This window comes from Carassius gibelio, chromosome B11 (assembly GCF_023724105.1).
Source record: "Carassius gibelio isolate Cgi1373 ecotype wild population from Czech Republic chromosome B11, carGib1.2-hapl.c, whole genome shotgun sequence".
Classification (NCBI taxonomy): domain Eukaryota; kingdom Metazoa; phylum Chordata; class Actinopteri; order Cypriniformes; family Cyprinidae; genus Carassius; species Carassius gibelio.
Window position 1 is genome coordinate 11,792,578 of NC_068406.1, and position 288,358 is coordinate 12,080,935.

The 288,358-nt window shown below is 36.1% G+C and overlaps 12 protein-coding genes across 22 annotated transcripts in view; 9 read left to right on the top strand and 3 right to left on the bottom strand.

Moving 5' to 3' along the window:
- The first annotated feature begins 17,202 nt into the window (after window positions 1–17,202).
- LOC127968670 (mitochondrial intermembrane space import and assembly protein 40) lies at window positions 17,203–20,377 on the top strand. The gene is made up of 3 exons (XM_052570004.1): window positions 17,203–17,370; window positions 18,779–18,877; window positions 18,998–20,377. Exons 1-3 carry the CDS (start codon window positions 17,349–17,351, stop codon window positions 19,312–19,314), a joined length of 438 nt encoding a protein of 145 aa, XP_052425964.1. The 5' UTR covers window positions 17,203–17,348; the 3' UTR covers window positions 19,315–20,377.
- Window positions 20,181–28,002, bottom strand: si:dkey-202e22.2 (netrin-4). Its single transcript, XM_052570003.1, has 10 exons — window positions 27,476–28,002; window positions 26,284–26,744; window positions 24,597–24,941; window positions 24,238–24,364; window positions 23,119–23,307; window positions 22,572–22,788; window positions 22,343–22,470; window positions 21,309–21,377; window positions 21,019–21,189; window positions 20,181–20,920 (listed from the first exon to the last, which is right to left on the bottom strand). The coding sequence occupies exons 1-10, from the start codon at window positions 27,561–27,563 to the stop codon at window positions 20,784–20,786; spliced, it is 1,932 nt and encodes a 643-aa protein (XP_052425963.1). The 5' UTR covers window positions 27,564–28,002; the 3' UTR covers window positions 20,181–20,783.
- Window positions 28,003–42,384: 14,382 nt separating this feature from the next.
- On the top strand, window positions 42,385–79,227 carry LOC127967948 (dynein axonemal heavy chain 1-like). The gene is made up of 75 exons (XM_052568717.1): window positions 42,385–42,530; window positions 45,489–45,617; window positions 47,054–47,177; window positions 47,390–47,522; window positions 47,699–47,869; window positions 48,260–48,494; window positions 49,351–49,508; window positions 49,618–49,829; window positions 49,914–50,209; window positions 50,515–50,665; window positions 52,087–52,277; window positions 52,378–52,603; window positions 52,686–52,805; window positions 53,232–53,314; window positions 53,454–53,595; window positions 53,687–53,842; window positions 53,978–54,176; window positions 54,393–54,646; window positions 55,395–55,607; window positions 55,743–55,907; window positions 55,998–56,119; window positions 56,195–56,300; window positions 56,621–56,800; window positions 57,019–57,159; window positions 57,287–57,450; window positions 57,613–57,723; window positions 57,855–58,149; window positions 58,376–58,489; window positions 58,580–58,729; window positions 58,903–58,989; window positions 59,135–59,321; window positions 59,504–59,595; window positions 59,659–59,813; window positions 60,451–60,628; window positions 60,716–60,910; window positions 61,049–61,168; window positions 61,245–61,403; window positions 61,570–61,683; window positions 61,785–61,925; window positions 62,015–62,175; window positions 62,274–62,431; window positions 62,685–62,858; window positions 63,235–63,413; window positions 63,509–63,736; window positions 64,173–64,369; window positions 65,015–65,150; window positions 65,482–65,690; window positions 65,824–65,995; window positions 66,071–66,262; window positions 66,346–66,456; window positions 66,571–66,756; window positions 66,885–67,076; window positions 67,997–68,164; window positions 68,429–68,620; window positions 68,822–68,953; window positions 69,227–69,352; window positions 69,473–69,592; window positions 70,201–70,350; window positions 70,518–70,678; window positions 70,784–71,009; window positions 71,107–71,302; window positions 71,746–71,897; window positions 72,001–72,197; window positions 72,299–72,443; window positions 72,712–72,870; window positions 73,118–73,249; window positions 73,390–73,560; window positions 75,737–75,916; window positions 76,134–76,310; window positions 76,476–76,646; window positions 77,311–77,441; window positions 77,735–77,879; window positions 78,077–78,283; window positions 78,560–78,794; window positions 78,946–79,227. Exons 1-75 carry the CDS (start codon window positions 42,385–42,387, stop codon window positions 79,065–79,067), a joined length of 12,405 nt encoding a protein of 4,134 aa, XP_052424677.1. The 3' UTR covers window positions 79,068–79,227.
- A 2,272-nt stretch (window positions 79,228–81,499) lies between these two features.
- On the top strand, window positions 81,500–96,399 carry LOC127968495 (MAP kinase-activated protein kinase 2). Its single transcript, XM_052569754.1, has 11 exons — window positions 81,500–81,618; window positions 81,938–82,234; window positions 90,772–90,911; window positions 91,841–91,905; window positions 92,830–92,909; window positions 93,046–93,172; window positions 93,328–93,403; window positions 93,514–93,638; window positions 94,060–94,145; window positions 94,232–94,312; window positions 95,406–96,399. Exons 1-11 carry the CDS (start codon window positions 81,517–81,519, stop codon window positions 95,559–95,561), a joined length of 1,335 nt encoding a protein of 444 aa, XP_052425714.1. The 5' UTR covers window positions 81,500–81,516; the 3' UTR covers window positions 95,562–96,399.
- Window positions 96,400–99,417: 3,018 nt separating this feature from the next.
- On the top strand, window positions 99,418–111,875 carry LOC127968463 (6-phosphofructo-2-kinase/fructose-2,6-bisphosphatase 4). 3 transcript variants are annotated; one of them, XM_052569724.1, is made up of 14 exons: window positions 99,418–99,580; window positions 103,239–103,355; window positions 103,470–103,566; window positions 103,682–103,748; window positions 103,852–103,926; window positions 104,007–104,063; window positions 104,146–104,267; window positions 104,344–104,551; window positions 106,510–106,656; window positions 106,746–106,850; window positions 108,300–108,429; window positions 108,564–108,626; window positions 108,714–108,778; window positions 110,597–111,875. In XM_052569724.1, exons 1-14 carry the CDS (start codon window positions 99,532–99,534, stop codon window positions 110,654–110,656), a joined length of 1,362 nt encoding a protein of 453 aa, XP_052425684.1. In that variant the 5' UTR covers window positions 99,418–99,531; the 3' UTR covers window positions 110,657–111,875. The 3 variants fall into 3 exon arrangements, with proteins under 3 accessions (XP_052425684.1, XP_052425683.1, XP_052425682.1); XM_052569723.1 differs by lacking the exons at window positions 99,418–99,580; window positions 110,597–111,875 and adding exons at window positions 102,086–102,363; window positions 109,461–110,184; XM_052569722.1 differs by lacking the exon at window positions 99,418–99,580 and adding an exon at window positions 102,175–102,363.
- Window positions 111,876–115,593: 3,718 nt separating this feature from the next.
- On the bottom strand, window positions 115,594–128,399 carry LOC127968216 (zinc finger matrin-type protein 3-like). The gene is made up of 7 exons (XM_052569254.1): window positions 128,270–128,399; window positions 126,991–127,202; window positions 122,676–123,031; window positions 122,250–122,393; window positions 121,090–121,256; window positions 119,906–120,000; window positions 115,594–118,741 (listed from the first exon to the last, which is right to left on the bottom strand). The coding sequence occupies exons 2-7, from the start codon at window positions 127,106–127,108 to the stop codon at window positions 118,533–118,535; spliced, it is 1,089 nt and encodes a 362-aa protein (XP_052425214.1). The 5' UTR covers window positions 127,109–127,202; window positions 128,270–128,399; the 3' UTR covers window positions 115,594–118,532.
- LOC127968215 (phosphatidylinositol 4,5-bisphosphate 3-kinase catalytic subunit alpha isoform) lies at window positions 127,399–146,647 on the top strand. Of its 3 annotated transcripts, XM_052569251.1 has the most exons (22): window positions 127,399–127,467; window positions 128,497–128,690; window positions 129,578–129,683; window positions 130,938–131,346; window positions 131,983–132,192; window positions 133,343–133,593; window positions 134,067–134,312; window positions 134,514–134,599; window positions 135,047–135,152; window positions 135,502–135,654; window positions 135,975–136,109; window positions 136,719–136,843; window positions 136,959–137,205; window positions 138,284–138,387; window positions 138,510–138,681; window positions 139,618–139,724; window positions 140,230–140,351; window positions 140,452–140,530; window positions 140,703–140,873; window positions 140,983–141,100; window positions 141,191–141,345; window positions 142,365–146,647. In XM_052569251.1, the coding sequence occupies exons 4-22, from the start codon at window positions 130,995–130,997 to the stop codon at window positions 142,633–142,635; spliced, it is 3,210 nt and encodes a 1,069-aa protein (XP_052425211.1). In that variant the 5' UTR covers window positions 127,399–127,467; window positions 128,497–128,690; window positions 129,578–129,683; window positions 130,938–130,994; the 3' UTR covers window positions 142,636–146,647. The 3 variants fall into 3 exon arrangements, with proteins under 3 accessions (XP_052425211.1, XP_052425213.1, XP_052425212.1); XM_052569252.1 differs by lacking the exon at window positions 127,399–127,467 and having other exon boundaries at window positions 128,576–128,721; XM_052569253.1 differs by lacking the exons at window positions 127,399–127,467; window positions 129,578–129,683 and having other exon boundaries at window positions 128,557–128,690.
- Window positions 146,648–147,407: 760 nt separating this feature from the next.
- On the top strand, window positions 147,408–184,268 carry LOC127968555 (xyloside xylosyltransferase 1). 2 transcript variants are annotated; one of them, XM_052569836.1, is made up of 5 exons: window positions 147,408–147,604; window positions 147,918–148,479; window positions 154,504–154,651; window positions 161,891–162,023; window positions 179,576–184,268. In XM_052569836.1, exons 2-5 carry the CDS (start codon window positions 148,024–148,026, stop codon window positions 179,970–179,972), a joined length of 1,134 nt encoding a protein of 377 aa, XP_052425796.1. In that variant the 5' UTR covers window positions 147,408–147,604; window positions 147,918–148,023; the 3' UTR covers window positions 179,973–184,268. The 2 variants fall into 2 exon arrangements, with proteins under 2 accessions (XP_052425796.1, XP_052425797.1); XM_052569837.1 differs by having other exon boundaries at window positions 147,604–147,707.
- Window positions 184,269–215,160: 30,892 nt separating this feature from the next.
- LOC127967861 (uncharacterized) lies at window positions 215,161–218,099 on the top strand. 2 transcript variants are annotated; one of them, XM_052568614.1, is made up of 5 exons: window positions 215,161–215,261; window positions 215,366–216,323; window positions 216,476–216,643; window positions 216,844–216,939; window positions 217,209–218,099. In XM_052568614.1, the coding sequence occupies exons 2-5, from the start codon at window positions 215,370–215,372 to the stop codon at window positions 217,488–217,490; spliced, it is 1,500 nt and encodes a 499-aa protein (XP_052424574.1). In that variant the 5' UTR covers window positions 215,161–215,261; window positions 215,366–215,369; the 3' UTR covers window positions 217,491–218,099. The 2 variants fall into 2 exon arrangements, with proteins under 2 accessions (XP_052424574.1, XP_052424573.1); XM_052568613.1 differs by lacking the exon at window positions 215,161–215,261 and having other exon boundaries at window positions 215,345–216,323.
- Window positions 218,100–253,664: 35,565 nt separating this feature from the next.
- On the bottom strand, window positions 253,665–255,833 carry LOC127968593 (protein FAM43A). The gene has a single exon (XM_052569891.1). The coding sequence runs from the start codon at window positions 255,639–255,641 to the stop codon at window positions 254,598–254,600; it is 1,044 nt and encodes a 347-aa protein (XP_052425851.1). The 5' UTR covers window positions 255,642–255,833; the 3' UTR covers window positions 253,665–254,597.
- A 1,986-nt stretch (window positions 255,834–257,819) lies between these two features.
- On the top strand, window positions 257,820–262,587 carry lsg1 (large 60S subunit nuclear export GTPase 1). The gene is made up of 14 exons (XM_052569826.1): window positions 257,820–258,124; window positions 258,494–258,620; window positions 259,036–259,156; window positions 259,258–259,344; window positions 259,430–259,516; window positions 259,625–259,685; window positions 259,781–259,957; window positions 260,517–260,840; window positions 260,914–261,015; window positions 261,205–261,348; window positions 261,507–261,630; window positions 261,715–261,794; window positions 261,892–262,056; window positions 262,195–262,587. Exons 1-14 carry the CDS (start codon window positions 258,023–258,025, stop codon window positions 262,366–262,368), a joined length of 1,875 nt encoding a protein of 624 aa, XP_052425786.1. The 5' UTR covers window positions 257,820–258,022; the 3' UTR covers window positions 262,369–262,587.
- A 9,219-nt stretch (window positions 262,588–271,806) lies between these two features.
- LOC127968368 (polyamine-transporting ATPase 13A3) overlaps window positions 271,807–288,358 on the top strand; it is a 35,715-nt gene continuing 19,163 nt past the window's right edge. For 3 of the 5 annotated variants that reach the window (XR_008155964.1, XM_052569532.1, XM_052569533.1), the window contains exons 1-11: window positions 271,819–271,986; window positions 279,334–279,420; window positions 284,943–285,030; window positions 285,106–285,279; window positions 286,303–286,479; window positions 286,621–286,691; window positions 286,777–286,860; window positions 286,973–287,042; window positions 287,160–287,294; window positions 287,970–288,042; window positions 288,270–288,358. The exon at window positions 288,270–288,358 is cut by the window's right edge and continues 43 nt beyond it. Coding sequence is in view for 4 of the 5 variants with exons in the window: in XM_052569532.1 (XP_052425492.1) it covers window positions 284,980–285,030; window positions 285,106–285,279; window positions 286,303–286,479; window positions 286,621–286,691; window positions 286,777–286,860; window positions 286,973–287,042; window positions 287,160–287,294; window positions 287,970–288,042; window positions 288,270–288,358 (924 nt within the window). In the remaining variant the exon portion in view is untranslated. Of the gene's footprint in view, window positions 271,987–279,333; window positions 279,421–284,916; window positions 285,031–285,105; window positions 285,280–286,302; window positions 286,480–286,620; window positions 286,692–286,776; window positions 286,861–286,972; window positions 287,043–287,159; window positions 287,295–287,969; window positions 288,043–288,269 lie in introns of all 5 variants that reach the window. The other 2 variants (XM_052569530.1, XM_052569531.1) reach the window with 2 other exon arrangements.

Here is a 288,358-nt window from a genome sequence, read left to right on the forward strand (position 1 = left end):
TGAATAAAGAATATTTTATAGAGGCTTTTGTGCTTTTTTTTTTTTTTTTACCATAATTCATATTGAGTAAAATATCTTAAGATATGGCAATGCTCTTAATATATGGCAATAATAAGAATATCATGCTACAATGAAAAAAATGGTGTAGCATACTTTATATTATGCTCAAAAATTGGTAGTGAATTTCATGATAATTTACAAAGAATTTATTCAGAACACTGAATTAAACATGACCTTTTGAAGCAGAAAGACTGAAAAGGTACTTTCTTGCCAAACACACTTCAGTAATCCCTGTTTTATTTATAACTTCAGTATCCTATTCGATACAAATGCTTTTTGAAATAAAAGCCTCTTAAAGAAGTTATTCTGTTGTTGTAAAAGACAGTGTAGATTCAAAGACTGAGTTAGATGTTTTGACAAAGGATGAAAAAGGAAAAAGCACAATTGAAACATAAAAAGCACTAGATCTTACATTTTCAGGTTTTTCAGTTGTTTAAAAGTGACAGCACCACTGCTAAATCTCTCTGACTAGGCTATTCCTGCTTTGATTCATGTTTGCAACAGGCCCAGGCCACTGACAGGGTGAGATAATTTCTTTAGACACAAGTAGGTTGCATATCCCAATCCCACCACAACAAGCACTCCTCGTTTAAATTCAGATCCGTTACACATTTCCGTTAACTAGCAGCACATGATGCAACTGTTGACGAGGTAAAAATGTGGCCGTACAGTAACGTCATTGCTGCAGCTTGGCCCAGCACCACTAATTAGGAGAACGTGGGAAGTAAAAAATCTAGCACAGATAATTAACTGCATTGAACATGTTGTGCTACTCCTGTTGCTGGACGTTAACGATCAAACTCAATCAAGGCCAGTTTTTACAGCCCACCCCAACTTCTGATGGGGGAAGGCACTTTTTACACTGTTGTGGATAGAGGAACATTTCTCGGAAACCCTTACAGTGTATAATACAAAATTCTAATCATATCTTGTTAAAATGATTGCGTAATCCCTCACACACAAATTGTTTTTTTCGTTATTTTAACCAGAAACCATCAGGATTATGTGGCCGCTTTACTGTGTTACGTGTAAGTTATAATATTGCAGATTTTGAACTAGAATATATTCTTTTATACTGTAGTCATGGAAATTGACTTGCCACGTGGCTTGCGGCACAGAAGCTGGCTTTAATAAAAACAGTAGTGAAATACTAATCATGTCTGACAGTGAATTTGGGCGTATGTTAATCAGGACCTCTGGCACTATGCCTTAAATCTAAGACATTATGAATTCATATTACATAGAGCTAAATTGGCCATGTATTCATAAAGACATAAAACATCATTAGCGTTTTTCATTACCTGAATGCATCAGTGGATGAATCATTACCTCAAAACCATAGTTCACCCAAAATAATAATAAATAAAAATAAACATGAAACTTAGTTTAGACCAAAAAAGATTGAACCACTTTGAATTGAATTATATAAGAGAAAAAAATTACATTTAAAACAAAAATCTGAAACAACATGATAAATATACGTACACACACACACACACACACACACACACACACACATATATATATATATATATATATATATATATATATATATATATATATATATATATATCACATAGTTTATATTTTATATCATATATATTTTGAAGTCATCTTTAAGTAAACAAAGTTTATATATATACATATACACACACATTTAAGCAGCAAGCACTTTGAAGGTTATTTCAGGTTACTATAAAGTGAAACATGAGAGACTATAAAAGCTCTCAGATCTAGTGCTAAGAAATGGAACAAAAGAAGGTGCAGCACCTCTAAACATTGCATAATACAGTGTACAGCAGAAGCACAATCAGTCTTTGAACGGTTTATCAACATTAGACATCTGTCATACCACAAACGTCATGTTTGTTGTTCTTCTCTGGATATCAAAGGTCAGAGATCACTTTCACAGAGTAAGTTCAGAGAGCAGACCCCCCCACCCACCCACTCAAACCCCCTCGCTCCCCCCTCAGGTCTTCACACGGCCCGCTCCGCGGTGCTCGGATGCTCCACTGGGAACAAAGAACCGCTGAGCATTGTTCCTCCCCATGTGCGGAATTCCGCAAGCAGGCCAGGTGCACCTCTATTAGGGCTCAGACATGATGAGGATGCCCCGGGGGGGGCCCGAGAGTGCAGATGGAATTCGATTGAAAGTGAAGCTCAAATGAAAACCAGAACAAGTCCAGATTTGAAAGATTACAGCAGTCTACAAACACAAACAGAGACATAAAAACATACTAAATTTAACCCAGGGACGGTACAGGGAAATGTACAAAACAACAAAAGTGTAGGTGCTTGGGAAAAGCTATAGATGAACCTGCTGATGTTGACACGGCTGGAAATAGAAGTATGGTTCAGTGAGGTGAAGCAGTTCATGCTATGGTAAATATGACCTCATCTACACCACCCCACTGTACAATTCAAAGGCATTCAGAAATCATTTATAAGTCTTTTCAAGAATATTACAACTCTTAAACATTTTTTTTTTTCAAAGCAATCAATTTAATTTATCAAGTAAGTCTTAATAACTGTGCAAAGGGATCATTTTGTGACCATTTGTTATGCATTAAAATGAAAGAGAAATTGCAGGGAACACAAGGTCAGATTCTGTCAGGTGATTGATTCGGTTTCAAGCCTTCAGATCAGCAAAAGTGCAACTCACACAAACCAAATCCATCATATCTATTGTGGCTATGCTAACCAAGTATCAAACAGACAAATAAAAACGTTTGAATGTGACCCTTAAACCATTCTTACATTTTTTTATCAGTGGCTCATTGTATAAGTCTTTAAACTGGTTGATCTAGTTTTCATAAACTGTCAAGAATTTTTTTCTACACATTTCTTAAAGACTTTTTAAAATTTGCCATGAATAGTGCAAGTAAATCTTGACTTTCACTGATGAAGAGAATGTAGATCAGCTAATGATAAACCAGTTCTCTGAAATAGCTCAAAGGTGCATCTCATGAACCTTCAATTGGAAAGAATATATAGACAGAGGACAAGAGGACAACACAGAAGTTACAAATTCTGGCAATGGACTTTCTAATTCTGTATTTTTGTGTATGTATATATATATATATATATATATATATATATATATATATATATATATATATATGGATATGGATATGGATAGGAAACACACAGAATTACAGCCTTCTGCATTTAAACTGTCATCCATGCCATAGTTTACATCAGGTAATAATAACAGAGTGCACTTTTATATTGACAACATGACGAAGCATTTTAACTGTCTTGTTTGTGAACAATGACACAGGGACTTTTCATTCGGATGGCTCTGATATGTTTATTTATATAAATACTTACTTTTGATTAACTAAAGATGAGCTAAACAGACAGACAGACAGACAGAGATAGATAGATAGATAGATAGATAGATAGATAGATAGATAGATAGATAGATAGATAGATAGATAGATAGATAGATAGATAGATAGATAGATAGATAGATAGATAGATAGATAGACTATTTCTGGTTGTCAAACTCAAGTTGGATCACATTCATAGTTAATGTGCTGGCTAAAAATAATTAGTTTGATACTTTATAATCTAATGCAATGGAATGATTTTGTCCAAACACAGGATACTGTCTAATCCAGCCAAACATCACGCACACACACGAGAAGAACATGACAGCCAAAAAACACAAACTGCCTCTTAGAAACACTTAAGACAACCAAAACTTTCAGAGCTACTTTCACTGAGAAAGCCATACAAAAGTATTTTCCAACCAGATCTATTGTAGAATCTGCAGTAGTAAAAACTGTGGGAAACATGAGCAATAATAACCTCAGTGTTTTGAAAATGGGTATTGGCATGACAAATTACCCATCTCTTCAGTTTTCCAAAGCTCAAAACACTTTTTGTTTATACCCAAAATAGTATTTCTGAAATGAGAGGTTACAAAAGAGCTTTGTAATTACCCTGTGCGCTCATGTACAAACACTCGTTTTCCTTTCCATTCAAGCATTTTTTTTTTTCAAACACTGTGAAAGTAGCAACAAATGGTACAGGTGGTAACTCCGATTGTACACAAATAGTAACATCCTGTTATGGTGATCTGATACTTTTTTAATTCAAAGTTTCCATTTACACAGAAATGAATACCAAACCTGGAGTTTGGAGTTTGGTTACTGAGGAAAATCAGGTCAAGTAGCCTAGTTTTAGGGCAAAAAGCCTCAAGTCTCCAAAACATAGCTTGTCTAGTGAGACCCAAGATTTGAAGCAAAAGTAAATTCACCGTGGGTCTATTTGGTTAGGGTGGATAGAATGCAACCCCACAGAGTCTCACAGGTAAAACCAGATTTAAAAAATAATAAAAAAGTTATCTTCCACAAATGAAGTCTGTGTCTGTGCTTTATAGAGTTTATTGGGTTCAGATGTTGTCCATTAAGACAGCTGCAAGGACCGTATGAGACGAACTATCGGCTTGAATCACTCCTACATGGCTTTTTATATGGAGTATTGTTCATTCTGACAGCAAATTTTGATTTAGTTTCAGTCATAATCTTTTGTTTTAGTCATATTTTAGTCATCTGAATTGTTTTTAGTTTTAGTCTTGGTTTAAATCGATTGATTATCATAAGATTTTAGTCGACTAAATCTACAGCTAATTTTGTCAGCTAAAATCTAAATGGGTTTAGTTACAGTGCAATAATTGTTTTATTGAACTCCTTGGCATTTTTATAGAACCATCAAGGCAAAGTATAAAGCACTGCCCATTTAAGCCTGTAAATCAGCATATTACAATAATTTCTGAAGGATTGTGCAATGAAGACTGAAATAGCTTTATACCATCACAGGAATACATTACTCAAATTACATTTGAAAATATATTAAAGTCTTGTAACAACATTTCACAATACTCCTGTTTTTACTGCATTTTTATCAAATAAATGCAGCCTTGGTGAGCATAAGAGACCAGTTTCTTTCTTAACTGCAGTGTATATTTTATTTTTGCTTAAAAACCATGACCGACACTGTAAGTGGACATCAGGAAATGAACCCTGTTATTACCCAAAATACCCTATTTCAAACCAATGGTGGTAAGAGGTCAGTCTATAATCAAAGTTTTTATGTGTATACTTGTATATGCTCTTAAATGTTTAATGCTGACACACAAAACAGTTCTTTCCTGGGTCTTAACACAATACACAGACAAGGAAAAATTACAGTGACTGCCGGCGCCGGTGGCTCAGCACCCTCCACTGAGAAACCCAAAGCCTCTTCAAGTTCCCACTGAACTGAAGCCAGGGCACTAAAACTACAGAACAGAGCCACCTGAGGACAGTCTGTTTCAAAGGGTCAGCGGGGAAGACATGTGAGGAATTATGCATGTAATGTGTCTAGATTTATCTTGCACAATAAATTAAAGCAGTCCAAGTGATTTTAATTAGGCCAAAAGTACAAGAGAGAGTGTAAAAGTGCTAGTCCTTTTTATTAGCCAATAGCTTCAAAGTAAACGACTTGAACTAAAAGCCCCAAAAATTCAAGCAAGATTAATTTAAAATAGCAACCACCCACAACACTATAGAAACCACACTGCTGAGAAGTAGCTGATTACATGTAATCAGATTAAAAAAAAGAAGTACTGTACTTGAATTTAGATTTTATTACATTTGAAAATACATGTAATCAGACTACAGTACTTTCATTGGTTACATGTTTACATATTATTCACACAACATCAATAAATTAAATAACTTATTGATTCTTATACACGATCAAAAAGTTGTGAACATTCACACACAAAGTCTAGTCACTAGTCAGGGGGCTAAAATTACATAGTAAATTGAGAGGCCTCACTGCATTTAAACACTGGATTTAACAAAAAGTGATTTCAATTCTATGGCATTTTTCTCAACATTTCAACACTGAACACATGAACAAAGGCTATTCATGTTTATTTACCCTAAATTACCTTCACGAACACCGGTTTGGAAAACCATGACGTAGTATAATGTTTAAAGCACTTCATGTTGTAATTAACAACAAGTAGAATATATTTTCTTTCTCTTTGTGTTTTATATTAATATGGTACAAGATTACCTTATTTACATCAGTAGAGAAAGTAATGTAAAAGTCATCAAAACGTGGTCTGATTATGTCATCTTAAATACAGTATGTGATGTCATGGATTATATTATTGACAGTTTTAGTCATGTAATTCGGAATCGGTAGCAAATTGCAATTTTGTAAGTAATTTACCCAACACTGCACATAGTAACACCCTGGCAACCATTCAGAACACTAACAACTATTTAGAATACCTTAGCAACTGCAAAGTGATTTCATGATGACTGTAAGTTAATGTGATGTTCTTTTCATCTGTTGTCGACTATTCAGGGAACCTGCAAGAGATACGCACGTCCAGCTCGTCCAGCACGTCTGCTTGCAACCCATTGTAAACTAATCTCTTTGGAAGCAGCCAGGATCAAATGCCCTCATGTGACTATCTGTGTTCCACAACAGTGTCCCACTTTCTCAAGGGATTCGGTGGCTCTGAGGAACATTGACATACATTCATCAGCAAACTGTTGTCCTTATAAAGACCTCAACCTTTCCATTCTATGAGAACGATTCAGCTGGGTCTCAGATTAGTGGAGAACAGCACTAACACAGAGATTGATGAGCTCAGCGCTCCTCTTTGTCTTGGACAGATGGCTGTCTGGATTGTAAGTGGGAGAGGAAAATAAAACTCAGAATTCAGCTCATTCTTCTGTGTCATTGATAAGGAAACTCAGTGTTAGCAGTGTTCTTCAAACATTGTATCAGTTTTTCAATTCTGGATCACACTCAATGTAATGATGTACAGTAATCCATCTTGCACTATTTGCGTGACAAATATGAATGTTAACTCAAACATTCTGCTTTGCTGAAAAAAGCATGCCCTTTGTTTTCAAATAGATCAGAAAACCATATCAACAGACTAGCAAACATCTAGAACCCCACAGCAACTATTTACATTAGCAAAGCCCTGATACATCATCAGAATCCACATATCAAAACCATGGGACCCACGGTTTTGATATGATTTAAATACTGATTTAATGTTTAACCACCTTGTTAATTAACAGTAAACAGCTGGCAGTTAGATTTTCCTGCATAATGCTGTGATTCTACAGTACACCTACTGTAATTAGAACAACAGTTTATTACCGTAAAAAATATAAGATGTACAGTATAACACTGTAGGTGTTTGGTTGCAATCATGCTGTTTTAGTATTCATACTGTAATCTCATAAACTTTATTACTGTAAAATGTATTAAAGTACCGTAAAATGTGATTTTTATGTTATTTATGATTTCAAATTTACGTTCTGAAATTAAAAGCACAGAAAATGACTTGAACACAAATGGCTCTGACAAAAAATGGCTTCAAAACATTAGGCTTTTATTAAAGCCATTAATATATCAAATGCATCATTTCCACTGCACCATTGCATTTGAATAGAACACAATGCTCTGACTTCACATGTGGTTGCATAACGGAATATAGAAATTTTACAGAAAGATGTAGTTGCATAACAAAATGCTGTGATTTCACATGAACACTGATTTGCAGAACACTGTGCTGTCTTCAAATGAACATCTAGTTTTAGAACAGAATGCTCTGACTTCACATAAACATCTACTATAGCTGCAGAACACAACGCTTTGACTTTGCATTGCTAAACAAAGCCCCACTCAAAGTCCAAAAGGTTTTTTATGAGGGTGCCTACATGATGATTCACAGATGAAGCCTTTTAATGGAAAAGTTTCCCTGTCTTCTTGGATATCACCTTCACCTGACTGGCCTTTGTTCCTTTCTCAGGGTTCAATCCAATGAAGTGCCTAAAAAGCAATCTACATTTCTGCCATATAAATATTACGTTGACACAATATGTACTGTTAAAGCACTATACTAAATTAACAAGATTTGAACTGAATATTGACATTTTTTTTTTTTACAGTGAGTTAGTAAAAAGTTTGTCTGACCCATATTCCACAACCATTTTTTATGTATTGCTGGTCTATATGTTATTATTTTCTTCTTCCTGAAAATTAACACAGATCTCAACCCCAGAATATGGATTATGAACCAGCCTGGCCTAAATGGAACAGCACATTTAAGAAACGGATAAATAGGACCAAAACATCACAGTCGTTACCAATTAGAGAGGAAAGCAGGACCAAACAAAAAGAGGTTATCTACAGTTGCCCTGTGATGCTGATTTCATCAGTTGCCCAATGCAGTTCTAGCTCTGAGAAAATGATTACACTTAAGCACAGAAAGACACCTCAATGGATTAGATAATAGGTATGTGACAGAATAAATGGTGTGCTATGAAAAGAATCAAGTGTTCCTGCATTTATCATGTCAAAAGTACAGCTTAAAAACATTTTATTGACTTTTATCAAGTTTTTCTCACATAGACAATAAATGTTTTGTCCATTCATTATTAATACACTGACAACAGGCAGTTGCTATAAGCACAAAAGCCACAATCTATAAGTCTGTATACTGGCTTGAGGTCTCTGCTAGTGTTGTATGTCGGCCACCTGAATATCTTTGGATTTGTCACAGCATTATGTTCTGCTTTTATGAATATACAGGACATTCTCTCTTTCAGACTTTCAGACTATTGGTGCAGACTGAGCTAAAGAACATGGAACGCCACAGGCACCAGACGACTCTGCTATAATCTATAAAATATTAGCCGACCTCATGCTGCTTCAAAATGAGGGAGAATTAAATACAGGTCATGGGGAGCACTGATTCTCTGAGTTATTTGTTTCAAGTTCATTTTTAATAAATTCCTCAACAGCCCTAAGCAAAAAAACACTACTACTGAAACTATATTGAGAATAGAACAAACGGAGAGCTGGGTTGGGTTAAAGATTAAGAAAATTGAAACACTTCTGAGCCCAGACTAATCTGATGGCAAGACCCAAGCAATTTCATTTTTATTGTAAAGGTTGAGGAAAAGGAGACCTGATAATTATATTTATAATGTGGTAAAAGTTCACTGGGCGACAGAAAAATACAGGTCACCAACCTCATTTTCAGAATTGGTTATTTAACTGTTTAAGTATTGAAATATTTAAGCACACTCTTAAAAATAAATAAGATTTTTTTTTTTTTGCTGGCATCAATGGTTCCATTAAGAACATTTAATATCCATAGAACCTTTCCAGTGGACAAATGGTTCTTTACAGTGGAAAAACATTAAAATGATAGTTTAAATAAAGTGGATCTATTAAGAACTGTTCACTAGAAGATTCTTATGAAGAAACAAAATGTTTCTTTTTTATTTTGGTCTAGTGCATTTTAATGCATTTATCTATACAGCATGTATAATATTTGTCCATGCAAAAGCAGGGATTTTTTTTTTGACAAAACAACTATCCATCCACAATGGCCTTGTTTACTCTGGTTTATACTGGTTGCATAACAAACACTGTGGACAGATCATGAAGAATGGAGCAGAGCATGCATGAGGCAATGTGGGTATTGAGGCTGTACGAAGAGAGGCAAAGTGTGAAACTGCCAGGCAGCCACCCACCAATCTGTGAAAATCTGCCTTTGCCTTAACTGCTTGCTTTAGACTGAATTAAGGAGCCTATTACATGATCTAAAAGGGTTTTTAAGAATTAAAAGCTATTCAGCCTGCATCTACACGAAGCAAATAACAAAAAGAGATAGTCAGACCGGCGCTTCCAACAGGAGTAAAAACAACACAGACAACAATTACATAAGCATTCTGGTGGCAGTCAACGAGCAAGACCGCTCCAAGTAACAGATTGCCTACACAGCTTTAATAAATTCAAGAATGCCCTATTTATTTTACACACACAATCTAGCTGTTTTGTAAATGAAAGCAAGAGATTTTAGCATTAGAATGCTATAATTATCTGTCATATTCATCATATCCTAAAAGCGCCTTTCTTTAACCAGACATTTTCCAAGTACAGCTAAGCCGACCACACAAGCTCAGAAAAAGTCTTAAAGGTATTGCTCTGATGTCATTCCAAACCCATAACATTTTGTTTTATATCTTTAAAAAAAAGGTGTTCTGAAAATTATAAAAATAGATTTTAAAATCTATACAATGTTTAATAGGAAGCCAGTGCAGTGTTGACAGAACTGGGCTAATATGGTCATACTTCCTAGTTCTAGTAAAAACTGTAGCTGCTGCATTTTGGACTAGCTGGAGTTTGTTTATTAAGCATGCAGAACAACCACCCAATAAAGCATTACAATAATCTAATCTTGAAGTTATAAACGCATGGATTAACATTTCTGCATTTGACATTGAGGTCATAGGTCGTGATTTAGATATATTTTTGAGATGGAAAAATGCAGATTTACAAATGCTAGAAATGTGGCTTTCTAAGGAAAGATTGCTATCAAATAGCACACCTAGGTTCCTAACTGATGACGAAGAATTGACAGCCAAACAGTCTTAGTCAGCTTTCTAGGTTATTACATGCAGAGTTTTTAGGTCCTATAATTAACACCTCTGTTTTTTCAGAATTTATCAGCAAGAAATTACTCATCATCCAGTTTTTTACATTGACTATGCGTACTGTTAGTTTTTAAAATTGGTATGTTTCACTTGGAAGAAATATAGAGCTGAGTATCATCAACATTACAGTGAAAGCCACACTGTGTTTCCTGTTGATATCTCCCAAGGGTAACATGTACAGTGTGAAGAGTAACGGCCCTAGTACTGAGCCTTGAGGTACTCCATACTGCACTTGTGATCGATATGATATCTCTTTATTCACTGCTACATTTATGTCGGTCATATAAGTATGATTTTAACCATGCCAATGCACTTCCATTAATGCCAACAAAGTTTTCTAGTCTATGTAAAAGAATGTTGTAGTCAATAGCGTTGAACGTGGGACTAAGATCCAATAGCAGAGATACAATCATGATCAGATGATAAGAGCAGGTCATTTGTAACTCTAAGGAGAGCAGTTTCAGTACTATGATGTTCTAAATCCCGATTGTAAATCCTCACAGATGCCATTTTTCTCTAAGAAGGAATATAATAGTGAGGATCCTACCTTTTCTAGTATATTGGACAGAAAAGGGACATTCAAGATCGGTCTTTAAATAACTAGTTTTTTAAGGTCAAGTTGTGTTTTTTTGATGAAAGGCTTAATAACAGCCAGTTTGAAGGTTTTAGGGACATATCCTAATGAATTATTAATAGTCAGAAGAGGATCTATGACTTGTGGAAGCACCTATTTTAGGAGCATAGATGGAATAGGGTCTAACATACATGTTGTTGGTTTAGATGATTTAACAAGTTTATACAATTCTTCCTCTCCTATAATAGAGAATGAGTGGAACTGTTCCTCAGGGGGTCTATAGTGCACTGTCTGATGCAATACTGTAGCTGGCGGCTGAATTGTTACAATTTTATCTCTAATAGTATCAATCTTAGAAGTAAAGTTCATAAAGTCATTACTGCTGTGCTGTTGGGAAATGTCCAAACTTATCGATGCTTTATTTTTCGGTAATTCAGCCACTGTATTGAATAAATACCTGGGGTTAAGTTTGTTTTCTTCTAAAAGAGATGAAAAGTAATCAGATCTAGCGGTTTTTAATGCTTTTTTTATAGGATAGGTAACTTTCCCGCCAAGCAATACGAATACCTCTAGTTTTGTTTTCATCCAGCTGCGCTCCATTTTCCAGGCTGCTCTCTTTAGTGTGTGAGTGTGCTCATTATACCACAGTGTCAGACTGTTTTCCTTAATCTTCCTTAAGCGTAAAGGAGCAACTGTATATAAAATGCTCATCAAGTTGTTCTGAGGTTATAGTCATTATTATTATTATGATGACTTGTTACGTGCTCCGAGGATATGGTTTTATGTTTTTTTTTGTTGTTGTTGTTTTTGCTGTCACTCTCTCCGCTATCACTTTTCAGGGCGCTGCTGCTGGCTTTCCATCATCATTACGACGTACACCTGAATGGGCATCCTTACTATAAAAGATGGACGTAGATTGGAAGCGAGAGAGAGAAGGAGCTCTGTTGGTTTTCGTTTTGGGCTCACGCGGTAGCGTTCCTTGTTTTTTGTTTGTTTGTTTTGTTATATATTGTTAGATATTGATTTAACCATTTAGTTTTCTATTGGTGGTTGTTACTTTTGGTTTACGTGGAACTTGAGTTCTTACGTGTTTTTTTTTTTTTTTTTGGTATATTGCTTTATAACCGACCAGGGAGTAGTGAGTAGGAAAGTATGTCACGTGACTTCCATTCATGCAACACCTAGGGAAATCCATGTTAATACATCAGGTAAGGAGTGGGTGTTACCTGTGTATGTTTTGGTTTGTTATGTAGTGTAGGTTAGTTAGGGCGTGTTGTGCGCCATTGATTTTGTTTATTTTTTCTTGATGTAGTGGATTAGTCAGGATGGGGAATGTAGTTGCATAGTGGGTTTTGTTTTGTTTATTTCATTAATTTAGCCCCGCTCAGGATCCTACTCCCTGGGCATGGTTTTTGTATTCCTCTTTTGTGCACGTTGGTGCTATAAATAAATATATGTAATTTTATGAACCAAACCCTATTTTTTTGTCCTTGCGTCCTTTTGCACCAGCACCTTAAACACGTTAACAGGGTTAATTAATCCGTGAATTATCAGTATTATTTTATGATGTGTTCCCTCATAACCTTAGCCATTTCGGGACATAACATGAACTAGATTAAATAGATTAATGCATAGATTAAAGCTTATGGGTCTGTCACGTGATGAATGAGTGATTAGAAAAACCCAGTCCCCAATTACTACTTTTCCAAATGAGGTGGTCTCCCTTTCCTGTTGATGTGTAATTATAATATTGCTAGAATCCCTTATAATTTATCTAAATTCCATAAAGAGGGATTACTTGCATGGTCATTAATTTTTAAGCACAATTTCTCCCCTCACCAGTACTTCATTTGGAACAATCAAGAAATTGTATATAAGAGAAAATCCTTGCTTTTTAATAACTGGTTGGACAAAAACATTTTAATTGTTTCCCAGTTATTTAACTCAGAAGGTCTTATTTTAAGTTACAACGAGTTCTTAAGTAAATTAGATTTTCCAGTAACTCCCAAGGAATTCTCCATTGTCATGGACACTCTTCCTAAACAAGCTGTTATGCTTTTAAGGGACTTTATACCTAGATATTTATACTCTTGAACTACTGATAAGCACTTTATCTATTTCTTTAGACCCATTTGAAATCCCAGTAGGAAAACTATGCTTTTTGTCACATCCTTCATCACATTAACTATAGGATTAGATCGCTTTTTCAAAAGGAACTTGTAACAACTCCATATGTGTGGCTTATTGGAGGAATGTGGTTGATCATATTGACTGGAAAAAAGTATGGACTCTGTCTTCGGAATATATAATAACTAACAAGGTTAGAGAAATCTCATTCAAATCCAGCTAAATTGTTTTTGAAAAGGTTTAAATCAGATATAGATACAAGCTGTTCTTTTATTTTCCAGATTTAGTCATTCAGGCAAACTTTCATCTGCATCCCTGGCAGTTTGATGGTAAGAACCATAGTCCGCAAACACACAAAGAAGAAACAAACATATTACAAAAAACAGAATTAAAAAAAAAAAAAACCTACTTCACATTATGAAGACATATTTGATTATCCAATAACCACATAGTGGAAGCAGAGCCAAACCATGCAATAATTTTAATACGAGTATTTACATATTTTCACAACTTTAAACCCCATATTTTAGTTAAAATTTTACAATGATGATATGACTTACACCTTTTATCCAATATATTCAAAGCCTGCTTATAGTGACTTCTTTTGGTTGCAAAATATAGTTTTTTAAATGCAAGTTGTGAATTAAGTATTATACCTAGATATTTATACTCTTGAACTACTGATAAACTTTTAACTGCAACTGTGACATCTGGATAGAGATCTCTATTTGCAGACTTTGAAAAAAAAAATACATACAGTTTTGCCAACATTAAGATATAAACACAAGTTTTTTTAAACAATTTGTAATCTTAACCATTTCTGCTGATAATTCATCTGCCGCTTTTTTTTTTCTTTTTCTTTTTTAGCATGCAAGTACAGTATATAATTGTATCATCAGCATACATCTGGCAATTTACAGCAGGCAAATTATTTATATGCAAACAAACAGCAGGCAAATTATTTAAATACAAACTGAATAACAGAGGACCTAATATTGATCCTTGAGGTACACCAACTGAATTAATAAGTGATTTGTGAGATTTTATTGTCTACTCAAACACACTGTTGTCTATCTGTTAAATATTATTTTATCCATTTAATTACTCCTGTTGAGAAATTATAATTTAACAACTTTTTAATTAAAATGTCATGATTTACTGTGTCAAATGCTTTCCTTAAATCCAGAAAAACAGCTCCCACCACACTACCTTTATCTAATTTTGCTTTAATATTTTCCAAAAGACAATATGCGGTTTCTGTTGAATGGTACTTTCGAAAACCAAACTGCATTTGGATACACCGAAAATAATGTGTTATTCAAATGTAATATTATCTGTTCGGAGATAAAATTTTCTGCAAATTTTTTAAACTGCGGGGAGAATTCTAATGGGTCTATAATTACTAATTAACATATTATCTCCCAATTTAAACACATGTGTAATGACTGCAGTTTTCCAAGCACTCAGTAACATTCCTTCATACATAGACCAATTGATTTTTTTTTTTTAATGAGAGGAATAAGTGCCTCTTTATACGTTTTTCAAAATATTGAATCCATTTCACACATATTTTGCCCTTGATCTATTAAGAGAAGTAATAATCATGTGTATTTTGGTATTTGTCATTTCTTTAAAAGTCAAAGTTGGAGCATTAAAATTTATGGGTAAAGCTAAATCTTTTTAATCAAATGCATTATTAATTTAAGTTTTTGATCATTAAACACTTCTGCCACCTTTTTGAGTCCTTAATCATATTTCCATCTATATTTAATTGGTTTTATGTATCTTAAATGTTCCTGTTAATTACTTTAAATTATGCCATATATCTTAAGTATTTCCGTTTGCTTCAATAATAGTCTTAATTTTAAAAAGTAGCTTTCCTTTGCAACCTTATTTCTTAATGTGGTAAAAAAAAAAAAAAACGCCTATCATGCTCCGTTCTAGACCTGAGGGCTAAATTAAGAGCATGATCCCTTCATGATCCCCATAAAACAATGATCAGATAGTCCGGTTACCAGATTAATACCATTTATTTTTCCTTTCTAGTCTACTTTGTAAAAGCCAGATCAATACATGTTTCTGAATACCTAGTTAGTTGACCCTTCAATAATGTGTTTAAAATCATAGTGACCAGTTAAAGTTTTTAATTTCTTCCTTTGTAATTCATCCTTCAAATTTACATAAAAAAAAAATCCTAATAAAATTATCTCTTTATTTGTATAACATTTTTTTCAATTTTCCATTTTTTAAGAAAATACAGCCATAGCAGATGGTGGTCTATAAATTACAATTACAACAAATGATGACATGAACGAATCACTCCCCGAGACGACTCATTCTTCCAGAGTCACATTGAAGATTCGTTCAAAATGAACGAATCGTTCAAGAACAACCCATGCCAAAATCAGATGAGCTGATACAAGTTCTACGCGCGCGCACACACACACACACACACAAACAAAATGACTAAGGGGGCAAACACTTACAATATATACAAACTTAAGGATCCACCATCTCCAAAAGGCATTGTTGGTGAAAGAGCCTGCAGGCAGCCGGAGGAAACAGCAAACAAAATGTAGAGGCAGATGAGGTGGATTAAAATTTTTTCCATTTTTTTCTAATACTTTTCATTTTACTTATTTATTCCGAAAAAAAAACACCGAAAACTGATATTTCTTTAATACCGCTGATAATCGCTGTCATTAAGCTAAACAGTGGTAATCAACATATACTGCCACCTAGTGCTATTGATACCAAAATACCTTTTATCTACAAAAAAGAAAAGCAAAGAAAAAAAAGCTATACTGTATAAAAACAAATAAATATTTTTAAAAGTTGCAAGTAAAACAAATATTATTGGATTACGTTTTACAAATATATATATAGGCTACACACACACACACACACACACACACACACACACACACACACACACACACACACACACACACACACACACACATATATATATATATATATATATATATATATATATATATATATATATATATATATATATATATATATATATATATATATAATTTTAATCTTTCTACTTAACTCTCGATTTCACACTTAGGCCTAATTTAATTCAGTGTATTATTAATAGCCGATTTATTGTAATTATTTGTGACATTTACTAGCAAGTTCTAAGCGAAAATTGTTTCTACACCCACTTTTAACAGTTAGTTAATAATCAATAATACAGTTTTAATCCCACACAAACTTTTTCTGTTTCACAAAAATCAAGTATAAAACCTCACAACAATGAAACATATCACATATCAATTAAAATGTTATGCCCAGTTTGTGTTTTTCAGTATGTGTCTTCTGTAATGAGGTGTGTGGGTATAAGGTTGTAGTTCACCTCAGGTGCCTCGTTAATTAGTAAAACACAGCATGAAAACTGTTTCCTGACGAGCTGTCGGTGAAGTCTGAAGGCATAACAGTCAAATACACTGTTCAGTCTCCCGAAACAGAGATTCCCAGCACACAAGCCTTTTTAAAATAATTAAACATTAATAAAAAGTGGCAGAGGGCTGCTATGGTGGAAACTGTACTAATGTATTCTTTACAAATACATTTAGTTTTTTTTTTTTCTTAAACTTTACTTGGCCAAATAAACAGCCTTTTCAGACACACAACTGAGTGACATAATTTGTGATTTTTTTTATTATTATTTCATATATCAGTTTCATAATGTAAACACTGGCAGCCTACTCCACTCTATGCCTGGATTATCATAGTTTTAAAAATGAAATAATTGTTTCTAGGTGCATTTTCATAGTTTTTAAATGGCTGAAGTATCGGTCTTGAAAAAGGATAAAACATTATATTATGTACATATAAACATAAAAATTTATCACTTTCTCGGAATCGTTATTTTTCTTGACTTTTATTTTGAAACACATCTTCTTTGACGTCACGTGGTCGCTGTCGCTGCCTGCCTCCATGCTTGCTGGAGTTGATGTAACGACCGTGTGGACTGGTCATTGTGCCGGTGTTTGAGATTCATTGATCGGATAAACGGCGATTAAACGGATCTGTCAGCAGACATGTCGTACTGCAAGCAGGAAGGTATGACTGAACTGACTCGGACCGTTTAATCCCATTTTATACCCATCTTTCACTGTCGTTTAGCGGTGCAGCTAATGCTCATGCCCTTAACAGTCACTCTCACCAGCCATTCTTAGTACTGTCAGTGAGTTATTAGAATATTATTGAGCTGCAAATCATTTTTATTTTTCAGATGTGGTCGAATGTGTGGTGTTATATTGTCTTATATTGTTGTGAGTTTAGTGATGAATTACTGATTTTTGGTTAAACAAAAGATACAAATTATAGTTAACCACCCGTTTCCGCTAGTGCTCAATAAAATATAATAACTTAACGTTACATACCTAGTGTAATTTAACACGTTCTCCACGAGTACTATATCTGATTTATTTTGATGTAGTTCTTCAGCTATCATAGCCATGTTGTGTCAAACTACATGAAGCAGGTGCCTGCAAGGTCATAACCCGGGCAGTTCATATCCTAAAGTCCAACAGAAGGTTTTTTTTTTCTTCTTTTTTTTTTTTTTATATGAACACATTCTGAGTTTATATATATGTATGTATGTATGTGTGTGTGTGTGTGTGTGTGTGTGTATGTAATATGAACCTAAACACAGAATATTGCAACAGATTAGATTAATTAAAAAATGTTTTCGTTCATTTTCATTCAGTTCATGGCACAGAGCTTCTACACTACAGACCAAAATTTTTAGATTACTTAAAAATTGCTGTAATATTTTATCAGGTCTGAAATACATTGACATTGATTGCAGGGGTTTAAGACCATTTTAAATGATGCTTCTGATAGACTTGCTTTGGACGGATGATTTTGAGTTTTGTCTGCCCACCAACAGTGCTATTATTTTATTGTGTAATATATGTATTTTCTTTATATATATACATACATATATTCATTTTTCATAATTTTTTTTAGTTTGCTTTAAATATTTTGTGATTTTTGTTTTTAATATTTCCATTTAGCTTTAATTGTAGGGGTGCACAATATATATCAACAGATGATTAATGCCCAAATCAATGGTGATAATGAACGTTGATTTGCTCAGCTTGTCAGTTAACAACGGCTCCGTGTAGTAACAGCTACTGACTAGATGCATTAATCATCGGCTGATGTATATCGTGCAACCCTGTTTAATAGTTAATTACATTATTATTATTATTATTTGTTTTTGTTGTACTTAAATACATTTCAGTTAATTGTTAAGTCAACATTTGTATATTTCATTGATCATTTCATATTTATTTTAATTTGAGCTTTAATTCGGTTACATAATCTTTGTGTTATTTTTGTTTTTAACAATAATAACACTGGTCTAGTGGTCTGTTAATATATGAATTAGTGGCCGGTTGTTTGATCCCCCCTAAAACATTTGATAACATTTGTGTATAACATCCTTCTTGTCTCCCACTAGGTAAAGATCGCATCATATTTGTCACCAAGGAGGATCATGAAGCACCTAGTAATGCTGAGCTTATCGAAGATGATCCAAATGATCCATATGAGGATCACGGCAAGTTTTTGAACTAATACTTAAATTTTTGAGTAAAGTATCATCATGAAGTTTAGCAAGAAATATGCATTGTGTCTAGGATACTAATTTTTACACTTTACATTTCATTTGATCCTACAGGTCTTATTCTCCCTAATGGTGATATAAACTGGAACTGCCCATGTTTGGGAGGTATGGCCAGTGGCCCTTGTGGACAGCAGTTCAAGGACGCCTTTTCTTGTTTCCACTATAGTAAAGAGGAGGTAAAGGGTTCAGATTGTGTGGAAAACTTCCGGAGTATGCAGGAGTGTATGCAGAAGTACCCTGAGCTCTACCCTCAGGATGATGACAATGACAGCGCCCCCTCTGGTGGGGCGGATACTGCACCCACTGACTCTGTCCCTACATCCTCTCCTGATTCCACACCAGCAACCACAGAAAACCCAGCAGCTAGCTAATATTATTTTGGCTTCAATCCCTTCACACCTCACAGCAAAGACCGCTCCACTTTTGAGTATGAAGAGATAATATCTAACTATGCCACTGGATCGATGCTCTCACAGAGATGCAGGAAACCCATTCATCTCAAGTTTTGTGAATCAAATATTGGAATGACATTAACATGCACTTAAGGGACCTATGAAGAAAAGAGGATCTGTATGAATGGCAAGTCGACTTGCACTTGGCCTGTGAAACATTAGCTGCCATTTGAACCGTCCGGCTTTGTATTTTCTGGTTATCATTTGCTCCACAACCTAAGCTTAGCTTGTTTGACTTGTGTGCTACAACAGATCAAAGGCCAGTTGGCATTGGTGATTGAATATAAAAAACAAATTAACATTTCATGTGCTGTTTTGTTGTAGAACATGATTAAAGTTTTATGATGAAGAAATAATCTGTTGCAAATGTGTTGGAAAGCATGTAGCCCTACGGTTGCACACAAAGTACAAACATTATGGGGTGTGAGTAATTAAATCTTAATCATCATCTGCTGATAAAAAAACATAATGTGTTGATGTTAAATGATTATAATGTCAAAACAACACATTATAAAAGAGTAGACCTTCTGTTTAGTAAGAACTGTTCCAAAGAGTAATAGGTTTCGTTCAAGTGAAGTATCTTAACACTGAGGGCTGTTTCTGAAACCATTTTTAACACATGCTAATTATGAACTGTGTTAAAAATTGTGCTTATTCATATATTCAGTCAATGACATTAGTTTATCCAAGATTGACTGTTTTGAGTTTGACATGTCATTCAAAGCCTTAATGTGAATTATCTTACTTTGATGAAACAAGAAACATGATCTTTTGTGACATGTATCTGTTTCTGAAAAGTCTTTTAATAAAATAAAGGATACGGAGTTCAAATCATGCATAAGAACTAGGAGAATTTAAATCCGACTGGACCTTAGTAGCATTTCATTTTTCAATTGTGTGATGTTCAAATATATTTTTAAAAAACACTGAAATGTATTAAGACAAGCAAATAAAATGAGTGTGAATGAATCGCAAAAATGTCTATGGATTCACTGACTTGTGTTTATCCTCTTCAAGAAACTAATTTTTGAAGATGATAATCTAGAAACTACAGAGAAATGAGTACAGAAACAGTTCATTCGGTCTTATGAATGCCATATCCATGTTGTTCCATGTCCACAAGGCAACAGCCACCAAGATAAAAGAGTTATTTTTAAGAGCCTTGCTCAAGAAGTGCTGGATGACAATTACAGTTATTTGAAGTGGCTATTCAGTGCACGTTGCCATGCGATTTCTCCATGAATCTTGTTTCTGGTAATTACCCTCATTCCATTTCAGCTGCATCCGGCGATCACGGTCCATTTAGGATCCGGCTGCCAGCTTTGATATAGTGAGGGCTTTCAAGTTTGGGCAGTGTTGAGCTACAATACATTTGGATAATATCACGCTCATAAGCAGCCCTGATGCAGTGCCTCTGTGACCTGAAATCCCAGGATGGGGGTCCAGGGGACTACTAGACTCTGCATGGTGACCAGTAGCCGTCCTGAGTCAACATCTTCAGGACCTGCCAGTAGATAATTCCCACCTAAAGATGGAGACACAAAAGTCACTTCTCTAATAGCTAACTTCACTAAATCAAATTCAAATAGTGATCATGAGCCAAATAGTTGTTGGGTGCTGTACCTGGGTTGAGGATGGGACAGGTGCAGCCACGGCTGGTCCAGGAGAGCGGATAGAGACTGTGTGTGCCCTGGGAGAGGGGCAGTTTTCCAGAACGAAACACCTTCCTCACCTTCACCAGGACAACCGCATGTGAGCCTTTATCATGAGCTGACAGCACGCTGGCTTTGATCACTATGAACGCCACAAACAGTCACTTCTATCATTAGATTGAAATGTTTAGACCGTAAGTGTTAACCGAAACGCTTCGTATGAATTGAATTGAAATGATTCAACACAATATAAAGCCTCACCGTATCCGTGTTTCATCTTGCAAAGATCTGACACGCTTTTCAGTTTCTTTTCCTTGCAGCTGCACTTCCCTGTAAAGAATTAACAAGAAACATTTCAGAGGTTCTTTCATTTGTACAAATTTATACATATAGTATTTGCCACAAATAAATGGACGCCCAATTTTAAGACCATTAAGATCGAATGCAGTCGCTTTTTTTAATGATAATTAAATGTTTTTACCGCAAATTCTCATTATTGCACTTAGCATGAATATTTGATTTTTAAGTCGACAGAAGAGACGGACAACAGTGGGTGAGTGTTTTGCTTAATACTTTGTTTAGAGATGTTATCACATTATTACTTTCTGCTAGGAAAGAATATTTCATTGTTTACATATTTCTACTTTATATTTTGTTGTAGTTTGTATTTTTGATTGCACTTAAGGAGCCTGTGTTATTGCTATTGCTCTTTCTGCACTTAAGTGTGAACTGTAGTTTCAATTTAAGCAATTGGTCAAGGGAAGTTGTGGCCTAATGGTTAGAGAGTCGGACTGGCAATCGAAAGGACGCTTCTCAGGCCGACAGGAATTGTAGGTGGGGGGAGTGCATGTACAGTTCTCTCTCCACCTTCAATACCACGACTTAGGTTCCCTTTGCAATTATAACTCATCTGAATCTCATGCAATTACTGTAAGAGCTCTTGTAAAACTCCAGGTTGGGGTAATTTTCATTGTTTACTTTTAGATGAAACCTAAACTACCTTCCACCCTCTCATCTTTCTTCCGTAGTATCCTCCTCTCCACCCTCACCTATCCATTTCTCATATCTGGATGTGAATGCAGCAACTGACACTTTATGCTCTACTCTAACCTGATTTCTAGACAATACTTCTCATATATTTTGCATAATTATCTCAGCCTTACAGGTGAAAGAATCACATAAAAAGTCATGTTTTTGAAAAGCCGCCTCTTGAAGTCCCATTTTGTGCTGTGGCTTCCCACGTTTAACAATAGCTGCTGTTAGTGTGGAATGTTTTGTTCCTGAAGTCAGCTCACCTGTATAGTACAGCGCGGAGACGGCCAGTTCTTTAGGCCACACCCTCTCGTCCTCTTGAGGTTTAAAGTGGGACAGTTCAGGAATTTTCCCACCAACTGGTACATTGTAAAGCTTGATACCGCCTTTGCTGTCAGAGGAAAATGATACAACAACAAAAATCTATTTAAAAATCCACAGCAGGTATGCAATTATAATTGACATAATTAATAACTAAAAATGTAGTCTGACCTGTCTAGGCAATGTCCTGTGATGGGATCACAGGTCGAAGGGCACACACAAGATTTGCAGCCCTCCTCTCCAAAGCCCCAGTACCCTGGTAGACAGTGGCTGCAGGTGGTGCTGCCCACACCAGCTTTACAGTGGCACTGTCCACTTCTAGGATGGCACCATGGTGTCCCGCTGTCGGAATGTACTGGCACTGAACCAACTGGGTCACACCAGCATCCTGAGCCAAGGAAAAATATCTTTGGTCATCGGTGCATTAGCTCTTTCCACTGCTTTTGAGTCACTTTAGGGATCGTGTCACTCTGCCACCAGTAGGAGGCAATAAAAGACTAAGTGATTGCAAGGTTAACCATTTTGATACTAAAAAGTAAAGTTCTGAGTGACTGCTAGGACAATGATGGGTGCTTACTGTGTCATATTGGCCATCAATGTGCTTTAATAAAATAAGTACATTCTGGGATCAGTTGGGAATAATTATTTGAGGCCAGAACCCTTTGAGATCTCACTGTCCTTTTCTATTTGTTCCTTCCTTTCTATCTAGCGGTCTTACGTGTGCAAGCATGCGGGGAGTTGAGGGGTCTGGCAGGGTGACGGTGGTATCCAGGGCGACAGCGCTGGCACCGGCGGCCCACAGTGTTATGCTGGCAGTTGTCACAGATGCCCCCGCTACTGCCCCCTGTGGACAGCCACACTCGCTGGGAGAAGTGGCAGCTCTCTGCGTGGCCGTGACATTCACACTCTTCAGCGACAAAAAAAATAAAAAAGAGAACACAAAGTTAAAAGGTTAAGGACAGAAAGTGCTTGTAAAAACTTTTTGCATTCCTGTGGCTCAGTGGTAGAACATTGCGTTAGCAGCACAAAAGGTTGTGGGTTCGATTCCCAGGGAACACACGTACTGGTAAAAAAATTTTTTTTTAAATGTATAGCCTGAATAATATAGCACTGTATAAGTTGCTTTGGATAAGAGCCCACTGAGTTTTAACAGACCCCCTAAAGCATGCTGTGAGTTTGGTGGGGGGTAATAGAGAATGTACGGGTGAAAGTCATGTGAAAGGAGGCAATAGCTACAATGCAATATGATTGGATATGACTGGTTATGATCGGCTGGTATTGGTTCATGCGATAAATCCCGGATCTTGTGTTTAAGAGCATTCTACATTCGTGAATCAGTCTAAATGATCAAAAAAAGTAAGTAAACAATTCAAACCACTTTGTTACATTAAACTAGAACTTAAAACTGCATGAAAACCTGATCTGCAGGAGATTTTGGTGAGTAATCAGCTTGGTGAAACTGAAAGAAAATATCCACGTCTCTTACCAATATTTACCGAGCTTTGATGACCCGAAAAATTCAACATGAGTACATTAATAAAATATATTGTTACTGTTACTGCCTTGAGTTATTATTTTGGAAGTCAATGGGAACCTAGCTAGCAACATTCTTAAACATATCTTATGTTCCTCAGCAGAAAGAAACTCATAAAGGTTTGGAACAACCTGAGGGTGAGTAAATAGTTTTTTTGTGGTTTTAGATAAAGATGGGATCCTTCCTGCATTAGAAAGTGCCATTAATTATGACGTGATAAAAAGATCTTTCATAGCTCAATTTCAATAGTCATGGATTAAAGGAATTTAAGGCTGAATCAACCCATACAGTAAATGCACTCACTCTGGCATGGGTTGCTCTCCCCGCTGCTTCCGTTGGCTGCTCTCCAGAGCTGGTCGTTGTAGAGCGGGGCACACCTCTCGCAGTGCTCGCCCACTGTGTGGTGGGTACACACACACTTGCCATACACCTGCACTCCAGATGAATGATTCACTTTCAGTTGCTGCCCATTCAAGCCTCACAGAGCTTTATAAAAAATACATTTAACAGCCTACTTCGTATTCTTCTAAATACTGGGTGAGTTCACATACACCCTCAAGTATGCAGAAGAGGAAACAAGTTCCCTCAGACAATCACTCTGTCATTTAAATGTGGCTGCGCTGATGTTTGTCCCAAAAAACACTTTGAATCGACACACTCACCATATTACTAGGTTGCAGGCTGTCTTGCCCTTCATTTTCAGGAAGGCAATGTTCAGCATGGCCATGGCACAAACACGTCCCTTTAGCCAGAAGAGAGTACACAGCAAATGGGGTTGAATCCAGAGGATCAGAACTTGGTGTCGGAGCAGTCAGTGTCCTGTTGTGAATTGTGGGTAAAGAGGATGGGTTTGACTGTTCTGAGACACTTCGCTGGACCTTTGAGATGGGACACTGTTGAGATTTTATGAGCTGGATTCGTAAGTTAGTCACTGTCAGACGGGACAGCGCCTCAGGACTGTAGGGATCAAGAATCCCACTTCCCAATCCTATGGACCGGAATATGATCTAGAAAACAATTAGAAGCAAATAATTATGAATCATCGTATTTACAGGGATAATACACCCAAAAATGTCTTCAATTCTGTCATCATTTGCTCCCTCTGATGACTCTCGTTCTTTCATGGAACACAAAAAAATATAATTTGAAAAATGTTGCAGTCCCATCTACTCTATAGTTTGGATAAAACACACTATGGAAGTCAATGGGATTGTGTTGACACCATTGTGTTTTTATGTTACACAGAAAAAAAGAAATGCATAAAGGCTAGGAATGACACCTGGGGGAGCAAATGACGACATGATTTTCATCTTTGGATGAACTGTAAATTTTTAAATGTATTAGAGAGATAGGCTATAAACAATTTTGATTTAAATAGTTGTACTCAAATTTGTATGTTGATTGCCACAAAAATGACAGAACTTACATACTTCTAGGGCTGGGTGAAATGACCAAAATCTTATTTCGTGACAACGATATATATCTCGATATAACTATTTTTTTATTAGAAATATTAGAATAAGAAATAAAAGCATATTACACAACAGAACAAATAAATATGAAACAAACTTTAAAGTTTTTCATCTATAGGTTTATGCAGTAGATTATGATGCAGTATATAATGTTACAGAAATGAAATAAAGTGTGTAAATAAAACACTGCATAGTCTTCACTGTATCAATCAAACATGAACTGATTCTTATTAAAGATCCAAAAGTGATTCAGTCAAGTTCAGTGAGTGATTAACATTAATAATGACATACTGCTGCCCCTTTAAGACCAACTTCATGGATCCGACATACTGATACACATTCGGTTTTCACCCAGCTGTTAATGTATAAGACATAATCGACTGTGTTAATGTGAATACTCCGCACAATGGCCATTTTGACATAACTGTGTGCATATTTGACCATTCAAGCACAATAAAACCCTAAAGAGATCTGTTTTCGCAATCGCATGCAATCTGACAGGGGCTTTCAGTGTTTGGGGCTTTTCGGCTGTGTGTCAGTTAAAGCGAGCAGCAGATTGAGTTCACATTCACTGCTTATTGCACTTTATAACTCAAGTGCATCCCACTCTTTATTTTCTCATTCATGCATGTTTCTCTATCAATCAAAGGCGTATATAACTTTTAAGTAGTATTATGTTACGCAAATATAGTTGCATATTGTGGAATACACAATATAGCAAAATCTCTAACACTTTAGACACTTTATTTCTGCGGTAACAATATATACAGCCATACTGCATAGCCCTATATGCTTTACATTTACACCTACTGCAATGCTGCAGAATTGGAATGTACACAAGAGAAAGATGTTTTGTGATGCTTATTTCCTTCCTTACCTCTCCTCGGCTGCACGGGACCGCATTCGAATATCTGGAAGTGCAGAGAGATCCTAGTTGACTTCCATCATCAGGAAGCCCGAACATCTCCGTGCAGTTCCTGGCAAACAGCTTTAGTGTCTCCCAGGTCTGGCCAAAGTCCTGCGAGCGCTCCAACCTCATAGCAGCAGGACGTGGGGAACGGAATAACAACACAACGTGACTCATGCAGAACTGTGTCTCCAAGTCAAGACGGATTTCTTCCTGTTCTCCAGTGGCAGCCGCTGAGCCCCACCAGGTATCTGGATGAATAAACGGGTCATCGGCCATGAGGGCAGGAGGATGGAGCTCTGCTAGACAGCGTGGCTGGGTTGGAAGGCAGGAAGTGCTATTAGTGCAGCAGTTAGTCAGCGTGAAAAGGGTCCTGCCACTGGCCAAGTTACCCATAGGAGGGCTGCAAGCACGGCCAACACATCTGGACTCTGTGGAACAGAGGAAACACGCATTCACATGCATTCACATGCATTCACAAACAGATCCAGAGCAACTTTCATGCTGATGATTTGAAATGCACCATTTTCGAACACCGAACGCCTGTAAACACTAGTCAGGTTCTGGCATGTCACAGCACAATGTTTGACAACCTGAGCCTTTAATGAACCTCACAAAGAGCTTCCACAGAACCAAAAACAAGTGTGTGATTTCTCCTGCAAACGTTCCAGCACTGCAACCGTTGTAAGATATGACAACAAAAGTGAAAGATATTTCAACAGAGAATAGATAGATATTTTTTTTAAATGCATCAGTTATGCACTAACTTGTTATCCAAATGTGAAATTAATTACACAGCTTAAACTTTAAATAAACATGAACAAAAAAAGTTTCTCGCTCTACGTTTATACATTTGACAACTTTATTATTACAAGTAGAAATCTGGCTATTTTAGTGCCTCTTCCCACAAATTGCAAAAACAGTATTTGTTTCTTTAGACATCTGTTAAAAATCATTTAACAATTAAATTAGCATAAGTGGTTTGAATCTATGGGAAACATATGAATACAGATAGATAGATAGATAGATAGATAGATAGATAGATAGATAGATAGATAGATAGATAGATAGATAGATAGATAGATAGATAGATAGATAGATAGATAGATAGATAGATAGATAGATAGATAGATAGATAGATAGATAGTTTTCCATCACTTACCTGTGAAGCCCTGCAGGAATCCAGGAAATAAGATCACTGCGCACTTTAGTATCACCATTACAAACTGAGGACTCCAAAGAGGTTTCATGTTTACTCTGGATGTAAAGGCAGTTAGTTATCCAGTTACAACAGATAAACCATCATGTCCCAGTGCATTTTCAGTTTGGAGAGATCTCCTTCACTGTCTGTTTGGAAACAGAGTTTTCTTGACAAGCTGCATGAAATCCAGCTGCTGGTAATGCATTTTCAGAGCAAGTTTCTGCTATTGGTGGTGGTCTGGGATGCACCTGTCCGAGCGGCACGCGGTTCATTCCCTTAACATTGTTGTTTTTGCGCATTCAGGTGAAAAGGACACTACTGCCCGTTAGACATGACTGCCCTTTCCAACGGAAGGTAAAAGAGTGATAAAAACGCGCAGGTTGCTTTGGTAATAGCAGCGTGTCGCTTCTGTTATTAACGCGCAGCGTTTGTTCAAGCTTCTAAGAGCAGTGCACAGATGCGTGACTGTGATCCACTGTCCTGTCTATGAATCATTGAACGGATCGAAAAAGAGCTCTCTTCTGCCCCACAGTGGAATTATACATTAGTACTGTTCCCTGCAGACATCAAACAAGAGATCTTGATCACATTTTATTCACGTTACCAGACATGATTATCGCTATGATTCATGCCACCGAACGTCCTATATCTGAAGGAAGCGTGCTGTGAAACCAAAAAAAAAAAAAGGGACACATACATAGTAATTTTTTTTTTATGTCTTTAATATTTTATTTTAAGCAAAAGTTTTAGTTAGTTAATATTTAACTAAAAACGAAAATGATGTCAGAATATATTCACCCTCATGCTATTCCAACATTTACTCATCTTTCATCCGTGGGACGCAAAAGGAAACATTCATCAGAATGTCCACACTGCTCTTTTCCAAACAGTGAAACCGGAAATAAAAATATTTTGTAAAAGTTTTATTTGACCACATTAATATGTACTATAATAATACTCGAGTGTATTATTATTATTATTATTATTATTATTATTATTATTATTATTATTATTATTATCAATATTAAGATTTTTTTTAAATTAATAAAATATAAAAGATAATAATACATTAATTTACTGGATCGTTATATTATATACTGAAACAATATATTTTTTTCTTCACAAAGCACTAATGATTTTCTCCGTCTTTTATGAGTTTGCAGGTGGGAGCATGTGTGAGTTAGGTCAGATTCGCTGGGGCTGGAGAACAAAGTTAATGTGATCCAGCCGCATGGAGAATTCCAGAAACTGTCTGTACATATATAACACCACCAAAACCTGCTCTCCTTAATGGGGTAAGAGATGTTACTTGATGTGCCTTTTCCTCCTGGTTTTAAACAGCACTGGGTCTGTATTATAAGTACCTTTGATGTTTCATTTAAGGGGAATTTAAATACATACAAAAATATATGTGGACTTCTAGATGTAAATATGATATGACATGAGGACATGAGGAAATACAGCACTAATCCATCCAAACAGCTGATAAAAACATCAAAATAATCCCTAAACTGAAAATAATTCGCACAATTCTGATCATTCAATTAATCAAAAAAATAGTGTTGTGTGAAAAGCTGTGTGCTTGTAATAAACAAATCCATCATTAAGATGTTTTATATAAAAACAATACTTTGGGCTAATATACAATTCCGTAATCCATAATAACAGTTTCTCAGTGAAAAAGGCCTTCAATTCTTTTTTTTTTTTTTTTTTTGGAACTGTTTTTACTTGTAAACAATGTTTAAGTTACGTAACTCTTTCCTGATTCTGTTCTGACAGCACCCATTCATTGCAGAGGATCTGCTGGTGAGATAATTTCCCTAAATCTTAAGCAATGAAGAAACAAACTCATCTTCATGTTGGATCCCCTGAGGGTAAGTATTCTGCAGATTAGATTTTTTGGATGAACTATTCCTTTAACCTAGTGTTTAACCATGCGCAATATAGACAAAAAATCCCCCAAGTGGTTTCATCATATGGCTGAATGCTTTTGTGTGTCTTTGCCAACTTGTCTTGCCTGTTATGTGCTCAGTTCATATTCAAACATATGCTGCACTCATTAACTACACATAAAACTCTCAAGACAAAGATGAAAACGCATTCATCTTCAATTCAATGATTTGTGTGTTTCCAACTTTCCATATCTTTCTTGTAAAATAAAACTGTTGTTCCCAAATAAAGACAATGATTTTATTACGCCTTCCTCAACATATAGGCTACATCAGAGGATAATGGGCATATTAATTCACAAGCTAATGAATAAAGAAAGAGTCATGCCAGCAGAAAGAGTATGTTTTGTGCTGATGGGAAAAAATGTATTTCAAAGCCACATGCGTTAAGCAAAAGCCTTAAATGAAGTCTTTGGTTTTATGGTAGAGCGTTACAAAGCAAAGTTTTATTGAAGTCACGTAAAAACTGTTTACAATATGTGCAAATTTCCAGCAAGCCCCTTTTTTTCTAGGTTCTTTTGAACTAAACTAGGTTCTTATAGTTCCCTTCATCTGTTGTAAATGAATGGGTGAATGAAAGAACAATCCGATATGCACATAAACACTAAATCTGTTAAAATATCAAATGCACTATGCATTATGCTTGGTCATTGCAGAAGGTAGGGACTCCTATAAAATAGTGTTGTAAGAAAAGCTGTGTGCTTGTAATAAACAAATCCATCATTAAGATGTTTTATATAAAAACAATACTTTGGGCTAATATACAATTCCGTAATCCATAATAACAGTTTCTCAGTGAAAAAGGCCTTCAATTCTTTTTTTTTCCTTTTTTTTTCTATGCTTGGTCATTGCAGAAGGTAGGGACTCCAAAGGTCTAAAGGTAAAAAAATGTAGTTCTGTGGCGAAAAATTCTATTGCTTGGTGACAGCATGTTGAGTAAACATAAAGATATTTTCAAAGCAATAAGTTTATTGCTATATTCAAAGCTACTAACTAACATACAAATAAACATTGTTAGAATTTAATTTAATTTAATTTAATTTAATTTAATTTAATTTAATTTAATTTAATTTAATTTAATTTAATTTAATTTAATTTAATTTAATTTAATTTAATTTAATTTAATTTAATTTAATTTTGTGTTTTTAATAATACAAAATTAGTTTGTATGTCTAGTTTATTCATAGCAATGAACTACTAACTAAATACAAAAACAGATGCAAAGATGGATTTACAATGGAAATATTTCATCTAAATTAATATTTAATTTAATGATTTCACATTTTGTGTTTTAATAATACATGACGAGTAGGTGCTTCTATAGACTGCTAGTGTAGTTTAGACATAGTGCACACTCACTGCACATGACTTCCTACTTTTTGATTCCTCTTATCTTTTGCTTGAGTTTAATTTCATGTCTTTGATTTCTATATATGTGCTCTTTATTAGTTTTCCTCCCCCATTCTCATATCCTACATATATCTCTTCATGCTTTCATTCTCCTCTCTGACACTCACTACAGCGGCTGGCTGCCCTCCAGGTCATAAAAAAAGCTCAGAGAGCAGACCTTCATCTCCAAACCTCACATCATTCTGTTGTGGGCCTTTCTGCCGCCCTGCAGACTGCATGAGCAATAACCATCTTTACTGGGGATCACATTAATCCTATTGATGGTGAATTAGCTGTGAGCTATTACTATTTACTACTTCCAGATGTGGAAAATGGATGAATCTGTCTTTTTAAGAAGGTTTGATTTAGACGCCGTCAACCTTTTTGACAGAATCAAAGCATAATTTAGGATTTGATATTAAATTGTATGTGTGTGCCATATGTGTGTGTCATAGGACATAGGAAGTTTTTGTCTCTCATGTTTGTCAGCAGCATATTAACGTGTAATTTATTTTGTGCTGACAAAGAAACCTCATTCTAATATCCCTTTGCTGTTGTCGCTGACTTCATACGTGGTCAAATATAACCAGATGCCATTGCATAATTCAGAAGTTAACTGTGTGGGGTTCCTCTGGCTGTTCTCATGGTCTCCTCATGGCATTACAAATTAGGGATAATACAGCAACTTTAGTGTCTAGGTTGCATTTTGTGAGCGTGTCGGGGATGTCTGGTCTACTGGATGAGCCTCAGGCTATCAGTGTAACACACCTTATATCCACTGACTGAGTGCATGCCAAAAACAGGAAGAGATGGTCTTGCCTGGAATTAGAAACAGCCATTTCCACCTAGAAATAAAACAGATGACACATAGTTGGCATTCCTGATCAGAAGTTATAAAAGAAACACTGTCTTTTGTGAAATAGATTGTTTGCTGCCGAATAGTTTTTGTAGATAGAAATAAAAACTGGCAAAAAAAAAGTTTATTTATAAATTATTTTATGTGTGTGTGCGTGTAATGTGAGTGATTCCTGTTTAGTATGATCTGTAGTTTTAATAAAAAATATTTTCTTTATACTTGGATGCTTGTTTCAGCTAAAAAAGCAAAAGTTAATTGACTTGATGGTACCTGTGGTTCATTTAAATGCCGGGAAAATAATTGGGTTTTAACCAGCCTGCACCCGATAAAGCTTTTCAGCCGCTCATTAAAATATTTGTACAAAACAGTGTGTCGCTGTATTGTTGAACTAGACTTTCTCAAAAGGGAAGGAATTTTAAAGGCCATGCAACTCTTTGCACAGTATTCATTTACAGTATATCAAGCTTGCCTACATTTGGGAAGGACCGTGTGTTGGCCAGATTTTGCCCACTTTGTAGGCTTTTCACACTTTAAATTGTCAGCCATGTGTCTTTCTAAATCTTGCATTATCTTTTTTTCATGTTTCACACGCTTCAGTTTTTACAGAGTTGAGAATTTTTCCCGGGGATGATCATTCTAAGATGCAAATGTGTAATCATCATTGATTGAATGAACAAAGCATGTAACCTGTTTAAACAACAGCTTTTGTAGCTTATTTCAGACTGTAACTGCTTTTGGTCACTGTTTGATATTTCATATGGAAAACACTGCTCAGTTTATGATTGGTTGTTGTTGTTAATCAGTTGGTCATTACATTCTAAAATTGAAACGTGTCACTCTGCATAACCCCCAAAATTAAATAAAATACAAAAATTAAGTAGAGAAGCTCCACCACAATACATATCCCCTATACAGGACAGAACATCAGTATAAAGGTCAAAGGTGAATCATAGATTTCTGTTTCCCAGGGAGCTGTTAATGTTACCACATCAACCCTGCTATAAATGACAGATGTTACCAAACTATCCATATTCATTATAGCAATTTAAACCATCCGACCATCATATTCAGGATTGCTAAAAGGTTTTTGGCATCAAAGTATGTTCAAGCACTTGAGATGATTGTTTATCCAGCACTGGTACTGTATAATGGAAAACATACATTTCGTAATGAGGGATGTTTGAAATTAGGCACATCAGAACATCTGTGTGTATATCCCACATTAGTATTCATTGAGGTTGAATGAGAAGCTTTAAGAGACAGAATTAGCTTTGTGGCACTTTGGCTTTTGTAGCCCTCATTTAATTGTGCCAATTAATTGAATGCATGACTTTGACATTGCTAGGACAATGTTTTGTTGTTTGATATGTTTAATTTCACATTCTGTTTTTTCCAATGAAAATAAGAAATATAAAATTGAGAAATAAAAAGTAATTATTATGACAAAAAAGGCAAAATTCTGACAGTCATTTATGATGGTTTTTTTTTACTGAGATAATAATTAAAAAATAATTGTGACAAAACAATCACATAAAAAACAGTTATGAGATTAAAGGGTCTTAATTATGACACAAGTCAGTGACATTTGTGACAATTATGATATAAAAGTTTATGACTAACAATTATGAGGTCAAAATTATTAAATAAAAAGTCATAATTATGACATAAAAATTATGAGAAACAATTATAAAATAAAACATGTTGATTATGACATAAAAAGTGTAAATTAACACGTAAAACAATTATGTGATTAAAAATCATATTTACGTATTTTTCAGACTATAAGTCGCACCTGAGTATAAGTTGCATCAGTCCAAAAATACACCATGACGAGGAAAAAAACATATATAAGTCGCACTGGACTATAAGTCGCATTTATTTAGAACCAAGAACCAAGAGAAAACATTACCGTCTACAGCCGCGAGAGGGCGCTATATGTTTTCAGTGGTAGGCTACAGGAGCACTGAGCAGCATCTCTGGCAGCATAGAGCGCCCTCTGGCGGTTGGAGACGGTAATGTTTTCTCTTGGTTCATTTCTCTCGGTTCATGTCAAATTAATTTTGATAAATAAGTCGCACTTGACTATAAGTCGCAGGACCAGCCAAACTATGAAAAAAAGTGCGACTTATAGTCCGGAAAATCTTTACAGCAAATGTGAAGTACAATTGGAGAAACAAAAATCTTTAAATACATGTATGTTTGTGTAAATGTGGGCTTGTGATGGTCTTTGCATGTCTGTTTGCAAACATTTGTGTGTGGGAGAGAGAGAGAGAGAGAGAGAGAGAGAGAGGGTCACAACATGTGAATGTGGGTGATAGGTTTAAATTACAGTGTGCTGCTTTGATCTGTGAGAATGAATGAGTGAGATTAAGTTGTCAAGCTGGGCACTGATAGAGGCCAGATGAACGGCTATGACAGTCCGGAGCCCCTGTGGAACATGTAGGACGCTTGCCAAAGCAATTGTGTGACTACATGCATGCGTGCGTGTCTCCAGGGTCGCTTATGCTTTTCTGTGTTGGTCTATTGTGTATATAACCATGCATGCAGTAGCTCATGTCACTGTTTATACATACGAATGGCCGATCACGCAATTGTATATTTGTCTATGATGGGATTGGTTGCACATAAACACTCGCACATGTGCCAGCGTTCCAAATCCATTTAATTTCAACATTAATAGGCCTTAAGAAGCAGGAATGAGAGGAATTTTAAGAGGGGTGGTTTTGATTGAAGAGGTTTGTGTCTGATTGGTAGTGCCCTGCTGCACTGACGCAGCTGAAACCACATTTTATTCAAGCAGAGTACAGCTTCCCACACATATGGAGGTTTGTATAAACACGCACAGGCACACACCCAACATCCTTCATAGGGGTTAGTAAGTAAATAAGACAAGTGCTTACAGAGGGATTTAGCAATTTCCAAGTCTCATCATTGAGGACTATACAGCAAGCTACTATTGCCTCTGCAAGATATTAATGTCTATGAAAGGGATTGTAAATAACTGCAGAGCGAAAATGTGCAACAGTAGAGTATAAATTTCCCGGCACCCCATGAGGTGCTTTAAAAAGAAAGGAGGCATGGTAGATGCAGTGGCATTGATAAATAATGTAAACCCTTTATGCTTTTTATATGTGCATTGCAGCCAGTTATTTTATATTTTTATTTGATTTATTACATTTTAACTAGTTAATTATGTAATATTTAATATTGTAATTTTATGATTGTTATTATATTATAATACATATTTTACTATAATCTATCAAAGAATTAGTGAATTATTTTTTTGTGATTTATTACATTTTAAATGTTTTCTTATTTTCTCATTTAATCTTATATCTAATCTAATAATTTCTCATTTTCTTATAACTATTTTTATTTATTATTATTATCTGTCAAAGGATCAGCAAGCTATTTTATAATAAAATTTGATATATTTTAATGTTAAACTATATAATGTTAATTATATATTTTTTGTCATTTTCTTCATAATAAAATCTGCAACATTTTAATAGGTTTAATATATCTTCAAAATTAAATGATTAAATATTCAATATTATAATTTTACATTTTTATAATAACTTTTATTATAATACGTATTTGATTTAGTTATTATTGTCTGTCAAGCAATCTACACAGACACACACACACACACACACACAAACATATATATATATATATATATATATATATATATATATATATATATATATATATATATATATATATATATATATGGTTTCAATTATTCAATGTTTCAATTATAGTATATTAAATGATTACATTAGAATTTATTAGTGCTGTATTTAAAGTTTTGGTAAGTATATTTTTATTGAACATTTCATTTTAATATTCATTATAATTAATTAATTTGGCCAGCAGTAAAAAATGGCCACCTGCAAATGATATTCTGGTTTTGGTTCTCCTCTATTTCTCCACTATAGTAAGTTTTTGTTTTATAAGGTCAATACTTTGGGTTAGGGGTTTCTAATAGTAACTGTGATCCCTGAATTGTGACCAGGTGTCTATTAGTAACCAAAAACCTGCCTAATCTCACCACCAGCAATTAAAACCTTTCTTTTTTATGGCCACATGCAGGCCAGGTATCCACCCGTGATCTCATCTGACCCTTAATGAGCATTCAAAGGTCATGCGGGTCACCATTAAAGCCACTAAGTCTGTCTGGTCTGGCAAAAAGCATCGTCATTTCAGGACACAGCTCTTTTTTTTATTCTCTCATAAAACACACTTGGAGTACTACAATGTGACACTCACTGACCTGATGGTGTATACATTTCACCCATTAAATAGAACAGACGACGTCATGCACTGCTGCAGGGCTGTTGAACTGACTTTTTAAAAATCATATTAGACACCATGTATAACCATTTAACTAGTCGTAATATGGGACATTAGCTAGATTTTGTGTTGTCATGGTAGATGTGTATGTGTTTTACATTACGTTGGCTGGTATTTGTTCCACATATTATAGTGTGGAACAAATACCAGCTCAAATGCTTTTTGCAATCTTTGATGTGTTTGCTAACTGAGATAAAACAGACTCCGGCGGTTTAAAAACACAGATCAAATACAAAGATGTAGACTTCTAGAAGCTTCATATTCTTCCATAGCTCTTTAGCGATGTGACACTGGGAAGCTGGGGGCCCACCTCTGCTGCTCTCCAAAACCAACATCTGGGTATCATGAGCAGCTAAAGTTAGAAGCACATGCTGCTTTCATTACTGCAAAATAGGAGTCACACTCAAGCAGGCGTGACACCCACAACCGCCTGTGGAATAAAGGCAAGGAATGACTGGAAGAGGAGGACTTTTTGTGTGTGCAAGTAACACAGATCAATTCAGTGGATGGTTTTAATGGACAGTACAATCAAAAAGTCAGCGGATGAAAGTGAGCTCACCTCCTACATGTCAATAATAATATCACCCTCATTTAAATGTACACATTTGCCAGCTAATCTGACAAATTGACTTGGGAATCAAACTCTTTACCTTGACATTGCTAGTTGTTGTTTGGTCTATTATTTTTTCATATCGTTTTTTTTTTTTTTTTTCGCTTTTACTTTACAGTTGTTAACACTGGATTTAAAACTATGGAAGACAATTTCTGCTACATAAGAGGGGAAATCATAATATTGAAAACTTTATAAAATAGATATACCGTATTTTTCGGACTATAAGTTGCACCTGAAGTCCAAAAATACGTCTTGACCAAGAAAAAAAAAACATACAAGTCACACTGGACTATAAGTCGCATTTCTTTAGAACCAAGAGAAAACATTACCATCTACAGCCGCGTGAGGGCGCTCTATGTCTTCAGTGGTAGGCTGCAGGAGCACTGAGCAGCATAGAACGCCCTCTCGCGGCTGAAGACGGTAATGTTTTCTATTAGTTCATTTCTCTTGGTTCATGTCAAATTAATTTTGATAAATAAGTCGCACCTTACTATAAGTAGTAGGACCAGCCAAACTATGAAAAAAGTGCGACTTATAGTCTGGAAAATACGGTAAGTCATATTTAGGGTTGCAAAGTGGTGGAAAAATTGTGGGAAACATCCGGGAACTTTCCAAAAGCTTTTGAAAATGTCTTACATTCTTTCTAAAGCTTGCAAAAAATCCCAGAAATGTATGCAGAGTTTCTAACTTGTTGCATCCCCACTCGTAATTATGAGATGAAAAGTTGTAATTATGAGATACAAGTAATAATTATGAGATAAAAAAAAAAAGAAAAAGACATGAAGTCATTATGTTGAACTGAAATGGAAAATGATGAGATTATAATTTGCAATTGGAACAAAATTTAGACATTATGAGATAAAAAGTCATAATTATAATTATCATAACTAATTATAATTTACAATCATTTCATAATTATGAAATAAAAAAGTCAAAAATTACCAAAGCATATTTTTTCTCATCTGGAGGAAATTTACTTTTTTTTTTAAACAAAACTGATTGAAATCAAATAAATGGCATTCTCTGGCATTCAGTAATTTAATACAGAACACCTTTTCTCCTTAAATAAAGCACAGTTCTGTGACATCAAGCACAGCTAACAATCATAGTAGGTGTGAACTGAAAGTTGAGCATGACAAGTTTGAGTTATTTCCTGGACCTGCTTTAAAAGTCTGAAGTTTTCTTCTTGATAATGGCGTAGTTTCATTTGAAAGTCCCAGTTGTGCATCATTTTATCAGAAATGTCTTTCATCTGAAGCTTATCAATGACCTCAATCGCTTGGGGGACTAATCTGCCCTGATTTTGGACCACAAAATGAGCACTTTTCTGTTCTGAGGACCCAGCGCTCCAGAGATCTCATCTGAGATTTCATCTGTCTTGTTCAAACAACCCTGTAATGCTGTAGGCCAAAGCTATTAGTCATTAATTGCTGGCAGGTGTTCGGATCTATTGACAAATGTGTCTGCTGCATGATGTGCCTTTGGGATACAGCATGGGTCGATGTGCCTCATGACGCAACTATACAACTGAAGAAGCTGGAGGGGAGGACGCAGTTTTGTAAGAGTATGATTTACAAAAAGAGATTCTAGAGAAATGTGGTTAGAAGTTCTGCAAGCATGTTGCAAATTGAAACAAAAGATTTTGGTGACTTTGAAGTCATGCCCATTAAATCTAAATAAAATAAATAATAAAAGCAAATAAATTAAAATTTAATTATAAATAAATGTTTTACAAAAAATCTTATATATATATATATATTTATATATTTTTTTAATATAGTATAAAGATTAAATTAAAAGAAAAGAAGGAATATATATATATATATATATATATATATATATATATATATATATATATATATATATATATATATATATATATATATATATATATATATATATATTCATATACACACACACACACACACACACACACACAAGATCACTTTAATCTGTTATGGCATAGAAAGAGTCTTTTAATTTTTTCCTCTACTGAAATTGGCAACTTGTACATCAAGTGCCTCAGTTTGAGAGTAAACTGAGTGGACATTGGTAGCTTGTGGCAAAATCTTTCCTCTGCTCTCCATTAACTTTTTGACCTGTTGACTTAATGATCTGATGAATCTTCTTAATGATCTGTCAGTCTGTCATGTTCTTCTCAGTCCTTTTACAATGATGGCAGTTGTATCCCATGCAAAGTCAGAAGGCATCTCTGGCTCCTCATTTTGAATTTCACACATGCACTTGACTTCTAACCTTGCCCAACCCCGTCTTTGGGTTTGCAAGACACCTTCTGGAAATGACACATGATTTCAGGCACATGAAGTAATTCATGCACGCTACAATGAACCCACTCAGGATGATCTGCAGGGCCAGCGGAGGCGAAGGTGTGTGTTGCTTATGATCTCCGCTGGGAAATGGGGCAGGATTCTGTGATCTCTTGACCCAGGAGTGTGAGGATCCCTGTGGGTCATTCAGGACCATAAGAGTACAATTACACAGGATGAGATGAAAAGAGAACGGATGGGTTGAGATCACTCTGGGACACCCATTCCAGTGTGTTAGGTCATAATTACTGGCATTAACTATGGAAGTACAAAATTATAAATGTCTTGAATGTTTGAGATTCAGTCTGTCATTGACTATAAGACTATTGCAGTCATACTTTTTTATACTTACCTGTATTTTCATAGTGCATCATGTCATATAAGGACAGAGGTCTACTGATATATATATTTTAAAGTAAGGGGCAACATTTTCCCACTAAAGCTAATTTTCAGAGGCATTTTTAGCCGAAGATGTACATTTCTACTCCTACAAATATACTTTTTCTAGGAATAAAGTAGGAATTTTAATATACTTAAAGAAAGCATTTGACACCATTAATCACATATTAGCACACAAACTAGAGAGGTATGGTATTAGAGGGGTTCGGACAGGCAACAGTTTGTGGAGATCAGTGAACAGAAATCTTCAAATATGAACATTACTTGTGGACCTTAAGGATCGGTTTTAGGTCCAAAACAGTTTATAATCTATATCAATGATATATGTAGAACATCAGATACACTAAAATTTATTTTATTTGCTGTTGACACAAATATTTTTTGTTCCGGGGATAATTTACAGCAGCTTTTTAAAGGTTGAAATAAATAAATTAAAACAATGGTTTGATGTAAATAAACTGTCGTTAAATATATAAGTAAAACAAAGATTATGTTACAGTATTTGGAAAATATAAAAGAAACCGTCAAATAGAATTGAAATGTAAATTTAGAAAGAGTATATGGAAAAAAGTTTCTTGGTGTTATTTTGGAATTACAAGATATGCTGGATACCACAAATTAAGTATGTTAAAGCTAAATTGGCAAAGACTATAGCAATTCTGAATAAAGCAAGACATATTTTGGACAATAGTTCAATGCATATTCTGTATAATACATTTGTATTACCATATGTGACGAGTGGGGCGAGTGGAGTGATTTGGAAATGAACGACACCTGCGCCACTCACCGGTCTCGAGTCCCATGGAGGAGATCTGGAAGGATAAAGGAGGAGTTACGACAGTGAAGGATGAGAGAGGACCAGGCCTGGATTTTATTTTGTGTATTGGTTTTGTTTGTGCATGGCAGTCGTCTGTGAGTGGCTGTCGTGCTGTTTTGTGTTTTTTTTTTTTATTCAAGTTTTATTCCGCCGATTCCCGCCTCCTTCTACCCATCTTACAAACTGCGTTATACCGTACTTGAGTTATTGTGTGGAAATCTGGGGAAATACCTACAATAATAATATGCTTTTGCTTCATCCCGCTCCTGTCTTTGGGACATGGTTTTTCTTTGGGGCTGCAACATTTTTGATGTGTTTATATATTTTGTTTTATATTGTGCTTTATTCGAAATAAAATGAATCAAAGATAGAACAGAAATTGAATATTATGAAATACAGGAAAAAGCTAATTAATATGTTTTTTTTTATTATTTAATTTACCTATTATTATAAATACCTTATGGTTACACATGTGTAGACTTTACACTGTAAAAAATAAGTGTAATTTTAACTGTAAAATTTTGTAAAAACGCTACGGAAAAAAACTGATAATAGGTTAACAGTAAGTTCCCGTACTATACACAGGGAAAAACTGTAAAAGATCTAACAAAGCATTTAATGTAAATTTACAGTAAAATTCTGTTAATTATACAGCTTTTAGAAGTAAAAAAAGAACAAATCAATGTATAATTTACAGTCTAAAACTGTAAACTGATATTCCCAGAATTCCCTGCGTGACACTCCACGTTTGAAAGTATTTTGTTTAAATAATCATGTTTTTAAATAGTTCTTGTTATCAGTTATGTACATTTGAGCTTTATGTTACATCTTCTGTTGCTTAATGAAAGTTTTTTGCATTATTTAAGTATCACGTGTGTTACCATGATGGTGTTTTGTGTTTCCATAAATGTGCACCTTCTATATGTTAATATATACTTCTGCTTGTGGTGAAGCTACTTGTGATGAGCTTTGATACTTCATGTGGCTTTCTCTTATTCAGTACCATCTTTATTATTATGGTGGTTGTCAGTATTTTCAAGGTACAAAACAGATTTAATTTTGTGTGTTGTTGAATTTACTGGTTTATATTCACATTTTCTTGTTTGTAAATTACAGCTTTATATTGTAAAATTAACAGTTTTTGACGTAAATGTGTTTACAGTTTTCTGTATTTTTACAAAATTATTCTGGCAACCACAGCTGCCAAAAAGTTTTTGTAAAAACAACAAGAAATTTTTTACAGTGTAGTTGATAATAGTCCTACACTTTTTCATCTGTTCTAAATAAATATAACAATGAAAAATAAATGAAAGGTAAGAAAAAAGTGCAGAAATCAGTACAGTGAGGAAGTTACTATTGCTCAGTTTGAACATCAAAGCAACTGCTCTTACTATTTTTACCACATCTATTAATGACAGAAATAGTAGCTAAATCCAGATTGATATGTGCACATTTGAACAGCCTTATGTCCCCAAATTTTACATTGGAAGCATTTTTACTCTATCTGTATTTTTTTAACACTGAAATCTCGAATGACACCGTTATTTACATCATCACATACTTATTTGTTTGGCTTTTTTTGCTAGACCCTGTAGCTAATAAAGCTTAACCTCAAATAATATAACTGATCTCAAATACATATATTCTTTATTTTCTCTATAAACCTGCAGACTAATGTTTGTTTTGCTCTGCACAGTAAAGGACTGCAAAGCGCTCATTCTAGTCTCGTGCACCGGAATCTACAACAAACCCCGCGTGCACGGCGTTGGCCTGGCAACCGTGGCAGCGTCGCTTAATGACAGTTAAAACACTGCAAAGCAAGTAAAACACGAAATCCTTACGACACGCGTTTGTTTTACCAGACGACTTCGAGATCTTCAAAAAAAGAGAGAAAAATAGCCTGTTTGTTAGTGAGGTACGCGTTGACGTGTTTATTAGTGAGCCTGCTGTGATTTGAAGTGAGATATTGTGTAAAAAATTCTTTTTGGTTTAATTATGTGTTTAACTCGACCGTAATGTAACATTGTAACTTATCATGTTTCTCTATATTGTATTATGTCATTAAAATACAGTGTTTGATACTGTATCAGTGCTTGGTTATAATGAGATTCGGATACTTTTGTGTAACTTTTAATTGTTTTCTAACGTTTTTGGATAAGCGATTATGGAGAAGAAACAGCCGGACAAAAATCGCCCAGATTTCGGGATGTTTCGACCCCGCCGTCCAGCCGAGCCAAGCGAGGGTCCCAGAGACGGACTTCCCCCGTTAAACACCGCTTCTTCTCTCATCAGTGCACCAGACCCAAAGCGGCAACAGGTTTACCTCTTCTAAATCTCTTCTGCTGGCCTGAGAAAGAAAAGAAAAGTTTGAAGGGTGTTGCTGAAGAAGATTAAATAAACAGTAACCTTATTTTAAAGCTTGAAGTTGAAGATGTTAAGGCCATGCAGTCTATCACATAGATAGATAGATAGATAGATAGATAGATAGATAGATAGATAGATAGATAGATAGATAGATAGATAGATAGATAGATTTGATAAGTCTAAATTGCTTACTAATATTAACAATAGTTTTGAACTATTATAATTTAAACATTCCATCAGTTTAAGTCTATGATATTTTTTATTCTGTGTTGCCTGTTGTTTTCTTCTTAGTTTCTTTCTTTTTTTTTTTTTTAGCATTCTGTGTTTTATGATGCACATTTGCATAACAAATTAGAAACATTACATTAGAAAACAAAACATTTAATTAATTTATTTATTACTATCAAATAGCATGTTATGTTTTTTATGGCCAAAAAACAGGCAGAAAACCATCAATTTGGATCTGAGAGGATTCATCCTCTCCCTCCAGGTGTGTCAAGAGGAGGTCACAGGGATGAACTGCCTGCGTTGAGTGCCACCTCGTCTGTTGGTAGAAGACCAGACAGAAGTCAACAAGAACAGGTAAATCAATCTTTCTCTCCTTCTAATGATGGTATCGTTTTATTTCCTAATTTAGGGCCTCATGGAATTTTGTTTAATTTTTTACCAGATTCCATTGTTTCTTTGTTTTTCTTTCGGAAATCTGTTTTCTGTGGGTTTTTTTTTTCTAAATTATGTCTGAATGATTTCATTAAATCTGTATCAGCAAAAATAAAAAAATAAAAAAAAAATTAAATATATATATATATATATATATATATATATATATATATATATATATATATATATATATATATATATATATAATATTTTTAATTGTATAAAATTGTATATAATATTGTATTCAACTTTTACAAAACTTTTTTCTTTTTTTAAAAAAGGACTTTTCTTTTCCTTTTTCTGTTTTTTTTTTTTTTTTTGGTAAATTCCAGTTTATTTATTTGTTCTTTTTTTGTATTATGTTTTATGATACACATTTAACATCACAAATATTAGAAAATTTTAGAAAACAAAACATTTAATTTATTCAGGTCAAATAAAGCATTGTGCATGAAGTTCTGCATGTTATAAAGTAAATTCTGTTTCTATTGACCCAAAAAAAAAAAAAAAACAGACAGAAAACCATCCATCTATATCTCAGATGATTCATCCTAGAGGACATCACAGACACAAACTGACCCCTTTGCCCTGCATATTCACAAATCTCGTAAGTAAACCAGGAGCAAGCCTGCAACTGGTAAACCAATCTTTCTCTTATTTTACTGATTCTTTCTATCATTTTTAATTTCTCATTTAGAGCCTTATGAAATCCATTTGATTTTTCTTACAAATTTGTCATTGTATTCGTTCATTGTTTGTAAGTTGACCTATCGGTAAGCCCTTGTTTTTGAACATTGATAAGCCAATGGCAGTCTAGTATCAGTTGCACAGGAGCATAACTCAGACATTTTTAGGTTTCAGCACCATTGAGAAACATTGGAAGATCCAAAGCTTTCATCCGTTTGATGGTGTTTATAATACAAAAACGGAAAAACGATGTGGTACTTGTAACACTGATTCCAATCCTGAGAAGATGGGCAATTTTACATTTCCAAAACCCAAACAAAACATAGGAAAATGACCCTAAGCTTTCAACCCAAATGCCAGTGAAGACAAAAAGTAAATTTTCTGGTTGTCATACTCTCATTAAGTGACATTTTTTTATCTTCTCAAGCAGAACATTAATGTCATCTTGCGTTTCAGCAAGGTATCTCTGGCTAAGACTAGCTAACGTTAAAGTAAATGCTATTAAACTTAAATCTGTTCTCATGTCATGTACAGTGTCAAAAATACATAAACGAAGATCTACATTTCAGTGCCTTACCATATTAAACTAGTTAAATGTACTTTGCGATGCATGAACAGTGTTGATCCTGTATGTTGTCATCTGTGATCATGGCGACTGTAATATGAGACTCCTCCCACTTGCATTGTGATCTGTAAACCCTCGCTTTGAGTTACCCACAATTATATTAAAATCTTTAATATATTCCTCCATGGAATATTTAATTCCCACTTTAATAGTGGCAATTCTGTGTCCAAAACTATGCAAAAACATTGTGAGACCAGGTTTTCACACTGACAGCTGTCACTATGAGACATTGAGTATCTCCGTTTGTTTGTCCGAGGGAGCAACAGTAACTAAGGGGGGCGGGGCTTACGATAGGTCAATTCTGTTTTTGTTTCTGGATTTTTTTCTGATTGTATTTGAATTAAATTTTGTTGATTCTGTTTAATCATCAAGTGTCTAATCAGGTTGATCAAAGTCTAATAAATTGAATTGCTAAAAATAACAATATAAAATATTATATAAAAATCTTTACAATAAATTCTGTGTTGTCTGTTTTTATTTTTTTATATTCTGTTTTATGATACACATTATCACAAATGTACAACATATGAATTAATTAATGTCACATAAAATGTTGATCATACAGTTTTGCACATTATACAGTATAAATTAAATTTTTATGACCGAATTCTGCAATTCATTTAGATTTTTCTGCATTGTGGAAAAGATAGGTCCTTACCTATTCATACATGTAAATGAAAACATACAGTAAAAGTATACTCAACTTGTTTTGTTAAATATGATCACCAAAACGAATTCTACTGTTTTCAGTCATATACGGAAGACCCAGTGAGCACCAGTTTACTGTGCCGGGAAGGAAACAAGTCCAAGTCACACAAAAGTAAGAAATCAAACAACAATCTAATTATACTAAATATATACTAATTATACTGATTATTCTATCTTTGTTTTTTATTAGAATCTATGTTGAGAATGCTTCCTGTCCCACCCAGTGCTATGGAGGAGGAATGGCACGAACTCCAGCACGAGACAGACTTCCACCCTGGAAGTTACTGTCCAAAAGTTCAGGTGCCTTATGTTTGCCCTCCAGGACATGTGCCCCGTAAGATTGAGATTGAGAGGTGAGCGGTTCAGATAAACATCTTACACAAATGCTTCTCAGCTGTTGGGTCACAACCCAAAAATGAGCCTCAGGTCTGTTTTGTTAAGCAAAATAGATGCAAGCATAGACGGGATGCTTGACATGCTTTATCATAAAAATAAAAAAGAATACAATTATTCCAGGTTAAAGAAAATAGCCACTTGAAAAGAGGGTCAATATGGCCTCAAGGTGTGTTGTACTGTAAATAGTCAATTGTTGAGATTTTTATCATTAAAAATTACTGTTCAGTTTTCCAATAAATTAATACGTCTATTCAGCCAGGATTTATTAAATTGATCAGAAGTGGCAGTAAAGACATTTATAATGTTATAAATAATTCCTATTTCAAATAAATTCTATTCTGAAAACTGTGGTATACATAAAAATACAGAAGAATACCGAAAACTGTGGTATACATAAAAATATTAAGCAGCATGACTGTTTTCAGTATTTTTATTTTTATTATTATTTGTAATATACAAAGGACAATGCAATATTAATAAATGTAGACATTTTTTAACAACTACTGAGGTGGACATGAACAGTCAAAATCTTCAGTGGACCCAACCCCACCCCCAATGAGGAGAATAAAGTAATGAAAGACATTAGCACCCATATCAATGCAGCTAAATACATTTACATAAAAATATGATGAAAAGAAAATAAATAATCAAGAGTTGTATCCATAGGTTAATTTAAAAAACATACAACAAATCTGTCAAGATAAATGGTGTATTCTTGACAGAATTAAATATTTAATAAATAAATAAAATTAAATATTTTCAACATATAGATAGACATCAAATCTTCTAACCTCTTGACAGTGGGAGGATGTTTAAAAGACTTACAGTGCTTTAAAATTTGTCGTCGAGCTATCAATGAGGCAAAGGCAAGAACATTAACATACTACCTCTTGGACACCCAAAATAGCTATCAAAGGGCATGGATCAAGGGAAATATTAAGATGTTAGAAAATGTTTTTAGCATTGAAAATATTCAGAAACTACTACATAGGGCAATAGAATTGGTGTGTTTGCACACGTGCTTCAGATACCTTTCACAAACAAGTGTTTCCATAGTGTCGAGTTGAGTTCCCTTTCTCAGGAAACCTGGTTACATACGGAACCTGAAATGTTCTTATTTCGATTCTAATAATATTTCACAATATTACTGCTTTTACTGTATTTTTTAATCAAAAAATGTTACATCCTCCTGACTCCGAGTCCAAACCTTTCAACAACAGTGTATATTTAAGTTTTTAAAATATAGCATTATTTTGATATTATTATGTTTAATTTTGAGTACAATTAATTTTGTTCATTTAGCACTGGTTGATACTAGATATTAGATTATAATTTTTTTTTTTTTTACATAAAGGCATTTTTCGATATTGTAAATGTCTGTTTTAATTTCCAGACGTAGGAGGGAGTATCAGAAGTTGGATATCAATAATCTTTTGGCAGAGCGAGGCATTGATTCCAACCAGCTGATGCTCAAAGATGAGACGAGTCCACCAGTTTCAAACTACCTGTCTCTGGAGGTCATGCATGTTCTTGTATACTGTTTTAATGAAATATTTATTAAATATTCATATTTTAATGTCCCAGTTTCCTTGTGGCTTTTACCCTCATTTTGGTGTCCATGTAGATGCTTCAGTTTAAAATCATGTGTCTTTCTGTTTCATTGGCTGTGTAATTGTGTGTTTTGTATAAGTGGCTAATTTTGTGTGTAAAGAACATTGTGTAACAACAGATATTCGACAATGAGGACTTTGACTCCCGTACTCCAGAGGAATGGCTGGCTTTAGGTTATGAGCAAGGCTCCATCGACCGCAAACCTGTTCCTGCCAAAGCCCTGCTGCCAACAAAAAACAGCTTCTCACCTGGTACAGTGCTGTTTAAACCCTCTGGAAATACCTGACATATTGTAGTCGAATGGATCCCATCATTTGTCTTGTAGTTCATTCTGAAAATAAATTAATCTTATAGCCCATCCAGTGGGAGCCATATGGGCACATGTGGGAAATATTTAATGTCTGTTCTTCATGTGTTTGCCATGTAGTGGATCCAGAGAGCCCAGCTTTGGAGTATTCTTGGCAGTCAGTTGGGGTACTACAGTACAGCCAAGAGAAGAAGGAGTACTTGGTGCATAAAGCAGACTGTAATGGATGGGTTCGTGATTCTGATGGAAAGCCTATTTTGAATGGAGGACAGAGAGAAGGCAAGTTCAACAGCCATTCATGAACTGTGGTTATTTTAAACACCTCATGAATCCTTTTGAAGAGCACTTTTCCCCCAAATTTGATGAGTTTCTTGTTAGAAAGTAGAAAGTAATTACATTGTCACATAATAAGCTCATCCCAGAAGAGAATGTAAGTAAATAAAAAATGTTATAGATGCCTACTAAAGAGACTTTTATATCATATAAAAAGCATAAAACCTAATAGACATAGGCTGCAAACCACAAAACATGTGTTTTGAGTGTTTTACTACTCGGTGATGTAGGTAGACTTACATAAACCATTGTGTTTCTATTTCACTATCCAGAATATTCACTATATTTGACTTCTGTTTCTATTTCATTATGTTTTCTTTCTTTCCCAAGGGGCTTTGTCACTGCAAGAAAGGCAATACTGGGTTCCCAGGATCAGGCTGCTGTTTTGTGCAGAGGACCCCCGTATCTTTGCCCAGAGAGTCCAGTTTGCCCGGGACTTGAGACAGTACACTGAGGCCATGATCTTGTACCATCTTTCAGTTGACTGTATGCTAGTCTGGAGTGGCACCCCCACCCTTGACCTCACCAGTTTAAAACGCATCCGAAATTATGCAGTATCCACACCAGGCCTCCAATTTAAACAGTGAGAAAAATTAAAATAATAATAGGATCAAATATAATTTTACATTTCAATGTATGCAAGGATGTTAAAATGACATAAAACATTTAAATATGAGGGCCAAAAACACCCTGTAATCATATGTTTTATACCTTACCTTTAAAAATTGTGGTGTCAACAATGACAGTAAAAACATTTATAATGTTACAAAATATTTATATTTCAAAAGAATGCTGTTCATTTGAGCCTTCTATTGTGTGACACTGACAACCCCAAACTATTAAACAGTAGTGTATTTGTTTATTTAGCTGAATATCCATGGGTTTCACATAAAATGCACTGTAAAAAATAAAAACCTCTCCAACTCAAAATTTTCTAGTGACTGGTTACATCTAAACTTTTATGCTAATTCAGTTTGGCCAATTGAAAAATGTAGATGTGATCATCAATCAAGAGTTGGAGAGGTCTGATTTTTTTTTTTTTTTTTTTTTTTACAGTGTATGATTTTTATGCATCTGAAGATATATATATGTATATATATACATATATATATATATATATATATATATATATATATATATATATATATATATATATATATATATACATACATACATACATACATACATACATACATACATACATATATATATATATATATATATATATATATATATATATATATATATATATTGCACCCAAGTAAGATCATTTACACATTAAATTAAATGAAAATATTCAGAGTTTCCTATAAAAGTCATCTGCACCTTCCATCCCCACCAGATGTGCAATTCCAGAAAACACAGCATATAAATCTGTAAACAATTACTGATGTCTGCTGAATTAGTTTGTTTTTCAATGAACACATGTGTCTATACAGTCTTAAGGAGTGTGTGATGGAGCTGGAGGAAGAGCTACGTTTGGAGTACGTTCATACTATGAACCAGATGTGCTTTGATAAGGTGGTACAGGAAAGCCCAGAAGAGTTCCCCCACATCAAAATTCCTCAAAATGAATTCGAGAAAGCTCCTGAGAAAGGTAGAGAAATGGACATCAAAAGAAAGGAGACTTTCAGACAGTCTGGGATTTAATGTTGTTGATTTATTTTATGAGCCCACCCACAATGTGCTGTCTCCTTTACTTCTAGGCCTTGTGTCAGTGCCTGACTATCCTTTTGAGAAGAACCGTGCAGCTTTTGTCTTTAATACTCTGCTCACTAAGCCTGAGGTGATCACTGTGCTGTCCACAGTGAGAGAAGAGTGCAACAGGGTGGCAAAAATGAGTCTGTTTCATGTCAGCTTCACAAAGTCACTTAGCTTGGAGGAGTTTGAGTCAGCACAGTCTCAGAAACACGCACAGGTATACAAACTATCACCAGTACACACTTATACATACAGTACAAATGTGCCTCTGTGTCATCATACATTCTTTGTCTTCCTTCAGGTCCAATTGTTTCTACAAGAGTCATGGCTGGACACTTTATGTACTGGGATTTTGTCTAGTCTGCATGGAAGTCGTGACTGGTACAATCTCTCTGTTTCCAACTGGGATGTTTATCACATGTCTAAACTGTGTCGCTTGATGGCACTGATTCGCAGCATTCAGCAGGACACACTCAGGTTCCTGGTGCAGGACTCCCTGGACAGCTTAGCCAAATTATTGCTTGATGCTTGCCACAATGTCCTACAGTGCCCCAAAGATCTGACCTGGGGCCCTGATCTCATAAACAGCCCATACAAGTATGTGCATTTTCATTATCGTGGTTACTGCTTCCTAAATATGCTTGTAGGATTATATTTGAGGTTGCTTTTTATTACATTTCTTTTCTTTAAATTATAAAATCTAAATCGGTGGTTCTGTTGTACTACAACATTAAATTGTTTTATTTTTTACATATACTGTATATTAAGAGGAACATATCAGCTTGTCTATAGATAAAGGGTAGCCTTGGAGTCAAAAGAAACAAGATCTAAATAAGATCAATTGAGTGCCATTGTTTTATACTATATGTAACTTATCCATGATCCAACATTATTTTATGCAGGCCAAAAAAGAAACCCCTTTTCTCAGTGGATTTGGTCCTTGATCAGAATGGTGTTGGTTACAGCACTCCTCTAGAGAGCTTTGAGACCTCCGTTATCAACCTCTTTGATAAAGGAATCCTGTCCACACACAACATACCTCAACTAGACAAGGTTCCCTATCGTATTGCTTGTACATAAATCATTTTTATGAAGAAATTGCAAACCCAATTCCAAAAAAGTTGGGACACTGTACAAAATGTAATAAAACAGAAAATGCAATGATGTGGAAGTTTCAAATTTCAATATTTTATTCAGAATACAACATAGATGACATATCAAATTGTTAAACTGAGAAAATGTATCATTTTAAGGGAAAAATAAGTTGATTTTAAATTTCATGGCATCAACACATCTCAAAAAAGTTGGGAGAAGGCCATGTTTACCACTGTGTGGCATCCCCTCTTCTTTTTGTAACAGTCTGCGTACGTCTGGGGACTGAGGAGACAAGTTGCTCAAGTTTAGGAATAGGAATGTTGTCCCATTCTTGTCTAATACAGGCTTCTAGTTGCTCAACTGTCTTAGGTCTTCTTCCTCTTTATGATGCGCAAAATGTTTTCTATGGGTGAAAGATCTGGACTGCAGGCTGGCCATTTCAGTACCCGGAATCTTCTTCTACACAGCCATGATGTTGTAATTGATGCAGTATGTGGTCTGGCATTGTCATGCTGGAAAATGCAAGGTCTTTCCTGAAAGAGACGATGTCTGGATGGGAGCATATGTTGTTCTAGAACTTGGATATACCTTTCAGCACTGATGGTGCCTTTCCAGATACAGATATAGAGTTTTAGCCGGCAGTTTTGGTGGATTGTGTTCACCAACAATATTTTCTGGAATTCCTGAGCCCATGTTGTGATTTCCATTACAGTAGCATTCCTGTATGTGATGCAGTGCCATCTAAGGGCCTGAAGATCACGGGCATCCAGTATGGTTTTCCAGCCTTGACCCTTACGCACAGAGATTGTTCCAGATTCTCTGAATCTTTGGATGATATTATGCACTGTAGATGATGATAACTTCAAACTCTTTGCAATTTTCGCTGAGAAACTCCTTTCTGATATTGCGCCACTATTTTTCACCACAGCATTGGGGGAATTGGTGATCCTCTGCCCATCTTGACTTCTGAGAGACACTGCCACTCTGAGAGGCTCTTTTTATACCCAGTCATGTTGCCAATTGACCTTATAAGTGTCCCAACTTTTTTGGAATGTGTAGCTCTCATGAAATCCAAAATGAGCCAATATTTGGCATGACATTTCAAAATGTCTCACCTTCAACATTTGATATGTTATTTATATTCTATTGTGAATAAAATATAAGTTTATGAAATTTGTAAATTATTCAATTCCTTTTTTACTCACAATTTGTACAGTGTCCCATTTTTCTGGAATCGGGTTTGTATTTTATTTAATGATTTTTTTTAACGATTACATTATTAATCAAAGCCAGAATTATGTGGTAAAAATGCGTATTAAATTATTAAAATGAAATTTCTGAGGGCTTTGTTCTGTCTTTGTTCCTTCCCATTCTCTCAGTTTGTAATGAAGAACTTGCTCGTCGTTGGATATGTGTTAGATACAGTGGCCTTGTGGGAACCTGATGTTAACAATCTTAGGAAGAGCATCAGTTTGGCCCTGAAACAGGCCATCATACCTCTCAGATCCTACGCCCGTCAATATGAATGCCACCTTGAGCTCCACAATTCAGATATCAACACTTTTCTAAAGTAAATCTTTATATTGTTTGCTAGTTTTTTTTTTTTTTTTATGAACTGAGAGACTACAGAGCAAGGATTCTCCTTTTGCTTATATTTGCGTGTCTCGAAGGTTGCACAGTCGGGAGAACCAGACCGTTCAGGAAGTGAAGCAGGAAGTCCTGGAGCATCTGAGGGAGGTGGAACTTTTAAATCAGTCCATCCCTTCTGCCATCATCATCGGTCCCTTCAAAGTCAGTGTGGAGGCCGTTCGGCAAAGCTTGGTGAAGAAACGCAGGGCCCTCGCCAGTGCAGTGCTGGACCGTCTCGCTCAAAGGTTACGTCAACAGATACAGGATGTGAGTCATTGTTCATTAGGACTAGAAACCGTTTTATCAAGTCTGAATGGATCGCTGTGATGTAATATTGTGTGTGTTTCAGGCAAGTACAGAGTGTAAAGCCATCAGCAGAAAGCTGTCGGAGAAACCAAGCTGCATTGAGGAGCTCATAGATCAGAGAGAATGGATGAAATTACTCCCTGAGCAACTCAAAGCACATGAAGTACAGTCACTGTTTAATTATTTATTATTAACAATTCTTTGTGTTTTTCCTTTATTGGGAATGGATAGTGGAAGAGTGACAGAAAACGGTGCCACCATGTGGCTTATCAGAGCACATGCAATACTCACTGGCCACATCTTCCCAATTTTGTTAGTCCATGTCATCTTGCTTTTTAAACGACTTTTTTGTACTTTGTCAAATGGTTAAATGATCTGTAATGCCATCCACTTTATTGCTGCTTAGTAGTTTTTCTGTCCTTTGGCTATAGAAGTAAACACTTGACTTCCTGTCGCCATTGCCATTCCATCAGCATCTGTTGTTGAAAGTCTCCAACTTGATTAAAGCTTAAAAATCCTCATTGAATTCTTGCATTTAATTCTGAATGACTTTTTTTCTCTGTCTTCCTCTGCTAATGGCCTCCTGCAGGAGTGTTTGTCCAAAGCTATGTCTGATTATGATCTAACAGATGAATTCTTGTACAGTCTCTCCGATGAGGATGTCAATGAGAAGTGAGTTCATCATTGCCTCGACTTTGAATTAAGTCGTGTTTTAACACAGTTGCTTTTAACTCATCTAAAATTAGCCATTCTACACATCTATATCACATTTCTTCAGTAGCTGAGCTCCTAAATACTAAATGTTGTGTAGGTGGACAGCAATGGCCTGGCCCTGGATGATCCTGAACCAGATGGAGAGAGTGAAAGCCCAACATGCTGAGGATGAAGAACGCTTCCTTAAGAACCAGCTTGCAGATCAAAACGGCTTCCTGGATCTCTTGAATGTCCTGCAGGTCAAACTCATAAAGTCAAGAATGAGAGGTTTTGCCTTTAATAGATGGTCACTCCTGGCATTGCAATTAAGTCACCTCTCTTTATTTCCAGATGACGGTGGCTGGATTATCTGGTTACACAAACCTCGGACGAGCGCATGAGGTGGCAAATGAGGTGCGGAGAGTGAGCAAGCAGCTGAAAGAGTGTCAGGAAATGGCACAGCTTTACAACAACCGTGAACGACTTTTTGGCAAACCAGTCTCTAATGTAGGTTAACTCTGCACGCAAATTTGTGATTCATTGTTTTATTATTTTCATTCTATGACATTAATGAGACCATACTTTGTCTAAGAACATTAAAACTGAAAAATCTCTGGCACGTGTTTTATGGTTTTGGTGTAGTACGCCGAGCTACAGAAGCTGAACAAAGAGTTTCAGCCATTTTATGACCTGTGGAAGACAACATCGGATTGGCTGCGTTGGCATGAAAGCTGGCTCAATGACCCGCTGTCAGCCATCAACCCTGAACAATTGGAGAATAATGTCAATGATGCTTACAAGACTATGCACCAGTGTGTCAAACAGTTTAAAGACATTCCTGGTGAGTAGGAAACAATGTTAGAGGACATAAACTAATATTGTATGTTTTTGTGTCATACCTAGCATCAAGAAAGAGATATGTTTTCCTGTTTTATAAGTGAAGTTGAAATTTTCATAAATATAAAAGGAGAAGAAAAACCTGTGGTTTAGACATATGTATTATGTGTTCGTGTCATACTGTTCAAAACATGTTTTTATCATTATTGACTCTATTCAGCCTGTCAAGAAGTGGCATCTGAAATCCGGACTAAGATTGAAGAGTTCCGTCCGTTCATTCCCCTGATCCGGGGCCTGAGGAATCCTGGCATGCGGAACCGCCACTGGGAACTTCTTTCTGAACGTATTAACATGAATATAAAATCTACAGCGAACCTCACCTTTTCCCTTTGTCTGGAGCTGGGCCTACAAAATCATGCGGAGGAAATCACCCAAGTGGCTCAGGAGGCTGGAAAAGAATATGCTATTGAGCAAGTGAGTGCAGTATTTGTCCCATGAAGTTGTTTTTCAGATGTATTTTGTATTTATGAGGCACATAAGAACACTGTGTTTGGTAGTATATGAAAATAAGCAATGCACTGTATACTCTTTCTCAGTGTTACCTGCAAAAAGAAATCTCCATTCATTTGTGAGTTGAAGTTTTGCATCAACTAGTGGACTTTTGACAGCTCCAGGGCTTTTGTTAAAGCTACAGATATTTTATTTATCCATTGCATTTCTTCTTCATAGACAGCCAAGTTTTATCAGAAGCTCATCTTGTCTGTCGTTGGATTGGAATTTTTTTAATTATTATTATAATTAGAAATTACAATACATTGTGGGATCATTTGTTAAGGTTTATTGAGCCCTGAGGTAGTGCTACACCACAAAAGACCACTAAGGCCAGAAGTGGAGCAGCGCTGCATGACCCACTAAGCCAACTGGAAGAGCTGCACCATGGGGCTCATTGCATTCCAAAGCTACAGTAGGGATGTCTGTACAGTTGTGGCTGATATCAGATCGTAATGCAAAATTCTGGCTGCTTTAGGTCAAGACATTGTATCTAAAGGCACTAAACTCATATTTTATGAGATATTTTCTAACCCTTCGATAATTATATAAATTAATAACAATATCACAGGAACATTTTTGCTGTTTGATCCTTTTTTTCCTGAACTGCATAACAGAACAATTCCACAGAGATATTATGTCACATGACATTATTTTCTGCTCTCATACATAGGCTCTGATAAAGATGGAGAAGGAGTGGTCAACGGTGATGTTTGAGGTGATGCCTTATAAGGAGACAGGGACTTACATCTTGAAGAGCCCAGACGAAGCTTCTCAGCTCCTGGATGACCACATTGTAATGACTCAGAGCATGGCCTTCTCCCCATATAAAAAACCCTTCGAGGAGAGAATCAGCAAATGGGAAAGTAAATTAAAAATGACACAGGTAAGCCAATCATCCTGCAGGTATGATTCTGAAATCCACAAGGTGAGGTACTTTTGGATGTTTGTTTAGTAATAGGCGTCCACACCAAAAACAATTACTAAAAGTATTTGTGTTACTGTGGTATTCTGCTGGTAGGAAGTATTAGAAGAGTGGCTCATCTGTCAGCGGTCGTGGCTGTACATGGAACCTATTTTCAGCTCTGATGACATCAACCGGCAGCTGCCTGTGGAAGGAAAGAGGTATCTGACCATGGAGCGCACCTGGAGGAAGATCATGAAGGCTGCCCATGATAACAATAAGGTGAGCATGGTCAGACTACTTCATCATACTATTTTTGATTTGTCAGTGGTTCACCAAAGAATTGAGATGCGATTGTCTTTATGAGTCCAGGTGATTGAGGTGTGTCCTGAACCACGTTTATTGGCCAGTCTCAAAGACTGTAACAATTTACTGGAGCTTGTTCAGAAAGGACTGAGTGAATACCTGGAGACCAAACGAAGTGCCTTTCCCAGGTAAAAATGATACATTTTTATGGTTTAATAGCATCATATGACCCCTTTAAGAACTCTCTTGTTTTCTGGTTTTAGATTTTACTTTTTATCAGATGATGAGTTGCTGGAGATTTTATCTCAGACTAAAGATCCAACAGCAGTCCAGCCACATCTCCGCAAATGCTTTGAGAACGTTGCCCGGGTGAGTCCTTTTTTGCATACAACAGGTCTTGTTTGCTGTAATATGTTTACGATATTACTAGCATGGCAGAAAATAACATTTTGGTTTATTTAAAATGCTGTGGACCTAAGGTCATAAGTAGCACAGGTATATTTGTAGAAATAGTCAACAATACATTGTATAGGTTAAAATGACATATTTTTATTTTATGCCAGAAATCATTGATGCATAAATCTCAATTAAAAAAAACTGACACTTATGACTGATTTTGTGGTCCAGGGTCACCACATATAGTGTTTCATTAATGTCAGAAATTCTGAAATCTGTTGTACAACATGTAGCTCAAGTTCCAGTCAGATCTGCTGATCACACACATGTACTCTGCTGAGGGAGAGGAAGTCCAGTTGTCTGTCCCGGTGTCTCCTTCTGGGAATGTGGAGCATTGGTTGCGGGAAGTGGAGAACTCCATGAAGGCCAGTGTAAGAGACAACATTAGTCGTTCCCTGCATGCCTATGTAGAGGTAAGTGTTGTTTCTGAAGTCAGTGACTTTTAACAAAGTGCATAGCTAAAACACATTTTTTGTTTTTTTGTTTTATGTAAATGGCCCTTTAATCAGTATGAAACACCATTGATTTACAAAGTGCACTAGATTTTTTGTTGCTAAATACAATGTCTCTTATAATAACAAGTAGTTTATGTTGTCAGTGAATGTTTTGATATGAAGTCTCAACCCTGCAGCATCCTCGTACAGAGTGGGTGTTGTCCTGGCCTGGGCAGGTGGTGATCGCTGGCTGTCAAACATTTTGGACCCAAGAGGTGTCAGAGTCTCTGGATAAGGGAGACCTTGCAGATCGGCTTTATCCACAGCTACAGACACAGGCACGTACTGTTTACAACAGTGCAACAATTCAATTCCTGGGGATGTTTTGTGCAGTACAATGTTGTAAATTCTGATTAGGAAACACTGAATCTAAGCTAAAGTGTGTGTTTGTATATGTCCACACAGTTGGGAGATTTGGTGCAGCTGGTGCGGGGTCGTCTGTCAAAGATGCAGCGGATGGTACTCTCAGCACTCATTGTGATTGAAGTGCATGCTAAAGATGTGGCAGCAAAGCTGGTTGAGGAGAAAGTGTCCAGTGTCAATGACTTTGAGTGGATCAGTCAACTGAGGTTATACAATATAAAATCTAAATATATGTCAATTGTAACATTTTGATAGTTGTCTTGTAAAAGTAGTGAAGTGTGTGTGTGTGTGTGTGTGTATATATATATATATTAGAGAGAGAGAGAGATCAGTTTACTGTACACGTGTTAGTGTTTGTGTTTTCATAGATATTACTGGCGTGATGACCTGTACATCAGAGCAGTGAATGCTGAGTTCTTGTATGGTTATGAGTACCTTGGTAACTCAGGACGACTTGTTATCACTCCATTGACAGACAGGTGACATTTAGAAAACAGAACCACAGTTATACTGCATGTAGCTGTACATATGCTTTTCAAAGAAAATGATTTTACAGGATGCTTTCTTTGTTAGAAATTAAAATGATATACAGTATTTGCCCATAACACAGGTGCTACCTCACGCTGACTGGTGCGCTACACTTAAAGTTTGGAGGTGCCCCGGCAGGCCCTGCGGGTACAGGAAAGACCGAGACAACTAAAGACCTGGGCAAAGCTCTGGCCATCCAGACTGTAGTTTTTAACTGCTCCGATCAGCTGGACTTCATAGCCATGGGCAAGTTCCTCAAAGGCTTAGCTAGTTCAGGGGCCTGGGCCTGCTTTGATGAATTCAATCGAATTGATGTGGAGGTTTTATCAGTTGTGGCTCAACAAATCACAACCATCCAAAAAGCCCAACAGCAAAGAGTGAGTAAAATCACACACTTGAGGCCTACTGTTTAAACACTATAATATGTGCATGTTAAGGACAGAAGGGAAGTTTTTTTTTTTTTTACATAACTTTTATCATACATCATATCTAGTAAATTATTTTTTTTATTCTTATCCGTATTTTTATTTATTTATCTAGATAATCATGAAAATGAATGGTAAAAATTTGTGGAAAACCTGATGTCCTGTTTGTTGTGTTCAGGTGAAGAGATTTGTATTTGAAGGCATGGAAATCCCTCTTGTTCCATCCTGTGCAGTCTTCATCACTATGAATCCTGGTTATGCTGGTCGAACTGAACTACCAGATAATTTAAAGGTAATTGAAATGTATGGAATTCACCAGCAGCAATGTAAAAGGTCAAAATAAAAAAAGACTGATTGATAACATATTGTATGTGTTCCTTAGGCTCTATTCCGTCCCGTGGCAATGATGATCCCTGATTACGCCATGATAGCAGAGATCTCTCTTTACTCATTCGGCTTCAGTGATGCCAAAGTCTTGTCCAAAAAAATCACCAGCACCTTCAAACTGTCCTCAGAACAGCTCAGCTCACAGGTTTGACTTTTATGGCATGAGTGCAGCTATGTTTTGGGGGGCAATTTCAAATAGAAAAGTCAGACAAGAAGAATGAAAAAGAAAAATAGGCTTTGCTTGCTTCTTCTGTTTGTTCTTCAGACTTCATCTATTTGTTTCATGTGAAATTCACTTTCTTGCATGTTGTCAATTAGGACCACTATGATTTTGGGATGAGAGCTGTAAAAACTGTCATCTCTGCTGCTGGAAACTTGAAGAGGGAAAATCCTGATATGAATGAGGTTTGATGATACACAATGTTTGTATGCATGTTTGCTCTGCAGTATTCTACAATGTTATTGATTTTTGTTTTCTGCAATTGAATCTCTTCTTAAAGTACCATATATAAAACCATCTACTGCTGTATGAATTGTATGATTTATGCAGGAGCTGATATGCCTGCGTGCCATCAGAGATGTCAATGTACCAAAGTTCCTTCAGGACGACCTCAAGCTCTTCAATGGCATTGTGTCAGACCTCTTCCCCAAGATCCGTGAAGAGCCGATAGACTATGGTACCCTAGAAGAGTCCATCAGGAAGGTCTGTGCAATCAAATGCCTTAAAGATGTGGATGGTGAGTGTGCAGTAGAATCATGTGATTTATAAGAAAACAATAGAAAATCATATTTCTTACCGAACTGATTATGTACAATTGGTAGAATTACTATCAGTTAGTGCTAAATACTAAATATATCATATTGAATGCTAAACTGGTTAGTCAGCAAATTCATTTTTAGTGTTTTTCATGTCTTGCAGGGTTTATAACCAAGTGTATTCAATTATATGAGACCACTGTAGTCAGACACGGTCTAATGTTGGTAGGACCATCAGGCTCTGGTAAAACAAAGGTAAGCTGCTAAAAAAAATTCTGATTTCGGAATTCACTTATATGCACTCTATCATACTTACAGTGTTATGAAGTCCTGGGAGCAGCAATGACCGCCCTGAAAGGCCAACCCTCAGTTAGTGGAGGAGAATATGAGTCTGTACAGACCTACGTACTCAACCCCAAATCCATCACTATGGGCCAGCTTTATGGAGAATTTGATCAGCTTACTCATGAATGGTGAGTGCACTCTGAATTTACTGCAATAACAGTGCTGTACAGGTTGTCTGGTTGTATGTTGACCTGAGTTTATACTATCCAATCTTAGTATAACTGGATGCAAAATTCACTTTTACAAGGTGTTTGCATATTAGCAGTGTGTGGACACAAAAACTCCACAATAATAAAAATCCATTCACTACTTTTTTTCCCCCCAAAAAACTAAATCGTCTCAATTATCAATCTGTTTTGAGTTTCTGAGCGGTATGATGTCATTCTGCTCAGGCCCCGCCTACAACCACTGATGGACTGTCCATCAGCCAGTTGTAAGCTGTGTTTTATTTTTTATTTTTTCTGAATACACAAAAAACATGTGGGTGGGGTGAGCAGTAACTCATTACCATTTAAAGAGACATGCACCAAAATGGATTGCTGTGAACATAGCTGCTTCTGACAAGGTACAAAGGAATTGTTTTAGATGACTATTAGGGAATTTTCACCAAAGTGTGTTGCAGGTATTTCATGAAGACCCTAAAGTATCAAACCAACTTATGGAAAATTGGCATCCGATGCCCCCTTTAAGATCTCGCAAGAAATACATAAATACATCATTAAATAAATAAAGGTTGTTAAAAGCACACAAACTGTTAAATTACAGGACAGATGGTATACTGTCTTGTCTCATTCGGGATGGAGCTGCCTCCATGGACCAGGAGAAGAAGTGGTACATGTTTGATGGACCTGTGGATGCTGTGTGGATCGAGAATATGAACACGGTTCTGGATGACAACAAGAAACTGTGTCTAAGCTCTGGAGAGATCATCAAACTCTCTGACGTATGAGAATTTCTTCTAATAGCTCTGTTTTGTACCTCCTTTGTGTAAATATAATAATAATTTTCTGTTTTTCTTGTTGGCCCTCAGGTGATGACCATGATGTTTGAGGTGCAGGATTTGGCAGTGGCATCTCCTGCCACGGTTTCTCGCTGTGGCATGGTATATCTTGAGCCCAGTATTCTGGGTCTGACTCCATTCACAGAATGTTGGCTCCGCACAATCCCTGACATGTTTCAGCCCTACACAGATCAGCTCAACTCTCTCTTCACTAGGTTCTTACAGGTAATCGGTTCTGTAGTGTTTAGTTTATATGGTCTACAGCCTGATCAAAATCTGTTGATCAAGTAAAAGTGAACATATTGTAAGGTATGTAGTTCATTGTCTATCAAGGTTTTAAGATGTTTTTATGTGCTGCCTCAGGACTCCATTCAATTTGTCAGAAAATCAGTGAAGGAGGTGATCACCTCCATGGACAGCAATCTTACGTGCTCTCTGCTCAAACTGATGGACTGTTTCTTTCAGCCCTTCATCCCACGGGAGGTCAGAGAACTTTTTTGTGTTACAGTGGTTAAACTAATGTATTCATGGCTAAACTGAATTTTGTGTGTGTGGTTAGGGTAAGAAGCCCCCTTCCCAGGAGAAACTGTCTCGGCTGCAGGAGCTGATTGAGCCCTGGTTTATCTTTTCACTCATATGGAGTGTTGGGGCTACAGGAGACTCTGCCAGCTGCCAACGTTTCAGTTCTTGGCTCAGGGGCAAGATGGTTGAAGAAAAGGTCAATAGTAGCATAACATTTATCATGAAGCTCAGTGCTATCAGCAATTTTCATCTGTAGATAATTAAGCTGAAGAGCCACAGAGCATTCAAATAGTTGTATTGCTTTTTTGTAAGTTTATTCATTCAGAGCTGCATTTTGCAAACCTCGTTTATTTGTTTTTCAGGTCCAACTGGGTTTCCCTGAGGAAGGACTAGTATACGATTACAATTTAGACGATGCAGGAATAAGTTGTTTTGATGAGGAGGAGGAGGAGGAGGAGGATGGAAAAGAGAGGAAGGTGAGAATGTATTCTGGAATGAATATTTAAATTAATTTACAAACCATTTTTTGAGATACACTTTTGAGTAAAAGAAATTAAATAATTTTCAAATGCTTCAGGTTCAGTGGGTCAATTGGATGAAATATGCCCAGGAAGTGGTCATCACCCCAGAAACTAGCTACTCTGACATCATTGTGCCCACAGTTGACACTGTCCGCATGTCCTTCCTGATAGACATGCTGCTTTCCAATAAGAAGCCTGTGGGTAGTTTTGACTCTCAGTCTACATGCAGTCATGTTAATGGCATGTGCATGTGCAGCTAAGCTTGTTTCCTCTTTTGATTTATCAGGTATTGTGCATTGGGCCAACTGGCACAGGAAAGACCCTGACCATATCAGACAAGCTTCTCAAGAACATGCCTGCTGAATACATCACTCACTTCCTAATGTTCTCTGCTCGCACCTCCGCCAACCAGACTCAAGACTATATTGACAGCAAACTTGACAGAAGGTTCTTCCTTTCTCTTCCTTTCATCAGTCTGTTACTGCTTAATTTTTTCTCTGTACATATTACTAGATTTTTAGCATATACATATATCTTACTTGCAGACGTAAAGGTGTGTTTGGGCCTCCTTTGGGAAAATATTTTATTTTCTTTATTGATGATCTGAACATGCCCATGCTGGAAACATACGGAGCTCAGCCTCCCATTGAACTGCTGCGCCAGTGGATGGATCACGGAGGCTGGTATGACAGAAAACAGATAGGTGTGTTTAAAAAGTTGGGTCAGTCTGTTTTTTTTTTGTTTTTTTTAAAGAAATGATTGCTTTTATTCAACAAAGATGCATTAAAGTGATCAAAAGCAACAGAAAGATTTCTATTTCACCTAAATGCTATTGTTTTGGTCATTCTGTTCATCAAAGAATCTGTGGTTTCCTCAGACATATTAAGCAGCATTCCTGAATGATGGTGCACAAAAATACTTTGTACAAACTCTGATTCATCCTCTGTGTTTATAAGGGACCTTTAAAAACCTTGTTGACATAAACTTTGCGTGTGCCATGGGCCCTCCTGGTGGCGGCAGGAACCCCATCACTCAGCGTTTCACACGCCACTTCAACTTCCTGTCCTTCACTGAAATGGAGGACGCCAGCAAGAAGAAGATCTTTTCCACCATCCTGGGGAGCTGGATGGGTGAGTAACAGTCAACATGTGGGCATCTAGATATGAATGTATTTCAATGTGGGTTTTCAACAGGAAACATCTGTCATAAGCTTTGCTAGCATTTTGACTGATGCTTTGATTTATTGATTTATTTTTTTACAGATGGAAATATGAGTAAAAAGGACCCAGGCAGTAAGCTTGATACAGGGAAACAGAAAGATAGACAGAGAGAACGAAGAGAAAGACTAAACCACTAAATGTCAAATTTCTTATTGATATTTACAAATATAAGTTACTGATATATTTCTGAAAAGATAAATACTGAGCTTATATTGACATACTGTATATGCCTCACTCGCAAAATGGGTTTTCTCACACAAACTCTTTTTGCATCTATGATTTCTAGAGAAAGTTCCAGAAATCAAACCTTTCAATGAGCCACTAGTAGATGCCACCATCAGGGTGTACTCCACTCTTACCTCTGCTCTCCTACCCACGCCTGCTAAATCCCACTATACGTTCAACCTGAGGGACCTCTCAAAAGTCTTCCAGGGCATCCTGATGGCAGAGGCTGTGAAAATAGAGGTACCACCATTAATAAGTCTCAGTTTTTTAGATATGTCATGTGTTATCTATTCAAATCTTCGTAAAAATCTTTTGTATCATCTCTGTTTCCTCAGAATAAAATACAGTTATTGCAGCTTTGGTATCATGAGAGCTGCAGGGTGTTCCAGGATCGACTGGTCAGTGATGAAGACAGGAAGTGGTTTGACCAGCTCCTCCACACTCACATACAGGAGTTTGGGTGCAAGATTGAGGAGGTGGTCCCATACCAGCCAGTCCTATATGGGGACTTCATGTTCCCTGGGGCTGTCAAGGTCTACCGGCTGATTGAAGATAAAGAAAAGGTACAAGGCTTATATTGCCTTGTATATATATGTATTATATATATATATATATATATATATATATATATATATATATATATATATATATATATATATATATATATGATATCAAAAGTTTATATAGTGTGTGTTTATTAAGATTTTGTTTTTAATTTATTTATTGCAACTGTTTTAGTACTTTAAACAAAAATTAGAACTGTTGCCTTGACAAGTTTTTTTTTATATATATTTAATTTATTTTCAGTTTATGTTCATTTTATCTCAGGTGATTTTTTTTAACAGTAATAACCCTGGATCAGACTTTTGTGTGAGCAGCTACTCATTGTTAATATGTAACGTCACACATTTTGCTTGCCCTGGCAATATTTAGAATAAAATAGTTGTTTTTAGAATCACAAAGGTTTTTTTAAGTCTTGTTCTGTATCCACTAATACAGCTGGCCAGTGTGATGGAGGAGTACATGGATGATTATAACCAGAGCAGCACCACTAAGATGAAGCTGGTGCTGTTCATGGACGCCATACAGCATGTGTGTCGTATCAGCCGCATCCTGCGCCAGCCCCTGGGGAACGCTTTGCTGTTAGGAGTTGGTGGCAGTGGACGCCAGTCGCTTACCAGGCTTGCGACACACATGTGAGAGCTAAAGAGTTGTTATGCTGAACCCTTAGAATATAAGTAGCATCACTAATGAGAGTCAGTTGAATAAGGCTTTATTTGATCAAAACCAGAAGTTACATTGACCCGCCGAATTAAAACTATGTTTAAACCTAAACAATTTTGACATCAATACTTTTGTTAAAATTATCCTTGCCTGTAAACGTTTTGATCTGCCACTCATGTAGAACTGTAAAGAATTATGTCATGTCTGGAACACATACGCGAGCAACGTTCAATATCAGTACCAACTATTTGAAAAAATCTAATAAACTGTGACATATATAATACAAATACATAATTTGACATAGACACAGTATTTATACACAAGGAAAAAAATGTCCAAATTATTATTAGAATGTGTTTAAGGGGCAACATTTAAAATTAAGTAATAGCCAGATCTTAAACTTTTTAGTGAAAATGTCTTTATACATGGCCACCCACAAAGAAATGATTACAGTGTAAATCCTGCTATTATATTCCAGCATCAAAATGAACATTCAGACCTTCATTCATATGTCCATTTGGAAACCAACCAAAAGTGATAGACCAAATTAAAAACCTCATCTATGGCTTCCCTGTTGAACACAGATGTTTTGAATGTGACTGTCCTTATATTGTCAGAGCTGAATATGAGTGCTTCCAGATTGAACTCTCCAAGAACTATGGCTTCCTAGAGTGGAGAGAGGACATCAAAAGCATCATGCTAAAGGCAGGTCTGCAGAATGTGCAGATCACCTTCCTGTTTGTAGATACACAGGTGAGCTCACAGATTATAAACATTTTCACATTATATACCAGATATACTGTTAAAAAGATTTTTATTAATGTTTATTAAAGAAGTCTCTTATGCTCGCTAAAGCTGTAAACACAAATAGTAAACACATTAATAAATTTAAAATGTATTCCGGTGTTGGCAAAGCTGAATTTACAGCAGCCATTACTCCAGTCTTCAGTGTCACATGATCCTTAAGAAAATCCTATGTTTCTTAAAGATTTACAGTGTCTGCATGAAAATCACATTGACACAAACAACAATTTGCTGTCCAAGTCTTTAACACTTTTTTTCTGTCTTACCTGCCGGTTTTCAGATTAAGAGTGAATCATTCCTGGAGGATGTGAATAACATCCTGAACTCAGGCGATGTGCCCAATCTTTATACTTCAGAGGAGCAGGAACGGATCCTGACTGCCATGAAACCTGTGGTTCAGGACATGGGCCAGCAGCCCACCAAAGCAAACCTCATGGCAGCCTACATCAAGAGAGTCCGTAGCAACATCCACACTGTTCTCTGCATGAGGTTTATCTTTATACATATCTTTATACGTTGTCCCATTTGTTAGAATGATATCCCATAAAATTTTAGCTTGAAACATACAGGAAACAGTTGGAAACTGAGTCTCAAGACGTCTGTTCTCTGTCTCCATCTACAGTCCAGTAGGGGAAGTGTTCCGGGCTCGCCTCAGGCAGTTCCCCTCACTGGTCAACTGCTGCACAATTGACTGGTTCAGCGCATGGCCGCAGGAGGCACTACAGTCTGTAGCAACATCTTTCCTCAATGAGCTTCCAGAACTGGACGCCAGTCCTACGGCCATCCAAAGCCTGGTCAGTAAAGGTGTGAGATATGCATGTGTAAGTGCATTCAAGATCGTAAAAATGACCTGTTGTCTCTCTTTACAGGCACTGATGTGTGTTGAGATCCATCAAATGGTGTCCAGGAAGTGTGAGCAGTACTTGGCTGAACTTTCCCGCTACAACTACGTCACTCCTAAGAGTTACCTGGAGCTCCTCAGCATCTTCTCATCTCTGATTGGCCAGAAGAAGCAGGAGCTACACAGCGCTCGACAGAGAATGAAAACAGGCCTGGATAAGGTGATTTAGGAAACGTCTTATTCTTCCTACACATTCTACATGATCTACAAACATGTTTCATGATTGTATGTGTATGTGTGTAGCTGCTGAGGACAGCAGAGGATGTGAGCAAGATGCAGGAAGAGTTGGAGATGATGAGGCCTCAGCTGGAGGAAGCAGCCAAGGACACTGTGATCACCATGGAGAAAATAAAAGTGAATAAAACAGCAAGAATAAATAGTTAGGAAGGCAAACATGAATGAATAAGATTCCAGATTGATTTTTGTTGCCTGAGATATATGTGTGTGTGTGTGGGTGTGTGTGTGTAGGAAGATACAGTGGTAGCTGAGGAGACCCGTGTAGCGGTGCAAGCTGAGGAGGCTAAAGCCACTGAAAAGGCCCGTGTGGCACATGCCATCGCTGATGATGCTCAGAAAGACCTGGATGAAGCACTTCCTGCTTTGGATGCTGCCCTCGCTAGCCTGAAGTCGCTGAAAAAGAATGATGTTGTTGAGGTGCATACATCATATTTCCGGTTATCGTCTGTCCAAAATACCACAAAGTTCAGGTCATACAAGCTCACAAGGAGGTGTGTATGTGTGTTTGTGTGTGTGTGTTTGTGTGTGTGTTTGATATACTGTAGGTGCGGGCTATGCAGAGGCCTCCTCAAGGAGTGAAGCTGGTTATAGAAGCTGTCTGTATCCTGAAGGGTATCAAACCCAAGAAAGTTGCAGGAGAGAAGCTCGGAGAGAAGGTTGATGACTACTGGGATGCAGGAAAGAGTATTCTGCAGGATCCAGGAAAATTTCTGGACAGTCTCTTCAAGTATGACAAGGTGAGATGAAGATTTTGTATATGACTAATCTAAGCATGTCCCTTTTTGTTTATCATGTACATAGTGAAAATAAATAGACTGAAATGTGTTTTAATGCAAATTGCATTTTTATTATTCTAAATATAGAATATAGGCCTACTTATTTTCTGCTGAATTGAAACACTTGAAATGCACTTTAATTGTGCAAAAGTAGTGCTGACGTCCAACTAAAGATATACTTAAAATATTTTTTATTGTGCTAAAGTGGAACTATTGCAAGTATACCTTTGGTAAACCTTAAATATCTTGCATTTAAAGACCGATATTATTCAAAGAATATATCATCCTCGTCAATAATGACATTAAAACACATTTTAGGTTAAATATTAAGAAATGTGCATTGCGCACAATTAGTACTCCAAATAAAGTTTATTTATAATTTTTATATCAGTTAGTTTCAAGCAATATGTCATATGTTTGAATATGTTAATAGATTTGAACCGTACTTAGTATAAAATAAATGTAAATGTACACTGATGATAATAGGAATTGTTTCTTGTGCACAAAATCAGATATGATTAGTTTTAGAATGATTTCTGAAGCATCGTTTGACACTGGATTAATAGCCACTGAAAATTAGCTTTGCAATCACAGAAATAATTTTCATTTTTTTTAAATATATTACAGTAGCAAAACAATTGTTTTAAATTGTAAATATATTTTTACAATATTTCTCCTTTAACTGTATTTTAAATAAAATAAGTGCCATTTTGGTGAGCATGAATGTCTTTGGTTTATTTGAAAAACATGAAAACTTTTACAGAGCCCAAGCATTGTAAGGTTTTTAGCACAAATTCAAAATCTTCATGGCGTTAGAAATATTATTTGAAACATTTAAGACCAAAGTGTATAATCCATTGCTCTGGTCTTTTATCCCACAGGAAAACATCCCAGATTCGGTGATCAAACAAGTGCAGCCTTACATTGACAACCCAGAGTTCCAGCCTGAATCAATCGCCAAGGTGTCCAAAGCCTGTACTTCCATCTGTCAGTGGGTGCGAGCAATGCATGTGTACCATTTTGTGGCCAGAGCTGTAGAGCCCAAACGGGTAGGAGCTTGATTCCTTTGTGCTAAATCCATTGTTTAGCTTAAATCTCCTTAAATGTTCATTTTTTGTGTCTTTGTTTTTATATCTGTGTCTGTAATAAAAACTGACAGTTTTAAGCACTTTTCTGCCTATCAGCATCTTGCATTTTTTTGTGATTAGACCAAAACTGAGGCTAATTTAATAATTATATTAATTCATTTTTATATGTGTGTGTATGTGTGTGTGTGTGTGTGTGTGTGTGTGTGTGTGTGTGTGTGTGAGCAGCAAGCCTTGCAGGAAGCTCAGGAGGATCTGGATGTAACACAACGCATTCTGGATGATGCTAAGGAGAAACTAGCAGCTGTAGAGGAGGGCATTGCTACACTGCAGGCCAAGTATCATGAATGCCTGACCAAGAGAGACGAGCTAGATGCCAAATGTCAGCTGTGTGAGAACAGATTGATCCGTGCAGATAAGGTGAGTGGAGAAAAACTATTTAATTTGGCATTTATTTCACAGTGACACTGGCCTGTCAAATTAACCACTTTATCATGCCGACCGTATTTGCATCAGTATGAAATATGTGACTAGTGAGTGTGTTTTGTAGAAGTTTGCTATACTTTGAGTTTCTATTGAGCACATGGCGGTTCAGACACAGGATGTTGTTGTGTGTGGCAGCTGATTGGTGGACTGGCTGATGAGAAGGTGCGCTGGAGAGAGACCGTTCAGCAGCTGGAGTACATGGTGAATAACGTGGCAGGAGATGTGCTGCTGGCTGCAGGATACGTAGCTTACCTCGGTCCCTTCACTGTGAGTGTGTGGGAGTGTGGCAGATAAAATGCATATTGGGTGGAATGATCTTTCAATGTTTGAGTGAGTTAATTATGAGGGTGGTTGTTTACAAAAACGAAATCAGGTCATATTTCACCCTAAAAAAAAAATACAATTCTGATTTTGAAAGAAAATTTTTTTGACAAATAAGCACTTTTGTTTTTATTGCCGTAATGCAGAAAAATCTCATCTTTAACATTTAATTGGGAGATTCACAGAGAGAGTAGATATAAATATGTATGATTTCTGCAGGGAGAATATCGTTCAGCGATGGCTGAGGAGTGGCTCAGGGGTTTTAAAGAACTGGCAGTCCCTCACACAGAACGACCCAACCTGATCAGCACACTGGGAGACAAAGTCAAGATCCGCTCCTGGCAGGTTAGAGACCGACACATAAGTACTTCAGTGCATAGACATAACACTGTTTTCTATGTAAATATGCTAGTTATTAACATTTTAAGTGTGTTTATTTGTTTGTGTGCGTGATTTTGTGTGTAGATTGCAGGGCTGCCCAAGGATAGTCTATCTGTGGAGAACGGAGTAATTGCTCAGTACTCTCAGCGCTGGCCTCTGTTTATCGATCCGCAGGGACAGGCCAACAAGTGGATTAAGAACACGGTAATAATTATACAGAATTTTTATACTAAAAACTTTTTTTTTTTTTTTACCCTGGATAACAAAACAACTAATGCTAAATCATGCACTAGTGTCCAAATGGTTTAGGTAAAAAAATGTTTTTTATGTTTTTGAAAAAAGTCTCTTATGCTCACTAGGCTACTGATAATTGATCAAAAATTGCAGAAAACGCTGATGAGATGGGAATTGCATCTTAATGACCCTGAAATCCCGTTCACACCAAGAACGATAACTATAAAGATAACTATAAAGATAAAGATATTAGCGTCCACACCAGTGAACGATATTGTCTGTATATTCTAAACAGACAGGATTGATTCTGATTGGTTGGCAATGTTTTTATCGTTTATCAGAAAAAAAATAGTTCTTAAAGTTTCTCTGTGCCTTTATCATTATAGTTGTGGTGTGGACTCCGCTATTCTTTAATATTGAGAAAGATTTTTAGAACTATATCTTTATCGTTATCTTTATAGTTATCGTGCTTGGTGTGAACGGGCCTTAAACCTTTGAACAGTATTGTGTGTATTGTATTAAATAATTTACTCCAATATAATTTTTGCATGGTCTTTGCTTTTGTTTTGTTTCCACAGGAGCGTGATAACGCATTAGCTGTGATGAAGTTGAGTGACCGAGACTTCCTGCGTAGTTTAGAAAATGCTATCCGCTTCGGAAAGCCTTGCTTGCTGGAGAATGTTGGCGAGGAGCTAGACCCTGCATTGGACCCTGTGCTCCTGCGACAGGTATACATCACTGTTTTGTGTGAATAAATCATAAAATAAAACTCAAAATGTGCTATAGCAGCCACATGCACATGAACAGTGTTTGACGATTTAAATGAATTTTTTGTTATAGTATTTCTTAGCTGCCTGTAGTGTAAATCTGACTTTCTTGAGTGTATGCTCTTCAGACATACACCCATGAAGGCAACGTAGTTCTAAAACTCGGAGACACTGTCATTCACTATCATGACGACTTCAAGATGTACATCACCACTAAGCTGCCCAACCCTCATTACTCACCGGAGATCTCTACTAAAGTGACTCTCATTAACTTCACCCTCTCACCCAGGTGCTGCTCTTAAATTTCTTAAGACAAGAAGATAACCTGGGCTTTTAGGTTTAGAGGTGGGTTCTGGATTTCACATGTGTTGGGTTTCTGTGCGTATTCATACAGTGGGCTAGAGGATCAGCTACTAGGCTGTCTCGTAGCTGAAGAGAGACCGGATCTGGAAAAGGTGAAGAACCAACTCATTGTGAGTAATGCACAAATGAAGCAGGAGTTAAAGGAGATAGAAGATCAGATCCTGTTCCGACTGAGCTCTTCAGAGGGAAACCCTGTTGATGACGAGGAATTGATAAGAGTGCTTGCGGCCTCCAAAGTCAAAGCCGAAGAAATACAGGTCTGAAAGAAATGCTGAAGAGCTTAATCTGCTTTCTATTTATGCTGTAGAAATCTAATACCAAATCAGTGATTTTTGGACATTTTCAAACCATTAGGCTAAAGTGACTGCAGCTGAGGCGACTGAGAGGGACATTGACGCCACACGTCTGGAATACGTCCCTGTGGCTGTCAGAGCCCAGATCCTCTTCTTCTGTGTGTCAGATCTGTCAAATGTGGACCCCATGTACCAATACTCTCTGGAGTGGTTTCTGGGGATTTTTATGAGTGGGATTGCCAACTCAGAGAAAGCAGGTGAAAACATGCCCTTCTGTTATTGACCTTTGGCATTGAAAGACCTGCAAAGGTCTTTTTGTCTCCAAGGTCATTTTCCACTATCCACAATAATATTCAAAGGCCCCATAACGCTCCCAGTTATTTATGATTTACTGGGTAAGGATAAACTTTAATATATATACATTTTGTATTATTATTAAAAACGTTTTATTTTTTATTTCTACCCAATAAAATATTTTAGTGCTTGGTATAACTCGAAAATTCCCATGGAGTGTTTTTTTTTTCTTTTTCATTTTATTCATTTGCTACAGTACAAGATTTATATCCAGGTTTACGTAGACATTTTAAGATCTTATTTTAGACATCTTATAGACATTGGCCGTAATAGTTAATAAACTTTATAAATTATTTTATAAATTAACAAACTGATTAACTAACTGTCTTGGCTTATTTCCCCACAGATGAAGTGAAGGAGCGTATTTTCAACATTAATGAGTTCTTCACCTTCAGCTTGTACAGTAACGTCTGCCGCAGTCTTTTTGAGAAACACAAGCTGATGTTTGCCTTCCTCCTCTGTTCCAGAATTCTGATGAATGACAGCAAGATTGATATGGTTAGAAAGATGAAAAACAGGATAAAATGTCTGGAGTGAGGAAGAAATAATAACAAAGTAAACAAATATCTTGATTTGTGTATGACTGCCTGTGTGTGTACAGGCTGAGTGGCAATTCTTGTTATCAGGGGGGCGGCCCCAGCATCAGACTCCAAACCCTGCTCCAAACTGGCTCTCCATGAGAGCCTGGCAGGACATACTGGCACTGAGTACCCTGCCCACCTTCAGTGACCTGCCAGAGAGCTTCTCCAAACATGAGTCTGCATTCAAGAGTATATTCGACAGCAGCCAGCCACACAGGTAGGCACAAACATACTTTTAGGCCCTGTTAGAGGTTGTAAATGGTATTGTTATTGTGCATGTCGGGTGTAGATTCTAAGTTTCTAAGCATATGTGAACAGGGAGCCTCTTCCAGGCGAGTGGAACAGTGGTTTAGACTCATTTCAGAAGCTTCTGGTTCTGCGCTGTTTGAGAGCTGACCGGCTCACTCACAGCCTGCAGGACTTTGTGGCTTCACAGCTGGGTCAGAACTTCATCGAGCCACAGGTATATGCTCTATGCTCTATATAAACCACGGTCGTATCATCATATAATAGCGTTAACAATCTAATAGCATTTTGATATTAACGCAACACTGTTTATGTAAGAACTTCACATTAGAATGTTAAATAAACAGAGGTTAATTTGAATTCACCCTGTAGCAGGTATTTGCATATTTTTTTAGTCATACTAATAATGTTTTTCTGTATGACTCACTGTTTTTGGTTTTGATTTGTCATCTCTCTCATTCCACCATGTTTCTCTTGTCTCTCAGACATCAGACCTGTCTGTGGTGTTTAAAGATTCGTCTCCTTCCACCGCTCTCATTTTTGTGCTTTCTCCTGGTACCGACCCTGCTGCTGACCTCTATAAGTTTGCAGAGGTCATGAAGTTTTCAAAGAAGATGACCGCCATCTCCCTTGGCCAAGGACAGGTCAGAACACAAAACATCCAGAGATAAACATATGAGGAAACTGATGTAATAAATGTATAGTCAGATTTGCGCCTGTTTCACGCATACCTGGATTGCAGTGCATATTTTTACTCACCTGCTATGCATTGTGTAAGCATTAGTAATGGATTGAACAAGTGAGTAATAATGGACACATCACAAGACACTATATCTGCATACATCTTAGTATATTGACTATATTGGGCTAACAGCATTGGTTGTATGTCAGGGCCCCAGTGCTGAGGCCATGATGCACAGCGCCATGGAGAAAGGACAATGGGTCTTCTTCCAGAACTGCCACCTCGCTCCAAGCTGGATGCCATCTCTGGAGAGACTCATCGAGAACATCGATCCTGACAAAGTTCGACACACCTTAATAGCTGTTTTAGTTTTTTATTGGCTGTTTGTTGAATATATTCATCTTGGTTCCATTCATTGTTTTTTTTTTTCTTTCAAAAGAAAGTTCATTTAAATATACTGAAATACTTGTTTGTATTGCAGGTTAATCGGGACTTCCGTGTTTGGCTCACTAGTCTGCCCAGCAACAAGTTTCCAGTCTCAATTTTGCAGAATGGCTCCAAGATGACCATAGAACCACCACGAGGCATTAAAGCCAATCTCCTGAGGACCTACGGCAGTCTCACTGATGATTTCATCAATTCCTGTACTAAGGTACCTGTTGAAAATAAGCACTGTTTCTTTGTCTTTTTATGTTGATAAAAAAAATATGTCATATTAATTAGGATTATAGTTATATTTTTTTATGTTGAATTCCAAGACTGCATTTATTTGGACAAAACTATTAACACCCCTTCCCCCCAATACTCTTTGATAAATAAGAATTCAAAAGAACAGCATTTATTTAAAATAGAAATGTTTTTGCTTTTAGTCAGTTTAAAGGATACTGCATCCAAAAATAAAATTCCGTCATTGATTCCTCACCCACTGTGGTTCCAAACTCAAAACCTCTGTTCATCTTCTGAACACAAATTAAGATATTTTTGATGCATCCTCTCACAGACAGCAACCCTTATGAAACAAAAATATATTGCAGTATATTGGAAAATATCATGTAATATATTAGGCATATATTCTTATACATATTTATTTTTTCCAATATATTGCAATATATTGAAAGTGTCAATCATTTGTATATTTTGCAATATATCATATAATATATGTATCATCAATATATTATTAAATGTATTCAAATATATAACATATTAGAAAATAAAAAGGGAAAATAATATATTACAATATATCACAATATATTTTAAGAAATATATTGGTAAATATATTTTCTTTTCGTTAGGGAAGGGCCCTTACACGATCAGATACAGCTAAAATAATCAGTAAAATAATCCATGTGAAATCAGTGGTTCAACTGTAATTTTACGAAGCTGCGAGAATACTTTTTTTGTTAACAATAAAATAAAATAATTACTTAATTCAACAATGCATCTCCTTCGTGTCACCCTGGTGCCATTTTGGAGAATATCCACTGAAAGTGAACGGTATTTGCTGTTCTGTGTCAGCTGTGCTTCACGGAATGAAGGGTTGAACAACATGACGCTGAGTAATCAATGACAGAATTAACATTTTTGGATGGACTAACCCTTTAATGCATCCTTGCTTAATAAACAATATAAAAAATAAAATAAAATTTAAAAAAAACGCTAGTATCTGTAAATGTAAAAATATTATATCATATCTGTTACGAATCAGCTCAAGGGGGAAATATGAATAATCAATCATAACTGGTTATGATAAATTATAAATATTTATATCCGCTGTAAGTTTTTACTTGACCTCTCAGTGTCAACTGTCTGTCAATTCTAAGAACTTTAATTTCCTGGTTAAGGAAAATAACTTTCTTACTGTACAATACTACTCAGAGCATGTAGCAAAAATCTGCATGATTAGGGACTTCAGTTATGAGCAAACAATGAACAACCTCAAGCGTGATACAACTAAGACTTTATTAACTACATAAACACTCATACTTGTCTAACACACACACCCACATGCATACAGTTGGCATAGGAAAAAGGGTTAAAGCTTAAGCAGTAAAGAGATGAGAAATAAAGACATGGAGCTATGGTACAATTTGATATTCCTTTGTAAAAGGTGCATATGATACTTAATGTATCAATTAATAAGACTATGTTTGATACTTGTAAGTCACGCCTGTTTGATAAAGAGTCCTGATGCACTTTGGGGCTCCAGTTGGTCTCTGCTGAAGTGAGTTGATGAGACCAGTTTGAATCAGAGGATCTTGATGAATAAATAGTCAAGGCCGAAGCCTGGCACAAGCTTAGCGTGGTTTTGAGAGCTATTAGCTCAGCATCTTCTCCTGGAATTCCCGAATCTAAGAGAACCGCCCTGATCTGGTGATCAGTGATCTATATAGGGAGATGATGTCATACCCTCAGGATTTGAGTGAGCCAGTGAGGAATGGTACCTTTTGGAGGGAAGTCTCTAGTCTGGTGTCTTGCATATGAAATTAGATTGGGGGGTTCAAGAGCAGAATCTTTAAGATTCTTATAAAACGAAAGTGTCATAGCTAAGGTTGCTTAGCCACATTCCTGGGGCGTTGAGAACCTAGTGTTATCAGATAGTGGGCTTTGGTTGCTAGGGAACCAGAGGCCTGGTCAGTCCATTTTGAGGTAATTGTTTCCTTTTTGGGGGAAGGGTCCATAGACCCTTTGGTCAAATGAGGAGGCGTTAGATATTATTTGTTAAATGTATCAAATAGTTGTGTGTCTGGTTCAAATTCTACATATCTTTCTCATTTATGTTTATTATTAAATATAGTTCTCTTAATCTTTTTCTGCATGTTTTTTGGCAGGCAGCAGAGTTTAAGGCTCTCCTCCTGTCTCTGTGCCTTTTCCATGGGAATGCTATTGAGCGGAGGAAATTCGGCCCACTAGGATTTAACATTCCATATGAGTTTACGGATGGGGACCTGCAAATCTGCCTCAGCCAGCTGAAAATGTTCCTGGATGAGTATCAGGACATCCCATATAAGGCAAATCCAGATGTTCTCTTGCCACACACAGTTTCAATATTTCACACAATATTTCCCTTCTTTTGTGCATATCCTTAGCTGATTAAACATATATTGGGTGACTATTAATATGCCATTTTAAACAATTCCAGAACATCTATATTTGGTAGCGTTTTTGTTTGTACAAAGGAAGCAACACTCACAAATCTTACTGATCTCTCTCTCCCTCGCTGTTTAGGTTCTGAAGTATACTGCAGGGGAAATAAACTATGGGGGTCGCGTGACAGACAACTGGGATCGCCGCTGCATCCTAAACATTCTGGAGGATTTCTACTGCCCCGCTGTCCTGGGCCCTAAACACCTTTACTCTCCTTCTGGAGAATACAGACAAATCAGCACTGAGAACAATGTCAAGGTCCAGAACTGATATCTCTTTACCTCAGATATTAGGAAACAACAATAAAGCTGAACTCATATCAGTGCAAAAGGAATGTTTTCCTTCACAGGCTTAAGATTTAGCTTGTGTTCTGTTATGTTTAGAGTTATGCAATACATCTAATGTTTGTTTGTTTTTTTGTAGGGTTATTTGACATACTTTCGTGGCCTACCAATTAACGACTCACCAGAGATTTTTGGCCTCCATGACAATGCCAACATAAGCTTTGCACAAAATGAGACATTTTCTCTGCTGGGAACTTTAGTGAAGCTCCAGCCCAGAGCAGCAGCCAGTGGAGGCAAGTCCAGAGATGAGGTATGCGTCATATTGTATTCTACATACATTTATTTGAATTTTCTATACCAGTTTAGAAACTGAATATATACTGGTAAGAATTTTAATAATAATAAAAAATATTTATGCTTTAATAAGTTTTTTTGTATACATCAAGGATGCATTAAGTTTATATAAAAACCAGTGAAGACTTTTACATTGTATTGAAAACTGGAAAAGTTCAACTTTGCCATCAAAAGAATAAATCACATTTTAAAATAGATTTAAATAATAAATAGGTGCTTTAAAATATAATGTTAACAATAAAACACAGTATTTCAGTTTTTATGTATTTTTAATCAAATAACTGCAGTCTTGGTGAACACGAGACTTTAAAAAATCTTACCAAACTCTTAATTTTTGAATAGTAGCGCATATGACTATTGTATGTGTAGTCACACTGTTTTGCATGAGACAGTGCTCTTCAGTGTCCTCTTAAAAGTAGTGAAAACACATTTAACCTAAACAGATCATCTATAGTTGTAGAAGCCCACATGGCTTTGCAGCATTTTAATCAGCCGTGCATTTAATTTTTATTGTAGTTGCAATGCTGCAATTATTATTGTTTGTGTTCAACACCAGTGAATTAAAATGCATAGACATTTTAGGTATAATGCACACTCTCTTTTCTCCTCTACACATTAAGATCATAGAGGAAATTGTGGAGGGGATTGTGGAGAAGATTCCCAGTCTCATTAATGTGCAGGAGGTCATGAATAAATACCCAGTGATGTATGAAGAATCTATGAACACGGTCCTGGTTCAGGAGGTTATAAGGTAAGTTTTCAGTTTCGAGAAAATGATGTTCTACTTTCTATACATTTAACATTCTATACATAAAATGATGAGTAATGCTGCGGAAAATTAAGCTTTGCCATTACAGGAATCAATTACATTTTGAAATCTATTAAAATAGAAAATGGTTATTTTGAATTTCAATAATATTTAACAGTATTACTATAACTGTTCTTTCAAAAACATTGAAAAATCTTACAGATAGTGTATATTTAATAACGTATGTTTAAAAAACACACACACTCTAAAAATGCACCTCTCTATCACTCTCACAGATACAATAAGTTGTTATCAGTGATTTCCCAGAGTCTCAGTGATCTGGTGAAGGCTTTGAAGGGTTTGGTGGTTATGTCATCTGAACTGGAGCTGATGTCTAACAGTCTGTTCATCAACGCTGTTCCAGAACTATGGAAGGCCAAGGCAAGACTCTTGTAAATGTTAACCATGCAAGACATGCACTGAATTTGTGGAATGAGTGTTTTTGTTATGTCTTGACTATGCAAACACTCTTGTGTGTGTAACTCAAATCAGAATTAGCACTCTGACTACTGAGGGCTTAGACTTATTTTATATATTTGAATGCAAAGCATTATATTCTTCTTTTAATATCTCCCAAGGCATATCCATCTCTTAAGCCGTTGGCTTCCTGGGTGTCTGATCTGGTTCAGCGTATAAGCTATTTGCAGAACTGGATTTCACATGGCGTTCCTGCTGTTTTCTGGATCAGTGGGTTCTTCTTCCCCCAAGCCTTCCTCACAGGAACCCTGCAGAACTTTGCCCGACGAGCTTCGGTCTCTATTGACACCATTGCTTTTGACTTTAAGGTGCATAATTTGCTTTCAGCGGCAAGGCTTTCTTGCATTAAACTCTGTGTAATGCAATTTGAAGCCTCAACTATGTTTCCATATTAGGCTCTCAAAGCAAGCTTGATATTTGATAGACCATTAAGCATAATGGTTAATTATTATGGCATACCTGAGAAGGTCAAACATTGAAATAGGATGTTCTGTTGCATATCTAAACAACATGATGTGTATATTTTTTAGGAACCATTATTTTAGCAGTTTTCTTTGATTTCCTCTGTCTGAACCCTCGTTTAGGTGATGAAAGAAGCAGTAGCAGAGCTGACTGTGAGGCCCGACCTCGGCTGCTTCATCCACGGTCTGTATCTTGAAGGGGCACGCTGGGATTCAGAAACAGGCCAGCTTACTGAATCCCGTCCCAAAGAGCTCTACACAGAGATGGCTGTTATCTGGATGGTACCCGTTCCCAACCGCAAGCCCCCTCAGTCTGGAATCTACATGTGTCCTATCTACAAAACTCTTACCCGTGCTGGTGAGCAATTTGAAGAGCATTTCTTTGTGAAATACTCTTTTGTTAATGTTTTACTACTGTTCATCCCGTGGAGTCATTGTGATTTATGTGACAATTTTTTTTTATTTTTCCACAAGAGATCTACAAAGTATTGTTTTTTATTCCCCCACAGGAACTCTCTCTACCACCGGGCACTCAACTAACTATGTAATTGCAGTTGAGCTGCCCACAGATTGTACCCAAGGGCACTGGATCAAACGGGGTGTGGCCTTGATCTGCGCTCTTGACTACTAGACTTATACACAAACCCTTATTCATACACACATAAAAGCTTGAAGCAAAATTGGAAGAATACAGATTGATAAAAAAAAGCACTGTTACACTGCAAACACTGTCAGTCAGTGTTTAGAGATGACTACTAAGTTTTTCAATGTGGTAATAAAACAGTTTTATGCATGGATGCGGTGTTGTACTAAATCTTGGGGCACTCACGCAAACCAGAAAAAATGAACTCCACCCATAAGCAATGATATCATGCAATATATATGGCATATTAATTAATATTTTAGCATATTACTATGGCAGTATATTGTAGTATTTATTCATATTTAGAATTTTCTTTTCCTTTTACTTCTATTTTCATTTTAGCGTTTCAGTTATTTTGTTATGTACTTTTTGTTTTGTCATTTTCATTAGTTTTTTATTAAATTCAATTGAATTTTTTTTTTTTTTTTTTCAGTTTTAGTTGCAAAGGCAACATTTAAATTTCATTTAAATTTAAGTTTCATATTATGGGTATATTTTGTGTTACTTTAGCTTTTTTATGAAAAATATTTTAAAGGTATAGTTTACCCAACAATGGAAATTCTGTCATTTATTACTTACCCTCATGTCCTTTTAAACCTATAAGAGCTTTGTTCATCTTCGGAACACAAATTAAGATATTTTTGAACATACAAATTAAGAGAGCTTTCTGACCCTCCATAGACTGCAATGCAACTTACACGTCCAAGGCCAACAAAGGTAGTGAGGACATTGTTAAAATAGTCCATGTGCATGGTTGTCTGGAAGGGAATTGTACTGTGATAACTCCACATACAACTTATTATACACACTAAACACTTTAAAAGAGACATGTAGATGTTTGTGAAAGATGTTTTCTCTGTTTTAGAGAAATTAGTATTGTTAAATTATATCACATTGGATCATTACTTTAGGTTTGGGGTATATAATTTTATCAGTTGTTTATTATTCATTCAACAATACATAGGCCTATTACTGTTATAGTTTTCATATAGTTTCAGCAACCATTGCTTCATAGATGATAACATTGTCTAATGCCCTTAATGTTAATCTAATGTTGTTGCCATGAATTTATGAAAATGTAACTACAATATGATATAGCATAGACGTAACATACTTGTTCTACAGATCCCTGCACTAGTGCTATGCTACTGTTTTGATAGCATTGATTACGCTTCTGAAGGATACTGTCATGATGTGTATTTTTTCTTCTTTTTTTTCCCTTTCCTTTTTTTTTTTTTTTTTTTTTGCATTTACCTTACCGAATGTGGTATCCTGTTAGCAATAACATGTCTATGGACACTTTTAATTACTATCAGTTTAAGTTCTGGCAGTGTTGCTAGATATTGCTATGAAAACTAATAAAAACAGATAAATAAATAGTAGATAAAAAATAAACCGAAATTAGTTCACATAAGTAATAAGATAAGATAAAGATATCGCTAACCCTAAAATTGTCAAATTAATTACAAAAGACAAGTCCAAATGTCCATGTGAAATCAGTGGTTCAACCTTAATTTTATGAAATAAGAGAATACTTTGGTACTGTCATGAACTCCCATCAAAGACTGACATGGAAGAGAAGAAATTGTTGAATAAAGTCATTATTTTGTATTTTCATTGTACAAAAAAGTATTCTTTATAAAATTAAGGTTGAACCACTGATATCACATGGACTGTTTTAACAATTTCCGTACTAACTTTCTGGGCCATGAACGGTGAGCATGATTTCAACAGGTACAACATGTTCCTGGTTCAACATCCTTGTCGATCCTGAAGCAACATTTCAATCAGAGTTGAGATCTACCTTTTCAGGAAATATCTGTTTTAGGCTTACAATAAGGGTTAGGTGCTTATATGAGCTATCATTTCCCCCTGATTTCAGGAATAACTTATGGATAGGTTTAGGGGTAAGAGATTGGGTTAAGTCTATATTTTTGGAAAATAATGTTGATCCAAGATCATCAAAAGATGTTGATCCAGGAACATGTCTTAAATCACGGTGACGCGTACATGCCAGTTGCATTCCTTAATATCGTTGCCAAAGCACTTGGATTTAATCAGAATATCTTTCTGTTTGGAATTATATGAGGGTAAATGTTTAACAACATAATTTTAATTTTTGATCATTTTTGATCCATTTTTCTATCCTTTAATCGTTTCCGTGTGTAGTTTGACAATAAAACAATCATAACACTTCAGTAAATTAGACAGACCATAATAAAAATTATTTTAACATTTTTTTGGTGTTTGCATGACTTTAAATTATGATCAATGCAGACAGTCTCGGTGTCTCAGTAATATCTAACGGCAATATTGCCTTACTCACTTCATTTCTAAAGGTGTGCGTCCCCTTTAAGAAGCGGTTCGGCAGCTCGCTCTTCCGCGAAGAAACTGACCCCAAGTGAATGCGCGTACACACACCGCGGCAATACAGTCAATGACGGGAACTCCGCAGGGCAAACCACACTTTCTTTTTTCATTTCTGACACTTTCAGATGGGACCTTTTCTACTCAACGTGAATATGACTTCTATTATTTGGTAACCCTGTTTTCGAATTTGTTTTTATAATTTATGGACAAACTAAGCCTTCAAATAAGGGAATTTCAACTTTATTTATGATAAACTTCCTGGTGATGTTGAAACTGACATTTTATTTATATGTATCTGAATATAAGTGGCCTAATGCTGGTAAATGTGCTGTAATCTTGTAACCGTCAGTCATCAGGAATTCATCAGCAGTGTATTTTCGGAGCAGCGTCACTCAGTGACAGCGCGCGGATAGTTTATCTGTGGATTTTAAAGGACCCTCTTGAGCCACGTTGAGTATTTGATAGCTTAATTTCGCCTGTATTGAAAGATGCTCCAGAATGGAAAGCCTCAAACGGACAAAGCGGACGCGTCCGAGCCAAAGCCTGAAACGCAAAGCGAGAAGACAGAAGCGAGCGAGAGCGCCGCGTCTCACCCGGAGAGTCAGACCACAGACCCCGGCTCCACTCAGGTCCCCCTGCCCCTGCCCGTCTATCCCAAGCTAGAAATCAAGCGTCATGCCGTGACCGAGGACTACAAGGTCTCAAGTCAAGTGTTGGGTCTGGGTGTTAACGGCAAAGTGGTAGAGTGCTATAACAAGAAAACCGGACAAAAGTGCGCGCTGAAGGTAAATTACACACACATGTTGTAATGGGGATATAATGGGAGAGTTGACTCAACTCGTGCAATACATATTTCTCGGCAAATGAACGCTGTTAACCTCATGCAGAATAGTGGTTTTGTTTCAGAACCAGTCTTTACACCTCTAAACGTTAAGAAGTCCAAAAAATAATTAACATTAACGTAAAATAGCCTATTAAAATGAACCATATATTTTTTTTAAATCTAGAAAAAAGTATAAGTGTTGGAGTAATGGAACATTCAGAAATATCAGGGAATTTAAAAAAAAATTCAGGTGAATTGTTAATTCAAGTCAAGGAATGTTACTGTTTTTTGTTAGCTGACAAATATTATATATAATATATATAAGTCCATGTCAGTATGAAAGCTTTGAAGAAAAAAAGTTTCAAATCAAGTAAAATTTTCTAATGAACTTGCTGCAGGTGTTGCTTGAGCCACAGGAGTTTTGCTTTCTAATCAAGAGAGTAATTAATTATGTATTCACATCTGATGTCACAGAAAACAGTTAATTTGCTTTTCTTCACTGTCTCTATGTGTTTGAATGTCTGAATATATATATATATATATATATATAAATATATATATATATATATATATATATATGTGTGTGTGTGTGTGTGTGTGTGTGTGTATAGGCTATATATATATATATATATATATATATATATATATATATATATATATATATATATATATATATATATGTGTGTGTGTGTGTGTGTGTGTGTGTAGGCTATATATATATATATATATATATATATATATATATATATACATTCAAATTTAATAAATGAATGGGAAATTTGCCTATAGTCTCAATTATTAAAACATGGACTTGTAAGTGTAGGAGGAAGTTAAGCAAACTGTCAGGTAATGGTTCTTCTGCTCATGTTTTTGTGTTGTGAAGCAATAAGAATTTATAAACTTCCCTGTCCACTAGTAGTTTTGTCAGGCCGTCTGATTTGGCAAGTCTGGATTGCACCTGTTCTCTCTGTTTTACAACTTAGTGGAAGATATCTAACCAGGCTTAAACAGCAGCTGGCCTGAGATACACATTCAGTGTCTCTTGTAGGGTCAGGATTTGAATATCACACAGAGCCGTGGTGAAAAACAGACTCCATTACACTCAATTGACACACAGTACCATCCCAAATATCTCTTTGGGCAGTGCCTATTATTATGAAAATGGCATGGGAAAATGTAAATGAGGCTCTTTTGATGCTTATTGTGCTATCCTAAATGAATCTCAGTGTGCTGGACCACAGTGAAAATCCAACTGACCTGACTCATTTAGGAGTAATTTATTGCTCAATATCCTCTTTTATCCTTTTTAATCACAGGGTAAACAGGAATAGGGCAGAGCTGTCCATCTTGGCTGGCATTTAATTAGGTAGCATGTTGATGGCTAAGTTTAATGAATGTGAGTGTATAGGTGCTGTTTAATCCACTTTAGCTGGACAGAAGCCAACCCTTAAATCTAATTCATTTAATTCACTCTTGATTTCCCATATTGGAATTGAACGGCTGCCAACAAGGAAGATATATCTTAATGTCTGATCAAACCCATGAGATATATTTATCAGCCTGCCACTGGGTTTCTGTATTACAAAGTCTATACCCTGTATATATAGTCCAGTGCAGTGGTGGTTCTTGATCCCTTGATTGAGTTTAGTTTGTAGTGTGTTGGTCTACAACATATTTTGTAATATAAAGGAAATATTCAGATTAATTTTTTCGAAGATGTTTTAGCTATATTTTTAATTATGTACAGTATTACACATACAGTATGTGTGTGACCCTGGACCACAAAACCTGTCATAAGGTTGTTGTTTTTTTTTTTTTTTTAACTGAGATTTATACATCTTCTGAAAGCTTTCTATTGATTTGATAGGATAGGACATTATTTGGCTGAGATAAAACTATATTAAAATCTGGAATATGAGGGTGCAAAAAAATAATCTGAATATTGAGAAAATGTTCTTTAAAGTTGTCCAAATGAAGTTCTTAGCAATGCATATTGGATATATTTATATTTATGGTAGGAAACTTACAAAATATCTTCATGGAACATGATCTTTACTTTATATCCTAATGATTTTTAGCTTAAAAAGAAAATTGATCATTTTGACCCATGCAGTGTATTTTTCAAAAGTGTATTTTTGCCTATTGATACAAATATACTTGTTCTACTTTTGACTGGTTTAGTGGTCCAGGGTCACATGACAATTATGTTTTGTAGGACTCAATTCTCTACATAATATATACAGTTCAGTAAAGAACAATTGACGGACTGTTGAATTTTTTAACATGAACAAAATATAAATTATATATATATATATATATATATATATATATATATTTTTCAATACAATTAAAAATGCAGATTTTCTGTGGCAACCACCCAGCTTATGTTTTTGTAACATATTTCTGTCTATATAAGTATTACATCAATTGTTTTTTTAAATATATATAATAATTATAATAATAATAATATAATTTTTGGACAATTATGTTTTTTATAACAAAAAAAAATAAGACTGCGAATAAGGCAAAATCAGAACCTTGTTTCATGTTTAACAGTATTTATTATAATTGAATAAAGCAACATGGTGGTGAAATGTCAAAGACAAGATGTGTAAGCCCTGTTCAATGGTCTTTCAGTGTTCCTCTTGTGCTGTGAGCTACCGTATGCTGGACTGGTTCATATTACAGTCCTGGCACTGCCACTCTCACTGTTCAGTGTTTGAGTTCATCTTTCCACACTGATTCTACGTTCAGGATCCAGCCATTGTTCAGGTTTGAGCCTTTTTCAATCCTGGCATATTTCTGAGTGTGCCGCAAGGTTTATCTGGAAGCCAGCCGCTTGATGTTTCCTGAGGGGATGAAATTTATTTCCCCCAAAGGGAGAAACAGAGAAGGCAGTGTGACAAAGCTGTATGACGAATCTTCAGGAGCTGCCAAGTTGTCTGTAAAAGTGGATTTATTGTAGGAGCCTCAGTTTTATGCTGGAGCAGTTTGCAAAATCTGGCCTATGAATTAAACTCGAACTCTGTCCGATTTGTAGTCAGTTAATCTTTTACAACAGGCCCAATAAAGAAGAGTATAAGATTGCATGAGATAAGAATAGTTTTCATAAAGTAGACTGCTGAGTAACACTGTGGTGTCTTTTACAAGAGTCTTATTTTAGACATTTCAGAGTCATGTTTCACGTGTTATCATAAAATGTGACTTGGACGAACACAGAAAGTAATATAAACACTCATGCATGTCTCTGTTTGACCAAGAACCAAACGTGAGATGGTTATGATGACGCTGACCTCCAGTAAATCAAGTTGAGCCGCTTCAAATGAAAGTCCAGAATGCAAAACCCCCACACATTTCTAAACGTTACTGGGCTGAAACCGAAATATAGTGGTTTCTAGAAAATGTAATCCCCCACTCGGTTTTTTAAGGTTTCTTAAGGAAACTGTGGCCACAGAAACCTTCTGGTTATACTCACTACTATTATAAATTATAAACAATAACTGTGACAACAAAAGGCCCTTAACATCTAAATGAATTGATTTTATTTTACCCAAAATATTGAATGCTTCGATCTGACTACACAAACAAAAGTCATTTCAAAGTTTAAATAAGCTAATATATATATATATATATATATATATATATATATATATATATATATATATATATATATATATATATATATATATATATATAAACTTGTCATTAGATGGTATCTGTAAACAAAACCTATCCATCTCATTCAAATTAATGACTCACATAAAATAATATAACTTATTTACTAAATAGAATCCAGTCTGAAGTCTATAGACTTGTCTCATAGTTACTGAGACTGTTCTATTCTGTGGCTGTAGACTCAGGAAATTAAATGCAGTCATAAAGATAAAACTGTCAATATAGCCATCATGCATTCTGCAATCAATCCCTGCAGACGTGCTGATGAACTGCCTGTTGCATATATTGTCTGTTTATGTTTCTGTGAATTTAGCAAACTGATTGCTTTCATGGTACATACAATTTTGAAATTATGTATATATTATTACTGGCCTAACTTGTGGAACTGAAAAAGCTGGCTCAAAAGTAGAGGTGACTCATTTGTAAGCACATGGTCATATCTGTTTTCTCTCATAATGTAAAGTAGGGGTGGGCAATATGACCAAAATCTTATATCACGATATGAGAAATGTTATATCACGATAACGATATATATCTTGGTATAGTTATTTTTTCTTTTAATAAGGTTTTTATTATATTAAGATTTGATAACAGATTTTTCATAATCCTTGTCACCAATGTCAATATCAAATTAATACAAGAAAATAATAATAAAAATAAATCTCAAGCTCACTGGAGATACATAAACAATTGGTGAAGAAATAAGAACAAGAAACTAATTAAAAGCAGTAGGACAACAATTACAATAAATTAGAAATACATTGTGTAATTGAATTAGTCTTCACTGTGTAAGTAATATACGTCTATCTATATATCCATATATATATATATATATATATATATATATATATATATATATATATATATATATATATACACACCGTATATACTATAAGTATATGACTATAAGTCACACTTTTTTTTATAGTTTGGCTGGTCCTGCGACTTATAGTCAGGTGCGACTTATCAAAATTCATTTGACATGAACCAAGAGAAAACATTACCGTCTCCAGCCGCTAGAGGTCGCTCTATGCTGCTCAGTGCTCGTCTAGTCTACACTGAAAACATAGAGCGCCCTCTCGTGGCTGTAGACGGTAATGTTTTCTCTTGGTTCTAAATAAATGCGACTTATAGTCCAGTGCAACTTATATATGTTTTTTTCCTCGTCATGACATATTTTTTGACTGATGCGACTTATACTTAGGTGAAATTTATAGTCCGAAAAATACAGTATATAAAATATCAGTTTATATATAATATATCAGCTTCCAGAAAAATTTTAAGCAGCACCAATGTTTTCAACATAATAATAATAAACGTTTGTTGAGCAGAAAATCACTATATTAGAATTAGGGATGCATCGATCCGATACTCGGGATTGGTATCGGATCCAATACTGGTATTTTCTGCGGATCCGGTATCGAGACCGATCCAAATCCGATATTGTGCGTATACTACTGTGTTATTGCTGAGCTCCACGAAAGGCACAATAACATTATAAAGCACCAAAACGTTTTTGTGCACTATATTTCAAGTGTTCTGAAGCTGATAGTTCAATGTGAGGTGCAGATTAATATTGAAGTCATTAAATTCAGTTCACATAAACTCTTCTTTCCACTGCCGCTGTCTGTCATCCTCCATTCAGCTATCAAACTGTGTCATTTGATTTGACTGGTTCTTCTTAGTGAACCGATTGAACAAGTTCACCAGTTCGAACTGAATCGTTTGAACCGGTTTGCGTCTCCAGTAAGCATTAATTCACAAATTACTTAAATTATTCACTAGTTTAACCTGGCTGGCACTACCTCAGGCTCTGAGTCGAAATGAACCAAAACCTGGAGTAATTCATGCACTCAAACAGTACACTAACTGAACTGCTGTGAAGAGAGAACTGAACAATGCACAATGTGACTCCGTGTTGTTTCAAGCTCATCATTTTGCATAAGCGCTCAGTGCCACTCTATATTGGCACCTTTAGTATTATAATACTTTTCTAACAATCAAAGATTATTAATAGTCTTTCTTGATCTGTCCTATTTATAATTTGTTGCTGGCTTTAGTACTGTGCTATACATTTAAAAGAAACGTCTTTTAGATTTCTATATAAATGTATATTTTTGTATTTACATGAATGTATCTTACAACAATAAAAAGAGCAATGTGTAACAATTTACCAGATTTTAGACTCATTTACTTCTATTTGTAAATAAAATATTTCACTAGATTTTATACAATTATTGTGCACCCGTGATTTTTCTAGAATCTAGAGTATCTTTTTCTGCTGAATTATCCATTAGCCTAGTTCATAATGGTATTTTTGACATAGATTATGATTATATATTTTTTTATTTGTTATTTTTCATTAAAATTAAGTTGTGTATATGTAGTAGATTGTGATTAATGATCAGGTCAACACAGAAAAGTATAGAAATTCTACATTGATTTAAAAAAAAATGCGATGTATCGGATTGGATCGGTATCGGCAGATGCTCAGAATTTTCATATCGGATCGGTTCTGAAAAAATTGTATCGTTGCATCCCTAATTAAAATGATTTCTAAAGATCATGTGACATTAAATTCTGGAGTAATGATGTTGAAAATTTAACTTTGCATCACAGGAATAGATTTTTTAAAAGTAGAAAACAATTATTTTAAACCGTAATAATATTTTAAAGTTTTGAATTAGCTTTTTCTGGAGCCTTGGTGATCATTAGAGACTTCAAAATCACTAAACAATGTTTCTAGTTTCTAGTTTACTTAGCCTTAATAAGTAAGTGAACAGTAATAATAGTATTTTTCTTAGAAAACACTGTTAATAAGGGTTCTTTGTAAGTGAACGTGTTTGTTAGCACCAGACAGCTCTCACATTCATAGTTGCTGTCGCTCCTTTTACAAGATTACCCATAAAGCTCACGCAGCAAAACCAATGCACATGTAATTTATTGTGTGTGTGTGCTATCTGATACTCTCGTGGTTTTTCTTTCAACCACAGCTTCTGTTCTGTTATTGTTGTAAATGGAGTTTCCTGACGTCTGTTTCCCTGTGATTCTACAGCAGTTTTTTGTAAGTGGTACCTGTATCTCTGAATCAGGTCTGAACTATAACAGTTGCTCCAGTCAGTCATTTGCAAAACTGTCCTTAAAGCTCCAGCCCACGGGTGTCTCTGTTAAATGACTCAAACTGTCCTTTAGCTGCTGTTAGTTGGAAATCAAACGCAACACATCTCTTTTTCAGATAAACACACACATACACACATTGTGAACTTTTGACTATTAACTGCAGAAACAACGTGGGTGGGGGTCAAATCAAACTGCATGCAGTTCACGCCTCTGCAAGCGGTTCAAACTGCTTTTGGGCTTTAATTGATAGAAATTAAAACCAGAAGCCCATTACTGTTCGCTTGCTTGTAAACAATTGCTAAACTTTAGTGTTTAGAGTGTAACTTTTTAGTGTGTGGATGAATAGAGCACAGTGATTGTTTTATGTGGTGACATCTGCCTTAACTGCTTTTACATCAATGAGAGTAATAAACACAACAATTTTAATTAATTCATGATTTAAATTAATTTTAAATTAATTATTTTTTGTCTATACAGTGAAAGTCAATATCCAGCTTTCATTTAATGGACAAACACTTTTGAATACTCTTCAGAATATCTTCTTTCATGTTCCATAGAAGAAAAACCTAGCTAGTCTTGCTTTTGTAAATACAACAGTAAACTATTTATGAAACTACTGCTGTAATTATCAGTTGATAATAGACGTCTTGTTGCCTGAAAGGGACACAAAACACTAAAAAGGCACCAAGAAGTTACACTGGGTGTCACTGCAGTGCCAGCTTTCAGGCCCCAAAAATACACTCTGACGGGATATATGTGCAATGTTAAGGTCTCACAATGTTCCAGTGCATGCCATGAGTTTGATGTCCCACTTAGTAAGAGAGTAAGGACGAACACACAGAAAGACCAGTTCAGGACTTTCTGTACTGACTCTGTGTGGTAAATTGCAAAATATAAATAGAATTGATATGAAGAAGCGGTTGGAAAGCAGGTGAATTTTATTAAAGGAATGTTCCGGGTTCAAAACATTTTAAGCATCTTTGACATGCTGTCAGCTGCCACAGGTGAAAAGGCCACAGATGATGTCAAAAAAAAAAAGATGTATATATATATATATTTAAGTGGTCTGTATACAATTCAGTTTTAAGATGAAAAATATATATTTAAGACACAAAATTATGACCCTGGACCACAAAAGGACCACTTAAGTCACTGGGTATATTTTTAGCAATAGCTTTAAAAACATTTTATGGGTCAAAATTATCGATATTTCTTTTATGCCAAAAAGTAAAAGAAGATATTTTGTAAATTTTCAACCGTAAATATATCAAAACATATTTTTTGATTAGTAATATGCATTTCTAAAAATTCATTTGAACAACTTAAAAGGTGATTTTATCAATATTGCGATTCTATTTGCACCCTCAGATATCAGATTTTGAAATAGTTGTATATCGGCCAAATATTGTCCTATCATAACAAACCATACATCACTGGAAAGCTTATTTATTCAGAAATTTTGAAAAATTGACACTTAATACTGGTTTTGTGTTCCAGGGTCACATATTATATTATATTTATTATTTAATCTTTACATGTATGTGTGTATATATATATATATATATATATATAATTATTAAAAGTATTCTTATTAAAAAATAATAATAATAATAACCTTACTGATCCAAACTTTTGAACAGTAGTGTATAGATTTTTAAAAACTTTAAAAACTGACACTGTGAATATTTGTTCTGATCTCTTTAGATTCTGTACGAGTGTCCCAAAGCCCTGAGAGAAGTGGAGCTGCACTGGCGAGCATCTGGAGGGCCACATATAGTTCGGATCCTCAGCCTCTATGAAAACATGTATCGTGGGAAAAAGTGTCTTCTCATAATTATGGAATGGTCAGTCCTGTCAGTGGTAAACATAATTTCCCATCATGCTCAGCTGCCAGAAATAGTACAGCTCTTTAGTCAACATCTTTGACTAGTGACTTAAAGACAACAGAAAAAACTGAGTTTCTTTCCCCTGTATTTTTCACCCAGTGATACCATGTGATCTGATGTCACAGTCTTGTTCTGAATGAAGGTTTCACTTCTCTTTTCCACTAGTTGTATCTCAAGAATTTTAATTTTATTCTCATTTGTTTGGACTGCATTGTGATGAGTAACAGCAAACACAAGACTTTAAAAACTTCATACAAATGTGCTGTTTTAAAAGTGTGTTGTTGTTTTTCTTATAGGGAGATATTAAATGGCGTATGCCAGTAGACTCAGGAACTGGGACATTCTCATTCTAGAGAACATCTTAATAGACAGGAATTGGTGTAGTCCAACATGAGTCATTCATTTTCCAGAAAAGACTGCAAGCTTTCACACAGACAAACTCAAAGTTAATAGACATGGACTAAAAGCCACAAATCTTAGACTTTGATTCCATGATGTTTAATCAAACGCTGTATTAAATGGCTGTGATGTGGTTTATCTGTGCTTGAGCAGTCTGAGAGCGTCTCATTCACTCTCACTGTGAGAGCAGCACACTTTCATAGCCCGAGATTCACAAAGACTAATGTTCCATCTCTTAATTAGAGCTAATTTCCCGTTTCCCTCGTGCTTTTGGGTATTTTGGCAATAATATGAATCACATCATTTCTGTAACCATAAAGCCATGTTGTTGTGGTTGTTTTCACATACTAAGCTGGGAAAGGAACTCAGCTTATTGTGATTGTGTATTTGTGCATTAAGCTGTGTAATAAGAAAATGTGTGTGTGTGTGTGTGTGTGTGTGTGTGTGTGTGTGTGTGTGTGTGTGTGTGTGTGTATTTGTTGTGTCAGTATGGAGGGGGGAGAGCTCTTCAGCAGAATTCAGGTCAGAGGAGACCAGGCCTTCACGGAACGAGGTGGGTTATCTGTCTTTGTGTGTTTTTTTAGCACACACACACACACACACACACACACACACACACAGGAAATCTACCATGCAAAAGTGTAAGTATATTGCCACAAACACACACACATACATTTAGGCCAACCTAAGCTCTTCTAAGGCGCCAGTTGATTGAATATTCAGAGGAAGTTAATTTACCAGGTCATTTTCATTTAGTTGATAATTTGTTAGTTAACAGTAAATATGATGAGAAAGATCATTTCCAATATTTGTTAAATTGATGGTTAGTTAACTATGAGTATGGAGAGGAAGTTAATGTCCCATGCAATTTCCCTTTAGTTGTTTAATTTGTTTGTTAGTTAACAACATAACACAGAGGATCATTTCCAATAAATTCCCCATGGTAAGTTAGTTATTTAATTTCCCATGCAATATTAATAGTTAATTTCCCATGTAATATCAAATAGTTTATTAGTTAACAATAAATATAACGAGGTTGATAATTCTCCATATACTTTCTGTTGGTTAGTCAGTTTATTAATTAACTATAAATATGGTTAGATTTATGATGAGGTTATTTCCTCATATAATTTCCATTGGTTAGTTAGTAAGTTATGAATATGATTATGGTTATGATTTTGATTATTATTAGTAGGGGTGTAACATTTTAAGTTTCTCACAGATCGGTACGTATTGTGGTTTTGGACAGAAACACAAACAAAAGAAATAGAAACAAAAGCAGACTTTTACACCCCTAGATTAAATGGCAGTTAGTTGTGGTCACTCCTTTTTTTTAAGAACACTTGCCTATATTTTGAGGCAGGAACTGAATAGTAAAAAAAAAAAAAATGGAAGTTCATTGTTGTATTACACCTATAATCATGAAATGGCATCAGAGACAGAAGTCACACTGGATTGTACTGTTCTGTACCTGCAGAGGCCTCTGAGATCATGAGAGACATCGGCACAGCCATCCAGTATCTGCACAACATGAACATTGCACACAGAGACATCAAGGTAACAGATGATTGTTACTAGTACTACCATAAGAATGAAAATAATATATTCAAGTCAGATTTTCAGGAAACTGGGATATTGCATTCTATTTTTGTGTCATTGTTGACTATATTTTGAGCATCTATTCCTTCCTCAGCCGGAGAACCTGCTTTACAATAATAAAGAAGACACTGGAGTTCTCAAACTAACAGACTTTGGCTTCGCTAAAGAGACTACACTGCATAACCCATTACAGACGCCTTGCTACACGCCGTATTATGTAGGTCAGTAAGATGATTGTTACTCCTATCATGAGAGGAACCTCTCTTTAAACAGAAACAGAGACTGAGTTCTGTTTGTATATCTGGTGTAAATAGAATAACACTTGGTATATAAATGCAAACTTGTGTGTTTTTTTTTTTTTTACATGCGTCTCCAGCACCAGAGGTTTTAGGTCCTGAGAAATACGACAAATCATGTGATATGTGGTCTTTGGGTGTGATCATGTACATCCTGTGAGTATAACGACTCTGCCTGGTGTTACCTTAAGTGGTAATGAAAAGCTATAATCTACGTCATTATAAACTAGTTGAAACTGCTTTGTTCCTCTTTGTGTTGCATGAAGGTTGTGTGGATTCCCACCTTTCTACTCCAACACAGGACAGGCTATTTCACCAGGAATGAAGCGGCGCATTCGCATGGGCCAGTACGAGTTTCCTAAACCGGAGTGGGCTGAAGTATCTGAGGAGGGTGAGACGCATTTTTTGTCTATTCTGCACCCAGTCAAACGTCATGTTGCCTGTTTACCACCAGAGGGCAGTGTTGCTTTTCTTTTAATCGCTATGTCTCCATGACTGTGTGTAATCATCTGGACCTGTTTTATGCATTCATGGTTGTTTATAATTCAATTCAATTTTTTAGGGAACATATGGATAGGTATAGACCATATTTGGAGTAAATATTCTCAAATATTCTGCCTGTGTTTGTAAATCCACTCTGGATTTGAGTTATGTCCACACTATCTATGATTCACTATCTACTGTAGATCAGTATTTCTCAACATTTTTGTACCCAACAGCCATGTCTGTAATGCTCAAAACACTGGTCTAGATTATGTGGACCTAAAACAGTCATGTTCCTCTTATGGATGTATAATATTCTTCTCCTCCAGCCAAACAGTTGATTAACCAGCTATTGAAGACCGACCCCAATGAAAGAATGACCATTGAACAATTCATGAACCACCCCTGGATCAACGTGAGTATTTCAACTTATTGAATGTTTTTCTTAGATATTTGTTTTTCTGTATATACAAGGATCCAACACTGAGATGTTTCTTTTAGCAATCCATGGTGGTTCCCCAAACGCCTCTCCACACCACACGAGTGCTGACAGAAGACAGCGAGATGTGGGACGAGGTCAAGGTGAGCACAGACTGCTCTGCCCAGTCAGATAATCACACTACCTGTTTACAATAATGGCCAAATATCATTTAGGTGGCTTTTACCTTTGTTTTGTGTGTTTTTTTAATTTATTTTTTTCATGTAATATCTGACACTGAAGAACGGAAACACTATTTTATGTAATACCACCTGAATCCTCAAGGGGGAGCCACACAGCAGAATAAAAACAACTCCTCTCAGTTCATTTTCATTTCATTTCAAGTAGCTTTAGTGGCAATTTATATATCTTAATATAATGTATTTAACATATATATTGAATATTTATGAATAACATAACAAAACAGAGTTACTTAATAGTAGTATCATTCATCTAAAATTACAGGTTTTGTTAATATATTTTTAATTCAAATTTATTTTTAGTTATTCCCTTTAAACAGAGGCAGAGACCGAGTTATGTTTGTATATGTAGTGTAAATAGAATAACACTTGGTATACTAATGCAAACTAATTTGTTTTTTATATATGCAATATATATATATGTAAATAAAATAATAAAACAATGTTATTTAATCTTAGCACTATGGAGAAAGTGACAGAGCTTAATTTCACGATGTGGTTACAAAACAGGAAGAGTCGGACACTGACAAACAGGCATATCATGTGCAAGACAAAAGAGCAGTCCAGTAAACAGACATGGTCGATCTCCGGTGAACAATGTCCAAACAGGGTAATCCAAAGGGGTAATCTGAATCACAGGCAATAGTTCAGGCGAGGGTCAAACAGAGTCCAAATAAAGAAGAGCAAGAGAATAATCCAAAGACAGGCAAGATGTCTGAAAATACAACAAGACTAAACAGGCGAAATTTGACAGGACTAGAATAGCAGGACTGGCTCCGTACAGTAGCTGTCGCTAAGCAGAGATAAACACTAACAATACTCGTCCCCGAATAACATGTGAATGGGTGTTGTACAGTCTGTGTAATTGGTTGCAGGTTTGAATGTAATGTATTATGTATTTGTATATATATAAATAACTTACTAATATAACTAATATACTATTTTTACTTTATACTATGTGCTCTATTCTGTCTACTCTTTGTCTCTTGGTTTGTAGGAAGAGTTAACCAGTGCATTGGCCACCATGCGTGTAGATTACGAGCAGGTGAAGATTAAGGACTTGGATGCCTCCAGTAACCCCTTACTGAACAAGAGACGCAAGAAAGCAGCAACAGGGGAGAAGAGCGGAGGAAGCGGATGCAGTAGCCAATGATGGACTGGAGATGAAGAACAGACAGATCAATGACCCAAAGGGAAGTGCAAGGTCAGATAAAAGAGTCAAGAGCAAGAATGAAAGCATAGGGAAATAGATGGGCTCTCCATAGAAGAACAGAGGATGGATGGCTCAAGGGAAAAGGCAAGAACAGGACACAATTTTTGTTGATAAACAAGAAAAAATTGGACAGAATGCACATGTATACAGAGGAAGTCTTTGTTTCTACCACCAGCAGTGAAGAATTTTTAAAAAAGCTGCTTTAAAATCCTTTCAGCTGTATGTGAGTGTTCATTAATGTCTATTACTTGATACACGCTATTCACACAATGTATGTGTTATATATGTGTATTCGTATACAATGTGTTTCTGTGTTTCTCATTAGTCCTATCATGCAGTTCACTCCAGAGACTTAAAGTATTAGCTCACCCAAAAAAATGAAAGTTTGATGAAAATCTACTCACCATCAGGCCATCCAAGATGTAGATGAGTTTGTTACTTCATCAGGACAGATTTGGAGAAATGTAGCATTACATCACTTGCTCACCAGTAGATCCTCTGCAGTGAATGGGTGCCGTCAGAATGAGAGTCCAAACATCTGATAAAAACACCACAATAATCCACACCACTCCACTCCAGTAGTTAATATCTTGTCAGGTGAAAAGCTGCATGTTTGTAAGAAAGAAATCCATCATTAAGATGTTTAGAAACTGATACATCTTGGATGGTTTAAGGGCGAGTAAATTATCAGCAAATGTTTAAAAAAAATTGGTGAACTAACACTTTTATTTGTAAATGTTTGGCCTTTTTTATTGCAAATAAAAATGTTAAATATTCAGAGGAATTGTGTGTCTGTACTGGAAATATTCCTTGTATTGCAAGAAATGGTGCTTTTTAATGCAGTGAGTCACTCCCTGAACCTGAAGATCTGCATAAGTAACTAAAAGCTGACCTTTACGGGTCATTTTCTACAGGCTTCATTCCTCAGTGGAGCAATCAGTTCTAGAGAAGTTGACATCCACATACTTGATCTCTCATTTCACCATCTCAGACATTCAGCTGTTTAATATTTTAGTTCCCAGAATATGCATTTACCAGAGATAATTAACCATTCGGCTCATTATTATGATAAAATACTAGGATTTGCTTACTACAAAGCTGAGTAGATTCTGGGAAGGAATCTTTTCCCATTTTAACTTTTTTTTTTAATGTTTTATTGCAGACATTTGACAAAATGCATCACTTAAAAGAGGCCTGCTTTCTTTGTGGTCAGGCACTACATACGTTTATAAATAGCATTATCATACAGTGTTCTGGTGCAAAGCCAGCATTAGTCTTGCTGATAGTGGGCCACATTCTAGTGATCATATTTAGGTGACCACCAGTGACCTTTCCCCTAGTTTCTGCCACCTGATGTTTGAGCACCAAGTGACTGTGCCAATCCTGCTGTTGAAAACACAAGCCTATTAGTCAAACAGGTTTGAAATGCTATTTTGACAAATATATTTAAAAATACAAAATATACTTTTTTTTTTTTTATAATCACCACATGCAACTTAGCTCAATCACTAGCAATTATTATGATATGTTGTATTTTTCTGTGATATACAATATAATGAGATCCACACTCAAAATGTCAAAGAAAAATTTCAAAAAGTCATAATTTAGAAAAATAGCCCATGTAATGAGAACATTTTTATAAATGATAAAACAATGGACATTTACATTGACATTTAGTCATTTAGCAGACGCCTTTATTCAGAGCGACTTACAAATGAGGACAATGGATGCAATCAAAAACAACAAAAGAGCAATGATATACAGTACAAGTGCTATAACAAGTCTCAGTTAGCTTAACACATTACACGTAGCAAGGGCTTTTAAATAATATAATAATTTTTTTTTTTTTTTTTGCTTTTGCTAATTAAATTAAAAGAAAACAGATAGAATACAAAGGAAACACATTTAAAGAGCTTAGAGGCACTCCTTTTTCTCAGTTGCTTCAACTTTAATAAAACTGGTTAATCACACAAAACTTGGAGAAACTTCAACAGATCTACAATGCCACAAGTAAAATCAAAGTGTTATTGCACTAAAATTGCTGAATCTCTTTGTTTTGAATAAAAATAAAAATTAACAATGTGATATTTAGACGTGTATGCTGTATATATCCATAGGACAGATGTTTTTTGACTGTATTTAATTTCTTATTTATATCATGAGTATTTGTTTACAACAGAGCTTTGAGGGTGTTTAGCTCAAGCTCGAACATGTCCATGTGGTCAGAGCCAGGAATAGAGGTAAGACTGGTAAAGCAGGGTCACTAATCACTGTGGCCTTTATGAAGAATGTTCTGGACAGACAAGTAAAGGTCAGGATCTGTTGTCACAAGCTGTGTATTTATTTTCAGTCGCGTTAAACATCTTAACTTTCATCTGTTTCATCTTTTTTCCTCTGTGACACTGTAAATATTTTGTCAGACAGCCCGACTTTTTTGACAATTTGTGCTATTGTTATTTTCAATGTAGTGCACTATCTGATGGAGAGATCACAAGCTTATGTTGACGTGTGTGTGTGTGTGTGTTTGCGTGCACCAGATCACATTTACATCCTGTTCCTTTGGACCCTTCTTAATTTCATGCCCTCATCACAATTTCATGCCCTGCTTTGTTCCATTCCGAGCGTAACCGTGACTAACGTCACACTTTTGCCTTTTTAACAGCTTCAGTCTAGTGACTTAACAAGCAACAAACACACTGACTGACATTGACTGTAAGCCCAAATCACCTTTGTTTACTCATTGACAAATGCCATATAGTTATCATGAGACCCATGTGACCTGTGTGCTGACTTGGCCTGTGTCCACAGTTCTGTCTGTCTTTACTGATGCTTTACTACGGTACGTGTGGCTACGTGAGCGACATGTTCCACTGAACAGGCTAAATATGTTTTTGAATGCGGAAGCACTGCCGCATCCAGCAGGTCAAGATGTTCCTAATGTAGCCGAGACGTCCTGAGAGACAGTGTGTAGTTAAAACACTTCTCCTACACGAGTCTGCAATGTAGGCCTGATTAAATTAGGTATCAAAAGATTCTCCACATTTAAAAGGTGAAATTCCTTTTAAAAGCATGTGAATTTTATTTTATATTTTATTTGAAATCTTCAAATACCTAGGGCTATAACACATGACACTTCGGCCTAGATGGTTTAGGCCTAAGAATATAATATAAATATGTATGTATGTATGTCTATGTATAATTGAAAAATAAAAAAGAAGAAGAAATATAAAAAACACATATTATAATTTCATTTAAATGACCTATTTCCTATTTTCTATTTAAGTATTTTATTTTCCCAAAATATTTTTTTTAAAATTACTCATATCGTTTTTATCCAAAACATACTATTGTAATTCCAGATTATATTTTTTTTGTTTCACCAAAAAAGCATAAAATAAATAATTATTATATATAGTTTATACATAGTATATTATATATGCAATAGGCTACTAGACAAATGCGTGTGTGTCTGTGTGTGTGTGTGTGTGTGTGTGTGTCTAATATATATATATATATATATATATATATATATATATATATATATATATATATATATATATATATATATATATATATATATATAAGATTAAATAATTTTTTGGGCGTGTTCAAAAATCCCATTCATTTTCTTTAAACCTGCCAACTAAGAGGCGAGCGCAGTCATTGATAACACTGTGACACATTCCTGTGGAACATAAAGCATTGCATAACACTGCGCAACAATATCAACACAAACTTTCCCCCGATTCCTTCTAATGATGGGTGGGTGTGTCCACCACGCCACTGCCTCGCAGCGATTGGCTGCGCCACCTGTCAATCAGTGGGCGTGTGCGCTCGTGTTTTCACATACTTCTTCCTTACCTCAAGACTCGAGCGTCAAAATAAAGCACTAACACACAAAACGAGGACAATGAGGGGCGCCGACCGGTCCAAAAACACACCGAATCTGGATAAGAGGGGTAAGGAGCACGAGGTTATGGCTGTTCTCTGGCGCTAGCAGCTGGTGTTTTGTGCGCGAGGAGGAAGAAGTAAACAAAACTGTCACGTAGGCGCGTGTGCCTTGGACTCAAGAGTCCACGAGCCGTTTATTTGAACCGTTCATTATACATATGGCCTGTTAATAATACACTCGCATATATGCTTATACATTGCTGTAAACCATGCATGTGTTCTAACGCTGAGTTCGGTGTAATGCACTGAATGAATTAAATCAGCACAGTGTTTGGGGTGATGTACTGCATGCACTGAAATGCACAGGGGTTTTATGTGGTCGATTTTAACTGTGTTGTGAATCGTTTTATGCCATTTCTCAGTATTGTTTGTGTTGTGCATGTCATTCATGCAGTACAGGAGTGTTTGAGGAGTTGAGGTCAAATCATGGCCATGTTTGTTGGATCACTGATATGGAGGTAAACTGCAGTTTGTCAGGTTGTAAAAATAGAATATATGACCTAGAGAAAGAAGACAAGAATCGGAGAGATTGCGTTGTTTCTTCTTCTTCTCCAGATTTGTTTAAATGACGGGAAAATAAGGAGGTTGGTGAGTAGTAATTGCTAACAATCTGGGCTGGTAATTAGATGGCTGTAGTTTTGTACCCCATAAATGCACATTGTGATGAGAATGACAGTTTTATAGTAGTACTAAAACCAGTATAATTTAATATCTGTGATTTTATGACAATTTATCAAATGTTGTATACCAATATGAGACAAGATGAGCAGTATTTTCCAGATAGGATTATGAATTGTTTGTAGAATGATATCAGCGTATTCCACACCCATTTTCCCACTTAGCCACACCAGACCTAGTTTTCTTTGGAAATCTGAATGCTGAGTAATGAGTTCAAAATTACTAACTGTGATTTGATAAAAATCTAGAATGAATGTATGATGATCGAGGTTCTGTGGTTTACTAGTTCCTCATGTACAACATCTCAATCTCAGTTGGAAGATTTACTTTTAATTTTTTCATTAAATAAGGACATTAATCAGAAATGTTTAGGATTTCAGGAGAACAAATGTTGCAGTTAAGTAGAATACATTTGGCAAAGGTGTAATTGCCCTTAATTTAAGATGTAGATGTTTAGATTTGCTGTAAAAAGCAATCTAACATTGTGTAGCCTCATAACCTTGGAGGATATTTGAACCCTATATTAGTGCAGGCTGCACACTTATATTAATATACGCTGTTTCTCACATATCACTGTTATTATCAAGCTCAAGTCAAATCCCCTACCCACAATCCACAGGGTCTCTAGCCATGAAAATATCTCTTTCTTGCCATCTAGTGGTTGATGTGTGATATGTGCATCATGTCTTTGGCTTCGCTTTCACTTCGAAAATGTAAGAAAGAAAAGATTCTGCCATTTTTTTTTATCCTTATAAAGTGTTTTATTATAACTGGCTGCAATAACATTGTTTTCTTTAAGTGCACTGTTGTAATGTTTAAGTTTAGGCGGGGTCTATGATCTGTTACACTGCTCGTTTTAAAGGTGAACTTTGACCTAATTGGCGTTCTTTTGTATTTTGTTACGGTTTTATTAAAAGTGTTCTCTGTAAATCCAAATGTTATTGTTAAAACAGGTTTTACGAGATAGAGAGCAGTGACTCACAGTACCACATCTGGTAAAATCAGATTGTCCAAGTTACAACTTGCCGGTATTGAAGATGTCCAGGATTGGTGTGGCCAGTATTGATTTGTTTGAACAGTTTAATTGTACACTTAATTTAATTTAGAATCCAAGTCTCAAACACGTGTTTAAAATGTATAATCGATTCAAAATAAATACTAAAGCATTCAAATAATACAAAAATAATAATATATAAAATGTCCAGTACTACAATGTTTTAGAAACAATAGAGTTACTTTAACCCCACAATACCTGCTGTGTCATATGTGATGCATCAATTTCTAGTGCAAAACCTTGCTGGGAAAATATGTTGTTGTAATTAATAATAATAATAATAATAATAATAATAATAATAATTCTGTATATTTATATAGTGTTTTTCGAAGCACTCAAAGCACTTCACATTGTCAGGGGGTACCTCCTCATCCACCACCATTGGCCTTTTATTACATTTATATTATACTGTAATTATACTAATATCCACCTTCTGGTTTTGGTACACATGTAAAATCTTTAAGAGTTTGTATAAAGTAAGCCAAATAATCATACAACCTCAGGCCTTTTTTTTTTTTTTTTTTTTTTGAGACATTTGTTCTCTTACAATAATTGAATAATGACAAAAAAACCTTACAAAAAAAAAAAAAAAAATCTTTGGAGATGCAGCAACCTTGAACGACTATTATTTATTCATCTAAAATAACAAGACAAAAAAAAACTTTACACCAGTTATGTTTGAAATAGTATATATTATAATTTAGACTGTTGTATAGACCAAGCCGCTCAAACACTTATTTTTGTATCATTATGTATGTCCTAATCACCGTATATTCGTCTGTGTTAATCAGTCACTATGTAAAAATACACCAGGTATTACGGTAAAGTGTAGGGAGTGCGCATCTTCCGCTGCTGTTACGGTAGTGTTGTTGTCTATCAGTTCAGCGCTGTCTTTAGTGCGCACTGATTGTTATGGACGGTTGTGTGGAGAGACGACGGATATAATGAATGTAACAAAAGACAGTCTAACCCGAGAGCTCACACAGAATCCTTTAAAGAAAATCTGGGTGCCATCCTCCACTAACGGCCTTCCAGAAAGACACATCAGTCAAAGGAAGGGTGAGTGTGGATGAAAGGATGAGAACCGGACACTGAAGCTGCAGTCAGATGCGGGTTAAAGAGGCTTTCTGATGCAATGCTTATATGATGATACAATTTAACGAGGGTTTGAGCTGGACTTAAATCATTCTAGAAGCGGTTTGTTAATTGCATTTTATATATTTTTATCAAACGTGTCAAATAGACTACATTTGATATGAATTAAAATGAATGATTACGAGTTATATTTATATTAGTAGCCACTAAAGGGTTCAGTAATAACAATTTAAATTGTTTAAATATTAAAATAAACTATAAAAAAGTATAATATTATTTATTTATTATTTATTAATAATAAAAATATATAGTTTAATATATATATATATATATATATATATATATATATATATATATATATATATATATATAAGCATTCCCATGATTATGGAAAAACTGTAAATATGATGGAATTTTTAAGCTCTACATTATCTCTGTTATGCTGTCTCTAAAATATTTCAGCAGCCAAATAATGCTTTTGTAAAATTGCTCTGTTCTTGATTTGTTAAAGAAATGTTTTGCCTCTAAAAAGTTTTTTTTTTTATTAAGTATTTTTGTGTACAGTTCAGAAACACCATATCATTTTCACCTCTTTTTAAATTGCAGGATTATATGGAAGTTGATATGATAATATGCGGTTTGATGAAGAGATACCGAAATGACTTATGCTCTACAATGACAACTCACAGACTTTATTAAAGCAATAAAAAGGGTCACCTTAACTGCACATAGATTAAAACATTTCCGTTCTTTGCACCATGCGATGTGATAATCGACAGTTCACCTGCAGGTTATAGAAAGAATATTATTGTTAAACATCTCTGTTTTTTGTCTTTCAGTATGCATGACCAACTGCCCCACACTTATAGTAACTGTTGGCCTACCAGCCAGAGGAAAGACATACATCTCCAAGAAACTGACACGCTACCTCAACTGGATTGATGTTCCAACAAAAGGTAAAATGCATAAAATGTAAAATATTTGTGACTTGAAATGCTGGACATGATTTTGTTGTTACAGATGTTTTTCTCATGCTGAAATTGGCCTGTCTTGGTGTTTTAACTTCGCAGAGTTTAACGTTGGGCAGTACAGACGTGAATGTGTGAAGATCTATAAATCCTTTGAGTTCTTTCGGCCAGACAATGAAGAGGGGCTTAAAATCAGGAAGTAAGACATTGATTTTTATAAGCCGCAACCATTCAAAATGTGAAATGAAACTGCTAGTTAAAAAGAAAAAATCTAAAAATGCTTAGAAGCTCATGTGATTTCTTGTGTTTTCTAGGCAGTGTGCGTTGGCAGCTCTCAATGATGTACGGCAGTTCCTCACAGACGAGGGCGGCCAGGTGGCGGTAAGAACAACAACACACGTATAGAATATAGAATCTTATATTCAGTTGCAGTGTAACAGTTCCTTTTTGTGTGCATGTAACCATTCTCCTTTACAATCTTTAGGTTTTTGATGCCACAAACACAACAAGAGAAAGGAGGGAGACGATCCTCAGATTTGCCGAGCGGAATGGTTTCAAGGTGCTGGATATGGGATCATTCATCTAAGCTGTGTTCCTCATCTGTTCGCTCTTTTAAAGCACTCTTTTCACACCCCTCAGGTTTTCTTTGTGGAATCTGTGTGTGAAGACCCAGATGTTATTGCAGAGAACATTGTGGTAAGTCTCAGATCTGCGGAATATTTTCAATACCTTTATCTTACGTCGTTTTTTCGACTAAATTTGTGGTCTTGGTGTTCAGCAAGTGAAGTCGGGCAGTCCAGACTACACGCACTGTAACACAGAAGAGGCCGTCGCAGACTTTATGAAGAGGATCAAATGTTATGAGAACTCTTATCAGCCACTGGATGAGGAACTGGACAGGTAAATGCCATGTCGGTGCTGCTGAATCCAAATCTATCAATCTATGAATCTCACACTGTTTTTTTGGTGTGTACAGGGACCTTTCGTTTATTAAGATCATTGATGTGGGGCGGCGGTACCTGGTGAACCGGGTCCAGGACCACATACAGAGCCGAATAGTGTACTACCTCATGAATATCCACATCACGCCCCGCTCCATCTACTTGTGCCGGCATGGAGAGAGTGATCTGAACATCAAAGGTCGTATCGGTGGAGACTCAGGGCTCTCGGCCAAGGGAAAGGAGGTCTGTTTGCATTGACTGATCCGTTTGAGTGCAACTAACAAACACAAAAATGGCTTGACCGTTTTAATATAAAATCAGGACAGAAAATATTATTGTATTATAATAAGATTCTAATGTTATTGTATACAACTGTTTAAAAGTTCGGAGTCTGCGAGAATTTGTTATTTTTATTTTTTACTTTTGAGAAGGTTCCCACTGTCCTGCTGACTGTTTTGGCTGCTGCGCCATTCCTTTCGTTTCTTTATTTATTATTACTTTATGTGTTTTCCTGCCTGTTGGATAGGTTGCATTTATATTTCTGTGTTCGGCTTTCAATTGTGGCCAGTGGATTTGAAAAATAAACGTCATAGTTTGATCCAAATGAAATCGATAGCCTAATAAATCATGGATTTAACAACATCATTTACCTCATCTCCAATGAAGGCTTCTGGACACAAAAAGAAAAGCCCCGCATGAACAAAATAACCACTAAGTAAAGATGTCAAACAAAATGTCTAGACATATGGCAAATAATAATAATAAAAAAATAAAAATAAAACCCGTGTTCAGGGATTTATTTTTTATTGATTTTATTGCCATGCAATGGTCATAGAGCTCACTGTAGCGGTGCCTCAGGTGTTATATGTTTTGCCCAATATATTTATTGCCCAAGGTTCACATGTACTCCGTCTGCAGTGCGTATACAGTAAGTTATATGTACGCAGTTCAGAAGCAGCAACAAGAGCGCATTATTGTAAGGCGAAAGCACATTAAAATCATGCGCGATCGCGAATCTATCCGCTCGCACGCAGATTTTTTTTGCTCTTTTAACAAAACCAGATGCGCGTGCTCAGATTATATTAAATCTTTTCGCACCTTTCTATTTATAACGTTTTCTGTTCTCATCTTTTTACCGCGTGCAGTGTGAACGTTCTGTTCCGTAAAAAAAAAAAGGCTACACATCACAGACAGTGTGTTAACCTGGAGTTTGGCATATGCCCAGTCTGCTCTGTTCTCGCGCTTCACTTAGGTGGGCTGCATCCTGATTGGTTCAGTTAACATACTGCGGGAGGCCGAGGCCACGGAAAAATATTGCTATAAAGCGATTTAGAAATTGCGCACACTCAAGTCACGATTCTATGTCGATTTTGATTAATTGCACAGCCCTACTCTACACTAAAGACTAGTAATGATGCCTTGCCATCACAGCAATAAATTATATTCCAATAGAAAACTAGATATTTTAACTAGATATATTTTAATGTGTAATTATATTTCACAATATTAAACCATTTAATGGGAGTGTAGAAAAATGAACATAAGGATAAGCATTAGATATTATAGTCCTTTATGATTCAAATGCCCTTGGTCCAGAAATGAATGGTGTTAAAATTATTTATCGGTATCGGCTGTTATCGGCCATAACAATGGTTATCTGCTTATTATAATCAGTACCACCTTAAATTTAAAGTTGTATTGTTAAAAATTAGGGGTGCTCCGATCACAATCGGCCGATCGTTAATGCGCATCTCTTCAGTAAAGCCGGTTTTCTAATCAGTGGTTAATTACATCAGGTGCGTGATTTCACGTAGAGCAGCTGTTACTACACAGAGCCGTTGTTAACTGAGAAGATGCGCCAAAAAACGCTGAAAATGAAGTGGATTTGCACATCTTCTCTATTAACAATGGCTCTGTGTAGTAACAGATGCTCTATGTGAAATCACGCACCTGATGGAATTTACCGCTGATTAGAGAACCGGCTTTACTGACGAGATGCGCATTAACGATCGGCCGATCGTGATCGGAGCACCCCTACTAAAAATTAGTTTTGGACAGAATGAACTGATGCAGAGACAAGTTCCCTGAAAAGTCCTGCTTCAGGTCAGATCTGGTTTCTTAAACCTTTTCAAAGAATCTATGTTTCTTTTGTGTTAGTTAATCATTTAAACCTCAGTTTTTTTTTTCACTGTCCGTCTCAGTTTGCGAAGTCTTTGGGCCAGTTTATCCAGTCGCAGAACATCCATGATTTGAAGGTGTGGACGAGTCAGATGAAGAGGACCATACAGACGGCAGAAGCTGTGGGTGTGCCGTACGAACAGTGGAAAGCTCTCAATGAGATTGATGCCGTAAGTCTCTTATTCCTGAACCTTAAACATGCTTTGTCTTTATTTTACGGATATTGTGTAACTTGACTCTTCAATCTGTGTGTGTTTAGGGTGTTTGTGAGGAGCTCATGTATGAGGAGATCCAGGAGAGATATCCACTGGAGTTTGCATTACGAGACCAGGACAAATATCGCTATCGCTATCCCAAAGGAGAGGTCCGTTTTTCTATCAGATCAGTTTTCTTTCAGTCGGTTGATTTTCATTTGAATTGATATCACAAGGGTTAATAGCCTTACTCATGATAGCGAGATGTATTTCATTATATTTTTATCATTTAGTGCTCTTTTATGTCCCAAACCTTTTATTACACTTAAACAACCATCACATAAATGTTGCTGGTTGCTAGGCGCTCTGTTAGCCATTATCCTCAGGATTACTCACCAGCTAAATTCTCAGAAATGGAGTAAACAAGTGTGCATTGACATTGACATTGTTCCAAAAAGGCCTAATTGACGTTATTTGACTTGTTTTCGCGAGCTGTTATTACTCTGACCGAGCACATCACACACCATAACCCTCAGCCCGCACATACTCACTTCTATTTGCTCCTCTCATCTGTCAGGTCGTGAGTGTGTCCGTTCTTCAGAGCAAGCAGTTCCCATTTAGATCAGTATCTCAAACCTGTTTACTCAGAGAGCATTAAAGGACCACAATGTTCTCACTCTATTAGATAAAGACTGAGTGCAAGGTCCTTGCGTCGTGTTTAAGTTTGCATGCATCTTTTTCAGTACTGTACGTAAAGGTGCGTGTGTTAGGACTCTGCATCATTCTTATATCAGTTTTGATTCATTATCATTTCGGTTTGGAGCATTTCAGCTGCTTGTCAATTTTAGTTATTAGAAAGGTGGTTGCACTTTATTTTACAGTACCTGTTCATTCAGTGTACTTACCTAAGAACGTACTGGGTAAGATAAAGTAACTATATTGGTTAAGTTTAGGTTTAGGTGTAAGATAAGGGTTAGTAATTAATTATTAACCAGTTATTGTAATTACTGTAAGTACATAGTATACACGTGGAACAGGAGTATAAAATGAAGTGCTACCAGAAAGGATTCTGTGAGCATATGATTTGAACTATTTGGAAAATTTAAACTGTGCATGATCAAAACAGGGATGTTTAATAGTAGGTCTCAAACTACTTACTATATAAATAGCTTCTTTTTTTTTTTAATGTTCATGTCCGTTGAAAAAAAATACATACCGGTAGATTAATAGAAATATTGATATTTGGATTTTAAAAATCTTTGACCAGATTGTTTAAAATTGAAGGTAACTATATACTTTTGTAATTTCATTAGTAAATTTAGTACTTCATCTTGATTTTGCATTTATTTTGTTTCAGTTGGTTGCAGAAACAAATATTTGTTTGTTTTTTTTTCATTTATTTTCTTCTATTTGTATTCTCTGTGTTTCTATTTTATAATGATATATTATGGGTAATAATTGTATCTTTTCAATATTTTAATCACCTCCTAGCTTTTCTGCATTTCACTTCAAGAGTTATATATGACAAATTAAGTTTTAAAAGTACAAATGGTCAGTGTAGTATCACATATAGTGTATAGCACATGGAGCAGTGTCGTAATCGAGTCTTCTCCTCACAGTCTTATGAAGACTTGGTCCAGCGGCTGGAACCTGTGATCATGGAGTTAGAGCGGCAGGAGAACGTTCTGGTCATCTGTCATCAAGCTGTCATGAGATGCCTGCTGGCCTACTTTCTGGACAAGGCTGCAGGTAATAACCACCATGACACCACCCATGAAGAGCTTGCAACTTTTCAAAACACAGTTCACTTGCTCTGATGATTAATGCATTTAAAATCTAATCTAAAATCTACTTGTTTGGTGTGTTTTTTTTATTTTCTGCAGAAGAACTGCCTTACCTGAAATGCCCTCTACACACAGTATTGAAGTTAACACCAATGGCCTATGGTAAGACACCCTTCCCTAACTAACCTGGACATTATTCTTCAAATAACGCTATTCCGGTCTTGATAGTGAATCTTTCTGGGTCTTCAGGTTGTAAGGTGGAGTCAGTGTGTTTGAACGTGGATGCTGTGAACACACACCGAGACAGACCATCGGTAAGACTCACAAACACACAGACTCGGAGCGTGTCAGTCAGTCTGGTAGTTAAAAAGCCTCTCCACCTGTTTTGGCTTAAGGGAAAGTGTGCAGTCAGTCTGTAGTTATGCTTGAGAGCTCTTCTGTATAGTAAAGTGATTAAGCTTTGAGGTCTCCTGAGCCTCAGCTGTCACATGAAAGATGTAGTGTTGGGCTCACCGATGATTTTAGTTACTAGTATTATTACCACATCATGTAACAATTCACCTTTTTGGGGGGTTCACATATTTTCTCTGTACTGATGCTTTTTCATTTTTCTTCCCCCTGTCTTTAAAACTGATTATATAAAATTGGGGAACACTTTATTTTAAGGTGTCCTTGTTACAAAATGACATGTACTAACTATTATAATAATAATAAATTATGCATAATTACACGCAAGTAACCCTAATCCTAACCCTAACCATATAGTAAGGAGTGTACATGTAATTAATGAATAATACTCAGTGCATAAATGTGTAATTACACCGTAACAGTGACACATAAAAATAAAGTGTAAGCACTCATTGTTTCAGTCTTGTTGTCATCTTGAGACGTGTGTGAACCGATGCAGGTTTTTCATGGTTCTGTTACATCGTCGTCACCTACTTCCCTCATCATCTATCAATGTGTGACTTCATTCCCTGTGTTTGCTTCAAACAGAACGTAGATGTGTCACGGCAGCCAGAAGAGGCTTTGTTAACAGTGCCAGATCATCACTGACAATTCCCCATTCCGCTCTCTCTCTCTCTCTCTCTCACACACCATTATCTTTCTTAGGAATGTAGACATGCTTCCATTCCTAAAAGCATCTACTGTATTCCCGAAAATCAGGAGACATTTTTTACAGCCCAGTAAATGCATTTTGAATTACAACTCCGAAGTGAAGAACTCTGATTATGTATGGAATATACCTTTTTTGTTGTTGTTTTTAATGACAACGTGTCAGTACTAAATTGCACTTTATCATAAATGCGCACTGATGTTTTTCAGTCCCTGCTGCACATGAATGTAACCGCTGCTATGAAAACACCAGTCACTCCAGTAGCATGTGATATTTATTTATAGTGCACATATTAACGCATATGCACATTTGATAGGGTTTTGGCTGGTTAATATGACATTATTTCTTAAAAGTAATAATCCATCACTTAATAGAATGTGTAGCATGTATATAACAATGGTCAAATTTGGATGAAGCAGAGCCTTATCTTGGAAATAAATTTTAGGTAATTTTAGAATTTTTACACAACAATAGTACACTTTTCAGCTTTTTAAACACTAAGGAATGTTATGATGTATAACTCTTCTTCTGGTAACTGAGAAGGAGAAATCTCTACTGTAATGCCTATTTGCATTGCTAATAAAATGTATTTGAATAGTGAAATCCTGTCTCTCTTTACATTCACCCACAATGCTGTGTCACTGAAGGGCAAAGACAGAACAGCTTGTAAAACATAACTGCACCACACTGCAAAATTTGCAAACCATAAATGATGTAACATGAACATGACAAAAAAAAAACAAGAAGATATTACAGTGAGAAAAGGCAGTGATGTGATTTATGTCAATGGACTTTGACCTGAAGTCAAAGGTCAGTATTAAGATGGAGAGATAGTTAATCATATCACCTCACCTTTGGTCACATGACCTTTGACCTCCGTGCTGATTTATTGGTTTACACGTGTGTGTGTGTGTATGTGTGTGTGCACTGTTTAAAACAAGTTTGTCAGTACCAGTTTAAAAAAAAAAACATTTAAATATAATAGTTTTCTGTTGATTTTCTGTTCTCTTCCTAGAATGTTAATGTGCACCGTACTGCTGAGGACGCCCTACAGACCGTCCCGCCTCACCTCTGACCTACAAGCTCTCTTCACTACACCGAGCTCGGGTTTACCGTTACAAAAGTTCAACCCTGCCTTCAGACGGACCCCCGGTCAAGTTCTGGTCTGTCACATTAATCGGTTAATTCGTTGCTGTGAGATTTCTACTGGTGGTATATAGTATATGGTTTCTCACTCCATGTTTTAAAAGAGCCATAATCAGTTTACATGGCATGAGAGACACGTAGCCTGGGAGATTTTGTTTTTGCACTTACGGGGTTTGGGGAAATATGCGTTTGAATGGATGTTACTATGGCTCTTATATGTATTTGATATATACATATATTGATGTCATTTCTACATATGGTGTGTGCAGGTATGTTATTTTGCTGCTCCTCCAATAGTGCTCTCTTTTTGTCAGTTCTAGAAGGTTTTCTCTCAGTTTTTTGAGGGATGGATGACAAAATTTGTTTGTGTGTGCATGTGTACATACAGATCAGAGAAAACACTCATTGTGTCAAAAACTGTATTTAGGTTTTTATGTAGGTTCTTTAAGAGTTTAGATATAAATATCAACCTGGCATTTAAATTCAAACACTGATTATTGATTCAAGTGCTAGTTATTTGAAATCAACACTGACAGATATTCAGACAGGTCTTTTTTATATCATGTACATTTTAACTGTATTTAAGAATATTCTGACTTTCCAACAGTGATTTTAACTGCATGTTTCTGAGAAAATGGAGTGCTTTGTGAGAGAAACATAAGCTGTTTGTTACATTAACAAATTTGGGAACAAGATAAAAGTCTCAGTATTTGTATTACCATTCATTCATTTCCATATTTATGTCAATGTTAGAATGGATTATGAGACCCTTTATAAATTTATACGGGTCTGTCCGGTGTTATCTGTAATGTCCAGTAAACCATGACTGAATTGTTGCCTCAAACCATGTCCAAAGAGTGCTGTGATATATACTGTGCAATTGAAACAGATCTTGACTATTTAAATGAGATTTTCTGGAGTGTGACTAGTAGTATTGTTATGACTATTTTGGTGTCAGTATCACACTAAATAAAGAAATTAATGTTTTGATGTAGTAGTGCATCGATAGTAAATAGTCACAGATTTTAATTCGTTGAATGGACTCAATGGACAAATTATTTTCATACACCATGTTGACACGACAAAGAGACAAATATTATGAAATCGTATCTCATCCTTGAATAAACCTTTTGTTGTGATCTTGGCTATATGTTGTAATGTTTTTGTGGTGCTGCTACAGAAACAGCACAGTGATTTTAATAATGAAGGTTTTGAATTATTATGATTTTTAATTTTATTTTTGCTTTATATATTCCATCTCAAATTATGTTTTTGATCTAATCCAGTTCACAATTAATAAAAAAAACAGCTGCCTTCGATATTAACACGCCACTTGCAATTGTTGATTAGAAGGAAAACCTGGAATGGATCTAAAGAGAAGAAATGGAACGCTTTGACCGGAGAAGGAGGAATCTCTGTCGCTCCGCTCCACTATTATATATTCTGTACTCCAGACCGTGTTTTCATCTTTTACTGTCTATGTTTTCATCTACGCCTTGCTTGGTCACATTCTTATTCAGGCTTGATGCTTTGGCTTCTTTGAAAATTGGAAGTATTTTATTTGGCTGGCAAGAAACATGCGAACTAACCCATTTAGCCCGAAACCGTGCCTAATGACAAAAACACAGCTGATATTGCTTAATTGTTTCCATATAAAGTAGGTTAGTTATAAATATTTAGCTGCCATTTTTTGCAACGTTTTATCCTTTATACTATTAATAATTATACCAGGAAAATCCTCTCATTCCTCGCATACTCACAAAGATACAGCAAAAAAAAAAAAAAAACAACAACAACAACAACAACAAAAAAACAGCTGCGTAGTACCTGAAAGAGGCAAAATGCAGTTCAGTTAAATATTTGGGTAGCGTTACTTATAAGATATCACGAGATGGCGCTATTGCTTTGGAAAGTTAGTGTGTGTGTGTGTGTATGTGTGTGTGCCTGAGTGAAAATAATAGTATATTTAATATTTTACAAAATGTCTGATTATGTTATTTTACTGTTAAAAAATGCAGATGCACGTTATATCAAAAATTCATACATCTCTAATATATATTATTTCAAAAGAGGCACAATCAGAAAACAATATTATTTGACTAAACCAGCACCCACAACACCAAGATCCAAGAGAAAATAAGGGTGTTCTTCGGGTTCAGTTGTTGACTGTTAGCAGGACAAAAACAAGTCATCCTCTTTATGAAGTGCCAAATGGTTTTGGCCCTGTGTTGTCGGAAATATCTGTCCTCTCACAGAGTGATACATTCCTGTCATTTCTCACTGACTGCTGCTCTTGCTGTAAGCTGCTGTATGACCACAGGTTTTCTTAGGAAGAGTGAGACTGCTGTCATATGAGATGTGTCCGCAGTAAATGACTCTTTTGGCCTCGTGGTGTGTTTGAGATTTAGGAAGAGGGCCACAGTAATAGAAATGTGCAGAGAAAAACAGAATAAAAAAAAAGTCAAAACAAACAAATAGTAAATGTATTCAATTTATTCAAATAGCCTAAATAATAAGGAAAATAAAAATTAACATAAATGCAAAACAATGGAGCGCTATGGGATCGTTGGAAATGTTTAAAGAAAAGGGTGCACATGGTTAATGTTAATGAACATTCATTTAAGATAAATTTGATCTACTGTGTATTTTTTAGATAAAGTAGAAATTAAATATGCTTAGTAATTATAGGACATGTTTCAAAGCAATACCTTTTAATTATAATCATAAGTGTTGTGATATTTCTGTTCGTTGTGTGCTGATGGTGAAACAGAGGAAGGACATGGGCGTTCTTCTTCCTGAAATCAATAAGCCTCTCCACAACTGTTTGTGTTTTTAGCTCCAAGTCTTCGACTGCACACACAGACCTATTTCCTCTCCGTGAGGACTGTTAACAGATCATGAGAGAGAATACACAGTTTCCCATTGGTTAGGAAATCATGAATCTCATAACAGACAGGATGAGGGTCCTACAGCTGATATAAGACATCAGAACTAAAAGCAACAAATACACTATCATTCAAAGGTCCATATAATTCAAAAAGAGGTTCTTATGGTCACCAAGACACATAGTTGTCTTTTTATATTAAGGTTGAAAAGAAATGATTTTACCAATAAAAAATGATGCACACCATCTTTAACTGTTGTGACAGAAACAGCACAACAGTGTTTAGAAAGAAAAACACTTTTATTAGAATCGGAGCCCTTCACATCTGTTCGTCTCAGCTGATGCCACTGGAATCCCCAGCATTACTGTTCCCTGCAGCTGTCACTTATCCCACAGGGCCTTAGACATGCACACCATAAAAACACAGGACACAAGCTTGTCAGTTGACTTTGCCCTGTACAATGCATCCCACTTATTTCAGCATGACTGCAGTCCTAAAGACTTATGGGTGGGGTGAGCAAACAGCAGAGCACTTAAGAATGTCATTATTCGAGCTGAGAAACCATGTTGTGTTCTCCTTAAACAAATCACTGGAGTGAAAGATGGCTCATAAGAGCTTATTTGAGTCATGACTAGATTTGCATATTAAATGCTAAGCAGTACCTAATATAGTAGGCCTAGTTGTGAAGTCAAATAGCCTATCGTATAAAAGATTGGATTTGGGTTGTGCATTTCTGCATAAATGAAATGCCACACATCATAACACTGTATTTAAAGTTTTCAAATCTATGGTTAAAATGATACAAGAGGGAAAAAAATGCAAATTACAATTCAGTATGCAAAAACATATATAATAGATACCGATTGTAATTATGCAAATATTACAGTGACCTCATTGCTGTCAGTTGAATTAATGCTAAACCCTCTAGCAATGCAAACAATATAAGATTCTTTACAAAATCTCAAAAGTAAGTTTACAAAATATATAAAGGAATATATATATATATATATATATATATATATATATATATATATATATATATATATATATATATATATATATATATATATATATATATATATATATATATATATATATATATATAATAACCCATTCATAGAGAGCCACTTGCCTTGTTTGTCAGCCATTTGAACGAATCAGTTGAATGAATGACTAAATGACTCTTTTGCCGCCACCTACTGGTGGTTAGGTTTCATAATTAAAGTATTAAAGTGTCATTGCGTTTCACCAAAATGTCTTATTTGTATGTTCAAAATGTATTATTTAAAACATTAATCTTATAAAATTATTTATGCATTTGAAATGCATTTTTTTGCACCTCAGTCTGTGTAAATACATCTAATTACACTTCAGATGCAGCTTCTGTTTCCTCTGCAGTGGAAAGATGAAGTTTGAATTCATTTGATTGGTAACAACTGGATAGTTTCTTATCTTAACTGACATAATTGAAACAATGTTAATATTTGATGTGAAAGATCACACATAAAGTTAGGGGGGAAACTATAAACTCTTAATTGTCCAGGAAAACTGCAATCAGCAATTGTGTCATCTCTAATAAAAAGCCAGTTTAATGGCTGCATATCAAGCCAGGTAATGAACTAAAATGTCCACGAGAACGACACATTTTATTACTATATTACAAACACACCCAGTATGCTGACAAAGTACCGAAAAACTTGTTCAATTAAATTTATTAATACATTATATTGCATTCAAAATTTGAGTGCCAGGACGGTTTACAATAAAGTTAAAATGTTATTTCATCTGTACTGTACATTCAAGACACTGAACCATTGTTTAATAGGGAAAAAAAGGAAGAAGTCAGATAAACATCACATCGTCTGTATTGCACTCAGACCTGAAAAGGCAACCACTATATAAGAGAATGTCCAAAGATGTACCTCAAAATAAAATGCTTCTGCTAATCCTCCAGAAAACATTTGTGAAATACTACTCTCAGTGTAAATTAAAACAGAGGTATTTATTGATGGGAAAAAATCATGATTGGCTTGAAGGGAATTCTCCCTTGGGGAGATCCCAGTGTCCCAGTCCCTGCTGGTGTCCTTTGGGAAGGTCTGTTTCCAGATAGGGTCACAACTTCCTGACTACACAAAACACAAAACAGGATATGGCTTGCCTCTGGTGAACTTCTGGGAGCAAATACAGCGGCTACCAGTAGAAAACACCACCACAGTTTTTATTTTAGCTATAGTGGGATAATGCAGGTTCTAGTCCAGCCTGCAACATGTTCCCTCTCTCTAACCATTCCTCTTACCTTTCTGCTGTATTTTTACACTTTTATGGAATAATCTGCACTATGAACATGTTAGATTAATATTTAACATGTTTAAAATGCAAAGTCATCTTTTTAAATGTCTATCAATATATACATATGAAACATCTCACCACATTTATATAAAAAGAGCTTGACATAAATGGTCAGTATTTTGAATTTGGATCATATTCAAAGCAGAACAACATGAAATGTTCAACATCACAGTTGAGTAGGCTTTATACTCAGAGGCACATTTAAGATGACTTCACCGCTCCACTGAGTCCATTAGTCCGTCAAGCGCTCCCGTAAGTCCCTTGTGATGATTCCAACTGTAAACATTTGATTTGAATGAACATAGATGCCTGTGTAACAATATATAGCATGACTTGACTTATTACAATACTGTCTTTTCCATTTCTTAAGTGCAATTCAGTTCTGCAATGGTCCTTTTCTTGCAGTGCAGTCATCCTCTTATTCTGTACAAGCAGCAATAATTTCATGCAGAAATAATACTAAATCTGTAAAGAATTACAATTTCAAACATTTAGTGACAATGGACTTCAACTCTGAAGAGTGGTTTTATAGCTTATTTAAGGAGTTATTGAGGGCAACAAAACAAACATCCAGAGTAAAACTGGGTCGCTTACTCTGTTCATAACATCATAAATGTCTTTGATAAAATATTTATAGCATTTTAAGTGATAAAATCAGGGAAGGGTGATGTTTATGCATAAAATCATTCAGCCATGAACAAACAACATAAAGCATCTAGAATTTTTAACAGCTCCTAATTGTCCCGATGTAACTTTAAGAAACAGTTCACTGAAAAATTATAATTTGCTGAAAATTGACTCCCTCTCGGGATATGCAAGATATAGATGAGTTTGTTTCATTTCATTTTAATGAAATGTAGCATTACATCACTCGCTAACCAATGGATCTTTTGCAGTGAATGGGTGCCGTCAGAATGACACAGCTGATAAAAGCATCACAATAATTCACAATTCATATGACTCTGGTCCATATATTACCATTTTGTGAAGTGAAAAGCTGTGTGTTTGTAATAAACAAATCCATTATTAAGATATTTTCAAATTTATTTATAGCTAAATATGAGTCTCTATCCATAATATAGCTTTTTCTAATAAAAAAAAGTTGTTTTGTCTGAGAAATAAGCTCCTTTAACAAGCAGAAACGGAACACATTATAGATGTCAAATTGTGTCAGGGCAACAGGGGATGGATTTTTTTTTTCATTGTAGTAAACATTATGGATTATGGACTCATATTTTGGCCAGAACCAATGGTTTTGAGTTAAAATTCTTTAATTGTTTATTTCTTACAAGCATGCAGCTTTTCACTTCACAAGACATTAACTGATGGACTGGAGTGATGTGGATTACTTGTGGATTATTGAGATGTTTTTATCAGCTGTTTGGACTCTCATTCTGACGGCACCCATTCACTGCAGAGGATCCATTGGTGAGCAAGTGATGCAATCCTACATTTCTCCAAATCTGTTCTGATGAAGACCCATTTCATCTACAATTGAGCTAAATATTTGAAAATGTTCATCTTGGATCAACTATTCATCCAAGATAGTCATGGTTTCCTCAATAAATATTGGAGATAAAATATTAAAATAGATAAGCTTTTCTCAGATAAGCTTTGGTAGGCCAACTTTTCAGAGGGTTGTGACTGAGGTAGGGTCTTGGTCAGCACAGACCTTATTAAAAATAGCCATGCTTTCCATTTCTCCCTTCAATGTGGGGAGAGATTCTCTGGGGATAATCCAAGATGAAAATAAACAACAATCACCCAAATAATTTCACACTGAAGCGTGCTGGTTAACAATCTCAGATGTACACCCCGAAATAGACCAAATCTCCCACTACATCTAGTAAACATGTGCAAAGCCAGACGGACGTAGATCTATTGTCATCGCTTTCATAGTACATTCAGCAGGCACGCTGTGGATTCTCCTGGGAATGCAGTCTCTAATCTGATGGGCAGAACGACGGCGTGCGTTCTCTAGCTCCTGAAGAAACACAGTGAATCTACGGCTCAGAGTGAGTAGGACTGCCACTTATGCTTGTTTAGAAAACTGATTGCTGCTAGATTTGTCCCTTTTTGAGGCATCAACTTCACGCAAAGACAGCTGAGAAAAAAAACGTACACTTATTACCTCTCCAAAGCAAGTCAGAGGTGATGTTAGACATTAGAATTAAATAAATTATTCAAAAATGCTAGACATATACATAAATACTGAAAGTATAATCCAGAGCAGTATATTCTAATATCTGTGTACTTGCTCATAAGATGATTTAGGTGAAGAATTGAGTACTTTCATGTTAATTATGAATTATAATTATTTGCCAGTTGATCCTTAATCTGCATTTATGAGCGTTTGAAACTTTCTGTTAGATATCTCTCATATTCCAAAGTTTCCTAAAACATCCATGCCACCGATTAACAGTCTATCTGGCACAAAATAAACGTTTTCAGTGTGCTCATTATATAAAAATTCCTAACGTCATCTTTCATTTTAAAACAAAAGTGGCTACTTCAAGAATTGCAAGATTATTTGTCCAGGTTCTGGGAAGCGCTGATCACTTTGGTTGCTTCTTAAGTGTATCCCAGATTCTCCATCTCGCTACGGTAGCGTTGCTCGGACACTCTGCTTTTATGCTGCTTGCTCTCCAGGTGCAGGCGAAACTCTGCTTCCTCACTGGCACCTGAGTTACACATGGAGCAGTAGAACTGCCCGCTGGGTGTGACGCACATCGCAAGGTCTCGCGGGATACGCTGCCTCGGCCGTGGGTTGTAGTAAGGGCCTGAAACAGCACGGGAAACATGTCAGGTCGTGTGAATGAATGAAACTTCAAATAAATGGCTGCATGACTAAGCTTATATTACAAGGTGATGAAATACACATTGAAATGCAAAGTCATGCTGACTGGGGTTTAAGTACAAAATTTTTTTCCAAAATAATTAATTGACATTTTTAGAAGAAGTTCATACTTTTTGTTCAGCAAAGATGCATTTCATGATTTTATCCCCAGTTTTCAATAAGTGAAAATTTGGATTGCAAGCTTTTAACAAGAATAATAAAAAAGAAGCATGTTTCAATATTACAAAACCTATTAAGTTGGAAAATCACCATACTTACCTAATTAATACACGCATAATTCAGAACTGAGGAATTTTTTAATTCCAGTTCACTCTGTGAATCTCAATTAAACTGAAGTGGGCAAGATGCAAATTAAAACTTAAGTACATTTTAAGATGTTTATGTAACTCCAAGAACCACCTATAGAAATGTATATTATTTAATTGATATATCTCAGCTAATTTATTTTTTAACTCTGGCACACACACTTTGAGGCTCATCATGTGTTTATTATAAGAGCAGATGTCCTTCACCAGAGGGAAACATCAGTGCATCTCCGGGAAGAGCGATGCACTTGGTTTACAAATGCACAGTTTCCAGTTAGATTCTAAAAAGTATTTTTTAACTAATACACATATTATTTTGAAAAAGCATATATTTAGTTCTTTTTTCCATTGATAAAATAATATGACATGCAAAGCTAACGGCTTCACTTATAGAATGCTATAGCATGTGTTTTTGTGCGTATGTGAGGACAGGAGTGCGGGGCAATGGGGGCAAGCGTGTGACTGAGATCTGTCATCGTGTGGGTGACGTTCTTGAGCCTGGGCTGACGTGGGGTGGAGTATCGGCTTACATAGACCAAAGCCTTGGCGTCTGGCCTGCATTTAGCGAGACTAGCACATTGCGCTACATTAGCACAGGCTGGCAAACTAACACGCACAGCTGCTGCCAAGGCACTGATCGCAAATGGAGGTTTTGCCCCAGAGCCTGGACCACTGAGCAGAAAACAGAACCCGAGGGATCGTCTCAGGGCAAGATCAACATGATGGCAAAAATCTGTCTCTCCTAAACTATCGGTTGAGATCAGTCTATGTAGACAGAGTACCTGGCAGGGCAGTGTTGATATGAGCCCTACGGTTCTTCATTAATCTGTACTCGTATCCTTCTTTCCATGGCCGTCTCTGAGCATTGGACAAGTCTCTGGAAAACACATGATAAGAAAACACAATTTACCATTTAGTATGGCTAAGAAATATAGCTTATGTTTTTCAGCCTTTTGATGATATTATATGCCTTTATATTTATGTAATTGCTATTATGTAATTTCTTACATAAACATTTATTTTTCTGAGATGAATCCAAATATTTTAGTGAAATAATCTAAGCAAGAATAATAGGTATATATATATATATATATATATATATATATATATATATATATATATATATATAAATTATAAATTCATAAATCTGTAATAATATTTCACAACATTAAAGAATATTCTATTTGAGCAACACAAAGAAGATGTAGGAACCCTTTTCATGTATATTCTCAAATATAACAATACAATTTGAGAATACTGCATCAAAACCTACAAAAATATTTACTTAAATATTTGAATATATGGACAAATTACATGTATATTCACAAATAAGTGCCTCGTTCATTCATTCAGATATAACAGTGCAATTAACAATATTGCTGCAAAACAGTAATATTTACCTGTAAAAATATTTTCTACACATTTCAAAAATGGAATCAATCGAAACATGCTATGAAGAGGTTCTGTGACCAATTAAATGATCATGCAAATAAATTGATGAATCATAGTTTTGAATTAAAAAAAAAAATTTTTTTTTTCTTTTTTTTTATCAATAAATAAGCTAATTTGCTTTGTTCTGAAGGGAAGGATTTAAACCTAGCTTAACTAGCCATAGACATGTTAGCTCAGATACAATCAGACGTTTGGAGTATCTTCCTGTGGTTGTTATCAGGACAACCCAACAGTACTATTAAAATGCGTGCCCCACTTATCAATGCAAAAACAGCCTGAAGATAAAGTTAACAGGAAAAACGTCTTCCTCCATGCAAAACGTCCTACTAGTTGATGTAAAATGTGTACAAGGATTTTCTTTTTGTCAAGATTTGAGGTTGATATTCATACAAGTGCATAAGTTATGCAGTCTGCATAACTAATGTCTCATTAAAAACACCACCCTCAAACATGGAAAGATTTCCCACGTTTAACGGCTGTCTTATCTGGGAGCGTGTGGGAGTGACAGACTCACAAGGACGTGGCGTTCTGCTGTGCCTCGGCCAGCCGCAGTCTTTTGGCGTGGTTCTTGCCCTGATAGTGTGCCTGGGCCACAGCGGGGGAGCTGAAGGAAGCGTCGCACAGCTTGCAGTAGTCATTTTCCGTGGCCAGTATGACTCTGCTAGCGCCCTTAGAGAGTGGCTGCAGACGGGACAATGACAGTACAGCTTTTAGAAAGAGTAGGGCGTTGAAAGGTGTGCGTCTACACCGGGACGTCTCTGATTACGATCTGAGTGAATGGATGCTTGCAGAGTGACACCGCATGATCAAACTGCACTTAAAGATATTCCCAGATATCCAAGATAAACAATTGTTTTAAATAGTAACGATATTTCACCATATCACTGTTTTATTGTATTTTAATCAAATAAACGCAACCTTGGTGAGCATTAGAGAATTCTTTCAAAACATTGAAACATTTTACAGACCCCAAATTTTTCTGAGTGATGATGCAAATTAATCGCTGAATATGTTCATCAAAATGGACAGTTTAAAGTCTAATGGAAATAATCAAATTTACGAACTCTAAAGTCACTTTTGTGGTGTTTATTTTAAAGATGTGACTACGACAAAACAACAAGAACAATCAAAAACTTACGTTTCAAAAACTCTTTATCTGCCATTGGTCAGAAAAACAGGCACAGTGTAGTTCCGCCCCCAAAATTATCTCAGTCATTAATTGACTGAGCCTGTGTTATTATGGCTCCATTTTCCCTTTGCTAGCTTCCCCCCTCACCCCGTTCACTCAAATATACATCATTGCTTCCGTTGCACTAGTGCCCACTGCTGGCGAAACCCAGCATTCTGTTTGTATACAGGTGTGCTTGGGCTGTTTCAAATATTTTTTTTAATAATAATATATCGCAGGGTTGTTTGGAGTGGGGGTAAATTAAACATGATCTGCAATGTTGTCAGTCACATTGCACTGTGGTCTATGGAGCAGCCTGGGGTGTACATATGAATTAGACTCACTTCCTCACTCAAAACCGAGGTCTTGAGGGTCTGTCCATAAAAACTTCACAAGAAGTAAAGCATTTGGTGACACATATTGTCCAGCCCTATTTGCAGACAGCCTGTAAAAAAAAAAAACACACTTGCTTGGACAAAAATGCACCAGATAAGAGTCATAAGTACCTGGTTGGCAGTCACATTTGCAGAATCTGTGGGTGGAGTGGCTGAGGGTTGCTGGGAAACAGGCTCTACCTCTGGTATTCTAATTGGAGGTGGCTGCTGGCTACCAGCATAAAAATTGCGCAGCTTCTTACTGTGGTTTTTCCCCTTAAGACAAAACAAAGGACTGATTACATGCTTTCTTCTTCATTGCAACAAAGATTTAAACCAGTATTTCGGCTCTCAAGAAAAACAACTAACTGAAAGAAACAGAAAGTGAAAGTAAAATTTCCTAAACACAATATAAATCAAGACACACTATTATTTTGGTGTCATCAGGCATTGTGCAGTCTAAAACCACTTTGTTGACATTAACAGAATGTAAAACCATTCACTATTCTCTTATCATATTTACATAACTCATGGACCATTACAGGAATTTTCGATTACCTGATAATGTGCCTGAGCCTGCTGGGCAGAGTTGAGAGTGACGTTACAAAGCTTACAGTACAGAGGCTTGCAGAGCTCTTCCAGAGTGGCTTCCTGGTCAGCACCCACTGCCTGAGCATCTTCTTCAGGGGGCTTGGGACTGAGGACAGGGGGCACTGGGATGGGTGGGTTAGGCGGCAACTGGAGATGAGGGGGCGGCTTTATGGCTAGAGGAGAGCAGTGTGGGAACCGCAAGGGGTCCGGCGACATCATCACCGGTGGAGGACTGAGGTTCTGGGCCGGGGTCATGACCTGGAATTGCTGAGGTGGCGGCTGACATATCAAACTAAGAGGTGGCTTTAGAACGGGGTCTGGACCTGGAAAGTCAAATTAAAGCAAAATTAATTTAAGTGTCAGAGTGGGTAATACACTTTTAAGGGCCTTTCACACAGAACGCATTTTTGTTCCAAAGCTCTGCCTCTGATTGTTTTTAAATACTAAAATGCATTGAGCTCTTAAAGGTGACAAATCATCTAACTTTTTCTGTGTTTAAGTGCTATAATTGGGTCCCTGGTGCATCTACCAACTCAGAAAACATGAAAAAAAAAATTTTGGTAAGCCTTTCTTTGCAAGTGCAAAAAAAATGAGCTGCTGAGATTTTGCTTCCCTTGTGACGTTGAAAGGGGATCTTATTATTTTTGCCTCTTAATATGCAAGTTTCTACCCACGGCCCCACCATTGTGTTTTCACAAGCGACAGTTCCACAGTACCAGTTCTGATGCAATGGTGAAAGTTCGAGCACAGCATGCTGCTAACGGTTCTGTCTTTGGCTGCACTGATGAGCCCAGAACATTATTCGGAGTACCAGCCTCAGAGCAGACAAGAGAGCAGTGGTTTATTGATTTATTTAATGCATATTACGCTGCTGTCTGTCAAATAGATCTAATATAAACATGTGATTTCTTTCCCAGCTGTTTACCTTCAAAGATATAACTGACTATTTTTGTAACTTGTGTGTTTTTAACAAACTTGTGTGTATTTGACAGTTTAAGTTCAATAAGACATGAAAGAGAACTCAGTTTAGTACTCACAGAGAGACATGCATGGAAACAGTGTTTCTGCTTCCACTCAAAATAGGTATGTTCAAAATGATATAATAAATTATATTTTGAGCTGACACATTAGACACATTTTGGGGACACCTGAGACTTATATTACATATTGTCTTTATTGACTTTTACATAGATCTCCTTTAAGAAATACAGGTTCTAAAAGGGAACTGTGCCATAGGAGATTCCTTCTGTGCAGTGGAAAGTTTCCATGGATGTAAAAGTATCATTCATGGAGCAATAGAGGCCAATAGAGAAACATTATTTTTGTGAAGAGTGAAGGATGAGATCTTGCTAATATCTCAATTTTTTCTCACAGCAGTGAGATTAAATGTAGAGAAAACAAAAGGCTTTCTCCTGCTTCTTAAGTGATTCTTCTGAGAAAAAGACTCCAGTACTCTCACGTGTCTCTTCTAGTGTTTCAGAAGAGGTCTCAGTGTTTTCAAGATAGCAAAGTCTGAAATCAAAAGTCAGATATTTTAATATGAACTCAAACAGATACCAACACATTCCTTCAAAACCAAATGTTCATATTGTTTGTTTGTTCACATCTACATTCCTAAATATTTAAGTGAAACATAGCAGAGTTCCTCTGCTACATAAAACAGAGATGTAAAAGCCACAAATTAGTACTGCAAATGATGCATTTTAGTAATAGAGCGGATATATGAGTGAAAGAGTGAATCTTTGCCATATAGCGTCCTGCAGATGTGATTAGGGCTGACTCCTGCCTCGTGAACTCAGCGCATGTCTGGTGCTTCGGCAGATCTGAGGCTGAGCGAGAGGGGGGTTGGAGAGTCAGCTGTTTCGTGGCTGTGTGATATTTCCAGTGTATCAGTTCTGACGGGATCATGACAACAATGATTCAGCCGACTAAAATAGACATAAGAATGTGCCAAACGGTTCTGTTTCCGGTTGCTTGGACAGTGGCAGCATCTTGGAATTCTTAAATACCCCAGTGTTTATATCCATAAATGGAGCTGTTAATATATTTAAATTTTAAATGTTTATTTTCAATAATAAAAAAAAATCTATCAGGTCTCAAATGCTCTGGTCAAGTCAGTCCTATCCCCAAATTGTCACAATTGTTGGTTTAGTCAATATCTGATCATTTAAACGAGCAGAAAAACTGTGTGATTATTTGAATGATCTTTGTCTGGTGCAATTGTGCTAAGATATATTTTGCTCACACTCTTGCAAGTCAAGATATAGATGAAGATGATATTTTCTTTAAAGAAACTGCTTTGGAAAAATTTAGCATTAAATCACTTGCTCACCAAATGATCCTCTGCAGTGAATGGGTGCCGTCAGAATGAGAGTCCAAACAGCTGATAAATGCATCACAATAATCCACACCACTCCAGTCCATCAATAAAAGTCTTGTGAAGTCAAAAAGTCTTGTGTTTGTAAAAAAACCGAAATCATCAGAAAAAAATTAAAAAGGTACAATTTCAAGCTTCTGGCCAAAATTCCAGTCCTAATCCATAATGATGCTTCCTCCGATTAAAAAAAAGTCAATCAGTTGTTGTGCTTTCACATGAAAATCCACCCATGTATTTGTTTACAACTGTTTTGGGTAATAAAGGATCAAGGATCACAGGAAAAAGAGGATCCATTCGTGAGTAAGTGATGTAATACAAAAAGAAAGAAGAAACAAAGTCATCTTCATCTTTTTAATGGTCAGAAAGTAAGTTAATTTAGGGCATATTTTCATTTTGGGGTGACCTATACCATTAGAAAACTGGACTATGGTTGCTTTTTGTGGGTCATGCATTGGTCTAACTATGAAAGAATAAACTATGAACTTTTAGTCTTACTTGTAGTTGTCTCTGCATAATCATTTCACTATTACATAAAATCCAGTGGCCTACCCTTTTATATTTCTCTTTTTTTGACCCGGAAAACAAACCTGATATCTCTTGGTCATCAGAGAATACAAGCCCAGAAATAGGTCTAAGTAGAACCTACAGTCCCAACTCAAGGTCAGCCACAAATTCCTGCTCTCTCCATTCGGATTAAATCCACTGATTTTGGAAGCAATGCAACGTTTAGTTGGAACACGACAACAAACATCTGGTCTTTCATCAGGACAAGGAACAAAGATTTTTAGATTTAGGGAGGATTGTTCTCGTTGGGCATCTATAATGCAAGGTATGCAGGGCACATGAGAAGGTACAGCAGTACTATCACTTGATGCTCCAGGTTGTTTTACACCACTCACTGCTGCAAAACACTACTAAGCTGTTCGTGCATTGTACAATTGTTCTTTGACAACATCAATTATTGAGAGCAGAATAAATGCATTAAATGCATGGTTGCTCTCTGTGCACATTTGCAATGATTATTACGATTACACATTTCATCCTTCTGTTTTGGCAGATGCTTTTATCAGAGCTGTACGGTGTCTACTTCATCCAAACAGTGCTATCATGTAAAATAAATAAAAATTTACCATTTTTATTTCCTCTATGGCCTTTTTAATTAGATGTCACATGAATCCACTGCCAAGGACTCCTCTTAAATAAAACCCACAGTAATAACCTTGTGTTTTCTGAGGACATGGATTGCAAATTGTGACGCTATGGACTAAACTGGGACGTTAGCCAAAAATCTTCAATTACCTTAAATGTCCCTTCATATATGTATTGGTTTCATATGTAATCTAGACTAAAGTGTGACAATGAACATGGGCAGAAGCTACCAGATACCTTTCTCAACTTGCCTCATACTCTATTCTGCATAATTTCCCATTTAACAACAAAACAAAAAAAGTATAAATCCATGTTCAGTGAAATTTTTTTTTAATCTTATATGCATTATTATTATTATTACTTTTACTTGATCTAATGCAACCACATATCATTCATGCAGAGTTTACGCAATATATCAACATATAATAGAAATAGAATGGCATAAAATATAAAACGTGTACCTGATGAATTTCAGTGAGATTTGAAATATGTTAGTCATGTACATAGTGTTCCATTAACATTTGATGTGCCATGGTCATGTGGCAATGCAGATAGGGATTTTCATTCTCAAACTGTCAGTGGTTAGTCTGACATCAAGGCTCTTCTTCTCATAAATCTTTCCATTATTTAAAAATAAAGATAGGTCCCTAATTAAGTCCTATTTCAAACCAATGCAGTGCATAGCAAATTTGATGCAGAGCATCAGTTATAACGCAATGCAAGGAAAATCATTTCGGAAAAATTGTCCGATCTTACCTGTCATCCGAGGGAAATAATGGCTGCAGTCTCCATAGTTTACAGGCTGGGAGGTGTAGATATCGCAATAGTCAGTACTTGGATAAAAAGCATCCCTGTTCTTTACATTCATCGCCATCTTCCCTGCATCCTTCCTAGCTCTCTCTGCTGCTCAACTTCTTCAGACGTGCGTCGCATGCTTCAATCGTCCAGCAGGGGGGTGTTTTCAATCGCTAAACAATAGAAATACGTCGGAAATGTTGTATAAATGAGACAGAGGGAGATTTGAATTATAATTCATGCATTGAAAAACGGTATCCGTAATCATACTTCCACTGGTCGCAAATATAGTGCAATTTGCATTAATGTTTCCCTCAGCCTAGTTGGTACAGTCCATCTCCTATCGAAGTGAGAATCTGATTGACGATTCAGCAGCACGCGCAAAGAGAGGATGTGCGAGCCAGTGACTTTAACGGTGTGTTAAGTTGTCAACTCGAGGTACTGTACTTCATTACAATTAAATTTATTACTTAAATACATTTGTACTTTCCGCGAGTAGTACTGAACATGATTAGTTGCATTTTACTTATTTTATTGCATTTACTCAATTTCCAAGGCTACTTTATGCTCATTTCGACGTTCAAACTACAAAGTAAATATTTATTTGGAATAATCAACAACAAATTTAAATGACATATTAAAATTAATTGGGAAAACTTATTAAAGTATGTCACAGTTTTATTTAAGGATGTTTTAGCAAGGTTCTTGACTACGACTTTTAACTAGTCAGTCATTCATAATAATAATAATAATAATAATAATAATACAGAGGATAATTTATTTGTATTTTTACACTAAATAAATAAAAGCATAGTACTGTCAATAAACAAACTATCTATTGTAATTATAAATATTTTATTAAATATGCAAGTATCCATCCTAAAATAGCACAGATTAAATAAAAACAAACAAACAAATAAACTATATTTATATAAAGACAACGATGAAAAAAATTGCTTATGCAGTCTAATTTATTAATATTGTAATATTTTTAAACATTTTTCTATTCATTTTCATTCTTTAATACATTCAACATTTATTATTATTTATGCAATCGCAGTTCTTGTGTGCCTATAGCATCAAGCAGTCTGTTTTTGTGTATATGCAGCTACATCAGCATACATTTGAAGTCTGAAGATGGCATAAAATATCATATTTACGATTTCTAGGGATTCCTGACAAAGATTCACACGTTATTTCGGTTGTTTAGTACGTGTTTGATGAACATATGGCTAGATACCACAGTGGGATGATCGATTTGAAAAAAGGGAGTTCACAGGGTTTGTCGTCCTCGTTCGTGTCCCTCTCCCTCTTCAGCAGCCAGTCACTGATCCCTCGCACCTATCCGGACACTTTGGTGCTCGTTTATTCACAGGACCTCCCTTATACCATCGTGACAGCGTTCCTGACGACTTTTATTCAATCCATCGGATATTGGACATCATGTAATTCGTCTTTCTCCCTCAGTTATGAATGCTTTGTGTGAAAACACTGCTCGCGATCCTCCTCCGCCGCCGCTGCTGCTTCTGCTGTTGTGATGATGGAGAGGCGGTGCGTGTCAGAGCGGGGCGGCTAGAGGCCCAGCAAAGCCCCGCGCTGGATTTACTACCCTGACCGAGCGACTGAACACCAACAGCGGATTACCTCACAACAACTCATCGGTACATACCCACATTAGCTATACCCATGAACGTGAGATATCTGTTAATTAATTCATTGTTTGAATAACAACTCTGGTGGTCTTTATAAAATATGTGCGTCGTTTCAGAGTACAATCGAATGAAGCGTAATTGGCGAGATATTACAGCATATTTGATCTGAAAGTTATCGGGTTAGCTATAGCGGATTAGCCTAGCGGCTAGGGGGGCTAAATGAATCAATATCTTATTGTTTAAATAAATAAGCTGTCTTTAATGACTTAATTACACGTCAACCGATACTTTGTCTTATTTTGGAGTTTGTAAACTCTTTGACAAATATAAATGGCAGGTTTTTTTGTCTGGGTTTGCTAGCTGGCTAATTATGTCAGGTAAGTTATATGAGCTTTCCAAATGTGTTGTTTGCTTTAATAAGTTATATTATGTTTATAATATGTGTTTTAATGGATTTAAATACTTCAATCGTTTCTTATTATACATTTCAGTTTGTTTGTTGTTTATGAAACTCTTGTTTAGCGGTGTAGCAGTAAGCCGGTTTGTAGTAATGTTTCTGCTCTGTCATGATTCAGGTGTGTTTGTTTTGACTAGTAGTTTCAAACTAATAAACCTAATATAATATTAAGCTATTGTAATAAACGTGTGTATCTATAAATAGTTAATTTTAGCAAGTGGTTCTTTGTCATTGTGGCTTAGTCTATTCATATGCAAGAATGATAAACCTCTTAATCATATTATCTTCCCATCTCTGTCACTCTGAACACTGCTGGAGGTTTGTTGTTGTTGTTGGTAGTGTTGGCATGGGCATCGGTTGAGCTGTTTTTGCTAAACTGAGCAAGCTAGTCCACTTTTTCCACTAGACACTGAATGTTTGTCCTTCTTGCTGTTGTCAGTATAATTTAGTGGATCTGACGAGAAGTTATAAAGCAAACGGATCAGATGGAGGTCTGAGCTATGATGGACATTTACTTTTACAAGTGCCCCTAACATCACAATAAGGTAAGCAGAAATACCAAATCTTATGAAAATAATGATTCCTCAGTTTTTTCTTTCTTTCTTTTTTTTTTTTTTTTTTACTGTGAAGAGAGAAAAATGAAGCAATCAAAAGTGTGAGAGCATGAAGTGGTTACAACCGTGGCGGTACTAAGATTCACAAAGCTCTGTAATAAACATTTGCATGGTGTTTTACATGAACAAACTGGAAGAACTGCATAGGAGCATAGTCAGGACAAAGATCTGACGTGTTCATCTTGCATGGCCTAGTTTTAAAATCCAATAATTTCAGATCACACATTAACATGGTGAGAGGTGCTGTTTGTCAGACGAGTGAATGGCTTTCAGCAGTCTTACACCCAGGAGATGCATAAGTGTGTCTTTTTGTTGGCACATGTTTTCAAGGAAAAACAAGTCATCCTCTTCAGTAAGAACTGCCAAATGTTTTTGGCTCTATGTTGTTTGGAAATATCGCTCCTCTCTCACAGAGTGATACATTTCTGTCATTGCTCAGTGATGTTGGATTGTACTGAACTTCCTGTAAGCATGTTTTTTTAATTAAGACTGATGTAAGCGATGTGACTGCATTAAATGACTCGGTTGTCTTCATGGTTTAGTACTAGTGTGTGTGTGTCTTTAAGGTACCATTCAAAAGTTTGGGGCTGGTAAGATATTTTACGAGATATTTTAAGATATTTTAAGACATTCTAAGATGTTTTTTTTTTTTTTTTTTTTTAAGAAGTCTCTTATGCTCACAAAGTCTGCTTTTACTTGATACAAAATACAGTGAAAACACCTGGTTATTTGTTGTTGTAATATATTTGTAGTGTATTTCTGTGATGTAAAGCTGAATTTTTTCAGCATCATTATGCCAGTCTTCAGTTTCACATGATCCTTCAGAAATCATTCTTATACGTCGATTTACTGCTCAAATGTATTTTCAATATTGAAAACAGTTGTGCTGCTTGATATGTTTGTGGAAACATCTTACAGACCCCAAACTAGAGTATAACACAGGTTAATGAGTAGCATCACCATTGTTATGTTCAAGTTTATTATGCTTGTTTGTGATCAGTGTCCCTGTTTGTAACTGACTTTGTCTCTCTAGACCTAATTTGTTTGTTGGACATGCTGACTTGTTTATCTGAGGTGTAGTTTGCAATGCTGAACATTGTGTCTTATCTGTTGAGTTTATTAAAAACAGTGCATGATGTTAGACATGTTGCCAAAACAAACTTTATTTGTCCTGTTCCCCTTCAGGAGAAACAGCGGTTGGAGATTTTTCTTCCCCATTAAAGACTGTGAGGACTTCACATCATGCCTCCAAGACCCTCCTCGGGAGAACTATGGGGCATCCATTTGATGCCCCCCAGGATTCTGGTGGACTGTCTTCTGCCCAATGGCATGATCCTGACACTAGAATGCCTCCGGGAGGCCACTCTCATCACAATCAAACATGAACTGTTTAAGGAGGCTAGGAAGTACCCCCTCCACCACCTGCTGCAGGAGGAGACCTCCTATATTTTCGTCAGTGTGACGCAAGAGGCAGAGCGTGAGGAGTTCTACGATGAGACGAGAAGACTTTGCGACCTTCGGCTATTCCAGCCCTTCCTAAAGGTCATAGAACCTGTAGGGAACAGAGAGGAAAAAATCCTCAACAGAGAAATCGGTAAGACCACACATGGGCTGCTTTTTCCTTTATTTACTATATGCATCACTTGAAACAACTTAAAAAGCATTTTACTAATGACAGATGTAGCAAATTTCCCTAAATCCCTTTTTCTGAAAAATGTGCACTACCATTCAAAAGTTTAGACTTGGCAACATTAAACTGATCAAATTGACAGTAAAGACAATTATAATATTGCACATTTAAAATGAATTCTGTTCTTTTGAACTGTCCTTTCATCAAACAATAAAAAACGTGTTGTGGTTTCAACAAAAATATTAAGCAGCACAGCTGTTTGCAAAATTGATAGTAAGAAGAAATGTTTCTTTTTTGAGAAGTATATCAGCATATTAGAATGATTTCTGAAGGATCATGTGACACTGAAGACCGCTGATGCTGATAATTCAGCTTTGTGTCACAGCAATAAATTGCTTTTTAAAATTCTTAAAATTTCTATAAAGAACAGTTATTAGTTATTGTAAATTTTAATGCTATTCACGATGTTATGGTTTTACTGTATTTTTACTGACCCTAAACTTTGAATAGTAGTGTTATTTGATTCAGGAAGTTATTCTCTCTTCTCTTCTGATGCTGTTCTAAGATGGTGTTTTTTTTCTGTGTGTGTGTGTGTTTCAGGTTTTGCCATTGGCATGCCGGTGTGCGAGTTTGATTTAGTGAAGGATCCTGAGGTGCAAGATTTTAGGAGAAATATTCTTAATGTCTGCAAAGACTCAGTAGAGCTGCGAGATGCCAGTGGGCCACACAGTCGAGCGCTGTACGTTTACCCTCCTAACGTGGAGTCTTCACCAGAGCTTCCAAAGCATATATATGGCAAATTAGACAAAGGTAGGCTTGTACTATTATTGGAATGTTTCTGGTTATTTCAAGTTGTGGCATGTTGTCAGTTACAGAATACTGAGTGATGCCTGATCATGTAAATTAAAAAAGTCTTTTTTTGAGCTATGACGTTCTTAGTTCTTTCGAAGTGAGAACTTTCTAGGCACTTCTGCTTATGAATTACCAGTGTGATTTCTGTGGGCAGAGATTGCAGAACTCAACTGCAGAACAGTGCATTCCGATTCTAGGTCCCTTCCTGGTATTATATATAAATTTACAATACGAAATGTATACATTAATCAGTGTTTTCCCCTTTTTTTTTTGACCAGTATTGTGTTGTGTCATGACTTGTATGTGAGCATAGAAAATAAGAGCTATTTGAATATACTGCCTAATGGAAAATTGACTTATTTTGAACCAATATATATAAAAAATTGTTTTGAATTCGTTTTTTTTTTTTCATTATTTTTCAATGGATTAAAATGCATTAGAATAAAGTAATTAAATATAATTTTAAGAAAATATAGTATAAGTATAATCAATGATTTTATATTTTATATAAATTGTTTGTTACCATGCTAGTCTTATGCTAGCACATTATTGAAGAGGTACTTAAAAAATATTTGTGCATGCTGCATGTACATTGTTTAATTGTGCTGCCCAACGGCTTGCTATGCTTTGATTGTGTGTTTATTATTACACACTGACAGACCAGTCGACACTATTGACTGTGGTAATAGACAGCATGCCACAAATGCTGCACATTGATTCTGGGGTTGGAAAGGACATGGAATGTTTCTTTTTATGGGTTGTAGCCAATAGTTAAGACTTTCCTGGAATTTTTGTGTTGCAGCCATTCTGTTTTCTTTCTTACGTGGACGGGCTTGTGTTGTAGTTGGAGTAGTCATGAAGCATGTGATGCTTGTTTTTGATTTTGCCCTCTGTTTCCTCTTAGCCCGGAGGAATGTATGCACAACTACTCCATTACATTAATTCCCTGACAACTTCATCGGGATGTGTTCAGCGTTCAGCTTTGCTTTTTTACACACTCGGTTGCCATGTGGGATTAATTGTTTGTTCTCACATGCTTGATGCCTGAAGGAATCAATTCAATAATGCTGTTCCTGTTAATGCTCCAATCTTCTTATTTGTGCGCTAGGTCAAATCATTGTGGTTATCTGGGTGATTGTTTCTCCCAACAACGACAAGCAGAAGTACACACTTAAGATCAATCACGACTGCGTACCTGAGCAGGTGATCGCCGAAGCCATCAGGAAGAAGACAAGGAGCATGCTACTGTCAGCCGAACAGCTAAAGATGTGCGTGCAAGAATATCAGGGCAAATACATCCTGAAAGTCTGTGGCTGTGATGAGTATCTGTTGGAAAAGTACCCCATCAGTCAGTACAAGGTATTTAGACAATTTCAGCCTCACTAAAGTACCTCAAACGCCAACAATCGCATACGTGTTCTTGAATAATAATCTGTTATTCAGTGAATGAATGCAGCTTTTGCATTACTTTTTTTTTTAGTTCTCATGCTGCTTTTATCCAATACATATTTATGGTTTGGGCACTGATTAATTAGCCATCTGAAATGTCTGGTCGTCTCAGATTTTTCAAGGTTTTGGCACTGGCCATTTGTTTGTTTCAGGCTTTCATTATCTCGAAACCTGCCAGTACGCAGAATGCTAACGAGTAGTCTCAGTATCCGGCTGCATTTGAAGTTTTGTATTATCCCAACAAAAACCACTGCCAAAATTAGAGTTGAGGACACTAAAATAGCTCTGGACATTTTGGCTGACTTAACGGTAAATGAGATGTGCTGATTATGTGGCTTTATGAACGAAATCTCTCTCTGTTTATCTCTTTCTCATTCTTTCAGTATGTACGGAGTTGCATTATGCTGGCTCGGTTGCCGAACCTCATGCTTATGTCCAAGGACAGCCTTTACTCTCAGCTGCCTATGGATAACTTCACCATGCCCTCCTACGCCCGCCGGATCTCCACCGCCACGCCTTACATGAACGGAGAGGCCTCCACCAAATCACTCTGGACCATTAACAGTACTCTGAGGATACGGGTCCTCTGCGCCACATACGTTAATGTGAATATTCGGGACATTGACAAGGTGCTTAGCTGATGTCTTTTTGTATTCTGAAAGTCTTTTATTATACAAAGAGCATGGGAAGTGTTTGGTAAGATAGCAGAAGTTTGACATTGTGAAAGAACAGGAAGCTGTTGGTGTGTTTCTTTTAATAATTGTTTGACCTTTCTGCTCTAGCATTTTCTTGAGGCTGTTTGCTCATAGGTTTTCACCTTTTTGTATCAGATTTATGTGCGGACAGGGATCTATCATGGTGGAGAACAGTTGTGTGATAATGTCAACACACAGCGCGTGCCGTGTTCAAACCCAAGGTACTATGTGATCACTTGTCCTATCTGATACAACTGTTGAGTCATTACTGAGAGAAAGTGTCTGCAAAACTGAACTAGGCTTCCATACGTCTTTGTAATGTAGTAAAAACCAAAAACACCCCACCTTGTCTCATTTCAAAATATCCCCCTCATGTATGCTAAATTCACTGCAGAATGTGTGAGTGGCATTGTACCACTCATGTAACCCAATAGGTCCATGCTGTCAGTGGCTAAATAGATTTACTTCAGTCTTGCAGGACCTGGCCTTATGATAATTAGTCATATTCATTTCTCCCGTATGCCAGTGATTGCCCTCAGTGCACCAGAGGTTGCCAGACCCCTGATGTCATGCTTTATATTATGACTTCTAAAAGTGTTAGACATTTGAAATACAGAATGATACATTTAAAAACAAATACAACATGCTGACATTATCTCTGTTTCCAGGTGGAACGAGTGGCTGACCTATGACATGTACATTCCCGACATCCCCCGGGCGGCTCGCCTCTGTCTCTCCATCTGCTCGGTGAAAGGAAGGAAGGGGGCAAAAGAGGTAATGACTTACTTTTCTGTAAAGGCAAGTCAAACGCTGCGGCTTGTTTGCAAGTAGACGAATGCACACGCATGAAATGGGTGTCAAAGACTGAGATGGAAGAAAAGGAATTGTTAAATACTATAATGACTACAAGTAAAACTAAAAGGTATATAAGTAAATAGAAATGACAAAAAGCCCATCACAAAATAACTACTGGAAAAAATTCAGAAAGCAAAAAAAAAAAAAAGCCAAGTCAGAATAGTAATAGTATGTAAATTACACTCAAATAACTGCAGTTCAGAATGGTTATTTACAGTGTTTTAATAGTGCTTGCTTCAGAAATGAATGTTTAAATATTCTTCTACAGGAGCACTGTCCACTGGCTTGGGGAAATGTCAACCTGTTTGACTATACACACACACTGGTCTCAGGAAAGATGGCACTGAACCTGTGGCCAGTACCACACGGCCTAGAAGACCTCCTCAACCCTATTGGGGTCACGGGCTCCAACCCAAATAAGGTTTCCTCTCTTGCTTAACCTCTTTGAGCACTAAACCAGTTTAATAAGCTTTAATACGATTCATCTGTGTCGTCTCATCTGAGGTGACATGGTTAATCAAGAGCGTACCGTCTAAATCTGTTTAATCAGTGTTGTGTTTATTATTTGAATTGGTTATTTTTTTACTTCCAAGGAAAATCTTAGTCTAATGGCCTTAATACAGAATTCAGTAGTGTAATGGGTTAGATTCTAAAACTGTATTTAGTTGTTAGTAAAGTGTTATTTAGTTACTAGAGTTTGGCTGTATTTTTCATTTATGTATTTATTTATTTTTGCTCTAGGAAACCCCATGTCTAGAGCTGGAGTTTGACCACTTCAGCTCACCAGTTAAGTACCCTGACATGGCCACGATTGAGGATCACGCTAACTGGATAATATCCAGGGAGATGGGATACAATTACTGCCAGTCTGGACAGGTGAGCTTACAGACACGCATCCTAATTAATTAATTATAGTGACACACTTCCCGCTGCTATTAATACCTTTTACAAGCCTGTGGAGCATGAGAAACATCTCTGCCATTGTCTACAGCACCTCATGAGTCATTATTTCAATTATTAATGATCATTTTTGTAATTTTGTAATATAGCTCAGCAGTGACCATAATTTATTATTATTTTTTTTATTTTTGTATATGAAGTATTTGTCCTGGACGTTTATTTACTTTCTCAAAAAATGTTGTTGTTTCATCTCTGATTCATCATTTTGAACTACTGCTTTCTTGTTAAAAATAACTGATGCATCACTTCTCCAGAACCAGACCATGTTGTTTAATTATAACAGAGGTCTGATCAAAATAGTCAAAATAATATTAGTGTGAAATATAAAAATAACTGTCAGCTGAATTTTCAGTCTTCATTGACACATGATATAAAATAAAATGGGGAAGAAAATGTCAGACATTTGTAAATATTGGGATATTTTAAATATTAATTAGTAGTTGTTAACCTTTGATTCCTTGGGTAATTTGGGTTCCTTTCCATTCGTTCTCTGTTTATTAATTGGGTTTCTCGTCTGACTAACAGAGCAGCAGACTGGCCCGAGACCATGCCATGACGGAGGCAGATATAGAGCAACTTCGTCAGCTGAGCAACAGGGACCCACTTTCTGAGATCACGGAGCAGGAAAAAGACTTCTTATGGAGACACAGGTAGTCCAATGCCCTCTCCTCATAAGTTCTCCTCATTTTGTTGTTCATTGGCACAAAAGTAAATGTATTTTTATTTTAAAGTTATTTAAAACAGTATTTGTGTTTTCTACTCTAGGCAGTATTGTGTAAATATTCCAGAAATCCTGCCAAAGATTCTCCTGGCAGTGAAATGGAATTCCAGGGATGAAATTGCACAGATGTATTGTCTTCTTAAAGACTGGCCCGCAATAAAGCCGGAACAAGCCATGGAGTTGCTTGACTGTAACTATCCTGATCCAATGATCCGAGACTTTGCAGTCCGGTGCCTTGAGAAGTATCTGACTGATGACAAACTCTCGCAGTACCTCATTCAGCTGGTCCAGGTAAGACCATTTAATATATTTAGTTATGATTATAAATTTACTTATTGTGTTTACTTTAGGGCTGCCCTCGACTCAGGATTTTTCTGGTCGACTAGTAGTCGTTCATTTTAAGCATTAGACGACTAATTGCAGGTTTATTAATAAACCATTTAAATCATTATAATTAGCCTTTAATTGACTCCATAGCCTAATAAGCGCTCAAGCACATGCATAAAGCTTGCCACAGCACTCCGGCAGAAGTATCATTTAAGAATGTGTCAGGGAAAAACAGTAAGAAGACTGCAGTAACATTTTAATAATTTGATAAACTTGTGCTTTCTTTGTTTTCTGTTTAAGAGATGAAGCTGGCGACACTGACTCGTCATCTTCACAGTAGTGGATGCGCATGTATGCATGTATGCATGTTTCATACAGATAAATAATTTAAGAATATTTGTTTTACATTTTAATTGGTTCATTTGAAAGTAGTCGTTTCACTCTCTATAGATAGGCTTTATTTTTTTATGTTTGTAAGGCAAAGATACACTCAGAGTTTCATTTTCAAGTTCAAAGACCGAGACTGCAGAAAGCTTTGCTTTCATTATTTTACAAAAGCACAATATTTTGCTGAAGAGTCTTTACAGATTTTAAAGATGTGTTACTCTTATCTGTATGAACAAAAATGACAGAGTAATTTAAGAGTAAGTGTACCTCTGTCTGTCCTGCAGTGAGCGCTCTTCTACACTCCACACAGACAATTCAATAGCGCACATTACTCTCGGTTAACATTAGACTGAGCGGCTCTCTAAAGTTGCTAATACTTGCATATTTCAGATGATAAGCCATATTTGAGGTTGATGAATGAAAGGCGTTTGGATGTCCTGCCTGATGTACTGTATTACCGTAGTCTAGCTGTTAAAGATCTGTTCATCACGGACTGCGAGACTTCGCCTGTGGAGTTTTAATTACTTTTTTTTCTGTGACTTAGCAACTTAATAAAACTTAAATAGAATCTAAAGATTAGTCGGCTATTATGGGGCAGCCCTAGTTTACTTGTTGATTTTTTTTTTTAATATATTTTACTTTTCATTTGTTTAAGGTTTTAAAGTATGAGCAGTATCTTGATAATCCACTGGTGCGATTTCTGCTGAAAAAAGCTCTTACCAACCAGAGGATTGGGCACTTCTTCTTTTGGCATTTGAAGTAAGCAGTTTCCTCTTTCTGTTCTCTTTTCTGTCAGGTTTTTCCATATGCTGACCTAAATATCCTGATGTTTTTGAAGCTCCAAATTAAGTTAAACTGTAACCTATCTTGTTGGGTTGCAGGTCAGAAATGCACAATAAAACAGTAAGTCAACGGTTTGGTCTGCTGCTGGAGTCGTACTGTCGGGCATGTGGCATGTACCTGAAGCACCTGAGCAGACAGGTGGAAGCCATGGAGAAGCTCATCAACCTCACAGACATTCTCAAACAGGAGAAGAAGGATGAAACTCAGAAGGTAAACTCAGCCTTTGACCTTCTCGCCTCACCCATAAGTAGACCGGTGAATGGGCACGTGAGGTTATATTAGGAGACTCCTTACGCACACTGCAAATGAAACCGTAGCTGTTGGATTAGATTTACAGAGGATACTACATCCACTCTGTGAGGTGATCCTTTAAAAGCACTCAGGCATTACCTTAAACATCCCACTCAATGTTGTTAACGTAATGTACTTGAGCTTAAAGTTTATTGGTCAATTAAGTTGTTTTACGTTTGCTGGAAAAAACCTGGATCAGGTTTGAGGAGGCCAGTGGCTTGTCTGTGCTTCAGTGTGAGAAACTCCTCATTATGGGGGCTAAAATGTGATACTCATTATTTGATGATCGAAAAATAATTTAAAGAATTAGTAAATCACTTTGGGAATGTACAATAGACAAATAAAAAAAATGATTGAAATTAATTTAAAAAATAAATTAAGCAGCTGTTAGCATGTTGATAAATGGATTTAAAAAATCTGCAGTTTGATGATAATTATTTGCAGAGATAAGTAAATGAGAAATAAACATCAATGGAAATACAACTTAACATTTAGCAGTATACATGCATTTATTATTTGTTTTTGCCATGAAAGTAGCCTAAGATTCTGACATGGCATTAAATCAAAATATACTACTACTATTAAAATGTAGTAGTAATTAATATGGAAAAAAAGTTATCAAAATTAAAAGTAATTTTTAATATATGATTAAAATAATGGATAAATACATTTTTATTTTTCATTTAATTTTATTGCACCGGTCTCTTGGTGTAGTAGGAAATCAATAATAGGGCAGAAGGTAATAGAATAATAAATTATAATTTTTTTTAAATGAAAATCATTAATTGAGGTCATTAATTTCCCTAATGTTGACCTTAGAAAATATTTTTGTGTGTATTTGTTTCGATTTTTCAGGTGCAAATGAAGTTCCTGGTAGAGCAGATGAGGCGACCGGACTACATGGATGCACTCCAAAATTTCACCTCTCCACTTAACCCTGCCCACCAGCTGGGTAACCTACGGTCAGTACCAACCTGCGCAGCATTTACAGCTGAGAGAAGCTATTTTCACTTAGCAGGGGTAGCACATGGCGGTTTTACTAAAACATTGATTAACCGTGGCAGGATGTTACAAAATCTGTGCTGTTCTTTTGAACGTACCGTTCATAAAAGAAAGAGAAAAAAATCAGTTTCCACAAAAAATAGTAAGCAGAACCACTGTTTTTAACATTTATAATAAGAAATGTTTCACAAGCAGCAAATGAGCATTTTAATGATATCTGAAGGATCATGCGACACTGAAGACTGGAGTAATTTAGCCTTGCATTACAGGAATAAATAATATTTTTGAAATTGTAGTAGTATTTCACAATATTTTTTTTTTTACATAATCACAATATTAATTTTTTGATCAGATAAAATCAGCCTTGGTGAGTACAAGAGACTTATATATATCTCTCTCTCTCAAAAAAAAAAAAAAAAATTCATACGCTTTATTTCTAACCTTGTTTTTCTGTTTGCATGGTAGACTTGAAGACTGCAGAATCATGTCCTCTGCCAAGAGACCGCTCTGGCTGAACTGGGAAAATCCTGACATCATGTCCGAACTTCTCTTCCAAAACAATGAGATCATCTTCAAAAACGGGGATGGTAAGATTTGTATTCTCTTTTTCTTTTTTCTTTTTCACTTTAGTATCAATTGTCTCTATTTTTTTATGGTAAAAAAAACTAAACCTTTTCCATTCCTTAGACCTGCGGCAAGACATGTTGACCCTTCAGATCATCAGAATAATGGAGAACATCTGGCAAAATCAGGGGCTGGACTTGAGGTAAGTGGGCGAAGTGGTGAAACATCTTGCCTGGTAACCAAAAACATTGTTCAGCCTAATAAATAGTAGTTAACCAGATAGCAATGTTAAGTTGTTCTTAGTTTCCTGCAGCCAAGATGTAATTAAGATGCAATGCTTTGTATTAACTCTTGTATTAACTTTGGTATCCCAGAATGCTCCCCTATGGCTGCTTGTCTATTGGAGACTGCGTGGGTCTCATCGAGGTTGTGAGAAGTTCCCACACCATCATGCAGATTCAATGTAAAGGAGGTCTAAAAGGGGCGCTGCAGTTTAACAGTACAACACTGCATCAGTGGCTAAAGGACAAGAACAGGGGCGAGATGTGAGTGGCGATTATAATTATTTTTGTTAATACTTTCACCATTTAAATTCAAAATAAATGTACAATGCACAATTCAAATATACAATAACAAAATGATCTGTGTTAATAGGTACGACATGGCCATCGACTTGTTTACACGATCCTGCGCTGGCTATTGTGTGGCCACTTTCATTCTGGGCATCGGTGACCGACACAACAGTAACATCATGGTGAAGGATGATGGGCAGGTAGGAACCTGATCTTTAGAAGCCTTAATGCAATCGAAACAGTCATTCATTATCAGTATTCTCATATTGACTTTGCTTATGTCCCTGCAGCTGTTTCATATAGATTTTGGTCACTTTTTGGACCACAAGAAGAAGAAGTTTGGTTATAAGCGAGAGCGAGTGCCTTTCGTCTTAACTCAAGACTTCTTAATTGTGATCAGCAAAGGAGGAACCCAAGAGTGCACTAAAACCAGAGAGTTTGAGAGGTGCGTATGAGCATGTCGGAAGCATTGCCAATTATTTTCCAGTGTGAGCTTAACAGAAACAAATCCTTTGTGTTTCAACATTAACATAGTAATTGGCAGGCTGCTAGCTATCCGAGACAATTAGAGATTGAGTTGAACAATAGAGGCTTTCAAATGGGTCTCTCGGGCTTCCATCCCAGCAGCCTTTCCTCCTCCAACAATACTTTGACAACCAGCCGGCTGCCAAGTTTCCTGCCTCTTCTCCAGACTTCCGCTTTCTAACAAATCTCCACTTTAGTCAGGACTCAAAGGAGGCTTCAAAAAAAGCAGGATTTGTTCTCGATCACTGTGTGTCAGAGGAGTAGACGTCCATGTTTCCACTTGCAAAAACTAAACCACTGGTGAAATGGTCTCTGGTGGAAAGACAGGATTTGAGTTCAGCTTCAAAAAAAGGTTTTGAGCTCATCTGAATAGTTTTTTTTAAGCATAAAAGAATATTAAGGAACAATTTTGCCAACTTAAATTTAGTAGCTTTATCTATAGAGCACTGCAGGAGTAAAGAACACGGAAGTAAGAATCACTCCCCGACAAAAATCAAATAGGATACTTTTTTATTAACTTTGGGATTGTTGCAGAAAAATAGCTCTGTGTCTAACAAAAGTTTAAGATTTTTACATGTTTATCAAGATTATCTTTACAAATGAACACAATGTTGATGCTTTATTGCAATCACAAAAAATAAAAAGCTAAGCTTTCAGTTTTTATCTCAAATCTTGAAGTTAGGGTTAAGGTTAGGGTTAGGGTTAGCCTGAGTTAGCATCGTTTACAAGAGCATTTTAGCAACTGGCTTTTCCAAGATAGCTTTTAAGAAATCACTCATGTATTTTAATTTGTAGAATAAAATTTTTAGTATTGAGCATTTTAACATTTCAGGCATTTAACCAAAAACCTATTCAAAAAAACCCATTACTGCTTTCAAAGTTTGGGACTTTCTATAGATGCAGCAGGGAAGCTGAACGTCTCACTGTCTCCCCCTACAGGTTCCAGGAGATGTGCTACAAGGCTTACTTGGCTATCAGACAGCATGCCAACCTTTTCATAAATCTCTTCTCCATGATGCTGGGCTCAGGCATGCCAGAGCTGCAGTCCTTTGATGACATCGCTTACATCAGAAAGACCCTGGCGTTGGACAAAACTGAGCAGGAGGCCCTAGACTATTTCATGAAGCAAATGAATGACGCTCACCATGGTGGATGGACCACAAAGATGGACTGGATCTTTCACACCATCCGACACCACGCCCAAAACTGAGCCCACACGGATCTCAGCCCACTGGTGGAATTTGGGGCCGGGTAACAGGCAGAAACAAGACCCTTTTTGTCGGACGCACTGCCTGATTTATGCCATGGAGAATCATAGCACCCAAACCTCATGTACAAATGACCTTCAGAGCACTAAAACAACCTGGAAGGATGTAATTTTGTGTCCTCTTGTTTATTTTTCTTTTCCCCATGTGAGGCATATCTTGCCTATCATCGTCCGGAATGGTTGTACGTTTTAGCTGTAGTTTTGTCCCGGTTTTTTTCTCTCGCCACTTTGTGCTGCTCTTTTCCTGGAGAGTCAATTCTTCTTCTTATTAATATATATCTTTTTTTTTTTCAGTGGAAAACAAATCATTGAAGACAAAAAAAAAAAAAGTTCTGCACTCTTCAGGAGCTTTTGTGGGGATGTTCATGTCTTCCTGTTTAAAACTACAAATGCCTTCTAATATGCACGGAACCTCTGAGAACACTAGAAAAACAGGGTATGAAGCTTTCTGGTCTGCTACCTGGCCTTTCCTCTCAAAACCAACACTAACCCTCCCGAAAGGCAGCCCGAGGCGTAGCAGTATGAATCTGATGGTGCTGATTTTCGAAATTGCGCTCCTGTTCTTTGAGTTCTGTTGGTTTGTAATAGATGGATGATAAGGTTTCGTTCTCTTTTCTTCCTTATATGCACAGCGAGCTAAAATGATAGCCTGAATACCTTATTATGCACTGGACGTGAATATTTTTATTTCCTTTTTATTGCGAACCCACGTTTTGGCCTCAGAGTAGCAATACATGGGTCTCGTACTCCTTATACAAACGTTTCAGAGACATCGGTAATGACATGGTTTGTGTTCTCAATATGCACTACACAATAACAGCACAGGTTTCATGACAGAAATAACTAGAACTATGAATTAGGGTTACGTTATTGGTATTTTGAGGCCAGTACTGATGGTGATAAGTAAATGAGTGCTGATTTCTGTAATTTTACTTTAAACACTATTTACCCAGAATATTGAGTTTGAAGCATTTAAGCAATGTTTATTTTTGACAAGGTTGGCAGTCAGTGGCCGATATATATCAGTTTATCACTAATCAGGACATAGAGTTTCATTTTTATTCCTTACAGATAAATGATGTTTTTTCCAGTTCCAGTGTGCAAAACATCATGGTAATCCAGGTTATCTGCTCTCTGTGTTTTCGTGGTTGTCCGGTGCGATTGAGCTGGGTAGATGATAGATTGTCCTACCAGATGCCCTGGCAGCGTGCAGATATGAAGCCTTAATGCCCTTGAATAGTATGAATTGATATTCTTCTTCATGTGCCCTTGCATGCCACAGGAAAGCAAACACTTGCATTGACGCAGAGCAGTTACGAAAGAACAAAATAGCTTTTCTCTCCTTCAGTTGAGTAGCTGGATCTCTGGCTACTTTATTTCACTACGCTAAAGCTGGCAAGACCTTCTCTGTTCGCCTGACTCGTAGTTACGGTGTGATGCATTAAAGGGTTAGTCCACCAAAAAAATTATTTATTGTTAAGGTTGGTAACAAAACAGTTTCAGTTCATATTGATTTTTTATAGAATGGGCAAAAAATACGATGAAAGTCAAGGGAAACTGAAACAGCATTGTGCAAAATATCTTCTTTTGTTTGAAGAAAGTCAGTCACATTTTGGGGTTGACTATTTCTTTAAGAAAGATGGTGCTATGTATTTAAACATAGAAAGATTCTATAGACGAAATGGATGTTTTAGACGGTGAAATGGCTTTTAGATGCTTCAAATAGATGACAGTGGTAAAATATCATTTACAGATGACACTACAGTACAGTGCATTATAATGACTACACATACATTTGCATACACACATGCGTATATATATATATATGACACATTCTGTTCCCCCTCATTGTCTCTTTATTTTTTGAATGTGGCGTTACAGGGCTGAGCAAACTAGAGAAAAAGAAAATAAAGGTTGTTTTTTTTTATTTGACATTTTCAAATGAACTTGCTAATGATCACCCTTTTGAGTCAGGTTAAGTGCCTTGTTTAGGGCCGTAATGGCAGTCTTACGCTCGAGCTGCTCGCTTCGCCCGTTGGATTAGCAGCTTTCTGGATCACTTTAACAGGTCCAATCCAAACAAATAATCACACATTTAAAGAGGAAGTTCACCCAATAAAACATTTACTCAACCTCATGTCATTCCAAACCTGTCTTTCTTTTTTCTGCAGAAAACTTAGAAGATTTTTCGAAGAGCCCAATCGACTTATATTGAAAAACAAACATTTTTCTAAATAGATTACATGTTTGGAGTGACATGAGGTAGTTGTCTTTTTCTCATTGGACACAGATCCAGATTTTCTCTTTCTATCTCTCCTCGGTTCTTGTCGGTAAATCCAAGCCCTTGTTGTGTTTTTGCATTACTTTAAAGCTGTGAAAATGTACATTTACTAATGAGGTGCAATCGTGCTGTTTAAATGGCTATATGGCTACTGGCAGGAAACTCCTGAGCACTATTTTTCTCACCGTTTTATGTACATTGTGTTTTCCTCAAAAGGAAAGTTTGTGATCATACTTGCAAAACCACCTGAGATATTAGTGATCAGATGAAAATCTGATTGATCTCCGTAGGAAAAACTGAAGGAAACAACACTTATTTCCATGTTACAGTCTGACGAGGTCTTTGCAGAGCTGAAATTCGGTAACATCTAACAATGCAATCATTGTTTTTCTACTGTTTTTAAGTTTAAAATGGTGTCCTAATACTTCCTATTGTAGTATTCCACATTTATGCATTTTTTTTTTTTGTAAACGTTGTAATTCTTATATGCAGTAAACAAATGAACAGATATATACTTGTTGTCAGACTGATGTATGCAGGTGGTTCTTGCACTTTGTATTCCTCTGTACTTTGTTCTTTCTCTCTTTGCCTTCGGACGCTTTAGTCTCCTGCATGTGTTTTTAACCCTACGTGCTCATTTACTGCCTAAAACTGAGATCAGCTACGCTTGAGCTTAGTCATGGCAAGCAGCCTTATGTTAGCTCTCTTAAAGCCATTTAATGCATGGTTCTGTTCACTACGTGTGCTTTTGTCTGTACAGGTTACAGATCTACTTGGGCTGGACCCGCTAAAAAGCCCATTCACTAATGTCTAATGTAATCAGCAGCTTTCTAATTTACTTTTTAATCATTTAAATAACTTGGAAACAAACTATTGAGATGCAGGAATTCTTGAACCTTTTGTATGACAAAGGAAAATGAGAAAAAAGGAGTTAAATGACAATAAGTTTCATTTGTTGTACTTGAAAATCATCGGTCGGAACCATCTTTGTGTGTCGACTACAAAGCCGTCAATGTTACATAGCACTGAAGGTTTACCTACATAGGCAATTTCATACCGATTGTGAATGTTTCAGTGGTTTGTTCTGGAGTCTCTTCACAGTTAGAAACTCTAATACACCAATAAAAAGAGAGATCCATTACCATTTAAATTCAAAGTATAAATTTGTTTGCTATTATGTGAAGTCTAAAAGATGGAGGATATAAAAAAATACCTATTTAATGGAAGGTCAAAGCAATTTTTTGTTGTTGTTTTTAAAATGCTTTGAGTGGTTACATTTCTCTCTGTGTATCGCTGTTGCATTTTACTCATTTATGTGTTATAATGTCAGAAAGATAGTTTTCTTTACTATCCCTATTATACAATTATATATAGCAGGCCAAATACATTCTTTACCTCTTTACTACCTTGCATGAGTTTTAAAAAAATGGAAAAAAGAGAAGTTAAAAAAAGTTGCCCTAGCATTTTTGTTTTGTTTTTGTAAGATCTAAAGGGTTTTTCGGCCTACGACTGCACCCATCACATCTATAAACTGCCATCAGTTACAAAGCCTCATCTTCATTTCTATTCAGTTTCATTGTGCACCTCAGTTCAAAAGTAGCTTTGTATCCAGTCTGTCTTCAATATTTTGAGTGTTATGTGACTATGTACAAATAAACGTATTTCAAGAAAATGCTCATGAATCTGACTAATTATGTTCATGCATGTGAATGACTTTGACATCGACTGTTTCCGCTCCTGTTGTAACTAGACTAGGAAAGTTTGAGACAAGCTCGATGTACACTTGACAAATCCTTGCCTAGAAGTAAAAAAGCTGATGGTGATGGTGAAACAAGCCAGACAAAGATTTAGTTTGAACTGTCACACATTTAACTTCTAAGTTACTGATTAGTGGCATAGAAATATGTATTAAGAATCTTTTATATATATATAGGAATGTTACATATTTAAAAAATAAATTGAGAATATTTAAATTAGTTTGTAAATCCTTGATTTTCCAAATTGATTTCAGACTATGTAAGTAATCTCACTGTGTTTGTGTGTGTAAAAGTTTTCTTTAAATAGCAGTAAAAAATATTTTAAATTATTTTAAGCATGATGTGTGTGTGTGTGTGTGTGTGTGTGTGTGTGTGTGTGTATATATATATATATATATATATATATATATATATATATATATATAATGTATGTATTTTACTTTATCAAAATGTCATCCAGAATGAAATGGAAATAAAATAAATCTCATACATTTAAATTTGATTAACAAAACAACATAAAAAACACTTGTCTATTGTCTTTTTTTCCCCTTCTTTTTTTAATTTATTTTATTTTTTGAAAAAAGTTGTTTGATTTTGTCTTTGTCTATGGCACACTTTAAATTTTTGATGTACCACGTGATTGCGAGTCTTTTATTATGAACTATTGAATTTCCGGTGATGCAAGACGCGCATGTGTTTTGATGTCTCGTGTCTGCGCCATAGACTGTGTAAAAAGGCCTGTACATGTCTTCTGGCTTTACAAATTAATTATTTCCCTTCATTCTTTGGTGATTCGCTGTTACACAGTTTGCAGTCAGCAGAAGTGCAGGTGTCGGATGTTGTCGCGCGTTGCTGAATGCGTCACGTGACGGCGGTAAGTCTCATGTGCAGTGACATGCCATCCTGCAGCAAGATAAATGCGTGCATACTTACAGACCCTCTGCTGCTGACATGCATTGGAGCAGACAACTCTGAAGGTTTATTGTTAGAAGTTATTTTTAAATGGACGGTTCATTTGAACTGAAGAAACTGCACCATAACATTTTTATGAAATTGGGTTAGGGTTAAGTCATATGACAGATTTGTGTAATAAGTTGAACATTCCTGTGCCTCTCAAAACAAATACAACGCCGTTAGATTGATCTTTTTCAAATGTCACTGATTAATTCCAGTTTCTTGCACTTCAGGTGTGATTGGAGAACTGTCAACACAAGACGGAAGATAGGGCATCCTGCCCTATTTTATTCATGTAGAAGAGGATCCACGGGTGTCCTGCGGGTGCTGTCAGTCACCATGGGAAGGTTCAGTTCTTTTAGGTCCTATCAGATCGTGCTGCTCTTTGCTGCAGCCCTGGCAGTGGTGGCCTTCTACTACTTTGGCTCTGAAAAGCAGAACTTCTCCAGCACTACAAAACGGATCAAAGAAACACAAGTGAGCCACAACACCAATCGTGATGATGCAGATCTCTCCATAGACATCCGGTCTGGACGTCCAGAAAGCAGAACGGGAGATGGAGAAGAGCTGGAGGGAAAGCCATCACGCTTTCATGCTCTCATGATGTTCACCAAAGTTAACAAGAGCTTGAACTTGCAGCAGAAGTTTCGGGTGACCATGCGCTCTGTGGCCAAACATGGACGGTTCCTGGAGGATGAGGTGCTGGTTCTCCATTACGTCTCTGATGCTGGAAGTCAGGAGCTGGGGGAGAAGATGCTTCCTGAACTTCTGCTGGGTGCAACCTTCCAGTACGAGGTATGTTCAGCAAACCTTCGTGTTTTGCAGTGTGTGCTGATGATGGATGATGCAGCATCGGCTTCCATTTAGTTCGTATCAATTTTGTTTTTACAGTTGTTTTTGATTATAATAATTATTAAAAAAAATTCGTATTATTATTTGCAGTAGTTGTAGTAGTACTTGGGTCAAAGATGAAAAGTGTTTCAAGCATCAAAAAAATTTAAGTGTAATACAGCTCTAAATGTAGTCCCCCCCCCCCATACATTAGAATTTGTCCTGTTTAACTTTTATATTTTTTCTGAACAAAACATAACAACTACCATGCATTTTTTACTATGATTTACAGAAGACACCCACTAAAATGTAATTGTTTAACAATATTTAAGTATCAAAAAATCTAGTAAGGTATATTTTAAACATGGATCGTTTGATGACATATAGGGCCAAAACGATTAATCGACATTATCGACAATGTCGACAATAAAAATATTGTCAATAAATATTTTTGTTGTGGAGTATTTGTTTGATTTAATTTGACCTAATTTGGAGCCTGCAATAATGCAGTTTGACCAAGACTGTAATTCAGCCCTCCTCGATGCAATTCAAGAGAAGAAGAGACACAGCGCTCGCTCAGCGCTGCTTCAGAGAAACGCACCCGAGCCGAATCGAATGGCGTTGAATGGATATAAAAAAAATATATGAACCGCGCTTTCCTCTCAATAAAGAAATAAACAACGACAACAACAAAAATCACAGCAAATTCTATTGATTAATCAGTGAAATAATCAGCGTTAGATTAATCGACTATCAGAATAATCGTTTGTTGCAGCCCTAATGACATATTAAAAGACTAGATTTAAGCATCACAGTGCAGCCTTCAAATACAAATTTACTTTAAATTTTAAATCTTTCTAGTTTGCTCATGTCCTTCAAAGCACTAAGTTTTACCGATTTGTCAGCAAGACATTCATTTAAAATATAATAATATGTAGTATGATCACACATTCTTTTTTGTATTTTAATAATTTCAAATCACTATAAGTATATTGTTTCATTTATACATAAATATGTGTGTGTGTGTGTGTGTGTGTGTGTGTGTGTGAGAGTGTGTGGAGATTTGGGATTTATTTACAATTTTTATTTTTTACATCAGATGAATGTTTAAAGCACTGACAGCCAATCAGGAACCATTCCACTTTAAAGAGCTCGAGCATTTAAAGCCACAGAAGATAAACCTGCTCAGAGAATTTCAAATTCAGAGAATTTGCATAACTCTGAATGACAAAAACATTACTCTTATATTGCAGCTGGCCATCCATTTCAAACTGTGAGCTTGACCAGTAAAGTTAATCACAATTATTCCAAAAATCTCACATTTCACTGAAAGACATGTTTTTGTAACCTTTGCTACCACACCATGAAAAGGTGGAATTATCAAATGTTTAAGAGCAATAATCTCATTTTTTCTTGCAGCACCACACAGTCTTTATGCTGCCATCTGATGGTGGCACATGCTGTTGAATTACTATCAGTTTTTTTTATATGATTTCAGAATGGCTTCTTGTTCCTGTCACACTGAATGACTTCTGATAAACTGCATTTTCTGGACAAAAGTCCCCTGGTTATTTAAATACTTAAAAAAAAAAAAAACCTTAGACATAGTCATTTTGATATAATACAGTCAACACTTACTTGAAAATGCCAAGACAACAAATGTATGTTTTAACTTGGTATTATATGTTTATTTAATGTTAAAATCAAAGTCCAGACCATTACACTGTGTGACAATTTTACACTTTGGAATTTCCCCCATATCTTGACATTTTATTTTCAAAGAGTTAGATAAAAATATGAAAGCAGACTCTTTACTTGCATTTAACATGTCTTTTTATGTATATAACATTACTTTGGTAAACTTAATTTGAATCGGACACAACAGTAAATCATGGGGCTAATTAAAATTTTTGGGTGAACAATCTTTAATGGACTGATATTATTATTTTTTATTTATATAAGATATCTAAAATTATATCTAAAAGATTTAAATAAAAAATAAATATATATTACATGAATAGACATTATTATTATTATTATTATTATTATTACAATTGCTATTATAATATTAATATAATATGCATTTCATATTTTATTGTATTGTATGAGATCTTGTAGCTTGAGTTGTCAATAAGATTTTTGGTTTGTAACATTTAATCGGAATGTGTTGAGGGTTTTCTTGTTTAATGCATGAAGGCATGTTCTGCTTTTTGTAAGCACAGCAGGTGGCAGTGCAGGAAAGCTGAAATCAGACCGTTGCTCTGTACACCTCATCTACAGGACAGGAGGTCATGCAGCAGACGTTTCCTTTACATCAGCTCCCAGAATAACAAAACACAGCTCTCATACAGCACAACTCCCTCAGGACCGCTGTATACCAGATACCAGCTTTTTTTAGTCCATAAAAAACAACTATGGGTCATTCTGTGAACACACAAAAACTATAACATCAAGATCTTGTTTTTATTTGTGTGGATAGAAACTAGACAGGCATAATTAGGCAATTAAAAGTCTTTGTAAACTCTAAAAGAAGAACTTCATTTCATGTTCACTCGTGGAACATTCAAAGAGAGTTCACACAATAATGATGGTTTACAGACCCAAATGATACATTGTGAAGTTATTTCCACTGAAGGCTCTCATTGGCTGCGTGTCGGGCTCATGAGGGCAGTGTTACTCTTTCACAATAGCTTTTTGTGATTTCTCTTTGAGCTTCAGGATCTTTGGCCTGATCCTGCTGGAGAGGATTTGTCTTTAGTACCTTTAAGTAAACTTGGCTTAGTTCAGACAGACAGGTGGTTGGGTTGTCACCTGACTTTCGAGTTTCAGATTTTTATGTAAATGCAGAATAGCGTCTCTGTATTGAGCAGACGGCAGTGTTTCCTGCCTAGCAACAGCACTGCTGGAGGCTGATCCCGGACTGATGGATGGACGATGCTGTGAGACTATGAGTACCTATGTCATTATACACATTTGTGTCCTCATAAACCATATATACCAGTACACACACACACACACACACACACACACACACAATAAAATAATGAGTAGAGTATTTGGCTTAACGCAACATCCAGTAATCATCATCACTACCCACCCCAACATGTGCTGTAACATTTTGATTAAAGCAGTTTACACACACACATACACACACACACACACAACAGTAGCAGCCTGTTTTAGTTAATAATACATTTTGATAATAATGATTGTTATATTGGAGTCATTTTAGTACTTGTGGAAGACATAAGTGGTACTTTATATTACATAAACGCCTGGAATATATGCATTTATTTGCAACTATCTGTTGTATTAGTAGTGGTGGTAATAAATATAATAATTATTGTTGTTATAGTATTGTTACTATTATTCTCATTATTGTTATATTACTCGTATATGTAGTACATGATTATTTATATAATATATTCATAACAAACAGTGCACATAAAAATAAAATAACATTTGTAGTTGTGGTAAGTTTTGATTATTATGATTATTCTTGATTAACTAATAGTAGTACATTATTCTGTATTTTGTAAACTTGTTATCACATGGTTGGCGTGTGGTTATTAGGGCAGACTGTCTTTGTCTGTGGCTGTAGACTGAACTGAACTGTCTGGATGTAGTCTCTGTAGCGCACAGACGTAGAGCGTGTGGAAAGTTCCACTATATTGTGGGCTCACAGACTCCCACACAGTCTCATGACATGAGATGAAACCAGTGTGAGCTCATCGGACATGTGCTCTCAGGGAAAGCATGACAGCTCCTTCAGCTGCTGCAGGGGGTCATTATGTGTCATTCTTTGAGGAACTGAATGAAGCGTGTGATAGATTGATGATTTGATCCTTTCAGTCTTTGACATCTGTGTGTTTCAGATTGACTGCACTGGCACATTAAGGCAGATGACGGTCACACATAGCATATGTCGTGGCCACACTAAACTACTTTGAAAGAGCCAGTTTCATTTATCATGGTAATCTGTACCATTACTATACTGATCATTTAGTACAATGTTATATATTAAGTTAAATTACCATATTCAGATTCTCTGACTGTAACATGGTGTTTTTAGTCTAAGTAATGCAATCATATTCTCAGTGAATGAATGTTGTCATATTTCCCACACAGAATATTCAGGTTGTCAGTAATATTTAAGCAAGCATCCAGTCTCATATAATGAAGTACACTCTCTTTATTATAGACTTTCACACCTCCAGAACTATTTGGAAAGTCAGAAGCGCATAAAATGACCAGCAGGCTCTGTTCCGCATCCCCATGGGCATTAACACTGTCAGAATCCTTTCATTTAATATTGCACAGCACTTCATGTGCTCATAATAGAGATTACACTGAGCTCTGTATGCGGCTCCGCTCTTAAACTCATGTGAATTCCTGGAAGAGTTAGCCGGTCCCTGCAGTTAACCCGTCTATAAAATGAACCTACTGCTTACTGGTGTAGTTTTTGTTCCCATTTATTAGTTCTTTTGAAATGAAATGACAGCTTCATTGGAACTTGAACGAGTGTTCTGTTCTCTTTGAAGTTTTTTAAGCAAAATGGAGTTTTGTTTCCTCTGTTATTTCTGACTGCTTCTGCATTATTTACTAGTGGCTTTAAAGCACTTCACTTACTTAAAAAATTCAGGGCGATATCACAAATACACTGTGATTAAATAATCAACGGATTGTTCCCAAACTTGATATTTTTGCAGCAGATTTTCTTATTTTGAAGCTTGACTATTTTTGATGAGGTACATTCCAATCTATGGTGTTCTGTGCAGTGGGAACACACTGAGCGAGGAATGCATTTACATATAGACAACTTGCATTGCATTTTAAGGTAAACTTTCTTTTTAAAGTCTGGGATTTGTAAGGTGTTATTTTTTTTTATATATATATAAGAGTTTTATTTTCACAAAGACTATTTATGTATTTATTTGATCAGTAGTATAGTGAAATGTTATTTTAATTTAAACTGTATTTTAAAATGTAATTTATATTTGTGATTGCAAAGCTGGATTTTCAGCATCTTCATTATTCTCCAAAAGTAATCAATGTTGAAAAGATTTCCCCAGGATTTTGTTATTTAATATAGTTCTAATGAACATAATTTATTTGAAAAATAAATATTTTGTAATATTCTAAATGACTTACACATTGCAAAGTTCACTTCACTTGGCAATTCTTTCATTCAGACTGATTAAATGTTCAGTTGACTTCCATTTAAAAGAAATATTGATCTTTTCCAAAATACTTTTAGATGGAAAATTCTAATTCCTTACTTTTATGTGGAATTTGTGGAAGTTTTCAAGACAGCAAATGTAAATTATGCTTTATTACATTTAATCAAACCTATTTAACATTCTGTATGTCACATATTTCAATTGTAATTTTTCAGAATTTTCTGAGCCCAAAGATAAAGGTGAAGAAACTGTCGTGTTTTTTTTTTTTTTTCAAGGAAACCTGCCTTTACTTCCAACAAATACTTGTTTAACTGTACTTTTGCTCTCCACAAAAATATCAGCTGGGTTCTTTGAGCTTGTGCTGAATTAGTGCTTTTGTTCCATCAGACTGAAGGTGGAATTCTAATCCTATGGCAGAAACATATATTACCCTTGGAATCAAAACCTTAATGGGAAATCTGTGATAACTGACACCCCCCACCCCACCCCCCAAACATCAATCCTCTTTGTGCAACCTAGTGAGAGATACACATTATCTGATTGCATGAGCCAAAGCCTTGCATTGCAGAGCAGGATTAGGGGTCGATTGCATTGCGGACAAACACAGGTATTGTGTGTTTTCAATGGATGGAACAGTAAAAGATGACTGTCAAGGTTCAGTGAGCCAAACAGCGAACACCTGATGATAATCATGATGCCAAAACCCGAGCGAAGGGTAGAAATACAGCGCACTCCTTTCCACCCAGTGTCACTAAGGGTCACAAAAATGCCCTTGTCTAACACAGATATTGTCTATTGTCTGTTCCAGGTGGTGTTTCACGATGTAGGCGCCCTTACGGAGAAATTATTCCCCATCGTAGAGGCTATGCAGAAACACTTCAGTGCAGGTTCGGGCACATACTATAGTGACGCCATCTTCTTTCTGTCGGTGGCCATGCATCGCATCATGCCTACAGGTGAGCTGCGACTTGGCATGGAAGTTGTTGATGGGCATTCTTTTTTTTTGTGTGTGTGTGTTTATCGAAGTCGTGACAAATTTTCAAAATACTACAATTTCAAAACAAGAATAATGACTGGTTCCAAACATGGCGCATGATCTAAACGGGTTGTCTCTATTCTCTTAATGAGTAACGCGTCTCCAGAGAGGAAACGGAGCTGCTCGTGCGCGAGCAAATAGATAGACTAATTCTGATATGTGCAATGACTATCCATTATGTAGGCATTTTTATATTAATGTAGCCTACACAATAATATTATTTTGCATTGTAATACTTTACTTTACTTTTACATATTGGCATGTTTGTGTGCTGCTTGTGCCTCCCTGTGTGTTTAATAAGCAGCGTGTACGCCCGTTGTGGACCCGTATATACTAACGCGCTCTTTAAATAACAGAGAAAAAACATTGCGCAAGACTTTAGACCAGGTTTGAGTTGGTCTATGGCACAGTCTATTTTAGTTCCTCAAGATAGCAATGTGCCAATAATGTGCCTGAACTTATTTTTTGACCAACATGCCTCTGAGCGCACAAATGGATGCAAATGCATTTGCCATTTTTTGGTAGCTAGTGTCACGTAAAATATGTACTTTTAGCACTTTAGGGTCTGTTTTTTAAGTCATAATTAATATCCTGAATAAATTAGGGCTAACCCTCAGAATCAGTCTGTGGCTGTGAATGGATTTGGAAAGGAGGCCGCTGATGGTGTCAGATGTGTCACTCACTCACAGGTGCTGATCTGGCACATGACACGGTGCTGGCCGGGGGACGGGACGGGACGGGACGGGACGGGGCGTGGCAGTCGATCATTCTCTGTGACACTGCTGCTTCACACTCACAGAGCCATCGGCCGCTCACTTACTCTCACATTTAAAACAAAAGGCTGTCCAGGCATCGCTTGCTGTGCCAGCTGAATGCCCAGATGGGTTTACTGCCAAACTAAATACAAATTCCCTGGAGTCTGCTGTCAGCCGAACAAATCGATGGGATTGTGAGAGGGAAAAGACAGATGAGTGTTGGATAATGCTTTTAGGCTTGTGGCTTTGACACCGGATACTGACATTACTTTGCTTTCGTAGAACTTCACATAATATATCATTTTAGGAAACATAATAATCTATAGGAACGACATCAGCTGACATTAGGACATTCTGGAATATTACTGAAATATTACTGGTTGTTTACTGAATTTACATAAAGACCATAAAAAGCGGCGCTAGTTTAATATCTCTCTGGTGATCTGTGGAGCATTTATACATTTAAAAAGATATTTAAAACAATCCATTCATTTGGATTACATTGTTTTAACATAAATTTAACTAATAAACTTAATGTGATGCATGTTTTACATTCATGAATGAGATTTATGTAATAGTACCAGTAAATTGAATGTGTATTTAAATATGCAGCAACTTTTAATATGCAATAATTATATATTAAACCTGGTTTATATATTTATATATTATTTAGGTATCAGTAAACTCAGTTTGTTTCATACATCTCATACATTTTAATTGTTCCACAGCTGGCCATATTTGTGCCATATTCAGTTTTGCTTTTAAAATGAACAGATTGATGTTAAGCAATTTAAATGAATTCATATTGAAAAATATTGTTTAAATAAATGTTCATATTTAAAAATAAATGTTTATTAATAATTTTTTTCTTACTTATTTACAGCATTGTTGTGTTCCTGATTAATCAACATGTATTACAATATATTAAAATTAATGCACACCCAAAAAGAATGCAAAGTGCTTTGCATCTTGTATAAGCATTATTAAAATATTTTTTTTTATTTATCATTTTTATTCATTTAAAAACTATAGGTTTTTTTTTTACAGAAAGATCTAAAAGTGCAGTTATTTAATGGAAATCAAAAGCATTTAAAGTGTGAAAAATATTAATTGTAACATTCTAATATCCTACAGTCTCTCCCTTGTTGTTCACCTTGTTGCTCAGGAATTGTTTTCTTTGGCCAGTCACCTTTAAAGACACTACGCGTGAGTTCACCTCACTTCAGTCAATACTGCGCCAGAATGCCCTAAAGATGTGGCACCTGTGGAAAGGTCTGAAGTGGCACAACAACACTGAGAACCTAGTGGACCCTGGTAAATGGAAAGATTAGAATGTATAACCATTCCACGAACTGAGATTCACTGTAAAGCGCTGCCTGCTTTTCAGTAAGCCCTGCAGGGATGTTTTGGGCGATTTGTTTGCAAATGTATCTCTGGCGATTTAGTCAATTCTCACCGAGGAGACATAATTCATATTTGAAATGAAATGCGCTGGAAGCATAAGATTCGGAAATCAATAGCTTGTTGCTCAATAGTGGGTTTTGTTTCTATGTTTTGTTCCTTTGAAAGCCAGCATGCTTTCATTGCTGAATGTGTCGCTTGTCATGTCTGAGTTTAATATGTGCACCCTCGGTCAGAAACTCCCCCCTGAGTTGTTCACTTTCTAGCTTGATTCACTGGGTCATGTAGAACCTTTGATTTCACTGTTGCGCCATTTATATCTGCGGGGTTTCCAAAGCACGCTGTCGCAGTGCTTGTGTGTTTGTTGGTGTGTGGAAGGCTAAGAAAGGGATTTGAGAGCATGGCCTGTGGGGAGAATGAGTCTTGTGCTTTTTTACAATTAAGTTGTTTCTTGCACATTTTGAATTTCTGGTTGAGACAAACAGTTTGCAGGTTGACAGGAAGTAGGTCAGCTCACCTTATTGTTCTCGCACAGGTCAATGTAATAGAAATTATCCGTGGGTGTAATGTGTATGTATAATGAGTCGTATCGACTCTATACTGACCATAACTGAATCCATTTATTTTTTGTGATCTGTATAATCAGTCATTTTATTCTTTTATTATTCAAACAGGACAGTGGAGAGATGACAGAAAAGTATTGGGTAGAGAGAAGGGAGTGGGATCGGCATTGGACCTCAAGACGGGACTCGATCTCGGGTCGCCGTGAGCACAGATACGCTGTATATGTCGGAGTGCTACCCATGAGTTTTTAAAGATTTTAAACAATTTAAAGTGTTTTAAATCAACACTAGTCGTCAAAAAATGAACACTAGGATATTTATATATTAACATTAGCCTAGATTAATAAATGCTGTAAAAAAAAAAAAGTAGTTTTATATGGTTACTTACCTACACGTCATTACAAACCCGTAAGACTTTAGAGCAAAAATGAAGATATTTTTTATGAAATCTGAGAGATTTCTTACCCTGCATAGTCAGCAAGAAAACTACCATGTTTAAGGTTCAGAAACAAAGTAAGGACATTGTTAAAATAGTCCATGTGACAGCAGTGGTTCGACTGGTTTAATTTTATGATGCGACAAGAACGCTCTTCATGCACAAAGAAAACAAAAGTATTCAACAATTCCTCTCTGCCACCATTCATGAGTGTAGCACATTGCATAAGAATAGTTGAAGTTGCGCAAAGTTTCTTGTTGTAATTCTAACTTAACTCATTATCAACTCGCCTGTTAAGTTATTTTGAAGGCTCTCCACCTTCCATACAGTGGTAGTTCATAATGACCACAGCTTGAGTGTTCCTTCCACTGACAAAATAACATTGTTCATGCTTGGAACAACATGATGGTGAATTTTCATTTGGGGGCCAACTATTCCTTTAACAGTTGTCTTTAATTTCCTTTTGACCCACTGACTGGCTACTCAACCCCACCTCCAGGAATTCGTCCTGATTTCTCTGTATGTCAGGAGGAGGTCTGTCTGCTTGCATGAGTCTCTCCGTCTCTCCCGCCAGGCTTATTCCGGTCATCGACTCTTTACCAACAGAGCGGTCAATACCAGCCCGCTGAGAGACTGAGTAAGTGAGCCCTGAGCAAGAGACTGACACCATCCGACTCACTTGATCCCTGGAAGACCACTGGCCCACTGAGCTAAAATGAGGGTTTTTTGGGGGGTCTAAAAGAGCAAGATTAGCTGCTCAGTCCATAAAAAAAAGGATTACATGCCCAGCTATTTAAAAAAAAAAAAAGGGCTCTAGTTTTATGTTCTGTCATTGCTGTGGGGGATTTGGCTATTCATTAAAGGAACGCTGAACCTGGAGTAGGGAAGCTATATTAACTGCTTAGGCCAAGTGACAATTGGAGCTGTGAAAATAATTGGCCCTTGTTTCAAGTGGCTATGAATCTTCTCTTATTGTGAAGCATTGCCATGTTTTCGCAGCTCGTGAGGGAACAGAAAGCTTATGTTTTCAGACTCTATGGCTGCCTCAAGAGCAATGTGTTTGTGAACAAATTCTGCTGCTTTCAGTTTCTGTAGCAGTCGTTTCTATAACGTCTGCTGGAAAAGAGATCAACAAGAACATCTAAAGGTACAACTTTAAGTGTTTATTCCCAGTAATGTCTTTGATTTCATTGATCTTGTTAGACGTTTCAACTCAACTTGCTATGCAGGTTTACACTGTGTGCTAACCAGACATGAAATGACAGGAAAGGCATTCAATCATGAAACTGATCCACCAATCAGAACTGTTCTGCCTGTTTGTGAACTAAAGCAGATATTGCTAGGTCTGCAGCTGAAGAGCATAACATTTAAAACGCATACACTGAAGTATCTGACTTTTTTCCTGGCTTTTTTATGGTTGATTGATTGAGAAGTTAAAAATGTTAAAACCAACCATATCTGGGTGATTTGTAAAACCACCTCCGATATTGTTTTATCAACATTTAAACTCAAAAGGTGAAATGTGTTCCATGCTTTGAAGAAAAAAAAAGACTTTTGATGTACTTAAAAAGAAACAGCTGTGATATCTAAGGCAGTCAGTTTTGTGTAACTCATTTGACTTGTCTAGAATTGAGTCACTATTCTAAGGAGTTACTGTCAGACCTAAAACACGCATGCATCTGGAAAATCATCATTTTGAAACTTTATTTAAAGTAATTTATATTTGTCTGTAGGATCATTAATAACTGTTAAAAAGGTTACTTTTTTAAGTTTTAAAATTAAACTTAACCTTTAAAAAAAAGAAACCATTATTAATGATCCTGTAGTCAATCATGTGACTCCATATGTCTTCATGCAAAGAGCACACCCTATAAAAACAGACACATTTTTCCTGGAAGAACATTTTATGATTATGTGGAAGCTCCATTTCATGTGAAATGTTTTGTTTTTTTTTTCAGAAAGAGGTTTCCATTTCTATAGGATGTGATCTTTCATACCAGATTTTATCTCACCCCATTGCATTTAACTATTTACCACTTCAGATATTTTTCTTGCTGATGGAGAATTGCCAGATACGACCAGGTTTTAATGTCTTAAAAAAGTTGACCTACTTCAGTCTATATCACTTACTGCTGTTTTCACTGAGGACGGCAATAAAGCCATAATCCACAGAACAGATGGAATTCCACCTTCTCCATACTTTTAGTGATAAAGTAGATTACTTTGTATTGCTATTCACCTCTAATAGGGTTTCAAATTGTAAATACATAATTCGTTTGCACGAGGATTAGTGTATATCTCAAAACAAGGGAAAACCTAAAAGAGTCAGATATTTTCCAGGATAATGCTGTTAAAATCTAGTGCAAAACTCTTACAGCTAAAACACAGCAATCTCTTAAAAGTATGTCGAGCTTCAGCGCCCCTAGTCATTTAGATGACCAGGCTATTTTTGAGCATGTTCAACTGTGTGCTCCCTTGGCTGTAAATGTGCTGGGAATGTCCTAGATGTATATACACTCAGCTAAAACTAGACATTTTTGTTTATAAAGCTTTGTAGACATGTCTCCAGCACCCTGGGCCACGATGGAGCTGGTGAACTTCATGTGGTCCTGTTTCTTGAAAGTCTTTATCGCTTTAGGCTGCAGAGGCCCAGTAAAATGAATTAGTGCAGTGGTTAATGCTTCAAAGGCTCATTTTAACGTGCTTGCTAACACCCTCAGGTGCACACCAAGCCTCTGTGGCTCATCATGCCCAAAGCACTTGTTCCTCTTTTGATCTGGTGTACTGTGACGCATGGGTTTTATTTTTGGAGGTTTGAAGTGACTCAGTTTTGGAGGGGTAAAATTGTCTTTTTTCAAACTGGGGAGTTGAGGTTGGTCTTTGGGATTTGATCATTTCAGAGCTTTTTCATTTCCAGAAGTTTCAGGACCAATGGTGACACCAAACTGAATCATAAAATACTAACCGTTTACAACTATAAGACTATAAAAATGTTGCTGATCGCTGTAGCAGATAATTCTTATGGTCAATATTATAAATAAACATTGCCTGTTTTTGTTGAGAGTTTTAATGGTGCTCTGCTAAATAATCACATCAGAATTAAACATAGATTGTTTTGGTAACATTTCTTATTTGTTAATATGTTTAATTTAATAAACTTTTTTTTTTATCAGCGTTGAAAACAGTTATTTTTTTTCAGTATATTTTTGTGGAACCTGTGATAATTATTTTTTTCAACACTATTTGATGAATACAAAGTTCAAAAGAACATCATTTATTTAAAATATAAGTATTTTATAACATTATAAATGTCTTTACTTTCACTTTTGATCAGTTGCAGTATGTTGAATAAAAGTATTAATAAATACTAAATTTTCTAGTGTAGATTGTACTGTGTGTACTTTTTTCTTTTTTTTTTTTTATCTCCATACAATGTGGATGTGTTTCCTGTTTCATACAAATTCAGCACTTGTCCTTCTTTTATCATTGCTCATGAAGTGTTTTGTCACCAGACTCTGTTTGGATGGGAGCGCTGAGATTGTTGATATTGATTTGTCCAGTTTTCGGTGCTTGTTTGGAGAGACGTCGGTGTGAAATGCTTTGACCAACTAAACAGCTCCGGCTGGCTGCTCTCGTTTCATTGTTCTAATTACAACAAGCATAGTTTGGGCCCCGTATGTTTTGCTTTCCAAATGTGTGTCATTGTGTGCGCGGCCTCTGCTCCACAATGGTGTGTCCAGAATGTTGTCTTGAGGGCTTTGTTCGTTGTCCAGTGGGCTCACGCGAAGGCCGTGAGGCCATCCTACATGAGAAAACCCCTCCGGATGATGATGTTCCGTCATTTGTTATTTCAACTATGTTATGGGTTTTCTGTATTATAGAGCACGTAAAGAAATAATATAGTATCTCTGATACATTGCATGTAGCTCTGTTCATAATTCACTTTTTGGTGATTGTTAATTTCATACAGATTTGCTTTACTTTCCCTTTATTTTGCTCCCTAGAACTGAAGCGCATTGTTCAGTTGGACCTGGACCTCAAGTTCAGAAGCAACATCAGAGACCTCTTCCAAGAGTTTAACCGTTTCCCTGCTGAGGCTGTCATTGGAATTGCACGTGAAATGCAGCCAGTTTACAGGTATCTGACTCAGCCCTGTGAATAGTAAAATACAGTAATTGTGCTCACTGTTCTCACATTTATATGCTCCTCATTGTTAAATCTGCTGCATTCGTAACAAAAAGTATGAAAAGAAGCACTGCATGATATATTGGTATCGTATCGGTTAATGCTGAGAATTTTTTCAATGTTTGTTTAATTTGTCGGTATTGGTCAAAATTGGTCATTTAATTGTATAATTGTATATTTACCCAATTTATAATTTTTTGGTTATCTTTGCCATCTAAAATAAATCTTTAAAAATATTAGGATCTTTATAGTTGTTAAATGTTTTTAGAAAATAGAATTAAAAGAAAAATATATATATACATATTCCCTCAATTTATTGCTTATCAGCTATAACTAGAAAATATTTGAATATAATATGCATTCTAATGTCTTTAGAGACATTAGGCGGTGAGTAAAACTGCTTCAAATATCTCTGTGTTATTAACTGATATTAAGCACATCAAGTAAGCAACATGCGATGTTGTCATCAAACTGCACTTTTCCACATGTAATGTTACAGCTTAAAAAAAAAAAAAGACGACAAAGTGGAACTTAGTCATTTTCCAAAACCGCTAAGCAAATATATACAGTTTCAGTACATACCACATAGAGACGTTGTTGCTGATGCTGCTCTTGTTAAATTTCAGCCTCTGGATCTGATTCTGGATCATAAATATACGCTGAATCTGACTGTTAGCCATGGTTTGTTTTGGTTGGTTTTGTCCTCACGGTGTCACAGCTTCCAAACGCTCTCAACGCAAAAGCTTACTCGCGCTCGTGATTCTTTAGCTCCGCCCACACGTCACGCCTCCAGCCGGTCATGTTTTTCCGGGAAAAATCGGTACAGACTATCTTTCTCTTATGAATATAATAAAACTAAAGACTTTTTGGAGTTATGAAGGATGCAGTACTACTCTATAGGTACTAAATTAACAGGATATTGAGTGAAAACGAGCATTTCAGCCCCCCCCTTTAAGTGAGGGTTTTTACCCAAGCAAAGTCTTTCAGAACCTGACACCTTGTAATTCTGGACACTCCGGGAAGGTTTCAGTTTTGGGAAACAGTGGCGCTGGAGACTAAATGCTTCCTGACGGTTTCACACCTAATTCTTCACATTAATTCTTAAAACTTTTGCAGTTAACCTGTTTTCTTCTCCACCTATTGTTTTTCTTTGCAGTTTCTGTATTGCATTAGTTTTGAAAATATTTCATGAGGATTTAAGACCTTTCAGTCCAATAATTTTTCATCAGGCTTTCAGCTGTGTGAGCAGCTAGTGTAATTTCTGGATAAAAGAAATAAGCTATGCTGTACTGATGGAAAACTAGTCCCTGTGAGAGTTTTTTTCCCCTCCACAACAGAGTGCAGGTTTTCCACAACAGTTCTCTCACTACACTTACACAAAACCACGTAAACAATTGAGAAGGAGATAATAGTGTAATCGGCCATCGAGGTATCTGTGGTACATCAGCAGCAGGAGAGCTGGGGTTTGTTGATAACATCTAACACCTGTGCCAGCACAATGACCCACAAGGCCACTGTAATTAACTTCTAACTCTTTTCCAAGCCTTCTGCCCGACTGGCACAGGCCTTCCGCTTTGTTTGCGACTTCTCTTTTCCACTGATGCCACATGTTTGATTCTCCTGGCTCTGAGGTGCGTAGATCTTTTGGTGTTGTTGTATTAGTCTCTCTGCAGCTGAGGCAGAAAGAACACACAGCAGGGCTGAAGATAGATACCGCTGTTTCTCTCCAGAACACTTCGTTAGCTGGTGAAGAGCTATTTCATCTAATGTGCATTTTAGCTAATGAAGTAAGACTTAGAAACAAATGATACGCCAGACTTTTTTAGGCTGTTGTGGGTGTAACTATTTTGAGGTTCCTTTCAGAAAGTCTTGCTCATTGGTTTAATTGTTTTGCTGGTTGTCTTTTAGATTTTCTTCTTAACGTAAGTTGGTTGTCATTTATCCAGAGGAACTTGATGAAGCAACGTGATTAAGCAAAAAGCTTTCCAAAACATCAATGATTAGTATTTTTGTCTTGTTTATGGGTAATCTATATACTAAAAATATATTACTAACTAACAATATATATACAGTAGATGGATTACCAACAGTATATTTACAGTAGATGAATTACCAACACTATATTTACAGTAGATGGATTACTAACAATAAATTTACAGTAGATGGATTACCAACTGTATATTTACAGTAGATGAATTACCAACTGTATATTTACAGTAGATGGATTATTAACAGTATATTTACAGTAGATGAATTACCAACTGTATATTTACAGTAGATGAATTACCAACTGTATATTTACAGTAGATGGATTACTACAGTTTATTTACAGTAGATGGATTACTAACTATAGATACAGTAGATGGATTACCAACAGTATATTTACAGTAGATGGATTACTGACTATAGATACAGTAGATGGATTACCAACAGTATATTTACAGTAGATGGATTACCAACAGTATATTTACAGTAGATGGATTATTAACAGTATATTTACAGTAGATGGATTACTACAGTATATTTACAGTAGATGGATTTCTAACTATATATACAGTAGATGGATTACCAACAGTATATTTACAGTAGATGGATTATTAACAGTATATTTACAGTAGATGGATTACTACAGTATATTTACAGTAGATGGATTACCAACAGTATATATACAGTAGATGGATTACCAACAGTATATTTACATTGGATGGACTACTAACAATATATGTACAGTAGATGGAGTACCCACAATATATTTACAGCAGATGGATTACTAAACAATATATTTACAGTAGATGGATTACTAACCATATATTTAATGTAGGTGGAATACTAACAATATATTTACAGTAGATAAATTACCAACAGTATATTTACAGTAGATAGATTACCAACAGTATATTTACAGTAGATGGATTACTAACCATATATTTAATGTAGATGGATTACTAACAATATATTTACAGTAGATAAATTACCAACAGTATATTTACAGTAGATGGATTACCTACAGTATATTTACAGTAGATGGATTATTAACAGTGTATTTACAGTAGATGGTTTACTACAGTATATTTACAGTAGATGGATTACCAATAGTATATTTACAGTAGATGGATTACTAACAGTATATTTACCGTAGATGGATTACTAACTATATATACAGTAGATGGATTACTAACTATATATACAGTAGATGGATTACTAACAATATATTTACAGTAGATGGATTACTAACAATATATTTACAGTTGATTAGTAACTGTAGTGTGTTACGGACTACATGACAAAAATTGTAGTTTGCCCAATTTAGGTAATATAATGGGCTACTTTTTGATTACCTTTTTAAATAGGGTTATTTTGTGCCATATTGATATTAAAATATAAGAATAAGAAAATCTGTCCCATTCATTATAATTAACAACATGAAGTGCATTAAACATTACATTACATAAGGTTTGACATAATGACGTAATCTCTCTTTTTATAAATGTATACATACTTAGATACATTTACTTGTAGAATATATCTGAAATTAAGTCCTTGTTTATATTATTATTATATATTATATAGGGGTGCTCATCTCGTCAGTAAAGCCGGTTCTCTAATCAGCGGTAAATTCCCTCAGGTGCGTGATTTCACATAGAGCAGCTGTTACTACACAGAGCCATTGTTAACGGACTAGTTGCGCAGATATGAGTTGCGCATTAACGATCTGCCGATCTCGATCGGAGCAGCCCTAATATTATATTTTTATTATATAATATATTATACATTTTAGGTATTGTATCATTAATAGTAGTTACTATTTATCCATTCCTGGATTTATACTTCCAGTTGGATTGAACCTACAACCTTTTGGTTACTGTCCCAGACCTTTAAAGTCAACATGAGATTTAATTGCATTGCATTTTTCTTGCATAATTTGGTATACAATAAATTTAATTAGAGAAACCAGTGCTTGTATCCATGAGATCATTAAAATTGAGTGAGGTAGTTGGAAGGTAATAGGTGCTATGCCACGCCACCCTTCTGAAACTTAATGCTACTTTTTGAGGAGATTTATCATATTTAACTCCTATTTTGGTTGCCTGTATGGAATGTGTGAGGCAGGACAGAAAAAGCTGTGTGGAATGTGAAGATGTGCCAGATCTCAGGCTCATTGGAGCTCTCATATCTCTGCTGTTAGCCTCTCCCTTCCACAGGCCTCTGTCCCGTCCAAGGCACAAAATGTTGCCTGGCAGCAAGCCGGCAGTCTGGAATCCTCACTGAGCGAACGGCTCCGAATGAGTGCAAACACCGAGCTGGGAATTGTCTAATCGGATTGAGAGCTTCAGTATGTCAACAATTACACACACCCTTTACCTCCCTGTGGAATTCATACATAAATGGTGATTTGTTCACATTATTGCTTGGCCTGATGAGTAGATTAGTCGTTCTGAACAGAGAAGTCTTTCTAAACACACTGTGAAGACCTTTGCAGTTTTACACTGCTTTGATTTGGTGCAAGTGAGCAACATTGCAAGATCATGTTTTGATGTTGTCTATATGTGGTTTCTTTCGACCAAATGAATGAGGTCTGTAGACATGTCTCAATAACCAAAGGTCTTCCTCCAGCTGTGTGTGGTGGTTTTTCTGCACATTCTGCACACACAGATTTCACGCTATGGCTGCATATTAAATTGCACCATTTGCTCCTGAATTGAAAATCCCCTAATCTGCTATATTCTAATCTTAATATTTGAATATTAAAATCCAGAGAGAGAAATTGAGGTTAAAGGACAAATAAAAGGAGTGAGGACTGCAAGTAAGCCTATTCAGATCTGTGTTGCGCTCCATAATTTCAGCATTTTAATAAGTGCTTTAAACTGGCAGTTGAAGAAAAGTAGTAATTGCTTTTGCTAGTTACCATTGTCTTTATTGTCTTTACCATTGGCTTTTTATTAGTACTTATAGAGCACATATTCTGCATGACCATATTCTACATCCCTATCCTACCAATACCTAAACTTAACAACTACCCTACTAGATATTAATTAAGCAGCAAATTAGGAGTTTGAGGCAAAAGTCATAGTAAATGGTTTGTTAATAGCGAGAATTGGACCCTAAAGTAAAGTTACCAAACTTATAATATAGAAACACCTCATGTGCCTTTTGAATTTGATAACAGTTAGCCTTATACATAATAAAAAATAGAGTAAAACCGTAATATAGTGAAATTTATTTCAATTTAAAGCTGTTTTCTATTTGAATATATTCTAAATGTAAATGAATGTATGTTATTTATTCCTGTGATAGTAGCTTTAGTGTCACAATATCCTTTCGAATTCGTTTGTTTGTTTGTTAGTTATTGTCAATGTTAAAAACAGTTGTTCTGGAAATTGTGATACCTTCTGAATTCTTTGATTAAAGAGTAAATTAAAATAATAGATTACTTTGAAGTCTGTTTTGGTTAATTGAATGCATGCTTGCTAAATTAAAATAAGATTTTAGTTAAGAGTAGTGTTGAAGAGTAGTGATGTTAATAATTACATTTGTGTAATTATCATCTCTCATTTTGTATTTTTATTCATTTTATGTTTGTTAAAAACAAGAGCCCTGAATAGAATCAAATAATTGCAACTGATCCCATTATTTTCTAACTTTAGAAATAAAACAAATTCATTAAATTGCTGCGTTATATAAAATATTATATTGATTATTTTTTATTTAAGATGGCCTTTTAACTTTGGCAGTATTACTTTATATAAATAATTTTTTTATATATATAAAACAATACTTTTTTTTTTACACTGTTGCCAAGCAGGATTTCCAAGACAGTTGGCCACGTGTGCTCTCAGAAATGCTTTGTGATGTCCAGTGTGTTCCTTTTGAACAGTTTTCACTGTGACTGAAGCTTCTGTGCCAGTCTTCTTTCTTCTGATCATACCACTGCTATTGATGTTCTTGCTGTGTGTGCATGCTTGTCCTGGAGAAACCCCTGGTGTTTTGTTGATGAGCACTTGTCCAGCATCAATCGTTTAAGGGGTGTTCTTGTGTCATTTTCTCTGCTGTAAAGCTGTGAAGGGATTGTCTGGTGTCTACATTAATTACAGCAGCAGCATGTCCTGTCTTCAGACTACCATCTAAGGTGCTGTCAGTCTGTGTCACTTTTACACATGTTTAAACACACTTAAACCTCTCGGCTTCATAGGCTATGTTTACTTCTTCCCAAACACCATCACTAAATGTCGTCTTTCCAGCAAGGATTTTGCCATGTTTCCTCAAGCACAAAACAAATCTGCTCCTGCTGGACATGGTTTGTTATTAATCTGGGCATGTGCAGATTTGGCCGTCCAGACCAACTGTCCCTGTGCTCTCCTGCTTGTCTGATGAAGTGTCTAAAAATGGAAAATTAAAAAATGTATGGTAATTATCATTACGTTAAATTATTCTAAAGAGAAGGTGAACCACCCCCCCCCCCCAAAAAAAAAAAAAAACAGTATTTTTGTGTGTGAAGATTATAAAAATTTTTACACCAATTATGACTGTCCAACATTAATTTTAATTTTCACTACAAGAGTTTCTGACTAATATTTTACCTAAAGTTTGCATATTTGCTAAGAAGACAACAATGTCAGCAAAAAGCTTAAAATGAAATATGATGAAAATATTGAAAACAATTTGATGGAAAATGTAATTTTATGGTAAATCATAACATTTTCCTGCAGTGCACTGTATGGAAACACATTCCCACCATGAAAAAAAAAATCAAACATCGGTAATTATAACATCATAGTATGACGTTTTAACACTTAAGTTCACATAAAAGTAAAAATTATGAGATAGTCATTATGACGTAAGTCAAACTTAGGCCAGTTCTGATTTGTCCTAATTCATATTTGTTAGTTTAAATTATGAGACAGAATGTCAAAATAATGAGATACTAATTCATGATGTGTAATATTTTGATTTATCTCATAAATAGAAGTCAGAATTATGACAGAACTATGAGATACTAATTAAGTTTTGTTATATTGGTGATATATTTGAATTTTCTGATTTCGATTTATATGAATTAGTATCCCGTAAGTTAAAATTAGTTTCTAATTTTTTTATTTTGAGCATTTTCATCCCATAAATATCTCAAATTTTGACATTTTTGTAATTATTATGACCATGTATGCTGTAATTATGATTTACTAAAGAAGCCTGTTTAGCCACTGCATAAAAATTTAAGATTCACAGAATTGTGTGATATAAACTCACAGTTGTCAGGATAAAGTCAGAATAGCAGAATATAAACACAGTTACAAGAAAGAAAAAAAAAAAGTCATAAAATTAACTTTTCATTTTTCAGTTACATTTGGAAACAGGTTTCCATAGCTTCAATACAGATGTTAGATATTGTTAGTTGATAAATTTAACTAGAGAGAAGGTTAAACGTCTTGGCATCCAGAGTAAAACCCTGTTCACAGTTGCATAATTGAAGAAACTGTGCATAGATAAAGAATCACTCATATTTTTAAAATGTAGGTTAAATTTGCCTGCTAATATCCACTGAACTGGGCTGTGTGTTTTCTTGTTTTTCTGTTGTGGTCTTATTCAGATTCCAGGTAGTCTGTCAAACCTACTTCCGCGTGAAATATGAAGAGATCAGAAGCTTTATTCTTCCAGTGTCAGTGTTTTGATTACGAAAGAACATTCATTGGAGTCATACCAGTCATTAAAATGTTCCAGGTTTATTTTTTTCCTCCTCAGGAGTTGTGGGCTTATGCCAGGCTTTTTTCTTTCAGGACAGGAAGTGATTGCAGAAACAGCCAGGCCTTGTTGTAGTGCTGACAGGACTTCAGTCTATACAAACAGATTTCTATCAGTACTCACATGTAACCCAAGGGCTTTGTTCAGCTTCAGGGTCTGCAAATTAAGACCCATGTCCAGTCTGTAAACAGTCTGGCTCCGGATCTACGTCACTTACTGCATCTGTGCCCATCCTGCTCTCACTTACTGTATTTGGCACCACGTCATTACCGCTGGTTTTTCCCTAGTGCTCTTTCTCTGCTTTGAGCTCTAACCTGGTTTGGAAGCTACTCTTGCTCTCTGAACCAGTTATCTTGACAAAAACATGTCAGGACTTTTGATGAATTGTGTTTGGATGTAAGCTGAGATGTTGCAGAGAAGCTGGTGCCGTACCATCAGGGAACATAGGGCCCTATGAAATGCACTTTATTTCTTCCCACATTCTGTGGTTTCTTTTTTTAATATTCCTTGATTCCATTTCAATGGTTTAATTAATATTTTTAATGATCAAAAAATATGTTGTCAGTTGAAAAACCATTTTTTTCCAGTAAGCCTAGATTATCTGTTTTCATTTTTCTGGTTTCTGTGTTATATGATTTAATATAAAGGTATTATCAAAATTGTGGTAATAAGATAAATGCATAAAGCAACTTAATCTTTTGACATAAAAAAAAAAAGATATATCTTCAAAAAATAATGTTCAAAAAAGTTTTTGTGAAGTACATTGTACTACACAGTAGCAATATAATTTCTATCAGAATTTCTTAAACCTAACCAAAGTTAAACCAAAATGTTGTTTTGTTTTGTTGGGGTGTAGGAACATGACTTCATTTTTAAATATGTAAATGTGTATTATCCATAGACAGCTATGATCCATGTGCATTCAGTGAGTGTTATTATGGAAACACCATCCGACACAGATCAGAAATCTCTCATTGTTTGCTTCTTGCCATAATTTAATCTGAATTTTATACCAGAACTCATGCAGGTTTTCACGAGTATTCATTTCCCGTTTTTCCTCCATCAGGCTCGTATCTTTCCTGTCTGTGTCTCCCTCGTTCTCTTCCCCTCCAATCACTCTTTTCCTCCGTGCCACTTAGTTCCTGACATCTAGAGCTGAGTGTTGATGGATTGGGCTTCCCGGGGCTTCGTTCAGCAGTTGCCAACAGCGATGAAATGCTAATCTTTGATGACGCATTAAAATTCAGCTGGCTTCTCAGAGTTTATCTCAGAGTCTTCTCAGTTTAATATTTCACAAACCCGTTGCATAAGATCCCTCTTCCCGATACAGTTCACATACTTTGCGGGGAATTCCAGCCAGTCTGATCTTTGCTTGCAACACTGATTTGATAGTAAAAAGCATCTTTTGTGTTTGATATTTATTTGTTGTTTTGCAGGTACTGTGAGATTAAATGGATGAGTACAAGCTTATCAAATTATATGTCTTTTAAGCAGTAGTTGACCATTGCTTTGAACTTTAGCCAAAGGCTTTGTCGAGATTAAAAGCAGTACGTTGAATTTCAGGGAGTAAACTTTTGAACTTTGGTTGGGGGCAGCTGTGGCCTAATGGGTAGAGACTTGGACTAGTTACCCGAAAGTCAGCTATACTTATGAAGATCTCTGCACTGTAATATATGTTGCATTTCGACATTGCCAACCTTTAAATTAAGTTGACAGTAAGTAATAAACAGTATTGGGTAGTTGAGTATTGTGCATTTTTCCTTACCACTATTTCTTAATAATTGTTTAAGGATTTTAATGGAACTGGAATCAGAACCGGAACCATTAGGTGGAACCAGAACCGGAACTGGAAAATTTCGAATGATTCCCAACCCTAGTCATGTATGCATGCATAGTTTAATACAAAGCGCGGAAAGGAGTACATTTTACATTTAAAAACATGAGAGGCAGTGGGATGGGGAAAAACCATAGACTGTATAAAAACATGGACGTAGTGTCTGTGATGTCACCCATAGGTTTCTCAAGAGAGTTTTTTAAACCAAAAGTGGGCAGAGCGGGCCATTGCCATCTTGGTGGAGCATCACTCTGGGGTAATCAAAAATAGGCAAAAAGGCGGGAGCTGGTTGCTGAAGCCACGCCCACCCAGCGCAACGGCGGTGACAGCAGAGGCAATCCACCTGTCACTCTAGTGGCCCCCCCCCCCCCACACAGTTGTCATGAAGGGTGTAAAGTTGTCACCAGGCTGTAAACGTGTTTTTTTCTGCTGTAAAAGTCCACGAGTCCAATGATGTCCCTCTAGAAAATGTGTGAAATATGAGTTCTGTGTAAACGGCTTGGTTTCAGTTTTGATGTAAACAACGTCTTCTCCACATTGTTGTTCTCTTTTTCATCACAGCAGCGGTGCATCTAGTGGCTGGCTGGCCTACAAGAAAATTATAATGCAATGAAACTTACATTGTCATTGCATCTCGTGCACCACTGATAAAGGTAAAAATATACTTGGGCCGTCCACATCCATGCACCATCTCCATTTTGTCATCAAGAGAGCTCGCAGACAGCCACGTACAACATACTTTTCCGTTTTTCTTCAGACTTTTATTATACAGTGTTCATTAGGCATTATGTGAGGGCATTGGAGATGACAGCATTGTTTTCGTTTCTGAAACGTGTTTTTTGGCACACAGAAACCTTTTCTGTTCATGTAAAACACAAAGAACTCAGCACAGGTTGTTCTTTCATGTTTTGAGAGCTGCTTTTTGACATATTTCAAATAGGTGCCTGACTTCCTTTGCTTGAGGCCAATAGCAGATAATTTCCCAGTGGCAGGTGCGTGCTGAAATTCAAGACTGGTGAGACACAGACATCCACAATGATTGAGGGTAAATGGCAGAAAAAGATGAAGAGATGAGAGAGTGCTGCCTCAGACGTTGCCTTAAGGGCTGCTCCGACTGTAAACCAACTCTAAAGCCAAAGCCAGTCAGATTAGAATATTTGAAAAATGTTCCTTGGCTAAAGGAAACCTATTATGCCCCTTTTTACAATATGCAATATACGTCTCAGGTGTTCCAGAATGTGTCTATGAAGTTTCAGCTCAAAATACTAAGTTATTATATCATTTTGAAAATTCCTACTTTGAGTGGACGCAGAGACCAGCGTTTTTTGTGCATGTCTCTTTAAATGCAAATGAGCTAATGCTCCCCGCCCCATTTTCCAGAATAAGTCTGTGCCTCTACAGCTTTCTCCTCAGATACTGTTCCTCGGATATGTTAAAAACATCTGTTTGGTTATGATTTCTTGCTCTGAAATCATGTGTTTTAAACCATATTAGTTTAAACTTCTGATATGTGGTTGTCTGGTGGTTATGTCATCTTTAAAACCTTGAGTTAGCAATATAAAGTAACAGGGTAAGTGCAAAGCAGCAGTCCTTCACTTAAAGTGAATTTGTCAAATCAGCAACACTCCATTTTTTTTTTTAGCTTTGAGTGTTAACTTATTCTTATAAATTTGAATATTAAATTAAATATTCAAATGTTTTCAGAAATGTGTGTTTGATATGGAAAGGACAACAGTTCTGATAAATAAAACGGCCTCCTTTCAATAGGAGCCTTAATGGGGTGGTAATTTTCTGTCACCTTTTTTTTTCTTCTTGTTATTACACTGGTACTAAAAACCAAATCTATTAGCATTTAATTTGTTTTTAATAAAGGAGAAAGCTTTGAAATACTCAGGCAGTGAGCAGCTGATTGCTGAAGTGAGTGGCTTTTGCACACAAACCACACGGTGTTTTTCACTGCAGTACCTCTCGCACTATATGAATATGAAAAAAGCACATAATGCTGTCATTTACTAGGCTCTTTCTAGAATTAAACACTTTAAAGGAAATGTTTATTTCATGTGTAAAAGCCCACAGGACCTATTAACAACTTAGATGCAGTGGAAATTATTGCCTCATTAGTGGTGTTTCCTAAGGGGAGCTTAATTGTTACTGCTGTGCGTACTTTACAGTTAGGGATTCTCTGACTCTAAATATTAAACAAGATTTGCATCTTGCTGCACAACCAACCAGTACACCCTAGCAAATGTCTAGCATTTTAAAAGTAAAAACCTTGGTTTGGTAAAACGTGAACATTTCCAACACAAATTTTATTGTGAAATGATATCGTGATTAAAATAACATTAAAATTTGTAAAATAAAATGAACGTATTTTCTGAGGCTAATTACTTAGGCAGCACTGTATGTATGCTAAACATGCACATTTGATATTTTTTCTTATATACATATAATCTATTTTCATCAATATAATATAATATTGAGTTATTTTATATGTATTTTTAAATGTATTATACTTTTATTATATTTATTTGTTTTATAACATAGATTTTCTTTTATATTATGGATCAATTTCATTTTTACCATACTGTAATATAATCTTTATATTAATATTTATTTACGTGCATTACTGTACATCCACAATACATACAATTAAATAGGTAACACTTTACTTAGCCTTTATGTATAATGCATTTTAATTATTCATAAAATGTGCATTGTAATACATTACATCTTGTCGTAAATAATTAAAACCGAATTTAAAATGCATAATGTAACAATTAATTGATCAGTGTTATAATGTATTAAATAGGGTTTAAAAAATTGAGACTATACAATACATTATAAGGTGCTTTACAAGTCATAACTACTTTTATAATGGATTATACATAACTGCATTATACATACAACTTTTTTCAATTGGAAAAATACAATTGTATACTAGTTTGCATAATGCCATTATAAACGCATTTCCTTTCCTGAGTCATTATGTACAGCAAAACACCACCAGTTGTTAATGGTTATGAATTCTTCTAGATTCACGTACCTCCCCTCAAGCAGACAAAAAGGTCTTGCCACTTGTAGAAGACAATAAAACTAGGAATGAAATGTGGAAGTGCCTTCTGATATTCCTCTGGAGTTTATGGAGGAGGCTGTTAAACAGCAGGGAAAGTTGTTTGTATTAAAGCACTGATGCTGAGCTGAAGAGATGACACAGGAAGCTGCTATTCTGCTGTCTCAACCCACACTGTTGATGCACGCTTGCTTGGTGACCCCCGCTGTTTTTCTCTCTGACTTCACAAATTCCACTCAAAGACTGAATAACGCAACTATAATTGGGATTTTTCTGAAGCTTCGTTCATTAGGGATGGCCCAGGCACGCACTCATCCTTACCCAGAGTGCCTCAGCCATGCCCTTGCATCTGACATGCAGCATTTTGTCTCCTCATGAATATTTCATTAGAAGAAGACACACAGAGAGTGTCCTAAATGTTCCGTGTCATGACACTTCAGAGCTGCAGGTGCTGGAATCAAAGGGAAAGAGATGCATAGAAGTGTCACTTTTTTTTTGTAATATGCTAGTTCTTGCAGATTTTAGGGCTTGGTTTGAGGTTGCGTTCATCTTTATGTAAGGATTAAGTCACCTCAAAATAATGATGTCTTCATTTTCTCATGTCATTGCAGACCAGTATGATTTCCGTCTGTGGAACATTAAATGTTGAACAATCATTTTGCTGCTCTTATCCAATAATGAAAGGACAAAAAAAGAAAAGAAAGAAAAAGTAGTCCATTTAACATGCACACCCAGACAGGAATACATAGGATATAAAATAACTAAAAAATAAAATACAGAAAATAAAATGTCATCCTGTTATATTATAATTTATTATCCTATTTTTATCTTTCAATTTCAGTGTTTTTTGGAGGAGAATCTTGGCTGGGATGAAGAATAACTGTAATAAAGAAATAAGAGAAAAGAAAATGCAATTATTAATAATAGTCTCTTTCACGTTTTAATATAAATAAAAAAATGAATGATTTTCAGAATAATTTTTGCAGACCTACTTAAAGGCTGTTTTTTTTGTTTTTTTACCTTTTGGACTATTCAAATGTCATTGTATGTTTCACATAGTCATACAGGTATAAAATGACAAATACAAAAGTGTCTATACTGAAATATGAATATGTGGCTTGGGTCTTTCCTGCATTGCCATTTTTATTTTATTATTATTTTAATCTTTAAAGCTGCAGTCGGTAACTTTTGACGCTCTAGCGGTTAATAAACAGAACTGCTTGCGTCTTGCGGAAGAACATCGTTGCCGTAACTACTTCTCTCTGTTTATGTCTATGAAGAATCACAAAGGTACTGGGTTACTCCGCCGCGGTGCCCCCGAAGCAATCTAAAATAGTCCGAATATAAACACTTATTATAGGTGCACCCTAGTGATTCAGGACAAGCTAAAAACACGGTTTGTAAAATGGATTCATGGTGTACTCGCTTATTATATACATTTTGTAAATTTTGAACAAATAAAAAAGTTACGGACCGCAGCTCTGATTGGTTGTTTCTTACCGGGACCGATGGTATTACTGCAAATGGCAATAGGACCACTGGGAGGAGCCAGAGGAGCTTGTTTTTTTTTTTTATATATAACCAATCCAGGGTTATATGAGAGTGATGTAGAATAGAATGACTGCTGCACCTGACAGGGCACGTACAAGAGAGTGCCCCGGCTGCACGCGCACTCACAGTCTTCAGACAACACGAGCGCTTCTTGCTCTCTCTCTCCCTTGTGCATATTAATCAAAATCATTAAACACGATAGAAAAAGGGCGAAACACCAAAGTTTCACGCGCTCGCGCACTCACAGTCTTCAAACTACACGAGCGCTGTCTTGCTCTCTCTCTCTCTCTCTCTCTCTCTCTCTCTCTATCTCTCTCTCTCCCTCGTGTATATTAACCAAAATCATTAGACACGATAGAAAAAGGGCGGAACGCCACAGTTTAACGTAGAGCATTCTGAGATTTTTCTCCATGACAGGCTGCTGGCTCCCACTGTTAATTTGTTTTTTGTTTTTTGTTTTTGTTTTTTTGGAGAAGCACTCTCTGTATTAGCTTAAAGCCCTCAAGTTTACACTGGTTACTGTATTCTTTCAATTGCTCTAAACAAGTATTTTGGGTGACCTTTTTTATTGAATGCTAGACATCGAGTTGTTGTTATTTTCATCTGAAAGAAGAACTATGTGTTCAGTAAGCTTGTTTCAGTAAGCTATGTGTTTTCAAGGTTTCGAGGTTTTATTGAATGCTATCTCTATACAAGTGCAAAGTAATGCATTCTTAGTCAGTCAGTTTTTTATTTTGTCATTGAGCAATAAACATATATTGCAATGTTAAGGTATTCGTGTTTTTTCATTCAGATATTTAAATCAACATGTATAAATTGTTAGTATTCAATTAATGGGGAGATAATCGAAATTGAATCGGTCTGAAAAAATTAATCGTTAGATTAATCGATGCATGGAAAAAATAATCACTAGATTAATCATTTAAAAAATAATGGTTCATACCAGCCCTAGTCAGGACATAATGACAGGTTTAACAAATATGTAAAAAATACATTTTTACAAAAGTTACCTACTGCAGCTTTAATTTGTTGAATGTTTGGAGCAGATTTTTGGCGCTGATATAGAATTACTTAATTTTTTTTAATTCTTTTTGGATTCCTCAAATTCCATATTACGTGTTCCACTTAAGAAAGTAAGTCATTGACCAAATTTTTATTTGGTGGATTGCCCCTCAGTGTCTTTTACACTTTAAAACTGCAGATCTAAATTTATGTTATCTGCCTTTTAAAAAATTTACTTTATAGGACAACCCTTTTTACAAAAGATTAGACTAATGATTTTATACCTGAACTTTCTGGAAAGATTTCTTAGAGGAACAGGAATCTCACAGAGCTTTTTGGTTCAGCACCATCAAAGCATCCACAGGGCCCTCTGAGTTAATGTTGTAGTCATCTTCTTGTTTGCCTGTTGACTCGAGTTCTCTGAAATGCTCCCATGGACTGGAGTTGCACTAAATTGGAGTCTCTGGGAGAAAGATAAAAGCTTGAAGTTTGTGTCATCCTGTCTGGTTCTGTTCTCGTGCTGTAAAATGAACAGTCCAGGAGCAGCAGCTTCAGAAATCTCTTTGTTGTTTCTGTCCCAGCTTGAGCTTTTTAAAAGCAAGAGAGCATCTATGAACTTCGGTAGAGCCTCTGAGGAATTCCCTGCAGGGGGCATTGACTTGATGGATCAAAGCTACTTTGAATAGGCTTGGTTTCAGCACTTCACGGTTTTCGTTATGAGCAGTGCGTGGCCGTGCACTTCACCAGCCCACATGCTGCATCTGCACTAAATCTCAGTTCACTCAAAAAACATGCTAGAGATTTTCAGGATTTGCCACATAAGTTGAGTTCACCTCAAGCTTACAGCCTTGGGTCAATCTCATGTTGAAGTCTCGATGTAAAATTTCAGTTTTCAGCTCGGCTATCTATGTATTTCAGAGGTATTTTTATGAAAACACATTTTGTATATTTTTGGTGTTCACCTATTTTAGCATTGTTCACATAGAACTGAGGGGTTTGGTTGTCTGATGTCGAACAGCGGAGAAAAACAAATGTTTTTGGGCCTCTATGCTTTTTTTCCGTGATTTATGCATACTATAACATAAAGATGGTTCCTCTACTGTTTTTTTTTTTTACTTCTCTATTCTTCAATGAAGTCTCTACTCCCTGAAACAGCACTACTGTCACACCCTAGTTATTAATACTTAAGCTAGAAACTGCTTTATTTGCAAAAATGCTTTAGGTTGAGAACAAAAACATGAGTAGAATCATATTTTTGCCCAGAATTGTTGTGAAAATATGCTATGCAGTTGCATAGGTGTTCTGAGTGGTTGTAAGTGCGTTGCTAGGTGTCAAAAGTCAAGAGATCACTCTCCTAAGTATGATATTCTGGTAGGCTATATAAATAGATTTTGTTGATTTAAGAAAATAAACAAGGTAACTGTGTAGGGCATGCTACTGCCAATCCAACAGGAGCAGGTTTATACAGGAAGCACATCGTTTCCAAAGATAAACAACTAAAATGAATAAATAATAATAATTAATAATATTTTTTCACAAATTCTGTGTTGTATATTTCCTGGTAATCAAATGAACACACCGAAAGTGAGGATTTGTATTTAAAAAGTATTTTTGCAGATTAGCATTCACAGACACTAGTCTACCACGATTTGATTTAAGTGTGCTGACCTGTTTTTTTTTAAATACATTTATCAAACAAATATGACAGATTCTGCTAAATTCTGTTCTATGACTGGATTCCATGCTTCTGTCTGCGTTTTTTGTATTGTAGAAATCATAGGGCTTTTCATTTCATCATTTCAACGTCTGCTGTTAAAAATGAACCATCCATTCATCAAATCTTCATGCAAAAATAAGAATTAGAATCATTGTAATGTGACAATCAAATTTAGGTGCTTGTGGATGGCGGGTGGATAATTTGAAGCAGTGGGTGAAGTTTGAGCTGTTCCGCACATGTCTACACTACACTGACCTGTAGTGGACAGTGGACAATGGAGCGTAGCGTGCTCTGCTGGACAAATGTTATTACACCATTTAGAAGCATTTCATCTGCATAAAAGCAGCATTCATCATTTACTCAGGAACTATATGTTCTGTAAAAAAAAAAGTTTCATATCGGCGGCAAATCTGTGGCATATTTGCAGAGACGGATATATCTGCGACAGGTTCATATCGGCTAAATAAATCGGCAAAACGATATATTGGTCTGGCTCTAGTTATGTGTTTGTTCACATCTGTAAATCTAGGTATAGTAAAGCTATGATTCTTTGCTTAAATTCTTCTTTGCATTGTCTTCTCTATTTTTCATAGGCACACTTTCTGGCAGTACCGCAAAGAGAATCCGAAGTCCCATGTGGGTGACCCTCCACCAGACGGTCTGCCCGGCTTCAACAGTGGCGTAATGCTTCTGAACCTCGACGCCATGCGTCACTCTACCTTATACAACCAGCTTCTGGAGCCCGAGCGAATGGCTCACCTTGCAGAGAAATACCACTTCCGGGGGCACCTAGGTGATCAGGATTTCTTCACGATGATCGGGATGGAGCACAGGGAACTGTTTTACCCACTGTCCTGTGGCTGGAACCGACAGCTTTGCACATGGTGGAGGGAACACGGGTATGGTGACGTCTTCCAGCTGTACTATCGCTGCGATGGGCCGGTGCATATCTACCATGGCAACTGCAATACTCCCATACCCAATGATTGAGGTTCAAAGTGCGCCTTAGAATGCCAACTTTCAGATCAAGCTCCTTTTGTTTGCACATCTTGAGCAACTTTACATCAAATGGACCAAGGCAGAAGGGGCTCATTGTTAGAGGTGCTAATAGTGCAGCCTTCCCATGACTAATCACATTTACACAATATAACACCGCTGAGGCAGTTGGTGCCTTTCCAAAGTTACTGAAAGAAACTCTGGCTTAAATACCAGTTGTTTTTCTTTATTTAAAGAATGCAGTGAGGCTTTTACTTTCAGACGTCTGAGTTTCCTCATGCAGGTGTCTCATTAACCCTTGTGCGGCCCTCATTTGGGAGTCACACTCAGGGTCTTCAGGGGTCATAAGTGACCGGACACCTAAAATGTAACTTTTTTGCCCCCCAGTAAAATCAGTGGAATATATTTTTATTCAATAATATTTTTTCTTTTTTCTTTTGTATTTTGAGAAAATTTTAAGGTATTAATTCATATTTATGCAATAATTATGAACAATTTTTCTCATAGAAAATAGTACATAATTTTTTTTTTCTAATTTTTCTAAATTATTTTCGAATTAATGTTGTATTTCAGATTAAACCAGAGACTAGGCCTTTCAAATACATTTTTTTTGAAGATTTTTTAGCGCCACCTGGTGAGAGCAAAGAAAGAAAAACATGTAAGTGCATGGTGCAACCACTTATTACCAGTATAGGAATCTATAGAGAGGCTTGTGAATTCCCTTATTGTTTTTAGACATAATTGCTTACTCATATTAAGTAGTGGACTTGAATATATATTAATACATTCTAAAGAGTACTTTTTGTATATTTTTTTATATTTCTTCTGTTATAAATAATGATTTCATGCATTATTTGCATTAAAGTTTTTGCATTATGATTGCAATCAAACCTGAACATATTGTTCAGTGGCACAGAGCTCCTGCAAAAAAATAAAAAATAAGAATCCTCAGAATGGTGCAAAGGACCAAGTCTGAGTTTCTAAGTGCACTGACAAACCCAAGAGGCAGCGCTTGCTTCTCATCGCTGTTTTACAGACAGCAGGTCATAGGTGTGTGCGTGTGTGCGCGCGTGTGTGCGCGCGCGTGTGTGTGTGTATGTGATTATTTAGAGTGTCATACCTTCACTGCTGTTAGATTTTCTCTGCATTATGACTGAATTATTGAATGGATTTCACATTCTCAAAACTTTGCTCTGTGTTACAGACACAGTAGTTCATAGGTGTCTATGTGTAAGTATGTGTGTGTGTGTGTGTTTGTGTGTGTGTGTGTGCATCTGTGTGTGATTGGATGTGTCAATATCACACTCTTGATGTTTTATAGTGTTATCCCTTCACTGCTGTGCACTTTTTTTCAGTTTTGTGATCGATTTGTAGATTGTGTACACAAATATTCTCTGAATTGTTGTATTTTTGTCTATTTCCCATTCATTTCCTATGGACGGTCATTTTTGACCGAAGACCATGAGTGTTACTATTTTTTTTACGCCCACTTAGACTGTTCGAATCATGCCCTCAATTTTTTTGTATGTTCACACCCCAAATGCCATGAAAGTCACCGCATTTCATATCATTCCGATGAAGCTGTGATTTTTAACATTTCAAAACGTAAAATATTCCGGTCGGAAATGACCGAAGACCGCACAAGGGTTAAATCACTCTTAGACAGCAGGTTGTGAAAGAGCCAATCAGAGAATCTTTTTCTCCTTCTAATTTCACTCTTTTTATTGTTTACAGGTGCAGTTGCACTCTTACAGTCACATTTAGATACTACTTATCTTCACTTTAAATGTAGAGAGTTGCTGCATATAGTTTTACTAGATTTATTTAAGACACATTTTCCACTCAATCGCAAATGTTTTTATGCAGTGATGAGGAGAAATAAGAGGGAAAGGGTGTTGTCCCATTTTCCTGAGTTTTTATGCGCTGATTTTGGAAAGCCGTTTCTCTGTGATGTGCAAGTGAATCTCCTTAGAAAGCCAAGATAACATCTCAGATCGGAGGTCTCATTCTTTTCGAGGTGGTCTGATCCTCTGAGAAATGTGGAAGTGGGATTTGCTGGAATACTCCAAAGGGAACAGCCTCTGCCCTGAGAGAAATATGCACTAGATTCGAGGGCAGAGCACTAGCTGTTGTGGTTGGCTGGCATTTATTGAGCGATGTTGCTGTTGGCGAAACTCTGCTGGGTTGTGTGAATTGCTCGTAATAACCTGTGCAATTTCAAATCAACAGGCCAGAGAGAAATAACTTAGTAATCAGGCCTCACATGTTTTGGCAGGCAGCCATGAGATCCCACTTTAAGCTCTTCTGTGTCCAGTATGGTGAGGTTAATGACTGCGTTTTCACTGAATTTGTCTTTTGTTTCAGTGTAGTCATGTTATTTCTAGCTGTTTAGACAGGCTTTTGCCTGATCAAGTTAAAAGCAGTGTTTAAAAAAAAAAGTGTTTAACTAAAAAAAAGTGATTACCCTTTAATCTGCTAGTCCAATCACATGAAGAATTAATGCTCTTTTCCTGTTTTCTGTGTATTAATGTTCATTGGGTCTCATCCTTAAAGATGTGCAGAGCATATTTCGGTGTAAATCTTAATTTGTACATTATGATTCAAAAGCTAAGGGTTGGAAAGATTCATGTGCCGGTATTCACGTATATCACGATAAAGAACATGTACCATATTGTTATCATGGGCTCTTCAAAATATGAATAATTATTTATTACAGATTATGATTTTTTTGGAATGCATTTTAAGAATATGCACAACACTGCTGTATGATGCTTCAAATAGGCTTGCACACTAGTGACGGGTCGTTCATTTTGAACTAGTTTTTAAAGGTCCCGTTTTACGCGCTTTTTTGAAGCTTTGATTGTGTTTACAGTGTGCAGTATAACATGTGTTCATGTTTCGCGTGTAAACATTTTTTTATTTAATTTTTTAATAAAAAAAAAACAGTATTTTTCACACAATTCACCTATCTGTATACCTCTGTTTTCACTGTCATAAAAACGGGCTGATGACTTCCTTGTTCTATAAAGTCCCTCCTTCAGAAATACGTAATTAGTTCTGATTGGGCCAGCGGGTCCTGTGTTGTGATTCGACACCAGCTTAGCGTGCGCTGCCCTCCTGGAAACGCGATTGGGCTAATTTTGAGAAGCAAGTGGGCAGGATTTTTTAGAAAACCTGGCAATCCTGATCTGAACCATAGACAGTAAAAGAACGCACGTGCTGGAGATGTACTTATATATTGATGAGATACGCATGAAAATCGCATTAGATTTTTTTTCACAGCCCTAACATCTAGTTAACAAAGCTAAACAGCGTTGCCCTTTGTGTAATAAGTTACAGAAACTGTTAAACGCACCAACTTAAGTAATAAAATACACTTACCAGTTGTGGTCCATAAACAACGCCGCCTCCAGTCTTAGCAGATAGTTGGGAAGATGTGGAACCTTTAAGAGACATGGGCGGTTTAAGGGTGGAGCCCTGGATCTTGTGTTCTGCATTGAGGACCATCTCGAAAGGTGGGGCATATAGGAGCAACAATAATGTACATTTTTTGGAAAATAATGTTTTTTGAACTTTAAACCGAATAAACACATTGCATTTTATCTAGGCATTTAAACCATCACGATTTTTTTTTATTTCGATTTTAATCACGATTTTGATACACACAGACATGCTTTACAGTCATAAATGCATTCAGTATAAATTTGAAACCTATTTCCAAAAGAAAACCAATGAGAGCTTTATCCAAAAGTTGTAACATGTCGCTAGAACAGACAACTCAAATAATTACTAAGTAAAGATGTCAAACAAAATGTCTAGACCTATGGCAAAAAATAAATAAAATAAAATAAAACCCGTGTCCAGGGATTTTTTTTTATTATTATTATTTTTTTCCATGCATTGGTCATAGAGCTCATTGTAGCGGTGCCTCGGGTGTTGAAATAGATTTACTGCCCAGGTTCACAAATACTCCGTCTTCAGTGCGTATATACAGTATGTGTACGTGGTTCAGAAGCAGCAGCGAAAGCGCATTATTGTAACACGAAAGCACATTAAAATACGCACGCAGATTTCCTTTGCTCTGATACACGATGCTCTTGCCCGGAGAGAGTGCGTGCACTAAAACGTGTCTCCTCCATAGACTCTCGCTCAACCTGTCTTGCGCACTCATAACTCTTTCTACTGTATGCTCATGCGCTAGATATTAAATATTTTCTCACCTTTCTATTTCTAACCTTTTCTGATCACATCTTTACCGCGTGCAGTGTGAATGTTCTGATTCGTTAACATGGGCTCGAAAAAAAATAGGCTACAAATCACAGACAGAGTGTGTGAACCTGGAGTCCTGTTCTGTTCTCATGCTCCATTTAGGCACGCTGCATTCTGATTGGTTCAGATAACATACTGCGGGAGGTCGGGCCATTGAAAATCATGCTATAAAGAGATTAAGAAATAACGCACACTCAAATCGTGATTTTATTACAATTTCGATTAATCACACAGCGCTAATTTTAACATAGTTTAACATAAATGCTCTGATTTCTTTAAACACTGATTAAATTAAATGTTTATATATATATATATATATATATATATATATATATATATATATATATATATATATATATATATATATATATATATATATATATATATATATATAAAATCAGAGTACTTATTTGAAATGGAATGCTTGAGTTGAATATCCAGGATGGGTTTCACTTATTTTACTATGCATCCTTTTGTGTTGTCCGGAGGCCTGTGTCCTTTATCCCAGTTTCAACTTATTCCAATTTTCACATCATTGTCTGAGCTGGCAGTGTTTTGCAGCATGAGTATAGAAGAAATCAAAGCGGTGATGTGACCTAAATTCTGTCACCTCACAACACAGTCATCATGATTTGTCATGCTTGTTTGTCAGCTGCTTCTGAGAGTCTTCTTTGGTCCTCCTGTTCTGTGTCTTATGACCCGAAATGTTCTGTATGTACATGATTTATGTATAAAGCATCTTAGAGTAGCAGAAGTATCAACTTGATTAAAATCATCAGAATTGAGAGCTAATCTTCCTACCTCCCCAAAAGATTGCAATTCTTATAACTCTTTTCTGATACATCCCTACTTTGTATTCAATTGTTCTCCTATCCTTGACTATAAAGCTTGTGTCATAATGCAGTCACGTAGTCCCTAGCAGTGGCAAATAGATTTTTGCACTTTCTGAAGACAATGCTGAGGTTTGCTTGTCTCTGCTTACTTAGTTGCACTTAGTTGTTAAAATGTGCTTTTCCAGTTTTTGTGTTCTGAATGATTTAAATTATAACATTTCACAATATTACAGTTTTTACTGTACGTTACTGGAAAAATTCCAAAACATAAATTCAATAACCCTTTATTTTCTATATAGGCAGGCTATAGATTTTATTTTTATTTTTTATAATTAATCCAAAATTAAATTTTTTATAGGTCTTTCAAGTTTTGACATGAAACTAGTTATCAAAGTATCTGTATTGACCAAATTTTTTTCTTTTTTTTTTTCTTTTTAATCTGTGCATCCCTAATTTATTGACATTTAAATAACATCCTTTCACTTTAACATTGAAAATCGTCAGTGTGAACACCCAATTGGGGTTTGTTTAAACCCTTAGCATAGTCATAGTGATGCTTGCTTTAGTTCACACGATTATATTGCTGGTTATTAGTTGCCATAGAATTTGCTTTTATTCCTCAGGTATGTGTCTAATTGATCAACATGGATGCATCTTTGTTATTAACCTAAGCACTTCTGTCATATAAATGATTTCTGTACAGAGCATATGCAGTGTAAATCCTTATCTTGATGGATGAGAGCTCTTTGGTAAATACATTCACTTTGAGTAAACTGTAGCCGGGACTCTAAATGTGGGTCAGACTTGTCAAGCTCCGAACTGCGGTCGTTCCGTTCAGTAGCCTATATCATTACTTTGACATAATTCAAAGCTCGTCGGCTGCTCTGTGCAACTCAATAAGCTGAATCACGTCACTCATGACATTTGTAAAGCCTGTGGGGGGCATGAACAGACCGAGCCCTCTTTTTCAGCAGGATGAAATGATGTTTTTTGTCCCCGTCTCCTCAGGCCCACTGGTTGTCAGTAAGATGTCGGTCATTTGGGCTTTACTCGCACTCAGAAAGCTGCAGGTGAGGGAGCACTGACCTACATTACTGTAGTACAATAACCTATTTTTCCACTCCTGAAATTGTATCCTGATATTTTTGTTTGTTTATTGTCATGGAAGCACCAGGTGCATCCGTTGATGGTTTGTCCTATAAATCTGGAAATGAGTTATATAAAATTTTGTGCAGGTGCATTATTATAAAATGAATGATTGTGAAAGTGTTTGTGTGATACTTTAGAACTAAATTTCCAGCTCAAGACATTCAGTTCCAGTTGTTTTCATTACGTTACTTATTCAACTGTGTTTTAATTATGCATATCTTAGTTCAATGAAAGTCGGTGAGGTTCAGTTTAGTTTTAGCCCCACTGGGTATCTTCTTTTAATACATCTAGTTATATAATTTTATTAATGCATGTGAAAGTTTCAGTGTGATTCTTTAGAGCTAAATATCCATTATTCTGTGAAATAATAATGGATACAAATGAAATTCTGTCATTAATTACTCACCCTCGTGTCATTCCAATCCTGTAAGACCTTTGTCTTACAGGATTGACCTTTTGTAAGACCTGTAAAATTTGTTTCCATTACAATGAAAGTCAATGGTGTCTAGTGTTGTTTTAAACCCTGGTGACTTTCATTTATTGAAAGAAAAAGAAAAATATCTTTGCGTTCCACAGAAGAAAGCAAGCTATACAGGTTTGTAATGACAAGATGGTAAATAAATTATGACAGAGTTATTATTTTTGGAGGACCTATCCCTTTAAGTAATGATTTTCACACAGTGTTATTATCCCACAGATGCATTGACAACACAGGACATCCAATTTACATGTGTTCTATTATTTGATAGCACAAATTCAAACTGGTGATGTGACTCACTGTTCTGAACATTGGGACCTTTGAAATTGAAATGCACCCAAATGAACATCATTTCACATCTTTCTTTTTTTCTCCTTGGAGCTCTGTGTGTTGGCAGAAGTGCTGTAGGGTACTGAGATTTCATCAGAAATGATGAAATAATGAAATCTCATTGAATCGCAGCACTGCCTAACATCAAGGGGAGGTAAGAAAAGACAGGATGCATCCCATTGAGAATTGGTTGACAAGTTTTTGAAATTAAAAATGAGAGAAAATGAATGTGCAGTAGGACAATATATAAGATATGTGATATCAAGTTCTATTGTTGTTCTTAACTTTTTTAGATAGATTATAAAATGGCAAAAACATAAGGATTTACAATGACTGAATGTTCAGACCAGAACATCACAAAGACAGGTGTGCTCTAATGAACATATTTAGGGACCATACTCATAGATATCTTGAAAAATCTCATTAATAATGCAAATATTCATGCGTTTCGTTTCAATTCAAATAACAATTTCTTAGTGTTTTTCTTGTTGTGGGAAATATTGGCTTCCACATTTATGGTATGTATGGGGGATCTCTCGAATTTGTAAGTATATATATATTTTTTTTTTGGAAAGTCAGTTAAGCCTCACTTAGTGATGGATATCATTGGGTTCCTTGCCAGATGAAATGAAAGCCGTGCATTGTACCCAAAACTAAGTTTCAAAAATTAAGAAATCATTATATGCAATCTTCAGACAAAGCGCAATTCTTCTCATCATTGTCACTCATTTAAATACGACAGGTTTTTGGATTGATACTGGTAAAGTCAACATAAAATAATTACTGTAACCTTTTTTAATACAATAATGTGTCATTACAAGACAAAAAAATGTGGGACAGGACATAGTTTTATCCATCTGGAATTAAATGGCTTTGTGAAAAGTAGACCTTATGTTCTAGAATAGATCCTGATGAAAGAAAAGTTGTATTTTTTTAATAAAGATATTCATACTTTTGCACAGACCCATTCATTTGAACAAAATTATAGAAAAGACATTTCTTTTTTAAGGATCCTTCGATGAATCAAAATTAATGTTTCTCGAGCATCAAATCAACATATTGAGATGATTTCTGAAGGATCATGTGACACTGAAAACTGGAGTAATGAAGCTGAAAATGCAGCTTTGCTTCTAAGGAATAAACTACATTTTAAAGTATATTCAAATCGAAATGTTATTTTAAATTGGAATATTTCATAATAACAAATGATTTGTTATAATTTAAATCAAATAAATACAGCCTTAAGGACAAAAGCATAAACAAATTGTACTGCCCCCAAACTTCTGAACAGTAGTGTAAATTGGAGAAGAGATCCGATCTGATGAATGTGTGTGTTATCAATAGCCTGCTGTTTTCACACATGTGCTTTCAGCTCGTTGAGTCACCGCTCACCATAATGACTGAACGCTGGCGGTCTGTTCCCATGTCAGTATGTAGGAGGAAATGGGGACATGGTGACAGAAGTATCACATCTATGGATCTCAGCCCAGACTGTGAGCCTCTAGCATTAAAAGGGTCTTTGAATGTCCTTGATTTTCTCATGTAAACGCCATATTTCAGGTACAGCTATCTCCGTTTCACTGACCTTTAAAGGTCAACAAATTAAGGTGTTTCTGTTATATAGGTTTCATAATCTTTCCATCACTGAGAAACGCTGCCGGAGCTGCGAGTGCGAGTCTCATGAGGTAACATCACACACTGCTTTCTGAAAGCTGACTGTGAAGACAAAACGCAGCATTCTTCAAATAATTATCTAATATTGCACTGGAGGCTTGAGTAAAGAGTGATCGCAATATGAGATGAAATATTCATGTCTGCAATTGATCTTCTCTGGCACCTTTTACTCTAACAAAACGCTCTTTAGCGTATTACATATATATGTGTGTGTGTGTGTGTGTGTGTGTGTTCATAAGTTTGGGGTCAGACTTAATTTTGTCCACTTACACAAAATGGTCTTTATATTACAATTTGTGTGTGTGTGCGTGTTACTGTTTTTAAGTTTGGGGTCAGTGAGATTTATTCCTTTTAAATATTTATATTTTTTTTTTTCTATACATCAAAGAATCCTGAGAAAATGTACATAAATTTTAGGTTGTAATAATATATCACAATATTACTGTTGTATTTTCAAAAACATGAGAAAAATTGTGCCAACCCCAAACAAAGCGTAAATGAATATATTTTAACTTTTGCATAATAAAACCAGGAATGTGCATTTTATAACTGAATATTACTAAACTAAATTGCACTGCTTTTATTTAGTTGTAAGCACCGATTATATAAATGAACTGTATTTTGGCCTTTGGGTTGCTGCTGCTTTAATTCGGATCTGATGGACACGGGACACATGCAGGTTGGTAATGGAAATGGGAAATGTTCCCTGAAGCAGATGGAGTTATTAGTAAATGGGGCAAAGACGGTTCTGGGTGCATGATGGGCTGTAAGGAGTATATACGCTAGTAAAAATTATGGTTGGATATGTATTTCACAGTTGCCTAGATTCACTCAGTCTGCCTGTTAAACTATCAAACAAAGTTGAACTTTATATGTTGAAAAAAGTTGATCTGTTATTAGAATAGTTATATAATTATACACATTCATGCTCCTCTTTTGTTCACATCAATTATCTCATGTACTTTAAAATGAGTCACTGTCACAACATCGCTGACCCTGCTGTCCTGGCCAGCGTTACTCTGATCGCTTTATTGTGTGGAATTGGCATCGTGGATGATATTGATGCTTATTTCAGAGTCTCAGAGTCTGCAGGTTCTCTGTGATGACTCATGGAGCTGTTGCTTGTGGTTGAACATCAGAAATGTGTCATATAATGTAGGTCAGTGTGACGGTCTGGGATAAACCACTTATGCTCCCTTGTGGCTCTTGCAGACATGATAGTTGGGAAATCAGATCTGCTGGAGGCAGATATAATAGGTATCAGTAGAGAATCCCTGCTGAAATACTCAGATGTTACAAATAATACACCGTCTTCCGTCGACATTGCACCTTTTCTTTAATCTTCTGTCAGATGCACCTCTTTAATCCACCTTTCAGATAGATCATGTAGCGATCCAGATGGATATGTTAAATCTTTACCCTTATTGGTGTTCATTCATCAGAAAGGAGTTTGTTGTTCGACAGTAATATACGCCTAAAATTAATGCAATTTTAATGTAAAGTACAATGTATATAATGTGTTTATTGTGTGTGTATATATACGGTAGGTATCATAAAGTGTTAAAAATACAACTGAGCAGTGTTCAGATATTAAACATCATGATAGGAAAAGTTTATGTAAATCAAATGAGTGTTTTCTCAGTAACTTCAGTATTAGTATTCAGTGGATCAGCTCTTATTGGCTCACACTGCTTTTATTTCCCTCACAGCAGGTTTTCTTCCTCCCTTCTGAAACCTCCGACCACTCTGTCGCTTTTTATCATCTGTTAAACCTTTGCGGTGAAACTTTCCAGGCCACAGTCTCGGGAGAAAGTTTAGTGTATCTGAGCAGAAAAGTGCAAGGACTTGTTCTTTATGAAGCTGTTCTCTCCTTCAGACACGATCAAAAGCCGATCTCAAAACTGCTGACAGCTGTAGTGTGTATAAAGTCCTTCCAAGAAAGTTGAACATGAACAGCTTAAAACATCTTTAAAAAAAAAAGAATGGAATGTTTTATTCTCTGTACTTTGAATAACAGTTTTCTCTGTAATTCTTTTATATTCTCTCACTTACTTTAGTGTCTCTTTCTTTCTGTTTTTCTACTGTATCTTTAACAAACGCACTTGTCACAGAATCAATAGATGGCTTTCTGGTTTCACATTAAAGCTCGTCTTGTTCTGTCTGTGAGATGAGACCATGATTATTTTTTTGCACATTTCTGTACAGACACAAACATTGAATTATCACAATGGGAATCTGCTATTAAACAGCATATCATAGGCTTTTCAGCTCAATTAAATTGGTAAGACATGTACAGTATGTGAAAAAAACATGAAATTATTTTGTTTCCAATTTTCCCCCAGCAACTATTGAAATTAGAATAGAATGTGAAGGGCACTATTCACTAAAAAATATCTGTTTTGAACTAGGTATGCAAAGAGGATTCATACAAAACCACTGCTATGACAAAAACCAGCATTTGTGCAACTGGACTATTCTACTACTGCATTGACTGAGATATTACCCTCGCAAACACTTTCCTATATAACATCAGTATTTATTATTGATATTTCAAATTTATGTCATATATTGTATATTTTATCAGTTTGATTGTTATCTCAATTCCTTGCAGCGAGTTGCCTTGTTTTAAAACTCTATTGTTGATGGATAGTTAGACAAACCTTAAAGATAAGCATTGATTATACTTTTGCATGTATTTTTTTGTCTGTTAGTTCTGTAAAAGTCTTCGAGCAGATGTATCACGCAGTGGGTGGCTTCAGCATCACACAGGTCAAGCTTTCACAGTGATTACACTAGAAGCTTCTGTACAATCTCTCGGGACACACTGTGTTACACAGAGACTCGTTCAGGAATCTGATGGAACAAGACCATCTGCTTTACCATAAAGAAAGAAAGCCCCTCTCACATTACACAGGACATGCTGTGTCATTTTTGTCACTGTTATTATGCGCCGTAACTATTAGTTATAATTATGTAGCTTTCACAGCAGTTATATGCAGTAATTATTCATGGAAGTCATTCATGCTTTGAATTTGTGAGACATCTGATGTCTCATGATGTGTATGACCTGATTATTAGTCTTTATTGAACCAGCACGTGAGTAATGATTCATACCTGACCTTCTGACATCAATCCGCAGATACAAAGAGAGGCATTTTCAGGGCTAGATGGCTTATGATGGGTCTTTTTTTTATGAAATCTCATTTATTGTTTACTGCAGATTGTGTTCCAGTTAGATTCTCTGCAGTGGGATTATTGAGTTCGTTAGGTTCATTTTGTGAGCATTGTGGGTTATTGGAAGTTTAGTAGTCCAGGCTAATAGCCCAAAATACAGACAACCCCAAAACACACTTGCTATTGTTTCAAAAGCGACAACACGTGCAAGCACGTTTGTGCAAATCGCTCCAGCATTCATCTCTCAGTGACAATGACTTTTTTTTTATGAATAGTGATATTAGAGTTCACTGGGTTTCAAATGAAAACACATTTTCCAACACTGTAAAAATATACTATTTGGAAATTGTAAATAAAACTGAGTATTGGAACATTTTACAAGAAAACAATTTTCAGATTTTTTAATTCACATTTAATTCAGTGTGTTAAATGATTTGCTATTGCTTTGTATTTGTTTGTAGAATTTACTAGCAATTTCAACGAATTTAAAAGTAGCTTCAAAGTTAGACACATGGATGGATGGATGGATGGATGGATGGATGGATGGATAGTTTCTGAGTAAAAATAGTTTTAAAGAAGCTTCAAAGATTTGAAGAAATTCAGAAGGATGGATGCATGGATGGAGGGAAGGATTTTTATACATCTCATCTTAATTAATTCATTATATTGACCATGACTGAAGAATACTTCATTACCCAAAATACATTACCTGTGTTCATTTTCATTGAAATTCTATTCAGTAATAACAGTAATAATTCTTCTTAAGCCATTTCACAGTTCAGCTTTCACTCTAGATTTATTCTTTTTATGTCATACTAAAAGGAAGAATACATTTGAAAGTTCAAGTCGATAAGTGCATCTTAACCCTGTCCTTGTTTGCAGATAAAAGATGCTAAATAAAGAGACTTTCTTTCGTCCTCTCTCATTCATTCATTTCCTCCACTCTAAACTCTTCAGGGTTGCTCACTGTATTGTCTCATCCACTGACACACATTTCTGAATCGATGACCTACATAAATTCTCTTGTTATGTTCTTAGAGGACCCCCTCCCCTGATATCCCGCTTTCATTTCTCTCTGTCCAATTGATTGTTTTATTCCATTCCAACTTACAGGTGAACAGCAAAGAGGATTGTTTAATCATTCTGATTCCATTAACGAGTCCGTAAATACTTTTGAGAAGGCACCAAATACTTGTGCTATATTGCCTAATACTAACTGGCACATACAATGATTGAGCTAACGTTGAGCTCTGATTCATGTTATTTGTTTAATGACCCACTTTTTTAGCCAATCAGTAAAATATGAATCACATATTGGGCTTATTTCTTATCCCAGCGGTGAAAATATATTTTTTATTTTTACAACTAAGTAAAATTAGGTTGTTTAATTTAGTTTCAGACTAGTTTTTCTAGATTTTTATTTTATTTCACAATGTGGGAAATTAATTTGCAAGTATTTCATCTTCAAAATCAACCTTTGAATATGTGTTTGCAGTGTGCGTACACAATCACCCTACAATGATAAAAATCCACCCACTCATTTTTTAATCCCCATAAATCATAAGCAGTGTCTCAGAACAAGCTGTTCTCAGAATCTGTAAAAGGTGATGTCAGATGTTACAGGCCTGCCCACGACTGTTGACAGATACTTAACTTTTGACAGAGATTTTCTGTTTTTGTTTTATTGTTTGGGTAATATTAACTGCGTAAACCGCAGTATGTACCGTATAGTACACTGCTGTAACACATCTAATATAACCATATGATTTCTTGATGTCCCTTCACAGCAATAACTGACTGTTGTGCATTTGTGTGCATTTGACAGTTTAAGTGCAATAAGACACAAGAGAGAATTTAGTTTAGTTCACATGCCGTGTGCATGTGCTCAGAAAACCGTGTATCAGAAGTTTAAACTGATATGGTTTAAAACGCATGAATTCAGCACAATTGTCATGATAAACAAAAGTATATGAGGAACAAGCTGTGAAGGCACAGCCCTATTCTGGAAAAGGGGGCGGGAAGCAGCAGCTCATTTGCATTTAAAGACACATTCACAAAAACCACTCTACAACAAAAACGTGATCATATATATATACATATACATATACATGTACATATATGTGTGTGTGTGTGTGTTAGAGTAAACAGCTATTTGTTTGATGTTTTTGTTGTCTAAGGTTTATCTGATGTGTCAGTTTTCTTATGTGCCTGTTTTGCATATGATTTTTGGCCTAATAATATCCTGTTTAGATGAATAGAAACATCATATTGTGCAATATGGTGATCTGCACCAAACCACAAAAGATTACCGATGTGAGGCATCAAGTATTGACCTCTTTAATTGTCAGGTCGGATAAAGTTTGGATGGCAAGGAAAGCAACATCAATGTTATTAGCTATTTACTGTGACATTACACAGAACAGGTGCAAGCTACTGATTACAGATTGTATTATAATTTTTTGTTGTTGTTAATTAGTGGTGCATAATAGTAAGGAATGAACTTTCATAACCCCTAAGCTTGAGTAGCAAACGTTTCTATGCATTTTCTGCACCTTTTGTGCTCCAGACGACTTCTTTTCCCTTAGGCATACAATAAACATAGATTTATTCTACATTTGCATCATTAAAATGCATTTGATGTCTCTTTATTTGTTATTCATTTCATTTAAATGGCTATTTCACGTCTTTTTTGTTCACGTCTAGAGAAGTTCACGTCTAGAGAAATTGAATTACACAGCTGAATAATTTAGTTCAGAGATCTGAAGCCTTGGAAACACAATCCTTCAGACTTCTTGAGGTCAGTTTTATCAAGTATACGCTTGGTTACAGCTGTAGACGGAATGAACCCAGTAGCCCCAAACCCACAGACAAAAGCACTATAAAAGTCACCTGTGCTTTTGTTCAAATCGTGCAGACTGTAATGAGGAAAGACAAAAATGGTTTAAAAAAAATACTGACATGCCGACTTTGAAGTACTCATTATACGTTAACAAAGCAAAGACAGGAATAAAACAAGCTTTTCATGCAAAAGTGGGTTAGATGATTCAAACTGAAGCGTAGGGTTGTGGATAAAAGAGAGCTGCAGCAAAGCTTCAGTTTCACTCATTTAATAGTAATAAAAGCAGTCAGATCTGACATCTAAGCGCAGACATTGATCAGGCAGTCAAAGTTGAACGGCGGGATCAGCTACAAAGATAGTTTCCCTTTCACAAACACTTCCTTCATTTCTCCACACAAGGAAGATGAGTTTCAAACACAGCTGGGTGTTTTTCTTCTTCTTCTTCCAAATATAAGCCCCGTTTCCACACTATTACTGGTTTATTTAACCTAAATTTTCAGAAAGTGTATATACATGCACTGAAAGGCGTGGAAGTCTGCTTTTCACTATGCCCTACAAGACTATCCACAGTGGTTTGATAAGATTCAGGACGGGTATTCTGACTGCCTTTTTTGCCTGTATTTTAGCATTGCTGGGATTAAAGTTTTAGCTTCGTGAAACACTCCGTGGTCAGTTGTTCTTCAAGGTGAATATTGAGGTTTGCTGTCACTTCTGCTGCAGCTGATTTATTGTTTGGACATGATCGGTTTCAATGTACAATGGCCCCTCTCATTAACTTTTCCATTTTTTTGCCCACTATTCTTCTTCACTAATGAAGTCTCGCCATCTTTTGTGAATTCATTCATAACCATTGCACTTAAAACACCAAATAATTGGGCTGTTAAGGATACAGATGTTTCTGCTAAACAGGCTCCTATGATTTACCATTTTTGGAGTCACCCATTTCACCAAGCACTTGGTGTACTAAACACTATATTAAACTGACATACAAACTAGAGAATAGACAGTAGAAAGATAAATAAAAGATAAACGCATCTTTTTTTCAACTGTAGCCTAAACAAATGATATTAACCCCTGTATGTATTAATTGCGGTTCACATATTAGTGCAATGTAAAATCCATATCTAATCGATTCTATTAGGGCACATTCTCGATCTCGACTGCCCCTGCATGGTTGTCCTATAGGTTTCTAGGTTAGCTCAAATCTCTGAACACACACTGTGTTTGTGAGTTGTCAGCTTTATGTGTGTTGGTAATCATCGGAACGCTGGATCGATATTCCCTGCCTCCAGGCGAGAAAACTGGGTCATGGCGGCATCTTTTCTTTCCATAAAACTCATCCTTATTCTAACTGAACTCTGAATTAATTCCATTTGGGTACGATACTGTACAATTCAATTAAACTGTTGTTTTGATTAATCCTTGCTATATGTATATATATATAATAATCTGCTTTTAAAGAACAGTGTGATATAGTCTGATACCAAACCCCTGCTCACCATCCCCCTGCCGATGTTAATTAGCACTAGGGCAGACGAGAGCTCTGCAGAATGCCAGCTAATTTGAAGGGCCAGAGGGCTGGGCCAATGCACTTTAGCCCTGTAATTTTCCACAGTGTGGCAGCCGTTTCCTAGAACAGCCATTCTGTACTGTACAAAGGAAGAGGATGCAGGGATCTCCACGCTACCCACTCACAGATCACTTCATTCAGGGCCATGGTGACATTTGATGTAGTTTGTTCAAAAGGGATGAACATATAGTACACTTGTTTTTGTTCTGTACAGTACAGTTCTGTATAGGGGCCTGAATCCAAATGCCCCGGCTGTGTTCATTTATGATTTGCATGTCATGCATTTAAAAACATGCATGCATTATGCATAGTAGACATGAAGAAGATGACGAAAGCCCAGTGTTATCATGTTTGTTTTTATTTCTACAATTTATGAGCTGTGAAAAACATGCTTTTTCTGTATAATATCCTGTGGTCAAAATAAAAACCGTTGTTGTCCGTTGTTGTCAACAAACATCAGATATAAAAGCAATGAATCAACAGTAAATTACCAGCAATTTCGAGCACCTTATTATAGTACTTTCTTTGAAATCAGTCTTTCCAGCCAATCAGTGTCCATTGTGAATGAGTATTTCTCATTTATTTGAAATAGAAAACTTACAGTTCTTCTTAGAAGCACTCATGGTTTTCATTTTAGTAGATTGAAAACATTGAATTATGGTTTTGAGGTATTGCTGACATCAGATGCAGCTCATTGAAAGTAGATGTGTCTTCAAGGCTAATAAATCAATACTGTTTCTTATTCATTCTTTAGTTTTATTTGCCTCTGTTCTTCCTTCCATTGTCACAGCCTAATGACCTCCAAGAAGGCACAATAAGAATTAGCACTGACATTTTTATTGAGAAAACGTGCAGCCCCTTAAAATCAGCCTCTGTCTAAAAGATATGCATTATCTGGTCTTTATGGAAGTATCTGCATTATTTTTTTAGCAAAGCCCCAGAGGTGAATGAGACCTAATAAAGTGGACAAAATGGGAAATCTATTGAAAGTAAAGTGAAATTGTGTTGTGTCCTAGCAAAAGGTCACTGCATGGTCTACTCAGCCATGCATGGTGACAGCCACTAGTTACCCAGCTCCCAGAGTGCCTTTTATTAAACTCTTAGCATTGCACTTTCTGATGTCTTTAAGACTGAGAATTGAGTTGGTATAGAGAAGATAAATGATTTGTAACTAAAGGATCCTTAAGTCTTCTGAAGACATGCTGTAAAGTAATAAGTTGAATATAGAACCGAGTAATTGAGTAGTTCTAAGCCAGTCTTTATTCACAACATTTACAAACATCAACAGCAAGAATGAAGAACGCTATGATCTGAGCTGTTTTTGGTGTGTGTCGTGGGATTCGAGATAATGGAGATGGAATGTAAATGCACAATTTACATGATTGAACGAGCATAAAAAAAAAGACTTAATCTTCTATGACAACTTGCATTGTTATTTATCGAGGCTAAGAAAGCAACACAACGCTGCAGACAACAGGTAGCTAAATACTGCTATTATTGCTTTTTCCATGTTCATGGAGTAAATATTTTCACATGGCTTTTTAAAAACTTCTGGTAGCCGGTGTTTCATATGCATTTGGCCAGTCAGTGTACACATACATCACTGGTTCTATAGAACTGTTTTAGACCCCACTCTGGAGTAGGAGCGAATTTAGTTCCCCAAAAGGAAGATCCTGGAACTAAATGCATTCAAAAACACTTCTGCCAGTAGTTCTAGGAACTATGAAAAGGTTCCTTCGAAACGGTACGAAAGCCCCTGTTGAGTTCCTTCAGAGTCATGAATGAATCAACTGTTTCATTAAAAAGATAAAAATAATAATTACAATGATTCATGCACAAATCTGAAATGGCTGCTTCTGCTATGAATGTCAAGGAAAGCACCACTTTTATGATGCTTTATGCTGCTTTTGGTTCTGAAGCCATGAGGAGTGTATTCTAACTTAAATTTAGACAACACAAATGTGCGTGTTCATTGAATTGCATGGAAAAAAGACACTTATTGGATGAATTATTCCTTTATGCAGGGACTAATTTATGATTCAGTTTTGGTGAAGCATATGCAGATTAGATGACATCACTTCCCAAATTGCTTTCTACAACAATCAGCTATTTTAACACACTGGGTTTTTCACCCAATCTTTTATTCATCATCTGCATTGACAAAAGTGTGTCATAGTGCTCGACTGTATGCCTGCCTGTCTCTTGTTTGATTTCTCAAACCATTGATGGCAGATGAAGCAATCGAAAGGATGGGAGACGAGGCACGTGTCCCGCGGTCCACCTGACGTCTGCGTGGAAATGAGCCACCTCCACAGGTGCCATGGTGACAAACGGTAGCCTTTCATTTTTTAACCTCCATTTTCAGTACATCCAAGCCAGGCAGAAAGAATTATTTTTTCAACAAAAGATGGAAACTAATATGTTCTGAATGGACAGGAACTGGGCGAGGGAGAAATAGGTCATGAAAAAATGAAATGGAACTTTTTTTTTTTTTTTACATTTTAATGCAGTTTTTCCTCGTTTAAATATCTAAAGCGAATAAATTAGGGAATAATTGGGATTTACTTGCGGGATGCAATAGGATCAGTCATCAATATTTAGGCTCATTTTCACAGGAAAGAGAAATGCTGTAGATTTTAAAAGTATATGTCCAGAGTTATTTTTACACTACCACATAGCAGCCAACACCTATTGACTAAAAGCTAAAACAGCGAATTAGATTTTTTTTACATGGTAAAGACGTGTTGTATTGGGATAGACATGTCCGTAAATGTGCTCTGAGCCCCAGAGCAGACACGTGTTGTGGCTTCCACGTGTTTCCATACAGAATCGTGAACATGGACAATAGATCAGGAGAATTTGAGCTTCACTCTGTTGTTTAAATTGACCGTAAATGCAGTGTTTTTCCTTTTTCTCTCAGTCGTTCTTTATACAGGAGCTGTTGTGTCAGGTAATCAGAGTATTACAGAATCTGTGCAATATGGAAACGTTTGAGAATGTAGAGTCAGGGGACGGCACCAGATGTACAAAAATAGCTCATATCAGCAGATGTTGTTTGATACAGACTAAGCAGGAGCTTACTCTTCATTTATGTCTATCAAATTTTCATTCACTTGTTTGTTCTATCTTGTGTTAGTACTTAGTTTGTTTATCTGTCTGTCTGTCTGTCTAAATTCAAAATCAGAGAACTTTGAGAATTTACCAATTATAGCTGGTTATTCATATGACATTTTATACTAAATTGGTCAATCATAAAAAGGCAATAAGCAAATATTCAGTTTATATTTAGTGTATTATTGCTTATATGTGCTACTTTTCTCTTATGCTCACCAAGGCTGCATTTGTTTGATCAAAAATAAAGTACAAATTGTAGTTGTGTTATATAGTAGTATTATTAAAATTTTATATGTTTTAAACTGTAATTCATTCCTGTGACGCAAAGCTGAATTTTCAGCATCATTGCTCCAGTTTTCATGATCACATTATCCTTTTGAAATCATTTTAATATGCTGATTTGCTGCTCAAGAAACACTTGTTATGTGTTATTAATGTTAAAAAGTTCAGCTGTTTAATGTTTAATGTTTGATATTTTTTTTCCGGTTTCATTGAGGAACAGAAAGTTCAAAAAGCTTATTTATTAATGGAAATTATACCAAAGTCTTCTTGTCACTTCTTGATCAATTAAATAAATTTTTGCTTAATAAAAGTATTAATTTCTTAAAAAAACAAACAAACAAAAAACAAAACTATGGAATATATAAAGAATTTATAATTAGTATTATATATAAGTATTATATATAATTACATTTTAAATTTTAAATGTAATTTAATTAAATTTTTTATTTAATTTAATAAAATGTAATTTTTTTGATTTTTTGATTTTTTGATTTTTTAATTTTAAATTTTTTTAATTTTTTAATTTTTTAATTTTTTTATTTTTTAATTTTTATATATAAAGAACTTTTCACTTGCACAGTGGATGTTTTGAGGTTCCTAGTGAATGCAAGTTGATGAATGCCCTGTCCAGCATGTGCTCAACTAATTTAGCCTTAAGAGGGAAGCCATCTGCTTTCCAGAACCTCATCCGGAGAGGGATGTAGAGAGACACATTGGCTGGTTTCTACTGGGTGGCACCAAACCTAATGAAGCTGGCTGGTGTTCTGTTCTCTCTGTGATTGGCAGCAGTAGTAGTGTCTACACATCTTGTCATAAAACCCTATCAGGTTTTGTTTGGGTCCATCAAAAAGCAGCAGAACACTAAAATAACCTGTTTTATTCTTACCATGTTTTTCACCTATTGCCAAATTTAGTCAGTGTTGTGTTCTGATGAGAGCTAATATGTGCACATAGACAAAATTTGCATTGGTTCATGCAGTTGATTTATGATTAAATGTAATGCTTCTATCTCTCACTCGATCTAGGAAATTTGCATTTTGTGCTAAGTACTACAAATACATTTACAAATGTCTGATATACTTAAAGTCAGTAGAACAACTAATTTTGTGCTTAATGTACTTTAATTGTGCAAAAGTACAGCTAAGACCCAAATAAAGATATACTGAAGTATATTTAATTGTGCTTAAGTGGAAGTAATTACACTTTAAATAGCTTGCAGAGATCATACAGTCCTTATTAATAGTGATATTAAAACACATTATAGGCATAATAATGTGCACTGTGCTCCAATATTCCTAATAAAATGTCAATCTAATGTTATATCAGTAAGTCTTAAGCGATATGTCAATAAATATGTTAAGGGATTTGATGTATACTTAGTATGAAAAAAATGTATTTTATTAAACTTGTAACCAGGTTTTCCTTCAAGGCAGGGTCAATATTTCATCATCAGCTCTTCCTGAAATCGAAGTGATAGTATCTGCTGAGAATTAGAGCTGTAACCTCTCAAGGATATCACTCTCTGATAAAACTGCCTGCTCTGTCATGCAGAATCCCATGCACATCCGGACATGAGTGTGGATACAAAAAGGGTTTTTCCTCTGAGAAGAGTGCTGATGTCTGTGTTGTTCCCATGTGTTTTAAAAAGTAAAGCCCTAATTTTTTCACTATAGGGCTTTGGGATGATATGAAATGTTTAATGAGTTTAAAAATGTATGCAGAGTCACGATTAATCTTGAGGATTTCATTAGATTTAGCCATTTGTAACTGCTTCCTACATGCAGCCTTGAGTTTATTGCATAGGTGTCAGATCGTGTTAAAATGTCATGAAAATTATAGCATTTATGTCTTTTTGTCTCATACTTTAGACACTTTCATAGATTTCTGTTGACAGTTCTGACGTTATTGTTTTTGAACTGTGCACTTTCTGTAGTTCATAATGGTCTATTTGTATTCATCCTGCTGGAGCTGGCAACATTAGAACTTATTTAAAATGCATTAGGCCTGATGCCTGCATCAATGTTTCCACAGACAGCCGATTGCTCAGCAGCGGTCAGATCAATACCGTCACAGGAACAGTCAACGCCTCACTCAACCGTGTACTTGTATGTCTGTGTTTTTCTGCGCAGTGGCTTCTTTAGAAATTTCCTAGCTGAGTGTTTCTGTAAATACATGATGCTCTTATTCATGCTCTATTTAGATAAATCTCTATAGGATGAATAACTGAGCGTGAGATTGAATGATACAGGGATAAGTGGCAACATTTGAATGCTTTAGAAGGACTTCTGATAAATAATATCCACAATTATTATAATTCATTTTAATGCAGTCACTTTAATTGTAATAATAATGAGGCATTATGAATTTATGACTTTTAATATTTAAAATGTGAATTCATATTTTCATAATACATCGTGTCAGAGTCACTCAGAATACATTAATTAATTATGCACATCAATATTAGCAAATTTGGCTTATTTTGCATCTTCATCCTTACATATGCAGAGCACACACACTTTATCTACTCATAGAAGTTTGACTGGGACATTAATACGTGAACTTTTCTTTGTTCATTATTCATGGTCTTGAATTCCAGAAAGTTGCAGTATTGAGTCAGTTCATGTGAAACACTGATAAATTCTGAATTACGTCTGACAGGGTTTAGAGTCTGTTATTGCGGTGAGTCAGATTTGCTGATGAAAAAACCAAACCTACTTATCTGATTTTTACATTCTTTTTCCAATTCCGGTTTCATGTTCATTCGTTGACATTTTAGTTTTGACATCTCGTAGCCCTACCACACAGTCTGTCTGGATTATTTATTATTCAATACTGAAAAATATCTGTGAAACATCAGTGCAAGACACTTGAGAAGGCATATATAGTAAGGTCAGTGCTGTTGGTACTGAAGTGTGTGAAGCCTCAATATAAGGCTTTGTGCAGTGGGCTGCATTACGTTCCATAATTCAAACCAGACTCTTGAACTCCAGTGAGACAATGGCAGTTGTACATTATCTGGGTGCAATAACCCCATTAACATCCGGCTGTGCTGTGTGTGCATGAGTCTTAAGCCTTTCTGGCTCTGGTAGTTTGGTTGAAATGCATATTTACGGCTTTACATTTATGTTTAGTTCATGCGCTAACAGTTGCATTCTTACTAAAGGCTTAATACCCAAATAAGTTCACATGTTTTGTTTGTGATGAATTTCGCAGGAAGCCAAATGAAACCACAGTGTTAGCATAAGCCATCGATTCTCAACTATAGGGGAGACACAACTTGTGTTGATGAAATTGTTAATGTTGATTATGGTAGCACTTTATTTTACAGTCCTGTTCCCCATGTACATACTACGTACTTATTATAGTAATTACAATAACTATGTAATAACTAGGTACTAACCCTGAACCAAGCCCTAAACCCAACCCTACCCCATGTATTTACCTTGTATTACCAAAACTTTCTTAGATAAATACACTGTAAGTACACTATAAGTACATGTTAGTACACGTACTGTAAAATAAAGTGCAACCGATATTATAGTACTGTTAATATTGTGTTACTTATAGTTTTTTTTTTTTTTTTTTTTTTTTGGAAGGTTGGACCTTCAAAATGGTTGAAAACCATTGGTATGAACTATTCTGATGCATATCTACTGTCAGTATAAAAAGTGTTAATCTGTGAAAATGTAGCAGTGAGTCATAATTCATGTTCATTTCAAAGATCATCTGAATAGGTGAAGAAATGGTTTAAGTAGTCATTAGCTTAAAGAGTCATGAAACATGTAAACACTTTTCAAGAGAATGCTTACAGGTAATTATATATCAGGTAATGTTCATTCATGTTGTTTTCTTCTTGGTTTGAAATCATAAATGTATACATAATAAGTGAATTTTTGTTTACATTAGATTTTTTTTAACAAAATCCTGGTCTCTAACCATAAATCTTAGGGTCTACGGTTGTGCTCTAGTCTCATAATCGCATAAAAATATGACTTCTGGAGACTTTTTAATGAAACGTGAGCCCTATAGACTTTGAGTTTGACAGCCCCAGGAAAAAGACATTCATAATGGTTCAAAATGACATGAGAGAGAATGACAGTTTTTAGCAAGAGAGTCCAGTTGGCCCGTTTTATAACAATTGAATGTATCAGTATGCAAACTGTACTTGCTAGAAAAATCGCAATAGATATATCCTCACTTATGTGTTTTATTAATTCCCCAATGCTCTGAATTTCGGCAGCATACATCTCTGATCAGAGAAGCAGGAAATTGCTGCTCAAACAGATCAGATCCATCAGGCAGATTTGAGGAGGCTCTGAAACTGCAGGATTCCAGAATCAGTTTGAACAGACTGTCCTATTCCACAGCCTGAAACCTTGATAGGCCTCATTGAACATAATGTTAATATCTCTAAAGTTCAGAAATGGTGTGTCATCCCAATTTAAATGCTGAACAGCATATTCCCTGATAACTGGTGTCAAGGGAAATCATCTTTCTGTGTAGATAATTTTAGCATGTCCTACAGAAGTCTTGTCGAAAATGAATCAAATTATCTTGATGTTTTGACATTAAAGAGTTGATGAGCTATTAACAAAAGCACACAGACCTTATCTTCCTGTCCAAAAAGACCATCTATTTAAATAAGAAACTGAACACAGAAACTTGCATGAACTAATGACTGAACTTATAGAAAATGGTCATGTAATGTGTGGTTTTACGCCACAAAAATAAGAATAGTTGACCAAAAGGGTTGTCTTAAGTCACAGTGTCACATATTTCCTTTCAGAAGGGCATGAGGCGCAGGTGTGTGCAGAAGAGCCGTTTTCATGTTACTTGCACCATCTCAAGGCTTCTTTGTCGTAAGTATGTTTTAAAATACAAAGGCAGATACAAAAAGAAAGTAGGTCAAGGAAGACCTGTTCCTGGTAAATTGTGGATGTGACGTTTGAGATGTCGATGTACTGTACCTTTGTGTTAAGGAAGACCTTCATGGTGAGTTCAACCTATTTGTTTTGTGTCTTCAGACAAACAGCAAGACTTTATCCTCAAGCTTTTTTTTTTTGCCCTATTAGAGTATACAAGAAGACGACAAAAAATCTTGCATTAATGTAATCTAGTTCTATGCTTCACACTACTTTCCCTTGGGTTCACATTCCTATTTGCATGTTTGCATTCTTAATCTAGTGATACACTGCATTTTTGGCAGCCTATTTATTTATAAAATCTGAGATCCAAAACAGTGAGGTTAAATTAGCAACTTTCCAATGGTGCATTTTGACTGTCAGTGTCTATTTTGTGCACATAACTTGGTTTAACTACAACAGGTAAACAGGTCAGGTTGTGTTTGCTCGGACTAGATTAACAATATTGATTTGTAGATTTTAATCAATACAGTTTGCTGAACGGACTCATATCTCATGTTTCTTCAACTGTTTCATCCGTGGAAAGACGTCTGTAAAATAGCTTGTAAAAATGTCACTTATTGTTGCATTTCCATCAGGAAAGCAGTGCAATGTTAGTTAGCTAGAAAAAATTATTTTAGAAAAGAGAATTTTTTAAAAATGGTGTGTATTGATGTCTTTCCGTGGTTGAAACAAGATACCCTCTGATATTCATTCATGTTTATTTCACACCAAAACTATTAAAGAGGAAGAGATGATTGGTTCACATGCTGCTTGAACTGAGGCAGAGATCTATCACAACACATTAAAAACTCACAAAATGGTATTTATTGTTTGAATTTCTAAAAAAATGACAAAATTGAAAAGTTAAGACTTTAATTTGTACCTAAAGTAACCTGCTGTGTCTTGTCTGTCAGCAGTCATCAATGTCCTCTTTGCTTCGCAATGTATTTTTCACTGCGTAAGAACATGATGTGTAACATGAGGGTGTGGTTATTGCAAAGGATCAATTAAAATATTTGTAAAACTCAGTTTTTATTTTAATGTTGATAGAATTTTCCTTTTTATTTTTTTTAGATAAACTAGACAGAAGAGAAAATGTTGGGCAGTTTTAGCAGGAACTGGAATTTTCTCAGATGCTGAAAGTTTATGTGACCATGTAGAATCCTTGAATATGTAATATTTCACCTCTGATCTTATCAAGGATCCCTCAGTTCTGGATTGATGTGGTGCTTTATATTGTGGTGTGTTTTGTGTAGTGTTGCTCTAGGCTAATCTGTATCGTGCTGTTCATTATCCTGTGTTCCGTTTGTGTGTTCCTCTGAGCTGCGGTGTGTGTGTGTGTGTGCTGCATACGGTTGCAGTGACTTAAGAGAGCAGCATGAGAAGATACCGAAGCTCTCCAGGAGACGTGACAGTCATGCTGATCTGCTCTCCGCTGCGGTGATATATCTCTACCTCCCACACTGACAGCCCTTTCCCAGAGGCCCCCTCTCTGCCATTTAATATATTATGCTCTTCAGACGAGGTGGACATTTATCACGGCCTTGGATATTTTCTGAAGCTGTCAGTTGTTTCTGCCTCTCCTCAAACTCAAACTAAAATCCCAAAGTGGCTTGTATACATTTCTGTATTATCAGTTACACTGAATGATAAGTTTGCAATGCTGCTGTGACACCTCTTTGGAAAGAGTTTTCTTTTATTGTAGCTTGAATTAGTTTGCATAGCTGAGCATTGCATTGAGACTTTGAGAACAAAGCTCAAGTACGATACATGTGCAGGTAATCGGAATTTGAATGAGCTTTGGTGTGTGTGACTGACAGTTTATCTATACACGAGGACATCATTCAGGATGTGCCTAATCCCACTTAAATCTCTGCTCTGCCCATTAAAACAGAAACATCACAACACATAAGTGCAGAAAAAGCAGTTTTTCTTAACTGTCGATGGTGGATGGAAAATGGTGCATCTGCTTGAATCAGCTGGACTGTAGCGTGGCCTGTCAAACGCTGTCTCTCGCTTCATCTCGCTCTCTTTTGCTCTTTTCTGACAGTGGGATTATACCCAAGGCTCAGTTCTCACCAATCATGCAAAGAGGTCCCAACCAACTGGATTTACCAGATTAACTGGATTAGGAGGCCTAACTTTAATCATTTTGGAAAAGAAAAATATCAGTGGCAAGCAAAAGTTGCATTGTGGTTCTGTCACACAACGTGCAAATATAATTTGCACTGTCTGCTCTGTCATTTTGCATAGTGGAAGTGTAGAAATGTAGCATTTCCTTATGTCAGTCATGAGAGAGAAGTTATTTCATGCATTCATGCACATATTGTGCTGTGTGCAAAACTGCTGACTCCTTCACTACATAATGTCACATAGTTCACTATATGAGGAAGGAGTACACAAAATTGTATGAATTGTATTGTATGAACTCCATATAATATTGCACAGTTTTTATGATATTGTCATTTAATATTTTTAGATGACTTTTACATGAAAAAAAAAATTATTTGTATGTACAGTATTGTTCAAAATAATAGCAGTACAATGTGACTAACCAGATAATCAAGCTTTTTTGTATATTTTTTATTGCTACGTGGCAAACAAGTTACCAGTAGGTTCAGTAGATTGTCAGAAAACAAACAAGACCCAGCATTCATGATATGCACGCTCTTAAGGCTGTGCAATTGGGCAATTAGTTGAAAGGGGTGTGTTCAAAAAAATAGCAGTGTCTACCTTTGACTGTACAAACTCAAAACTATTTTGTACAAACATTTTTTTTTCTGGGATTTAGCAATCCTGTGAATCACTAAACTAATATTTAGTTGTATGACCACAGTTTTTTAAAACTGCTTGACATCTGTGTGGCATGGAGTCAACCAACTTGTGGCACCTCTCAGCTGTTATTCCACTCCATGATTCTTTAACAACATTCCACAATTCATTCACATTTCTTGGTTTTGCTTCAGAAACAGCATTTTTGATATCACCCCACTAGTTCTCAATTGGATTAAGGTCTGGAGATTGGGCTGGCCACTCCATAACATTAATTTTGTTGGTTTGGAACCAAGACTTTGCCTGTTTACTAGTGTGTTTTGGGTCATTGTCTTGTTGAAACAACCATTTCAAGGGCATGTCCTCTTCAGCATAGGGCAACATGACCTCTTCAAGTATTTTAACATATGCAAACTGATCCATGATCCCTGGTATGCGATAAATAGGCCCAACACCATAGTAGGAGAAACATGCCCATATCATGATGCTTGCACCTCCATGCTTCACTGTCTTCACTGTGTACTGTGGCTTGAATTCAGAGTTTGGGGGTCGTCTCACAAACTGCCTGTGGCCTTTGGACCCAAAAAGAACAATTTTACTCTCATCAGTCCACAAAAATGTTCCTCCATTTCTCTTTAGGCCAGTTGATGTGTTCTTTGGCAAATTGTAACCTCTTCTGCACATGCCTTTTTTTTAACAGAGGGACTTTGCGGGGGATTCTTGAAAATAGATTAGCTTCACACAGACGTCTTCTAACTGTCACAGTACTTACAGGTAACTCCAGACTGTCTTTGATCATCCTGGAGGTGATCATTGGCTGAGCCTTTGCCATTCTGGTTATTCTTCTATCCATTTTGATGGTTGTCTTCCGTTTTCTTCCACGTCTCTCTGGTTTTGCTCTCCATTTTAAGGCATTGGAGATCATTTTAGCTGAACAGCCTATCATTTTTTGCACCTCTTTATAGGTTTTCCCCTCTCTAATCAACTTTTTAATCAAAGTACGCTGTTCTTCTGAACAATGTCTTGAACGACCCATTTTCCTCAGCTTTCAAATGCATGTTCAACAAGTGTTGGCTTCATCCTTAAATAGGGGCCACCTGATTCACACCTGTTTCTTCACAAAATTGATGACCTCAGTGATTGAATGCCACACTGCTATTTTTTTAAAAAACACCCCTTTCAACTAATTCAACTAATTGCCCAATTGCACAGCCTTAAGAGCGTGCATATCATGAATGCTGGGTCTCATTTGTTTTCTGAGAATCTACTGAACCTACTGGTAACTTGTTTGCCACGTAGCAATAAAAAAATATACGAAAAACCTTGATTATTCTGGTTAGTCACATTGTACTGCTATTATTTTGAACAATACTGTATATTATTTAAATGTATAAATAAATAAATGGATTTTAATTGTAATACTCTAAAAATAGAATTTTGCTGCCTTTGAAAGGTTTAGGAGGATTGGTCTGCTCAGAAAATATACATCCAGGTCATATTTCTTCAGAGGAATAAAATAGGACATTAGAAAATAATGTTTCATTTTGCTCAATGCAATAAATGGTATAGTTTTAATGGTATAGTGTGTTTGTCTCACACATATGTTGTGCAGAACTAAATAAAACAAAACATTGTAATAGAGTCATTTGTACAGTACTATAATACCGTAATTAGAATTTAATAAGAATAATCAATAGCAAAAATTAAAATTAATAATTGATGAAACCTGCAAAGTAAAACATGTTAAATTACAGCAATAAACTGATGCCACAAATGCAAAAAAAAGAAGAAGATTAAATACAAATACAAATAATAGTAATAAAAATAATCTTGAAGTTGGCTTTATTTACTTCATACCAATTTTTGATGTGAAAAGTGAATTTGAAAAGTTGTTGTAAAATCTTTAACTTTGTCTGGATGAAGCTGTGGACCTCCCAGTGTGCTTCACAGAGAATGTGTCGTGTGTGTGGTCAGGTGAGAGTGATAAAAATCGCAGCTCTGCACAGAAATGTCATCGGAGCGATTTACTGTCTCTTACTGTGGCGCTGAAGCTCATCTGCTACACTACTATAAATAGGGTAATGCAGATGCTTTTCCCTGTGACTTATAAACTCAGAGCTTACAACTGATAAATCCAACTTGTTAGTAAGAAAATGCAATGGTTTGAAGCTGATCTCTGGGATGAGATAAATGTACAGATGCACCATTCTGTTCACCATTTTATACTGTGTGTGCACATTATATGGCATGTGCAGACAGTCAAAACACTGAGAGTTACATTGAAACAGGTGAATCGAGGGCGTGTTTGTTGTTTGTCCTCGGTTTGCCCTGTTGTGAACTTTTCTCCATCATACACACTCTCATAAAGCATTTATTAACTTACCTCCCCCTTCCATTTAAGCCTCTGAGATCACATTAACTCTCTTAAGGAGCTCAGAAGACACACTGTGTAAACAATACTGTCATTGGCCAAAAGATGTGAAGAACACAGCCATAAACTATCCACAAGACTGGCTTGCTGCTGACGTCAGTTCAGTTCACAATCAGCAATGAACCTATGTTTCACCTTCCTGGAACACCTGGCCAGCTAGTTATGTAGTTAGTTATGGTAGTTTGGTATCAATAATGATCTGTGATAGAACTAATGAGGTTATGAGATTTTCATTTTTTTTTTACTTCTTTTATGTATTTTAAATCTAAAATGTATTTTTCTATGCAGATTATGTATGCTGTATGCATGATCTCAAATAGGGTGACAGCATTTAAGTAGAGCATACATTTTTTTCAAGTGTTATATTTCATTATAATACTATTTAATAATCATTTATTTCATAAGTTTGGGGTCATTAACATATAAGTAGTCTCTTATAAAATGCTTGCAAGGCTGCTTTTGTTTGATCAAAATTATTATAAAAAACGTAATGTGGAATATAACAATTTGAAACAAGAGTTTTCTCTTTAAATATATTTTAACATGTGACTTATTCATGGAAAAGCTGAATTTTAAGCAGCCATTACTTCAGTCTTCAGTGTCACATGATCATTAAGAAATCATTCTGTTATGCTGAACTGAACATTTCTTATTGAAATAATAAGAAATGTTCAGTTCCTTAATCATTTTGTGAAACCGTATGGGATTATTTGATGTAAAGAATGTCAAAAGTAATATATTTATTTGAAATAAAATCCTGCATAAAACACGTTTGTTATGAATTATAGTAGTTTTACTGTAACAAAACGGTAAAAATACCGTTAGGCAGCATGCATGGACTTGTAAGAACACTTTTGAGTGTATTTGTTTTTGAACAAGCATGTTATATTGTTGATGTTTTACACATATAAAACAGGCCTACTGGTGTGAACACACAATATCACACAGAGACTTTTTTGTCGGTTCTAAACCAACAAATGCTACAGAAGACACACTGTAAACCCAAATGCTCAAAATAATTAAACTGATTGAGTAGTATAAACTTAATTTTCCAAAAAAGTTCTACTAACTCAAGTAGTTTGGGTTTGTGTGACTTTTTAATAGTTTTTGAGTGATTTAAAATTATTATTTTTGATTAACTGAAACAACTTGCTCATTAAGTAAGTGTCACTTAGGAATATAATTTAACTTTACTTATTTTTTATTTTTATTTTTTTAGTTGTTTCAACATGATGTCTGCATATGACATTAGTAAACTTTGTGTGTGTGTGCGCGCGTGTGTGGTGAAGCAATTTGTCACCTTTAATTAAATTATATACATATAAATAAGTTAAAATAAAATAAAAACTTCATTTGACTAATGAAGCTTGTGTCTTCATGAATTCAGCTTTAAAAATTATTTTGCAAGAAAAATATTACATAAATATTACAAATTTTACATACACAAACGTTAACACTAACCAGAACAGCTGTTTTAATGTGTGCACAAAATACAATATTATATTATATATTATATATCTATTATATATACAGTATTATATATAGAATGGGCCTTTATCACATGCAGTAAAAAAAATGTTTGTTTAAAAAACTTTTCCGTTGACGTAAGGGTCGTTATTTTATTGGCTTACGCGGCTAACGTGCTCCAAGGTCAGTGTGAGACTTTTACGACGTTGTGGGAGCGCGCAACGCTTGGATAACGTTTGCTTTGGCGCCACAAAATACTGCAGTGAGTGAGGAGGATCTCAGCTTCAAGTTGTCGGCAGTTATCACGGTAAGTGTTAAATGCATTTTAAATAGGCGCTTATCTAGTGAACAGTTGCAACAGTTTAGTCTAGAAAAAACTTTAAATAGCGTTCACCAGTTACGTATATTTACATCCAAAAGTAATGGATGTCCTGCAAGGAATAACTGATGAAATGGGCCTGAAAAAAAAATGAACGGCGAACGGGCGAAGCATATGTTACACATTAGTTAACTTCTATATCATTTTCGAACGGATCATAGTCTATATTTCCGCTTGCACAACGTACGAGACAATGTAACTTTGCCTAACGTTCCATTTGTTTTATTTAAAGACATTAGACACGCGATTTAAAAATAAACATTAGTTACTAATTTTGTCTGGTGTGCAAAAACACTATATAACTTGGAAAAAATACTTTTCCCAATGAGGTGATGTGCCACTGATACGCAATTTGGGGAGTTGGAGAGCACGTGCCATTGCAGAAATGTGCCTGGAAATCCTCTGAACACTTTCATATATTTTAAGTCTAATATGGTAAAATGATATAGACCTGTTACGCGTTCAAGTTTTGACTGATGACATCTGTTTTGACATATAAAACACTGTGGCCCACAACTATCACATTCCGGCTTAATATTTAACAGCTGCAACTGTCTATTATATAGTAGTCCCCTTTATGTTTGGTGTTACATCAACATAACTTTTTGCATGTTTCATTACTGGATAAATAATTCAAATTTCTCACAAATTATTCAGTGAAAATTCATATTTAATGGTTAAGGTTACTTGTCGGCACCTATTGGCGTAACAACGTAATTGTGCCATGTAAATTATGATCTTTCAGAATATATATTGCAGTTTCAATCGAGATCTTTTAACAATTAATCGTGCAGCTCAAGTGGTAGCTGTATTCTCTGGTCATGGTCATGTAACCTGTTTGTTGAATTGTACTCGGATAATTAAACTGTTTTTTTTCTTTTTTCTTTTTTGGAGCTATACACTTTCTAACATTAATTTTGTTTTTCTTTCAGGTTGTTGGCTTCAATATGATTTGGCAGTGTAAGTTGTGTTCAGCTTCTTTTACTGAACGACTGCAAATATTTAAGCACTACAGACTGCAGCATAGCCACTTTTCCAGTGTATGCCCCCTTCCATGCATCTACAATTATTGCATGTGTACATTTAAGACTTTTAATAGTCTTAGAACTCATTTGGCAAGATGTCACACTCACCAATTTGGCAGTAGTGCAGAACACTGTCAGCAGTCTCTGTTGTTTAAATGCCCTTTATGCCCATTTCAGCAGCATTTTTCTGAATCTGTTGTCTTCTGCCATCTTAGAAGGCATTTAAGAAATCATGAAACAGTGGCTTGCCCATATAAGGATTGCAGCTTTACCACTAATGTGTACTCTACATTCAATTCTCATAAAAGTAGATCACACCAAGCAAGTGTTTCGTCAGACTTTAAAAATGACATTGTCAGTGAAGTTGCTCAACCCAGTATTCCTGCAGTTGATGGTGATTTGAATGAAGAACCTTCAGGTATAGATGAGGATCCATTGGGGGATGATGGTGTGTGTGACACTGACAAACTAAAACAAGATCTCAGAATGAATTTATCTTCCTTATTTCTAAAGATGCAGGCAATCCTCCATGTCTCAAACACAGCTACCCAGGAAATAGTGGAGCATTTAAATCAGGTCTGCTTCTTATCGCAGCCTTTGATCAAGAAGGAAATTCAAGATATATTGCAGAGAAATGGTTGCAATTTGGCAGAATCTGCACTGGATGAGGTTGTAAGTGGAGTTATGGACTCTAATGTTATATTTACTAGTACTTCTAATTGTGCAGAGTTATCCACATCGAAGCGCAGAAAAATCTTTTTTGAGCACAACTATCCATGTGTAATGCCAATTGAGTATCAGCTGGAGCAACTTGGACATTCCATAATGTATGTTCCTATCCTTCGAATGATTCAGGAGTTGTTTAAGAACACAGACATTCTAAAAATAATTACTGATCCAAATACCAATTCTGGTCAATATGCATCATGTTGCAATGGCTCTTATTTCCTTGAAAATGAATTATTTTCAACCGGTGATCTCATTTTACCCCTCCAGCTATATATTGATGATCTTGAAATTGCCAACCCACTTGGCACATCACGTAAAATTCACAAACTTTGTGCTGTTTACTGGGCATTTGCCAATATGCCACCAAAACACAGATAAACTTTACACAATATACAGCTAGCATTGCTTGCAAAAGTGACAGACATCCATAAGCATGGGTATGCAGCTGTACTTGCTCCATTATTACGTGATGTTCATATTCTTGAACAGGATGGTGTCTTTATTGAAAGAGCTGGTCGCAATGTCAAAGGTACCATCTTTTGTGTTTCTGCTGACAATCTAGCCGCCCATGGATTAAGTGGCTTTGTGGAGTCATTTAAAGAAGGCTATGTTTGCAGATTCTGCTTGGCCACAAGAGAACAGTTTAAAGCAACTGAAGCCAGGCAGTTTTCTCAAAGAACCAAAGACAGCCATGACCTTCATGTACAAAACCTTCTGGAAAGTGACACTTGCTCCAACCACTTTGGTGTTAAAGCTAGTTGTGTCTTGCGTGACTCCCTGGATTACTTTCATCCAATCACAGGCTTTCCTCCAGATGTACTTCATGATCTTCTGGAAGGAATAGTTCCTGTGGAGCTTTCTCTCTGCATTAAGACTATGATCCGGATGAAGTACTTCACTTTAGAGTATTTGAACCAAAAGATTGCATCATTCCCATATCAGCACACTGATAAAGTGGATAGACCTCATCCAATTCCCAAAACATTTTTGTCTCGAGGAACGATAGGAGGGAATGGACATGAAAATGCTACTCTGCTCCGACTGCTTCCATTACTTGTAGGCAGTGTAGTACCAGAAGGTGATGGTGCATGGACAGTTTTGATGGAATTGAAAGAGGTAGTGCAGTTAGCATTATGCCCATCATTTACTGATGAAACCTTAGACTATTTTCAGTCCAAAATCAGTGATCATAAGCAAGTACTTCTGCAAACGTTCCCAGAGTTTAACCTTCGTCCTAAACATCACTACGTGGAGCATTACCCCACCATGATCAAGTGCTTTGGGCCCCTGGTGCATGTTTGGACAATGCGATTTGAGGCCAAACACCGTTTTTTTAAACGAGTGGTGCATGACGCTCAAAACTTCAAAAATATTTTGAAGACAATGGCAGTCAGACACCAACACATGATGGCATACCATCTTGCTGCCCCTTCATTTTTCAACCCTGAAACACAAGCGTCCAGTGTTGACTCTGTTCTGGTTTCAGCTCTACCAGAAGTAGCTCAGCTACACATCAGAAGACTAACAACTAGTGACACAATATACCAGACATCAAAGGTTACCATCAATGGCACAGACTATGTCTGTGGAATGTTTTTGTCTGTCGGAGAGAGTGGTGGACTACCTAGGTTTTGCAGAGTAGAACACATTTACCTTGTCAATAGCACCATTTCATTCCTTTGTTCTGATTGTGAGTCCTGGTTTTCAGAACATCTTGGATCCTATGAGCTCTCACCTTCACAGACAAGTCTGTCAATCCACCTAAGGTCTGACTTAAATGATTCAGTCCCTCTCTCTGCATACGAGGTAGAAGGCTCGCTTCTGTTGACACCCAAGAGATTCATACAAATAAAACAAGCCAGTGGTGAGTATTTTTCATGAATCAATTACTATTTTTATTACGGTGCAGTATATAATCTGTGTATTTTAATAAGTATTTATACATGCCAATCTTTTGATTTCCATCAGCATAATGGCAGCTTTATCTCCACAAGCCATGATCCTTCGTGTTGTTGAGCCAGACCGGGCTAGAAAATTAAAACTTAGTTCACGACCAGCCTCTGTTGATGCACTGATTGCTGTTATAAAAGAACAGCTGGAAATAGACCTTGACTTCAGTTTAAAATATGAAGACCCTGACTTTGATGGAAAACTTACTTCCCTCTCTGACATTGATGAGTTGCCACAGAAAGCTGTTGTGCATGTGTCATTTGAGCAAGATTCCAGCTCTGTTGCATCAACAGAAACAATGTCAAGTGTATCATCCTCAGAACGTGGGAGAAGATGGCCTTCACATATTTTTCCAATTCCCACATTTTCTTTTGACGTTGAACTGAGACTTCGGGAAGGTAATGCCGAATTTGAGAAGAACAACAAGCAACTTCAGTTAACTAGAGACATAAAACATGACATTTTAGAAAAGCTAGCATCTGTGATGTATGGCTACAAGGCTTATCCCAGTGATAAGGAGATAGCAATGGTAGCTGAGGCTCTTGTGGTAAAACATCCTTGCTTGAAAGAAGCAGGATCTCAGACTGGCTGGAATGGGTGGAAAAATAGCCTCAAATTTAAGATGGGGAACTATAGGAGCAAGATGAGAAGGGCTGGATGTCCAGAGATCACTGTAAATGCTGGAAAAAGGAGTGCAATGAATCCTGACAATGAATCTTCACATTCAAATATTAAAAGACCCAAACGAGCAGAAGTAAACTTTTTGCCCAACTTTCCCCAAGGAGAAAATCCCTCAACTCTTGAACAGTTGAGACAGAAAATTGTTGATGAAATGAAGAAAGCTGAGAAGAACTTACCACTTATAAAAAAGATGATGCAAACCACCTTTGCTCTGCGGCGACAGACCATAGTGAAGACATGCCCACCAGTAAAAGAGCTCAAGGAACTCTGGCCTGCACTCAAAATGGAATCTGAGGTAATGTGGGGTAACACTGTTTGTCCTGTTATTGCTTTCTTGATAACATGTACCACATTCAGGGGCTGTTTTCTGTGAGGGGGTAGTAGATTAACCAGGTTCACATAATGAACATGGCTGTGTTCTCTGTCTTTCATTGTTTTAAAATGTAGGTGTATGCAGAGTTCCAACGGATTACAAACGAGAACCTGCCCAACACATTCTACTCTGAGCTTGACCGACATCTTCCTAGACTGATGACCCTGTTCAGACAGAAAGCATCCAGAACCGGGAAGACATCAGATACTTTAACTGAAATCCTAAGAATCCATGATGACCAGGTAAAAATATTGTTGTACATTTTGTAGGCTAAAACTTAATTAAAATATTAAAGTTTGAAAACATTAGAAAATGTTGATGATTCAAATCAGCTTTGAACACTACAACTTGTCCTTTTTTTTTTTTTTTGTATTTGCATATCTGATTGTATTGTTTAGAATTTACAGTTTAGTTATGTACAGTTCTGTTTTTATCATTATAGGAGTTTCATGACATACACACCAAACGTGTCACTGTTCTTCATGCGCTTCCTGTGTATCTACGTGAGGACGTCTCTGGGTTTTTAAGGACCTGCATGGTGAGTATTTAAAAAAAGAAATATCACATTACCACACTAAACAGTTCTTATAAATACATACATGCTTACTCTTGTTCAGTCTTTCCAACCAAATAGTTTGTGCGATTTGTTTTCTTTGACCCCACTGTAAAATAGTTTTAGTTCTAGATTATTTTTTAGGCTTTTTTTTTTGTTGCATAGTATCAATCTCTTGCAACGTTTGTTTACTGTTAGCTTGGCTGGCTTGACAGATATTCTGTTTTTGCTTTAATATCCATTTTATTTTACAGGACACATCTGATGAGCCAGAGCTTTTAGATGTTGCAGTGGCCCTCCTCACAGTCATCAAAGATAATGACACAAGTCCAGTTCACTTCCAGCCTGTGAAAATCTCTGTTGTCATCGAAAGTGAGATTGTGGGCAGCCTCTCCAGATTTGCTGATGCCTTCCTGGTAATGTTTGGACTAATCTATGCACTACACCTCAACTATCCCAGGGGACTGACCAACACTTTTGAATTCATTCAAAAGATTTTGCTTGGTCTTGATGAGGGTAAACTGTCACCCAAGTAGAGAGTCTCAAAAATGACTTGATGTGTATGTAGAAATGTATTGGAAAAATTACTAAGGCCTGGCAGTTCCTCAGTAGTTCAATGTAAAAACAATTTGTGAAAATAATGGTTGAAAGGTTTTTGCACTTTTTCCCCCCAAAATGTGCACAGTGTGCATTTATTAATGTGCAGTTTTCATTTCTAAATGTTATTTGTGATTTTAAAACAGCTCTTGTTCTTTACAATTGTTAAGTACAGCTGGGTAGTACTTGGTAACAATGCATGTAATTTAGTTTTAAATGGTTCATGTTTTTGTAAAAGTTCATGCAGGTTTGTGAATTTGTAATGTCAGAGATGTGGTCTTAATCAGTTTTTCAGGTTTTATCATAGTGCACCTTTTTTCTGTCTTTTAAATGAAGTGTTAAATAGGAAAGGACAAGAACTCAGCACACTGTAATTTTAAACTGTTTAAGTTTGTTGAACTTAAAATATTTGAGGCAACGAGTTACATCAAAAAAATTAGTTTTGATTCATATGATTTTGAGTCTTGTGTTTTAAAAGGTTTGAGTAACTTGTACTTAAAACACAAAGACAAAGATACTAATAAATAATGAGTTCATTCAACTTAAAAGTGGCTCTTTGTGAAATTTTTTTTTTAAGTGTTTTTAACTAAATGTCTTGAGTATGTGAAAGCTAAATTTTAAGTCACTGCAACTAAAACTATTTCAGTTAATTTCATAACATGTTTTAATTTAACTGAAATTAAAAGGTTTATGTAGTATGTAATATAGATATTTATTTTTTTTTTTAAATTAAATTTTTAAGTTCATTAACTTAAAAAATTTGAGGCAACGAGTTACATCAAATTTTTTGAGTTCTGCTTACTAATTTGGGTTTACAGTGCAGAGTTTACTAGCAGAAAGAAGACTGTCTCACCTTTAAATAGCAAGCCTTTAATTCTCAGGCAGAATGGATTGTCATTGCTTTTGATAAGAGGCAACCAGTGCTGTGAGAATGGCAGACAAACAAGAGAAACCATTAGAAAAAAGCTTTCTCTGAATGCAGCCTGCCGCTGGTACAGTGCTGCATTTCAAGTGGCTAAAACAAAAAAATAAAACCGCTTTGGAAGCTGGAGGCATGCTGTTTCTCGCACTCTGAGAGCAGCAGCAAGCATCACTCTGACTGAATTATACAAAGAGAGCGTTGAGTCATGCATCATGTGAACTGGGCTTGTTTCTTCTGAACGCTGAGTAATCTCCCCATTGCTCAGTGACAAACACTTCTAAACCTTTTCGGAATTTTAATTAAATAATTTTAAACAATTCAGAACAAGAACATTTCATCTTCCAAAAGCCTGAAAGCCATTCTGGTAGTCCCCCCCACCCAAACACACACACACACTTTCACACGTGAGTGTGCTTTCACATTCCTTGTGAATGTTTTGAATTCCTATGAAAGATGAGTTTGCCGATCCATTTTCCCACTCAATGATCAGTCCATACTGTTGTAGATTGACTGCTTTTTGCTTGAATGTCCACGTTTAACACTGAAAACTGTTCGGACTGGAATTATGACACGGGCTAATTATGATTTGAGCTTCAGAGGAAGAACTGTTTATGATTATTTACTATTAATAGAGCTTGTGCCTGCATATTGCAAGCCAACATACCTTTATGTCAGCATATTAGGAATGTACTGTATATGTCTGTGCAAATATGTACCTGTCCTGATTCACGTAGCACCAGACTGGCGCAGTGTACTGTGTACTCATCAACTATTTATGAAGAAATGTCTTATGAATGGAAAGAAGACATGAGCCAAAGGAGGATTCTTCACAGTCTGTTCCATTCTTATTGACAAATAGGTCACAGTGTGAGACAGATTCAAGTAACAGTGATCTTACTTTAAATCAGTGTATAACAGATTAATAATCCGAATTTATCAATAATATCAGAAGTTTAAAACCACATTACACCTGATCATCTATAGCAAAACAAACACTTTCAGTTTTCACAGCTAGGTGTCGCTGTTTTAGTTGTAAGCAAAACCAGTGCTCTCTGAGATATGTATCGTTCACTTTTTTAATACCAGTGCTAAATGTTACATTTATTTTGAGTGTATTTAAAAATGTGCTCTAATATGGGGTTATATATGTGCCAAAATTAAACAAATCCAACCTTTTGCAAATAAACGCTATGATGATGATCAGATTTTCTAGGCGTCTTCTGATTCACGTTTTGTTAATGATGTTGTGTGTCCTGTAACATTTAGAATAATAATTAAAAAAAATGATCTAAGCATGTAGTATTAATAGCATCTAAAGACAGATGGGAGCGATCCATGGAATTGCCTGAAACTGAATTTCTTTCCTGAGTATCATTTATTTAATTCTGCAAAGCCTCTTTGGCCTTGGAAAAGTCTCCATTAACATACTTCCGCATAAATTATGCTGTTTGAAACAGGATATGAAACAGATTCCAACTGTTTGTGTTTATCTGTTGATGTTCACTAGCTGAGTTCAGTAAAACAACTGAAATGATCAAATTTGAGGTATACAATCTTGAATTTTAAAATCAGTTTGATTTATGTTAGATATAAATATATTTATATGTATATTTATAATTATATGAAATCTAGATTTATTTATATTGAGATAAATTTTGATTTAGTAATTTGGTTGCTTTACTAAAACTGAGTAGCTTGTAAGAGAAATTTCTCCTTTTGAATCTTCTTAAGTAAATCTTTTTTTTTATTATTATTATTATTATTGTATTGCCACTGTGTCTCGCCATAAGGCCAAGGGGAAATACAGTTTATCTGAAGATTCAATTTTGCATTTGAGTCACTCTAATGGATGGAAACATACAAAAAGATAATGGTTCTAACATGAGAAATTCCATTGGTGCGGGAAATGATATATAAACAGGGGAAAAAAATAAAAATAACCGTTTTATCAGTATAAGAAATTATAGCAAGTTTTTTCTTCTCATGTTTGTGTTGTAGGATGTCTGAGCCAACATCAGACGATTATCCTGCTACAGTATTGTTCAAAATAATAGCAGTACAATGTGACTAACCAGAATAATCAAGGTTTTTCGTATATTTTTTTATTGCTACGTGGCAAACAAGTTACCAGTAGGTTCAGTAGATTCTCAGAAAACAAATGAGACCCAGCATTCATGATATGCACGCTCTTAAGGCTGTGCAATTGGGCAATTAGTTGAATTAGTTGAAAGGGGTGTGTTCAAAAAAATAGCAGTGTGGAATTCAATCACTGAGGTCATCAATTTTGTGAAGAAACAGGTGTGAATCAGGTGGCCCCTATTTAAGGATGAAGCCAACACTTGTCGAACATGCATTTGAAAGCTGAGGAAAATGGGTCGTTCAAGACATTGTTCAGAAGAACAGCGTACTTTGATTAAAAAGTTGATTAGAGAGGGGAAAACCTATAAAGAGGTGCAAAAAATGATAGGCTGTTCAGCTAAAATGATCTCCAATGCCTTAAAATGGAGAGCAAAACCAGAGAGACGTGGAAGAAAACGGAAGACAACCATCAAAATGGATAGAAGAATAACCAGAATGGCAAAGGCTCAGCCAATGATCACCTCCAGGATGATCAAAGACAGTCTGGAGTTACCTGTAAGTACTGTGACAGTTAGAAGACGTCTGTGTGAAGCTAATCTATTTTCAAGAATCCCCCGCAAAGTCCCTCTGTTAAAAAAAGGCATGTGCAGAAGAGGTTACAATTTGCCAAAGAACACATCAACTGGCCTAAAGAGAAATGGAGGAACATTTTGTAGACTGATGAGAGTAAAATTGTTCTTTTTGGGTCCAAGGGCCACAGGCAGTTTGTGAGACGACCCCCAAACTCTGAATTCAAGCCACAGTACACAGTGAAGACAGTGAAGCATGGAGGTGCAAGCATCATGATATGGGCATGTTTCTCCTACTATGGTGTTGGGCCTATTTATCGCATACCAGGGATCATGGATCAGTTTGCATATGTTAAAATACTTGAAGAGGTCATGTTGCCCTATGCTGAAGAGGACATGCCCTTGAAATGGTTGTTTCAACAAGACAATGACCCAAAACACACTAGTAAACGGGCAAAGTCTTGGTTCCAAACCAACAAAATTAATGTTATGGAGTGGCCAGCCCAATCTCCAGACCTTAATCCAATTGAGAACTTGAGGGGTGATATCAAAAATGCTGTTTCTGAAGCAAAACCAAGAAATGTGAATGAATTGTGGAATGTTGTTAAAGAATCATGGAGTGGAATAACAGCTGAGAGGTGCCACAAGTTGGTTGACTCCATGCCACACAGATGTCAAGCAGTTTTAAAAAACTGTGGTCATACAACTAAATATTAGTTTAGTGATTCACAGGATTGCTAAATCCCAGAAAAAAAAAATGTTTGTACAAAATAGTTTTGAGTTTGTACAGTCAAAGGTAGACACTGCTATTTTTTTGAACACACCCCTTTCAACTAATTGCCCAATTGCACAGCCTTAAGAGCGTGCATATCATGAATGCTGGGTCTTGTTTGTTTTCTGACAATCTACTGAACCTACTGGTAACTTGTTTGCCACGTAGCAATAAAAAATATACTAAAAACCTTGATTATTCTGGTTAGTCACATTGTACTGCTATTATTTTGAACAATACTGTATGTTTGCAAGAGTTTTAACAGCCCAAGAGGACACACACCTGACAATGACTCAACCACGGCTCACCCAGCTTAGACAGGTCAGGGCTAGCTATCTCACAAGACTGGGATAAATATAAAAAGCACAGAGACACAGTGTAGCCTGATTTAACCTGTCTGTTCTAATCTTTATAGTGAAAGACAGAGCTCTGCTGTGATAGGCTGATCTTTGTAGCGATAGACAGAGCTCTGCTGTGATTGGCTGTTCTCTATAGCGATAGACAGAGCTCTGCTGTGATTGGCTGGTGTCTTTAGCATTATTCCAACTTCAGCAGTAACAGGCTGAGTTCTGTTGGACCCTGACAATGTATTGCACACCTCCTGTGCAACAATTGCTGTACTGTACATCTAATTAATATTTTGATGCCCCATTCCAATGCGTCTGTAGCTGGCTTACAATATTATTCCAACAACAATTGTTCCACATGATTACACCATCACCAGCAGATTCTTAAAGGGATAGTTCACCCTAAAATTTAAATTCTATAATTCTCAAATAGTCATTATTATCTCATGTTGTTCCAAACCTATCTGACTTTCTTTTCTTTTTTCTTTCTTTTTTTTTATACAATGGAAGTCAAAGATTAAGGATATCCATATGTAGGTTTGAAATTGACATGTAACTTAATTTCTGAGTGAAATATCCTTTTATTGCTTATTGTTCATCAGACCAATTGCTTGAGGAAACGGTGCTTTTATTTTAAGCTAGTGGCAGACCAGCATACAGTGTTTTGTTTGCAGACATGTGTCTGTATTAAGTAAGGACAGCTGCCCCAGATGACACCACTCCCATCATGCATCATAACTGCACCATGCCATTTTTAGTAGACCCCCTAATATTCATGAACAATGCACCTCATATTAGCCAGTGCTCCAGAATTGACAAAGAAACTGAGATCAGGCATCGGACTGTGCAAAGAGGAAACCCTTGCATTTGTTTTTATTCAGGTTAACAGTGAAAGGTCAGAGGTGATCTACTAATTAAGATACCTTTGCTTCAGTGGAATCTGAGGAATTCCCCTCAGACCCTTGAAAAAATAATCAGATAACCATGTTCCTTTTGCACACTTTTCCATTGTGGTGAGTTAAGTGTAAATGTCAGTTCTACTCAAACATGTAAACAAAAAGGTCATAAAAACCTTTTGAATCCATTCTAGTGACAAATAAATTAGTCCTCTGAATTAGCTTATGCTTTACAAACACACTAAGAACACTTATATTTGCATCAATGCATTGAGCAATCATCTTATATTCTCTTAGTGAGATTACACAATGAGATTTACTGTAACACTACAGGGCCTTGAGCCCCTTTACCCTTTGACCTCCTGGTTATCTCTCCTTCATCTCAGCCTGTTTCCTCCAGATGGCTCTCTATACTCTTTCCACTTTGTTTCTTGACTGTAGAACATCTTATAAGCCCTGTCTGGTGAGGACCTTTTATTGTATGAGTCAAAATGAAACATGTCGAGAATCATTTTGCTGGTTCTGTTTATTCTTACAGTTCTGCGCTTTATTTAAAGGAATAGTTCACCCTAAAATTTCAAATTTGTTTATCATCAGTCAACACCCTGTCTTAAATATTTATTTCATTCTTAAAGAATGTTTCAACTGTTTTTACAAAATATATACACTATACGTGTCAGAGTGAAAAAAAAATAATAAAAAAATCGATTAATAATTTTTACAACAACTGAGTATTTACAAAAAACAGACTTATTACCAACCCCAAATGTTTGAATGGTACTGTATATACTGTATTTTTTTATTTATTTTTTTATTTGAGTAAACAATGACTTTTTGTCTGAACTGTCACTTTAAGACTATTTGCCTTGTGCAATTAGCATTGTAATTGTAAATTTCTTCTGGTGGCAGACAAAGATTTACCTTTTAAAAACACAGTCGGTGATGTGTGTTAAATAGACAATCACAATGTACAAACTATTGTGATAACATGACATAAACAAGTGTTGCAATCTCTTTTTTTCATAAATTAGTAACATTCACTGAATGGAGCCCTTCCAAGGATTTTCCAAGCAAACTAGCGACCCCATTGTCTTCCTTCTAAAAACATTAATTGGTCATCCAAATAAAAATGAATACGCATCAGCAAGCAAGGTCTGCTATTTATATCTATCTTGTCTCTCTCTCTCTCTCTCTCTCTCTCTCTCTCCTAAGTTTTGTAAGTTTCTGACTTCCTTGACAACCTACTCTTTGTTTTCAGTGGCGTTTGTTAAAGTTGAGAGTGTGAGGAGCTTACGACCTGGAGGTTATCAGACATAGAGACGGCTGTAGCCCAACAAAGAAACTCCTCAGTTTGGAGAAGTTCACAGTTCCTGAGGAACAGGGGCCACAGAGCAGTGCTGCCAAGAGCATGTGAGCAGGGTGTCTTGGTATTGCTGTATCATCACAGCCAGGTAACACTCATGTTTTTTTTTTTTTTTTTTTTTTTTTTTGTGGAGCTTAAGTCTAGACATCATGTCCTAGCCAATGAGCTTTCATTCTTCTGACAGAAAAGCTATCATTAAATAAAAAATTCAAGCATAACATTCCCATTCATGTCAATGTTAGTTGCAGAGCTGGCAAGAGCCAATTGAGCTTAGCGTAACATAAATTAAATACATTTGTGTGATGTAAATTACTTTCAATAAACATTGTGCTCCAAAAATCTGGGATTTATTTTATTTTATTTCAGAGCTGACAATTGTGCACAAGTGTTACTATTGATTGATTCCCATGCAATCAATCATTTTCACCCTTCTTGCCCAAGCTTGCTTCAACTAGTGTGAAAACACCATCAGTTTCCTTCTATGAGACAGGAAAAAGGAAAATGTGAGAATATAAGAAAATATGTATTAATCAAATTAATATATATATTTAGATGTACATTCAAATAGAAAAATCAAGCCGCACAATTGCATAAATATGGAATCATATATAATGGAATAATGGAATCTGTCCTGAATTGATCTAGGTTTATGAACATAATAAAACACATAAAAGCTTTGTGGTACCTGTTTTCATGCATCAAATATTTGAAATGGCCTCTTTTCACAGATCCATTAAGCATCCATCCATCCATTTTTTTTAATTCACTTTAATGTTGTTTTTACCATGGGTGATTGTTGTTCAAAAACGGAACAAACAAACAAAACAAAATAAACAGGAGACCTGCACATTGCATTCCTGGCTGATAGCAGCATTGACCCTGAGAGGACTCTTCCTGTTACGGTCAGTTAGATCTTCCTCTGCCGTCTATAAATAAACCCTTCAGTCTCACCCAGTAACTGTGGCCGGGGTTCAGCTTTATTTAAAGGTCCTTTAATACTCCTGTGCTCTTTTTAGAAGCGCTCCTTTGTAATTGCTCAAAGGACAAGAGGCCCCACTGCATTTTAGTTGTACTGACACGTGTGGTACTTTGTAAACTTAGTACTGGGGAGTTGTTATTAATGCATTAACTCCAATCTATTTACAGCGGCCCAGTGCTTCACACGCAGCTACTGTGAAAAAAAGTTGTGAAAAGGAAAGGCTATTAATGTCCTAGCATGAAAAGAAACCCAGCTGAACCCAAGACACTATCTTACAGCTCTTATAATTGAAACCACTTGAAATCTAAACTTTGTTTGGATTAGATTTGATCTGATATCAGTTATTTACTATATCAACAATTATTAACTTACGATGTGTGTCGTTTAATGAGCTGATTCAGACAGATTCTGTACTTCTGTTTCTACTAGAAATATATAAATGATATAAATATATAAATATAAATTCTGTAGTTAGATACACATCCATATGTCAAGATAAAAAAGGGGGAAAAGTCAGTTTTTTCAAAACTAATAATATTTCTCAATATTAATTGTTACTATGTACTATCTGAATATATATACATACTGTGTATATTGTGTAATATATATATTATTTTTATGTAATAGTTAATCTTTTAACATATTCATAGCACAATCTATCTATACTCTATAAAAGATGAACTGTTTTCAAAGCCACTTGTATAGCTCAATAAGACATGCAGCATCACTGAAGTTCAGTTCTGTCGCTCTTATTTCGAGGCAGACTAAATGAGGCTTAGCGTGTTAATGACACACTCGTGCCGTGAGTCTGACACCAGTGATGATGTGCTGTTCACAACACCTGTATGCTGTCAGAGTTATTCATATGTCAAAACCTATCACTTGTTTATAAAGGTGCGCCAATTCAACAGTTCTTTTCTTCTTCTTTTAATACTGGTGCTGAGTCTGATGCAAGTCTAGTGCAAGAGACACTCTTTGCATTCTCATTATGCTAGCAGACTCTCTATTGGCTAGAGGTTTTGTTTGTCTACTCGGTTGCTAGGCAGAGGTATTGTAGTCTTTGTGCTTACTGTATATGATCTCATATATATATATATATATATATATATATATGTTTTATGTTTTTATAAAATTAAATTTAATATTATATTGTGTGTATACTGTGTATATACAGTGTTGGGAAGATTACTTTGAAAATGTGATATATGATGATTATATATATTGATTTGATGTATATTATTAAATTAATTAATCAGTATATCATAATTCATTTGATTATATTGATACAGCCCTAGTCAGAGGTTTTGTTGCAACCTGATGCTGGTGTGTGTGAATAAACTTGCTTTTTGTTCTCTGTTGTGTTCACGTGTCTTTATCAGAGGCATTTTGAAGAATGCACTAATAGCTTCCCACGCTGCACTGCTCTCAGAGAGCACATGAGCCCGCCGGCATCCTGCTGACAGCAGATCTGAGAGAGAGAACGAGGATAGTGATATATCCCTTTATTACAGTCCATGCATCTTTTTAATATGAAGGATAACGATTTGTTAAATGAGTTAAATAAATCTGGACTTATTAACGCTCGTATCCAGTTACATGTTAATGACAAATGAATTTTGAATTCTGTGCAACTGGCTTTTTTTTTTTTTCTGTGTGCTTGTGCTGTTAACCGATTTGCATAATTTATAGTATAATAAGTGCTGAAACAATGCTTAAAACATTCCTCATTTTCTTCTGGACAGAATAGTCACATTGAATGCAAAAGTCACATTTTATTTTGGGTAGAGCACAGGATCTTGTATGCAAATTTCCAAATTTTAAGCCAAGGTTGTCCTTGCCCTGGAGAGAAGTCACAATTAATCAAGATTACAGCTGGAAATGCATTTCAACAGCAGGAGGTGCTTCATTCCATCGCACACCGGCCAAACCTGCTCACCTCATACATTCATCATACCTGAGCACTGAGCCAATGTCTTGTGGTAAAGAAATGGTCTGTACTTTGTGAAAGCTAATACTTGAGATCCAGCTACGATTCTCAGAACCTGTAAAGTGACAATTAGTGAAGAACACAATAGCTTAGACAGTCATCCGTCTTGTGATTGGCTAAGTCTGACAATGCAACATATAAAAGATTAATGACTCAAATACCTCTTTTGATTTCATCAAATGTGACCCTTTGACCTTGCTGGTGCTTAAAATGGACATTTAACGCACTGATATGAAGTGTTTACAAGGTTAACTTGTAACTGAATCATTTTCTAAGAAAGTGTTAGAGGTTTCGCAGGTTGCTGCTGCTATGCCTGGTCAATCGCTGAGCGGTGTTGAATCTAGTGAGATGGAGAGACATGCCTGACTAGAGCTACTTAGAAACTGGGATGTCAGAGTTAATGTTTACTTTGACATTTCTTTTGTAAGTTAAATGTGTGTAAAGGAATAGTGCACCAAATAAAGAAAATTTGCTCAAAGTTTGATTCAGCCTCAGCCTAACCAAGATGTATATGAGTTTGTTTCTTGTTTTGTAACAGATTTGGAGAAATTTAGCATTACATCACTTGATCACCAATGTATCCTGGATGGGTGCCATCAGAATGAGAGTCCAAGCAGTTGATAAAAACAACACAGTAATACACCTGACTCCAGTCCATCAATTAATATCTTATGAAGTGAAAAGCTGTGCGATTATAATACATGATAATACTTTTCAATGTTTTTATCAGTTGTTTGGACTCTCATTCTGGCGGCACCCATTCACTGCAGACGATCCATTGATGAACAAGTGATGTAATGCTAAATTTCTCTAAATCTGTTTGGATGAAGAAACAAACTCATCTACTGTATATTTGTAATGGCCTGAGGGTGAGTAAATTTTCAGCAATTTCTAAATTTTTCAGTGTACTTTTCCTTAAATAACATATTGAAGACTTTTTTGATGTTGCTCTAGATTTTTTTTTTTACTTTAAGATGAATGTGCTTTAAATTGCCCAGACCAAAGCACCCAAAATAAGTGGAAGTCCATTTACATCCAACCTGTCTGTCCTAAGAGATTAGACTTTAGGCTTTGAGAAGCGATGGTCTGATTCATAGTACTTAGTTTAGACTCTGTTCCTCAGCTCAGGGAGACTTTTGGAAGCCACAGTGAAATTTGAAAGCTGTGATCTTAAGAGTTAATTTTTCACCTCTCAGCACTGAAAGTGTTCTGCAAGAGTATCAAAGTGCTATATGAGAAAAAACAGAACAGGAACGTGAAACTCAAATGACGGCACATGAGCTTTAAAATAAGGTCTGTTTCACACTGCATGCATATGTAGCACAAATGCTTTCTGCAGCATAACTGCAACAGCAGATTTGTGTTGTGCTTTTACACTGACAGCATCTCTGCCAAGGAAACTGCAGCTCCATGCAAAAAGTCTGTGATTTCTAGTTTGGGATTCTGTTTATTTTGATCAATTACACAAAATAAAATATGTGCAACTTATGTGTGCAATGTGAAACTAATGTTAAAATATAGGCTATTGTATGTAATACAAATTTTAAATAATATGAATGACTCAACCTGATTAGGTTACATATAAAGTAAGACATATTTTCTACCACCATAAATATTATTATTATTATTATTTTTTGTTTCAAAGCATTTATCACATGTGCTCTGTTTTTATTTCCATCCCTTTTTTTTCTTACATGACCAACACATGCTGATTATTAAGCCTCTAGGTCAAACAGCAACATACAACCAGCATTTGTTTTCCTCGCTGCATTAAAAGATGTAATAATTTCAGAGAACTCCATATACTGACTGTAGTTCACTCAGGTTATTCTCTGCTGCGGGCCTTTATTCAGCACTCATACCTGTAAAGATGTTCCTTAACAAAGTCTGGTTTGTGTGATGCACCAGATAGCAGTTATCATCTGGTGTGATGATAATTCTGGTGTCAGAAATTTTAAAGCCGATTTATTTCATCCTTCAAAAACCTTCTTCCAACTAATAAAGTATGTTCAGTGATCCTTAAGCCACACTGACTGCAGCTGATATATTAAGTGAACTTAAGCTATGGGAATTAAAGTTCTGAAAGTGAACTTCAATGACCTACTTCTCCTTATAAATAAATAAATATATATATATATATATATATATATATATATATATATATATATACACACACACACACACACACACACACACACACACACACACACACACACACACATATATATATATATTTCATGTAAAAAATGTAATTTGTTCTCTGCTGCTGGAGTGAACCAAAATGAGGCGAGAATGTGTTGCTATTATAAGCGTTTTTGGACTTGTCTTTTCCACTTAATTTGCCACTTTAGGAAGTTAAAAAGATGAGTCAACGATATCTTTATCTTATCTTAATTTTAAGTTTACTTGTATTTATTTATCGTTTTTTGTTTATTTTAATAGCAATATCTGGCAACACTACAACACTGGCACTTCACAGATCAAGAGCATTGTCGAGTTAAGTTAGCATCCGCTGCTTGTGTGGAAACAGAAATGTGAAAATGAAAGTGTTTTTTTTTTTTCTTAGTTTGCTTATTTTTCATAGCTCGAAAACATTGTAATCATTCCCAAACCTTTGCAGTTTTTATATCAGCAACCATAAAAATTAAATGACTTTCACTTTGCGTTTAAAATGTGATGTATTTCAAAGTAAAAGCAGATAATAAGGAAGAAAAGGGCTGTAATATGGAACTTGATTTTGTATTTTGGAATTGACGGATCGTCTGAATATCTATTTAGCTATTACAGGGCATTTTTTCTGAAAAATAGGGTAAATGCTGTCATGTCCATCTTGATTTTAAGGACTGTGTATACATTTAAATCTATATATTTTTGTGTTGGGGTGAAATTTATGTTTTATGTTCCAGAAAAATCCCATGGACAAGTTATTGCTGACAAGATAGCACATTTGTACGGTGCCCATAAGGTAAAATGTTCAGTTCACTTAGAAAGAAATTATTACATTATTTAATTATTATATTAACCATAGGCCTTGGCTTCCGGGGCTATATTACGTGTGATAGTCATCATTCAAATTAAGTTTATCGTGAATAAATGTTACATAAAGTGCATAATATAAAGTAGGCCTACAAGAAATTTTTTTTTTTGTATATTATTATTACCCTGTTATAATTGGTTATATTTTTATATTCATTTATATACATTTTTACCCCCTTCATTTCAATCTCTTTTCTGTAAACTTCTGTAAATATTAGCCTGTAAATACTCAACACGCCAATAAATTGATTATGCTGACTGGATTTTTTGCCGGAATGCAGTTTAAATTTAAAAATCAAAACTGTATGGGTATAACTGTCAGGCATTTATTTATAAGATACATGGTAGGCTAGCAAGTGCCAGCATAATTATATAAAATGTTAATTAGGTAAAGCGATACACAAATTGAAAGGGGAAATAAGCATATATAACAATAAATATAAAATTATAGCCCTAATAAGTGAATGAAATGATAATAATAATATACAAATATGAAATTAAATGTTTAATATTAATTTTAAAAAAAATCTATTTTTGATAATCCAAGGATGGTCAAGCAGGTTTGTTTACGGCATTGAACTTGTGGCCACGAGAAAAATATGTCATTACCACGAAGAAAAAAAAGATCTTGTGGCCATGACATAATATCATGTTTTTGGAAGAACTTTCCCTTTAAGCTAATTTTTTTTCTCATTTGTATGTCGCTTTGGATAAAAGCGTCTGCTATGTAAATGATTAAATGTAAAATGTAAATGAAAATCATGTTCCCACAAGTTATTATATCATGGCCATAACAAAACGAAGTGAAACGAACATGTCACCTTATGGGCACCATACCCAGGCACCGTATCTGCTTCAGTAACCTTGGACTGAATATAAAATCTGAATCCTGCCGTGTTTAGTAAGTGTAAAGATCTGACAATCAATTGGAACTTGGAACTAAATTGTGTTTCGCAATGATTTCCAGATATTATAACACTTCAGTTTATGTCACACATCCTTCTTGAACTTTGACACTGATAACAATGTCCAAGATAAGCCAGACAGTGATGAACTCCTTGTTATTATGGGTGTATGGTGAAAAATGTTTAGCAGGTGAGTCAGACTAGTTAACATTAAGGAAATATAATTTCAGTAAGGTTTTCATTAAAGGTGAAGTGTTTCACTTCTGCACCAAAAATAATGAACACCCCATCAATAGTCATGTACCAGACTCATGACACAAAGCAACATTTTTTGGGGGAAATACACTTATAAATTGCTTCCTGTTTCTGTATAACAGAAAAAGTATGTTAAAACTAATCTTCACCTTTCAAAGGGAAAGTTGAAAACCCCAAAAAATGAAGGTTCTGTCATCATTTCCAAATATGTATTACTTTCTTTGAAGACAAAGATAATTTGATTAAATGCTTTAGTGTTTTTTTATTTATTTTTTTATCTATACAGTCAAAATACCTTTTTATCTTATTTTTTTTTTCTACAGAAAGAAAATCACAGGTGTGAAGTTAAAACGGTGTGAGGTTGAATGCCAAAATAATTTTCATTTTTGGAAGAACTTTCCCTTTAAGCTAAAAAATAGTCCAGTTTACCGACTGAAAGAGAAAGACAATGGAGATGGGAGAGACAAAGATGGCAAACTAGATTATGAAACACAAACAGCGGGGTCATGCAGGGTTTTCCTGCAGACAGGGACATTAATAAATCTGAAACTGCACTGAGCTCTGATGATGAGCTAGATTTTCTCTGGGAGACACACAAATGGCACATTGCTGATGACATTTATCAAATGATAGCTGAATTATCACACGCTGAGATCAAACGGAGACACTGAGGGAGGACAGCAATTTATACTCCCTCAGAAGCCATTTCATTTATTTGCGTTCTCCCATTTAAGGTGACGTAGCCTTTGATAAGGTGTACAGGCCTGAGAAACTGTAATTACGATGGCAAAGGTCAGCATGGTGCAGTATCTTCGAACAAATGTGGGCTACCATTGGTCTAAAAGTGATAGCGGGTTATGAACTGTGAGTGTAAACGGGCGAGTTACCCAGCTGTCTCCCAGCGACAGGAGATTGTATTCAGTGGAATGTGTGTGTGGATGTAAAAAGGTGTATTCTGGTCATTCAGTAGCTAAAGGTGTTATCAGAGGAACAGGTAAATGTGATTGTGAATCTCTTAGTTGTCTTTAACTTTGTTTTAGACCTCAGTTGACCTGTTTGTTCCAGAATATGTTCTTCTCTCATAACAATTTACTTGATTTTTCTGTCTTACTGAGACTAATAAAGTACTGAAAGTGTCCTGTCATGCTTATTTTATGGCATTGCAACACTGCTACCTACAGTGCCTTTAATCTGATTACAAAATTAATCACTTTTATGAATTAGTTCTTTGCGGTGAATCAAAAACAAAAAAAAAGCATCTAGTGCAGTCCATTTCAAATGATTCTTATGTTGTTGAACCAAACTAAATTGAATCAATACTGACTTGACTTTAATTGAACTGACTAAATAATGGCATTATTGTCCATTTCAGAGCTACTGTGTAGCTCAATTGAATTTGTTTTGTAACTGATGAACTTAAAACTGCTATTGAACTACATTGAATAAGCTTTGAACTGAACTGAACTGAATTGAATGACCCTGCTGTCGTCTGTAGAGCTGCTTTACAGCTGAATTTGAATTTGTTTCATAATTGCTGAATTTATTGTTTATTTTGAAGCTGCTTTGAAACAATTTTGCTTTATATAAAGCACTAAAAATAAATGTGACTTGATTCAAATTGCAATGTGATTTATGAACCAGTACTTTTTTGTGAATCTAGCATATAAAGTACAACCAATGTAGTCTGATTCCTGAATAATTGACTCTAATGAGTCAGAACTGTAATGAACTGTCTCATCGTTCATCAATACAATTAAATAAAATAAAAAAACGTTCCAAAGTATTTATTCCTTAAAAGTTCTCAAATAAATGTTACTGGAACCCTTGAAGAACAAGAACAGTACCATCCTTTTATTTTAATACCAGCTATACAAAAATGTTAACATAGCATTGTTATTGTTTCTTGTGTCTTACCATCTCAGTTAGTGCCACATGTTTACTGGACAATGTTACAGTAATCATTTGACACATTTGTCATTAGAAAAAGGTCTGGGAGGAAATTGAATTTAAACACAATAAGATTGAATTAGTAACTGTTGTGCTGTCAGCTACAGTGTATGACAACAACCTGCAGGGAGCATTTAAGCTCTCGGGAGACGAGACAAGAGGGACATTAAGCAGGAAAAACAACTGTTAAGGTTTAACACCACTGATGGTGAGTCAACCTGACCCCCTCCTTAAACATTTGCCTGTTCCTCTCCTGACATCTCAGTCTGATCTTATTACACCCCGTCACAGAGAGCCCCCATGCAGACTTGCCCAGAATACATTTTCAAATTATCTTGTTAAGTTTGTGTTGTATTTTTTTATATTTGTATTTTAAACTCATTGTTGCCACCAGCTCTTATTTGGACCTGTGATTTGATCCATGAGTGCCATGCTTATGTGTGCACTCATTCTCAGTTTTTAAACACAATCAGGAAGAAAATGGATACATTATTGGACACAAAAATGTGTTTTTCTGTATTGCATTTGTACACAACCCTCCCGTATCTGGCGGTTCAGCAAAGGAGGGTTGCTTTAGATTTGAGAGACTCATACCTGGAGGCACTCTGAAAACATATTCCTCTTTGATGTCCACTTTTTTCAGGTTTTCAGCAGAGCTTTTCATACAGACATTGTAGTCTGGAGGCAACAACTATATTGTGACATTGACGTGTATTTTTAAATTATTTAATTGGTTGAAAATTCCTGCACATTAAATAAAATTTCCAAATAAAAATATATATATTTTTAATGATTTTGAATTGTTGTAATTTTATATAAATTAAATCATCTGCATAAATTATTTCATAATTATTATTATTATTTTAATTTTATTTTTTGCATAATGGTAGAGGGCGTGCTGGGAAAATATGTTGAATTTAGTTTTTTTTAAATTTGATTTAGAGACTAAATATGACCTGCGCATCTTCTTGAAGGTTTTTGTGAGATTAAAAGTAATCTTTTTATTATTATTATTATTATTATTATTATTATTATTATTACATTTAAATTGGCAAAAATTTCAAATTGGCCAAATAGTTTTTTTTTGTTTGTTTGTTTGTTTGATTGATTTGATTTTGATTTATTCATTCACTCATTTTAGAGAAAACATTTTGTAATAAATATAAAAATCAAATGCGTTCATTTGCAATTTGAAATCTGACTTCGACATCTTCTCGACGAGGTTTTGTAAGATTATTCACCCAATTCACCTAGTCTATTTTTTCCAGTTATTCCTCCAGTAAGACTCCAGCTAAATAATTAACTGAATTTAATCTTAATTAATATTCTGTCCATTGTAATTAGTCACAATAAGGCTGCAGGCTTTCTTTGTTAATCCTAAAGCCGACAGACGGCTGGGCGGAGCCAACAATGACAGTAAGGTGTTTCATGCCATGCTAATGAGGATGGATGCCCTCAGTGTAACTTAATTTAGTGTCTCATTTTGGTGTGTTGCCAAATGGGGTAAAATCCCCAGCTGTGTTGTGACTACATCGCATGTGTTCGCTCATTTAATGGATGCCTGGATGATGTACAACCTGTGTAAAAATAGGATGCAGAAGATGTGAGGCATCAGGGACTAATGTTATGAAAGCTGGGGGATTTCTAATACACTAAAACTCAAATCTGACTGAAATATTTAGCTTTTGTGCTACAGTAGAAATAGGTTGTATTTATCAGTGCATATGCATTTGTCACAAAGCGCAGTGACACTTTCCCATTAAATTCACAGGTTTGGATTGAGAAAAGGAAGGAAAGGAAGATTGAATCTTCTTTCTCGCTCTCTAGAGTATTTTTGGACGCTCTCTGATGATTTCCCAAACTTGAAAGTGCGCTCTATTATCAGCTCCGTGTGTTTATATAACCCCTCTCTCTAATGAGAGGGTACCATACAAAAATGGAGGTCATGGGCATCCATAAAAGCTTTTATAGGCATTAATTAAGCTATTTCCTGTGCCATGGCCTTAAAGCCGTTGAGAATGTGGTCATTAGCTGCTAAACAACTTGATGAGTGGTGATGAAATTAGGATGTGAGCTCAGATCAAGTGTATGTGTTGTAATTATGTCATAGTGATTGTGTGAGTGGGGGTCTTTGGGGTCTCAGGTTATGTTATGTATCTTCTGTTTATTGTTGGTCATGTAACTCTTGTAGAATATAGCTTCAGGCAACATGCTCGGCTGAATAATCTTGATAAAAATAACTGAAATACAATAGCAAGGCCCAGTTACCCACAAAAAACATGTCAGAAGCACTCGTTATTCAATGAATCTGTCATCAGTCCTGTTTTGGTGACGGTGGGTTTGAAAGCGTTCATGCGGTAGGGTGCACGGCCAGGATCTGGGGCAGGGGGTTGTTTTTAGCTTCAGATTTTCGGCTTTATTGCTGCCAAAATTCTCCACGCAGCTGCTCACTTAGAGGGGTAAAGAAAGAATACATGGATAGCACCACCTTCTTTTCTCTTGCGCTCACTGTTTCCTGAAAAATCAAAACAGGGTTTGGTGTGACAGCAGAGAATTACATTGCCAATGCTCTGTTCCAGTTTTGAGGTTGGAGACCACCTGGATGTCCAGATAAACATCAAGAGATGGTTAAACAAGATTATGCAAACTGCATAGAACACAAGCAATGTTTGTGTTCACAGTGGGGTGTTTTAAAGGCTTTGTTATTGCCACTGGCTTTGTCATAAAGGAATCACCTAAAAATTGCCTTTATTTGTTTTTAGGGGTATACTGTGTTTTATTCATTATTAGTTTGTTGGCCAGGGTACTAATAGCCCATAGATTTCACATTTTTAACAGGTTAATGTTGCATGGGTAAAATAATAAACATTTAGATTTACCTAAAGTTGTAAAACGAGTTGGTAGGGAATGTGAGGCTGAATGTGACTGCAGAAAATACTAGCTAATGACTCATTCTGTCATCGGGTAAATATGTTCTCCTATGCTCTCCTCATACGATTCTCATTCATGTCCTTAACAGAAATGCTGCAGGATGAGTTATTTGAACTGTGCGGTTACATATTTGGGTTTTGGGGTTTTTGCAAAGGTATGAGCGAAAATAACAGTGACTGCCAGAAAGCCTAATATAACTACCTAGTGCATTACCAGCCTTGAAAATCTCCAGCCTTGTATATGACTGCAGACAAGAAAGCATTCAAAACCTATTGAGAGAAATGCTTTTGATTGTGTTTGCTTATGTATGTGTGTGTGTGTGTGCATGCAAGGGCCTTTTCTCTTTGTTTAGTTTTTTTTTTCAGTCTTTAAAATTCTGAGAGGCCGCATCTTGTATAATTGTGCAGCTTTGTAATTTCTTGAAATTAAGCAATGATTTCTAAAGTCAGATGCTGCAGCTTCGCATACAATCTTTGAACATAAAGGTGTGCTATTCTCATGTGCAAGCACTTACTACAAAATGTCATGGTCCTTTACTTGGGACATTGTACCATTTAATTTCCATGTTCATTGGGCACATTTAATATTGGATTATGAGCTTGTGAACTTTCTGTAATGAAAAATAATATAGGCCTATGTTTTTAATATATGTTCATATGCCATTGCTTGTGCATAAGGTGTTCACAATGCAGCTCTGTTGATATTAATTTTACACACTGGTCTCAGTTTCATTATTGTAGTGAATAAAGTAGAGTAGGCACTTTCTAGACAGTGCTCAGTGATGATGTATTTATTTAGATCAGGGTAAGAGCAAGAACATGGTACACAAACTTTGTGTCAGACTGATGTGAATTTTCCACTTCTAATGGGTTACATCATCCAGTTATGCTTTTAGGGTGGCTGTGGCTGACAACATGATCTATTCTCTTCATATCCAAATAAAAGAGGTTAAATGCGATTAGGACGTGAATCAAAGGGATTTTGTGCTGGCAGGCTGATTGTTAAAAAATATTAACCTGATAAAGTGGGTAAAAACACAATTTGTTTAGGCTTTTGGAGGCTGGGAATAGACACCTCAAGGGTTTTCACTAAAGGCCAGTTTCAGGATTGGCCCAGTTTTGGTGGTCTTATGAAACTAAGTGTCCATTGTTTTGCAGCATCCGCTAGCTGTCATGTTTATGAGTGTAACCAGGTTGAAACGAATGTAATTTCATTTAGTAATGTGTAAGTTAATCAATATAACAGAATGAAAAAATATCCTAGTGTCATTGTACTGAAGCCAAAGTTAATTATTAAAATGCTTACTTTCTGTTAAATTAGCACAATATTGTTTTTATACCCGCTTTAACGCACTCTAAATATTGTAAATATTAATAACTATTAATTTTATTCTGACTTACTACCATGACTCATTCTGTTTGTTTCAATTTGTGTTGTACTTAAGGTCAGGGGAAATTTGCAGCTCTGAGAAACATCAGCGCAGAGAAAACTGCAATGTAAAAAAGCTGTGAAACTCCCTGTAGGTGAAGCACATTTTCTTCTGCTGTTCAGCTTTACTATTACTGACCCTCGTGATCTTGGCTTTGCTGAGGAAGATGCCAGTTTTACACTTTGTTCCCCACAGAGATCTCGACCTCGTGTTGTTCTGCACGTAGTTGTGTGAGTGAATCAAAATGCAGCCAAGTTGTTCTGAAGCACCGTGGTAATGTTACAGATGGCCGCTCAGTGAGGAGTCCTGGCATGCAGAATTATGAAACACCGACAGATCTCATCTGGGTTTTATTCTCCTTCCTTGTATTGTTTTACAACTGTGTAAGCTTTTTAAACCACTTTTTAAAACCATGTACACTCTGAGAACACATTGTATAAATCCGTCATTGAGGCGGCACATCTATTAAAATGACTAATATATACACTTAAGGTAGAGTTTTTAAGGTACTAATGCTGTTTTAAGGGGGAAAAAAAGATGTACCTTTGAGCTTTTGTACCTCAGGGTAGTGCCTCGGTGACACTATATCTTTGTAAAATCATCTCTTAATGAAATAGTTCACACAAAATGAAATCCTGTCATTAACTCCATAGCTTAATGTCTTTTTGTGTTTTATGGAAAAAATAAAGGTGAGTAAATAATGACAGGATTTTTGGGTGAACTATTCCTTTAAAAACAGGAATTCCAATTAGAATTGTTACATAATTACACTCTTGGATTTGGGAATTGGGGCTAAACTCCAATTCAAAACCACAAATACAAGTCTTGCAGCCTCTTTCTATTCAGCGTGCATCTGTCTCTGTGTGTTTCAGTTACTGTAAGCGTCTATATTCTGGGAGTTTTTACTGTACTGTAGTTCTGCAAAGACTGAAAGTGAATGTGGTACATTCACACTAGTAAAACTCTCATGTCATCATCAGCATTCTTTTTTTGGCTGAAGTGTGAAACATTATTTTTGTTCATAGGACAAGTCCGGACTTGTTTAATCCAGTTTGTTACAGTGGCTTCTCGTATTTATTGGAGGCGTAACTCTATATCATTCTGATGGGGGCAGAAACAGCTCTGTTTCCATGAGGACTGTCATGCATTCCCAAAAATCAACTGCTACACATCTTAACTATTATGCAAACTACAAATTGAGTGTTTGGAGAAAAATACGGAAACCGGAAGGACATTTTGAAGGCCACAGTCAGTCAGATGTAGTTTTAATTGTTTTGAAATGTTGGCAGATCGGGGGCATTTCCCACTTCTCATGGTTTCCTCCGGCCATGAGGCTGTTATATTCATCCCATAACTCCTTTTACCCTCTGTGAGTATTCTCTTACAGAAATTGTTTGTGTTTTTTGCTTCAGTTGCAGTTTGCATAAAGGTAAAAGCGTATTTCCATTAACATTTTCACCTAGTGATTTGTATGGGTTTTTGGAAGTTTTTCAGCCTTGAACTGATTGTACATCAGTTTTAAATTGACTGAACGAATCTTTTTTTTTTCAATCGGTTCTTTTTGGTGAACTAGTTGAACCACTTCACCAAAACGAATTGCACTGTCTGAGCATGAGCAGCACACATCTACAAGTTACTCATACTTGACAGTCAGTCTGACTTAAAATGTGCTAAAATATCAGCATTTATGATCCTATGATAGTGTGTTTTGATTGCTCATTCAATGCTGTTCTTTACTGTTCTACTCAAGAAACAGCACCTATACACTTTGGATGGACAGATGGTGAGAAAACAGCACATTGTCATTGTGTGCACTATACCTTTAAGGAGTTGAAACTTTACACTCTCTAATCTAATTGGAGAAAGAGAAGTATATGGAGGGAAGTTGTGAATACTTTTTTTTCTTCAGTTCTATTTATGTGCATTTTGTGGCTTTTATTTTGAGAGTACAAGAAAGTATTGGGGTGGAGAGAGGGGTGTCGGATCAGCAAAGGACCTTGAGGTGGGAATCGAACTCGGGTGGCTATGTTGACGCAGTAATCACGAGGCTACTGACACTAACAAGTCTTGAGTACTTGACAATAATTGAGGCAGTGCCTGTGAGATGTGTGTGAAAATGTCATTTCCCTCACAGCAGAGACAGTCTGAACCTGTCGCACTGGTAAAAAGCAAAGTTATTTGCAACATTACGGGTGTGACTTCAAAATAAGAGCATGTACAGTATGTGAACAACACAAAATAATAGAAGTGAGTCACACCTAACAATATGTAAAAGGTGCGTTCAAGCCCTGCGGTGTGAGTCGTCTTCTGAGTTAGTACAAAATGGCAGCTTGTACTTTCAAAGACACTAAGCCTTATTACATAAAGCAGTAAAAACATAAGGAACGTAACTCATTCTGCACCATCTGTGCTCCAGACATGCATCAAACTGTGTGGTTTGTTTTTCTGTCAGCAATCATGGCAGCAAGTTGTGCAGGAGCAAACACTACTACATCTAATAAAAGTCTAGCTGACACTGATATTGTACACACAAACTGAAATGACCTCATTAACTGGCTAGATTGATCCATCTGCAGCTCTCGGCCGCCTTTCTCCCTGCCAAAGGAAAATCACGGCACAAATCCCTTTGGTGCTAAATCGCCTCTCAAAGCCATTGTTTCACAGACATTCCTCCGACACTCAAGTCATTAGTCAGATGGACTGAAGTTGTTTTTTGACTAGCTGCTAGCTGTCCGCTGATTTCCTCTCTGCTGTTGCCGTTCTTGATCTCTGCTCACCCTCCAGTCATCCACAGAGACCTCAGACCGACACATCTACTTCCTGTTTACACTCTGTGCAGTGGCCTGTGCATTTCAGACTGCTGGGGGTACAAAATTGGGGCTTATAAGAAAAAGAGGAAGGATTTACAGACTGTTATAAAGTTGCTGAAAGCTTGTACAGCTTGTAAAGAGAAATGTTGCAAGCACGTGTTGGTGCAATTTTAATGTGTTTAGGTTTCCTCTGATACTTTAACAGAGAATGAAAAACGTTTAATGTCTGAACAGTTTTTAGATGGTTTGTATTTGCTCAAAAGTATACTCTTGAGTTTGTTTTAACTTTGATTTATGAACATTAAAGTTTGTAAAACTGAATTAAAGGAACATGTACAGCTGATCATTATTGCTAAATAAACACCAACAAAGTAATGACCTGAAAGCGTTTTGTATCAAGTCAGCTCAAAGGGGAAATATGAATAATCAACCATAGCTAGTTATTAATATAAAGATCTGCTGTAAGTATTTACTTGACATGTCAGTGTCAACTGTCTGTCAATTCTAAGAACATTAATTTCATGGTTAAGGAAAATAACTTTCTTACTGTACAATAGCCTACTACTCAGAGCTAATCTGCATGATTAGGGACTTCAGTTATGAGCAAACAATGAACAACCTCAAGCGTGATACAATTAAGACTTTATTAACTACAAAAACACGCAAACTAGTCTAACATACACACACACACACACACGTTTGTTTTTGTGAAAAGTAGGGACATCCCATAGGCGTAATGGTTTTTATAATGTAGAAACTGTATATTCTATCGCCCTACACCGACCGTACACCTAACCCAAACCCTCACAGGAAACTTTGTGCATTTTTACTTTTCCAAAAAAAACTCATTCTGTATGATTTATAAGCGTTTTGAAAAATGGGGACATGGGTTATGTCCTCATAAGTCACCCTCTCCTTGTAATACCTGTGTCATACCCATGTCATTATACACATTTGTGTCCTGATATGTCACAACCCCCCCCCCCCCCCCCCCCCCCCCCCCTGTAAAGGCTGTACGAATTGAGATTGGCAGGTCATTCCACCAGCTGGGCACAGTCCAGGAAAAGTTCTGTGAGAATGATTTTGAACTTCTATGGGATGCCACAAGGCGTCGTTCACTTGCAGAGCACAAACTTCTTGAGGACACATAAGATTTAACCAGTGAGTTTAGGTATGTTGGTGCAGTGCCAGTGGTCGTCTTGTAGGCAAGTACCTTGAATCTGATGCGAGCGGCTACTGGTAGCCAGTGTAACCTGATGAGGAGAGGAGTAATGTGAGCTTTTTTTGGATCATTGAAGACAACCCTCGCTGCTGCATTCTGGATCAATTGCAGAGGCTTGACAGTACATGCAGGAAGGCCCGCCAGGAGAGCATTACAATAGTCCAGTCTGGAGAGAACAAGAGCTTGGACAAGAAGTTGGGTTGCTTGCTCTGACAGGAAGGGTCTAATCTTCCTAATGTTGAATAAGGCAAACCTGCAGGACCGGGTCGTTGTAGCAATGTGGTCGTTGAAGCTTAACTGATGATCCATCACAACTCCTAGGTTTCTGGCTGTCCTCGAAGGAGTAATGGTTGATGAGCCCAGCTGTATAGAGAAGTTGTGATGAATCAATGGGTTAGCTGGAATCACCAGGAGTTCTGTCTTCGTAAGGTTAAGCTGAAGGTGATGGTCATTCATCCAGCTAGAAATGTCACTCAGACAGGCTGAAATGTGAGCAGCTACCATCAGGTCATCTGGTTGGATTGAGAAGTAGAGTTGTGTGTCATCAGCGTAGCAGTGATAAGAAAAGCCATGCTTCTGAATGACAGATCCTAATGACGTCATGTAGATGTAGAAGAGAAGTGGTCCGAGTACTGAGCCTTGAGGAACCCCTGTAGCAAGGTGTTGTGACTTAGAAACATCACCCCTCCAAGGCACACTGAAGGATCTGTCAGAGAGGTAGGACTTAACCCACAGGAGTGCGTTCCAGAGATGCCCATCTTTCTGAGGGTGGACAGGAGAATCTGGTGATTAACAGTATCAATAGCAGCAGACAGGTCCAGTAAGATGAGTACTGAGGATTTTGAAGCTGCTCTTGCCAGTCGCAGGGCTTCAGTAACCGAGAGCACAGCAGTCTCAGTTGAGTGGCAACTTTTGAAGCCAGATTGGTTGCTGTCCAGAAGGTTGTTCTATACAAGGAATATAGAAAGCTGGTTGAACACAGCTTGCTCAAGTGTTTTTGCAATGAATGGAAGAAGGGATACCGGTCTGTAGTTTTCAAGAAGTGCTGGATTTAGAGATGGTTTCTTGAGCAGTGGACTTACGCGAGCCTGCTTGAATGTTGAGGGAAATGTTCCAGAGTGAAGAGAGGAGCTGATAACATGAGTAAGCGAAGGTATGACTGAAGAAGAGATGGCTTGAAGGAGGTGAGTGGGGATCGGATCAAGTGGACAAGTAGTAGGATGATTGGACAGGAGAAGTTTGGAAACGTCCATCTCTGAGAGTGGGGAGATGGAGGAGAAAGAGTGTACGTCGGTCATTGTGAAGTTGTCCTCAGTCTGCGGTGTGGAGAATTGGTCACTGATGGTTCTTGTCTTATTTGTGAAGAAAACTGCAAAGTCATTCACTGTAAGAGTCGATGGAGGAGGAGGTGGAGGCGGATTAAGAAGAGAAGAGAAAGTCTTGAAGAGTGTCCGAGCATCACAACAGTTGTTGATTTTGCTGTGGTAGTAGGATGTTTTAGCCGTGAAGACATTTGCAGAGAAGGAAGAGAGGATAGACTGATACACACTGAGGTCGGTGGAGTTTCTTCATTTTTGGCATTTCCTCTCTGTAGCCCTGAGTTTAGAGCGATGTTCACGGAGAACCTCGAACAGGTCCATGAGGTCCAGTTGGTTGCCTGATTTGTGATTTGCTGTAGTAGACACTCACTTGTGATCAAATGAGGTCAAAACAGTACTCTTCACAGGCAATGGTGAATTCATAGTAAGCTAAACTAGAATAACATCATTAATTTGACGGAAATGTTTCACATGAGCGGTCACTATGAGTACAATGTTACGTAACACATAATCTGTGAAATGAGGAGCATGGCTCAGATTACCTATTACAGTCCTGAAAGTGGGGATTTCTTCATCCAAGATCAGACTGATTTATTCTGGTACCATTTATATGGCCTGCTAATCTGAGATTACTTCTTTATTCGCTAAACTCAGGTTAGTTTTTTATCGTACGATTTAAAACTTTCTACTGCTTGTAGGAAGGCACATCCTTCCACAACATACTAAGCAGCACAACTGTTTTAATTATTATTTTATTATTATTAATAAATTAAATGTTAGAATATATTAAAATAGAATTCTATTAATACATTTTTAAATGTTTACATTTTTACATTTATTTTTAAATCAAATGCAGCCTTGGGTGAGCACAAGAGACTATTTTTAAAGACATTAAAAAATCTTTTATCTGTAGCAAGTTACCAAATAAGTAAACTTGTAATATTTAACTGCACTTGTCACTTTTTTGTGATCATAAGATCGAAATATGCATTACAGGAGACAGGGATATGGGACAGGAGAGCAGGCGCCCACGCTGTTCTCTATCACACCTGTTTATCTAGTTCATTTCCTGTGCTTGTTCTATGGTTCCTGTTTTGCATCAGTCTCTCTCCCAAAGCTTCCATACTCCCTTCAACTCCTCCTCCCTTTGTGTCTTCCTCCATCCCTTATTCCCTAACTCTCATCTTGGCTATAAATCTAAACAATGTGCATCTGTTAAAGCAGTCCTGCGAGCCATGTTTGAGCCAATGACCTGCGAAAGGCAAAGCTGCGTGGATACTAATGAGTCTCAGTCAGCATGCTGAATCCAGTTCAGGGACCGACTCGTCCCTTTCCCTCCGCTCTCTATTAGAGAGCAAAAAACAAAGCTGAAAAAAGCGACGCCAGCTGTTCTCCCTGTCCCAGCACGTTTTGCTTGAAGTCAGCGCCCACAGCTGAAAGCCTCGGCTCTATTTTTAGCCCGTGTTCTCTTGTTTACTGAATGCGTGTTTTGGTTTGGACGTTTGCGTTTAGGGTGTGCAGGGGAAGTGGGCGCTTTTGCTGTGTCCTATTTCAAGCTAAAACTATTAGAAGGCCTTCTTTAAATGAATGGACAGTCTTTGTAATGAGTCTTTCCATGCTGACAGTCCAATACTTTCCCTGCTTTCAGAGCTTCCCAGGAGGCTGCACACTGTGTCCCCATTAGACTAGGGGCAGAATGTGGCTAATTGGTTTTGTTTTTCAGTTACTGTTTTTACTTTTAGAAGCTTAACACAAATGGCAATCCTCTTAGTAAATCGAACTGTCCAGCTGTACTATCAGTTGGGGCAGCAAAAAAAAAAGAAAAAGAAAAAAGAAAAAGAAAAAGATTCCAGCTGTGTTAATATTTGTCTATTCAGTTATTTCCATTCTAGGGACTTGTGAGAGCAACATAAAAGGGCTAACTTTTAAAATTAAAAAATATTTTGAGGAAGATGTCTTCTATGGTCACCGAGGCTGCATGTAATCAAAAATAAAAAAAAACAATAAATTTTTTTTTTAAATGATTTACATAAAAAACTAAATCTGTTTAATAATCTGTAAAATACCGTTTTTAAAATCATTAACAAAATCATCACAAAATCATTATACAATGATCACAGAATCTGTAGAGAAAGTCAAAAATATTGCTGAAATGTTCAAAGAAGTACAAGAGAAAATCATTCTCAGGAAGAGACAACTGGGTATAAATTATGGAAGTTCAGTCGTTTTATTTTCTCTTGTTGTTCAAAACCTTAATGATTGTCTTTTATTCCATATGTGGAGCACAAAAAAATTTTTTACTGAAAAAATAAAAAAATAAAAAAATAATTCTTATGTATTGAAAATTATTCATTATTGAAATATATAGGCTATATAAATAAATAAATCCTCCAAAAATGACATTACAGGAATAAAATAATTTTTTAACATATTCATATAGTTATTTGAAGTCTGAAGGATACTATGAAAATACATTAATTAAATATTATTTAACTATTTTAATTAAAAAAAATTATGAGCATATATCATATAGCATAAACACAGCTAAACAACATTCCATGGAAGATAAAAAATGACTGGTTTTGTTCAAACTGGTATTTTCTGTATGACGAAAATCTTGAACTTCCCTGAAATGTGAAGCTTAACAAATATGAAGTGAGTTCCTCTGGCGCTGCATGAGACTTCACAAACACATGTCTCTGACATGTCACTATACCTTTCTCCAGGCCTGATTATCATATGTAATGATCTGCCCTGTGCACGAATTAACTTTTGGACACAGAGCTGCAGTATAGTCACCAGTCTTACCTGAAATACTACATAACAGTGATATCACACTGTGTTCTGGCTGTGCCTCTATGCAGCGGAGCTCATAGGCATGCTGGCATTATATAAGGGGACAAACCGGTTGCAAACTGACTTGAGGCGGTTTATCAAAACAGCCGAGGATCAAAACTGTCATGCAGAATGAATTAGAGTTTGTTTATGTCAAGCTTGAAACATCAGACAAGTGACAGTGAGGCTGGAGGCTTTGCTTGTTCTATGTTCTTGCTAAATGTCTTGTGTTTTTTTTTTTTTTTTTTTGTAAACATATGTACATAACACAATGACGACGTGTTTGTGTGGTGTTCACAGATTACGCAGGTGACAAGGACTACATTCCAAAGAGAACCATGTGATCTCAAGGATTTGATATATTTATGTACACTGTAAAAAATTTCTTGTTGTTTTTACAAAAACTTTTTGGCAGCTGTGGTTGCCAGAATAATTTTGTAAAAATACAGAAAACTGTAAACACATTTACGTCAAAAACTGTTAATTTTACAATATAAAGCTGTAATTTACAAACAAGAAAATGTGAATATAAACCAGTAAATTCAACAACACACAAAATTAAATCTGTTTTGTACCTTGAAAATACTGACAACCACCATAATAATAAAGATGGTACTGTATAAGAGAAAGCCACATGAAGTATCAAAGCTCATCACAAGTAGCTTCACCACAAGCAGAAGTATATATTAACATATAGAAGGTGCACATTTATGGAAACACAAAACACCATCATGGTAACACACGTGATACTTAAATAATGCAAAAAACTTTCATTAAGCAACAGAAGATGTAACATAAAGCTCAAATGTACATAACTGATAACAAGAACTATTTAAAAACATGATTATTTAAACAAAATACTTTCAAACGTGGAGTGTCTCGCAGGGAATTCTGGGAATATCAGTTTACAGTTTTAGACTGTAAATTATACATTGATTTGTTCTTTTTTTACTTCTAAAAGCTGTATAATTAACAGAATTTTACTGTAAATTTACATTAAATGCTTTGTTAGATCTTTTACAGTTTTTCCCTGTATATAGTACGGGAACTTACTGTTAACCTATTATCAGTTTTTTTCCGTAGCGTTTTTACAAAATTTTACAGTTAAAATTACACTTACTTTTTACAGTGTATATACAGAGCTGCACTGTAATATTGTAGTTAGTTACGCAATCCATTGCATGACACATTGTAGGTGATGTAATCAAACTACTTTCTGATTACTTTTGACCTAAGTTGTTTTAAATATGAAAATCTTGTAACATATATATAAAGATACAAAGAATGAGAAAATATATTATTTGTAATGCATGAAACATTACATTACATTGTCAAAGTGGTTTGTAAAGGAACTGCAGGGGGTTTAATGAATTGAATCTATATAAAAAAAAAATTTAATTGCATTAATCAAAATAAAACACTTTGGTGAAAGATGCAGATGCCCAAAACATTTGTGAATACATTACATGAAAATAAGGAATAATGTGAATTTATGCATTTTTAAATTGTGCATTCTTTGTGTGAATTTCATCCAAACTGGAAGTCTTTCAGAATGTATAAGCAGTGGGCTATTTTAGAAAGGAACATTTAAAAGATGAAAAATCTTTAAATGATGGATCATGATTGCTATTGTGTAAATAAGATGTAATCATGTACCCAGTAAAAAAGTAACTGTAGTCTGATTATGAGTATTTTAAAATGTAATTTAATCTAGACTACAGCTTCATTTTAAATTAATATGAAATAATGATAACAATATATATATATATATATATATATATATATATATATATATATATATATATATATATATATATATATAGCATAATTGTTTTTTACCATTATTAATAATAATAATAATAATAAGAAGAAATGTTTCCTGAGCAGTAAATCAGAATATTAGATTGATTTCTGGAGGATCATGTGACACTGAAGACTGGAGTAATGAAGCTCAAAATTCAGCTTTGCATCATGGAAATAAATTACATTTTAAAATATATTAAAATAGAAATTGCACTTTTATAAAAATCAATAAATGCAACCATGGTGAACATACAGACTTTAATAGATGTCCTCCACTCAGTACGTAGGAAGCTGTGACCACTGCGTTGGGACTCTGTGAATCAAATCATGACTTATTTGTTTACAAAGTTCTGAATGGAAGGAAACAGGAAGGAAGTGATGGCGATTTACTTTAAAACACTCTCCCTCTGTCTCTCTACATTAGCAGTGATGGAAACTTTTCTGAACAATGCAGCAGGGGGATGTAGTAGAGATGTTGCTTTTCTTTGTCACAAGCCACATATTATTGACATTTCTGAATGTGTTTACAGTGCATCCCAACATTTCCAGTTGTATGCCATCAGTAAAAGTTCACTTGACATTCTTTCTACTGTGCAGGGGTAAACCCTATAAAGAGAATTGTGGTTGAAATCATTTTTCAGTTCAGTAAAGAAAATCTTTTAGGGCTGGAACAGTGAGTACAAAAAAATGTAAGGGTTGTACATTACTTCCCACTCAATACTGTAAAGAATTACTCTCGATTACAGTGAGGTCTTGTTTTATATTTTATTTGATTTTATATTTTGCTTAATTATTATTTTTTTTACTTTGTTTTATTTTATTTTATTTAAATTTATGATTTAATTTGATTTGATGACTTGACAATGAGACAAGTAATGTGTATTAAGTTTACACATAACTGCATACATACATTCCTGTGAAATGACAAAATGGAGAGTATAACAGTGCAGAACTTTTAGACCATGGGTCATATGCTGCTGAGTCACCTGTTTGAATTACTAAACATTAACTGTTGTCTTGTTGCAAAATCCTCAAAACTGTACCACAGAGGAAAGCCCCAAACTCCTAAACTGGTCTTTGATGGGTAATGCAAAGACTTCCACCAGACTTTTCCATCGTAGCAAACTTTCATTTGCGTTTACTTGGTTTGCACTCCTACAAACCAGCAGCACATCAAAGAGATGGAACTTCCCCGTCAGCAACCTCAGTTAAATCCCAACTGTGTCATCTACTACTCACCCCTCAAATTGTGCCGAGAACTGATTTTGAAGAATGTGGGTAACCAAACAGTTTCTGGTCCCCACTGACTTCTGTAGTATGGACAAAAAATATTATGCGAGTCATTGGGGACCAGAAACGGTTTGGTTAGCCACGTTCTTCAGGATATCTTCTTTCGTGTTCAGCAGAAGAAAGTAGCTCTTACTCTTACGGGTTTAGAGGGGTAAGTAAATGATGAAAGAATTTTCATCTTTCCCTTTAAAGTCAAACTATTAATACTCAAGCAGCTTCCGATTACAGATCATGTTCTTGTATATATGTGTGTATTAGCAAAGGTACAAGCTTTTATTGATGTTTATGCTGTTTAATCGGGATGATCAGTATGGTGAAAAGCTCTGTTCAATGCTGAAAATGAGCCTGCTTGGCACAATGTTCTAGTTTTGGTCTTGAGCAGGTTATCTACTGATGTTTGTATGTTCTCAGTATATACAGTGGTAAAAATAAAATCCTAATTTTACATGTAGTAAAATAAACTGTGACTGGGTGGTGTGATGCTGTCTGGACATGATCTATTTTTATAAGCTTGCACAGCTCAAGGCTTTGTGCCTCTGTCCTGTCCTCTAACACTTAATTGTTATCATTACTTTGAATTAATGAAGTCAGCATGACTCACTGTTTTGAATCTTCAATTATGTATGTATTTAATTATTTACATGTTATTTTATGATGTTATTTGTTTTATTTTATTATTTTGTTCTATTTTACTTAAAAATATATATGATATAACAATTTATCAATTTAATTTAATTAAAAAAAACAGCTAGTTAAACTTGCTACAGCCAATACATCCACAACATGCTGCTTTGAGCATGTACAGTAACAAATATTGCTGCTGCAAATATAACATACATGAAATAACCCCATAGCATACTTGAATCCCCTCGAAGTAGATCTATACAGGTGGAGCTGGGGAAGGTGGAGGGTTTCTGAAGCAAGCTGCACTGCTACAGCAAGCTCTAGTCATATATTTGAATGTTGAGCAGTGAGCTCATTGGCTACCGATACAGGAGAGGACCAATCAGCTGTATCATGTGATAATGATGTCATTACGCCAGATTGAGTGAGACCTTTCGAACTTTCAAAGTTTCATGCCAGTACTGTGCATATCTATGCTATTTATTATTTGCAGTGAGAGAGCTGTACATTAATGTGTTGTTATTTCATTTCAAGACCTGACATGCTGCTTTGCATAATATTTTTCTTAATTTTCTACAATTGCAGTTGATTCTTGACTTTTTTTTTTTTTTTTTTTTTTTGATTGCATGTGATTGAGCAGGTGTCGTGTTGAGTCCTACAAAACAAGTGGAAATAAAATATGAGAGGCCCTTGGAGAGACACATTTCCATGGAATCTCCCAATCTAAGTGTGCAGATTGCAGTGTGCCTTGTGATTCTTCCTGGTTTCCTGTTATTATTACATTTCCTGTCTGTAAGTAGAAGGATTAAAATAGCCGTACTAAAATGTATTGCTCTCTGGGGGAGCCATTTGTGTAGAAGACATTTAAGAGAGGAGCCTCTTTCTTAGCTCAGGCCCCTATAGTGCTAAATCTTCATGAGCTCTCTGAGACAATGCCACTGACTCATGAAAAGGTGGGCATGACAGGAACAGGATGTGAAAGACAAACTCTGTGCTTGCTTATATTGATGACACCCACACTAAGAGCATTTCGATAACAATTGTTTGCACTCTCGCCTTGTTTTTGAAATGACAATATTGTGCGGAGCCCTCGGTGGTGAACATAAAGCTCTAACAGATGGAAAACTCGATCTCTCCTTGAAATGAGATTGTGGGTGGCAAATCTGTTGGTTCTCACCAAATTTCCAAAATCATGCTAATTGTTTCCTCTGTGTAAAAGCAGCCTTTTGATGAATTTAACTTTGAATCTATTTTTGTTTTGTTCTGTTCTGTATATAAATAAAAGGATTCAACTTAGGATTCAAGTCTTGACTAATGTTGCAAGTTCTATGACGGAAACGTACCCCTTTATAGACACAAACCTATCTTTATAAATAAAAAAGGACAACATTTTTTGTTTAGTTTTTTATTTTTGTTGTTGTTCTTGTTTCTGTTATTCTTGTTCCTTGTTATTTATTTTTAAAACCATTTTCTGTATAGACACACACATATTGTTTAGAAATAAAAAAGGACTTCACAGTTTTGTTTTGTTTTGTTTAGTATTTTAGTTGTTGTTCTTGTTTCTGTCGTGTTGTAATGGTTTCTAAGATGTTTACTTATTTTGTTATACCAAACAAGTTGGACCTGTTGATGTATTGATTTAAATTTTGCTTGCTTGCTAAATAAATAAATGGGATCAAAATAAAGGAATATGATTCTGTATACAAACAGTTGCCATGGATGAGTTACTGTGATGGCATTGCATATTTAAGGCTTGTGCATATGCACCAATGCAGAATTTGACACAAAACTTAAGGGAATCCTGTGAGTTTGTGTGTGAGAGAGAGGAGACTGTGGGTTCATTGTTCTTTTCTTAGACAGGTGTAACAGGAGACTAACCTGTGCGACTGCATGGCTTTAAACAACAGCATGCATTATTTAAGTTCATATTGCTTTCCATGGCCATGCCAAACCCTGTCTCAGCAGAAAAACTACAGTGATGCAACATCACAAGAAAAGCACTTTAAAAACAGAATTCCCTTGTGGGGGCAGTTATCAAGATTTTAACATTTGCCTCTCGCTATTTATTAAGTTAATCAGTACTCTTGATGCATTCCAATGTGCTTTCTTTAATTTAATTTCACGCATGAGCCATTAAATCAATCAGGCACTATTCTATTAGAGCACAAGAGACAAAGTTCACTTCAAAATGGATTTTACATTACTGAAAAATGGGGGACTTTGACTTTAAACATGAAACTTTTTACACTGCATTTTGTTTTAAATTGAAGGATCTCGTGTTAAAAAGTATTTTTTTTGTTGCACACATTGAACACAAAATATTGCGTACAAAACTTGCTTAATATATTTAAAACAACTGTAATATCTACTCTTGATAACAACCAAATTACCCTTATTATTTTTTAATAAAGCTCATTTCATAAATGTGTCCATGACCTACATCGTTTATGAAGAATGCTAGCATATCTGTTAATGCATCTGCAATTAAACATACATTTTAAGAATTGCAATTAATATGCCCCATAAAGGAAGTACCAGAATAGAAACTCAAATGCATTTTATTATATAATACATTTCCTTGCTGCATGGGCCAATTATATTACATACAGGCTCATTTTAGCATACCCATTTATTGTTCTGCATGTGTTGTACTGTGTTGTATTCGTTGTACTGTAACACATGCTTATGGAAGCTTTTGATGGATGGACGTGGGAAACTGAGAGCAAAGGATTATTAAAACTGTTTAGATGTTTTGACTGCTGAAAACTGTAGAGCATAATATGATGTCAAATAAGGAAGCAGGTTTGTTTCTCAACTACAAACAGTAATTTTACCCCCATTAAAGTCAGTGACAGTTCATTGGTCTAATAATGAGTTTAGCATATTATGAAATTTTGTATTTATATTCTGCTTGCGCTTCTCTTCTCCGCCATAATTTTTCACTTGTTTAAAATCCCAGATCTGACAGGAGGCCACAGAACATGTACAGTAATAAAGAGCTGCTTCTGTAGCTTATGCTACTACTGCTGTAGGAAGTGACAGCTCTGCCAGTATTATTAACACTCCCCATCAACACTCTCACCGCAGGGAATGTGCAGCTCCCCCGCATGTGGCAATGGAAAACGTGCCAGCTATTGTGAGATTCCGAAGGGAACGCAATACGGTGTCTGTATGCTTCTGAAAGCACACTGGAGAGCACGACGGGTAAATGAGACCGCAAATTTAAACAGCTTAGCCTGTTTGGAAGTTCAGGTTACCTTTGTGCTGGACTGAAAAATCTAATTTGGTTTTCCCAGTCAAAATGTACCGGCTTGTAAAGGTTTCATTATGCTAAATTATCACCAAATCTTCGGATTCAGTCTTCTTGTCAGTTTGTTTTATTTCAATTAACACAGGGATAAAAAAAAATGTTTTGGAACTGATTGATTGTAGGCTTCATTAATCTGAGTTTATGCAAATGAGTTATTGTATTTTAGCAAACACTGCCAAAATGATCCACAAAAAAGTGAGGTGCATAAGCTCAGATCATGCCCAATCAGTTCCAAAAAGAAATAAAACTTGTCCTAAGTGAAAGAAAACAATTTGACAATCACAAGTATAACAAGGTGGGTACAAAACCCCCTGCAAATGTATGAAAAATATTTAAATATTTTTATATCATGTGTGAGCAAAGTCAGTAAGATTTTGTCTAACGCAGTAACAAGCAAATCCTCCTTGGGTCAAAATGACCATCAGTCAAAAATAAAACTCTGCTTGACTTCAGCTAACATTGCAGAAATGTTCGACATCGATGTACATTTTACAATTTTATTGGTGTTCACAGAAACAAACCACATTGTTTAAAAAATAATGCATTTTGTTTACACATTATGTATTTAATATATACATCTCTGTACATCAGGAAAATAGTATCTTTTGCACAGCAAAGATAAAACATTTATGTCTGCAAGAACATATACATTATGGACATAAATAATAACAACACTTGTCTGAATTCCACCACAGTGCAAAATTAAAAAAGGGGAGGGGGGGGGGGGGCAAATGGAATAAGTTTTGTAACTCATTATTTAGTTAGTTTAGACACCACTTCTTTCGAAAGAAAGAAAGAAAATGAGAAACAGAAAAAAGCATTTCTTTGAGGGAAACTTCTTAGGTAAACAAGATCATTCCTAAAACCTCTTACAGCATAGAGAGGTTAAGTAGAGACTGTAAGCGTCTTATTGCGCAGAGCAACTCTGGTGCTTCCATCCAGACCCCTAATGAGGGATTATTGTGCAAGTGTCTGTTAAATCCACAAACATCTCCATGGCTTGTGTCTCAAAACCTAGTGAGCTGCCTACCAACAGCATTTTGTGTGCACTCTGAATCAACTGAACTCAAATGTTTGCATTACATTCGTCTTTTCATCCATTGAGGTTACCACAAAAAAAAAAAAAAAAAAAAACATAAAAAAAATAATTAGTTGAAAACGTGCAGGTTGTAACTTTGGCACCATTTTGATTTTACTTAAGGCTGCAATCAAATTTTTTTTTTTTTTTTTTTACAGAGAGCAGTAGTTTTGGCCGAAACTTGATGTCTAGGTAGGCAGCTCGCTGGGTTTTAAAACACACCCCGTGAATCCTAACGTTGCGCTTTCAAGTCAAGTGGATGAAATGGCACATTCGTGCACCCAAACGCTTTTCTTCTTTATCACGAAGCATCGTGTCTTTATTATATTCAAGAATGGTCAGCCGACTTCTTGCATTCTCCCATCCACAGTGCCATTGGCAAGAGAGCCGGTCTCTTGGTTGCTGTCTATGGAAGAGTCGCTGCCTGTGCTCTCCCCGGACAGCAGGCGAGTCACCCTCAGATCGGCTTTTAGCATCTGCACGTCGTTCCCTATACTCATGGAGCCCAAGTCATTGATAATCTGGCACAGTTCTTGCTTGCCGTTGGCCACACAGTCACTGACTGTGTCCAGAATATCCTCGCACTCAAAGTGCATGGCTTTCTCCTCCTCCTCCTCACCGATCAGGTCCTCCGTGATGGAGCCCAGTTTGGGTGCGCTCCTGCTGCGCTCCACCGGGGGCTTGTAGTAACACTGTCCGTTTAGCAGCTTCCTCAGGGGCACCAGGGGAATCGTTTGCTCGCCAATCAACTGCTGTTGTTGGTGCCTGGCATCGTCCCTTCTTTTGAGTCGTTTAAACTCGGCCAGCGCTGTCGCGGAGGTCTGATAGAGGAGCAGCGCCATGGCCTTCGCCTTCTCCGGCTTGGACACCAGCACGGCGTGGCAGCGCAGCATCACCGCCTTGTGCTTCATCTCGTGCCGGTAGACCCAGGCGAAGATCTTGGGGAGCCGCGGGTCTGCGACACAGTAGGTGATCCTGTGCAATAAATACAGGTGTCCTGGTCTCTTCGCCTTTTCGTCGACGTGGACCATGCGGATGCCCTGCGAGCTGATGGTCAGCTTCATCTTGGTGCCTTTCTTGCCCATCTCGCTCTTGCCCCAGATCTTACTGACGGCCACGTCTGTGCATCCTTCCCCCTTGGACTGGATGGTGGTGGCATTGCCCAGGTACAGGACCGTGTACGTAGGGTCCTCGCTGGTGATCTTCACCTTTTTCCTCTTGGATTTGAACATACTCCCGACTCTGTTGAGCGCGCTTTCTGGGCAAGATTTGGCGAAGGAGGTGAGCGCGGAGTAGTTGAGGCTCACGGCATAGCCCTTCTGCTTGGACTGCTGCTTGTCTTCCTCGATCAGCTCGAACTTGTTCTTCTTCCAAGGCAACATAATGGTTGTGTTGAGGAAAGTAAAGCTGCTAAGTCAACTCTAGTAATTCTATTACGCCTAAATTCTACCTCGTAACTGGCTGTAGTCATCTATTGGCCTGCTTTAAGACATTTTCAAAGTTGCAGAGCACTTCATAGACCTGTTTGCGGAGGAGTATCGCGTCGAACGCTACGCGCGCAGCATCGCTAAAAACACACTGTACAGTACAAGCGAGAAACAGCTACTTATATACTGGAATGAACCAACTCAGCCTCACGGAGGGGTCGCCAGAGTGAGGACCATACCAAAACCTGGGCTTCAAACTCTGGGATTTTGCACTAAGCTGTTGCTCATGTTTCAATGCATTTATTAATTTATTAAGGATAGTCATTAAATTAATTTTAAGTGTTTAATCTCGGCCTATTTGTTTTCATTTATGTATAGACTTTTCCACGTCAGTGAGTAAATACATGATTTAATTTTGATAAGCTTGGGGCCTATAAAATATTTTCACAGCAAATAATAGTGCTAATACAAGCACTTTTCCTTCTTTTCTTGTCTTTTCATAAAAATAAAAAAAACCTGGCTATTCGTTCTGTACTAGACTAACTGAGACTTGTCATGGCACTTGTATACTGTTGTTGTTCTCTTGTTTACCTGACTGCTTCTATTGTTCTCATTTGTAAGTCGCTTTGGATAAAAGCGTCTGCTAAATGATTAAGAATTCTTTGAATTTATCTAATTTTAAAATGTAATAGATCCTGTAATATAAAAAAAGTAATGCAACCTTACAAATACCTGATATTATATGCAATAATAATACTGTCATATTACAAGTCTTAAATATATTATTATTAATAATAAAATTATAATATATTAATAATTAATATATATTTTTATAATTAGTAATTAAATAATGAATTTGTAAGCATGCAACCTAAAATAATAATAATATTATTATTATTATTATTATTATTATTATTATTATTATTATTATTATTATTATTAATATTATTATTATTATAGGTTAATTATATGTTATATTACAAGTCTTGAATATATTAATGATATTAATAATTATATAATTATAATATATTAATATATTAATAATGAATAATATATTAATAAATTATTTTATAATTATTAATAAATTATTTTATAGTTATTAATAAAAAAAATTGTAAGCATACAATGTATAATATATTATTATTATTGGTTAATTATTCGTTATATTAAAAGTTTTACATATTGTTAAATTATATATTATTAATAATTATATAATTAATAAGCATATAATTTAAGCATGCTTTTTATTATTATTATACGTTATATTACAAGTCTAAACAAATATAAACATATTTGTATTATTAATAATAATGATTATAGAATTTTAGAATAATGATAATGTATAATCAATAATTAAATATTTATATTGCTGAATGTAAGTCCCTCGGCTTCTAGAGAGGCGTGGAGCAAGAGGAAGGGTCTGGGCGAATCTAAACCAAGGGGCAAGGAACTCGACCGGAAGTTGAAGTCGGCTGCGTGCTGCCATCTTTTAGCAGAACTTCACTTGCGTTAGCATTCCCATTGACTCCCATTCATTTTGGCGTCACTTTGACAGCGAATAACTTTACATCTGAGGCGTTTAAAGACTCTGTTTGTCCATTATTTATTTCTAAAGATACACGACAATGTATAAAGGGCTCCATTACCTTCTATGTTACATTATGGCCCCGTATAAACAGTTTTTGTAAAAAATAGGCTAACGATTGCGTCATAACCACTCGGCTCTCTGTCGCATTACCGTACAGACAGGTGGAGAAGCTCGCAGGCAATTAACTTAATATGGCGTACTGGCGTTACATTTTAAAATACTATACAAAATAATTAATCAGAATACTTACTCCTGCTCACTCACGACAAAGAACTCCCCGCTCAAGCTCGCCGTCTCTGCAAGATTAACGATGGCAGTTTGCACACACAGCTACTAGAAGATTTACATCTGTCAGACAGGTTGCTGACGTCGTCAAGCTTCGTTTGAGTCTGCGCGTCAGAAACGGAAGTGCTAAAAAACGCTAAAACTGGTCTTCATTTGTCTCAATTGAGTTCCAATGGGGTCGCTGTGTCCATTTCTTTTACTGTCTATGATCTAAACTTGTGATGTGATGTCCTCTGCTGGCGGCAAGCGAACATTCAGCCAGAGTTCAGTTTCAGTGGCCACAAGCGGTTCTACACACGGAACCCTTTACGTGCTTACCTTTTCCCCGGACATATTTTAGTGAGACACCTAAGGCAAGCCAACAGTTTAACAGCGATTTGTCTTTTCGGTTTTTCTTTCCCCCTAAGTCAGTTCTATCAACAGACACATTAACTGACCGGTTAACCGCGTGACAGTATTTAAGATGGGAAAGAAGAAGACTCGTGGAGAGGGCTCGGGGTTGGGGAGAGCTTTAATAAAGGAGAGACTGACCGCAGGCCGTGGCTACAGGAGAAATGACACATGGGTGAGAAATTGTGACGGTCTAACGTTAATCCTAAACTGTTTTACTTTTTCTTTCACGTGTACCAGAATATTGTAGAGGTAACATGGCGCATTTATAAAATTAGATAAAACAAATAACTTAACATTTTGTCACTTATACAATAAATAAATACGCTTACAATATGTGTAACAGAGTCAAGCGAAGCAACAAATATTTCTAGATAATTTAAAATGATTTTTTCCCCCAGCTCAGACCATCAACACAATATCAGTAAACCAAAACATACAGACTACAAATAGTCTTGAAATGGGATATTTTTCTTTATGCAAGAGGGAAACTGGGTTCAGTGGATGAAAATCTAATGTATAATAATAGTTTGATGTCTTTTAGCTTCACACCAGTGAGCTGAATGATGGATATGATTGGGGTCGACTCAACCTCCAGTCTGTCACCGAGCAGAGCTCTCTGGATGACTTTCTGGCCACAGCTGAACTTGCTGGAACTGAATTTGTCGCAGGTAGGTGTTAATCATATCTCTAGATAATGTTTAAGATTATTTACAAGAAATCAGGTTTATTATCATAAACTAAAACAATTCGAATTTTTATATATATTTTTTAAATGAATTTGAAGTGAAATAAAATCGAATATAATATACGGTTAATTTTACAATCATTTTATTTGAAAAGCTTAAACTTATGAATAATAAGAAATATTGCAACTTACTGAAATAAGGTGAATATTACTGGAAATAAATAAAAACTAAAACTGAAATGAACCTGAATACCCATATTTAAAAAAGACTAATAAAAAAAATAAAAAATAACTGACAAAACATTTAAGTGAAAATATATATGAAAAATGTAATAGTATTTTAATAACACTGTTAGGAACAGAATAACAAATGTGTTTTTTTGTTTTCTTTTTCGCAGAGAAGCTGAACATAAAATTTGTCCCAGCTGAAGCGAGAGCCGGCTTGCTTTCAGCTGAGGAGTCCACACGACTGAAGAAACTCCATGAGGACAACAAACAGTTGTTACGAATCCCCCGAAGGTATGTTATTGTGCAATTAAATGTGATTTCTATAAGTCTGTATAAAAGTTCCATTGAGCTGTTGTCATGCAAAAGCTGATTTATTCATCTCGTCACCACAGGCCTCCTTGGGACGAGAGCACAAGCCCTGAGGTTCTGCAGCAAAATGAGAGGGACAGTTTCCTCATATGGAGGAGAGAGCTGGCTCGGTGAATGTTTGATTCATTTAGTCCATATACACTAGCAAATCCAATTCTCTAGTGTTTTTTTGAGCAAATGCAATTTTTGTGATAGGTTGGAAGAGGAACAGAAGTTGATTCTTACCCCTTTTGAGAGGAATCTTGATTTCTGGAGGCAACTCTGGAGGGTCATTGAGAGGAGGTGAGCTCTTGCTTGCCTTTAAAAAAAAAAAAAAAAATGCTCTTCACGATCTAATCACACTTTGATGTATGATACTATTTTTGTTTTTATTTTTTGCTTTATCTTCAGTGATGTTGTGGTTCAAATTGTTGATGCCAGAAACCCGCTTCTCTTCCGCTGTCCAGATCTTGTAAGTAACTGAGAGATCAGACCAAAACAATTATACTCATAACTATTTATTTATTTATTGTTTTTAAATCATGCTTTAATTTCTGTCTCCGTCAGGAAAAATATGTAAAGGAGGTCTCGGTTCACAAAGTAAACATGCTTCTTCTGAACAAAGCCGACCTGCTCACTAGAGAACAGCGGCGAGCTTGGGCGCGATACTTCCAGAAGGAGGGGATCAGAGCAGTGTTCTGGTCTGCTTTAGCTGAGGCGCAACGACTCGAGGCCGAGGAGAAGGTAATATATGGAGCTGGTCTGCAGTGAAGCACTAAAAGTAATAGTAGTTTTTGTTTGTAGGATTAAATTTGGGCTTTGCAATTTTCAGATACCGTTTTTAAAAATGTAAAGGAAAAAAAATAAAACAAGTGCATATTTACATTTTTTTTTTTAATACCAAATATTTCACAAAAGTATTAAGCAGCACAACTGTTTCAACAGTGATTATAATAATACTATTAATAGTAAAATATGTCTTGAGCAGCAGATCAGCATATTAGAATGCATTTAGGCTTTGCATAACATGAATAAATTACATTTAAATATATATAGAACTAGAAAACAATTATTTGAAATAACATTTCACAATATCACGGTTTGTACTTGTATGTATCAAATACATGCAGCTTGTATGAGCATAGGATGATTCTTTAGAACATATTCAGTGAACATTTTGGTTAATGATGCAAATGAATCTTTGATTTGAATTTATTCATTATTTTCATATGCATTGATTCTTTTAAGGGAATCGAATGCTTGCTTTCATTATTCTGTTTCTCCTTCACATTTGGTGGCTAAGGGAGAAGAGCCGATGGACCAAGAGGATCAGAGTGATACAGAACAAGAAGCAACCTCCAAAAATGTCCCAGATGAGGAAAACAGCACTTCACCTAATGAAGAGAGAGATGAGAGTGAGGAGGATGAAGAAAGAAGAGTTTGTGTGGATGAGACCGAATGGCAGACATGCTCCGAGGAATCAGGAGATGAAGACAAACCAGAAACCCCAACGGTTTCATCTTTCTACAACTCCAGCCGTTTGTTACGCAAAGATGAGCTGCTGGAAATGTTCAAGTCTGTGCATTCTGGGCCGACGTACAAAGATGGACAAATCACAGTCGGACTGGTGAGTTTTTGGTGAGTTTATATCAAGCATTGATACTTAAGAATTCAGATTTCAACTCCAAATTCTCTTAAAGGTGGGATATCCCAATGTTGGAAAAAGCTCTACCATCAACACCATCCTGAGGAACAAGAAAGTCTCCGTTTCAGCTACACCTGGACACACAAAGCATTTCCAGGCGAGTGTTTTCTAATTAATGAACAATGGAGGAATTGAAAATCAATTCTTGACATTTTTCAAATTTTTGCTCCTACATCACTCTTAGGGACAAATTACATTTAGCTGTATACCAATAGCCTTCAAGCTATCAGAGTCAAACATTTAGCAGTTAGCGTTTATTGACTGTTGGTTTGTCCACATGTTTCAGACTCTGTTTGTCGATCCTGGTCTCTGCCTGTGTGATTGTCCTGGACTGGTCATGCCTTCTTTTGTGTCCACCAAAGCCGAGATGATCTGCAGCGGGATCCTACCCATCGATCAGATGAGAGATCACGTTCCAGCCATCTCTTTGATAACCTTTTAAAACAGCAGCGATCATGATAACTGCATCTTTTGCTTGATCTTTTATAACACACTACAGATTGATTGACAGATATTTTTTGGAGTAACCAAGAAGGCATTCATTTGATCAGAAATATTGTGAAATATCATTACCCTTAATGTAAATACGTATGTCAGACTATCCCTCGAAGTGTGCTGGAGGGGACCTATGGAATCAACATCATCAGACCAAGAGAGGACGAGGACCCCGAGCGACCCCCCACCTATGAGGAGCTGCTCATGGCATATGGATGTCAGTTCCATTTGCACGATGTACACATTAAGACATTTCACAGCACACTTAACTGACCAACCATGATGTATTCTCTTCATGCAGATATGAGAGGCTTCATGACAGCACACGGCCAGCCAGACCAATCGAGATCAGCCCGTTACATTTTGAAAGACTATGTCTGTGTAAGTGCCTTTCGTTTGTCAGTACCAGCTCTGAATTGTGTAGTTATGAACATGGAGAATTGGAGATTTTAACCTCTTCCTTCCTGATTTTCTGCAGGGTAAACTCCTTTACTGCCACCCTCCGCCCCACATCAGCCCTAAAGACTTCCAGCCTCAGCATGCCAGGTGGAGTGGAGGAGTCGAACCAACTGCTAGCGATGCCAACAAGCCCTCAAAAGTCAAACGCATAGAGAACACCGTGGATAAACATTTCTTTCATCAAGTGAGATTCAGCTCTTGAATGAGTTTATTTTGTGGTAACGCCTGCCTGTACAATACATGGCTACTGAAACTGAAATATTGATTTACTTTTGTTGTTAAATCCCTCACAGCACACATAATCAGTCATTTTTTTTCATAGGAAAATGTGCGAGCACTGACCAAGGGGGTGCAGATGGTGATGGGTTATAAGCCCGGAAGTGGTCCTGTTGGGCCTGGAAACACAGAACAACAGACTGGGAAACCCTGGAAAAAACACGGCAACCGGAACAAGAAGGAGAAAGTGAGAAGACTCAACAAACATCTGGATGCATGATCCCTATACTAAGATGTTTATTGGATATGATCTTTAATGCAAATACTTCAATTTCACCTTCGGTTATACCTGGATGGGATTGATAAGTGCTGATGGACGTTCCCCTTTGTATGAAATATCATCAATCATAATAATAAACTATAACTCTGTATTTTATCAGTGTATTAAATGAAAAGAGTAATGGACACCGATGAACGCTAATAAATGAAGATCTCCTTGTGATGTCCTTAAAAGTGATTTTGTTCTGTATTAAAATTGTGGATTCCATTTAGTAGAATATGTGGATGTCTAACAAAGCTGACGGTGATATATTGACAGTTTCTCAGTGCAATTTTCTCAAACATATAATTAGTACTGCGTTTTTTTTTTTTTACTTTCTCCAAGCTGTAATGGTATTTAATCTGGTAGGAGTAGCCTAACATTTGTAAATTACCTGTTTAAGGGAAAGATTTATGTTAATCTTTAAGGGAACTTATATATTTTGATGCAGAGATTTGTCATTAAATCTTGCAAGTTTCTTACAACTTTTAATCACATATCTTTTTGTAAGTATTTCATGCAGTTTCCCAGCAATTAAAGGTATATGCATTTTGCGCACACATATTTGATAAAAAAAAACAATAAATATTTCTGAACTACGTATTTTAAAGGGGTCATATAATGCTTTTTAAAAAGATCATTATTTGCTGTAACAGAATATGTTGACATACTTTCATGTAAAAAAGAAAACATATTATTTTTCTAATACTGTACAATATTGTAATTCCTCTATGGCCCCGCCTCTCTCAAACCAGTGGTTTTCTACAAAGTCCCTCCTTCTGACAAGCACAGTCTGCTCTGATTGGTCAACTGACCCAGTGCATAGTGATTGGCCGAACACCGCAAGCACTCACACTGATGAAGCTTGTGTGTTTGCAATACACAAGCCACAGACGGTTAAGACAGCTGACTCCACTGTGTGACCCTCTCTCTCTCTCTCTCACACACACACGCGACACGCAAAAGTCTGCATTTGAACATTTAATGGCAAATACTTAAACTGGGCAGTAAGCAAGTTTGCCGTTTCGAACACAGCCTAACATTCTTGATATAAACATTGTAAACAGCCCATTTAAATGAAAGTCACATGTTCTGTCAATCTGTTGCAGATTTCTATGGCTTCGTATATGTTCATTTTGGATGTCATCCATTCCCTGTCATAATCTTTCTCCATTTATTTGTGGTATAAGTCTAAAATTGGTACGGGTTTATATACACACACACATCACTCATTGGTATAACTGTGTGTATCATCTTTCACAATAAATGACTCGCCTTGTTCTCAAGGAGAAAAAAATCAAATGGTATCCAGGAGGAGGAAGCTGAATTTTCTAGTTGTGTCTCTGCTGTTTGTAATGTGTGGTTGCGTTTACCTGGGTTTACATGTCCATTCAAGTCCAATAATGGTATTTCCAACCATGAGGAGACAACTTGGCATGTTCCTCTATGTAAGTAAAGTCATTCTCAAAGCTGTGAGTAGCATTTGTCGATTTAGCTAAATTTGGATTTAGCATTCTATCAAATGGATTATCGGTTGGATATCAACGCCATTATATCACCAAATGGATCCTTTGCAGTGAATGGGTACCATCAGAATGAGAGTCTAAACAGCTGATATAAACATCACAATAATCCACGCCACTCCAGTCCATCAATTAATGGCTTGTGAGGAGAAAACCTGCATGTCCTGAGATGTTTCTAACTTTAGATATGCAGCTTGGGTGAGGAACTGGAGTAGTGTGGATTACTTGTGGATTTTAGTGATGTTTTTAGCAGACTCTCCTTCTGACGGCACCCATTCACCGAAGAGAATCTTTTGGTGAGCAGTCTGTTATAATGATAAAATAAACTCATCTACATCTGGATTGTTCAAGGGTTAGTGCGTTTTCATTTTTGGCAAAATTATTCCTTTAATAAAATAGTTGTGCACAAATTTCATAATGAATTAAATGTAAACAGAACATTAAATGAAAGAACAGTCACAGACGTATGTATGTGCTTTGTGTATAAACTGTCCGGTTGTGTCTTTTCTGTCTTTTGCAGAATAAAGGGGAGAGCAGAAGTTCTGTCTTCTGTAGCTGGATCTCTGTTTGTCTCTGCCATTCTTCTCTACGACACACAGCTAAGATCTGTAATCAAAGCAATGCCATGGATACTCTCTGCTATCAGCTGTGCAAATCCTTTGACACAGATGTGAGTGACTCAGGGTCTGGAAGTGGACTCGCACATTTAATGTACCAATGTTCTCAGTCTACTCTTTAACTTTGATTTTTCAGATTGTGGTCCTCGTCTGTTACAGAGTCTTTACTAGGTGTGCACCAACAATATTGAATGCTGCAGAAAGAAGCACCTCTCAGCAAGAGGCAGGTTTGCTCTTGTTTAGAATTTTAGTAAAGTGGTTTTATGGTTTATGGTGTTAGGGTATGGTGATAGATTAATTCTCATTGTCATGCTTGTATTTGACTGGTGTCTCTTCAAGGTTTGTCTCAAGGAGGCCACCATCTCACGGGACAGTTCATCAGAGAGTCTTCCACTAAAGAGGACTGTCAGGGTGGTGCGGGTTGATGAACAGTGTTCATCAAAATGACCAAACCTGTACTGTCCTACACATGTGATTTCACACTGCTTAATCTGTGCACGCACAACCAAGTTAAAAATAAAATAAATATAACTAACAAAAATAAATTAATCAAATGGAAAAAAAATCATAATAAATGTGTAAAACTGATATTAATGTATCTGTTATTTTATGTATATATTATTATTATCATATAGTATATTTATAGTTTAAATATGTAAATTGTTTATTATTTATTACAAATATGATATGTTCTAAACATGTAATATAAATAAATTCTAACATCTAACAATATATATATATAATTCTTCAATGATATAATTACTGTATACAATTTGTTTTCATTAATAAACCTCAAATTATACATGGAAAAACTAAAATTAATGTAATAATAAAATGTAATAACTGGAGGCTGCAGTACTGCTTTAGGACGGTAGATGGTAGCAGAGTTTTAAAAGACTAAAGCAAATCACGTGAATAAATGTGTTTGAGTTTCCTGACAGTTTTTCAAAAGGATCTATTTAAAGTATCTATTCAACATATTGTTTGCACACTTATCTGAAAGAAAATTGTCTATATAATCGAATCACTCAGTATAACATCTCAATATAAATTGTACGTCACCATTTTGCTGAAAATGTTGTTGTTGTCCTTTCTTGGCTCTCTAAATGGCTTTTGAGAATGCCAAGTGATTGAGAATAGCGTTTAATCTAAAACAAAGGCAATTCGCCCTGGACGAGAACAATTGAACTTTGTTTTATTCACTAAGCAGGAAAAAGCTAAGCATGTGAACCGCCTCAGACACTGTGTGTGAGTTCAGGGTTCAGACATCTGATGTCAAGAGCAGTCTTCCAGTGATGGATGTGTGATTTCTGATTGCTGTTACTGTAGTTAAACTATTCAATTTCTGAGCCATTAGCATCAGTTACAAGCAGAATTGTAACGCAAGTTATATAATTTGGTATATAAGGACTCGTAACTAGCTGTGAGAGTTGAACAAAATATATATAAAAAAGTATCTAAATCAGAAAATAAAAAAAAAACATGTCTCATGGGCAGTTTTAGGTACAGCTAGACAATCAAAATGGGAGATTCCTGCAATTCCATTCCATTGTGTCAATTACTGTAAGCAGTTGTGGAAGAGAAAGCTGGGCTTGGTGTTCCAGAAGTTCATGTTGTTGCTCGATTGTTTTGCTGTTAAAGATCTATAATAAAGGAACAGGGCAGGACCTTTCTGCATCGGAAGTGGTACAAAATGCTTGTTCAGTCTACATGAGAATTTGGCCCTGGCTCTGCTATTTTAAGAGTGGGTCTGTCGCCCGCCCGATGTGTGGAGAACAGTGGACAGGCCGAGGGCTTTTCTGTTCTTTGAGAAGCGGTCGTTTGTGTCTGTGCGTATGAGGAACTAAACATTCCTCTGAAGATATTTGAGCCTTAAAGGAGTAGTTTAGCACAGAATAAAACATTACTTCCTTCAAATTATACACCCTCTTCTAATTCCAAACATACATAAGATTCCAAAATTAGATTCCATTTTTTGTTTGTTTATTAAATTATTATTTTTTCAGTAAATGCAGTTTGTTTATTTTTTGTTTATTAACTTCTATTTTTATTTTACTTATTAAAGGCATTTTTATTTATTTATTAAATGTATAAAAACATTTTGTTCCTATCATTTTAATTTTAAATTAAACATTCAATTTTGTGATCATGGATTATTTATTATACATTTTATTAATGTATTTATTTTTATATATTAAAGAAATCATTCACAAAAAGTTGCTGAGATATTGATTCAGTTACATATTAAAGGAATTTCATTTATTTAGAAAATAAATTATTCATTAGATTTATTTTTATTAAGTGGACTTTTTATTAAATGCATTTTATAATCTTTTTTGTTTAATTTATTAATTATGTTTATCATATGAATCATAAAAATGTTTATTACAAGCATTTTATTTATTCAATTCATTATTAATTCAGTGTATTTATTAAATGAAATTATTAAATGTATTTTAAATTTTGCTTGAAAGTTTGTGCCATTGTTTACCAAGTCTATTGTTATTCTTGAATGTATTAATTCTTATCATCTTATCATTCATATACCAATTCTTCTAATACAAAACAAATTATATATATATATATATATATATATATATATATATATATATATATATATATATATATATATATATATATATATATATATATATATATATATAATTAAATTTTTTTCATTTCTTTGAACTTTGGAGAAACAAAAACACCATGGATCCTGGTAGAGGAAGCTCCAGAAGATCTGCAGAAAGCAGAGCGGAAAAGTTAGTGTCCACATAATCAGACGAATAAACCTGGTGCCAGTGACTCTGTTGAATGGTAATGCATTAACATGATTTGAGTGTTTTTGAAGTTTAATGAAGCAGTGTAAACTGGATTTCGTTCATATACTTAATATAAAGCGATCTGTGTCATTGTGGATATCACCATCATGTTTTTTAATGGACTTTGTGTGACTGCGCACATTTTTTAATATACTTGAAAGCAAATAAGATGTAAGTCTGTTTCTCATACAGTACCTCACCTCAGTACCTATTGTTACCAGCTTTAGAAGGCTGATCTACACTTGTATCCTTCCCTCACGGCGACTAAGGCTCCCGCCACTTCCCTGTCATTCACACTGATGACTTTTTCCATTGTCGTCCCCTTTCCTCCCCAGAGCCATGTTGTTGATTAATGGGATGGCTCTGAAAACCTTATCGGACCTGTCGTTTTCATAGACGATACCGAACACTGACAAATGAAGGGAGGTAACACATTGACTGCCCTAATAAAAACAATATCACCCTTTTGCAGGGTCTCCAGGTCGGGAGGTTACTTCCTTTATTTTGATGGTTTCTGCCGGTTTATTTGAGCTGGACTGGACATGGCCCAGCAGCCCAAGATAAGACACAGACAAGACCGTGAGTGTTTTCAGTGTCTTTGCTGGTATCCAGACTTGACCTGCCTTGGCTTGTGACTTTGCCTCCCATGCTCTTTGTATCTCAGTCAGTCGGGTTTAACAGATGGATATTAGGCTTCCGTAAAGCACGATAGCAAGACAATGGTTTGATTAGAGTATGTCAAGTACATGAGGACATTTCTTGTCCTGGTGGATTTTCGTTGGGGATTGTGAATAATGTGTAGGCCCAGACCCACACAGAATCTGAATGACAGAAATTCCTGTCATTCACAAAGGTCTACACATTCTGTGTCTTTTCATGTTTGTTAACAGAATAGCAAGATACAAACTTGCAAAAGTTTTCATACCCCTTCATTTTTTTTCATGTTGTATGTTGCTGCCTTATTTTAAACTGCTTTAAATTACTTATTTCCCCCACATCAATCTACAGTACACCTCATAAACCATAGTGTCAAATCAAAAAATTTATTAAAAATAAAAATCTTAAATGATTTCATTGCAAAGGTATTAATACCATTATCTGGCTTGGGAGCTGGTTTGTAGATGTTACTACACTGTTGCAGATTTAATTGAATGGGTATGATTTGGAAAGGCACACACATCTTACCGATAAAAGCTGAAAATGCATATCAGAGAAAAACCAAGTAAATAAATAAAAAACTGCATGTAGAGCTCAGAAACAGGTTTGCATCAAGCCACAAATCTGGGGAAGAGTTCAGAAAAAATCCTCTTCATTGAAGGTTCACAGAACCTCTGTCTGTTACCCTTAGTGGAAGAAGTTTAAAACAGCCAGGACTCTTCTTAAAGATTGCCTTCGGACCAAATGGAGCAATTTATGGAGAAGGGCCTTGGTTAGACTGGTGACAGAGACGCTGAGGGTCATTGTAGTTGAGCTCCATGACCATATGTTGGTAAATCTACAGAAGGACAAACTTCACTGCAACACTACATTGATCTGGACTTTATGGTAGTTTGGCAAAACTCTCCTCTCCTCAGCGAAGACACATGAAAACTACTGGAATTTGTAAAAAGCACTTCAAGGACGGATTGTGAGAAACAAGATTATCTGGTCTGATGAACCTCCAAGCATCATGTTTGAAGGAAACCAGCTCTGCTGCAGAGTACCATCCCTAAAGTAAAGTGTGCTGGTAGCAGCCTCAAGCTTCTACTCAGCCTCGAAGCATCCAATTTCTAATATAACTTCGATTGGATTATTCTGAAAGAGGAAAGTCACATACACCTAGGATGCTTCAAGGTTTAGTAGAAGATGGACGAATTTTCATTTCGGTTGAACTAAGAGCATGAGCAAGAATCCAGAGCATTCAGAACCTCAGACTGGGCAAAATTGTTCACCTTCCAGCAGGACTATGACCCTAAGCACACAGCAAGAGTGGCTCAGAAACTCTGTGAATGCCCTGAGTGGCCCAGCCAGAGCCTGAGCTTGGACCCAATCAAATATTTCTGGAGAAACCTGAAAATGTCCATCCAACCTGACAGAGATTAAGAGGTGAAGAGATGACAGCTCTTGTTTTTGCTTTGGCATCATGGTGTATGGAGTGTAGACTGGGGTATGAACACACACACACACACACACACACGTTTGTTTTTGTGAAATGTGGGGACATCCCATAAGCGTAATGGTTTTTATACTGTACAAACTGTATATTCTATCGCCCTTCACCAACCCTACACCTAACCCTAACCCTAACCCTCACAGGAAACTTTATGCATTTTCACTTTCCCATAAAAACTAATTCTGTATGATTTATGACGTTTTGAAAAATGGGGATATGGGTTATGTCCTCATAAGTCACCCTCTCCTTGTAATACCTGTGTCATAGCCATGTCATTATACAGAGTTGTGTCCTGATATGTCACAAAAACACACACACCCACCCACTCTCTCACACACACACACACACACAAACAATGATATGTTATTAAAATGTAATTATATACAATTACAGTATAACAGTATATATTCTGCAGATTCATGCTGAAACATTTTAAATAATCTGAAATGTTACAAATATGAAATTCTGTCATCATTTACTCACCCCATGTAATTGTATATCTTTCTCTCTTCTGTGGAACACAGAAGAACCCCCCCCCCCCACACACACACCCTGAAAGTCATTGGGGTCCACAGTTTGGTCTCCAATGTGTTTTTCAAATATCACCCTCCTTCCTTTTGTAATAACTGTTATTTTAGTATTGTTTAAATAATATTATAGTTTTTTATTTATACTTTGAACTAGCTTTTCATATTTTCAGTTTGTTTTTCATCTTATTTTTAGTTCAGAATTAGTTTTTATTTAGTTCCAGTTAATGATCTTGTTGCTTCAACCTAAACATTTGTAGTATTTCATCTAACATTTCTACTTTTATTACAGCTTTATTTCAGTTAACAATTGCTTTTTTTTAGATTTAATGACAATAACCTGTTTGGAATTACATGGTGAAGATATTGAGACATTTATTTTGGGGTGAACTAGCCCTTTAAGCTATAACCTCCAAAAACGTTACAGTTACTCCATATGTTCTCATGAAAGTTTTAATTATTTTTTTTATTTCCTCACTGGGTTTTGTGCATGAAGAAATTGTTCTCTTTGACATACATGTGAACTCAGACTGCTGATCTATCATTTCACAGAGCCTCAATCGTAGCACGCAGTAGATAATGCTCTTCTCTGATGTCACAGACCACTCGCTGACGCCCAGGCTGCATTCAGTCTATACAGGGCCTGAGTTTGTAGTTAATCCTCTCCCCCCTTGAACTTGGAGAAATGAAAGCAAACTGTCCGCTTTGTTTAAAGAGCTGGAATCCTGTTTGCACATCTGACTCGAAGCATGGATCAGAACATCTGAACCTGTGGTTATGTGCTAGGACTCTTGTTTTTCTTTTGGATTGGCACGTACGTCATCTTGAACCTGCTACAAGGGGCAGAACAAGGTGGCATGAGTTAAAATTAAAATTCAGGCCCTTTCTCATAATCCATTTCTGTTTTGTTTGTTTTTTTATTCGAGAATTGACAATCAGAACATCATAATGCTGCATGTTCATCCATTTCCTGTGTGGTTTTGAATGGATCGTTTCTGATTCAAAGCCTGTGGTTTTAAACATGGTTTATCAGATGGACAGTTGATTTATTCAGTCACTAATAATAAGAGGCAGTCACATCACATCCAGTGTTACTATTAGACCACATTTTGACTGTCAAAACAGCAGGACTGAAAGGTTAAATTGACCTTTGAACGGACAAATAAATGAAACCAGGACAAATAGCTATGCAACTCATTCTTATGTAATACAACTTGTCTGTCAAATTCATCTTTCGCCTTTTCTCTACTCACCACTTTCACTTATCACAGGTTCCACATCATATTGATTTTAAGGCAGATATTGTGTTCCTGTAACTTTAAAATAAGGCTTAAAGACAGAAAACTAATAAGTAGTGATGAACATGTATGGAAAAAGAGGAAGGTTTGGTAATCTATCTTCTTATATACCTACTGTTATTGCAATATAATTAAGGCCTATCACTATTCAAAATATTGGTAAAATGTGTCAAAAATCATCAACAGAGAAACTCATTTCATAATAAGACGTTACATTATGCCATATCAAAGGTTAAAAGAAATGGAGAAAACAATAAATATTTTAAAACATTTTAGAGTCTAGGGCCTTTTTATATTAATATACGCTTACGAACACACATACATATGTGAGTGTATATGTATATCTACATGTATAGGTTTTATAATTAAAAGCGATACATGGTCTGGTTTGGAGCCAGATGGGCCTTTAGCGCGCGCTCACACGCACCTGACGCAGTTCCACCATGACCTCATATCCTCTGCATCACTTCCTGTACATGCTGAGGCAGAACTGGGGAGTCAGGCACATTTACACACATACACACACACACACACTCATCTGCTGTCAGCAGTACACACGATCTGAGTCTCACGTCTCTTTCTCCGCGATCCTTGCGATCTCATCATGACCCAGAGGTGATCCTCGTTCCGGTGGTTCTGGGTGAGTGCGCGCGCGCGCGGGGATCTGTTCATTGATGTGTCAGAGTATGAAGTCATGGCTGCCTGTAATTCTTCCTCGTGTGTGTGATCGAGGTTTTATAACGCTGTGGCGATTAATATGTGGTATTTGGGTCTGTTTAGATAATAACGGTGTTGTGATCTGTAGTCGAGTAACGTTATGTGTACTTTGAATTTTACTCCGTTTTGAGATTTGCATTAAGCGGTGTGGTTTTAAAGTGGTAGTTCGCCCATTCTTTCTGTCATCGTTTACTCCGCCTCATGTCCTTCTAAACATGTAGGACATTTTTTTTCTTCAAATGAACACAAACGAAGATTAGGCAGAACGTGATGGACTGACAGCCTCAGTCACCATTCACTTGAATGGTATCGTTTTGCCATAGAGTGTAAGTGAATGGGGACTGAGCCTGTCACTCTGGCATCCTCTCTTGTATTTTACGAAAGAATGTTATACGTGTCATTCAAATAAAATAATTTAAATTATTACTTTAAGTAAATGCAGTTCATATGTATTTTCAATATATTTAAAAGTTTAATTTGAGCGTCACCATGAAATGGCAAAATAATAATTATTATTATAGTTATGTTGATGTTTTCAGAGTGAAAAAGTGACTACATACAGCCAAGAATGGTGACCCATATTCAGAATTCATGTTCCGCTTTTAACCCATCCAAGTACACACACACACACACACACACACTCTGTGGACACACACCCTGAACAGTGGGCAGCCATTTATACGTTAGGAGTTCGGTGTCTTGCTTAGTTTTATTTATTTAGTTAGTTATAATTAGTTATTGGTGAAATCACTTTCTTGAACCTGTGCGTTTAAGTTTTTTATTTATTTTATTTATTTTTAATTTTATGTTTTTACATAAATGCCTTATGGGAGGGGTAGCCGACATGTCAAGATGTGACACATATGTCCACCATTGTGACATATTAATCTTCAAATGCTTTTATTACATTAATTTGAATTATTTCTGAAAAATATATTTCAAAATTATACTCACCAGTTTGAACAGTAGTGTTTGTATATATAATTCAACCTTACACTTGATGCTCAGGGCCATGTTTTACATTCTCAAGCTGCACTGTTAATGTTTCTCTGTAGTTTATGTTTTGCTGCTGCATTTTAATCATTAAGTTTTAACATGTGTATTTGTAATTTGTGTACTTTGACTCAAAGGGCAGCCATTGGTCTTGTTGTACATAATTTTTCCATAAGCTTTTTGGTCTTTTTAATGATTGGCTAACTTCAAGGGACCACTTTTGTCCTCCTTTATATGTACTATTTTTAATGGTGATACAAACCGCTGTTTAAACCTGCCGTTAATATGCATCTCAATGTGCATCACTATATCAGTCCTATACTACGTGTTGTTATAAGCACAAACTTGTTTCAAGCTGAAATTTGTTGCTGAGTTAACTGCATTAGTTGAACTTTGTGTTTGCTTCAAATAATCTGTTTCTGCATGCTGGTTTCAGACTGAAGTTGTTTGATGTCTTGTATATGCATGGACCTTTCCAAATGTTGATTTTAACAACTTAAAACTCAGACGTTTGTGTTTTTACAGCATCTTTTGCTTAGTCTGGTGGGTACAGAATGAGTGAAGTGTTTTAGTGTTTCGCATTTATGTTTAAAAGTTTGGTGTCAGTATTTTTATTTTATTTGTTTCAGAGAGAGAGAAGGGCATTAATAGTTTTCTTCTTCTAGCATGCATTAAATTGATCAAAATTGATTTCTATTTCAAACAAATGCTGTGTATTAAGCAGCAAACGTGTTTTCAACATTCATAATAATAAAATGTTTCTCGATATGAAAAGAGAGAGATCATTTAACAGGATAGAAAGGTTTGCATTTATTTGACTGCCGAGGTCAAGTGTAGCGTCGCATTTCAGACGCTGATGCATGTTGTTTAAGAAGTGGTTTATACGGGGCAGAGGGTTCACAACAGCTTTCAAAACATTGCAACACTTGTGTGGAGTGTAAATATTATGATTTTCATGGCTCAAAAAAGTATTACATGTTAGTGAATCTTTAGCAAAGAGATATGATCAGCATAGAACCAAAAATGGATCACTTTGAATGAAGTGAGTGACTGTTACTCAGTTAAAATCCATTATATTACAAGGATATATCTTTGACTAGGATGAACTGGAGTTCAGAAGTTTGTCTGTGTAGTTTGGCTGTCATGTCCCGAAGAGCTTTGAGGTGATGCCGAGATTGCTCAGAGAATATTTTAGCAGACGCGCTCTAAGACAACAGTGTATGACAGAAAGTCTGCCAGTGTTGAACGAGAGCTGAAGTGTGACATATCGTGACATGGTGCAAGTCAAGGCTTCGGAGTGTTTGCTCTCAGAATCCTCGACGGCAGGGGAATGGACAAGACTTTTCTAGCCATCCGTATGCGGTTTACCTAAAATAAGTCCCATAAAAACTCTACTCTGTTCAGGGGAGATGGGATAAAAGGTGCTGGATTAAAATAGTAGCTGATGTAGAATTTGGTACCACAGTGTGAACCAAAACCACAGATTACAGCCCAAAAATGGAAATGAAGACTTCAAGAGAAACCGTTTTAACCAAGAGAGCATTTTATCTTTTATTTTTTATTTCAGTCAGAATGGCTAATGAAAGATAGTATGACAGCTAGGTTTTATTTTATTTATTTATTTTGATTTTAGTTTAGTTTAGTTTTGTGTATTTTATTTCATTTCAGTTAGAATGGCTTATTTTAAATATTTAATTTAACTTAATTTTGATCAGACTGCCTCGTGTAAGAGGGTCTGACAGCTAGATTTTAATTTTAATTTTTTATTTTTCATGATCTGAATGCTTTTTTTGTCCGTGTACTTAGTTCTTCATTTGTGTTTACTTAGACCTTGTTTAACCTTACTATATTTCCAGATTGATGAAGGTTGTTTACCGCAGCTAAAATCAGAAAGATCAAACTTTTATGAAGGCTAGTTTACTTGCATTATGAATGAAATCATAATCTCTTGAAGTTCCTTAGGTTTTTCTTTCCCAAGCGGCACTGACAGAGAGAGTTGCTAATCCAAGACCATGTGGCCAGACTCTGGTCCTCTTTTCTGTTTCATCTTTTTGTCTTATTTCTGTCCACCACTGTTTTCAACACCGCTGCTTTTTGGATCATGGGTAGGCTACACCTCCGTGCTCCATCTTTTTAGTTGTTTTTTTCTCACCTCTACTCTTACCAAATGGGCAGATACCATCATCCTCAGCTGTGAAGTCAACCGTAGTACAAGAAAAGCCTTGACATCTTGCACAAAAGGGTCTTGGGATGCATAAGAATCTGAAATTTTAATAGTACTGTAAATTTGAATGGACTTATCCACTAGGCACTTAACTGGATAATTGCTAAAGGAGAAGATAAGAAAATTTTTCCAGGTATGTTTGGATTTATTTATCTTGAACTTTCTTTAAAAATTATTATGTGAATAATATTTAATTTTTCTTTGAATTTTTTTGGTTTTACACACATGAAGACACTAAACCATCACATCAGAACCATCTTAAACTGGTTCAAAACAGTTGCATTTATTCTGTGAGAGTTTCTCATGGTCAAGAGCTTTGAAGCGTATGGAGATTGTCCTTTTTTCTTTCCTCCTTTCACTACTTTGATCATACTTTTTTGACCCGAGTTATTGACCACGATCGGATTAGAGGATTTTTTTTCTGAGCTGTCCTCGACTACAGAAGAATCACTTCAAAAATGTGTGAGAAAAGCACATTGTGTTGTTCTCTGGATCCCGAACGATGGCAAGAAATGTGCCCCCGTGAATTAGTGAACCGCTTGTCCAGCTGAGAGTCAAGCTGCTGTGCCCTGTTGGTGTTTGAGATTCAGTTGATTTTTAAAAACATTTATAGTAAGCTTATTAGAGGCATTGAAGCTTATTTCCTATTAATTATGTTGAATATTAAGGCTAACATTTAATGTATGATAAATTATCGCAGACCTGAAAGAAGCATTTCAGAAACAAAAACCACCATTCCAATAAAACATGCACTTAATCCAGTATTTTCCAGTATATTCCCGTGTTACTACTAATTTATTTTATAAAGGTTGCACTGTAAATTAATAATAATGGACTTTCCATCAAATGAATGAAATGCTTCCCCTTTAAGTTAATGAGCTTTTGAAAAAAAAAAAAAAAAAAAAAAAAAAAAATATATATATATATATATATCACAAAAAAGCACACACACTATATATATATATATATATATATATATATAGTGTGTGTGCTTTTTGTTGAACTTAATAAGATAAACCTGTTAAATAGTGTTTAGGCTTCATCTTTTTATAAGTGTCCCTGTAGGTCAAATTAACAACTTACCAGCTTGTTTTATAAAGTCGTATTTGGATTTATTGCATTTATCTGGAAGTTTAATAGGTTGTTTTCTTGTACTTTTTCTCACCATTATCTCCTTTTTCCTGCTCAGTTTTATCTTTATGATTCCAGACTAAATCATGCAACCTTTATTGTGACACACTAACCCAGCGGCTAACTCGGCCATCGAATTACTAAACCCTTGCCATTTATCTTACCGCTTATCAGTGAATATGCCATGAGACTGTTCAATCACTGTTCTTAAGTATTTGCCTCCTAAACACTTGAGCGCAGTGATACTGGAGTCATGATGTTCGAAAAGAGGAGTAGAATTCAGTTCAAAGCGATGGTGACCCAATGCAATGGGAAACAAAACAGAATAAAGAAAGCGCATTAAACCCAAAACGTGATTGCAGTTTAATACTTTTTTTCTCTGAAGGCTTCCATGAGTTATCGCGAGGGCCGTCAGGTCATTGCACATTGTTAGCTGAGGTTGGGGGATGTTTTCACTTCTGAAAAAGAGACTTCTGAAACAGCTTGTGTTTCAAAGCTTTCCTGTAAAACTGCTTGCAAAAGAATACTGACTCAGCGGATGCGGCACGCTCAGAAAAATAAAAAATCGATGCAGTGATATGTGTCAGAAAGCCATGCTTGTAGGGTGAGTTTGTCTGACAGGTCTTGTGAAATCTAGCTGGCAGACATTCTTACATGAGGCTGTTTTTTTTTTCATATAAAATATTTATATTTATGTAATTTATATTGTTCAAATTGTCAATATTCCCTGCCAGACACTGTTTGATTTGTTAATGTACAGAGCCCTTTTCTATTTAATTTGAACTACTTGTTACTGTAATGTTTTCTCTCACGTTGGTTTCACACTGCAAGCGTGAGCATTTTAAAACATTTTATCAAACTCGCAACAAACAATTCATCTTGCTCAGGATCTTAAGTTACAACGGAGTATATACATAAGAAATTCATTAATCATTTATTACTGACAGCTTCTGTAAATATTGTATTCTGTAAATATTGCACACGTGTTCACATACGATTGACATGACAAACTTACGCCTTTTATTTTCCGTTCCACAGTTGTATAAACTGAGCTATAGATACAATAAATGCACGTGAAACATACTGACATCTTCAACATTCGGCCTTATAAAAAATATTATGAACGCTCAGCGTGTATCTTGGTTAGAATCACACCTTTTCAATATTTAAACAAATATTGACTAAAACATAATATTCTCACTTAACAATTAGCGCAAATAAAATTAATAATTATACTGCTTCAGGTCTTCAGTTACAAAAACGGACAACGAGGCACAAATTAAAAACAAGACAATCATTTAAATCATATTGACAGCTTCTAAGAAAATTATTAAGATTTAAATTACAGTCGGCTAGAAACGCATAGCCTACTTTTTTTATTCAGCTCTACATAAATACATTTTGACATTCTCACTTAGCCTAGCGATTAGTTAAAATCCAACTAATAATTCACATTTCTCCCGATCAGTTACAAAAACAGAGCTTAATCACAAGTAATTTACATAAAGCATATTAACAGCTTCTATAAGAAATGCAAATAGAAACGCATTACACTGTTTATTGGTTAATATAGCGCATATCTGGATAAGCACCTATATGGGGAAAAAGCATCTATTATAAAAAAATAAAAATTATAAAAGGCAATATTTTACATTTGAGTATGACTGAAACAACAAGAGCAGTTTTTTTTTAGAGGTCGACCGATATTGGTTTTTTAAAGCCAATGCCGATATCTTGTCAAGCAAGGGGGCCGATAGCTGATATAAAGCGTGTGTGTGTGTGTGTGTGTGTGTGTGTGTGTGTGTGTATATATATATATATATATATATATATATATATATATATATATATATATATATATATATACTTTTTAAAAAAAGCATACTTATACTTTAGATGACAAAGTATTTTTCACAAATAAATAAATATTTAATACAAATATAATTAAAAAGGATGTAACCAACAGGGCAATCAGTATTCTGGGAAGTTTGTGTGTATTGGGTATCATAGTTTTCAAATAAAGCCAAGGTAACACTCATTTTACATACAGCACACAGTAAAAATTACATAAATATGACAGAAATTAAATATTAATTAGTCATTCAAATAGTTGTTTAAATGAAATAAATGCATATTTGCTTAATGCTGATGGCAAAAGAGAAAGTATTATAATGTTTGCCTTTCTATTAATAATAATATAAAAGCAATCGTTATAATACATTTTGTATACATTAATTCCTTGGTTTAACCATTCTGTCTGATTATTAGACAGACTTCTATTCATATTAGACAGAACTGTTAATAATGACAGTTAGCAATAGAGAGAGTGTTAGCACTGTGTGTGCTCAGGCGCTGCTTTTCTCATCGCAGTCAATATAAAATTCCGGTATGCCATCAAAATAAAAGTCCACCTCGAACACATCGGCCAAGAAGAGAAACTTATCGGCTAATGCTGATATTTAAAAAATGCCAAATATCGGCCGATATATCGGCCTTAGCAATATATCGGTCGACCACTATTTTCGTTGTTTACTATTTACATGTGAATCCCCGTGTTAACACACTTTCAAGACTACAAAACATTCAAGTTTATAGCTGACCACCCTCTAAAAACAAATGTATAGTTGTCTTTGTAAAGAAATATGTAGCTTTGGAGCCGCTGCTGTGACGCTGTACATACACTTCCAATGTGAATACTCTGGCACATCTTCAGCTGCAGTGACGCTGTAGTTACACTGACGCGGCGCTAACGCTTGCAGTGTTCAACAGGCGTCACTGTGAGCTGCTTAGAAACACTCGGTAAAGCTTTCAAAATGTTCTTCACATCACATTTGAGAGAACTGCAGAATGCCATCATTAAAAGACCGAAGGATGTTTAATTCATGGAGTTTAATTAAGAGTTCCTCTTTTGTTTTCTCTCAGGAGTCCAGGTCTGTGGTGAAAGAGCGAGATAGAGACCTCTTTATAGGTGAAAGGATTGCCCAGGGCCACAGCGCCCAGAATCTGAAGGTAAGGAAATGTTGCGGTGTTCAAAAGCTGTGTGGTGAGACTTGTGTGGTTATGTAATCACTATTGTTTCAATTATATTACAGTTGTAATCCATATAAGTTGGTCAGTCAAAAGGTTAACTACTGAACGTACAGTAGAATAAGTTGATTTGACAAAGTCAATTTTAGGCTATTCACTATGAATAAGTTGAAACAGTTTGAAATATCAGGACTGATTACTGCCAGACCAGTTGAATCAAGAATTCACTTCAATAGAACCTGTCTGACAAAGTGACGCATGGTTAAAGGGCAACACATCATTCCACGTTCTAAAGAAATTCAGGAACAAAAGAGAAACAAAATAGTTGACGTATCAGTCTGGAAAGGGTTATAAGATAAGCTTTGGGACTCCAGAGAACCATGGTCCGAGCAATCCTCCACAAATGGAGAAATCTTGGAACAGTGGTGAACCTCCCCAGGAGAAAGCAACAGATAAACATAGTGGTGGTAGTGTGGTGGTCTGGGGGCTGCAATTATGACTTGACGTAAATGATGTAACCATGAATTCTGCACTCTATCAGAAAATCCTGAAGGAGAATGTCTGGCCGTCAGTTTATGACCTCAAGCTTAAGCACACCTAGGTTATGCAGCAGGACAATGATCCAAAACACACCACCAAGTCCACCTCTGAATGTCTCAAGAAAAAAAAAATTAGGGTTTTGGAGTGGCCAAGTCAAAGTCCAGACTTAAATCTGATTTAGATGCTGTGACATGACCTTAAACTGTCCATTCATGCACGAAAACCCTCCAGTGTGGCTGAATTAAAACAATTCTGCAAAGAAGTGTGGGCCAAAAATCCTCCAAAACGACGTGAAAGACTCATTGCCAGTTATGGAAAATGCTTGATTGTAGTTGTTGCTGCAAAGGGTGGCAAAAACACCACTGTACATCTAAAAAAGTCAGTCAACATCCAATGACTAGAACCAAGTCCACGTTGAACACCTTTTTTTTTTTTTTATCCTGTATGCTCACAGTACAGAAGAAAATATCTGTTGCTACTTACATTTTATCAGGACTTTAATGTTGCATCCCTAAAAACAAATATTGCTTAACATATTTGATCATTTGCTCTCCAGATCGGTCGGTGACCTGTCTGCGGACCTGTCTGCGGCTCTTGCGGATATTATTTGGTTTTAAAGAGATAATTCATCCCAAAATAATTATGTCAGTAATTTTCACACTCACATCATTCAAAACCCATGCGAACTTTGTTCATCTTCAGAACAAAAATTTTAATATTTTTGTTGAAATCCGAGAGCTTTCTGACTTAGCATAGACTGCAAGGGAACTGCCACGGTGAAGGCCCAGAAAGGTAGTAAGGACATTGTTTCAATAGTCCATGTGACATCAGTGGCTCAGCCGTAATGTTAATATGAAGCTACAAAAATATTATTTTTGCTCAAAGATGTCATATGGTAGTTCCATTGCTGTCTATGGAGGGTCAGAAAGCTCTTGGATTTCATCAGAAATATCTTAATTTGTGTTCCTGAAAATAAACGAAGGTCTTACATGTTTGGAGTGATATGAAGGTGATTAATTAATGACAGAATTTCATTTAGATGAACTAACCCTTGAAGATGATCTTTTTGCTGTCAGTTGAACCTGGGTTGGCTACCAAAAGAAAAGTGTCTTCTATATGACTGCTTGCATACTTACATGACACATGGGTTGGGTAAATAGGCCTGTCAGGTTTATGACTGCAGTCATTTCCTTGCATTCATCGTATAGTCTGCTCAAGAGGAAGTTAAAAAAGTGCAGCATATTGCACTTGCGATTTGCGTATAAATTGTAGCCAAGAGCAGAATGTGGTCATATAGCAGCTGCTCCAGAAAGGGAAAATGGTAGGAAGGGTCGGTCCTGAATTGGGTTTCCCCTCTCTGTGGTGTGTTGTAAGGGTGTGGGGGGCTGATAAGATCAGGGCCTGTAGCAGAGGGCAGGGAACAGTGAGCAGGTCATGACCACTGACACCCGACTGCCTAACACACACTTTCCCTGTTTTCTGCCATGCTGCCCCCCTGCTGCCCTATTGTTGAGGTTTTGTTGTTTGGAGCTCCATTTCAAAACCTAGTGAGCGGCCTTCTAGGGAAGCATGCTAGCCATCATGCAAACCTTTTAAGAACTGATTTGGAATGCTCTTAGTTGGTACCCACTCCACATTTCTCCTGTATATGTAGCCTAATTACTCCATCCCTTTTGCATTGTGCGCAATGCTTAAGTTCCCTTAAAGTGCTGTCTATGTAGGGAGTCATGTATTTCAGTACCTTTGGCCTTATCAGAAGACTGGATAAACTTTTCTGATGAGCATGTAATGTCAGGGTGTTTTAGGGTGCTTTCACACTAGCAATTTTGCTGCACGCAATTTTGCTGGGTTCTATTGACGTCAGATTTCAGTTCGTTTGGATTATGCGAACGCTGTCTTCCGCGAACCGTACCCGAGTCCGCTTAAAAACAGTGGTCTGGGGTACAGTTCATGTGAAATCTGGTAGGTTCGCTGCTGATGTGAATGCAATTGTACCAAATCGCGAAAGTGAACCGCTATTAATAACGTATTATTTGATGAGTGTGTTTCACTTCCTTTCCAGACAAGCGTTACTGACGCACTGCAGAATGAGAGCTGTATATCTCATTTCTGTTCACCTTCAGTTAGAGGATTTGCAGTACATTCGTAATACAGATGCAAGTTCCGTTATGTATCGAAGCTTTGTAAACAAAATGAACGGTTCAAAAACATAAATACAAAAAAAGTGCAGAGGGTAATGTTATTCTTTGGCCACCTTCTCCCGCGCCTTCATTACTAAGCAATGGGGTAAACGGCTGCTGGATTGATGACGCAAGTGAACCGTGGTTCGGACCCATATAAAATAATATGAATGCAGTCCAGTGGGGACAGGGGGAGGGGGGAGCAATCGAACTCTGGTTCGGACCAGGCAAGCGAACCAAGTGGAAAGCACCCTTATAGTGTCTGAATGCTCACTCTCTTCAGGGCAAGCTGTTTGGTTGGCTCAAAGCCTGACCAATAGGAGAGCAGAGCATGCAGACGTAGATTGGCTAATACTAGTGAAGAAGAGCTTCTGCTTACATTCTGATTTGTGAAGGGGAGTATTTATGGAAAACATGTAAGCAGATGACTTTTAAATGAGAAAAACAAACAAACAAAAAAAACTTTTTTTTTCTTTTCTTTTTTTTTTGTTTTTTAAGTCTTTATGGCATTTCTGATGTACATTTTCAAATTCTTTTTTATGAATCAGACAAAGAAATGTCTAGGTCATACTTCACCCAAAATTTTATTCTGAATTGAAAGTAGTTTTGAATCAATTGTTCAAAATCTGAAAAATTTTAATTAATTAATTAAAATGCATAAATAAAAATGTATATATATATATATATATATATATATATATATATATATATATATATATATATATAAAAAAAAAAAAAAAAAATATATATATATATATATATATATATATATATATATATATATATATATATATATAATTAATTAATTAAAATGCATAAATAAAAATGTATATATATATATATATATATATATAGTTTGTTTTTCTGCAGTGGTTAAAAGTTTGACAGTCAGGATTTGGTGATTAAATTGTGACTATTTTAATAAATAAAGCACAGTTTAATTCCTTATTTGTAAGTTACTTTGGTTAAAAGTGTCTGCTAAATGACAAAATGTAAATTAAGTGCAGCCCCTCCTAAATGACTACTGTATTAAGTCATACAATTATACAAATTATTGTATTTAGTGTATTCTTAAATACACAAAAGCCCTCACCTATGGCCAAGACTTTGTTCAGCTGGTGAGTTGTAGTGAAAATGATGGATTGTGCTAGTTCGTCTAATAATTATAATGAGAGCTGGATAGAGCCTTTTGAATGATTGATCCCAATGTTTTTCTATGATCTCTTTTCTTTGCAGAAAGCTTTGGTTACGCTCACAAACACACAGCTCGCTGTACATTCCTGCACTTGCCCAGTCATGAATTATTTAACCATTAATCTCACTCATCTTCATTGTTTGCATCCAAAGTCCAAAATTAACACTCAGTCAGCACCAGATGAAAATAAAAGGGACTTTGGTGAGAAAATAAACTTGCCAGTTGGATGGTAACTTTAATTAAAGTTGAATTTGAATTGTTTGAATGATAGTTTGACCCTTATGATGTAAGTGATGGGAGCAGTTCAGTTTCAGAGTATGCTGGAAACATCGTAACTCCGATATCTTTTAACTGTATTCTAGATACATGTTCTAGGATTTAGGGGTGTGCGATATACCATTATACATTAAGTCATCATTGAAATGAAGAGGTCCTGTTCTAGAGACAGCCATGCATGCCATGACACCACCTCCACCAAGTTTTACAGATGAGGTTGAATACTTAGAAATAATTTGCATTTCCCTTTTTTCTACAAATTTTTGCTTTCCAGTCCTTTCTATTTTTGATGCTGATCAGCAGTTTGCATCTTGCTGTAGCTTCTGTAATTCTGTGTCAAATTCTCCTGCGGACTGTAGATTGACGGAGGATCACCCCAGCTTTCTGGAGGTTGTTGGTGATTTTACAGACATGACAGTCATTTTCACAGCTTTTATAATTTGTCTGTCATCAACTACTGTGTTTTTCATCGTTGGTTGCTGATGTCGCCGATAGTTTCCAAAATCTTTATTTCTCCATGCCCTTTGTTTTTCCTTTAGTTCTTATTGACTTCCTCTTTTCTCACAGCATCCAACTTGCTTGCTTTTCTTTCAGAGTCGGCTTCCTCGTCTTCATCCTGGTTTGTGTGTGTCATCATTGAATACAAGACTTAGAATGCAGAAGCAATGGTTATAACTGATACGACACATTCCCTGCTTTTAATATCTGAAGAATTAATGCAACACGAAACAGCTGAACATTTAAAAAGACCTGTGAGGCATCTGTTCCAATACTTCATATAGGGAGATGAAACTCTAAAAGTGCTGATCTTCTTAGCTGGTAAAACATCTTTGTGTTGAATCACCCAATAATAAAATGTGACATTCTGTAGTTTTGCCTCATATTCATCTTTTAATCATATTTACAGATTTCTTGACTCCACAGCAAACAGAAAAATTTTGTCTTTACTGTTCCAATACTTATGGAGGTAGAAATAAATGTTTAGCCTCTGTGTAAATAAATAGATCTCTGCATTTTATTATTTTTTTAAATTGTGTGTTTGATTGTCTCACTAGTTTGCCAGCTGTTGTCTGGCTCATTTGTGTCTGAGAACACTCTCAGCGTGGCTTTCAGCTGTAGTGCTCAGGATCGTGACTCACAGGAAGTTCTTCTCCCAGTGTTTGTGTTTATGTGTGCACATGATTATGTGTCATCTCAGGTCAGCTGGTTGTCAATACAGTCCAATGGTATAACAGCTGTTATTGGGCCTCACACAATCATTACTGTAACACACACACACACACTTAGCGTGTGATCTCTGTGTGTGTGCACAGGAGAGCAGCAGTTATCCAGGCAGGACTAAAGATCAGGATGGAGAAGGAAGATCTGAAGATTGTCAACAAGGGTTTGGAGGATGAAATGGTATTTTTCTCCCTCTGTTTTTTGCCTTTTCTCTCTCTCTTATAAGGCACATGAGCTGATTTTCTTTCTGTCCAGGAGCTGAGCGGGTATCGGCTGTGCCGATGGAAGCTGGTTCTGGTGGGTTTGGGTGGTCTCTGTACAGGAGGTTTTCTCTTCCTGCTGCTCTATTGGATGCCTGAATGGTGTGTGAAGGCCACCTGCACACGGACCACCGTCAGAGATGCAGACGTCGCCCTTTTACGAAGCACTGTATGTATTAAACCTCAAGAAGACTTTTTGGGCTCTCTTACACCTCATATTAACAGTATCTGGATATGCTTAGATATTTTGGATTGGTTGATAATTAATATTCAGATATTGTCTATATACTTACAATTGGTAGGTTATAACATTTTGTGCTATTAGGTATAATTATTGTACACTATATAAATAGTGTTGGAAAGGTTACTTTGGAAATGTAATACAGTTCATTACAGATTTCAAGATTACAAAATTTGTCTACTTTTTGATTACTTTTCTAAATTTGTAATCATTTTGAAACAGACTTCAGCACTTCTTTTACCTTGATCATTCTCAAACCATGAGATTTAGGTATGATACTTTGATTTTGAAATCAAATCTTTGCATTGCTATGTCAGGAAACACAGACATCTACCAGTGCCTTGGAAAAACCGTTAATCTTAAAATTCCATTACATGTTACTAGTTACTCCTCCGAACTGCATATACACTATTTTGTATATTGAGCACTCTATACATTTTTATTCCGTTTTATAAATATGATTAAATTTTAAAATATTAGTTAAAAAAAAAAGACAGGAATTTCCCTAAACAATGAATAAACAAACTGAATGCACAAATGAATTATCATGTATAGTAAAACTTTACAAAACTTGTTTTCATGTTAATACAAGTATTAAATGCACCTTCGCTGAATTTTCTTACCTTTTGCTTTGTCAGTGCACATCTTTTGCCTGATTTCATATAGGAGAGTTTAATAACAATATTTGGTATTTCAAATGCTTCACCTTCATATTCTTTAGGATTTTAGTATCAAGACTTAACAGACTTTTAAGAATTACATAATACTCCAGATGTCCGGTTGTTCAGTGGTAGATAACCCTCAACTCTGAGGCAGATCATGTGTGAATGGCTGCCAGTCATAATTATAGCTCAGTGGTGTGTTGTAAATCTGTTTGTGTTGTAGCATGAATGCTAAGAATTCTTTAATGTTGGTGTGTAACGTATAATCTGTTTCTGTGTTTGTCCATAGGATGAGTTCAAGCGCTGGTTTCGAGCCAGGATTCGGATAATGCTGGCTCCTGGTAAAGACCCTTATGACAACCAGGCCTCTCAAACCGCCTCCCCTCAGGCCAGTGACCACACCCACAACCCCTCTGACTCCGCCCCTGGGAAAATCACCAGGAATCCAGAGGACCAGCATGTGCCGGTATCAACTGCCTCAAATCCATCCCATCCTTCCCATATAGTTCAATTCTGCATTTCCACAAATTCTGGTATTTGCAAACCATATAGTTAAGCTTTATCGGTGAGTGGGTAAATATCTTTTTCTTTCTCTTTTGTGTTACAGACACGTTATTTTACCCTACACAGCACTAAATACTTTTGGAACGACTCCATCCAGAACTTTGAAGTATTGACGTAAGGATATACCCATTTACAGTCTGAATCTGATGTTTTGTGTAAATTCTGCTCTGTGGGTCCCTAAAACTTCACTGTTTTACAGAGGCCTGGAAGATATGAGCATGACCTGCTCATCCGTTCACTCAAAGCACAGCGCCGGGCTCAACAAAAACCAGCAGGAGTACAGGTGAAACTTTTGAGTTTGTTGTGTTTATCTGACGCTGTATCTGGAATTGAATGTTGATTGCTGGGCTCAACAATAAAGGTGACTTTTTTTCCTTCTCTTTTTTTTTTTTTAGGAGATTTTTTTTCGGACTCAATGAAATAGACGTGAAAGTGCCTTCTCTTTTCAAGCTGCTAATTAAAGAGGTATGAGTGAAATGTGAAACGGACCCCGGCTGGAGAACGGCGTGACACAGCAATGCTGACACTGCTGTGGTGAATATGTCTTCTCAGGAACTCTCTATCGTTCTCTCTCCTCCTCAGGTCCTCAATCCTTTCTACATCTTCCAGCTCTTCAGTGTTATCCTGTGGTGTAGTGATGAATACTATTACTACGCAATGGCCATAATTTTCATGTCCGTCATATCAATAGCTACCTCTCTCTATACTATTAGAAAGGTAAGCCAGTAAAACCATTTAAAACATAAAAACATTACATTTACGTACTGCTGTATTTTGAGTGGAATGGTATAGTTAGTAATATAGGGCACTAGGAACATTTTACTTTTTAAATTTGTATAGAATATTTACAGTTTGGAATGATTGACTGGTTTGTGAGATGCTGACCAATACAGACAAGTCAATGAGCGCGTTTACATTCACGTTCTTAAGCCAAAAACAGACATGGTCATGTAAACAATAATAATAATCTAATAATTATAAAATGTTGTAATAAAAACTCAAAAGTTAAAGTCAAATAAATAAATAATCAGTCACTCATTTTCTAAGCAAAAGTTAATACATTTTAATAACATTTTCTAGTTTTAGAATAACAAACACTGATGAATCATTCATAATAAAAGACATTTAGTGTAACATTGTAGCACTAATATGGCTATTATGATTCTCTGTTATTTCTACAAAAAGATCAGTATAATGTTGTATTTTAGAGTTATCAAACATAGGGCCGTATCCAAGGTTGTTTATGATAAATTTCTGATTGCATAACTGAGGTAACTGTAATCAGTTAATGTGTGTATTTTTATATTCCTATTTGATTATCTGTGCTGCCTGGTCAGGAAAATTTTTATTTGTGCTTCACATGGACTTTTTTTGTTTTGTTTTGTTTTACAGCAATATGTAATGCTACACGACATGGTGGCAGCACACAGTACTGTTCGAGTTACAGTCTACAGGGGCGAAAACGGTACGGCTCAGAGTGGGGAATATGATTTTGCAGTAGATCTTAGTATATGTAATGACGGCGCCGCTGCAGGTCTGGATTGCCTGCATCAGTGAGCCTGGCGCAGTTCCTAAAGTCACAATGAGTCAGCACTCCTGTGCAGGGAAACATGGGTAATAAGTGATCTGCTGAGACAGACTGGTTTTATTTCACCTCTCTCTTTCTCTCTGTCTTCTGTTTTGGCTGTACAGAAACCGAGGAAGCCCTGTCCACAGACTTGGTCCCTGGCGATGTCATCGTCATCCCCAGCAACGGGACCATCATGCCCTGTGATGCAGTG

What these genes read in the sequence shown, in the direction of transcription:
- LOC127968670 (XM_052570004.1), top strand. Translation starts at nt 17,349, where the DNA reads ATGTCGTACTGCAAGCAGGAAG. An exon ending in GTCGTACTGCAAGCAGGAAG is followed by an intron (nt 17,371 to 18,778) that starts GTATGACTGAAC and finishes GTCTCCCACTAG; the next exon opens with GTAAAGATCGCATCATATTT. An exon ending in TGATCCATATGAGGATCACG is followed by an intron (nt 18,878 to 18,997) that starts GCAAGTTTTTGA and finishes TTGATCCTACAG; the next exon opens with GTCTTATTCTCCCTAATGGT.
- si:dkey-202e22.2 (XM_052570003.1), bottom strand. Translation starts at nt 27,563, where the DNA reads ATGAAACCTCTTTGGAGTCCTCAGTTTGTAATGGTGATACTAAAGTGC. An exon ending in TCCCGTGCAGCCGAGGAGAG is followed by an intron (nt 24,942 to 26,283) that starts GTAAGGAAGGAA and finishes ATTGTTTTCTAG; the next exon opens with ATCATATTCCGGTCCATAGG. An exon ending in CAAGATGAAACACGGATACG is followed by an intron (nt 21,190 to 21,308) that starts GTGAGGCTTTAT and finishes TGGCGTTCATAG; the next exon opens with TGATCAAAGCCAGCGTGCTG.
- LOC127967948 (XM_052568717.1), top strand. Translation starts at nt 42,385, where the DNA reads ATGGAGAAGAAACAGCCGGACAAAAATCGCCCAGATTTCGGGATGTTT. An exon ending in CGAGAAAGCTCCTGAGAAAG is followed by an intron (nt 49,509 to 49,617) that starts GTAGAGAAATGG and finishes CTTTACTTCTAG; the next exon opens with GCCTTGTGTCAGTGCCTGAC. An exon ending in CAGAACTATGGAAGGCCAAG is followed by an intron (nt 77,880 to 78,076) that starts GCAAGACTCTTG and finishes ATATCTCCCAAG; the next exon opens with GCATATCCATCTCTTAAGCC.
- LOC127968495 (XM_052569754.1), top strand. Translation starts at nt 81,517, where the DNA reads ATGACGGGAACTCCGCAGGGCAAACCACACTTTCTTTTTTCATTTCTG. An exon ending in CTACACGCCGTATTATGTAG is followed by an intron (nt 93,173 to 93,327) that starts GTCAGTAAGATG and finishes ATGCGTCTCCAG; the next exon opens with CACCAGAGGTTTTAGGTCCT. An exon ending in GGCTGAAGTATCTGAGGAGG is followed by an intron (nt 93,639 to 94,059) that starts GTGAGACGCATT and finishes CTTCTCCTCCAG; the next exon opens with CCAAACAGTTGATTAACCAG.
- LOC127968463 (XM_052569723.1), top strand. Translation starts at nt 102,249, where the DNA reads ATGAATGTAACAAAAGACAGTCTAACCCGAGAGCTCACACAGAATCCT. An exon ending in ACGAGGGCGGCCAGGTGGCG is followed by an intron (nt 103,749 to 103,851) that starts GTAAGAACAACA and finishes TACAATCTTTAG; the next exon opens with GTTTTTGATGCCACAAACAC. An exon ending in GTTAACACCAATGGCCTATG is followed by an intron (nt 108,627 to 108,713) that starts GTAAGACACCCT and finishes CTGGGTCTTCAG; the next exon opens with GTTGTAAGGTGGAGTCAGTG.
- LOC127968216 (XM_052569254.1), bottom strand. Translation starts at nt 127,108, where the DNA reads ATGGCGATGAATGTAAAGAACAGGGATGCTTTTTATCCAAGTACTGAC. An exon ending in TTATTTCCCTCGGATGACAG is followed by an intron (nt 123,032 to 126,990) that starts GTAAGATCGGAC and finishes TTGACTTTCCAG; the next exon opens with GTCCAGACCCCGTTCTAAAG. An exon ending in AGGCTCAGGCACATTATCAG is followed by an intron (nt 122,394 to 122,675) that starts GTAATCGAAAAT and finishes TTTTGTCTTAAG; the next exon opens with GGGAAAAACCACAGTAAGAA.
- LOC127968215 (XM_052569251.1), top strand. Translation starts at nt 130,995, where the DNA reads ATGCCTCCAAGACCCTCCTCGGGAGAACTATGGGGCATCCATTTGATG. An exon ending in AGAAGGATGAAACTCAGAAG is followed by an intron (nt 138,682 to 139,617) that starts GTAAACTCAGCC and finishes TCGATTTTTCAG; the next exon opens with GTGCAAATGAAGTTCCTGGT. An exon ending in GACAAGAACAGGGGCGAGAT is followed by an intron (nt 140,874 to 140,982) that starts GTGAGTGGCGAT and finishes CTGTGTTAATAG; the next exon opens with GTACGACATGGCCATCGACT.
- LOC127968555 (XM_052569836.1), top strand. Translation starts at nt 148,024, where the DNA reads ATGGGAAGGTTCAGTTCTTTTAGGTCCTATCAGATCGTGCTGCTCTTT. An exon ending in GTGCAACCTTCCAGTACGAG is followed by an intron (nt 148,480 to 154,503) that starts GTATGTTCAGCA and finishes TGTCTGTTCCAG; the next exon opens with GTGGTGTTTCACGATGTAGG. An exon ending in GCATCGCATCATGCCTACAG is followed by an intron (nt 154,652 to 161,890) that starts GTGAGCTGCGAC and finishes TTTGCTCCCTAG; the next exon opens with AACTGAAGCGCATTGTTCAG.
- LOC127967861 (XM_052568614.1), top strand. Translation starts at nt 215,370, where the DNA reads ATGGCAGCTTTATCTCCACAAGCCATGATCCTTCGTGTTGTTGAGCCA. An exon ending in CACTCAAAATGGAATCTGAG is followed by an intron (nt 216,324 to 216,475) that starts GTAATGTGGGGT and finishes TTTAAAATGTAG; the next exon opens with GTGTATGCAGAGTTCCAACG. An exon ending in TAAGAATCCATGATGACCAG is followed by an intron (nt 216,644 to 216,843) that starts GTAAAAATATTG and finishes TTATCATTATAG; the next exon opens with GAGTTTCATGACATACACAC.
- LOC127968593 (XM_052569891.1), bottom strand. Translation starts at nt 255,641, where the DNA reads ATGTTGCCTTGGAAGAAGAACAAGTTCGAGCTGATCGAGGAAGACAAG.
- lsg1 (XM_052569826.1), top strand. Translation starts at nt 258,023, where the DNA reads ATGGGAAAGAAGAAGACTCGTGGAGAGGGCTCGGGGTTGGGGAGAGCT. An exon ending in ACGTTCCAGCCATCTCTTTG is followed by an intron (nt 261,349 to 261,506) that starts ATAACCTTTTAA and finishes TAATGTAAATAC; the next exon opens with GTATGTCAGACTATCCCTCG. An exon ending in ATAAACATTTCTTTCATCAA is followed by an intron (nt 262,057 to 262,194) that starts GTGAGATTCAGC and finishes TTTTTTTCATAG; the next exon opens with GAAAATGTGCGAGCACTGAC.